This window comes from Daphnia magna, linkage group LG8 (assembly GCF_020631705.1).
Source record: "Daphnia magna isolate NIES linkage group LG8, ASM2063170v1.1, whole genome shotgun sequence".
Classification (NCBI taxonomy): Eukaryota; Metazoa; Arthropoda; class Branchiopoda; order Diplostraca; family Daphniidae; genus Daphnia; species Daphnia magna.
In genome coordinates this window covers 1,145,612-1,409,631 of record NC_059189.1, presented here as the reverse complement: position 1 = coordinate 1,409,631, position 264,020 = coordinate 1,145,612, and the positions used below count along the sequence as shown (strand labels likewise).

Here is a 264,020-nt window from a genome sequence, read left to right as displayed (position 1 = left end):
GTCATTATTCTTTTAGTTTTGCTTTCACCTCGCCATATAATTCACGAAGCTTCGTGCCGGAAACTTGAGAATCAGTGCTCTGTTATTTTTGGGTCCTCTCTTGAACGCTTCGCTCTCGGTGCGTGGCAGAGTTGTACTGTTAACTCGATGCGTTATCACGCTTGGACGACTATACGGTAGCTTATAGGCTTAACTGTCAAGACGTGCAAACCGTACGGGTACGCGCATAAATATACTTATTTTCGTTTCGGTTTGTTTGATCAAATTGAGGCCTCGCTAGATGTTTTTCTGCGTTTTAAAAAATGGCCGATGCTGTTTCTTTTTTTTTAATGATTTTATCTCGCTAAATAAAAGACGCGTGTAATTTAGTGTGACGTGCTAGGCCAAGTATAGGCTATATACTGCCGCTAGCTAAATCGTCACAATTACACCAGACTTCCAGATGGCGCGTCCCGCGTACCGCACTTTTTTGGTCATCCGCTCGCGGCTGATTCAATGCGGAAGCAAAGAAAAAAAGGACAATCACCTCTTTGGTTCTTTCTTATCCATTTATTTTTTTTTTTTCAGTGACTTCCCTTTCTTCCGAACCCTTTTTTTTGTGTGTGTTCAATTCCCGTGATGTCCCACGTTATCTGCCTACCATGGAAACCTATTGGATTTGCTAGTTTCAGGCTCGTGGTACGCTGAAAAGCATCGCCTCGTTAACAACACACCAAGTGTGTAGGTATGTATAGTGTGTACGAGGTTCTACCGATAACAGAGACAAGAATTTGGGCTGCTGGAAGCAGTTTTTCGATACCGTTAGTCGATCCAAGGTCCATCTACCCCCCTTTTTTTTGTGTGTGTGTGTCTTAAGACTGTTCCATCTTAGTCGGGATCGGTAACAATTTTTCCCGAGATTTTTTGTTTTTTTCTGCACGTACCTGTTGATTGGCTCGATTGGCATGCCTTTTAATTTCCCGATTTTTCAATCTGCCATTCATGCGCCTTTTGTTTCATCAATTTCCTGCAATGTGTTGTGGTTGTATATACCGTCATGGCGGCTCGTTTTTCTCTCGTTTTCTTTCGAGATAAGGCAGCAGTAGCGGTACATTTCCCCATTTTTTTTTCGTTTTCACCTCTGGGCTTTCAATACCGGTGGTTTGCGTGGTACAGAAAATGTTTTTTTTTTTTTGGCTTCTGGCTGGGAAGAAAGAAACACCACCCCGTCTGATGATCTTTCCCCTTATGGTAATCACTCTTTTGTTCACTAAATCCCATTGAAAAAAAAAAACAACAAAAAAACTGTCTATGGTTACAGTTGGCCATTTTTTTGATCGCCTCTTTTCACGCTCCATCCAAGAGTCCCGTTCGAATTCAATTTAACGACATTTCGCATGAAAACTAAAAAACAGATGTATGTATTACTCATGGAAGAAAACGAATACCATAATTGGTTTTCTCATTTTCCGTAAAATAGAAGACACTTCCTCTTTTCTTTTCCAGTCGTTAAAGAAAAACGAAAAGATAATGCCAAAGAAAAAAACAACTTTGATGATTTGTAAACTTGTCGACAGCAGCTCACGTTGAGGTTGGTGATCTTGTTTATTCTTACGTCGCCCTTGAAAACAAAGAACTGCCAAAAAAGAACAGGTGAGGATGTCCCTTTCTTATGCGTACGAAAAAGGTAAAAACGAGCCTCGTAAATAATATCCCAGCCGTCGTTTTGAAAAAAGCGGTTCCTATTGCAAACGTGCAAGACGAGAATAGAACCGGAAGATTTAAAGAAACAGTTTTTGTTTTGTTTGTTTATTTTTCTTTTTGTCTTTGTTTTGTATTTTTTCTAAACGACTTGAAAAACACTCAAGTTGCAGCAAGAAATTGAAAAGAGCATTGGCCAGCTGTGGAGCGAATTGCGTGTAAAGATGATGGACGAAGGGCGCCCCACCGTCGTCCCCCCCCCCAAAAAAATAGGTAAACAAAAAATTCAAAAATAATTTTGTGAAGACCTGTTCAACAAAGAGCCTCTTTTTTTTTTCTAGTTTTTTCTTTCAATATTTTTCACATTTTTGAGAGGGGGGTTTTGTTCTTCTTCTTTGATTCGTCCTCCTTATCCTCATTTTTTCTTCTTCTTCTTAGAGTTGAGCCGCCACTTGGACGCTCGAGTGAGCAATAGCTCGGGATATAATAGCAGCGAGAGCGGGATGTAAAAGAAAAAAAAAATGAAATAAACCGCTGGCACAGGTGTGGACCGCCTTCTTTCGCTTGCTCTTCACCACTCACGCAACTGGCAGCGGCCACTGGCAGCGCTAGAAGTAGAAAGGTGCGCTCGCTTGCGTGTACCAGTTGGTTTCCTGGTCGTCGGCAGTCAACAACAATCCAGTGGCGCTCCATAATTTCGAGTGCTCCTCAAAGATTTCTAGGCACGCACGCTCTGTCTTACTAATCAATTCACGCTGTGCTTTCGGTGATTTGAAAGACATTTCCTTTTTTTGTGTGTGTGTGTGTGTGCGCGTTCACTTTAGTGGTCCGCACACGTGTGAGACTAGAAAGGCAATCCGAAAATGCGCTGGTGTTTATTATTGGGTCTTGTGGCCCTCACCGTGTCCACGTCCAACGAAGGAATTGACGCGGATGGACAACAGGTTGAGCCTGTGTTGAATACGACCATGTTCGCCGAGGCACCGCTGAGCAGTCAAGCGGAAGACGTGGAAACAACGACGGAAGACGTGGCCTACGAGGACGATGAGTATCTGGATGACGAGAGTGAATTCCTTCCTGATCCGGAAGCGTTGACCGACGAAGAAGGGGACGAGGAAGTGGTGGTCCTCGATGCGGAGAGTCGGATCGTAGCAGAACAACTCATCCAGGAGCTGGATCAGATCAGCAACAAGTTGCAGGACGACGAGGAAACGGTGGGCACGTCACGTTCCATCAGCTCGGCCGAAGTCAAGAAACTGGAGAAGCTTCTGGATTCGGCTGGATTATCACCCAATTCGCCTTTGCTCCAGAGCTTGATGCAGCAGAGGCAAGACGCCATTCCGTCTTCGGTTCTCGGTCCAAGTATGGCCGGAATGGCCGGACTCAGTAGCCTTTTAGGCGGCACCGCTCCGATAGGTTCCGGTGCATCCGCCAGTTCCACCTCTTCAACCATCGTACCCGGCGCTATGACCAAGAAGAACGTCGAAGAAATCAAATATGAATTGAAACAGATGCTCTTCGGCCCGGAGAACCCGGTAATCGTTAACCTCCTTTCTCTTTCCTTTTTTTTTTTTTACGCGAACATTCAAATGACTCATTGAACGATATTTATCGCTGATTTTCATAACCGGATTTCTTTTCTTCTCGCGGGGGCAGAATCAAAGACGTCGACAAGGCAACAGTGGATCTAGACGTCCCATTAGCTATAACCCACAATCACCGCATTATTCGGACACGGCTGCCCGGCGACCCATTAACGCGGCCGGCCATCGTTCACGACCGCAATCGAAATCCGGCAGCAAAAATAAGCGGACGCGACGTCCCGGTGCTAATCGAAAAGCGCAAAACCGCCAGCAAGCATCTGGCGGTCTGCACAATACGCCACAGCGTCCGATCCCGCTCTTCCTACGGCCGCCCCGTCCGTCACGACCGGGACTTGCGGCTGTCCAGGCTAAAACTGTACCGACAACAGTTGGAGGTGATTCATCTATTTTAACGTCTGCCAAATTCGACCGTTATGAATGTTACATTCATTTTTCAAAACCCCCCCCCAAAAAAAAATGTAGGTCGACCTATTCACAACGAGATTGCCCGCCAACCGATCAGCGAATTCCGAGCACCTGCCTCCGATTTCCGTCTGCCCGAACCGCCGTTCCGTCAGGAACTGGCATTCGCACCGCCATCGCGAGGCGGCAATAACGGTACATTATTTATTTGACTAATGTGTATACTAATGTAAGACTCACCTTATGTTGTTATTGGCTGGAACATGTGCCAGCTGTCTCTTAAAAACGCCGCAGACCAAGTCGACGAAATGATCTTGAACTTGAAATGTTTTGCTCGTTTCTCTGCTAATCTAACGCTTTGCTGTTAGCCACGTCTAACGGGATGCGAATGCCGTGTTCAGAAGGGCCACAAGCTTAATATGTCGATTGAACCGCAACGAGCCAATCGTGACTGTGGAAAACAGCAAAAATAAAGAGATGCTAGTAGTTTCCAAATGTTTGACGGCTTGTATGGCTTTATATACGTGTCCCACCACACCCGTTAGACACTTCGTTCACGTGCTCCATCGAGTTATCACGCTCCGTTGATATTATGGCGTTTTTGTTGCGGTTCATTCATTGGACTACGTGTTCCCGATGGGACCATTGATTTTTACCGTCTTCTAATATTTTCATCTTTTAACTATTTTTTTTTTAACCATTTTTGAACATCGTAGGTAATAATGCGGGACCTGGGCGAGGTCAAGTTTCACCACCGGTTCAATCACGTGAGCAGCCTAATAGAAATCCGCCTCTTCCTCGACCGACTGAAGAACAATTCCGTCCATCGTTGTTGGGTCGTCCTAATAACAACCAACAATCGCCACCGATACAGTTCGTTCAACCGCCGCCAGTTCATAATCGACAGGCTCCCAAACAGCCGCCACCACCACAGCAAAGACCGCCGATCGCTACCAGCGCTGGATTGCCGATAAGGCCGTCGCTAGGACGACCCATCACTTCACCCAATCCGGCAACGGCTAATTTCAATCCGGCACCGGCCAATTTCCCTCCCGTGTCATCAACGGTGTCATTGACCAACGCCCAACGTCCCAAAATCATTCAGCCGGATTGCGATCTCTTCTCCGAGGGTATCTGCCTAGACGTCCGGAATTATCCATCGTACGTACATAAATAATCATTTGTTAATTGAATCTAAATAACATTTTTCTTTTTTTTTTTTAATAAATTAAACAGTGAATTGATCGCTAATTATCTCAGCCGGAACAAACCAGCGCTGGAGAACATGTTGGCGGAAGTGAGAAGCCAAAGTGCGGACGATTTGGTGGACGGCATCACGTCATCCGAAGAACGACGTTACTCTTACAATCATTACTACGGCAGCAGGTTTCTTTTCAAAATTCATTTCATTTGCGAAGCGCTTTCTAAACGATCGGTTTCAAACGGCAGGAGACAGGGAGAAGACAATCACGCTCACCGTGATTTTGCCGAAGAAGGAGGCTTCCTTTGTCCGTCGGAAGTCAAGTACGCCCGACCTCAATTGGCCCAAACGAGCCGCGGTGTCTGGAAGTACATCATCAACATGCCGGAACATACGCAAACCATCCGAATGGAACGCTGCCTGTCAGTCCAGATTCAAAAATCATTACAATTTCTTTGAATAATTTAATTTAAAAATTGTTTGATTTTTTAAGGAAACCTTCAAGTGGCTGCAGTTACGTCTCACCTCATTACAAATCGCATTGTATTCAAGTTTACAATTATCACCGACTTTTGTCATTTGAAGAACCTAAAGGAATGCACGTCGATATTTACAAAGTATTCGATTCATTATTTAAGATCGAATCAAAGTAATCGAATCATCACGTCATTCTTTTTGTTTTATCCGTAGATTCCGGTTGGATGCAGTTGCCACGTCCAGGGCTATGCTTACCTGTATCCTCCGCTGGACGGAAAGGTAGCAGGACATGTTATACCCCCAGCATTCCCGACTGATAATGGCAACGTCATCGGTCCCAACCGGAAGACATCCGCACCCGTTACGCCTGAAGAAAGGCCTCCAGTTCCTGTTCAAAAACACGAAGTTCGCGTGAGACCCGACAATCGTGAACGGCCAGAGTTTCAGCCTGCGAGACCTGAAAGCCGACCCGAAAGACCCGACACTCGCGAAAGACCCGAAAGTCGTGAACGGCCGGAATTTCGGGACAGACCGGACGATCGTGAACGGCCTGAAAATCAAGAGAATTTCAGCGTTCCAACGGGTTTGAAAGATTTCTCTTCGTTCATGGACGAACAGTTCAGCGGACATTTCGGTCCGTTCGGCGCCGGAGGGTTCGGTGCCAGACAGGCCAATAGGCGTGAGGATGAATATGATCCAGCCGACGACAGGATCGATCAGCATCCGATGGAATCTAATCCGGAAATCAGTTCCAGAAGGCGGCCAGTTGGAGCCCAATCGAAAACGAATTACGACTATCATCCGATCATTGATTTCTTCCACGACAAGCCCTAGTCGAGGCGTTTTTTTTTTTTAATTTCGGGACAAGGGGGAAGGGATCAATCCAACAATGAAAAATTCATTTAATTAATTGTTTGTTATTATCATCACGGATAATCGCGCAAGTTAACTAAAGAAAAGAAAAAAAGGAGGAAACATTTCTCGTGTCATGGTGTAATGTCCCAGTTTTGACCTGCTGGGCAGGATCCAGCTATGCATTATGTTCATCCATCTTCGCTGGGCGAATGATATTATTATGTTCTACACCAATAATCGCGTTACAGGAAAATAACTTTCAAAAAAACACAACGTTTAGCGGCCGTCGTAAAACATCGCCGTGGAACGTTGTGCATTCCAACTGCGTCCAAAAAAATTCATTTTATTATCGTCTTTTTGAAATGCTGTCACGTTTATACGGTGCGTGTGGACAGCTTTAATTCCCATTCCTTTACATCTTTCTCGCTCATATTATTATTACATCCGCTGCTCTCTTGCTCTCACCCTACTTTAAATCTCGGTTGTTCTGAAAAGAAAACAAAAACCGAACGATTAAAATGAATCCCTTAAATCATTAAAGACAGTTAACAGACGAATTCGACCGTGCTGGGCAGGGTCGTGGACTTTAAGCAATTAAACACTTTGTAAATAATAAAAATTTCAAAAAAAAAAGTGTCGTCTTTTCTTTCTTTTTTTTTTTTAGAACTTTTAAAAAAAGAACAGGTCCATCTATTGGCCAAGTGAATAAACAAGTCGGGTGAATGAATAAACCTTGAGGGTTATTACACAAGGACAGAACACATTGAACGTGTCCCTGAATATAAGTCAATTGAAAACAACGTGTACAAAAACGGAACAGTATTGCCACCTTGACAATTAAAAGAGCTGTACAGGTAGTTGGTTCGTCTGCATTCAAAAATGCAACGTCACGCACAATGGCCGTTCATGAAATACCGCTTTCGACCGCAGTGCATTAATCGTCGGTGCGAATTGGCCGACCATAGAAAGTGTGACGTCCCGTCCCGTAATCTTCATTATCATACAATGACGAAAGTGTACAGCTTATTATTATTATTACCCCGACGGGCAAGTTATTGTTAACATAAGAAACCGTTTGCCTACACGACCGTGGCACACCTGTTAAACGAGCGGTGCTTTACGTGTACGGCCGTTTTTAAGTGCGTCAATGCGCTGGACATTACGGCCATATTCTCGGCCGGTTATATGCCGCCAACTAAAAGCATATTTTATTTAATTTTATATATTTTTTGTAATGGCTTTTTTAGATTTTGTCTTCTGACCGTGGGCATTTGAATGTACAATAACGGGGGATTGGCTAAACATTTTTGTTAGTCCGTGAAAAAAAAAGTGTGTCATCTAGCAAACGTATATAGCGTTATATAGTGTATAACATTATCTTTATTAAGCGAATCTAAATTGTATGTAAATTGTTATTCATCGGTTGCTGTAGACAGGTGAGTCCGTGAATGAAAGACAATAGGCAAAGACACAGAGGATATTCATTCATCATGTTGGTCCATTTCTTTTGACTTTCTTTTTGGCGCGCGGATGGACTGTACTACACGCCAATAGAATTTCGAATGTTCTGCACAAGTTTTTCATATTCTCTTTTTGTCGGTTGATTGATCGCTTGTCATATTGACGCGTGTGTGACCTTTTAAGCGAAAACATGTCGTTTTCTTGTGCGCGCTTGTGTTTTTCTATTTGCCCGTCAGACGCCGTGTCGCCCCTCGCGTTTGCATGTTGAATGCGACGCAACTGATAAATGTGAACGCCTATTTAATATCATTAATTTGTTGCTTTGATCCGCTTTGTCTTTCTGTCTAAAAAAACTTGCGAAAAATTTTGCCGGGCGCAAATCGAAAACAAATCAAAAGAGAAAACGCGTGCAAAATGATCGTTTCAACAAGACGTTTTAACGACTAACTGTTCATCATTTGCGTACCCTCCCTCCTCATTATTACGCAACCGCCGCCTGTTTTTTTTTTCCCAACCATGTCAACCTCTGCCCTTTCTCGGCCCACACCCATTTGGCGAAAAAGGTGAGATGGAAAAAGAGAGAGAGAGGACATTTAAAAGAAAAAAGGAGAGGGTTCGTATATATATGACCGTGACGGTCTACTTTCTCATTGCCCGAAAGTTAGCGCCACTAAAATGTTTTTTTCTATGCGCTCAGAGAGACACAGAAGGTCCTATACGTTACGCAGGTAAGCAGAAACAAAACGAAAATGGATAAAGATTTTGCCTCGGGTTAACGCCAAAATTCGCAACGTGTCTAATATTCTGTTATCTATTCCTTTCGTATTACCCGTCCCACCTTTTGTCTCGAACTGAATACAACCAATCGAAATTTGGGTTACTAAGGGCACCTGATTTTTGTTTGTTTTTCGGGCTCCCTCTACAGGAGATAATGATCCCTTTCTCCGGTGTCGAAGGTGGCATTTCAGACGATAGTACAATAGTGACTGTAGATTATATGTCTGACTTGGCCAAAAATCGATTGTTTAGTGCACGTAAAAGGAGCCGCCCTGGAACGATTTTGGCTTTGATGGCCTCAAAGATGTCGTCGCATCATTGCTGTTGGAAAAGGTGAAATAAAAAGTAGGGACAACCCCCTTTTTTTTCATTTATTTTGAAGGTTTTTCAAACAGAGCAGAGAGTTGTACTGTTTTCATATTGGGACGGCTGTCTCTTTTGATAAACGATCGATACCTACATAACATGTTAAACAAATATTTAAGAACGGGGGGGTCTGTGTGACGGGCATTGTTTTCAAAAGCGACACGGACCAGAGCTTTTAACAACACCTTGAAAGGTCAAATATGTGGGCGTTTTGGTAGCGCACGGTAGAATCACACGTCCATGAGAAACAAGTGTAGAGATGGTCAGGTGCTTCAAGATTGTTGGTATGTACAGTATGTCGTGTCAGTTTGCGTCCTACACGTCGTTGCACAGTCCATTAAATTTTCAATTGTTTATTTCTTGCGGAGCATCTCGAATTCCGTATCAAAAGCCCGACGACCTTGCACGATCACATTGTTACACGTCGTAATTTCACCTTGTTTCCACCATTTAAAAAAAACGCCTTGATTATGCTATTAAATAAATTTAAAAAAAAAAACCTACATGTTCAAGAAGATCTATATTGGCTCTGCTTTAGAGAGTATAATATAGTCTTCCTTTAATGATATAAAGAGTCCTTCGGGGCTATCTGTTTGATGTGGTTGTAATTTGCAATTTGAAGAAAAAGGACATACACAAACGGGGGTCATTAGCGGCAGTTTGTGCAACAGTTTATGGTTTGCTGAAAAAAGAGAGATGTGCAGGATGAAACGAAAGTCGGCAGTACGTTCCAATTACCCGACAGTTTAACTGTTGATGATTAGGTGATGAAGGTCCCCCCCCCCCCTTAAAAAAAAAAGAAATTAGAATCTCTACCATCTCACGCGGTGCTATGTATGGAGTTGTCTCGTTTTCTTAGTTTAATCTTAATTTCTAATTCAAACGTCAACTAATTTTATCGCGATAGTTTGCGCCTATAAAAGAGAATTGATGGCGCCACAGTTTCACTTGGATTGGCTCTTTTTTTCGTACCTCACAGCACCTTTGCATGTCTGAATATGTTTGACCCCAATGTCACACAATCGTCAATCTCTCCATGACGTCGTTAAATAATAAAAAAAGAAAAAATGTTGCGACTTTACGTTTCTCGCTAGTCCACCTGCCAATAGAACGTCGAAATTTTTATCAAGGCTGACGTGCCGAAAAATGCGACGATAGACTTTAGTATTCAATTCAGAGATGGGAAAGGGATCCGTTACGTCGTAACGGTGAATAGTCCGTCGGCCGTGACGTCAGTTACGTTGCAGACATGCAGATGAAAGCGAATTTGAGATCATTTAAAAAGGATACTTATGATTTTTTCTTTTTCGCTACAAATATTAAAAGATTTTATCTTTGAAAAATCAAAATCGTTAAATCAAAATGGCGGGGAAAGTCGAAAGAAAGTCCTTGCCAAAAAAATTCGTGCTGCCAAAATGCGCACGGTCGTTTTCACGAGTGTTTATGCATCTACGACTCTCGACACGGTTAAGGCATACACGCACAGGTAATAACAACAAAGCCCAAAGGGTGCGTCCTATCCCGAAATTATCCACCTGGCTTTTTGCATCTCATTAAAGAAAAAATATTTTGCCGCGCAAAAATCGTCTCTTTCTCTCTCCCGTCCATTTCTGAATAATTTTAAAAAAAAAAAAAATAAATTTCTCATTGGCCAACGTCCAGCAGGACGCGAACTCGATATGTGAAGCGGTGAGGTACCCAGCAGAGCAGACACTATGTCCCACTTTGATTGTTCAGGGATGGACGACCGAATAAGTATAGTCTCGTGCCCCCAACATGATAACAAGTGAAAGGGAGAAAGAAGCAAAGGATCGTCAAATGTGTTGGCATCGACACAACTATTGAACTTTTTGGGGGGTAGGCGGAGTTTCACGCGCACTTCCGACGTTGTTTAGATGCGATCAACGCCCGGAGGAATAAAACTAGTTTTTGTTTTTTTTCTAATTTAGTGGGAGGGATTTTTTTCTTCAATGTTTTCTCAAAAATTCAATGATTTTGTCACATTTAACCGTGTTTAGCCCGAAAGCGGATGTGTGACTATTCGCTTTCCTGAAACGTTGGAATGTCGTTACGATGTTTGGCACTTTCTCCTCCAACCTGAGGGTAAAGGTGGGTGTCGCACGGTATATATCATTTTTTTTTTAAATTCCCGTCACATGGAAATTAGCAACAAGTTTCTTCGCTTAGTTTCTTTTGACACGAAAAATAAATGTGACAATGTCGCACGATGCGCTTCCCTTTTGATTTTCGATCGGTTCAAACCGAATTGTCTACGATAATAACGGGTCTCTGCATTTCTCGTAATGAGGTGTAACCGCAAAATGCTTTAAACGTGTCTTACATTTGAACGAATTGAGAGTGAGGGCCTCAACATTCCAATCTTTGATTTTCTCCCATTTTGTGTGTGTGTTGTTTTTAATACGGTGCCGCAAAATCATGTGAAAAGGGCTTGACACAATAATGATTCATTTTCTCTTTTTCTTTTCAAAGTTTTCCTTTTTTTTCTTTTCTTTCTTTTGGGTTTTCGATGTAGTTTTTGAAGAGGTGCGCAGAAAAAAATAAAATAAAGGACATTGGAATTTGAGACGGCCCACTGCATGTGTCGGACAACATTAGAAAGTGGAAGTTTGTGCTTGAGTTATCGCTGGATGGACACTCTATTGCATTTCAAAATGAAAATAGTTTTGGATGCTATATCATCAAGTAGTTGTCTTTAACGGCATTTTTTTCCTTCTCATTTTCGCAAACTATGCAAATCAAAGTCGGCAAAATGCCAGACGTTGCGCTGTTTCTTTTTTGTTGTTTCCAACTTGTTTTAATCACCTCAATTAAAAATGCGCATTTTTGATGAACTATACACTCCGGACTTGCGTTATAATAAAAGAAACATGCGTGTGTGTTATTTCTTTGATAAACGTCGACCTTGAAGTTGAACAAACATTTCGATTTAATGGTATATATATACGATCTGGATTGTAGGTTAGTGGTAGAATCCACGTTTCGTTTTTTAATGACTCATCAATCGATAATGGCCGTAGAACCGACAAAACCGGAGAGACAAGAGATTTTTACAATTCGTGTATGGCTGACATCTACAAAGACGAAATGTATATTCACATAGAAAGTTAGCGCATTATTCAATTTCATCCTTTTTCCTTTGAAAGCCGTTCGGATGTCCAAGCCAGTCCGCACATACAGGAAACACAATAGAAACCTCCAGGTGCGCAACCAAGTGACGGTCCGACACTCGTTATAATTCCAGTGATTATAAATTCCAGTATTATTTCCCTTTAAAAAAAACAAAAACCTGAATACACGATAGCTCCAGACGTGACTTAAAAGAGAGCATCATCGTGATACGCCTCACCACCGTGTAGGGCCTATATACGCAATTTGATTACCTGTCCGTGTATGGTCGAACGTGGTTTGCTGGATTTCTCTTCAAAAATGGCCCTCCCATCTTTTTCTTTTGTTTTCTGAACCCACAGAAAACGCTTGTTTGAAGCACTTACACACACACACACACACACCAAAACGATATATATTTATACCTTCTGGCTTTTATCGTCTTTCGGAATTCTATACGACAGAAGAAGAAGGAAAAAAGAGTTTTCACTTTCTTCTTTGGATGAGAGAGAGATTCACGCTACATCTATTTCTCTTAGACAGTTGAGAAAACTCTTCGCGTTTTTGGCCATGCAAGTAACATCCAACAGCATCGTGACAGCAATTAAATCCTTTTCTCTGCACATTTTTACTTTACGTCTCGATACTTAAAAAATTTTTTTTTTTTTTTCTTTTTAAGTCGGCCGTGTTTTGTTTTTTAAATTTTCTCCGGCTTCTTCTGTTTCAAAAAAGCGGAACGACGGACTGTGGTTCACACGGATCATTACTTTGTTTTATAACCGTAGACTGATGTCAGCTGACCACCAACTTTTTTTTTCAAAAGGAAGATGTTACATTCTTTCGAGTCATTTTTTTTTTTTTTAATACTGAGACTTTATGGTAATGAAAAGAAGATGCGCATCAAACCGCAATGCCAAGAAAGAAAACTTTCTTAACCGATACATAACAAGATGAAGAAGCGTAGGAGGAATTCGTTGTTGTTGTGTGACCGACTGACTATTATATACTTGATCGAGGTCAATCTCCTTAAGACGGGCGCACAAAAAGGGGGGATAGTGATCAAAAATCATTGATTTGGTCATATCCGATGTTGTATGTTCCTTTAACGTTTATATCTTTTACCTACTTTTTAAATAATGTTCGATTTCTCTCCGTAATGTTAGGAGGCATCTGGCATTTTTTAAAAAGATGCTTCGGGAATCAAAGTGGGGGGAGGGAGAAGAATAATAACGAGACAAAAAAAAGAAAAGAAAATGTTTGGAACAAGCAACATTGTTACATCGGGGAAGAAAAGAAAGAAAGAAAGAAAGATGCTTGTTCTTTTAATTTCAAGGCCCTGGCCACTTTCTCTTTCGAATTGGAAGGCCGAGGATCTTGTGTCTCTACATGTTAGTAACTTAACTAACAGGTTTTCTTTTTATTTCTCTCTGCTATAAAGGAAGTTCATCATCACGAAAAATATATTTTCACACATGTCAATGACAGAGAACTCGCGCAAAATGATGAAATACTCACGCACAACTGCTCTGCATACCATTGCTGAAAACATTTGAATCTGGATCTGTTTTTGTTCGATTTCAAGAGATAAATCTATATGGGGTACGATGTCATTACGTCATTCTTTTGTCTCTGTTGGTCAGTAGTCCGTTTCAACATTTTTCTTCACTCGTTGAAATGTTTTCAAGACATTCCTAGGAGCATCGAACGTAAGACGTATGAAGGCCAACGTTCCTGCTGCTCCGGGGAGACCTGCACGGGGTAGGAAGAAGGGTGGAGAGGGATGCCCACTACCCTTGGCGTGTGTGTGTGTCATCCACAACATCAACCTATTTATTATAAGTGTATCCCTCCTGTGATGGAGGTCAAGGAAACGCCTCGTCTACGGCTGAAAGCGAAACGGTCCCGTGCCATCCCGATCCGGTTTGGTGTGTGAAGGACACAGCGGCTAACCATTCGAATTTTTTTTTTTTTAAATCTATTATTTCAAAATTCTTATACATTTTTTTGTCTTCACTTTTCCTCTCAATCCCAAAAACATCTGCTAGTTAAAGAAAAAAAAAGAGAGAGAGAAAGATAGGCTGTTATATAGTCACAAACGGAGACCATCCTTAGCCCTGGAGCTCGTTTCTCCCGCACGAAGCTACTCTGTGCTCCTCCCCATGACTACTGGCCGTGTGTGTCTTCTGTACACACAGCACCTCGGCGCTTCCTTTTTTTGGATGAACGTTTCGGGAAAGAGTGCTACGTGTATTTTTTTTTTTATGTATTTTACCAGCCACCCAATCCCTGAGGCTGGAAGAATGTATAAAAGGAAGCGCAAAGCTTTTCGAGCCTCATTCACCATCAGTTTTTCGATCCTGTGATCATTCAACATGGCTCAGGTGAAGGTAGGATCATCTTTGATTGCAATTGTTTAGTGTTAATTTGTTTAAATTTAATTATTAACGGTAGGATTGGGGGCTTAAAAATAAAAAAGGTATATAGAATGATGCGTTTCGACTAAACATTTTGATACAAAAATCACGAAAATGGTAACGTGAGTGAAAGTTTTTTGAAGATTTTTCGGAAGTTGTCGCGTACGCGACGGAATGTGTTACACACGCACACACACACATCAGCCTAAAGAAGAGAAAATTGTATGGGGCCGAGCTATTTGTTAATTATTACGTTACAGTTTCGCCTACTCACTTTCTCTAAAATTCGTACAGTACACGTCGAACGGCTTCAATTTTGTTTCTCTTCCTGTTTTGAATTTGAACGCAGTTTGCCGTGATTTTGTTCGCATGCTTTGCGGTTGCCTTCGGCACCGAAACGGACCTGGACGCGATGGAGACGAAGCACCGTCAAATGTCCCACTACCCCGCGCAGTCGCATTACGGACCACCAAGAGCTAAAGCCCCTAAAGCCCATAAAGCCCCCAAAGCCCCTAAGCAGCACTACGCGCCCGTTTACGCTGCTCCGGCTCCGTATCACGCTAAACCGTCTTATGCGGCGCCCGCTGCCGTAGCTTATGCACCTGCGGCGCATGCTGCTTATTCGGCACCGGTCCATCGCCCTCCTGTCTATTCAGCACCAAAAGCTAAAGCTGCAAAGGCACCAAAGGCTGGCAAAGGCAAAGCTCAACACCCTCAGGCATACCATCCGGCTCCGGTCATGATTCCGATGCCCTATCGGCCACCGGTAGCTCCAGCTTATGCCGTTCGACCTGTGTACGCTGCTCCTGCTAAAGCTAAGGCCCCTAAAGCGCCTAAAGGCAAAGCTCATCGCGCTCAGGCCTATTCCGCACCGAGACCAGCGTACGCCGCTCCGGCCTACGCCCCGGCCAAGGCCAAAGCGCCTAAAGCGAAGGGACACGGTAAACAGGCTTACCGTCCTCAAGCTGTTTACGCAGCTCCGATGAAGGCTCATGCGGGCACGTACGCACCTCCTTCTTATCCGTCCCATCCTGCCCCGTCTTATCCGTCCCATCCTGCCCCGTCTTATCCATCCCATCCTGCCCCGTCTTATCCGGCTCCTGCTGCTCCTGTTTACTCTGCGCCACCAGCACCTTCTTATCCAGCTCCAGCACCTTCTTATCCGGCTCCAGCTCCTTCTTATCCGGCTCCAACAGCTCCTTCTTATCCGGCTCCAACAGCTCCCTTTTATTCGGCCCCAACAGCTCCATCTTATTCAGCTCCACCGGCTCCAGCTTATTCAGCTCCAGCGGCTCCTTCGCATCCAGCTCCTGCGGCTCCAACTTACTCAGCTCCACCAGCTTGGTCTTATCCAGCTCCTGCGGCTCCGGCTTATTCGGCTGCTCCCGTACACTCAGCTCCACCTGCTCCGGTGTATCAAGCACCAGCAGCCCCCGCTTATTCTGCGCCACCAGCACCCTCTTATCCTGCTCCGGCTGCTCCTTCTTATCCAGCTCCTGAAGCTCCATCCTATCCAGCCCCCGAAGCACCTTCTCATCAGGCACCTGAGGTCTCCTATCCTCCACCTCAATCCGCTTACGGGTCAGCACCTCCCGCTCCTGAATGGAGCGCACCTGCTGCACCTCCCGCTCCTGAATGGACCGCACCTGCTGCACCTCCCGCTCCTGAATGGAGCGCACCTGCTGCACCTGAATGGACCGCACCTGCGACACCTGAATGGACTGCACCTGCTACACCTGAATGGAGCGCACCCCCAGCTCCTGAATGGCCAGCCCCTCCCGCTCCTGAATGGCCAGCCCCTCCCGCTCCTGAATGGACAGCCCCTCCCGCCCCTGAATGGAGTTCACCTGCAGAACCTTCGAATCCGGCTGTACTTCCTTCCGTATCCCAGGGCGGATCCAGTTTGCTCGAGCTCCCTTGGCCGGTAAAAAACTAAAATGTGAACACGTTCCTTTTTTTTTTCAAATCATCAATCTTAATGTCTTCCGCTTTAGAAACCACTCGGTTGGACCGGCGAATTATCGCAAATGATGTTGCTCATGAATACGAATGAAATGGTGGTAGAGCCAGCCGTGCCCAATTACGGGGCAGCTCCGGTGGGCCCAGCCGGAATCGCCCTCTCTAGTAGAAACGTCCTGGCCAGCGCCCGTCTACGGAGTCGGTCCAGTTGCCCCGATGGAGCCGGAGATTTTCGTTCAACCGATTCGAACCTGAAATCACGTACGCACCGGCACCCGAGCCGGAAGCGCCAGCGGTGGAGGAACCTACGATTTCGATAGCCGAGCCAGCACCCATGGTCGTCGAAGAGATTCCGCAGGAGGTCGAATACGTAGCCGTCGTTCCGGAAGCACCAGCACCGGAACCTCCGGCGCCGGAAGTCATTTTTATTGCCGAACCGATCATGACGACTACGGCAGCCGCTGAGCCTCTTGTTGAAGTCGTCGCTATTGCCGAAACGATCCTTCCGGAGGAAGCTCCCATAGCTCAACCGGAATTAGCACCAGTGGAACCGGTTGCTGAAATTGAATCCGTTCCCGAGGTCGACGTGGCAGCTCCGGAAGTTGTTCCAGAAATCATCGAAACTGCGTCGGAAGCTGCGCCGGAATTGGTTGTTGTCATCGCTCCGGCACCGGAATTTGTTGAACCTGTGCCGGAAGTGGCTCCTTTCGTCGAAACGGTGACTGAAGGACCCGCAGTAATTGAACCCGCACCGGAAACTGTTTTGCTCGTCGAAACTGCTTCGGAAGCTGTTCCCGAAGTCGTTGATGTTCCAGAAGTTGCTGTTGAAGCCGTTCCAGAAGTCGTTGCTGCTCCGGAAGTTGAAGCCGTTCCTGAAGTGGTCGCTGCTCCTGAAGTTGCTGTTGAAGCCGTTCCCGAAGTTGTCGCTGCTCCGGAAATTGTTGAAGCTGTTCCGGCTGTTGCACCTGTCGTAGCGGAAGTGACTCCGTCTCAACTGTACGTTGCCCCAACAGCACCAGCCCCCGCTCCCGAAATTGCTATTTCCATGGTCACGCCCGCTGTTGAACCGGTCAGTCCCGCCAAACCGGTTGAGGAAGCACCGGTTTCACTCGCAGTCGAACCGGTTATCGAACAACTAGCCGTTGTCCCTGAACCAATTCAAACACCAGAAGTGCCTTCGGTTGAATATCTTCCACCAGCGGAAACTTCCAGCACTCCGCCTCTGATCGCTCCAGTCGTCGAAGAGATCGTTGCCATCCCTGAATTGAAACCGGAACCAGTCGTCGAAGAGATTGTTGTCGTCCCTGAATTAAAACCGGAACCTGTCGTCGAAGAGATCGTTGTCGTCCCTGAATTGAAACCGGAACCAGTCGTCGAAGAGATCGTTGTCGTCCCTGAATTAAAACCGGAACCAGTTGTCGAAGAGATCGTTGTCGTTCCTGAATTAAAACCGGAACCTGTCGTCGAAGAGATCGTTGTCGTCCCTGAATTGAAACCGGAACCAGTTGTCGAGGAAGTTGTTGTCACTACGAAACCCGAAGCTGTTCCAGAATTATCTCTGGAGTATTTACCTCCTCTTCAAATCACATCCGTTCCAGAAAAGCCTCAAGTGATTGAGGAAGTTGTTCTTCCTGAAACCAAACCGGAGTTGAAGCCTGAACCTGTCGTCGAGGAAGTCGTCGTCTCCGAGAAACCCGATCAGGTCGTCATCGAAGAGGTGGTCGTCACTGAAAAACCTGCCCAGGTACCCGAGTTATCCTTGGAGTATTTACCTCCGCTTGAAGTCAAACCGGCCGTCATCTCGGAAGTCGCAACGAAAGCACCGGAAATCTCCGTTCCAACAACCGTACCGACCATCGTCAACGTAGAGCCTGAAGTTCCATCCCTCGAATATCTTCCACCGTTAGCGGCTACGGCTAGAAAGCTACGACAGTCCCTGTGGAGGACTAATTGAAAATAAAGGTCAAATCAAAAAAACAAAAATATTAAAATACTATGGCAGTCTGGAACATCAAAAAACATTAGCGTTCGCCATTACTCATTCACGTAGATCATAAATTATTTTTTTTTTGTCAACATTAATTTCATTGTCGTGTTTTAATTTTTCTCGTCGTGTTTTTTTGTTTTTGTTTTGAATTCTGATTTGATTTTGAATTTGTTTGATATCAAATGCACCTTCCACTAGGGTCGGCTTTAGAGACTCGCTCAATATTCACGAAAAAATATACTGCACTTTCGCTCACAATTCGATTTTTTTGGAAATGTTTCGACCGAAATTCTTAACTCGTCATATTATTGGAATGTTTTTATCCAGTCGTCTCCGATTCGTCCCGACCAATTTGCATTTACAAATGTCCAGCCAGAGATATGCGAAGTATGACCAAGGCTGACCCGATTAGGATCAGAATAATTGCTGCACGACGAAAAATGAGATTAGAATATGTGGAAACCCCCTCCCCCCATCCCTAAAACTAGAAACATAACCCGAGGTGACTTGGAAGTATTTTCGAAAGTTTTGATGTTGTGCCGTACGCAAACATGGAAGAACTACTCGTCGTTTATGGTTAAAGAGAAAAACGGTTGCGAGTGATTAAAATAAGAGAAGACAGGCACCCCCTCATGACCTGGTTAGCATCAAGGACGCCGTTTGCTGAGAAAGTGTAAGAATCGTTTTTCTCTACTTTTCCTCTCGGCAATTATTATGCCACTCCTCCCCTCCTTTCTGAAAATGTTCTGTTTAGTTGCCGTGAATTTTCTTTCTTTCTTTCTTTTTTTTTCAACGATTGTTTTTGGGGGAGGGAGTGACTTCGTTCGTGACCACCGAAGAGCCAGTCACTTTAGGGTGAAAGGGCGTATATAAAGGAACGAACGAAACGGATTGTTGTTCAAACATCAGTTCGATCTGGTAATCATCCAACATGGCTCCGGCAAAGGTACGGTATTGTTGCAAATCATTTCATTTTCTCTTAAGCACATCCTTTTTAAAAAAAAAAAAGCGAATTCCATTTCATAAATATCCCCCCAAGCCATTTCCCAAAACAAAGAAATGATGAAATTTCATTTAGTTTAATCTTTGACCGATAGATTGGTATCATGACTAAGGTTACGTAATCAAAACAATAAACTGTTTTCCATTTCTCTAGTTTGCCCTAGTTCTGGCCGTGTTGTTGTCTGCTGCTCTCGGCCAGTTGTTCAATCAAGACGTGATGGAATCGAAACATCGTGCAGTTGGTTACCGCCTACCACCGCCCATGTACGTCAGACAGCTAGGTCCTAATTACAATATTCATCACGCTCAGCATCTCCCTTCCAATCCGATTCCCTATACTTTACATCGACCACCTGGTCCTGTGCATCACGTTAGACCGGTTCACGTAGTTCCACACGTCCATCATCTCCCTGCCTATCAAATTCCGTATCCAGCACCAAGACAGACATCAAATTATGCTGTTCCAGTGCCCCCCACAAGGACCTATCCAGTTCAATTAGCTTCCAGACCCTACGTGACACCTACTACCCCCAGGCCTGCCTTTCCTTCACCTGTTCATCCTCCCTAGATCACCACATTCCCATCCTAATTACGTGAAACCCCAACATGCTGCAGTAGCTCCTTACCCACCTGTGAGGCCAGTTCCAACGAGAGCTCCTTTCTATCCATCAGCTCCTTCACCTCCTACACCAAAACCTGCTCCTCCAGTGGGTTTGAGCTTGCTGGATCTTCCTTGGGTGGTAATGAACATTTCGATTGCGTCTTCATTTTAACGTGAAGAATGACCCCCTTTCTTTTTGAAATTTCAGAAACCACTTTATGCTCGAAATCAGGTGCCACCTAAACCATATTATTATGGAAATCCATCCACTTGGCACCTACAGACAAAAGAAATGAAACCAGCGCCCGTAGTCATCAAACAGGAAGACACTGGTGTCAGCATATCGAGCGTTGGATCTCCGCTCCCGAAAACCGTGACCAATGCACTTCCATCTGCAGTTGCGAATGATGACATTGAAGTACGGGAAATTCCACGGGAAGCTACTGCGTTCAACGTTGCAGCACCTGTGTCTGTAGCAACAACAATCCAAAGGCCAATCAATGTGGTAATCTCCGATGATTCGGGTGAGGATATCCGAGTAATTCAGGTAGTTAGTACACCTGCACCTATGCGTACGACTCCTCCAGCAATGATCCAGCAAATTCCAGCATCTGATCTTCGTGTATCTCTTGCGATGACCACAGCGAGACCAGCGACTCCAGTGGTAGTGTTGGATAACTCGGATGAAGATGTTCGTTTCATCCAGCAGGAACTTCCTGTGCCAGCCACTGCCTCCGTGTCAGCACCAGCTGCTGTTCCATTGTCGATTGTAGATGACTCTGGAGAAGACATCAGGATCGTTCAACAAGTCCAGGTGGGTAATGTCCCTGTAACTAGCCCAAGGACACCAACAACAACAGCAAATTCACTTGGAACCAACATGGCTGAAGGTCTCGGGTTACGCGACGTCCCCCAGGAAATGAGTTTGTCCCCTTTGTCTGTGACATCTTCGGTAGTCAGTGCACCGCAAGTGCAGACCATTTCCCTGGTCGTTTCAGACGAGTCTGGTGAAGACATTCTCCGGCAGGTTCCAGTATCTAACGGCCCAGTTGTTGGACCTCGATTAACGACAACATTGAACCCTGAGGCTTCAGTCGTGGTGGTGGATAGCTCGGATGAAGATGTGGGCTTAGGAAGACTCTCCCAGCAAGGAAGCGGTCCAGTTTTTTCTACGCTGAATGCTGGAACAATGACGACACAGTCACCACGAATCTCCGTTTCCATTTCGGATAACTCGAACGAAGAACTCACGATCGTTCAACGAGTTCCAATATCTAATGTTGCTGTACCTACATCAAGATCAGCAATGACTGGAACATCCTCCTCGTTTACAGTAGTGGATACCTCTGATGAAGATATCGTGTTACGGAACGTACCCCAAGAAGTTAACCGGCCGCTATCGTCTGCAACGAGGCCAGTTGTCCCACTGAACGTTTTTGACGACTCGGTTGAAGATCTCCGGATCGTACAGCAAGTTCCAGTGCCGAATGTTTCAGTAACTCCACCATCGACAATGACGAGGCCAAGCGCTTCATTCGTGATATTGGACAGATCGGATGAAGATGTCGGTTTAGAAAGAATCCGCCAGCCAACTAGCGGACCCTTTTCTTCTGTGACAAATCCTGGAACATTGACACAACAGCCAGCATTTACATCCGTTTCCATTTCGGACAACTCGGAAGAAGACCTAAGGATCGTTCAAAGAGTTCCAGTATCCAGTGTGTCAGTATCTAGAGGTCCAGTTCCAGTACGTACATCTCGACCAACAATGACTGGAACATCCTCGTTCACAGTAGTGGATACCTCTGATGAAGAGATCGTTTTACGGAACGTACCCCAACAAGTTAATCGCCCACTTTCATCTGCATCAAACCAAGTTGTTCCAGCAGCCACCGTTTTTGACGACTCAATTGAAGATCTCCGGATCGTTCAACAAGTTCCAGTATCCAATGTGTCAGTATCTAGAAGTCCAGCATCTAATGTTCCAGTACCTTCATCTCGATCAACAGCGACTGGAACGTCCACGTTCACAGTTGTAGTGGATACCTCTGATGAAGACGTCGTCCTACGGAACATACCTCAGGAAGTTAACCGGCCACTTTTGTCTGGCTCAAGGCAAGTTGTTCCAGCGACCGTTTTTGACGACTCAGTTGAAGATCTCCGGATCGTACAACAAGTTCCAGTGTCGAGTATTCCAATTACCCCACCATCGACAACGACGAGACCAGTTACTTCATTCGTGGTATTGGACAGATCTGAAGAAGATGTCCTGTTGCGAGACATCCCACAACAAACAATTTCACTCTCATCCGGATCAGCTTCCGTTCCAACAACTCAAACACGGAATCGTCCACTTGTCTTCTTAGATAATTCGGCGGAAGATGTGCAAATCGTTCGCCAAGGTTCCATATCCAACGCGAGCACATCTTCGCTTCAAGCAGTGTTATCCAACATACAAGGAAATTCGCTTGAAGTTCCAGACAATTCCAACGAAGATTTCGAATTGCGGCTGATTTCTCAACCAGTATCTGTACCTACGCTTTCTTCACCTGGAACTCCACAGTCCACGACAACTCCTAGATTTCTCCTAGTTGATTCCGATGAAGATGTTCAGATCGTCCAGCAAATCATCCTATCCAATAATTCTTCATCCGTTGCGGAAACCCCTCGAATTGTCTTGCGAGATTCAGCTGAGGACTTCCAAACGAATCGAAGAGTTCCACAGCCAACTGTTTCGTTATCTGGGTCTGCACAATCTGCTGGAATAGCTCCTCTTTTACGTTTAGTTGATTCAGCAGAAGATATCCAAGTTACACGAGAAGTTTCGCTATCTAGTGTACCGCTGTCCTCACCAGTACCTGCAGCTGGACAAACTCAGCCGTCTTTCTTAGTGGATTCAGCGGAAGACATTCAGATCGTCCAGCAAATTGCTCTGTCTAACACTTCTTCATCTGGAACGGTTGCGGAAACCCCTCGAATTTTCTTACGAGATTCAGCTGAAGACTTCCAAATCGATCGGAGGATTCCGCAGCCAACAGTTTCGTTATCAGGGCCAACACAATCTGCTGGAACAGCACCTCTTGTGCGCTTGGTTGACTCGGATGAAGATGTCCAGGTTGCACGAGAAGTTCCTCTGTCTACTGTAGTGTTATCCGCACCAGTGTCATCAACTGGACAAACTCCGTTTTCATTCCTAGTTGATTCGGAGGAAGACACTCGAATTGTCCAGGGTAATCCCTTGTCTAACTTCTCATTATCAGGGCCAACATCAACAGGTGCTGGACCTGTTGTTCTATTAGTCGATTCGGCCGAAGACGCGCAGCAATTTCTACGTTCCAACGTTTCGCTGTCGTCGACAACAAACTCGCGGGTGGTCTTAGTCGAATCAGCTGAAGATATCGAATCGCCAGTTTCACCTCTTTTGCAAGCTGCGAATCGAGTACAAATTCAAGAAAGAGACCTGGATGACGATCGAAGTGATGAAGACATTGAAACGAGAGTAACAATTTCAGGGGGATCTATTGTCCTGGTCAATCCAACTTCTGTATAATGGAACTGGAACCAACCATGACGAACAGTAAGATATTATTGATTGCTGATAAATTATATTTTAACATTTAGATCTTTTTTTTCGATTTATTTATTTGTAATTGATCATCCGTTATTTAGCCCAGTTTGACGGTTTTGCTCAAAAATAACCGAATATTACAGTTTCATTTTCAATCAGTGAAATCTTATATACATTTTATTTTTATGTTCCAATACTTAACCCGACTGTAGAATTGTTCTTCATTGTGTTTTTGTTCGTGAACGAATGGCTGCCATTCACTCTTTGGATTTCTTAGAAAGCTATAGAAATACACAGTTTACGAACCACTCTTTTCATTTTCGTCTGCTATCAGTTCAACTGTCTCATCAGTGTTGAGTCCACAGTAATGCACCATTTTTAAATATATTTAAATACAGTTTTAACTGAAAATTGGATAAAGAAGACAAAACAACTACTGCGTTCAAACATGGTAAGACTATCGAAGTCAAACCAATTATCGGAACGAAAGAATATCAAAGAGAGGAACTTCTTGCAAAGAAGAGTCTTGATGAGGCTTCGGATTTCTGACTGAAAATGGTTGATTGTGAACCTTTAGGTTTACTAGAAATTGCTGTCCACCTCCAGGTAATACTAAAAGACACGTAAAAAAAATTCACGCTGGAATAAGTTTGATGTGTAAGAGGAGAAGTTAGAAATGATGCAAGTTTATCTAGTTTATCTGTACCTTTGCTGCCAATCACAGATCCAATGTTTCTCTTTCCATTTCCACCGTTTTTCTTTCCACTGTTCAGCAATGCGCCTTTGTGATACGTATCAGTACGATTAGATTGTAAATAACAAGTGACATGAATTATCAAAAGTATTTTCATGAACTTACTTTGAGTTTTGATTGCATTGTTATTGGTAGTATCGCCGATGGTGGAACCAATATTTCTTTTTGTAGTGCCAATTTCGATGCTTATGTTGCTAGCTTTTAGAAAAATGAAATTTTAATCGTTGTAAAATTATGTGCATTTTTTCGTTTTCGTTACCTTGATTGTTGTTTTTCCTGCCAATAACCGATCCGATTTGTCTTCTTCCATTGCCCCCATTACCTACCAAAAAACCAAAATTAATTATCGTTATGAAGGCCTTTTTGCATGGGTATCGATTTCAAGTCTTAGATTTTAAGTAAATTACAAAGCAAACGTTCAAATGATTCATATGCAAATTGTAAACTCTTTCGAAAAAGATGTAAATCCAAATTATTTAAATCTGTGCATTTTGTACCACAGGGAGAGGAATGGTTCTTTCCAGAATAATTTGGAGGTCACTGTTTTCCATACCCTTCCTTTTGCTAAATGTAACCCCTCCTCTACCCTCAAAGTGCACGTGCACAATCTGTGAGCATATCAGTTTTAGTTGGAGCTTGGATTTGATCAGGAACGGATCACATACCAGTAATACTGGTGTGTTTGCCGCCTATTGTAGCTCCCACGTGTCTCCTTCCATTACTTGTCTTTTCGCTGCTTAGCAGTCCACCGGCAACTTCTTTTAAGATCACGATATGAGAACGTTGTGAAACTGGTAAGTTTCCGTTAGCATTTTAATTAAGCACTCAAGTACCTTCTCTAATTCTTGTGCTGTTGCCTTTAGCGCCAATAATGGAGCCAATGTTCCTTTTCCCGGTGCTCGTGCTGCTCATTTTTTCGCTTTTACTCGGTCCACTGCTACTTTCTAAGAAAAGCACATGTCATTCCATCACGTTAATTAGTTGGCCACTAGTACAACGACTGCGCAACGTCATCGTTGGTAAGTAAAGCGGTTCGTTTACTTTTAACGTTGTCTTCATTCTTTGCGGTGATGTTGCTTTTGTGCAGTAAAACGGGGTCGATGTTTATTTTCCCATTTTTCTGACTGCTTTCTGTCTCGCTGATAGCTTTTAAGAAAATATTCGTCGCGAGAATCAGTAAAAATGAAGTTTTTAATGTCAGGTGAGCAAGTAACGTGATCCAAGTGATAATTTTACCTTTAGCTTTGCTTTCATTATTTGTGCTATTGTTGCCTTTTTGGCTAGGAATGGGTGGGTTAGGTTTGTTTTCATTGGTGCTCTCTTTTTCCCCACCTGTAGATCCATTTTGACCTGTTTAGGAAAGTAACATGTGTGACTTGTCTAGTGTTAAGCATATCATTGTGTTCTGAATTCATTTTTTTTTCACTTGTGTGGCTTTTGTAAGGTCATTTGCCAAAGGGCTCTTACTCTTAGGTTTGTGTTCTGTAGCTGTGGGGTTCACTTTCGCAGCAACAGGAGGTTCAATGTTTTTTCTCGCATCGCCATTCTGTACGATTACAGGCACGTTATTATTACCTGTCCAAAAGAGTAGGATAAAATTATGTTTAGCCATGTTTTTCTACGCATCTGGTTTTGGAACGCCAGTTGAGTTGTACTCGCGTTACTCGTTAGGGTTAGGCAAGTTATGTACTTTTCGTTTTGTTTCCTCCATTTGGGTTGCTGTTGATTTTTACACCCACAGTAACGAAGGGATTGATATTCTTTTTTCCATCAATATTGCCATCCTGCCCATTTAGGGGTTTGTTATTAGCTGTAACGAAGGCGTTAGGTTTAGAAATTGTGGTGAATTGAATTTAATGTTTGAAAGTGACGCATACTGTGAGGTTGTAGGCAATAAAACAGTTCTTAAAGGGTTTTACAAGATCATTACTTGGAATTTGGCTTCCATTATTTGTGTTGCTGTTCAATTTTTTGCTATTGACTGGTCCAGCATTTGTTTTGTCTTTGTTGCTTAAGCTGCTAACAGTTGGTACGGGTTTGGGGCTGGTGGTTGGTACGGGTTTGGGGCTGGTGGTTGGTACGGGTTTGGGGCTGGTGGTTGGTACGGGTTTGGGGCTGGTGGTTGGTACGGGTTTGGGGCTGGTGGTTGGTACGGGTTTGGGGCTGGTGGTTGGTACGGGTTTGGGGCTGGTGGTTGGTACGGGTTTGGGGCTGGTGGTTGGTACGGGTTTGGGGCTGGTGGTTGGTACGGGCTTGGGGCTGGTGGTTGGTACGGGTTTGGGGCTGGTGGTTGGTACGGGTTTGGGGCTGGTGGTTGGTACGGGTTTGGGGCTGGTGGTTGGTACGAGCTTGGGGCTGGTGGTTGGTACGAGCTTGGGGCTGGTGGTTGGTACGAGCTTGGGGCTGGTGGTTGGTACGAGCTTGGGGCTGGTGGTTGGTACGAGCTTGGGGCTAATGTTTGTTACGTGTTTGGGGCTAATTATTGGTACGGGTTTGGCGCTAATGGTTGGTACGGGTTTGGGGCTAATGGTCGGTACGGTTTTGGGGCTAATATTTGGTACGGGTTTGGGGCTAGTGGTTGCTACGGGTTTGGAGCTAATATTTGGTACGGGTTTGGGGCTAGTGGTTGGTACGGGTTTGGGGCTAATATTTGGTATGGGTTTGGGGCTATTATTTGGTATGGGTTTGGGGCTAATGGGTTGTACAGGATTGGTTTTCTGATTGCTGACATTGCCAATATTGGTCTTGAGTCCTTTGTTACCTTAAAAAAACCAAAAAAAAAGGTATCATTCTAGTAATATTTTTCAGGAGAAAGGCGTCGTTGTTTGCTGGGGAGGTATTTGTTTTTGATGATATTAAATTATTAGAAACACAGTGCACTTACTTAGAGGGCTGGCTGCATTATTCGTGGGAATGGTTCCTGCTCCTCCAATGGGTCCCGTGTTTCCTATTCCATTTAGTGGTCTACTGCCAGCTTTACGAATTAAAAAAATGTTAGTTTTGTTAGGTTAATAGAATTTGAAGCGTAGTTTTTCTTGCATAACTTACTTTGAAACTTTCCTAAATCGATTGCGTTACTGACGCTGATGGCAGGTCCAACATTTCTGATTCCATTCCCGTTGTGTTTCACAATTGGTGGTACATTTTTAATGCTATCTAAAGTAGACAATTGTTAATTATTCTTAAACCACTAAATGCTTCTTTTAATTGACACGACTTTACACTAAACTTGTATTAAATGGCGTTTTACTTTGTAGTCTATTTCCGTTATTTGGGGTGCCGTTTATTTTCCCGCCAGCTGTGGGTTCAATGCTTCTTTTTCCACCGACGTTATCACCTGCACCACAATGAAACGTAGTCAAATAGCGCATAATTTTAAGAGTATAGTATATTCCTACCCCCAGCAAAATTACTGCCTCTTCCGTCGTTCTTGTATACAGCACCTCTTCCATCGCTGTCGTATCCTCCTTCAATTCCGCCATTATAGTGATGACCTGTAGCCGTTTCCGTAAGAACCGATCACATTCGATGGAAATATTAGCGTGATTTGGGATTAGGTGAGTGTGAAATAGTTGACACTTTACGATTACCTCCAATTCCTCTGCCTCCCTTATCATTGCTCTTTATTTCGTGTGAGAGTATAATGTATCCTTGAATTACAAGTGAATGAACGTTAGTTCTAGTTCGCTGGTATGTAATCGATTTAAAATAGCTTAAAATCCAATTTCAATGAGAAGCAAATGTCAAATTCTTGTTGTGTAATTGTCGACAGTTAAAACTACTTCATGTTTAGATTTTTAGTGACTTGCCTCCGATTTCACCAGTGTCAAATCCATTGCCACCACTTCTTCTGTAACGACGATCTATCGTAAAGGAGGTAAATAACAATTTTTGAGCTATTTCAACAAGTTTAAATGTCTGGTACTTCTAGTAAATGCTTATCGTACTTGTTCCACCATTTCCTTTTGTGTCCTTTATCGTTACAATGCCATATGGTTTGCCTTGCATGTCATCGTTTTCATATCCTAAGTGAGGTGGTTTTTTTTTGTCTTTAGAAAGGTTTTTCAATACCGTTAAATGTAGACGAAAAGCATCAGGTTGAACGTTTTTGTTCTTCAAATTACCTTCACTTTCTTTTTCTTTCTTGCCTTTGCCGTGATCTAATTTTTTAAAAAGAAGGGTATTATCATCATAAATCTTCTGCAAGCTAGGGCGTGTTGCCTTAGATTTCTATATGTTTTTAAATCCACTACTTGAACAATAAGAAAACTCAAGCCAAATATGAAGTTATAGGAGATAAAATGGCTGTAAATCTACATAGTTACTAGAACATGAGAGAAAGTAGGCTATGTACCATAATTGTATTCGCTGTATCCATCGCTGTAACCATGGCCTACAAAGTGATAAGAGAATAACAAAAATTAGCATTTCGGTGATTTGAATATTTAAAACGATATTTTTTGCGTTACCTCTTTTCTTGTAGTCGCCTATTTGATCGATATCTGAATAATGGTGATCCATACAGAAATATTATGTAAAGTGGAAAACTAGAGGATAAGGTTGCCGTCTAACGTAATGTAACTTCTTACCTCCTTTTTTTTTAACTTTTTTGTGTAATGCGAATTGGTATCCTGTTGTATAGGAATTCAATATTACTTGTTCATTATCGTAGTATTGCATCAACTAAAAATAAATATGATTTTGGTCTAACCATTATTATTTCTGCTGTTTCCAGGTGCAGTGCTTTTTTTGATAGGATTTCCGCCATCGTATCCATCTGCAAGAAATAGATCGAATGGGTTGTTCACGTCGGTACTGTTAGATAATCAACCGTGGATTAATTATGTGTTTCCTTTTATCCGATTCCGCTTACTAATTTTTTCCGTTTCGATTTTACTAGATTTCTTTTTTCATCACTGCTGTGTCTACACTGATAAAAATTTTACCCGCTTTTTGGGCGTCATAAATCCCGAAAGTCGATTTTGCCATAACGGGTGCATAAAATCCCAAAAAATATTGACATGGAAATCAGTCCTAAAATCGGAAATTTTCAAATCGGTATTTTTGAGCCCCCAAAATCGGGGGTTAAAATGAGATCATCATCAATCACTGAAAAAAGAAAAGGATTTGGTGGGCAGAGGTGTCTTCATTTCAACTTTAGTTGTCAGATGCGTTAACCACTAAGCTAAGGCTGTTATATTTTAGATTATGATTTTAATTGAATAATCAAAATATAAAAAAAAACTTTTTTCTTACTTAAAAATTACAAGTTACATTTAGAACATACGAGTTTCAAACAGTTACAACCTATTTACTAATCAGATACCAAATTTGCACTAATATCATGCACATTCCGTAAAACGGATTTTAAAATTCCAAATATCGGAATAGTTGTCTGCTTTTCGTCGCTCGTTAAAAAGTGGATTTTAAAATTGCGAATATCGGAAAAGTCGTCTGCTTTTCGTCACTCGTTCTGAAAATAGGCGACGGCTCCCTGTTTTTTGGGTGGCCTTTCCGTTGTATGGGTTCACTTAATGGACGATTTTCGGAACCATTTTTAACAGTGTACATTCATTACCGTTATCGAAATCTGCTCAACAGTTAAACGAGGTAACAACTTAAAGATCTTTTTTGCGTGAAATGATTCCTGATAGTATTGATTCCAATTTTCAAAAGTTTACATTAATTTCTTCTCAACTACGTCTGTATGAGGGGGAAAATTTCATTACTTTAAAAATCGAAGTATCGTTAACTAATATTCGAATTTATATGGAAAACTCAAGCCATTGAGTCATCTTAAAAAATGAAATTTACCCAAATAATGATGTACCTGTATTGTTGATGTCGTAATCTTCGTATTTATGGCCTTTAATCTCGATTACCTCCAGATCGCTGTTTCTGATGTCCTGGGCGTGTGACACGTTCACTAGGAACACAATCACCAGAACGATCTATTTTAGTTGAGAACAAATTTCCCAAACGAGTTGATGTCACAAAGAATTCGAATTTAGTTTGGTTATTTTTTGTTTTTTACTTTAGAAAAAATCATTGCAAGGAACGATGGATCGGGTGTTTTGCAAGCAATCTTTGGCCATTTATTTCTCAAGTCCAGGAAAGCCAAGGGTCGGTAGTGATATGTCTTTGTTTCAAGTCGTTCCTCTTTTATAAACTCTCGTTTCTTCACAAACAGTTTGTTCAAGCGAAAATACTATTGACATCGACTGACATTTACAGATAGAAAGTTGCTGGGGAAAACTTGATGGTCCAATCAAACTGAGGAAAGCATCCAAAACAAGTTTTGTTTTCCGTGTATGAAGAATTCATCCTTTTTTACGTTGAGGTAAGCTCTTTTCACGATAAAACAAATTAGATTGTCATAAATTTTTCCGTTTTCAAACGACTAATACGTTGTTTTCATATCTTATTCGTCAGAAAGTTTTCCTGCTAACTTTCTTTTATTTCAGAGTTACATAAAAATCCTGACTAATTCTTTTTTTTTTTCCTAATTTGTCAACTAGATAAACTTGTCTGATTTCTCCAGAGAGCCTAGGAAAAGTGAGATGCTCGTTATCGTAATCAAAGCTTTCACCTTTAGGAGAATCAGGGTCGTTCAGCGTGGACTAGGAAAATTTACTCTGCCTTTACACTCGTTTTTCACCAGAGACAAGTACTCCCAGAATAAAAGTAACAACATGAAGACACATAGAAACTTGCCAAGGACGTCACTACACAGGAAATTATCACGACAGTAACTGTCTATCAGAGACCGGTTGTACGGTAAAGGAACTTTTGCTTTTTTCCTTGTTTGGGCCTTTCCCATTGGCTTGTATGGTCATTTGGAAATGGAATTATTTTTATTATTCCGTCCTTTTTTTTTGCTAATTTGTGTGCGTCTTGACAATTGTTGGGACGGGAGAAAGAGTGGATAGTAGGCTATTTTAAAAACTCCTTGGGACTTGGAATCGACGCTCGGTTTACGTATTCCGTGACAGTCTTCCGTAAACAATTTTTATGGCCGATAATCGATACTTACCATCTTTCCATATCAAATTTTAGTCATTATTCTTTGTTCATCGTTCTACATCAACTTAAACTTTGAGAATTTAACAGCTTGTTCAGCTCTTCCTGGCAAATGAGGAGCGGTGTAATCGCCGTAATGTAAAATTTTTCCCGTTCATGTAATAGCTTTTCTATAGTTAAACCTAACGCCATCCACTAGAGTATTTTAAAATTGTTGTGGCGAAAATTTGTTCCATATTATTCGTTGGTTGTGGTAGTTTGAAGGTTACACCTTCTCTGTAGGTGAGCTCGTCTACATTGCTTTTTCTACAGGGAAAGTGAAGGGGGTTTAAAGGCGCACCGCCGTTAGACAAAAAAAAACTGTAACTGGAGGGTAAAGACAAGGACAACAATTTTCTAATAAAGGACCTTCTTAGATAACGAAAGCAAACTCTTACAACGCCCTTGCATTCCCATCGTTCCAGTCCAATACCTTTTTTTCACGCTGTAAACTGGGTGGGGCACGGCAGGGTGGATGAATTTAAATACTGCTTAACCTTGTAACAGTTTTTTATTGTCTTATATGAGCTCCCATTGCACAGCACACAGCACTGTGCAATGACATAACAGTAAAGCAAAAGTATAGCATGATAACAATGACACGTGGAACACAACGAAACGAGCCTTGAAAAACGAACTTTGGCGCGTGTTCAGACTGCACTAGGAGAAATGGAAAATGAGATAATAGATTTACAAGGTATCGTCCTATACCTTTACGTAGATAGCGGACAATGTTAAGTGGTGCGTTCCTGACGAATCCACCGTTCTGTTTGCCTTCATCTCCATTGACTTTCTCGCCCTTTTCACCTACTCCGGAAGAGGTTTTGACTGTCGATTCTGACGTGTCAGTTTCTTTGCCGCTGCCTTTTTCTGATCCTTTTTTACCCTTTTCGCTGCTGGAAGGTGAGCTTGATGTACTGATTTGTCGTTTGTCCTTCACGCTGTTCTTTGTTGCTTTGCTTCCTTTTCCCGCTGGCTTTTCGGATGTGACTTCACCTTTTTCTTGATTTTCAGAAGCTGTATCTCCTTTCATGGGATTGGGCCGCATCATTTCTTTCGAAGGCGGTGGGCTCATTAGCTGGGCAGGTCTGGCCGGTCTAGTGCTGCCTTTTCCTCCGTGTCCGCTCATCTTGTCGCCATTTCCTTTTTTGACTTTCTCTTCGTTTCCGGATTGAGTTTTTGCTGACTTGGTGCTCGCTGATCCACTTTCTAGTTTGCCGCTATTTCCGGAAGTGTTTCTTCCCTTTCCCATGCTTAAAAATCTCTTCTTGCCACTTCCAGTGTTTCCGGATGGATTACTCGAAGGTCCGTTTTTACTTTGTTCCGTAATTGGTGCTACGCTAACGGATTTCGTGCTACCTGTTCCTCTGTCCTTGTTAACCATGTCAACATTTCCAGACATGGGTTTGATTTTTCCAGGTCCTGATTGGAATTCCCTGACCGATTTACTGCCCATTGGTCCATTTTCTTTCATTCCACGGATTGCGGAAGTTCCTTCACCTATGCTCCTGAATTTACTTGCTCCGTTGCCAGACGTTCCACCATTAGGCCTGACTAGTTTCATTGGCTTGTTCATTGGTACATTTCTGACCGTTGCTGGGCCAATTTTGCCTCCAGTGCTATGAACCTTTTCGCCATTTCCAGCTAAGTTTCTGTGCTTTTGATTTTCGATGGGTAGACTGCTAATTGCTCGACTTTGTGGTCTTACCCTGTTTCCTGGATGATTTACTTTTCCTGCAACTATTAACCTTCTGTCTCCGTTTCTATAGTTCACAGGCCTCCTGCTATCATGTCCGTTCCGGCCCATTCTTCTTAGACTGTTTGCATTGATTTCCGGTACGACGATGGGTGAAATGCTTTTCTCTGATCCAGGAGATGGTGCGCTTTCAGTGTCCAACATAGATGTGCTCTCTTTACCTCCGACGTTCATCATCTCGGCAGGTTTCGCTACCATTTTACCTGTTTCTTCCGTTGTGGTTAATGCTTCAGCTTTGATCATTTCTGCAGGTTCAGACATAATTTTACTATTTCCTTTTTCAATTGTGGCGATTTCGCTCGCTACTTCCGTGCCACTTGCAGAAGGTTTGGCGGTGTCCGCGGTCAAAAACGATATGCTAAAATCGTCATCATTTGCGGGGCTGTATGGATTTTGTTCAGCGGCACTTTTGGTATATGCACCTAGCTCAACTGCTTCGTCCTCCGTTACGAAGTCAAATGTGACTGTGTACTCATCTTCGATGCTTGATGAATAGGTATCCTCTTCTAAACTACCTGCTGATAATTAAAAATAATTTAATCTTGTTATTCTTTTCGGATTAGGAAATTGTTTTCGCTACCTTTAATGCCGCTGTGTGAGTCTTCATCATTTACCTCCACGCCAGTTGTGAACGAATCGACTGGGGAACCAATTGATCCAGTGTTAGCGATTGATCCATCAATTCCAGCTGTATGGTCAGTGAATCCAGTAATGTCACCAAGTCCTTCAACTCCTTCCGCTTCTCCAATGATGGCCATTAAATCGTCCATAGATTTGATGGGACCAGTAGATCCTTCACTTCCGCCGATGCCATCCAGAAGTGCCATCAGTTCATCCATGGTTTCAACAGTTCCAGTAGCAATGACAGTTCCAGGTACTTCTCCATCAACTGGTATAGTCATTTCATCCATTGCTTCCATGCCTTTTGATCCTTCGCCTCCAACAGTTTCTCCGCCAATTGCTTCTGTTCCGTCCATGGATACAGTGGCATCTCCACCGGTGATGACGGAATCTACCATGACTTCATCTTTACCCTTTGAAGCTTCGATTCCAGTGGCATCTCCACCAACGGCGAATGCGTCGTCCGTTGTAGGTCCATTGATGGCGACAGTTTCATCTGTTGCGGTGCTTCCGCCAGCCGGAGGTGTGGCCTCGCCTACGAGATCTGCATTCCCCTTCGAGTCTTTTATGGCACCAGCATCTTCGCCAGTGACCATTGGATCGTCAATCGATCCACCGCTGTCTTTTGTTTCATCGCTTCCGGTGTCTCCATTCATTACAGACACGTCGCTCGTGAATTGCGTGTTACCTTTGAATTTATCGTCTTCCTCACTTCCACCTACACCAAATGGTAAAATATTCAAGTATTAAGTTTAATTAATCTGTTATGGAATGCACGTCTTCATGATTTAAAGATTCACAGGTGATATTCTATATCATTATGACTTATCTGTAACTAACCTCCAGTGCTTGTTCCTTGGTGGCTGCTCGTCACGCCACCATAGCCACTGCTGTGTGTCCGCTGTGTTCGATGTGTCCGCTGTTATACCCGTTGCCGTAGCCATGCGCTGGGTAACAGTTTTGATTAATAATAATTGTTTAATAATTAAACAGCTCGATTAATTACCATCTTCGTATCCATATAGGTTGCCAACATATTCAACGCTGTAATCGCTGCCGTATTTGTTGCTGTAACGTTGACCTTAAAGAGAATGGGGAAAAGTGATGGAATTAAAATACTGCGTTTGCACTTCAACTTTGTCCATAATACCGTTGTCTTTTTTCCCTATTCTACCACCATACGAAATGATGACATATCCTGGAGGATCGTTTTCTTCGCCTCCATTTTCACTGCTGTCGGATCTCCCGCGTGCAGCGCCATTGCGAAGGAAAAGTCTACGCCGTTGCGTGTTGGTTCTAACATTCGGCTGGATGTGACGCGGAAATTTCTTGCCTTTACTTTCAGACAACTTCTAAATCTTCGTTGGCGGCCACTTGAGCGTAATCCAGGATGATTAAAGTCACGATAATTAACACCACCTAAATGGGGAAACGAATTAGAATGGAGACTATCGCCTTAATGGTAAATGTAGATAAATTACTTTAGAAAAAGGCATGTTCGAGACTAATGAGTTGAGTGTTTTTCAATATTCACAGTTGGGCCATTTACGTCCCAGACAGTCGAGAGTTGGTGAAGATGTGACGTTTCGATCAAAACGACTCCCCTTTTATAAACGTATTTTTTTGTTCTTCAAAAAAGGTTCGTGCATAAGTGAAATTGTCATTGACATCTTCGGTTTTCCTTAGATTTGTACTTTCTCTAGGACGAGGAATCGAAGAAAGCTGTCGGAGAAAACAAAACGGGCCCATAACTAAGGTGGTAAGAAAGCAAACTGTATAAACTAGTTTACCTAGTCAAGAAATTGAAGTAAAAGATAGACAAGTTTACATGATAAGGAATCTGCTGTTCATTAAATGTCCAATTTGCTACAACTAAATTTTAATTTCTTGATGAGCGAATTCCTGTACCACGTGTTTATTAGGGACACTTGGGTTTTCCTCAAGAACCTCATTAAATTCGAACAAATTTCTCCATGTACAGATGAGGCCAATTTGGTACGTGTTATCAGATTAGTTCTCATCCTGTTGTCAATTATAGCTGGAATGTGTGAATTTAAGGGGATTACTAGTCCTGGGTTATGGAACATGCTTTTACATTGGTTTGGTATGTCCTCCAAAATTTTACTTAGAGATTACTGGGGAGTTTCAACAAGCCATTGATATTAATTACGCATTCAAAATGAATAACTATTATGTGTAAAGGAAAAAAATTTGTTATTGGCTGGACGTTTACGTAATTTAGTCTTTTTTCACGTGAGAAATTAGGGGTCTGGGCTTCAATCAAAAATCTACCTTCTCTTGATGTGAAAAGAGCTTTCGATGAAAGGATATGAAAGAAAGTTGCCTCAACAGCTTTCTCGGATTTATTTTAATAGAGAAATTTCTTTTAAAAGTAGCTTCCCATTAAACTAGTCTGACTGATGCATTTTCTTCCTGTCGACACAGTGGATATCGATGAGAGGCATACTCTAGTTATTAGAGTAGCAAGTATGTTGAGGACTTGTGCCATTTCTAGGAGAGATGGCAGAAAGAGTTTTCCTGTGTAAAATGTATTCCATCATCTGAATGCAACTTAATTATCACAATGTGTTTCGTAGCATGAATTTTTATTATGTTAATTACAAAAATAACTCTTTTCCGTTATCTTTGCAGAATAATTTGCGTCTTCATTGTGGCGATGGATAGTCGGAGACGTCACAACACGTTTCAGGTTGGTGTGAAAAGTTATGGTAGTACTATTACAAACGTACGTTCATTAGTATTCATAATGAACGTAAGTTTGGATAGCTTTTTCCTTTGGTCACTTAATTTCATACGTTGACTTTACTAATTATTCTAGAGCTTTCAGTTGCTGCTAGACAACCGGTTTGCAGGCACCTAACAAATGTCATCCGTATCTAAGTGTCTCTTTCACCGCATGAAGAGCAGTTGGATCAGCGACATAGCTAACAAGTTGTGGTACAGTCATCGACCATACGATTGTTGACATCGCGAAGAGGGAGAAAGTCGTCATTCTGCTTTCTCGATTACTACGCGTTAGGCATGGGCGTTGAAAACAATGGCAATTATTCCTGCCGAATGCTGTAACTACATTAAGTAGAGGGTAACGTAATCTGTAGGCTTTCTGTTTCTTAGAAAAAGACAAAGTACAATGTTATCTAACAGTTTTTATCGAACCAACCATGGTGACATTTATACGTAACCCTTATTTGTTTTCTTTTTTCGTGATGAACAGATGGCAACGAATGGCTTTCTACTTTCCCTGTCAGAGCATCGTGCCGATGTCACTCACTTAGAAGACATCATATTTCGAAAATAATCTCGAAGTAACATGCCATTATTGTTTACGAAGATAACTGGAGAGTTTGATTTCCGAAAATGGATGTCCTATGACTGTTGCCTGCAAAAGGCAATACCTTGTTTGTAACTTTCATTAAATTTAGTCAATTTGCATATTTCGTGTGAATGTTGTGTGGCAACATTAGTTGCTGCTTCTCAGATCGTCTTGTACAGTTTTGAGCTTCCTACCCCGTTTTGTAATTCTCATTTATTGACAGATAATTCGCGCTTTTCACGCAATATCAGAACAAGTCGTTATTGGCACTAAATCAAAAAATGGTTTTAACCGATAAGGAGGTTTATTCGAGCATACAATTTGAAGCGTCCAGGCGAAACTAAACCATGTGACATGCCTTGTTATGACATGAGTAAAGATCCAGATCCAGTCGTTATGCTTTACGACAAGCACAAAGACAACCAGGTGAATAAGAACACAAAATTAATCTCATAACGTTTTATTTGATTCAAATTTTTTATATCTACTGCAGAGCACACAGCGCTATGCAATACAACGTAACGAATATAAACAGATGTGAACAAACAGTAACAATAGGACATGGAGTTTAAATCTAAGGTTATAAAAATTCGTTTCAATGCCGCTGCGATGCCTTTTGCATAATATACTGGCGGAGTGGAATGTAATATGATTCTATAGGTAAGTATGGCACCAGCAAAGGTGGGTTAACTGTTGGATTAGTGCCAAGTTTTGTGTCGGTTGCTCGATTGTTTCGTTCATGTCTTGCAGGTGTAGGTGTAGTGCTCAATTGTCGCCTTTGGTCTTTTCCAGCATTTCTAGATGCATTTTCAGGAGTAGAGGGTTGTTTTTCAAAGGTAAGAATAGGTTTATATGTTGGGGCGTATCGGGGAAGATGTTGCGGTCTAACATTTGTTCCATTTTTTACATTTAGGCTATTTTTAGATCTATTATTAATGGTTTCCAATCCTCTCTGACTTCTTCCAACGACACTGAATGGAACATTGACAGTTGGGAGTCCTTCGGGAAATGAAGGATTATCTTCCACCGCAGGTCTTGGCCTTCGTGTTGGAGCCTGACGAGTAATATTGAGCTGTGCGTCTCTAGGAGGTGAAGCATTGCGTTTTCCTCCGTCAGCGTGGACATGTTTAGCGGTTCCGGATCCTTTAGTATTTTCTGCTTTGACTCCAGCAGAAGTTGTGTCTTCCGCGATTGTCGTTGGTCTCTGTCTTGGATTATGACGTGGCGCTGGCCGTGCTGTTGTATTCGTTGAAATAATGGTATGTTTCGTTTCGTTCTTGTTAGCAGGTTTAGGGCTTTCAGAGTCTTTGTTACCGTTCACCTCGAACTCGAAGAAGGAATGGATGTCGTCTATTGTCGGTTTGGCTGTTGGTCTTGGAGTCTGAGGTGTTTTGTTGGTTGTTCCAACGTTGCGTTTCTCTCCGCCATTTTCAACATGTTGGATACTTTCAAAACCGTTTCTGCTTCCAGGTATATTGACGAAAGATGTTGTAGAGCCAATCAACCGGATATCTTCTTTTCCAGCAATTCTAGTGGTAGTATTTTCTTTAATTGCAATTCCAGACGTTATTTCAGCTTGTACTGTGCCTTTTGGAATTTCCTTAGATGTCGAGGATTTTTCGGAATTGCTGATCGATATGTTGCCAATGGGTATTGGAACTTTTTGTGGTCCACCACCGATGATATGTTCGCGACCTTGCCGGATTCTTCCTATGGCATCATTGATCGACGAATTGTTGTTTGCGGTGCTATTTGTTTGGCTTCTAATCGACGTGTTGACATTCGGTGGGATGCTGAAGCATCCGCTAGCACACCCAGTACTACCCTCTTCATTGGTCGTAGTGCTAGGCTTTGCTTGGCTTCCGGAATTATTTTTCGCTGGTGATGGCGTTGTTCTAGAGGTACGTGTTTCATTTCTATTATTGGTTTGTCGGGGTATATTTTCACTATTTACGTTTCTTCCAATTGTGGTGTTAGATACGCTGGGTTTAGCAGTAGTGGTGGAAGGTGGTCTGGGTCTGCTAGGGACGGGAGTAGGTGAGTTGGATGTGTCTGGATTATTGGATTTTAATGGCTCTTTAACTGATGCAATGGGTTTGACAGGCTGGTTGACGGTGACAGATGGTTTATGATCTTCGCTTTGATCGTTGATGACCCCGAGATCATCTGATTCTTTCCCTCTGCTATTGGGGATTTCCTGAACTGCTTTGCCTGACAGGTGCAATGCTCCTCTTCGCACCTGTTGAAATTCCAACGGAACTTTCGGCTTTTACATTGTTTGTAATTTTTCTGTCTATTTCTTCGGTAGTGCTGGATCGTGTGGGGCGTGTTGTAGTGGATACATAGTTTCCAACGGATGGGTTATTTCCATTGCTACCAGAAGAAATGTGTACGATGAGGGAGAAAGCATTTTCTGAATTACCAGTGCCATCCGTTTTAAAATCTACCTTGACGGTGTTATTATTGCCATTTCCATTGGCCGCCGATGCATCTCCGTTCGCGTTAATTGATAAGTTGTAGTTTACAGTAGTTTTGGCTTTCTTCTCTGAATCGCTGTTTGTGTTATCGGTGCTTTTGATTGTAGTGCTTTCCGATGATTTATCCGAATTTTCATTTTTTTCAGATGGACTTCGCTTTCTTCCGGTGCTTTCGGCTGTTTCTCCTCCACTGCTTGCGGGATTGTCACTTGTACTTTCTGTACCACCTTGGGATTCATTACCTCCTTCAGTATTTCTACCGGATGTATTATCTACTAAAGTGACGCCACCAGAGGGAGCTTCACGTGTTGTAATTGCTCCGAAATTGAAGCCTCCAGTTGAACCAATTCCACCGGTATTAGTTTCGCCGCTTCCTCCTATTCCGCCGCCGATTCCGTAAGAAAATCCTTCGCCTCCGTACGAATCATCTCCTCCACCGCCTCCATACGAATCATCAACTCCGCTGACTCCGTAAGAATCGCTTATTCCCACGCTTCCGTAAGAATTGTCTGTACCGCCCCCACCGTAGGAATCGCCTATTCCTCCGCCTCCGTAAGAATTGCTTATTCCTCCGCCTCCGTAAGAATTGCTTATTCCAACGCTCCCGTAAGAATCGTCAACTCCGTCGCCGCCTGAGTAAAAGTTTCCTTGCGTTCCATCACCTCCGTATGCACTGAGTCCTGTTCCGCTGTTTTCCGAAGAGCTTCCGCCGCTTTGGCTACTTCCAAAAGAGTTGTATCCTATTCCGCTATTCTCGTATGAGGGGCCTTTAATTCCGCTATTCTCGTATGAGGGGCCTTTAATTCCGCTGTTGCCGTATGAATTGCCGATCGCACCGCTCACGTAAAAGTAGCCTTCGTTTCCATTATTTTCAGAATATCCACCTCCACCGTATTGGTTTCCGTATGGGTTGTATCCACCGCTTCCATAAGGTATACCTCCTTTTCCTTTGCCTCCGTAGGAGCTACCTTTTCCTTTAGCTCCGTAAGAGCCTTTTCCTTTGCTTTTGCCTCCTTTACCGTAGGATCCACCTTTACCCTTGCCGTATCCGTTTTTGCCTTTTCCTCCGTACGATCCGCCTTTGCCTTTGCTCGGATATCCACCTTTTCCTTTTCCTTTTATTTTGGCCACGTAATAGCTGCCTCCAAAGGAGCCACGTCCGTTTCCATTGCCTTCGGATGAGTCGTCCCTATTTCCTCCGCCGACTGTGTATCCGTTATATCCGGCGTTGTATCCGTAACCACCGCCTTTTGGAAAATTCAAACGATAAAATTCCATGACGGATAACAAATCAAATGAGGTACATACCTCCCTTTCCCTTTGATTTATGTTTTTTTCCTTTGTCGTGCGACACCACGATGTATCCTGACATGTTAAAACAAATTTATTAATCTCAGTTTAGGAAAGTCGGTCGTAATGATTAATGTTTTGAATATTTACCTGCGTGTCCTTTGTCACTTTCTCCATAGTAATCAATGCTGGGAAGAGGAGGTCTGTGGAATTGCAAACTACCATAAGGATCGAGGTGACTTATGTGTCTTTTACCTTTGGTGGCTGCCAGCATCAGATCTTGATTGGCCGTCTGCTGTGCGTACGCCACGGATGTTAGAGTGAACACAACGAGCACGATCTATTTTCACGAGCAATATTTCAAACAAGGAAAAAAAAGGTAAGTCTATTGCTTAAACTTAACACTTTGAAAACTTGAATTAAAGTATTTACTTTTAGAATCGTCATTGCTGTAAGCAATGCTGTTGGGCGTGTTAACTGGCCGTTTCGCGAGGTAATGTATTGATGTCCAATAGAAGGAAGAGTCGGTTGAAATGTGAGGATTTAATCGGATTGGTCTTCTACTTTTATAACATAGGATGCTTTCCATAAATGGCTTGAATTGAGAACCAAAAAAAGACGACAGATTTCAAACGAAGTTGAATTGACACTGTTGGCTGATTGAATAAGAGTGAAAGCAAGTTGATAGAGAAAACACAACCAGCAACGTGTCACGGGCTCGCACGTAGCACATTGGATGAGGCTACCTTTAACCGACAGTGAACTTTTGAGTAAACGAGAACCGCTTGGACAACTGTTTGAACTTTGTCAACAAGGCGGTGCCCTGGTGAAGTGAAAGGATTCTACGTGGAGAAAGCAAATTAGCTTTTACTCAAGGAAAAACCTGATCGACTTGTTTGATTTCTCCTAGACACTACACCCAGTCTCGGGTCCAGGGGACCGATGGTAAATTCCTAATTTTGAAGAAATTTCGAGATATCAGAGGACCAAATAGGCTTCAGTGGTTTTTACTACGTCACTATATTTGGTAAGAAAAATTTCCTTTTTTTTCTTGTTGTGACATGTTGGATTCGAAACTGTACGTTGATTTAGTGAATCGTGTCTTTAACACGTCGTTCTTCCTCGGGTGGGAAAGTAATAGAAGTTTCTCCAGTAAGGATGAAGATTCTAACAAGAAACTTCACCTTTTCTGGGCGTTTCCCAAATCGAATACGAAATGAATTCGTTTGGAACTAGTTTAAGTAGAAGTTGAAAAGCGATAATTTAGGCACTTTAAAAGCTAAACTCTCCTTGTCACCATTATTAACGAATGGGAAATTGGTGATTTAAACCATTTCTCTGTTGTTATTTTATTATGTTTGATAATTAATTGCGCCACATGAAAAGTGGATAATGTAACGTTCTCATCGCCCAAAGTTTGGTGTAATTATTTGTTAATGATCCTTTTTTCCGAACGAATTGCTTACAGTTTTTAATGGAAAGAAGTATGGGTATATGTAACAACGCACTAACAATTTTGAATTTTAACAATCTCGGGATTGGTTAAAGTCCAACTCGGTGCTAATTTTGGAGAAGTTTTGGAAACTTTCGATCTGAACTATTGCACAATCACACCTTTCCAATTTTTCAATTTCTAATTGACCAGGAAAGCTGTTTTTTCTAAAGGATGTACCTGAGATTAGCAGTATTATAGAGCTTCAAGAATGTTGACGTGCACTTCACCTATTTCAGAATAAAACTAAGAATTAAATGTTTCAAACTTGCATGAAGCAGTGCAAAAAAATAGACTAAACTAAGAATTCCTTTACGATTCGCACGCGCTTGTTTTCGAAATTGGCTGAAATAGGAAATCGTGAATGTTTTTATGGTGACAACAGGTCTTGTAGCGAAACACACAACGATGTTTACAAATGGATTATCAAGAGGCTTTCATCTATCGTGCGGGGCGCTTGCGGTCATTCTAATAGTTGCTGGAAAAGCAGAACCTGTTTTTTAGTTTCAAATTTTTTGAGACTGTTGCTTTTACTTTCACCTTATCGGCATTACCTCGCAGACACCGGAAATCAACACGTCTGCATTCATCGCATTCATAGCCAGTTGTAACATTAGTTTAGGCCGCACCTGATTAAACAAAAAAATACATTAGAAATGACACGGGTCTTCGTCCAAACATAGACAATGGAAAACTTTCTCTTTTATTTTTAAATTATTTTCTATTTTTTTTTATGAAAATGTGTCATTAAAACAGATTTTCATCTTTATTACTATTCTACCATCGAACTATCGTATCATATTCAATTTGAGTAAGCTGCGATCTGCTATATCACTAATTACGAGTTCACCTGTTCCTTATGTTTCAATTATGTGTATTGTAAGCCAAACTTTAATTAAGTCTTCAGCATTTAACCCTTATGATAATTAGGTTCTTTTCTTTCCATCCAGTCCGAGACAGTAGTGGCATCTAACGGGATTCGTCAGCTTCTGATGCTAAAATGAAAGTTGGAAACATTTGCATCAACTCCGTCGGCCACACAAGTCTTTACCATCGGTCCATTAGGAATTTTGAGGTGATTACATCGAGCTTAAGTCTACGTCTGAGACATTGGTAAAAACAGGTAATGCAACAAAAGTTTTAAACTACTATTATTTATTTAATTATTGCATCATTGCATAAGATTACAATAGAAAATATTCAATAAAAATTCTTGTTAAATATTTTGCTTTGCATACAGAAATTAATAAGCAAGTCCGTGATGGCCATAGCCGTGTCCATGTCCGTGACCAAGAGCGTGACCGTTGCTGTGGCTGTTAGATCCGTGGCTGATCACTTTGTTGATGCTGGTATAACCCGAATTGCCGTGATTGTGTCCGTGGTTGTATCCGTAACCAGCGCCATATCCTGCAACTAAAAACAGAAATGAAAATTAACGAGAAATTTGGTAGGTTTACAAAACTTCTGGCTTACCTCCGTATCCGAGACCATGTCCGTAACCCAAACCATAACCTTTAAAGGTAAGACCGCAAAATTACATAACGTTATTTTTGAAATTCTCTGAAATTTATCGGGAAAAATTCAAACCTCCGTAACCGGCTCCATAAAGAGCTCCATGGCCAGCTCCGTAACCAGCTCCATAGCCAGCTCCATAGCCATATCCTAGTCCACCATATCCAGCACCGTACAGTCCGTTTCCGTACAATCCATTTCCATAGCCCAAGTCCAGCGTAACCGAGTCCACCATAACCTCCATACGCTCCGAGGGTACCCTCGGCCGTTTGCAGATCCTTACCGGTGTCAGAATCGGTGGCGGCTGCTTGTTGCTCGACGGCTTCATTTTGCTCTTCGGCGGCCATGGCAAAAACAATGCACGCAGCGGCAATGAAAACCTATGAATAAAATATTGAGCAATCAGAATTTTCACCATACAGGTAATATAATTTGAATTATTTGCTTTCAACTTACTTTAAAGGCGATCATTTTAACGAGTAGAGGAGTGGTGTACTAGGTACTTGAAATGTCAAGTGGATTGTAATATTTACGTTTATTACAGGCGTTTATATACTTCAGTGAAAGTCTAAACGATTGACAGAAAAATCGCATTTAAGCATAGACTGTATTCACACAACAAATAGAGTGAAAGGTGTGCAATTCGGTTTTGTTTTAAATTTCCACAAAGATAGGCGAACAACAGATCTTTTCATTTGAGTTAGTCGACCGTGTAAGCGTTCGACTAATATTGGATTTAGGGTGGAGAAAATGACGATGGGTGAAAGGTAGGTAACGGGTGAAAAGGCCGGTGAATCAAATTGTCTTTAACGTTCCCTTCTCTTTTTTTTAAGGAAAAAACAGCTGCCAGCCCGTTAGAAAATAAACTGAATTGAAGATCGGAACCTCTATCAATAGGTGATATGTTTAACAATCAAATGATACATCGCTCGTGTATTTCTTATCCTGTGTAAGAGTTTGGCATAGTCAACGTTAAAATCATTTAGTGAAATTTTGTTGTACTTTAATATTTTATGTGAAATTTTAACAGATTAAGGTAAGAGTAGTCGGAAATCGACTTAAAATTCCAGTGGCAGAAAAGTAATGGTCAACTTCTCTCTGAAGAATTCGTTGTGAAACTAATGGATATGAATGGGTATAATATTGATGAGTGATATTGGATTTAAGAAATTGAAACTCATTGCATACACTCTTAAGTATTAAAGTTAAAGTAATATAATATTTGATTTTATTTAAAAATAGGTGCAAGAAAGGAGGATAAATTATGATCAACAGAGGAAAAGTTGTTCCTTTACTTATGTATTGAATAATAACACCGTCGTTACACAAAAATTGGTGGTGCAAATGTAAGTAATCACGTCGCTATGTTCTAACTAAAAATATATGCCCCTGGATTCTGTTAAATGCTTGTTTATTATTGTGTGATTTATAGGCTTCTATCGCATGCGGATTGACTTTACATCACCACACATCTTTTTAGTGGTCTGAATTGAATACGAGAGAACAAATTCTAACGATTAAGGTATGCTTCTATTCCATTGTATTCGTGTTCAATAAGTTCAGTCTACCGTTGTTGATATGAGTAAATATTACTATACAGATCTATAAAATGAGTAATAGGAATGATGTTAATAAGCAAGTCCGTGATGGCCGTATCCATGAGCATGGCCATGTCCAAGAGCGTGGGCGTTGCTGTGGCTCTTTGATCCATGGCTGATCACTTTGTTGATGCTCGTATAACCGGAATTGGCGTGGTTGTGTCCGTGGTTGTGTCCATAGTTGGATCCGTAACCAGCTCCATAACCTATGATAACACGATAGCGTTAAAATACGTCTCCAATTAAAGGTGAGACCTAAAATGAGTTTGTTTACCTCCGTATCCAAGGCCATGTCCACCATAACCGAGTCCTAAACCGTAACCTTTTTTTTTAAATTAACATATTAGTTTTAATGTGATTTATTAAAATTTACAAAGTATCCATTTATGATTCAAACCTCCGTAACCAGCTCCATGACCGTATCCATGTCCACCATATCCAGCGCCATAAAGTCCGTTACCGTACAATCCATTGCCATAGCCAAGTCCGCCGTATCCGAGTCCGCCGTAACCAAGTCCACCATAACCTCCGTACACTCCCAGGGTACCCTCGGCCGTTTGCAGATCCTTGCCACTTTCGGAGTCAGTGACGGCCACTTGTTGCTCGACGGCTTCCCTTTTGCTCTTCAGCAGCCATGACGAAAACGATGCATGTAACAGCAATCAAGACCTTTGAGTAGTAAAAGAAAGTTAAAAAATTATTAGTAATTAGCGCAATGATTTGTCATAATTCTAATTGGTGATTATTTTTACTTTTAGTTGCAAATGGATTTACCTTGAAGGCGATCATCTTTAATTGAGATAGGAGCTTTGTACTGGAACACTTTGAATTTCAGTTGGAGTGTGAATTTGACATCGATCGTCACTGTTTATATACTTTGGTGAAAGCCATGGTATTTGACCGAGAAGTCGTGTTAAAGCATGTCGAATGGTGATAAACAATTACTGTGTAAGCAAAGTGAAAGGTTTACCGATTGAATTGATCATAGACATGCACAACAGAGGAGGTAAATAGGTAATCCTTTCTTTCGATGCACTAGACCATAACAACATAATAAGTTTAGTGATAGTAGCAAGTGATAGTTAATTTTATTTGCAGGAACTCGATCAAGATAAAGGAATAAGTTTTGTTTGAATACATCATTTTCTTTTTTTACGAAAAGAAAAGAGGATTTTGAGCCGTGCCATTTGTTGTACTTTTGCCTTTGGCAATTTTTCAGAAGGTAAGAACGTCAAGGTGTCTTCGTTGCCCAGCCCTTTCTTGTGATCATTACCATTTTACAGAATACCAATGAAAAAATGATAGATTCATGTCAAGTTCAACTAGAATGAGTACCTTGCACTAGACAAACCTGTTGTATGGATTTTGCGAATAGTGTAGTATCTTAATCGGAGCTATACGTGTATTAGTATTATGCAGTTGCATGAATTTCATTGAAATCGGTAAAACCATGAGCAAATTTTACTACATGCAAAATGTTTTTTCCCGGTTAATTTTCAAAGCAATGACTAATCTTTTATCTATTTTTATGAATTTCAGATATCCAAATAGCCTTCTTATTATTCGTGAGGTGACGAGAAAAAACCAATGCTCTTACGAACATGAGGAACTGTTTATTCGTATAACAACAAAGGTATAACAAAGGTTATGTTGAAAGCGTGTTAGTTAAATATATAGCGGTAGTATAAATTTGAAATGAAAATAAGGTATAAGCCTATGGCTATTGAATAAGAAAATTTCAATTTTGGTTGTGTGATCACGTTTCTGCGTGCACAAGTCTTTTTTAACTCTAGAAACCAATAACGACGAACATCCACAGCTAAACTTGGATGTTTGTCGTAAAATCTTTCAAAAGTTAGCAACGTCTATTAGTCAAAGTATAATATAAAATAAAAAAGGATGTTGATTATAAGTAAATTTAAAAAATGTGAAGAGCAGTAAGACTACGTTAGTTACGACTTGCAAATATGCCAATAGCACTTGAAGTTTGATTGAAACCTGGCCGTCCTTTTTAACTGAATATCATCACAGAATAATTTTCGTGCAAGTCACTAGTTTTAGGCATTCAGAAATATGTGGTTAGGTACTGCGTGTGAAGATGAAAAGTCGAATTCTACAAACAGGGAAATACTGAAAGACAATTAGAAAATAGCGATGTGATAATGTAAACGATAAATTCAGTTGATGAAATTAATTTTGTGTAGAGTTTACGTTTACTAATAAAGTTGTAAAAAAAAATAAACATTAGGTGGGGATAAAAATGCATCCAGAAAACCCGTTCCCGGCCAAAGAAATTTAAAAACCATCAACAAGAACAAAAAAAAAGAAGATTGAATGTTCTCGAGCTTATGTCAGGGCAGTAACTAAAAATCATGCTTTAATTAAGGATGAGTATCTTTTTACGCTGTAATAGGGTAACCATACGCATAACCGTAACCTTCAGCATACGGATACCCTGCGTATGCGTAACCAGGATAGGGATAGGCGATCGGCTGGGTGATCAATTTTGCAGTGGAAGCCGGAACTCCATCCGTACGAGCGGCTAATGTGTAAGTACGGAATAATTGAAGTTATCTTAGAATATTATAATTAATCAATGGTTCCATTTGGTTTTCAAAACTTACCAACTGGGACGTGGTACGTTGCGAGCATTGATGTTGGGTAAGAGAAACTAGGGTAACCGTAATAACCGTACAAGAACTGATTGTCGGCTTGTAAATCAGGAATGTTTTCGCCAGTCGGCATGGAGGACACAGTCATAGCAAAGAGAGCCAAAAGAAGAATAATCTACAAAAACATTACGATAAGTGCTAATTTTTGCAGGAGGTAATCATTGTGAATTTCAATAATGTTTGCAATAATGAAACAGACTTACTTTGGAATGCATGGTGAGAGAAGAAGAGGAGATGCCAGTTGCAAAAGAACTGTGAAGCTCATTCAGAATTGCCAGGCTTTTTATACAGCTAAAGAAAATTGCGGGAAGAGCCCGGAAGAACTTAACCTTCACCAAAGTCAAAGTCATCTCCCGCGAGCGAAGGAGGATCTTACCGCAAAAGAAAAGCGAAAACAAAGGATAGCACGATCGGCCATCTACGTGAGCCAGAAAAAAAAAGGTAAACTGATTTCAACCGGTTTCATGTTCGAACCATATCGAGCATCGTATACTTTTTAGTAGATGAGTGATATTTCGGAATTTCAAAATGGCACGAAGCTTTGAAGAGTTTTATTGTGGAAGTCTTTGAAGATGCGCATCGTGTCGTGAATCTTCGACTACCTGTTGGCCGGATATAATTTGATGACACTTCTTTCCCGACAGCCCAAAAAGCCAGCCGTTTGCACAGTTAATTTATGAGTTTTAATGTATTCTTTTTTTGGGTGTTTCATTTTAGCCTGAGGATACTATCAACAATGCGATGGTTTGTACCATAAATTTGTTATACTTGACGGTTCAAGGAAAGTCAACTATTTTTGGCGGAAGAAAAATAATGGTATTTGCTTTTGGTATACTGTATTGTTCGGTTACAAGTAATGCATTACAGACTCGAGTACATATGAGACGCATACATAGTAGCTTCACGCAACATATACGAAGCCTTTAATTGTCTAACTATTAGAGGAAATTGTCGAAGCCGGCCAACCGTGGATAATCAGTAAATGGAGAAGAAATTCTGGCCAGTGCAAGAACAGGTGCGTATGATGCCCATTTGCAAAACTACGTAGCAGTCCAAAAGTAATTAGCCCTGGTAAAAATAAACGTAATGGTAAAAGAATAATTTAGTATTAATAGATTTTAATTTATATTTTACCTTGTCCTGATGCCTGCCGTTCATCCTAGCGGCGTTACATAGCGCAAATTTCGAAAAGATTAGATGTAGCGGATGTAATACTGCAACCAGTAAAAGAGAAAACAAATTAAAGGTAAGAGAATTTAATGAAAAAATGTTCTTGTTTACCTGTTGGCAGCCCGTTCACCTGTAGTCACGAAGAGCTAGAACGAACTGCAAAAGCTCCAAGGAATTCCATTCGTTAAATACCGATGACACTAGCGTTGGGAACCAGGATAAAATTGCACGCTAGCATGATTATCATGGTTTACTAATTTGGCAAGGTGACCCTATAAAAAGTTCCATTTCCGCTAAATAGCCGCGTCACCAAAATCAATAAAAATGAGGTATTAAATTCCTATTGTTGATATTTTACAGATGTTTTGTGTTAAAATTGAATTTAAAAAAAAAACCACATCGTCATCTTCGTCGCCTTGAGGATAACTATCGGGGAACGCGGGAAATGATAATTCTCACGAATCTTTCGTCAGTCATGCTATAGCATGGTAATAAAAAGAATCAAGGACTTTTCTAGAGCTTCCCAAGTTCAAGTTCTTGGCAACGAATAACAACAGAAATAATAAAGTACGGCAAAAAAACCAAAAAACAATAATAATGGCTCCATACAAAAGAAGAAAAAAAATGGGAAAAGAAAATGTTCTTTGTGGGAATGTATTCATTTTATCGGCTTAGAGGGCACCTTGAAAGTCCTCTTGGCCGTTTCCTATTTATGGTGGTTATTCATCAAACCTTTCTCATGGCGTTTGAATAACAACGGAACGCTTTCCCTGTTACTTTTTCAGGGGACCAAAACAAAGAAACGGGTGCACGACTGCATGATATGAGAGAACACTAACAAATTTGCCCCACTTATGAATCCGTAGATAATTTCAATCGTAGTTTTAAAAACTGAATTTGAAATGCTGTATAGTTCTAATTGACAATTTCGCTTCCGGCAACGTATTAACTTTTTTTTTAGCTTTATTAAAAACGTCAGCTGGAGATTGAATGCCTGGAGTTATAGCATATCCCTCACGGTGAATTACTAAAATAACGGTTGTAAAAATAAAATGAAAACAGGTTTTTCACTTTCACTTGAATGCTATATTTAGTATGCATGTGCGCAAAAGTTTCTTATTTTAGCAATTCAGACGAATGAAATTTAACTAGCAAATCTTATTTGTAATTGAATCACATTCGAGTATATTGATTGGCGTGAGTTGTCATTAGTTCAAACCATTCGTCTCTGAGTAAAGCAATGAGTAATAAAGTGCAATGAAATTGTAATCAGTTAATTATGTTTATTATGTCGAAAATAGAACAAAAAAGTGTCTGAAATAAATTCTGCATTTTAAATTTTTAATTGATTGAGCCATTGTCAATCACTCAATTAGTATCTAGCCCCACCAAGAGCATGGTTTGCTGAGTGGTGTCCTCCAGCGGCTGAGTTGTGGCTTTGATGGCTGCTAACTTTGTTGACACTTTCGTAACTGGAATGGCCTTGATTGTGTCCGTGTCCATGCGCATTCTTATGGTTAGCTCCGTAGCCAGTTCCATAACCTCCAATTCCTCCGTAAGCGCCAACTCCGCCATAAGCACCGATCCCTCCATAACCAGCTCCGTAAGCCCCAAGTCCTCCATGAATACCACCGATTCCACCATAGCCTGACCCGATTCCTCCGTAGCCAGTTCCGTAAGCTCCGACACCACCGTAAGCACCTCCGATTCCGCCATAACCAGCTCCGATGCCTCTATAACCTGCACCAATTCCGCCATATCCACCAAGACCCAAGCCGTTGCCATAGCCTCCATATCCGAGCCCATGACCGTTATTGAATTGGTTGACACCATAAATTCCGTCTCCTAATCCATAGCCGCCAATATGTGTCTCTTCCGTCTTCAAGTCTTCATTTTCCTTCACAGCTACTTGTTCCGATTCTTCGGAAGCCATGGCAACAGCGATGCAAACAACACAAAATAAAATCTGCAAATTTTCAATGGTTATGTCATTAGATACATCGGATAATTACATAACTCTTGGATAGTGAACTTACCTTAAATGCAATCATTTTCAATTTAAAAGTAAGTTTTTGGTGAGTCTTTTGATCAGGGAGATTGTCCAATGTACTAGACTGGATGTCGTTACTTCCTTCATTTCTAGTTATATATAGGCCTAGAAATAAGAAAGTAAAATTTGTTGATAGAGGAAGTGCCCGAATAACTATCTAAATTTAGAGGTAATTTGAAGGGTAATGTCACCGGTAAAATTGGGGGAAATAAAAGCAATTCGCCAATGTAAGACAAGGGAAAGTTTCAAACGCATAGAATGCTATGGCGCCATAATGCAAAGCTTTTCAATCAATTTCTTGTTGGGAATTACCCGTGAACAAGCCACGCCTCTGCATCTTTCGACTTATTTGGTTGTTGTCGTCGTTTATAGAAAGTCAAGTAAAAACAAGAACTAACAGTTCTCCCTTTTCTCTGCATTCCAATATTGTCATGTCAAGGCTAAGCTGATCTTTGTCACGCTTCATCACTTGGTAGTTGGCACCTTTTATGCTTGAGGCTGATACGCATTACTAGGTAAACAAAAAACTGTATTCCAGGAAAAGTTAAGACAATTGCACGTGTAGTAATTTGCAGTGGCCATTCTTGTAATTCGTCCTTAACTAGCAATAGATATGCAAAACAGGGATTCCCAGTTAAGCTCAGGATGAATTTGGATGATCTAACAAAAAGAAGGTTGTTGCAGCGATGAAGTCGCACTAGGGTAAGGGGTAACTCAGTTTAGGCGGGAAATGATTGTACTCTTGCAGATACAGTTGCCAGATTTATCACAGTTTCCGAGCTGCTTTTACAAGTTTTTTTAAAAGCCTATTTCGATAAATCCTGCTTTTCACGAAGTAAATGCACAATATTTTCAATTGAAAGCAGATCAAATTACAGCCGATGAGATAAAAAGCCAATTAGAATTTTAAAAATCATTCTTTAATTCAGAAAATTGGAAAGAAGTGTCTTCTTTTTTGCTGCCCGTACTTGTTGTACTAATCCGTCGTAACCATTTGAAATTCAACAACGTGAGAAGAATTGACTCCAAGTTATCGAGTCCTAGTTTCCCGCCAAGTTTCCGTTGAAAGGAAACCCATGTCTTGAGCTTTGGCTGTGTTTAATTGTTAATTGAAGTGTAACCATCATACGCCATCTGAGGCGACGAAGAACACTGCTTAAATGTGTGGACCATGAGAATGGATCTGCGTAACAAAGGCTTACGTAACAAAGGTCATAGGCTGTAAATTTTAATCGTCTAAAACATGTGCTCTAACCAGAAAACTGATAATGTGATCTTTTTCCCACTTGCAGGCCTGTAAATAGTGAAATAGATGTTGGTGGCAGATGACAAGCATGGTGTGCCCAGTGTGCCACTTAATTTCAGCCCACAGAATGGAGGGGGTAAGTGCTAATCTACAATATTCAACTATGCTAATGTAAAGCAGGAGCCATTGTTGCAGGGTATGATTAACAAACCCTGCACAGTAGACAACACCACATTTCAGACACACATGGTTTTAGTTTGGAATAGGGAAATAGGTACTTTTCTTTTACGCAAGCCTAAAAGATGTTTCTGCATCCATTTTGCTGTGTACCATGTTTCAGTAGTAATTTGCCACACTTATTTTTTTTTTATGAAATGCTGTGGACAAGTTAAACGAACTCAAAAACGCTGTTGTTACATGTTTTATTTCGACGAAAATTGAGGCTGCGTCATTGATATTACTATATTATTGCTATGCGAAATATAGGGATGTAAGTTCAAGACATTTTAATAAGCAAGTCCGTGATGACCATATCCGTAACCATGTCCATGTCCATTTCCAAGAGCGTGGCCGTTGCTGTGACTCTTTGATCCGTGGCTGATAACTTTGTTGATGCTCGTGTAGCCGGAACTGCCATGGTTGTGTCCGTAGTTTGATCCGTAACCAGCGCCGTATCCTACCATACAAAAGCAGGGCACAATTAAACTGAGTGTTCCACAAAAAACTGTGCAAGACTTTCGTTTCCTTACCGTATCCAAGACCGTGTCCACCATAACCTAAACCCAAACCGTAACCTTTCGAGAACAAGACCAGTTTATGAATTGATTTCAGTTCTTAAACTATTCAGAAATAATTAAAATTCAAACCTCCGTAACCTGCGCCGTAGCCGATTCCATGACCATAACCTAGTCCTCCATATCCAGCGCCATACAGTCCGTTGCCGTATCCGAGTCCAGCATACCCAAGTCTGCCATAACCAAGTCCACCGTAACCTCCATACACTCCGAGGGTACCCTCAGCCGCTTGCAGATCCTTACCACTGTCAGCGTCGGTGGCGGCCGCTTGTTCTTCGACGGCTTCCTTTTGCTCTTCGATAGCCATGGTAGAAACGATGCACGCAACGGCAATCAAGACCTTTGAGGTAGCGTATCAAGGGAAAGATGTTTAGTATAAAATCCACTTGCTGTTCTTGACAGTTCTGATTATTTTTACTTGTTCGGGCCAAGTAGATACTTACTTTGAAGGCAATCATTTCAGTGGAGTAAAGAAAGGTGTACTGGATGCTTGAGAATTCAAGTTGAGTATGATTTTTGGATCAGTCCTTACTGCTTATATACTTTGCTCAAAATCAGAACATTTTTACTGCAATCAGCAGCTAGGCATAGATATTGTGTGAAGCTACAAAAACAGAGTGAAAGGTTTGTCAATTCAATTCGTTGTGGGCGTTAACAATGAAATTGACAAAGAACCGATCCTTTCATTCAAGTCTTTCGAGCGTGCAATTAAAACGATGGTATCGGATTAGGATTATGAGAACGTTGGGAAAGGATTTTCTAAAGTTCGAATTGAAATCTCCAATCTTTCGTGCGGCACAGTTAACAATCTATTTTACTGTTTGCGCCACTTGAAAACTAAAGCCAACGTACTCTTGAAGGTCGAATTTGTCTTGTTTTCTCTTACCATTGAACAAAGCTAGTTAATCCATGCCATTTTGCAGTCTTTTATCTTTCTGAAAAATTTCATTAGAATTCAACCTGAAATTGATTTTTTTTTTTTTACACGGGTTGTTTTACTATATCCATATAAAAATGACGGACTGTTAACACAACGTTGAACTAAAGACCAAGCGAAAATCTTGTGCCCACCTTTCACGATGGGTTCATTGAAAAGAGAAATGAACACTGTAAACGTATGGGGCTGTTTAATGTTGGGTTTATAGCCTGTTATTTTGTCACTTGGTTTGAAAAACAAACGTGAAATGTTTTAACTGGCCATCTATGCATTAGGGGCTCAAGATCTTCATTGAGATCTGCGCGGCTACTGTAAAAACTAAAACTCGTTGTTTTGGTTGTCTGAACTTGCGCTCATTTTTTTTAAACTGGTGTTTTATTGGAAAGAAAAAAGATACTTAAATTTCAACAAGAAGACCCCAAACAAAAAATTGCGTTTTAAAAATTAATTTTTTGCTGCTCGTGCTGGCCTTTTTTTTTAAAGTAACAATCATTTCGTTCATCATTTCAATCATGTTTATGCGTGTTATTGTGCATAAATAGAGTATTGCTCGTAGGAACAAACCGGTTTTCATAACTCGAATCGTGTTGACTAAACGATTTTGCAAACTCTTTCCTTAAATTTAGTACGGAAAACAAGACACCGAATCTAGATACACTTTAGCTGTAGTTTGTATTTGTGACGGATAATCTATACTTTCGATTTGCGAAATAAGGACAATTTTTGCTCTAGCGATAATTCAGAAACAGGAGGGATATTAATAAGCAAGTCCGTGATGGCCGTATCCATGACCATGTCCAAGGGCGTGGCCATTGCTGTGGCTCTTTGATCCGTGGCTGATTACTTTGTTGACGCTGGTGTAACCAGAACTGCCGTGGTTGTGTCCGTAGTTGGATCCGTAACCAGCTCCATATCCTGTCATAACATCACAGTGTAAAAATACGATTCCAATCTCCAGTTAAAGACGCAACCCAAAACTAGTTGGCTTACCTCCGTATCCAAGACCATGTCCACCATAACCGAGACCCAATCCGTAACCTTTTCAGTAGAAAAAAAAAAATGTTTTAAGTAACAGAGTTCATCAAACTATCCATAATTCAGACTCAAACCTCCGTATCCAGCTCCATAACCAATCCCATGGCCATATCCTACTCCACCGTATCCGGCACCATACAATCCATGGCCATAGCCGAGTCCACCATAACCAAGTCCGCCGTAACCTCCATACGCTCCGAGGGTACCCTCGGCTGTTTGCAGATCCTTGCCGCTGTCAGAGTCAGCCGCTTGTTGTTCGACGACTTCCTTTTGCTCTTCATCAGCCATGACGAAGGCGATGCACGCAACGGCAATGAAAACCTTTAGGTGTAGAACAGGAAATTAAAGATCTCTTTTACACCATCCATGAAGACTCTTAATGTTTAGATTTATTTTTAGTAAATGAACTTACTTTGAAGGCGATCATTTCTTTTTAAAATAGAGAATGGAGAGGTGTACTTGATATTTGGTTTGTCAAGTCGAGTGTGATTTTGAATTCGATGGCTACTGCTTTATATACTTTGGACGAAAGCCAAAACATTTGACACAGAACTACCCCCAGCCATAGATTGTATTTGCAGAACAATGTACCGCAACTATAGTCAAACGTTTTGTTCATTGAAATTCGACACAGGCTTCACCAATGAAACTTGAAAACAAACGGGCCTTTTGTTCTCGTCGTCGTTTGCTTGGTTGCGATTAGATTGTATTTGATTTTGGTTTGGAAAAACGGCGATAGTTCTGTCTTAAATTCCCCGATCGTGTACCGCTATATCTACATATGATAGAGTTGGTAATTCATTTAATTGATTATCTCTCTACGTGCAGAAAAAATGCGGCTATGCCTTAAACCTTTCATATTTCTTGTTTGTCACAACTATTAAACCAAGATCGTTTTCTCGTCGTACCTCCTAGGGTTTTCGAGGCCGTAATTTGTCTTACACCCTTCTTTTGAAAAACCACGATGCCTCTGTTTCGTTATAGATTATGTTCCCGGAAAGGTCCTCGGGATTGGGACCCTCGAAAATGTTCTCGAATCTTTGCCCCCGCCAATTTGCAAAGCTATTTTTGTTCACACCCTTCTTGCATTTTCTCTATTCAACCTGAAACCACCCCGACTCTTACCTGTCCGAAAATGTCTTTGGAGTCAAACAATTAAAGTTTAAACTAAAGCTTAATTTTAGCTATCGGCAAAAAACAAACAAAAAAGACAAACTATGACTCGTTGTAAACGTAAGTGGTCGGTAAACGATAATCATAACAGTGAATGAAGGGATTTTTGATGGGCGTATACTGATGGTTTTTATGTTCTTGTTATTCGAGTAGGTTTAACGAACTACAATAGGCATGTCTTCTCTTTATCGCTCTTGAACCAGAAACAAATCTAGATAGAGGGCAGTTATTGAGCAAACTTGATCCTCCATTATCGGGCATTTTCTTTTTTCTAACAAAAGCTTTTGTCGTTGTTAATTCTCTGCTTACGTCAGCGTTTTCTGAGGAACTCTTGAAGAGGGGGAGAGACCCTGACCAAAGAAGTTATTCTTAAAACGTTTCGTAGCACCGACATTTCTTGATGTTTGTTTTTGAGTTGATATTTTCGTGTGTGTGCAATTATTTGAATGGAAATTGGACTTTAGTTGCATTGCGGGGGATGCGGTCCGAAAATGCGACAACATTTTTTCAATACGCTCCGAATATATTTATGCTTGTGAACAATACCATCCATACAAGGTCTCGAAGAAAGATTAGTATTCCATGATTTATGAGTCCAATTTACATTATGAAAGATGAATATTAATAAGCTAGTCCGTGATGGCCGTATCCATGTCCATGTCCAAGGGCGTGGCCATTGCTGTGGCTCTTTGATCCATGGCTGATCACTTTGTTGATGCTGGTGTAACCGGAACTGGCGTGATTGTGTCCGTGGTTGTGTCCATAGTTGGATCCATAACCAGCCCCGTATCCTACCATTAAAAAAAAACAGATTCAAATATGCCCAGAATTTTGTATCAAAATGTGTTTGCCTACCGCCATATCCAAGACCATAACCTCCGTAACCTGCTCCATAGCCAATTCCATGACCATATCCTAACCCACCATATCCAGCGCCATAGAGTCCGTGTCCGTACAATCCATTGCCATAGCCGAGTCCGCCGTAACCTCCGTACACTCCGAGGGTACCCTCGGCCGTTTGCAGATCCTTGCCGCTGTCAGAGTCGGGGGCGGCCGCTTGTTGTTCGACGATTTTCTTTTGCTCTTCAGCAGCTATGACATGCGCACAAGCGATGCATGCAACGGCGATCAAAATCTTTGGTGGGTATGGTACAGGAAAATAGAAATTTGTTTCTATCGATTTATCAAGGCATTGAACTTACTTTGAAGGCGATCATTTTTAATGGGGTGTACTGGATACTTGGGATGTCAGTTCGACTATGATTTATTTGTCGAGAATTTTGTTGGTTTATATATGCATCCAAATTCTCAATCGACGTTCCAAAATCTAAACGTAGCCGGTGATTTTTTATTTTTCTCCGCTTTGTTTGCTGTGAAAAGTGAACGGTTAAACGTAAAATAGATTTTGATTTTCGAAATAGAATGTACGAAACAATGAACTGTATTCAATCGCCATTGACTGTGTTCATCTCAGCGGAACGTGTGCGTCTAGTTGCTTTTACTTCTTTGATAGCGATCCCCGGTTGCCATGAAAAAAAAAAAAAAAAACCTGAACGTTCGGTAAAAATATTTTTTCGCGAATTCTTATGCGCATGTAAATTACGTCATACACGCCCACAGCGTTCAATTCATTAGCGAGAATCACCTATAGCACCAGAGATTAAAGGGGGCCCATAATTTTCAAACAATCGCGCTTAAAGAAAGGCAAGAATCGTGTAGCCTTCAGCTAGTACCCAGCTAGTTTTTTTTATTTTTCTTCTTTTCTTGCTTTCTATGGCAATTTAAACAAAATCAACCCTTTGATGTAGTGATCGAAAAAACGTGGATCAAGTTCGCGTTTCGGAATTGTAGGTAAAAGTAATACTAGATTTCGTTATTCTCACCACACACACGCGCATACGCCGGATATGAGCAGTTGTGTTCCAAATAGCCAAATAAGGTCATTCGCCTCGATGTAGAGCGCATTGAAACCTGTTTTTACCTCTTGATGTTTTTTTTTTTTTTTTTTTTTCTGTTCTTTTTTGCTGATGCATGTTTCCGTTTAAAGCGGTACGTTTCGCACACACGTTGTACCTGTTTTTTGTTTTTAAAAATTATCGTTTAGTACTCCAATCCATATTTCTCGGAATTGAAAACGTTCAATTAGAAACTTATCCGTAAACAGGTGTCGAGACTCCTGAGGTGCCAAGGCTTTTCTCGTTGTGTGCGATAGCGACTCGTTCCAAGAATCTCGTTTCAACATCTCGTGAAAAGTTTGCACACAAAAAATTATAATAAGAATTCAATGAACTCGTTCGTTTTCTCCTATAGTCGTTAGGGCCCTTTTACTTTCAGTGTGGACCTTATTTATTTCCCCCCAAACAAACGGCTCCCCTCGTTTTCATATTACAATCAAAATGTCAAATGCTCAGCATGGAAATAGTAATGAGAAAAAAAAAAAAAAGACGTTGAACGACGCGTGTTTCAAATTCATCTGCCAACGCGTCACAAAGTTAGGCTGGGACAGGCTTGTTGCATATTAGAAGTAGAAAGTTTGGTTTTCTCAATGAAAAGCACATGTCGTTATACGAATTGCATTTCAACCTACATTAGGGAAGAGAAAAAAAGGGGGAAAGGCCGCTAAAGACGGCGAAGAAAGTTTAGGAATCTACCGATAACTATATTCGGCGGTTTCGTATAATGTATAAGCCGCAACCATGACATGGGCGCGGTCTGCTAAACAAAGGGTGACTCACCAAAAACAGTGAAAATACGTTGTTTTATTTATGACAGATGTATTTTTAAATTAAAGTAGTTGAGCTCAATTGCACGCATAGTGGATACATACGGGAACGGTTGTTACACACATTAACGCATTGTTTAATTATGTAGAGGTTGTGTCTTGTCGTGAAGTTGAATAGCTCTTTCGTTTGCCTGCAATTTTTTCAAACGGGTCAAAGATGAATTAGGAAAAGGAATCGTTGAGGGCATCTCAGTTTAGTTTTATTGAATACCTCAATAACCGTATCCGTAGCTAGAGTATCCGTAGCTGTGTCCTGTTGATCATCATGAAATTAATCAAAAACAAAAGAAAAAGAATGAAGGAAATTATTTTAGGAAGATTATTGCCGCATTACCCTTTCCTTTGCCTTTGCCTTTGCCTTTTCCGTATGAAGGTGCTGAAAAACGTAAAAACCAGCGATTATTTAAATTCCATCTTGGTGTAGGTACTAAAAATGACCTACCTGCGTAACCGTAGCTGCTGCCTCCGTAACCATAGCTGGAACCGCCATAGCCGTAGCTGCTTCCGTAGCTCGCTCCTTTGCCTTTACCTTTGCCTTTACCGTAGCTGGGTGCGGCATATCCGTAACTGCTTCCGTAGCTAGGAGCGGAATAACCGTAGCTAGGAGCGGAATAACCGTAGCTAGGGGCGGCGTAACCGTAGCTAGGAGCGGCGTAACCGTAGCTAGGAGCGGAATAACCATAGCTGCTTCCGTAACTAGGTGCGGAGTACCCGTAGCTGCTGCCGTAACCGTAACCTCCGTGTTTCTTGGATTTGCTCTCAGCCAACTCCAAATCTTCAACGTTGGTTTCCTTGGCGGCTTCTTCAGCGTAAGCCACTGCCACCATAGCCACAAAGATCAACGCAATCTATTGAAGATTTCCAGAATAAGAACGGGGGGAAAAAAAATTGTGAAAATTAAAATTGGTGTTTGGCACACAATTGAGGGATGTAAGGGGAAAATTTACTTTAAAAGCTGCCATTGTAGTTGCTAAAGAAATGTTTTGTTTTGTGCACGAGTCAGCCGATTGATGTCCAAGAGAACAAACAGTTGGTGAGGATGTGAAGTTCCAATTGAGCCACTCTCGCTTTTATACACGCCCGAGAAAAAACGTGTGCTCCATATGTGGTCCAAAGAAAATCATCTACATGCGAGTTATTCCCTTTTTTTCCAATGCACACACACACACACTTCCAAGGACGAGTGAAAGGAAGCTGCCAACGAAAACTAGACCAACCCCACAACAACTAGCCAGACTCAGAAAGTACGAAACAAGATTTTCTTTCCAAACGAGGCACCGGTAGTAGTGGTAGCATTAAGCTTAATGTCTGGCGTATTGATTGCAGCACCGTTTGACTTTCCAAAATGTGTCTCGTTCATTTTTCTAAGGTTGAAAACAGTACGTTGTATCGTCTAGCCGAAACTTTAAAAAATGTCATGTAGTAACTTGCTGTCCCTGAATTCCGTGCGTTTACAGAGTTTTCGTAGAAAAACGGATATTGTTTTTTTCACTTTCTGCAAGGCGATCGCAAGTTTAACTTGCGCGACAGGTTTTTTTTTCCCAATTGAAACGGTGATAATGGTTATGTTATGTAACGGGATTGTTACATTGAAATCGCGTACATTTAGAATGTTTTTGATGTTATTACATCCCAGTTTAAGCTGCTAGATATGGAGTTTTGCTATGCACAATCCGCTAATTTGCTCTGTAATTTTGTATGCCCTTGAGTGTGGTGGAACTCAAGGGCCTGGTTGGCCTCTTTCTTTTTTTTTTGTGAATACCTCATTGGAATTGTTTTAATTTGCGGTAGGCGGGATTTTTGGTTCTTTTCTTTTGACCTATAAACATGATAGCCAAAGACCCATTGTTGAAGAAGAAAAAAATATGGTTTCCCTGAGCCCGATAGCTAAAACATTGCGTAAGCAAAACATTTTCACTTGTTTAATGCCTGTGAGTAAGCATACGGGTTGCACTCTAAATGCCGGGCTTTGCTGATGCTCTTTCTAAAAGTTGGAAACGTTAAACTACCAGTATAGGCTATTCAAATATTACTATACTGCTAGGATGGGCGTCTGTTGCTCAACGGTTTCTCTGGCCTTTCTATCCCATTTGACTTTGAAAATTCCACCAGATAATTTCGAACTTGAGTCACTCAAAGGAGTTTCTATTTTGTGACTGATGGGCATTATGGGACACAGAACGCCCAGATGTTTTGGCGTTCTCTTTTTGTTTTTCTTCGTCTTCTTGATGGCGTCATTTTATTTATACCTATTGTAACTCCTGTATGGATGGAAAACCTGTCCGTTTCTCTTGGCGGGCCCAAAATAATGCGAATTGTTAGTCGGAAAAAAAAAAGATTGGGATTTTAATGCGACCCATTTTTTTGTTTTCTACGATAGACTATGTTTCCCTTTGCCGTTTATCTGTCTGCGATTGCAGACTTGGTCAATGAAAGAAAAGACGAAGAAAGAACCGGTTGAATTTCTTAAATACCACATTTCGAATGTGTAGAAATTTGAATAATATGTGACTTCACCTGACAACTATTGGTTAACATTGTCTATCCGTTTTAAATTTATTTCCGAGTTTTCTCAAATGCGATCAAAATGTTGTCTTGTCTCTTTCACCAAATTCGAGAAAGTTCAATTAAATTTTCACTTGCAGAACACACACAAAAATGTACTCAAAATGAGGCCAATGTCACGAACAATAATTCAATTAACTGTATGCCATCAATCAGAGCGATCTCTAAATATGTGAGCTGGTATGCGTAACCTTAGGCTGATCAATGAATGAATGTCGACTCTCGTCTGACGGCCAATGCCGCGCACTAGACTTGGGTTGAATTCGGACCTTGGCCCTGTTTGACGAGAATCCTAGGGCCGGTTCCTTGTGTTTAAAATTTTCACCGGATAAAGTGGATGAAAATGTTTTCTTTCGTGCATGTCTCAAGGTGTAAAACCATTCGAGATAGAGACCTGTTGAATTACAGTCACATACGAGACCAGTCGTTTGAATACATTTTTTCTTTTTTTCTTTTTTATATGGGTCACATTACAAAAATGGTCCTAGAAAACTAAGAGAAATCTACCTCTTAGCAATTCACCAGATCGCTCCCCCCGTGCCAATTTTATTGGAATTTATGGTCATCAACAAGAACCACCCACGCTGTATCCGGGCTGGTCATACAGTCGGGCAACTCACCAAAATGTGAAGCCCTGCTCAAAACGATGTCTAATATGGTACGAATCGATACAAAGATCGCGTATCGTCTGGATCGTATGAATTTAGTTGGGTACATCTTTCGTGATTGGCAAATTTTTAAATTCTACGGTCATGCCAGATGCATCAAATTAGGGCAAGCAAGACCTAATTTCGAAAGCCAAAAAACAAGACCTTAATTTGATTCGTAGGGTCGGCATCTGTTGTTCACACCAAGGTAAACACAAAGAAGTTACCTTGAAAAAAAAAAAAACGTGTTTTCATTTCAGAATGTTCAAACATGTCAAAATTGAAACTGCCCAGTCATTGAATCGAGAAACAACTGTTTTTCTTTTCTTTTCTTTTTTTTTTTTTAGGAAATGTTTCCCTTTCGTTCGTTAGTACCCCAATGATGAATACTGTTTTTTTAAAACCCTTTTTTTGGTCTAATAATACGCCAAGGTCGGCGGTAAAAGTTGTCATTCTCCCTGTTTTGCATCAATCAACAAGTTGATCGAGTACCGTGACGTTTAGTATACCTTTTGAACGGTTATTCCCCTATTGTGAATTTTTCCTTTTGCCATTAACCTGCTGTGGGTAGGCAAAACGATCGACTTTCAAATGTTTGCAAGGGCCGCGCACAACCAATTGGTCTCTTTTTATTTTCCCCTTATTACTTTTAACCGAGGCTGAGCTTGTGAAATGTGAATAATGGAGCCGACTTTCGACTTATCGTCATTCCTTTAGCAGAAGTTAAAGCGAATGCGATTGCGTCAGCGTGTGGCCGTACGCAATTCTCTGGCTGTCGGTCGTGTAGAAACTTTCGATCGAAAAAAATGATCTGACGCTTAGATATGCAGCCAACGTGATAAAGAGAGAAAACTTTGCTAAGAATATCTTTTCTTTCTTTTCTTTCTTTTTTTTTTTAGTTATGATCGTCGGTAAGAAAAATTGCAGCTTCGAATTATTATTTTTTTTATTTATTATTTTTTTTTGTGTGTGCACGGAATTGCTATTATAGTAATAGATCCGCACCTTTTTTCTACGTTTTGTTCACGACGTTATTCCTTTTTTTGGGGGTTGGTTGGTTTTTTCGTGATTTTCTCACTACTTCGCTAACGGCAATTTTTGATGGGGCTGCACTAACGGGAAAAGTCTGCAAAACAATTAATCATGCAATCGGAGTTGTGAAAGCAATTCCCACTCTCCTCCGTGTTCAAAGATAAGCAACTCCACTATCGTTTGCAAAAACTTCTGCTATAACAAAAAGAAATTTTAGAAACACATTTTTTTGTTTGGTTCGGAACATTCGTGTTGGGAGTCCTCAAAGTTTACGTATTTTTTTATAGCTTGATAAAAGAAATGCCTAAAATATCAAGAAAGTTTCGTTTTATGCTAAGTTCTAATGGCGGGGATCCATATCGCCTTAACGGCAGCTTATCTCGTCAAGGTTCTTGTGGAACCATTGGGATAGAAGAGAGGGAAAAAACAAACCTGCAGATCTTAGTTTTCAATACCAAAACAAAAGTATGTAGGCTATCGTTTTACAAAGTCCTATTCCATTCACCCATAAACTGTGATGGTCAGCCAGCAGCAACTTTACGATCTAGTTTGTAGATTATATGCTGAATGCCATGTAGTAACTCGAAGATCAGGTTTATTCCAATGCAATAATCACATTTTGGTATACTACAGAGCTGTGTAGAAAGTTACAGTGTACCGGAAAATGCATATAGGATGACTTTCAGCTTTAACGCACACATATTTCAGTGTTAAAAGATATGACGATTTAAAAAACAAACAAACAGATTAACTGTTATTTGTTTGATAATTATGACAGAATCATCAGCAGAGAAAAACTTGAGGACTTTTTGGGTTAACGAGTTAAGCGCACATTCAGATAAGGTGTTCAAATTAACAAAGGTAAACTGGGATCCCAAAATTGATTTTCGAGATCGTTCAGGTAGGTTAGATGAGACAGGTAGACTGATTAACGGATGAACCATCTTTGTGAAATGCTTTTGTCAGACCAGAAGAATCAAAGCATTCGCGCATTTTCTTGTATGCAAATTAGAAGATTAAAATCACCCAGCATTTTCGTAACCTAAATTTAATATCGCAGAGTCAATGGCACGCTCGAATGACTTCAATCAAAGGATCATTTGTTAGCCATTTTTCTATAGCCTTTTAACGAATGGACAAGACACACCTTTCACTCTGTTTATATTTTTGTACAAACGCAGTCTATGTCAACTGCGATTCTCTGTTACAGGTTCGGATTTCCGGCAAAGTATATAAGCAGTAGCGATTCAGTTGAAAATCATACTCAACTTGATTTCTCAAGTATCCAGTACACCTGTCTGAACTCCACTAAAGAAATGATTGCTTTCAAAGTAAGTTCATTAACAAAACAAAACAAATCGAAACATTAATAGTCTTCATGGATGGTGTAAAAGAGATCTTTAATTTCCTGTTTTTCACCTAAAGGTTTTGGTTGCCTTTGCGTGCATCGCCTTCGTCATGGCTGATCAAGAGCAAAAGGAAGTCGTCGAACAACAAGCGGCTGACTCTGACAGCGGCAAGGATCTGCAAACAGCCGAGGGTACCCTCGGAGCGTATGGAGGTTACGGCGGACTTGGTTATGGTGGACTCGGCTATGGCCATGGATTGTACGGTGCCGGATATGGTGGAGTAGGATATGGCCATGGGATTGGTTATGGAGCTGGATACGGAGGTTTGAGTCTGAATTATGGATAGTTTGGGCAGCTCTGTTACTTTGTACATTTTTTTTTCTACTGAAAAGGTTACGGATTAGGTCTCGGTTATGGTGGACATGGTCTTGGATACGGAGGTAAGCAAACTGAATTTGGGTATCATCTTTAATTGGAGATTGGAATCGTATTTTTACGCTGTGATGTTATGATAGGATATGGAGCTGGTTACGGATCCAACTATGGACACAACCACGGCAGCTCTGGTTACACCAGCATCAACAAAGTGATCAGCCATGGATCAAAGAGCCACAGCAACGCCCACGCCCTTGGACATGGTCATGCTCATGGATACGGCCACCACGGACTAGCTTATTAAAATCATTTTTACTCGCTGACCTCTTGAATCCATAGAGTAATATCATAATTATACGGAGAAGAATGGCAGTCTATTAAGAAGTTGATTGGCCATCAATACAAATAAAGCTGAAGCACATCGAACTTGGGCATTTTGAATTATTTTATAGTGTACTGCAGTTTATCGGAAACTGCAATCGCGCGTATAAGCAAACACGCGCAAATGATCCTTAAAGTGTGAAAATAAATATTAACGAAATTTATCTCTTATGCCTACTCAAAATGTTGAGAGGTTCGTGGTGATGCTAACTTCTTTCACTGATGTAGCGTATATTGATTTTCAGGGTAAGCACAAGATTAAAATTCTATAAGAGTATTATATTTGAATTGGTTGCTGCTTGTGTGTAGACTGCATGGGTAAGTGGTTATGATCAGTGATTTCTAACGCAAAGGTTCGCTGTTCGTCTCCCGGTGAATGAAGTTCAATAATGTTTCCTGATGATGATGTATGCGATGACGAGTCTTAAAGTGCACATTCAATGTGTTGAATTGACGACAAATCGAGGCATTTGGCTGAGGGGAACATTACAGTTTTCATTCTTAACTTTGTCGAAAGTAGCAGTTAAACATTGTTCCGAAACCATCCAAACGTGATGGGTTTTCTATCACTGAATATTGTTTTGTTAATAATTGGTATTTAAACATTTATCCCTCTCATATTTAGTTTAATCGTCATACTTTAAAGGATGTGATTTGAACGGGTTGTCGTATATTTGTAGACTGCTTGGTGTAGTGGTTAAGACGAGTGAATTTGAATCTGTAGTTTGCAGTTCGTGTCCCGGTGAATGAATTTCAGTAATGTTTCCTGATGATGATATATGTGATGACGAGTCTTAATCTGCACATTCAGTGTGCGAATTGACGACAAATCGAGGCATTTGGCTGAGGGGTACATTTCTATTTTCATGCCTCACTTTACGGAAAGTAGCAGTTGGACCTTGTTACGAAACCAGAAAACGTGATGTGGTTTCTGTCGTGGAAAATTGTTTTATGATTGATTGGTATTTTAAAACGTATGATTATTCTAATCCGCTTTATCAACATACTTTAAACTATTTAAACTAATTTCCAAACCCCTATCCTTCCCATAATTCCCTTCCTGCAAATCCACTCCTTCGAAATGCCATGAATGTATTTAAATACTGCACTTTCTACTAGTTGCTCCCATTTGCCACTAGATGACTCCTTGGTCGCAAAGTCACAAACGAAAGGACGTTAGGCTTGTCTGCTAATGGTAAAATTTGAAAATATCCAACTTTCGGCTTTTGTCTTTAACTCGGATTTTGTTTTCAATTTTTCATAGAAATATATCGTTCTTTGAGAAATTGAGCAAAGCAATGAATGACGAAACGCCGTCGTCGCCAGCTAGAAAGAAATTAAGACAAATGAGTATAATGGATAGCCTTTCAAAACCAGGTATGATGCTCTACCATGGTATACTCGCCAACACAGTCAATCTATATTAGTTGGGTTTACATTTTACACAGGAACCACACAAAGTAACTGTGTTAGTGTTGGAATCTCAAGTACTGATTGCACTATTGATATTGAACCAGAAGAAGATGGAATCACCATTGTAGAACAATCAATTACAACAACCACAACATACAGCAGTGAATTACAGAATGATAATTCAACTGAGAAATCTTGGAAAGGAAAACCACTTACTGAGATGCCCAGTTTGTTTCTTCAAAAGTGTGTGCAATTATCTGATATCAAACCTGGCAGGGATCACACAGTTTTATTTAATGTACATTAGGACACACAGAAACTTTTGCATATTGCCTGATGTTAATCCTTGTTTTTTATTACAGGCCCCATTTTTAATGTCAGATGCTGTCCCAGAACCACATCCGACCAGCTATACTGATAAATGGGATACTGAACATGTCAAGATGCCTTGTTCTCCCAGCAATCTATACCCAGTCAATATTAATGTAAGAAATTAATCTAGATAATCAATGACAATGCTTAATCTAAGATCTTTTGGAAATTCACATGCAGGGTAATTCTGCTTTGGATCAAAGATGGAAGTTGGTTAAACAAGCTTTCTGTGATAAAAAAATCAGTTGTTCACTTGAACTCGAGAAAGCCATTTTATCCTATAACAGCCGGTACAATCAGATTTGGAATTTTAGAGGGTTTCATGAATTTGTGGACAAGGTATTACTCTTTTCAATAACAGAATTCTTTGTTGTTGTGTTAACTTTATATTGCATGACTAGGAGCTATCGTCAACCGAAAGACAAAAATTATTTGACCATATTTTACCGGGCATCATTCGATTAGCCATCGAAGTTCCAGAGCGCGTCACCCGAACTCCAGTTTTACTCGTCCGCAACAAATCACATAGTATATCGATGTCTCAGTCGCAGATTGCTTCACTGTTAGCCAACGCATTCCTTAATACTTATCCACGGAGGAACACTCAGAAGAGACAGTCGGAATTCGCTTCTTACCCAGACATAAACTTTATTAAGTAAAGAATTATTTTAATAGGTTCACTACAGATAACAGAATTACTACATGAGATGCAAATTTATATCGCGTCTTTCAGGTTACTTGAAAATAGATCAAGATCCAGTTGGGTTTATGGAAAACTTCGATGCCTGCTGAATTACTTTGATCGTGTTGTAACTGAAGGTAAAACAATTAAACTATTTTAACTAATTTGTAATGATTTAATAATTTTAACTCTTCATTTTAAGAACCGAAGGGCGTGGTTACCTTTACGCGTCAAGTGGTGAGTGACTCGGAATATCCGAGCTGGGACACAGCTTCAGACACACTTAATGGATTTCATGTCTCCTCTGAAGGAACAATTGAAAAAGAAGGCAGAGGTCTGCTTCAAGTGGATTTTGCAAACAAGTATATAAAGTTATTCAAGTGTATTTTGAGTCAAGAGGATTTAAAAGGAAAAAATAACAATCTTGTTGAAGATTTATAGGAGGTGGCGTTTTAAACACAGGCTGTGTTCAAGAAGAAATCCGCTTTGTTATATGCCCCGAATTGATTGCGGCTTGTTTGTTTTCTGAAGTGATGGAAAATAATGAAGCTCTCATCATTACAGGTAATCATAATATCTTCAGTATCTATGTTACTTTTTCTAGAGCCTTATAAAAGTTGGTCTTCTTCAAAGGTTGCGAACAGTATAGTCGGCATTCTGGTTACGGCGATACTTTCCGCTTTGAGGGAGATTTCGTCGATAACACACCTCGAGATGCGTATGGCCGAAGATTATGTCAGGTGGTTGCCATAGATGCCATTCCTTTCCGCAGCAAAGAAGTTCAGTACAAGCAGGAATCTATCGACAGGGAACTTCGAAAGGTAATGTTTTTCTCCATCAACGCAAAATCGAAAAATAGCTTTGTTTCGTTTGTGTAACAAATTTTAATTTAAATAATCATTTGAAAAAAAATAGGCTTTTGCTGGATTCCATTGTAGACACGGAGTAGCTTTGACTGCTGTGGCAACGGGAAACTGGGGCTGCGGTGCTTTTCGGGGCGATCCACGTCTGAAGTGCTTAATTCAACTTATGGCAGCTGCCGTTACTCACCGCGATGTAGTTTATTTCACGTTTGGTGACAGACAACTACGCGATGACCTTTACAACATGTATTCCCTGCTGAAAGAAAAAGAAGTCACTGTTGGTACATTGTACACTATGCTCTGCCAGTACGGCCAGCAAATCGGGGGATCGCGGTCCCTTTCACTAGACCTCTACGGCTACCTTTACGCATTACTGGATACCCTGGACTCCGAGGACGGAGTCGCCGACTGCAGCTCAGAAACTAACAATAGCATCATAGAGAGCGACGTTGATGTTGCAGTGGAGAAAAATTTATAAGTAAGCCTAAACCAAATAAGCCATAAGTATTGCCAAGGAATCCTTTAAAGTTTTCGATAAGAGGCATAATGGGTTTGCCAATTATTGTTTTTGTTTTTACAACAACAACAAATTATATATTTCCGTTGATATTCTGTGACGCATCGTCCGACAGATGACTTTCACAGTTTACTGATAGTAGCGGTTTATTTAATCAAGCGTTGACGTCACATCAGATAAAAAAAGCAATCACACGTGATTGTAGAAAATAGATTGTCTTGTTGAAGTGGTATAAAGAAACCTAGAGTTCTGGGCAATATGTCACCCCTTCCCAATTTTTTCCGGCAAAAAAGGAACGAACGCTGATGTACGTAGTCTCCTTTAATGAAATTGTGCGCCACAGTTAATGCAGACCTTCTGTCGCATTGTAAATAAGCAAATTAGACCTAGTTGTTTAGAACAGAATAAAAAGCAAATATTCGATTATTCATTAACGTTACGTAGTTGCTTCTTTGATAACTTGAATTCGCTACCAATAGGAAAGAACAGAATGCAACAGCAAATTCCAGCACAGGTAGCTCTATCGTCAAGAACGCCAACCTATTCATGAAAAGATTTCTAACTTAGATGCTAGACAACTACAGTATCCTTAGACGATCGCAATATTGTTCTTACTTACCCTACATGTCGGGCAACCGCCGACAATGAGTACTTGATGGCTACGATTTTGCGGAGCCGGAACAACGTTGATAACAGTTGGATTGTTGTGGTTTGGAGGATATTGATAAGTATTTTGATAGGTTTGTTGATTGGGGTAAGGCTGAGTCGGGTATGGTTGTTGCGTTGGGTAAGGGTAACCTTGTTGGGGCTGTGTAAAGCCAGGCGGCGGTGGCGGGCCTTAAAATTTGATATTCTAGTTAGTAAAATGTAATATTTTTTTCACGCGAGAGGATTAGAAGTTGATAAAATTTTATGTCATAATCGTCAGTATCCATAATGAATGTTTCTTCCTTTCTATTATAGGAACGTAAATTACTGGAAGAAAAAGAAAATATTAATATCTACCTTGCGATTCCGAATATGGAGGCGGATTTTCGTGTTTAGAGTCCATTTTCGGTAATTTTGAAGTAACAAAGAAACGTACAATTTAAAATACCAGATAACTTTTGAAACCCGCTAAGCATTGAGCGTAATCAGGAACTAAACTAGCAAACTGAAAATCCAGACAATTTAGGGCTGTCATATGGAGCAACGATGAAGATAAGCCATTTTTGGTTGCATCATCACTGATTATTGATGATAAATTCTCATTGGGCAAACATACTGTAGGTTTAATAAAAACCTAACCGGGTTTTTTCTAAAAAATCCATCGTACTGTGCGTCGTTGCCTTATTTCGATTATGCGAATTTGGTTTTTGACTGTAATGTCGTTTATACCGTTTGCAACGAAAACAGAAGCAATTAATTCTAAATCCATTTTGATTGGTGTCTTCTCATATAGTTTTCATAAATATATCTTCCCACAATGGTTGCATTGCGATTCCATCATCCAAAAGAGCCAGATGAAACCAAAAGGAAAACAGATGAGGCATAGTAGAACTCCGGAAAAAGTAAAATTTTTCTCCACTTTGCCAACCTATTAGGTAAGGATGAAATGTCTAAATATCGCAATGACTCATCCTAAGCTTTCAAAATATCGTACATTGCAGTGTGAACAGAGTTCATCGCATGCTACCTCAGAACCGCTGCCGCTGGTATCAACAGCTTCAAGTTTGTGTTCTCTAGCATTTGATGTGCCATAGATAACGGTATGCGACTGCTGGACTTGTACGGGCCTGGCAATCTGAGTTAAGATAAGCTTATTGGAGTTCGTAGCTGGCACATGGTAGTCCATAGCACTGCAGTGAAGTCCATCTGAAAATAGGTAATATGCATCTTAAACTCACAAGTTACGTGCTATTCCACTGTAGCCGTGCGTCTTGTATGCAGCTACGTGATGTGCAGACGCTATGGTAAGCAACACGCGTTAATTTTATTCCACCTGTTTGGTTAAGATGAAAAGAAAAATCACTCTTTGCTCGCGAAAAGTTAGAATCCATATCTGGGAGAACTTGGTGTTGTAGTTTTCACTCCGAAATCTAGAAATCCTCAGTTAGCTACAGTTTTAACCTAGTATTAGCGAGATGTTTACGTTATTGCAATAGACCGTCTTATGACACAAAAGTACAAAATGAAAGAATCTTTATCTAAGGTGGGTGGAGACGTCTTATGGTCCTGGGCGTTACGTGGGATAATTCACGTTCCGATAGGGATTCTATCGAAAGTCTATGAGTAAACGGTACAATTACCAAACTTAACATTAGACAAACTCTCGATCCATCCAAGTTTTTCCTGAGATTTCTCCCAATAGATAGCGTTTTCGATTTTGAAACTGCCTTCTACGTTGCTGCACGCTAATCATTCGGTACTGTCTCTTCAATAATTTTGAAATGCATCCTCTAGGTCTCATCAATTAAAATTTTAATCCGTCAAATAGATTAACTCATATGCGAGAAAGGATCAGCTTCGGGATTGAGAGCTCTCAGCAAATACAACAATAAGCCTACACTCAAGGTACAACCGTGGTTCTTCCCTGACACCTTTGCAGCATGGAATGCTTGACAGGTGAATGCAACACTAACATTCCATAAATATCATCTGCTTTATTTGCATTAAATTTTTTCTAGGGAATGAGTGTAAAAGATGCCAAATTCAGATGTGGACAAGGCATGACAGAACATGTAGGCCATTTTGGTTACACAGATTTGAAACTTAAGGTTTCTCATGTTGGTTAGTTTAAGGCTGTAATAACTGTGCTGCAAACCTTTCGCAAGGCATGCTCGTCTTTTTTTTTCAATGAACTTCAGTGAACTTAAGGAACCCAAAGATTTCTTACAGCTCATGCATCCATGTCTCCAAATTCCTGCAGCCCTGTGGTAATCACAATTAACAAAAACTTGAGAAGAACACAAGGTGTAGGAATACTTGGGAAAATGTGGAGTTCTCCATCAACAATGGATTTATTTATTTTTTCTTTCAGAATTCAGAGGTACTAGTTGGTTAAGTTGATAAACCTAAAATTGGGCCTGGTTCAAACATTAGTATATTTTTCATGTTATTGTATGAATACAGATTGGTTTTTACAAATTAAGCTTAGTAGAAACTGTACCTTGTAGCTGGTACGTGATGAACCCGAGAATTCTCCATCGGCATTGGAAATGTTACCCTGGTAATGCTTTTTCATGGAGGTTGTTTAGCCTTCTTGTTTTAATCATTCATCTGTTATATTGGGCAAACCACTGCTGCAAGAACGGCAAATACCTTTGGACAATGGTTACGCCAAGTACGAAGAATGTATTCTTCTTCTCAGCTGTGCTTGCCTTCTCGGTTGCAATGAAGTACAATCATTAGAATCGAAAGTTTTAAAAGGTGAGTCCGTATTGTGTGTTCCTATTGATATCTCCCATAATGTGTTGATTCATGAGTAGATCTTTCTGGAATTCGTGAGTAGGCCTGAGAGATTTGAAAAAAAAGAGCTGCATCTAATTAACAGCCTATTATTCGTCCCTAAAAACGCGTCCAGAGGATCTTCCGTTAATATATCCCAAATGATTACATGCGTTTGGCCAGCAGGCCTTGAATTGCGAACGAACGTCTAATAGTTTTGAATGTTGCAGTTTACCCCACTTTAGCGCAATTCCAAAATACCTGCTACCAAGGGATTTGTATCTAACACTCTTGGTTTTCGACTGACGCCCTCAGAATTCTTTTTCCATACAATGAATGGACGTTAGGATTTGGTGAATACTGCCGTAAAGACTGCCGAGACATTTTGACTTAACGTTTAATGACCTTAAACCATTGTGTTTACAATATCTTTTTAAAGATAAATGCAACGAAGATTTGTGAAGTTCTTGTAAGATATAAATTTCCTGTACGATTCGAAAGTAAGAAAATCCTCCCTTTTGAAATGATTCAGTTTTTTATGAAAATGGTTTGGGCGGCATCTTCATCGAAGCTAAAGATCCCCCTGTAGATCCGTTAGATCACGTAACACAATTATGGAGAACATCCCTTAAAATTGCTTTATTTTAATTTAACTCTTATGGGTATCGATCCCCAAACTTTCGGTGTGCGTTGCCGATGCTCAACCGTTGAGCCATGAGTTATATTTAATTTTTCACTAATATTAGAAGGCAGGAACAGATAATATTTTAAAGGCAATTTTTATTGGCTCGTAAAACTATACGCTAACCTGAATCGATCACATTCAAGGATCATAGCTTTGTGGCAGAACATTGGTGTACGGATCTTTAGGTCTCGGGTTCAAATCCCGGTTGAAAGTCAGCACGTAAATGAGAATGGATGTTGTAATTTCATTGCATTTCTAATAAATGGATTTATTGCGGACATGTTAATAGGAAATTATCTCGAATCACGCTACAAAAATAATTTGTTGAACTCAATTAACACGAAAATATAGACAATGTATCAATGTAAGTTATGGCTCAGTGGTAGAGCATCGGTATGGTACACCGACGTTAAAGGATTCAAATCCCAAAAGAGTGGAAAGAAATACTATACAGCTTCAGTTTAATGAATGTATAATAAACTCTTATTAATGATTAAGCATTATGTATGAGGTCTCTCGCCAGTGTATGCCAACGGTTATACTCCGACACTCCGTTGTGTCTAGTGAAAGTAACAAAATACGCATTCACGCCAACAAGTCAAAATCCTCAATTTATTAAAATTTGTTATTGGATATTATATTAAACATTGCCAAAATATCCGTCAGTCAATCAACGTTCAATTTCGTCAATCAATCAATTTCGTCAATCAGCGTTCAATTTCGATTATGCCGTCTGATTTTTGGAGAATTTCAAGAGATGTCATTTTTGGCCGATTTTGACCAAAGTGGTAAGGCCCTTCTCACTTTTTCATTTTTGGCCAAATTTCAAATTTGGCTTAAAATACATGATTTAGATTCAGAATTGAATGAAAATCACGGAAATCAGGTTTATTTTTCTATTGGTGTTATAGTTTTTCATTTACATGTTAAAAACCATAAATGAAGTTGGTGCGCTAACAGAACTGTTTTCGTTAATTTTTTAAACGGCTAGTCTAAAGAGAAAACCAATGACTAAATCGAAATCAGCGTTCAATTTCGATTATGCCGTCTGATTTTTGGAGAATTTCAAGAGATGTCATTTTTTGCCGATTTTGACAAAAGTGGAAAGGCTATACCCTTCCCACTTTTTCATTTTTGGCCAAATTTCAAATTTGGCTTAAAATACATGATTTAGATTCAGAATTGAATGAAAATCACGGAAATCAGGTTTATTTTTCTATTGGTCTTATAGTTTTTCATTTACATGTTAAAAACCACAAATGAAGTTGGTGCGCTAACAGAACTGTTTTCGTTAATTTTTTAAACGGCTAGTCTAAAGAGAAAACCAATGACTAAATTGAAATCAGCGTTCAATTTCCAATATGCCGTCTGATTTTTGGAGAATTTCAAGAGATGTCATTTTTGGCCGATTTTGACAAAAGTGGAAAGGCTATACCCTTCCCACTTTTTCATTTTTGGCCAAATTTTAAATTTGGCTTAAAATACATGATTTAGATTCAGAATTGAATGAAAATCACGGAAATCAGGTTTATTTTTCTATTGGTCTTATAGTTTTTCATTTACATGTTAAAAACCACAAATGAAGTTGGTGCGCTAACAGAACTGTTTTCGTTAATTTTTTAAACGGCTAGTCTAAAGAGAAAACCAATGACTAAATTGAAATCAGCGTTCAATTTCCAATATGCCGTCTGATTTTTGGAGAATTTCAAGAGATGTCATTTTTTGCCGATTTTGACCAAAGTGGAAAGGCTATACCCTTCCCACTTTTTCATTTTTGGCCAAATTTTAAATTTGGCTTAAAATATATGATTTAGATTCAGAATTGAATGAAAATCACGGAAATCAGGTTTATTTTTCTATTGGTCTTATAGTTTTTCATTTACATGTTAAAAACCATAAATGAAGTTGGTGCGCTAACAGAACTGTTTTCGTTAATTTTTTAAACGGCTAGTCTAAAGAGAAAACCAATGACTTAATCGAAATCAGCGTTCAATTTCGTTTATACCGTCTGATTTTTGGAGAATTTCAAGAGATGTCATTTTTTGCCGATTTTGACAAAAGTGGAAAGGCTATACCCTTCCCACTTTTTCATTTTTTACCAAATTTCAAATTTGGCTTAAAATACATGATTTAGATTCAGAATTGAATGAAAATCACGGAAATCAGGTTTATTTGTCTATTGGTCTTATAGTTTTTTATTTACATTTTAAAAACCATTAATGAAGTTGGTGCGCTAACAGAACTGTTTTCGTTAATTTTTTAAACAGCTAGTCTAAAGAGAAAACCAATGACTAAAACGAAATCAGCGTTCAATTTTGATTATGTTGTCTGATTTTTGGAGAATTTCAAGAGATGTCATTTTTGGCCGATTTTGACAAAAGTGGAAAGGCTATACCCTTCCCACTTTTTCATTTTTGGCCAAATTTCAAATTTGGCTTAAAATATATGATTTAGATTCAGAATTGAATGAAAATCACGGAAATCAGGTTTATTTTTCTATTGGTCTTATAGTTTTTCATTTACATGTTAAAAACCATAAATGAAGTTGGTGCGCTAACAGAACTGTTTTCGTTAATAACTTAAACGGCTAGTCTAAAGAGAAAACCAATGACTTAATCGAAATCAGCGTTCAATTTCGTTTATACCGTCTGATTTTTGGAGAATTTCAAGAGATGTCATTTTTTGCCGATTTTGACAAAAGTGGAAAGGCTATACCCTTCCCACTTTTTCATTTTTTACCAAATTTCAAATTTGGCTTAAAATACATGATTTAGATTCAGAATTGAATGAAAATCACGGAAATCAGGTTTATTTTTCTATTGGTCTTATAGTTTTTCATTTACATGTTAAAAACCATAAATGAAGTTGGTGCGCTAACAGAACTGTTTTCGTTAATAACTTAAACGGCTAGTCTAAAGAGAAAACCAATGACTAAATCGAAATCAGCGTTCAATTTCGATTATGCCGTCTGATTTTTGGAGAATTTCAAGAGATGTCATTTTTGGCCGATTTTGACCAAAGTGGTAAGGCCGTTCTCACTTTTTCATTTTTGGCCAAATTTCAAATTTGGCTTAAAATACATGATTTAGATTCAGAATTGAATGAAAATCACGGAAATCAGGTTTATTTTTCTATTGGTCTTATAGTTTTTCATTTACATGTTAAAAACCATAAATGAAGTTGGTGCGCTAACAGAACTGTTTTCGTTAATAACTTAAACGGCTAGTCTAAAGAGAAAACCAATGACTAAATCGAAATCAGCGTTCAATTTTGATTATGTTTTCTGATTTTTGGAGAATTTCAAGAGATGTCATTTTTGGCCGATTTTGACAAAAGTGGAAAGGCTATACCCTTCCCACTTTTTCATTTTTGGCCAAATTTCAAATTTGGCTTAAAATATATGATTTAGATTCAGAATTGAATGAAAATCACGGAAATCAGGTTTATTTTTCTATTGGTCCTATAGTTTTTCATTTACATGTTAAAAACCATAAATGAAGTTGGTGCGCTAACAGAACTGTTTTCGTTAATTTTTTAAACGGCTAGTCTAAAGAGAAAACCAATGACTAAATCGAAATCAGCGTTCAATTTCGTTTATACCGTCTGATTTTTGGAGAATTTCAAGAGATGTCATTTTTGGCCGATTTTGACAAAAGTGGAAAGGCTATACCCTTCCCACTTTTTCATTTTTGGCCAAATTTCAAATTTGGCTTAAAATACATGATTTAGATTCAGAATTGAATGAAAATCACGGAAATCAGGTTTATTTTTCTATTGGTCTTATAGTTTTTCATTTACATGTTAAAAACCATAAATGAAGTTGGTGCGCTAACAGAACTGTTTTCGTTAATTTTTTAAACGGCTAGTCTAAAGAGAAAACCAATGACTTAATCGAAATCAGCGTTCAATTTCGTTTATACCGTCTGATTTTTGGAGAATTTCAAGAGATGTCATTTTTTGCCGATTTTGACAAAAGTGGAAAGGCTATACCCTTCCCACTTTTTCATTTTTTACCAAATTTCAAATTTGGCTTAAAATACATGATTTAGATTCAGAATTGAATGAAAATCACGGAAATCAGGTTTATTTTTCTATTGGTCTTATAGTTTTTCATTTACATGTTAAAAACCATAAATGAAGTTGGTGCGCTAACAGAACTGTTTTCGTTAATTTTTTTAACGGCTAGTCTAAAGAGAAAACCAATGACTAAATCGAAATCAGCGTTCAATTTCGATTATGTCGTCTAATTTTGGAGAATTTCAAGAGATGTCATTTTTGGCCGATTTTGACAAAAGTGGAAAGGCTATACCCTTCCCACTTTTTCATTTTTGACCAAATTTCAAATTTGGCGTAAAATACATAATTTAGATTCAGAATTGAATGAAAATCACGGAAATCAGGTTTATTTTTCTATTGGTCATATAGTTTTTCATTTACATGTTCAAAACCATAAATGAAGTTGGTGCGCTAACAGAACTGTTTTCGTTAATTTTTTAAACGGCTAGTCTAAAGAGAAAACCAATGACTAAATCGAAATCAGCGTTCAATTTCGTTTATACCGTCTGATTTTTGGAGAATTTCAAGAGATGTCATTTTTGGCCGATTTTGACAAAAGTGGAAAGGCTATACCCTTCCCACTTTTTCATTTTTGGCCAAATTTCAAATTTGGCTTAAAATACATGATTTAGATTCAGAATTGAATGAAAATCACGGAAATCAGGTTTATTTTTCTATTGGTCTTATAGTTTTTCATTTACATGTTAAAAACCATAAATGAAGTTGGTGCGCTAACAGAACTGTTTTCGTTAATTTTTTTAACGGCTAGTCTAAAGAGAAAACCAATGACTAAATCGAAATCAGCGTTCAATTTCGATTATGCCGTCTGATTTTTGGAGAATTACAAGATATGTCATTTTTGGCCGATTTTGACAAAAGTGGAAAGGCTATACCCTTCCCACTTTTTCATTTTTGGCCAAATTTCAAATTTGGCTTAAAATACATGATTTAGATTCAGAATTGAATGAAAATCACGGAAATCAGGTTTATTTTTCTATTGGTCTTATAGTTTTTCATTTACATGTTAAAAACCATAAATGAAGTTGGTGCGCTAACAGAACTGTTTTCGTTAATTTTTTAAACGGCTAGTCTAAAGAGAAAACCAATGACTAAATCGAAATCAGCGTTCAATTTCCAATATGCCGTCTGATTTTTGGAGAATTTCAAGAGATGTCATTTTTTGCCGATTTTGACAAAAGTGGAAAGGCAATACCCTTCCCACTTTTTCATTTTTGGCCAAATTTCAAATTTGGCTTAAAATACATGATTTAGATTCAGAATTGAATGAAAATCACGGAAATCAGGTTTATTTTTCTATTGGTCTTATAGTTTTTCATTTACATGTTAAAAACCATAAATGAAGTTGGTGCGCTAACAGAACTGTTTTCGTTAATTTTTTTAACGGCTAGTCTAAAGAGAAAACCAATGACTAAATCGAAATCAGCGTTCAATTTCGTTTATACCGTCTGATTTTTGGAGAATTTCAAGAGATGTCATTTTTGGCCGATTTTGACAAAAGTGGAAAGGCTATACCCTTCCCACTTTTTCATTTTTGGCCAAATTTCAAATTTGGCTTAAAATACATGATTTAGATTCAGAATTGAATGAAAATCACGGAAATCAGGTTTATTTTTCTATTGGTCTTATAGTTTTTCATTTACATGTTAAAAACCATAAATGAAGTTGGTGCGCTAACAGAACTGTTTTCGTTAATTTTTTAAACGGCTAGTCTAAAGAGAAAACCAATGACTAAATCGAAATCAGCGTTCAATTTCGTTTATACCGTCTGATTTTTGGAGAATTTCAAGAGATGTCATTTTTGGCCGATTTTGACAAAAGTGGAAAGGCTATACCCTTCCCACTATTTCATTTTTGGCCAAATTTCAAATTTGGCTTAAAATACATGATTTAGATTTAGAATTGAATGAAAATCACGGAAATCAGGTTTATTTTTCTATTGGTCCTATAGTTTTTCATTTACATGTTAAAAACCATAAATGAAGTTGGTGCGCTAACAGAACTGTTTTCGTTAATAACTTAAACGGCTAGTCTAAAGAGAAAACCAATGACTAAATCGAAATCAGCGTTCAATTTCGTTTATACCGTCTGATTTTTGGAGAATTTCAAGAGATGTCATTTTTGGCCGATTTTGACAAAAGTGGAAAGGCTTTTCCCTTCCCACTTTTTCCCCTATTTTTGGCCAAATTTCAAATTTGGCTTAAAATACATGATTTAGATTTAGAATTGAATGAAAATCACGGAAATCAGGTTTATTTTTCTATTGGTCCTATAGTTTTTCATTTACATGTTAAAAACCATAAATGAAGTTGGTGCGCTAACAGAACTGTTTTCGTTAATAACTTAAACGGCTAGTCTAAAGAGAAAACCAATGACTAAATCGAAATCAGCGTTCAATTTCGTTTATAGACCAAGATCGGATGCTGAGTTGCCAAGGCTGAATTCCGACCTGGGGTATTTGTCCTCTCGGACCCTATAGGAGGGAAATGAAAAATAATATATTTAATTAAGTTGTAGTTAGTTTTATTACAAAATCTTTTGGAATCGTGTGCTATACCTCTGTGCTGATATAATACAAAAAATTTTATCTCCAAAAAAGCTGTTATTTTTCCAGGAAACTTTTTGAAAGGTACTTGTTTACAATGTACCGTAGCAGACGTAAAGTGATTGACTGTGACTAGTGACTGTAGTGTCAAACTGTTTTCGTTTTTTATGTCATGAGTAGTGTAGTTTGTGATGTCAGTAATGAGTTATTTGACACAATTAGTCTTTTTAAGTTATCTGATTATACTAAAGGACTTATTCATAAGGAAAAAGAAATTTACTTAGAAAAACGTCTGCTTCTTGTTCTACAGTTGTAATACGGGGAGGGGGGGGGGTGTTGTGGAAAGGTAAACAAGTACCTTTCAAAAAGTTTCCTGGAAAAATAACAGCTTTTTTGGAGATAAAATTTTTTGTATTATATCAGCACAGAGGTATAGTACACGAAACCAAAAGATTTTGTAATAAAACTAACTACAACTTAATTAAATATATTATTTTTCATTTCCCTCCTATAGGGCCCGAGAGGACAAATACCCCAGGTCGGAATTCAGCCTTGGCAACTCAGCATCCGATCTTGGTCTATACCGTCTGATTTTTGGAGAATTTCAAGAGATGTCATTTTTGGCCGATTTTGACAAAAGTGGAAAGGCTATACCCTTCCCACTTTTTCATTTTTGGCCAAATTTCAAATTTGGCGTAAAATACATAATTTAGATGTACATGTTAAAAACCATAAATGAAGTTGGTGCGCTAACAGAACTGTTTTCGTTAATTTTTTAAACGGCTAGTCTAAAGAGAAAACCAATGACTAAATCGAAATCAGCGTTCAATTTCGATTATACCGTCTGATTTTTGGAGAATTTCAAGAGATGTCGTTTTTGGTAGATTTTGACAAAAGTGGGAAGGCTATACCCTTCCCACTTTTTCATTTTTGGCCAAATTTCAAATTTTGCTTAAAATACATGAATTCGAATCAAAATTGAATGAAAATCACGAAAATCAGGTTTATTTTCCTATTGGTCTTATAGTTTTTGATTTAATCCTTAAAAACCCCTAAATTAAGTTGTTGCGCTAACAGCACTGTTTCGTTAATTTTTGAAACGGCTGGTTTAACGAGAAAACCAATAACTAAATCGAAATCAGCGTTCAATTTCGATTATTCCGTGTGATTTTTGGAGAATTTCAAGAGATGTCGTTTTTGGTAGATTTTGACAAAAGTGGGAAGGCTATACCCTTCCCACTTTTTCATTTTTGGCCAAATTTCAAATTTTGCTTAAAATACATGAATTCGAATCAAAACTGAATGAAAATCACGAAAATCAGGCTTATTTTCCTATTGGTCTTATAGTTTTTGATTTAATCCTTAAAAACCCTAAATTAAGTTGTTGCGCTAACAGCACTGTTTCGTTAATTTTTGAAACGGCTGGTTTAACGAGAAAACCAATAACTAAATCGAAATCAGCGTTCAATTTCGATTATTCCGTGTGATTTTTGGAGAATTTCAAGAGATGTCGTTTTTGGTAGATTTTGACAAAAGTGGGAAGGCTATACCCTTCCCACTTTTTCATTTTTGGCCAAATTTCTAATTTTGCTTAAAATACATGAATTCGAATCAAAATTGAATGAAAATCACGAAAATCAGGCTTATTTTCATATTGGTCTTATAGTTTTTGATTTAATCCTTAAAAACCCTAAATTAAGTTGTTGCGCTAACAGCACTATTTCGTTAATTTTTGAAACGGCTGGTTTAACGAGAAAACCAATAACTAAATCGAAATCAGCGTTCAATTTCGATTATTCCGTGTGATTTTTGGAGAATTTCAAGAGATGTCGTTTTTGGTAGATTTTGACAAAAGTGGGAAGGCTATACCCTTCCCACTTTTTCATTTTTGGCCAAATTTCAAATTTTGCTTAAAATACATGAATTCGAATCAAAATTGAATGAAAATCACGAAAATCAGGTTTATTTTCCTATTGGTCTTATAGTTTTTGATTTAATCCTTAAAAACCCTAAATTAAGTTGTTGCGCTAACAGCACTGTTTCGTTAATTTTTGAAACGGCTGGTTTAACGAGAAAACCAATAACTAAATCGAAATCAGCGTTCAATTTCGATTATTCCGTGTGATTTATGGAGAATTTCAAGAGATGTCGTTTTTGGTAGATTTTGACAAAAGTGGAGAAGGCTATACCCTTCCCACTTTTTCATTTTTGGCCAAATTTCAAATTTTGCTTAAAATACATGAATTCTAATGACAATTGAATGAGAATCACGAAAATCAGGTTTATTTTCCTATTGGTCTTATAGTTTTTGATTTAATCCTTAAAAACCCTAAATTAAGTTGTTGCGCTAACAGCACTGTTTCGTTAATTTTTGAAACGGCTGGTTTAACGAGAAAACCAATAACTAAATCGAAATCAGCGTTCAATTTCGATTATTCCGTGTGATTTATGGAGAATTTCAAGAGATGTCGTTTTTGGTAGATTTTGACAAAAGTGGGAAGGCTATACCCTTCCCACATTTTCATTTTTGGCCACATTTCAAATTTTGCTTAAAATACATGAATTCGATTCAAAATTGAATGAAAATCACGAAAATCAGGTTTATTTTCCTATTGGTCTTATAGTTTTTGATTTAATCCTTAAAAACCCTAAATTAAGTTGTTGCGCTAACAGCACTGTTTCGTTAATTTTTGAAACGGCTGGTTTAACGAGAAAACCAATAACTAAATCGCAATCAGCGTTCAATTTCGATTATTCCGTGTGATTTATGGAGAATTTCAAGAGATGTCGTTTTTGGTAGATTTTGACAAAAGTGTGAAGGCTATACCCTTCCCACTTTTTCATTTTTGGCCAAATTTCAAATTTTGCTTAAAATACATGAATTCGAATCAAAATTGAATGAAAATCACGAAAATCAGGCTTATTTTCATATTGGTCTTATAGTTTTTGATTTAATCCTTAAAAACCCTAAATTAAGTTGTTGCGCTAACAGCACTGTTTCGTTAATTTTTGAAACGGCTGGTTTAACGAGAAAACCAATAACTAAATCGAAATCAGCGTTCAATTTCGATTATTCCGTGTGATTTTTGGAGAATTTCAAGAGATGTCGTTTTTGGTAGATTTTGACAAAAGTGGGAAGGCTATACCCTTCCCACTTTTTCATTTTTGGCCAAATTTCAAATTTTGCTTAAAACACATGAATTCGAATCAAAATTGAATGAAAATCACGAAAATCAGGTTTATTTTCCTATTGGTCTTATAGTTTTTGATTTAATCCTTAAAAACCCTAAATTAAGTTGTTGCGCTAACAGCACTGTTTCGTTAATTTTTGAAACGGCTGGTTTAACGAGAAAACCAATAACTAAATCGAAATCAGCGTTCAATTTCGATTATTCCGTGTGATTTTTGGAGAATTTCAAGAGATGTCGTTTTTGGTAGATTTTGACAAAAGTGGGAAGGCTACACCCTTCCCACTTTTTCATTTTTGGCCAAATTTCAAATTTTGCTTAAAATACATGAATTCGAATGAAAATTGAATGAAAATCACGAAAATCAGGTTTATTTTCCTATTGGTCTTATAGTTTTTGATTTAATCCTTAAAAACCCTAAATTAAGTTGTTGCGCTAACAGCACTGTTTCGTTAGTTTTTGAAACGGCTGGTTTAACGAGAAAACCAATAACTAAATCGAAATCAGCGTTCAATTTCGATTATTCCGTGTGATTTTTGGAGAATTTCAAGAGATGTCGTTTTTGGTAGATTTTGACAAAAGTGGGATGGCTATACCCTTCCCACTTTTTCATTTTTGGCCAAATTTCAAATTTTGCTTAAAATACATGAATTCGAATCAAAATTGAATGAAAATCACGAAAATCAGGCTTATTTTCATATTGGTCTTATAGTTTTTGATTTAATCCTTAAAAACCCTAAATTAAGTTGTTGCGCTAACAGCACTGTTTCGTTAATTTTTGAAACGGCTGGTTTAACGAGAAAACCAATAACTAAATCGAAATCAGCGTTCAATTTCGATTATTCCGTGTGATTTTTGGAGAATTTCAAGAGATGTCGTTTTTGGTAGATTTTGACAAAAGTGGGAAGGCTATACCCTTCCCACTTTTTCATTTTTGGCCAAATTTCTAATTTTGCTTAAAATACATGAATTCGAATCAAAATTGAATGAAAATCACGAAAATCAGGTTTATTTTCCTATTGGTCTTATAGTTTTTGATTTAATCCTTAAAAACCCTAAATTAAGTTGTTGCGCTAACAGCACTGTTTCGTTAATTTTTGAAACGGCTGGTTTAACGAGAAAACCAATAACTAAATCGAAATCAGCGTTCAATTTCGATTATTCCGTGTGATTTTTGGAGAATTTCAAGAGATGTCGTTTTTGGTAGATTTTGACAAAAGTGGGAAGGCTATACCCTTCCCACTTTTTCATTTTTGGCCAAATTTCTAATTTTGCTTAAAATACATGAATTCGAATCAAAATTGAATGAAAATCACGAAAATCAGGCTTATTTTCATATTGGTCTTATAGTTTTTGATTTAATCCTTAAAAACCCTAAATTAAGTTGTTGCGCTAACAGCACTGTTTCGTTAATTTTTGAAACAGCTGGTTTAACGAGAAAACCAATAACTAAATCGAAATCAGCGTTCAATTTCGATTATTCCGTGTGATTTTTGGAGAATTTCAAGAGATGTCGTTTTTGGTAGATTTTGACAAAAGTGGGAAGGCTATACCCTTCCCATTTTTTCATTTTTGGCCAAATTTCTAATTTTGCTTAAAATACATGAATTCGAATCAAAATTGAATGAAAATCACGAAAATCAGGCTTATTTTCATATTGGTCTTATAGTTTTTGATTTAATCCTTAAAAACCCTAAATTAAGTTGTTGCGCTAACAGCACTGTTTCGTTAATTTTTGAAACGGCTGGTTTAACGAGAAAACCAATTACTAAATCGAAATCAGCGTTCAATTTCGATTATTCCGTGTGATTTTTGGAGAATTTCAAGAGATGTCGTTTTTGGTAGATTTTGACAAAAGTGGGAAGGATATACCCTTCCCACTTTTTCCTTTTTGGCCAAATTTCAAATTTTGCTTAAAATACATGAATTCGAATCAAAATTGAATGAAAATCACGAAAATCAGGTTTATTTTCCTATTGGTCTTATAGTTTTTGATTTAATCCTTAAAAACACTAAATTAAGTTGTTGCGCTAACAGCACTGTTTCGTTAATTTTTGAAACGGCTGGTTTAACGAGAAAACCAATAACTAAATCGAAATCAGCGTTCAATTTCGATTATTCCGTGTGATTTTTGGAGAATTTCAAGAGATGTCGTTTTTGGTAGATTTTGACAAAAGTGGGAAGGCTATACCCTTCCCACTTTTTCATTTTTGGCCAAATTTCTAATTTTGCTTAAAATACATGAATTCGAATGAAAATTGAATGAAAATCACGAAAATCAGGTTTATTTTCCTATTGGTCTTATAGTTTTTGATTTAATCCTTAAAAACCCTAAATTAAGTTGTTGCGCTAACAGCACTGTTTCGTTAATTTTTGAAACGGCTGGTTTAACGAAAAAACCAATAACTAAATCGCAATCAGCGTTCAATTTCGATTATTCCGTGTGATTTTTGGAGAATTTCAAGAGATGTCGTTTTTGGTAGATTTTGACAAAAGTGGGAAGGCTATACCCTTCCCACTTTTTCATTTTTGGCCAAATTTCAAATTTTGCTTATAATACATGAATTCGAATCAAAATTGAATGAAAATCACGAAAATCAGGTTTATTTTCCTATTGGTCTTATAGTTTTTGATTTAATCCTTAAAAACCCTAAATTAAGTTGTTGCGCTAACAGCACTGTTTCGTTAGTTTTTGAAACGGCTGGTTTAACGAGAAAACCAATAACTAAATCGAAATCAGCGTTCAATTTCGATTATTCCGTGTGATTTTTGGAGAATTTCAAGAGATGTCGTTTTTGGTAGATTTTGACAAAAGTGGGAAGGCTATACCCTTCCCACTTTTTCATTTAAGGCCAAATTTCAAATTTTGCTTAAAATACATGAATTCGAATCAAAATTGAATGAAAATCACGAAAATCAGGTTTATTTTCCTATTGGTCTTATAGTTTTTGATTTAATCCTTAAAAACCCTAAATTAAGTTGTTGCGCTAACAGCACTGTTTCGTTAATTTTTGAAACGGCTGGTTTAACGAGAAAACCAATAACTAAATCGAAATCAGCGTTCAATTTCGATTATTCCGTGTGATTTATGGAGAATTTCAAGAGATGTCGTTTTTGGTAGATTTTGACAAAAGTGGGAAGGCTATACCCTTCCCACTTTTTCATTTTTGGCCAAATTTCAAATTTTGCTTAAAATACATGAATTCGATTCAAAATTGAATGAAAATCACGAAAATCAGGTTTATTTTCCTATTGGTCTTATAGTTTTTGATTTAATCCTTAAAAAACCTAAATTAAGTTGTTGCGCTAACAGCACTGTTTCGTTAATTTTTGAAACGGCTGGTTTAACGAGAAAACCAATAACTAAATCGCAATCAGCGTTCAATTTCGATTATTCCGTGTGATTTTTGGAGAATTTCAAGAGATGTCGTTTTTGGTAGATTTTGACAAAAGTGGGAAGGCTATACCCTTCCCACTTTTTCATTTTTGGCCAAATTTCAAATTTTGCTTAAAATACATGAATTCGAATGAAAATTGAATGAAAATCACGAAAATCAGGTTTATTTTCCTATTGGTCTTATAGTTTTTGATTTTATTCCTAAAAAACCTAAAGTAAGTTGTTGCGCTAACAGCACTGTTTCGTTAATTTTTGAAACGGCTGGTTTAACGAGAAAACCAATAACTAAATCGAAATCAGCGTTCAATTTCGATTATTCCGTGTGATTTATGGAGAATTTCAAGAGATGTGTTTTGCCAAATTTCAAATTTTGCTTAAAATACATGAATTCGAATCAAAATTGAATGAAAATCTCGAAAATCAGGCTTATTTTCATATTGGTCTTATAGTTTTTGATTTAATCCTTTAAAACCCTAAAAAAAAATTTGTTGGGTAAAAGCCTTTTTTTCTTTATTTTTGAAAAACGGCTGGTTTAACGAGAAAACCAATAACTAAATCGAAATCAGCGTTCAATTTCGATTATTCCGGGGGGTTTTTGGAGAATTTCAAGAGATGTCGTTTTTTTTTATTTTTTTAAAAAAAGGGAAGGGTAATCCCCTCCCCCTTTTTCATTTTTGGCCAAATTTCAAATTTTGCTTAAAACACATGAATTCGAATCAAAATTGAATGAAAATCACGAAAATCAGGTTTATTTTCCTATTGGTCTTATAGTTTTTGATTTAATCCTTAAAAACCCTAAATTAAGTTGTTGCGCTAACAGCACTGTTTCGTTAATTTTTGAAACGGCTGGTTTAACGAGAAAACCAATAACTAAATCGAAATCAGCGTTCAATTTCGATTATTCCGTGTGATTTTTGGAGAATTTCAAGAGATGTCGTTTTTGGTAGATTTTGACAAAAGTGGGAAGGCTACACCCTTCCCACTTTTTCATTTTTGGCCAAATTTCAAATTTTGCTTAAAATACATGAATTCGAATGAAAATTGAATGAAAATCACGAAAATCAGGTTTATTTTCCTATTGGTCTTATAGTTTTTGATTTAATCCTTAAAAACCCTAAATTAAGTTGTTGCGCTAACAGCACTGTTTCGTTAGTTTTTGAAACGGCTGGTTTAACGAGAAAACCAATAACTAAATCGAAATCAGCGTTCAATTTCGATTATTCCGTGTGATTTTTGGAGAATTTCAAGAGATGTCGTTTTTGGTAGATTTTGACAAAAGTGGGAAGGCTATACCCTTCCCACTTTTTCATTTTTGGCCAAATTTCTAATTTTGCTTAAAATACATGAATTCGAATCAAAATTGAATGAAAATCACGAAAATCAGGTTTATTTTCCTATTGGTCTTATAGTTTTTGATTTAATCCTTAAAAACCCTAAATTAAGTTGTTGCGCTAACAGCACTGTTTCGTTAATTTTTGAAACGGCTGGTTTAACGAGAAAACCAATAACTAAATCGAAATCAGCGTTCAATTTCGATTATTCCGTGTGATTTATGGAGAATTTCAAGAGATGTCGTTTTTGGTAGATTTTGACAAAAGTGGGAAGGCTATACCCTTCCCACTTTTTCATTTTTGGCCAAATTTCAAATTTTGCTTAAAATACATGAATTCGATTCAAAATTGAATGAAAATCACGAAAATCAGGTTTATTTTCCTATTGGTCTTATAGTTTTTGATTTAATCCTTAAAAACCCTAAATTAAGTTGTTGCGCTAACAGCACTGTTTCGTTAATTTTTGAAACGGCTGGTTTAACGAGAAAACCAATAACTAAATCGCAATCAGCGTTCAATTTCGATTATTCCGTGTGATTTTTGGAGAATTTCAAGAGATGTCGTTTTTGGTAGATTTTGACAAAAGTGGGAAGGCTATACCCTTCCCACTTTTTCTTTTTGGCCAAATTTCAAATTTTGCTTAAAATACATGAATTCGAATGAAAATTGAATGAAAATCACGAAAATCAGGTTTATTTTCCTATTGGTCTTATAGTTTTTGATTTAATCCCTTAAAACCCTAAAGTAAGTTGTTGCGCTAACAGCACTGTTTCGTTAATTTTTGAAACGGCTGGTTTAACGAGAAAACCAATAACTAAATCGAAATCAGCGTTCAATTTCGATTATTCCGTGTGATTTATGGAGAATTTCAAGAGATGTCGTTTTTGGTAGATTTTGACAAAAGTGGGAAGGCTATACCCTTCCCACTTTTTCATTTTATTGGCCAAATTTCAAATTTTGCTTAAAATACATGAATTCGAATCAAAATTGAATGAAAATCTCGAAAATCAGGCTTATTTTCATATTGGTCTTATAGTTTTTGATTTAATCCTTAAAAACCCTAAATTAAGTTGTTGCGCTAACAGCACTGTTTCGTTAATTTTTGAAACGGCTGGTTTAACGAGAAAACCAATAACTAAATCGAAATCAGCGTTCAATTTCGATTATTCCGTGTGATTTTTGGAGAATTTCAAGAGATGTCGTTTTTGGTAGATTTTGACAAAAGTGGGAAGGCTATACCCTTCCCACTTTTTCATTTTTGGCCAAATTTCAAATTTTGCTTAAAACACATGAATTCGAATCAAAATTGAATGAAAATCACGAAAATCAGGTTTATTTTCCTATTGGTCTTATAGTTTTTGATTTAATCCTTAAAAACCCTAAATTAAGTTGTTGCGCTAACAGCACTGTTTCGTTAATTTTTGAAACGGCTGGTTTAACGAGAAAACCAATAACTAAATCGAAATCAGCGTTCAATTTCGATTATTCCGTGTGATTTTTGGAGAATTTCAAGAGATGTCGTTTTTGGTAGATTTTGACAAAAGTGGGAAGGCTACACCCTTCCCACTTTTTCATTTTTGGCCAAATTTCAAATTTTGCTTAAAATACATGAATTCGAATGAAAATTGAATGAAAATCACGAAAATCAGGTTTATTTTCCTATTGGTCTTATAGTTTTTGATTTAATCCTTAAAAACCCTAAATTAAGTTGTTGCGCTAACAGCACTGTTTCGTTAGTTTTTGAAACGGCTGGTTTAACGAGAAAACCAATAACTAAATCGAAATCAGCGTTCAATTTCGATTATTCCGTGTGATTTTTGGAGAATTTCAAGAGATGTCGTTTTTGGTAGATTTTGACAAAAGTGGGAAGGCTATACCCTTCCCACTTTTTCATTTTTGGCCAAATTTCTAATTTTGCTTAAAATACATGAATTCGAATCAAAATTGAATGAAAATCACGAAAATCAGGTTTATTTTCCTATTGGTCTTATAGTTTTTGATTTAATCCTTAAAAACCCTAAATTAAGTTGTTGCGCTAACAGCACTGTTTCGTTAATTTTTGAAACGGCTGGTTTAACGAGAAAACCAATAACTAAATCGAAATCAGCGTTCAATTTCGATTATTCCGTGTGATTTATGGAGAATTTCAAGAGATGTCGTTTTTGGTAGATTTTGACAAAAGTGGGAAGGCTATACCCTTCCCACTTTTTCATTTTTGGCCAAATTTCAAATTTTGCTTAAAATACATGAATTCGAATCAAAATTGAATGAAAATCACGAAAATCAGGCTTATTTTCATATTGGTCTTATAGTTTTTGATTTAATCCTTTAAAACCCTAAATTAAGTTGTTGCGCTAACAGCACTGTTTCGTTAATTTTTGAAACGGCTGGTTTAACGAGAAAACCAATAACTAAATCGCAATCAGCGTTCAATTTCGATTATTCCGTGTGATTTTTGGAGAATTTCAAGAGATGTCGTTTTTGGTAGATTTTGACAAAGGGAGGGGGAAGGCTATACCCTTCCCACTTTTTCATTTTTGGCCAAATTTCAAATTTTGCTTAAAATACATGAATTCGATTCAAAATTGAATGAAAATCACGAAAATCAGGTTTATTTTCCTATTGGTCTTATAGTTTTTGATTTAATCCTTAAAAACCCTAAATTAAGTTGTTGCGCTAACAGCACTGTTTCGTTAATTTTTGAAACGGCTAGTTTAACGAGAAAACCAATAACTAAATCGAAATCAGCGTTCAATTCGATTATTCCGTGTGATTTTTGGAGAATTTCAAGAGATGTCGTTTTTGGTAGATTTTGACAAAAGTGGGAAGGCTACCCTTCCCACTTTTTCATTTTTGGCCAAATTTCAAATTTTGCTTAAAATACATGAATTCGAATCAAAATTGAATGAAAATCACGAAAATCAGGTTTATTTTCCTATTGGTCTTATAGTTTTTGATTTAATCCTTAAAAACCGTAAATTAAGTTGTTGCGCTAACAGCACTGTTTCGTTAATTTTTGAAACGGCTGGTTTAACGAGAAAACCAATAACTACATCGAAATCAGCGTTCAATTTCGATTATTCCGTGTGATTTTTGGAGAATTTCAAGAGATGTCGTTTTTGGTAGATTATGACAAAAGTGGGAAGGCTATACCCTTCCCACTTTTTCATTTTTGGCCAAATTTCAAATTTTGCTTAAAATACATGAATTCGAATCAAAATTGAATGAAAATCACGAAAATCAGGTTTATTTTCCTATTGGTCTTATAGTTTTTGATTTAATCCTTAAAAACCCTAAATTAAGTTGTTGCGCTAACAGCACTGTTTCGTTAATTTTTGAAACGGCTGGTTTAACGAGAAAACCAATAACTACAATCGAAATCAGCGTTCAATTTCGATTATTCCGTGTGATTTTTGGAGAATTTCAAGAGATGTCGTTTTTGGTAGATTTTGACAAAAGTGGGGGAAGGCTATACCCTTCCCACTTTTTCATTTTTGGCCAAATTTCAAATTTTGCTTAAAAATACATGAATTCGATTCAAAATTGAATGAAAATCACGAAAATCAGGTTTATTTTCCTATTGGTCTTATAGTTTTTGATTTAATCCTTAAAAACCGTAAATTAAGTTGTTGCGCTAACAGCACTGTTTCGTTAATTTTTGAAACGGCTGGTTTAACGAGAAAACCAATAACTAAATCGAAATCAGCGTTCAATTTCGATTATTCCGTGTGATTTTTGGAGAATTTCAAGAGATGTCGTTTTTGGTAGATTTTGACAAAAGTGGGAAGACTATACCCTTCCCATTTTTTCATTTTTGGCCAAATTTCAAATTTTGCTTAAAATACATGAATTCGAATCAAAATTGAATGAAAATCACGAAAATCAGGCTTATTTTCATATTGGTCTTATAGTTTTTGATTTAATCCTTAAAAACCCTAAATTAAGTTGTTGCGCTAACAGCACTGTTTCGTTAATTTTTGAAACGGCTGGTTTAACGAGAAAACCAATTACTAAATCGAAATCAGCGTTCAATTTCGATTATTCCGTGTGATTTTTGGAGAATTTCAAGAGATGTCGTTTTTGGTAGATTTTGACAAAAGTGGGAAGGCTATACCCTTCCCACTTTTTCATTTTTGGCCAAATTTCAAATTTTGCTTAAAATACATGAATTCGAATGAAAATTGAATGAAAATCACGAAAATCAGGTTTATTTTCCTATTGGTCTTATAGTTTTTGATTTAATCCTTAAAAAACCCTAAATTAAGTTGTTGCGCTAACAGCACTGTTTCGTTAATTTTTGAAACGGCTGGTTTAACGAGAAAACCAATAACTAAATCGAAATCAGCGTTCAATTTCGATTATTCCGTGTGATTTTTGGAGAATTTCAAGAGATGTCGTTTTTGGTAGATTTTGACAAAAGTGGGAAGGCTATACCCTTCCCACTTTTTCATTTTTGGCCAAATTTCAAATTTTGCTTAAAATACATGAATTCGAATCAAAATTGAATGAAAATCACGAAAATCAGGTTTATTTTCCTATTGGTTTTATAGTTTTTGATTTAATCCTTAAAAACCGTAAATTAAGTTGTTGCGCTAACAGCACTGTTTCGTTAATTTTTGAAACGGCTGGTTTAACGAGAAAACCAATAACTAAATCGAAATCAGCGTTCAATTTCGATTATTCCGTGTGATTTTTGGAGAATTTCAAGAGATGTCGTTTTTGGTAGATTTTGACAAAAGTGGGAAGGTTTCCCTTCCCCTTTTTCCTTTTTGCAGCCAAATTTCAAATTTTGCTTAAAATACATGAATTCGAATCAAAATTGAATGAAAATCACGAAAATCAGGCTTATTTTCATATTGGTCTTATAGTTTTTGATTTAATCCTTAAAAACCCTAAATTAAGTTGTTGCGCTAACAGCACTGTTTCGTTAATTTTTGAAACGGCTAGTTTAACGAGAAAACCAATTACTAAATCGAAATCAGCGTTCAATTTCGATTATTCCGTGTGATTTTTGGAGAATTTCAAGAGATGTCGTTTTTGGTAGATTTTGACAAAAGTGGGAAGGCTATACCCTTCCCACTTTTTCATTTTTGGCCAAATTTCAAATTTTGCTTAAAATACATGAATTCGAATCAAAATTGAATGAAAATCACGAAAATCAGGTTTATTTTCCTATTGGTCTTATAGTTTTTGATTTAATCCTTAAAAACCCTAAATTAAGTTGTTGCGCTAACAGCACTGTTTCGTTAATTTTTGAAACGGCTGTTTTAACGAGAAAAACCAATAACTAAATCGAAATCAGCGTTCAATTTCGATTATTCCGTGTGATTTTTGGAGAATTTCAAGAGATGTCGTTTTTGGTAGATTTTGACAAAAGTGGGAAGGCTATACCCTTCCCACTTTTTCATTTTTGGCCAAATTTCAAATTTTGCTTAAAATACATGAATTCGAATCAAAATTGAATGAAAATCACGAAAATCAGGTTTATTTTCCTATTGGTCTTATAGTTTTTGATTTAATCCTTAAAAACCCTAAATTAAGTTGTTGCGCTAACAGCACTGTTTCGTTAATTTTTGAAACGGCTAGTTTAACGAGAAAACCAATAACTAAATCGAAATCAGCGTTCAATTTCGATTATTCCGTGTGATTTTTGGAGAATTTCAAGAGATGTCGTTTTTGGTAGATTTTGACAAAAGTGGGAAGGCTACCCTTCCCACTTTTTCATTTTTGGCCAAATTTCAAATTTTGCTTAAAATACATGAATTCGAATCAAAATTGAATGAAAATCACGAAAATCAGGTTCATTTTCCTATTGGTCTTATAGTTTTTGATTTAATCCTTAAAAACCATAAATTAAATTGTTGCGCTAACAGCACTGTTTCGTTAATTTTTGAAACGGCTGGTTTAACGAGAAAACCAATAACTAAATCGAAATCAGCGTTCAATTTCGATTATTCCGTGTGATTTTTGGAGAATTTCAAGAGATGTCGTTTTTGGTAGATTTTGACAAAAGTGGGAAGGCTATACCCTTCCCACTTTTTCATTTTTGGCCAAATTTCAAATTTTGCTTAAAATACATGAATTCGAATCAAAATTGAATGAAAATCACGAAAATCAGGTTTATTTTCCTATTGGTCTTATAGTTTTTGATTTAATCCTTAAAAACCCTAAATTAAGTTGTTGCGCTAACAGCACTGTTTCGTTAATTTTTGAAACGGCTAGTTTAACGAGAAAACCAATAACTAAATCGAAATCAGCGTTCAATTTCGATTATTCCGTGTGATTTTTGGAGAATTTCAAGAGATGTCGTTTTTGGTAGATTTTGACAAAAGTAAAAGGGAAGGCTACCCTTCCCACTTTTTCATTTTTGGCCAAATTTCAAATTTTGCTTAAAATACATGAATTCGAATCAAAATTGAATGAAAATCACGAAAATCAGGTTTATTTTCCTATTGGTCTTATAGTTTTTGATTTAATCCTTAAAAACCATAAATTAAATTGTTGCGCTAACAGCACTGTTTCGTTAATTTTTGAAACGGCTGGTTTAACGAGAAAACCAATAACTAAATCGAAATCAGCGTTCAATTTCGATTATTCCGTGTGATTTTTGGAGAATTTCAAGAGATGTCGTTTTTGGTAGATTTTGACGAAAGTGGGAAGGCTATACCCTTCCCACTTTTTCATTTTTGGCCAAATTTCAAATTTTGCTTAAAATACATGAATTCGAATCAAAATTGAATGAAAATCACGAAAATCAGGTTTATTTTCCTATTGGTCTTATAGTTTTTGATTTAATCCTTAAAAACCGTAAATTAAGTTGTTGCGCTAACAGCACTGTTTCGTTAATTTTTGAAACGGCTGGTTTAACGAGAAAACCAATAACTAAATCGAAATCAGCGTTCAATTTCGATTATTCCGTGTGATTTTTGGAGAATTTCAAGAGATGTCGTTTTTGGTAGATTTTGACAAAAGTGGGAAGGCTATACCCTTCCCACTTTTTCATTTTTGGCCAAATTTCAAATTTTGCTTAAAATACATGAATTCGAATCAAAATTGAATGAAAATCACGAAAATCAGGTTTATTTTCCTATTGGTCTTATAGTTTTTGATTTAATCCTTAAAAACCCTAAATTAAGTTGTTGCGCTAACAGCACTGTTTCGTTAATTTTTGAAACGGCTGGTTTAACGAGAAAACCAATAACTAAATCGAAATCAGCGTTCAATTTCGATTATTCCGTGTGATTTTTGGAGAATTTCAAGAGATGTCGTTTTTGGTAGATTTTGACAAAAGTGGGAAGGCTATACCCTTCCCATTTTTTCATTTTTGGCCAAATTTCAAATTTTGCTTAAAATACATGAATTCGAATCAAAATTGAATGAAAATCACGAAAATCAGGCTTATTTTCATATTGGTCTTATAGTTTTTGATTTAATCCTTAAAAACCCTAAATTAAGTTGTTGCGCTAACAGCACTGTTTCGTTAATTTTTGAAACGGCTGGTTTAACGAGAAAACCAATTACTAAATCGAAATCAGCGTTCAATTTCGATTATTCCGTGTGATTTTTGGAGAATTTCAAGAGATGTCGTTTTTGGTAGATTTTGACAAAAGTGGGAAGGCTATACCCTTCCCACTTTTTCATTTTTGGCCAAATTTCAAATTTTGCTTAAAATACATGAATTCGAATCAAAATTGAATGAAAATCACGAAAATCAGGTTTATTTTCCTATTGGTCTTATAGTTTTTGATTTAATCCTTAAAAACCGTAAATTAAGTTGTTGCGCTAACAGCACTGTTTCGTTAATTTTTGAAACGGCTGGTTTAACGAGAAAACCAATAACTAAATCGAAATCAGCGTTCAATTTCGATTATTCCGTGTGATTTTTGGAGAATTTCAAGAGATGTCGTTTTTGGTAGATTTTGACAAAAGTGGGAAGGCTATACCCTTCCCACTTTTTCATTTTTGGCCAAATTTCAAATTTTGCTTAAAATACATGAATTCGAATCAAAATTGAATGAAAATCACGAAAATCAGGTTTATTTTCCTATTGGTCTTATAGTTTTTGATTTAATCCTTTAAAAAACCCTAAATTAAGTTGTTGCGCTAACAGCACTGTTTCGTTAATTTTTGAAACGGCTGTTTTAACGAGAAAACCAATAACTAAATCGAAATCAGCGTTCAATTTCGATTATTCCGTGTGATTTTTGGAGAATTTCAAGAGATGTCGTTTTTGGTAGATTTTGACAAAAGTGGGAAGGCTATACCCTTCCCACTTTTTCATTTTTGGCCAAATTTCAAATTTTGCTTAAAATACATGAATTCGTATGAAAATTGAATGAAAATCACGAAAATCAGGTTTATTTTCCTATTGGTCTTATAGTTTTTGATTTAATCCTTAAAAACCCTAAATTAAGTTGTTGCGCTAACAGCACTGTTTCGTTAATTTTTGAAACGGCTGGTTTAACGAGAAAACCAATAACTAAATCGAAATCAGCGTTCAATTTCGATTATTCCGTGTGATTTTTGGAGAATTTCAAGAGATGTCGTTTTTGGTAGATTTTGACAAAAGTGGGAAGGCTATACCCTTCCCACTTTTTCATTTTTGGCCAAATTTCAAATTTTGCTTAAAATACATGAATTCGAATCAAAATTGAATGAAAATCACGAAAATCAGGTTTATTTTCCTATTGGTCTTATAGTTTTTGATTTAATCCTTAAAAACCCTAAATTAAGTTGTTGCGCTAACAGCACTGTTTCGTTAATTTTTGAAACGGCTGGTTTAACGAGAAAACCAATAACTAAATCGAAATCAGCGTTCAATTTCGATTATTCCGTGTGATTTTTGGAGAATTTCAAGAGATGTCGTTTTTTGGTGTTTTTGAAAAATGTGGGAAGGCTATACCCTTCCCCCCTTTTTTTTTTTTGCCAAATTTCAAATTTTTGCTTAAAATACATGAATTCGAATCAAAATTGAATGAAAATCACGAAAATCAGGTTTATTTTCCTATTGGTCTTATAGTTTTTGATTTTATACCTAAAAACCCTAAATTAAGTTGTTGCGCTAACAGCACTGTTTCGTTAATTTTTGAAACGGCTGGTTTAACGAGAAAACCAATTACTAAATCGAAATCAGCGTTCAATTTCGATTATTCCGTGTGATTTTTGGAGAATTTCAAGAGATGTCGTTTTTGGTAGATTTTGACAAAAGTGGGAAGGCTATACCCTTCCCACTTTTTCATTTTTGGCCAAATTTCAAATTTTGCTTAAAATACATGAATTCGAATCAAAATTGAATGAAAATCACGAAAATCAGGCTTATTTTCATATTGGACTTATAGTTTTGATTTAATCCTTAAAACCCTAAATGATTTTCTTAAAACCTAAATTAAGTTGTTGCGCTAACAGCACTGTTTCGTTAATTTTTGAAACGGCTGGTTTAACGAGAAAACCAATCACTAAATCGAAATCAGCGTTCAATTTCGATTATTCCGTGTGATTTTTGGAGAATTTCAAGAGATGTCGTTTTTGGTAGATTTTGACAAAAGTGGGAAGGCCCTCCCCCTTTTCCCTTTTCGGCCAAATTTCAAATTTTGCTTAAAATACATGAATTCGAATCAAAATTGAATGAAAATCACGAAAATCAGGTTTATTTTCCTATTGGTCTTATAGTTTTTGATTTAATCCCTAAAAACCGTAAATTAAGTTGTTGCGCTAACAGCACTGTTTCGTTAATTTTTGAAACGGCTGGTTTAACGAGAAAACCAATAACTAAATCGAAATCAGCGTTCAATTTCGATTATTCCGTGTGATTTTTGGAGAATTTCAAGAGATGTCGTTTTTGGTAGATTTTGACAAAAGTGGGAAGGCTATACCCTTCCCACTTTTTCATTTTTGGCCAAATTTCAAATTTTGCTTAAAATACATGAATTCGAATCAAAATTGAATGAAAATCACGAAAATCAGGTTTATTTTCCTATTGGTCTTATAGTTTTTGATTTAATCCTTAAAAACCCTAAATTAAGTTGTTGCGCTAACAGCACTGTTTCGTTAATTTTTGAAACGGCTGTTTTAACGAGAAAACCAATAACTAAATCGAAATCAGCGTTCAATTTCGATTATTCCGTGTGATTTTTGGAGAATTTCAAGAGATGTCGTTTTTGGTAGATTTTGACAAAAGTGGGAAGGCTATACCCTTCCCACTTTTTCATTTTTGGCCAAATTTCAAATTTTGCTTAAAATACATGAATTCGAATCAAAATTGAATGAAAATCACGAAAATCAGGTTTATTTTCCTATTGGTCTTATAGTTTTTGATTTAATCCTTAAAAACCCTAAATTAAGTTGTTGCGCTAACAGCACTGTTTCGTTAATTTTTGAAACGGCTGGTTTAACGAGAAAACCAATAACTAAATCGAAATCAGCGTTCAATTTCGATTATTCCGTGTGATTTTTGGAGAATTTCAAGAGATGTCGTTTTTGGTAGATTTTGACAAAAGTGGGAAGGCTATACCCTTCCCACTTTTTCATTTTTGGCCAAATTTCAAATTTTGCTTAAAATACATGAATTCGAATCAAAATTGAATGAAAATCACGAAAATCAGGTTTATTTTCCTATTGGTCTTATAGTTTTTGATTTAATCCTTAAAAACCCTAAATTAAGTTGTTGCGCTAACAGCACTGTTTCGTTAATTTTTGAAACGGCTGGTTTAACGAGAAAACCAATAACTAAATCGAAATCAGCGTTCAATTTCGATTATTCCGTGTGATTTTTGGAGAATTTCAAGAGATGTCGTTTTTGGTAGATTTTGACAAAAGTGGGAAGGCTATACCCTTCCCACTTTTTCATTTTTGGCCAAATTTCAAATTTTGCTTAAAATACATGAATTCGAATCAAAATTGAATGAAAATCACGAAAATCAGGCTTATTTTCATATTGGACTTATAGTTTTTGATTTAATCCTTAAAAACCCTAAATTAAGTTGTTGCGCTAACAGCACTGTTTCGTTAATTTTTGAAACGGCTGGTTTAACGAGAAAACCAATCACTAAATCGAAATCAGCGTTCAATTTCGATTATTCCGTGTGATTTTTGGAGAATTTCAAGAGATGTCGTTTTTGGTAGATTTTGACAAAAGTGGGAAGGCTATACCCTTCCCACTTTTTCATTTTTGGCCAAATTTCAAATTTTGCTTAAAATACATGAATTCGAATCAAAATTGAATGAAAATCACGAAAATCAGGTTTATTTTCCTATTGGTCTTATAGTTTTTGATTTAATCCTTAAAAACCGTAAATTAAGTTGTTGCGCTAACAGCACTGTTTCGTTAATTTTTGAAACGGCTGGTTTAACGAGAAAACCAATAACTAAATCGAAATCAGCGTTCAATTTCGATTATTCCGTGTGATTTTTGGAGAATTTCAAGAGATGTCGTTTTTGGTAGATTTTGACAAAAGTGGGAAGGCTATACCCTTCCCACTTTTTCATTTTGGCCAAATTTCAAATTTTGCTTAAAATACATGAATTCGAATCAAAATTGAATGAAAATCACGAAAATCAGGTTTATTTTCCTATTGGTCTTATAGTTTTTGATTTAATCCTTATTAAAACCCTAAATTAAGTTGTTGCGCTAACAGCACTGTTTCGTTAATTTTTGAAACGGCTGTTTTAACGAGAAAACCAATAACTAAATCGAAATCAGCGTTCAATTTCGATTATTCCGTGTGATTTTTGGAGAATTTCAAGAGATGTCGTTTTTGGTAGATTTTGACAAAAGTGGGAAGGCTATACCCTTCCCACTTTTTCATTTTCCTGGCCAAATTTCAAATTTTGCTTAAAATACATGAATTCGTATGAAAATTGAATGAAAATCACGAAAATCAGGTTTATTTTCCTATTGGTCTTATAGTTTTTGATTTAATCCTTAAAAACCCTAAATTAAGTTGTTGCGCTAACAGCACTGTTTCGTTAATTTTTGAAACGGCTGGTTTAACGAGAAAACCAATAACTAAATCGAAATCAGCGTTCAATTTCGATTATTCCGTCTGATTTTTGGAGAATTTCAAGAGATGTCATTTTTGGCCCATTTTGATAAAAGTTGGAAGGCTATACCCTTCCCACTTTTTCATTTATGACCAAATTTCAAATTTGGCTTAAAATACATGATATAGATTCAGTATTGAATGAAAATCACGGAAATCAGGTTTATTTTTCTATTGGTCTTATAGTTTTTCATTTACATGTTAAAAACCATAAATGAAGTTGGTGCGCTAACAGAACTGTTTTCGTTAATTTTTTAAACGGCTAGTCTAAAGAGAAAACCAATGACTAAATTAAAATCAGCGTTCAATTTCCATTATGCCGTCTGATTTTTGGAGAATTTCAAGAGATGTCATTTTTGCCCGATTTTGACAAAAGTGGAAAGGCTATACCCTTCCCACTTTTTCATTTTTGGCCAAATTTTAAATTTGGCTTAAAATACATGATTTAGATTCAGAATTGAATGAAAATCACGGAAATCAGGTTTATTTTTTTATTGGTCTTATAGTTTTTCATTTACTTGTTAAAAACCATAAATGAAGTTGGTGCGCTAACAGAACTGTTTTCGTTAATTTTTTTAACGGCTAGTCTAAAGAGAAAACCAATGACTAAATCGAAATCAGCGTTCAATTTCGATTGTGCCGTCTGATTTTTGGAGAAATTCATGAGATGTCATTTTTGGCCGATTTTGACAAAAGTGGGAAGGCGGGATGAAGGCGTTGATGATTAGCGCACGCCTCATAGGACATGTATACGGAGTCTGTTTTGCCGGAAGAGAAAACGTTTTCCGAGATATTATGGCGAATTGGCGACCAGGCCGTACCCTATCGGGAACTTCCTGAACGGAGTGAGGGCCCCTAGTGGGAAGGCGGGATGAAGGCGTTGATGATCTGCGCACGCCTCATAGGACATGTATACGGAGTCTGTTTTGCCGGAAGAACAAACGGTTTCCGAGATATTATGGCGAATTGGCGACCAGGCCGTACCCTATCGGGAACTTCCTGAACGGAGTGAGGGCCCCTAGTATGACAGCACTCGTCAAACAACGTTTCGGGTTCTACTAGTATCTGGCTAGATGCATGGCCTACTAAATGGTTAAGGCCAGTAAACTTCAATCTTCCCTATGAAGGCGAGAGGATTTGCTACCAAAGCCAATCAGAATCCTTTCTGATCACGTGCCGATTAGGGCCAATCAGAAGAGGGAGGATACGACGACGCCATCTAGTGCTCGATAGTGTGACTCCTTAAATAAGAACAATTTACAGAGGACAGGGAATTTGACAGACAGACAGCTTAAGATGCTGAAGTAAGTGGTAGCTCAGTGGTAGATGAGCGGCATGATAAGTCAAAGGTCCAGAGTTCAAATCCCACACGTAGCTGAAAATAATGTTTTTGGATTTTGTTTGTTTTTTTGTCACACCGCAGACGTCGGCCATTTCTGTCTGTCAAATTCCCTGTCCTCTGTAAATTGTTATTATTTAAGGAGTCACACTATCGAGCGCTAGATGGCGTCGTCGTATCCTCCCTCTCCTGATTGGATCTGATCAGCACGTGATCAGAATGGATTCTGATTGGATCTTGCAAGAAAATTTGGCCACGCCTCTCCCCTTCATGGAGTACCATACAAGTTTACTGGCCTTAACCATTTAGTAGGCCATGCTAGATGCAAGCTAGACTGCGCAAGGCTCTTTCAATGGTTCGTCTGCTCACGAACTGTCGCGCATGCGTGAATGAAAATGACACGAGGAATTACTGTTTTATACTTTTATCATAGACAACGAAGTGGAAGACCACGAAGGGGGCCATAAGGCTGAGAGGACGGTAGGTAGCGATGCGCGTGAGATGCCGCATAGTGGCGCTGAGTCCGCTAAGATAATAATTTTGGGTTTCCCTACTGATCCAATGCTTCACACACCGTAATTTTTAATTAAATCATGCACGGTATCACTTTGGTATGCACATGTAAATTAAGCACAAAAAATTCAGCATATCGTGTGAATTATTTTATATTTTTAGTGGTTGGGTAACCTACTTTCATAAAATGTTTTATTTTTCCCCATTTCCCGAGACAAATTTTTTTTTTTTTTCGAATTTTCGAGATAGGGAAAATGGGGGAAAATAAAACATTTTATGAACGTAGGTTACCCAACCACTAAAAATATGAAATAATTCACACGATATGCTGAATTTTTGTGCTTAATTTACATGTGCATACCAAAGTGATACCGTGCATGATTTAATTAAAAATTACGGTGTGTGAAGCATTGGATCAGTAGGGAAACCCAAAATTATTATCTTAGCGGACTCAGCGCCACTATGCGGCATCTCACGCGCATCGCTACAGAGGGATATAGGCGTTAGCGGTCTTCCACTTCGTTGTCTATGCTTTTATAACCCTCTACTTATCCATCGTTTTTTATCTGAACTACTGAGTTACTGGGAAAAACCGAGTAAGTCGATTGATTTGCGACGTAAACAAAAGAAAGCGTTTTTCCATGGTCTAGCTTAACATAGTCTATATCAAATCTATTACGCCTTAAAAATTCTGTTTATTTGTATTTCCGAAATCTTGGATTCAGTAAAATTTTTCCTATTTACAACATGAATCTCAAATATGCCTATACACATCTTATAGAAACCACTAGTAGGTCAACTATTGTTCTGTTGTAATTTAAGCTGATGAAACCCACACTTTTCTATAATGATTACTGAAAAGCTAGCAATATCAATAGTGCTGAAGATGTTAAAATTGGATATATTTCAATATTCAGACTCTTAATGGTCCATCAAGATTTTCCACTTTGCAACTGTTTTGCCGAAAGTACCTGAAGTCACAAATTATGCCTAAACCTTAGTATCAGAACAATTAATTCTTTAAAACAGTTCCTATAATTACCATTTCATCACATTTTTTATGCAGCAAATGAATTTTGTCAATTATGCATTTCCTTTTTGCTCTGGCTTCTTTTTGGTTTTCTTTGAAGCTGAGTTCATCAAGAGCTATCAAAATTGTCATCAATTCCTCGCCCAAACAATTGATTTTTTTTACAGTTTTTGGTAAATTATCAATCAATGGCTTAGGTGCAAACCCCTAGTAAATGTGTAAAAGTTAAAGACATACACTAATATAGGCAAAATGTAAAAATTATTGTGAGCAAATACCCTTTCTATTTCTAGAATATCCTTTTCAAAACCATTAAGTTGTCTTGCAAGAGAGTCACACGATACTTCCCATTTCTTCATTAGTTTGTAATTTTCATCCTCTTCATCAGCTTTTTTACCGAGCACTAAAACTTTTGCAGGAGATTTTAATCCTAGGGTGCCTAAATGTTTATTCATGTCTTCGGCATGGTTGTTTAGAGCTCGACCATTATATATAATTCTTTGGCAGTGAACAGGAATTTCTGTTTCTCGTTCGATTTCGGCACACAGATCACCAACGGACGTTTGAAAGGTAACGTGTAACTCAAATTTTTTATTTCCTGAAAGAAGAAACACGATTAATTAGAGAAAACCTTCACTGAGTATTGTTTTTTAAATAAAAGATAAAATAACCATTTTTTCCTTGAACAATCAAAATATTGTCGTTGCCCATTTTAGAAGCAAGTGTTGCACCCTGTAATGAAAACTATGACATAAGCAGACGACAAAACGCGATTCGTGTTTTCGTTTAACGACCGTTCAAAGGTGTTATTCCGAGTTTCTTAAGCTAGAGACTTCAAAGTTATTAAATTCACACAAAAAGCAATGAAAAATTATTTATTTACTTGAAGTAAAAGGCAATCTAAACAAAGCAATGTACAGCCTCCGCGACTTCTCTCAGAAAGAAAAAGAGCTAATGAAATTCGCCGAATTGTCTGGAATCGTTATGAATCCCAGAATTCTGAGGTATTCAAAAGCGTTCTCTAACCAAACCTATTAATTTATCTAATTGTTTCAGCATTTTCTATTTCTCAGAAGCATCATTGAACTCCTTCAGGCAAACACTTCTCCAGCATCTATCATACAAATGTTGAATGAATTATCAATCTTTCGTGTTCAGGAGAAGACAAGGAGACAAAAGATGCTAAAACATTTGAGCGAAAAATGATTTTGTAGCAAATGAACTTGTTTCTCTTCAAATATATTTTTTAAATTCCCTTTGCATTAGAAAATGCTACAGTAAAGTAGTTTGATGGAGAAGGTTTCAGCCAATTCTGTGTTCTTCAATGTTTGTTATTTTTCAAGATTTTGGGTAATGAAGAGGGAAGTTGTTTTAAAACAAAAAATTCTTTAAAAAAAAGTTCTCAATAAATAATTCCTCAGTAGGGTAGTTGACTTTTTCCAGAGGAAAAATCTTGATTGATTCAAGTTGAATTAAACTTCAAAGGGTACCAATTCAGCCAGTTTAACTTGATAGCTGTTTCCAGGAAACATATACTGATGGATATGATAAAAAAAAAAAAAGGTGCAGGCTGAAAAAGTTTACCGAAAACAACAGCTGCACAGATTGAAAAGTTTTGAAATTCAAGAAGGAACAAGAAAAAATATGAAGAAAAATATTCGTTTCTGTCAATTACAGGTTAGATGGGCGATTGAAACCTCTGCCACCTATTTTGTACGGCGAAGAAAAGAAAAGAAAAAAGAAAAAAAAAAAAAAAAAAAAGGATGCGCTTTAATAAACAGATGGCAATGGTTTCAAATGTATCCACTGCAAGAATTTTGTTCACTCAGTTTCACCAGTTGCCTAGGTCGTCTGTCGGTACATGAACAGGAGGAAGTGTTAATACCCTTTTCATTTCTTTCTGAAGAACAAAATCGAAGGAAATTTATGGGAAGAGATGAATTGAATTCTTGTAGGTAGACTTTGATTGGTTTGGAAATTTTTTGTGTTTTGTATCTGTTTGGTTATTTTTTGTATGTGGACAACTTATTGATTATGAGGAACCAATTGTTGCATATGGGAAGGCTGCCCACCTATTACTTCAAACACAAAGTATCAATCAATCGACCGACCAGCCGTACTTGACTTGATAATTGAATTCAAAAAATTTCCTAAATTATTTTGTTGCTAAAAGCAAATCAGACCAAGCGTTGCAGTGCTTGATTACCGGGGGCTTGCTGAATGTAATGAATTTGAGGTATGGGCATGCCCATTGCGGCCGATGACCCGAGCGGAAGGAGCTGCACACCCTGTGGACCTCCTGGACCGACAGACGGACCAGAAACGCCCGGTGGCAGCTGGGTATGACCTGGAGGTAATAATACCATAGGATATGGGGCGTGGTGGCTATGAAGGGGACCTTGTGAGTGTCCGTGATGTCCTCCTGAAATAAAGAGGGTAAAATTTTAACTTTTTTTTTACATTCCCTCCATCCCTCCGCAAGCACAGGCGATAACATACCAGCTGTTTGGTAAATCAATTGAGGGGGATTCCCGGCTTGAGTTTGGGCCATTGAGTGCTGTTGAGCTGGCGACGGAGTCGAATTTGGGTGGTGGTGTTGTTGCTGTTGCGAAGGTGCCATTTGACCTTGGTTGTTCATTCCTTGGCCATGGCCCGGTGACATATGTGACGTCATGTAGATTGGACCGTGTCCCGTTGTCATTGTATCACCGTAAGAAGAGTTTGAAACCATGCCCTGCATTTGCGGTCCAACTAAGCGCATCGCGTACAACTGCAACATAAAATCATGATTAAGCAAAATGATTCTATGACACATCGAACTGCTTACTAAAACTCTTTAGGAGCTAATCTGGAGAATAAGCGAATAAGAACGTCAAGCACTACTTTACCTGTGTATAAGGCTGGGGTGTCCCTTGCATCATGGCACCTTGCGGCGGATAGAAGATCTGTTGTCCACTAATTGGGGCAGGTGCCATCAAAGGCTGTCCCGTGGCGGCGGCCACGTGCATCGATGACGCTAAATCCGGTCGATGGTTGACGGGCATCGGTGAGGCTGCATTAGATTATAGCCAATGAAATAACAAACTTAAGTTAAACTACTACATTTAGAAAAGAAAAATCTCACGTTTGCGGAATCGCGTTCCACCTGGATTATGGGATGCATAGTGTGGCTGATTGCCACCTTGATTGGGTCCCTGATTTTGTACTCCACCCGCATTCGCTTGAACGTAGTGAACGACAGGCATTAGAGGAAGCCCTTGCGCTGGACTACCCGAACCACCCATACCACCTCCCATTGAAGGTCCTAGTTGGCCCATAGGGGCAGGTATCAACATTTGTCCACTTTGTTGAGTCTGTGGCGTATGAGACCGAGGGGGGGTCTATGCGAAAGCATTACAAAAAAAGTTTTAAAACGTCGCAGGATTTGTAAATGAATTAACAAACTTACTGGTACAAAGACCCGGGCGTTTGGATTTAGTACAAATTCTTTCGCATTTGGATTCAAGCTAGATTTCTTCAACGTGTCTGACGACATCTTTTCTACGGATTCGCCTACTTTATCTTCCACTGGTGTTGCTTCGCGAGGGGTACCAACACTAGCGCCAGGAGGCGTGACCACAGTGGGCGTCGAATTGACCTGCACGGGACTGACCACCGGTGAACGAGATGGCTGTGCCGGAACAGTCTGAGCAGAAGGCGTAGCCACGGGTGCCGTTGGGGCGGCAGGAGTCAAGGCAGATGTGGCGCCAGAGGCTGGGGAAATAACGGGTGCAACTGGAGCCGGTGGAGGCGGAGTACTTGTTTTGTTAGGTGTTGGAGCCGGGTTGCCTGTCGTAGGAGAAGGAGCTGCTTTATTCTCTTCCACAGGGGTACTTTCGGCTGGCCCTGACAAAGCAAGGCGAAAATCTTGACCGAACTTCTTCAGATCGGAGTTTTGATCGTCTCTGGTCTTGCCTATTCAATATAGAAAAGTTAGTTTCATATTTCATTACGTGTAGATAGAAACATGCTTACCCGCGTAAGTCTTCCGTTGCTCCTTCGGACCATGATCCCGTTGGGGCAAAGACGAAACTGGGACGTGGGAATGGGATGGAGCATGACCGCTTTTCGAATCGTAAGCCGAGTCGCGGATGACTTTTCGCTCATCGCCGTTCGCCACACGAGAGTCGGATTGTTGAGCAGAATTTTTATTGTTATTATATCCACCAGGCGGTCCTTGGGAGCGACCATAATAGGGACCAGAAGACGAACCCCGTCCCTGGGAAGATCCTTGGAATGGCTGATGCTGTGGCCCACCCTGATGGTAACTTCCACCTGCATGATGTACTGACCCAGAGTTGTTTGGGTGCGACTGCGAAGTGCGACCATCACCGTCGTAGTTATTGCCTCCGTGGTAGGATCCAGATCCAGATCCACTTCCTCCGCCTCCTCCACCTCCTACCGACTGATGTCTCGGAGCTAGGTTGGAGTGGGCATGTCCTCCATGAGCACCGTGCGGAGGGGGAGTTGAGCGCACCATCTTGCCCATGTTTTGAATACCACTTTTAATAGGCCGCTTATTCGGATGAACGTATTTCGCTGCCAATAGAAATGGGACATGTTTAGTGCTTTTTGTCCATCTGCATAAACGAACAGCTATGGCTAACTTACAGTTATGGGCACTACCCCCGCCGGCATTGGTGGACGCCGTGCTTCCTCCGCTGCCACTCGCTGCGGTCCCTCCTCGGTCAGACGAACGATTACTGAAGTCTCGGAAGTCACGTGGCTCACGGCGTTCACGTGGCTCGTGGTTTGGTCTCACTACGGCTGAGAATTTTTCTTCTTCGTCACTGGCATTTTCTAGGTCTGCCTGCGCTTTAGAGACGGCGTTCCCTTCGATACTGTTAGCTAGGAGAGACGCTTGAGCTTCTCTTTCCCTGTCATACACAATATAATTTTTAGTGGTTCGATCACCACAGTTGATGAAGAAAAGAACTAATCTTACTTGAATTCAGCCGAGTCCCTCCTTTCAAGTTTACATGTATACTGTGACAAGTCTTCAACGAAACTCGTCTGAACTCCGTACACTTTTTCGTTTCTCGCAAACATTTCATTAGGATCCCATCCATTCTAGGCAAGCAAAAGCAATATTGTCAATTCAGAGGCAGCTGGGACGAAAAACCTGTTTAGATTACCGCATTATCCAAGGAAATGTTACAGTCATCACCATCTCCCTCCCAGGGTTCAAGCTCTTTTTCTCCACTGAGCCCGTTAAAACGGCTTATGGAAGTATCGGTGGCAAAATCTGCGGAATTGACAATATCAATATCAGTTACGTATAAATACTGAAAACATCTGGGTGGATACCTTTAGTGGCATAGTCCAATTCCACATCTTTGGAGCTCATCATCACAATCATTTGGGAACCAAAGACAACCTCCCTAGAAACTGATTTAACATCAATCTTATCAGGTTGGCTGGGGTCAACTGTATGAACCAGTTCTAAAACAACTTCTAACTGAGGAGAAAATGTGCTAAAAATTCCTTCAAATATTTTCCCATTCGAAAGCTGGATCTAAAAACACAAACCAAGATAGTAAACTTTAAGATTAACCTAGCAAGACACGATCACATTATACACCATACCTGAACTGTATTCCCCATAAGGGAAGTAATTGTTTCACAGAATCTTAAATTCTGGTAAATGCCTTCATATGGGATATCTTTGTCAGATTTGTTTCTAGAAGGTGGTGTGTTGCGACTCGTAACAGCAACATTGCAGTTCCCCGATGAATTTTGAGGGGTGGAGGGTTTGCCCATCTTTGCTTTAGACTTATTCATTTTGTTTGTCCTCCAGAGTTTTCAACTTGTGATAATAAGAGGGTCCTTAGAATACTCATACAACTAACAAAACTCCAATAACAGTCTGAAATGAGACCCACAAAAAACATATAAATGGTGGGTTAAACTCAGAATTAATTCGAAGATTGGTCACAAAACTGGCTATTACCTTGAATAATGTTCAATTCCCTGCTTGTTCCTAAATCGTTTGCGTGGAGTTCAGGGCTCACTTGATAGAAAAAGAACAAGATTATGCGATCTCGGGAACCAGACGAGTAACTTGTGTGTTGGGCCGGTATTTCACGCACGATTTTACCCTTTTGTCGTTCAAATATGCGTGCAGAAACGTGAGGTTTAATGGTCAATTCGCGGCCGAGGAGTTCAATTGAGGATAGTGCTCGCTTTCTTTCCGTCACAGGAAAGGGTAGAGATTTAATACGCCAAAGAAAACGTTTTTAGACCTAAGACGTTAAAAATCCACCACCATCAAGAAGTCATTCTGTGTGTCTTGTATGTTCAGTGTGTTCAATGTAATACATATGGCCACCACTGGGAAAAAAAAGTGTAGATACTCGCCTTTCTCAATCTCAAGAGATGATATTCAAATCCGATAGAGAGAAGTTTTCTCAGCTGTCTAAAACTCTTTTCCAGTCACAAAATTCGAAAAGATCCTATGCCCGTCGTTTTTAACAGATGAATCGATGAGGATAATGTGAAATTGATAAAGGATCTATTTTAAGCGCGTAGGAATTGGGAGACCTTGCGAAAGTCCCCGAAGAACATGAACTGTCTCCTCATAGGTGGCAGTAAAGTATTTATTTAACGAACGAAAGTCATCTAGCGGTGAATAAGAATAACAACGTAAAGAAAAATAACACAAGAAAACACACAAAAACTATTTCCAGAGAACTTTTTTTATTTGCTAAAATTCATAGGCAGTAAATTCAGCTACGGAAAACAATAATAATAAAGCATAGAATATACGAATATATATGTTATCGTTGTGGAATATACGGAATAAACCACCACTGTATGACAGACCAAAAGTGTTTCATTTAAGCTTGGTAATGAACTAACTGAAAGACAAAATAATTCTCAAAGACGTATTTTTCTGTATTAAATGCCAAACATGGTATTTAAAATGGGGAGTTTTTCATGTCTTTTTCTCTGCGTGCGCGATCCAAAATTAATCATAGGCTATAGGACAAACGTACTTAAGCAATTGGCATGATGCTGGCAATAATGCTGTCCATATGCCCATGATGTCTAGCTTAATCCATGGACTACGATTACGTTCCAAACATTACAAGCAGAATATCTTACTTGTCACTTTCAAAAGGTAAAAGTTATCTAGTTATTTTACCAACCGACAAGTATTCCTTACTCAATCAAATTCACGAACGAAGAAACCGGGTAGCATCGAACAGAAAGTCTATTTTGAACAGCAGAAGAGAAGATGTTCAGACTTCAGATAATGACGATTCTAAACAGCCTCTCGAGGCTCTGACGTTGCCGCGATGTTAGTATCAGAACGTCGTGGATTTCTTATAAATTCACGTAAATAGAAAAGTGGAATTGTATAGAATAGCGGATATTTTTTATTACGAATAAATTTTTGATTCGTTGTTGACAGCTAGAACCTCAGTCATATAGCTGTTCTGCTGTTGCACCTTGCACGGGAAAATTGACGATAGTGAGAGACTTGGATAAGAGGTGGAGTAAAGTTGGCACGTTTTGCGTTGTCTGCTAATGTTGACTATTAGAACTTGGATATTGGATTTATTTCTTTCTGCAGTGGACATTGCCTAAAAAGATTCCATAACTTCGTATTTTGCTTGAGATTTACGTATCATTTTAACTTATTAAACCTGTTTTTCACCAATCTTTTTGAGGTAAATGAAATCGCATTATTCAAACCGTAGCTCTTAGAAATAATTACGTCAGTTTCGATTCCGTGTAGGACGATTTGGAAATCTTGCATCTGCATGTTTTCTTTGTCGACATTTTGTCTCAGTCCACAGGAAATACAGAAAATATTTTGTTTAGGAAGATGTTGATTCCTAGATACTTGATCATGGTTGTGTAGGTGTCATGTTGCTTCTGCTTTGCTGACTTTATCATTCTTCATTCTGATAATGATGATATGTTTGGCTTAGTGGCAGTTGCAGTATAACCAAATCATTCTGGTTTTTACAACAACATTTTTTGCTGCCAAGTTGTTGTTATTGCTGATGGAAGGTTTTAGTGATTCAACTTTTCGCATTAGGTGACACAGAAACTAAGGAAATAAATATGACACTCTGTGCATTGAAAGTGCTATGATATTTGATTTAAACAATTCTGGTGACCCTGGATTGAATTTACAGTTTCTCTTTATTTGTTACAGGTTTCACTCTCGAGAGCTTCAACATGTCAGCACTATTTGTCAGGTTACCTCAAACAGCCTTTAGAATAAATCTTCACCGAGTTATTATTCCTTGCCAACAAAAATGCACTAGCCAATGGCTGTCATCGCGTTTGCGACCTGGAGATGTTCGGCGTGTTAGCTTCACATACTACTCAACAGGTAAACTAACCTACTTAAAACACTAAACCTATTTACTATTCAACTATGATGAATAAATAAGAAATCTAAATATACGTGTCAAGAGCATGTATGACGCGTTTCCCTTTCCGTTTGTTTATATGCCCTCTTAGCGCTAACATTACGTAACGAGCACTAAGGCCCTTTAAAAACTAATCATTGCCAGACTTCCTGGACGATTGTTGTGCTTTCGATGCGTCCTATCGCCAGCGTATCCTGGATTCATTTGAGTCCGATTTTATGTTTAAAAAAAACTAGGCAAATTAAACGATTTTTTTTTTTCTAACCAGGAGTCTTTATTCTGCCTTTTCGCCAAAGGAAATCAATTAGGCAATCGCATATGGCGAGCGATAAATTCCTGACGAACGTTGAAAGAGAAAGCTTTGAGAAACTGATTGAAAGAGAGAGCTTCTCTACGCAGCCCAGTCTTTTGAGCCTTTCGCCGAGTCATTTGAAAGAATTCCCATACGTTCAACGATAACCAACGTATTCGCACATCCGAAATTTTGGTTTGATTCTTAGTGCCTCCTCGCCCACTCTCACTTGCCAAAGATTAAGAAGCGCTGATAAGCCAAATATTGTACACACTTGCTTTTTCTCTTTATGCTCACCCGCTCGCCACACTCACAAAACTCCTACAGTATAAGATAGTCAACTGCGTCTACGTCCAGTCTTTCGAGTGCAGTCGTTTCGCATGGTTGGTCGACAGCGCGGTCGTTAATATGAAAGTGACACTAGCAACGCGTTTATCTGGTACCATGGGCGAGGGGGCAACTCATTGGCTCCGGCGGCCCTTTGTCCCGCGCCCCAAAAAATGGACCCCAAGGTGGAAAGGTTAGTGCCCAACGTAATCTCTTGATTATTGAATCATTTTTGGCTTCGTAACACCTCCTTACGTCACTTAATTGTCCCCGTTCGCTGACGGAAGAAAAAAAAAACGAGTAGGTTGTCAAAATTGCACTAGTTTGAAAAGTTAACCGTCCGAAGACATAACCAGTAGTCCCAAGGTCAGTACCCTTCTCGAAGCTTTAAGTGAGTCACTTTCGGTTGCCGGGTTAGCGTGATTGGTTGGCGGTCACCTCGCGTGATGTGGCCAGAGGCTAGTTAGAAACCCGCCAAGTCCCAATCTTCTGCTTCCTATTTAACAGCAACATTGTTTGTTATTCGATTGCGCTGTTTCTAGGCTTTTCGTCTCACATTCGATCGTATTGCTACATGATGCTAGCTAAACCGGATATCCACACAGATTGTGTCGCATCTGCGCTATTGAGACCACAAGCACGTCGCACTACCTCTTTGTTATTCTCCCCTCGTTGGGAACGTTATTATCCTTTTTCAGAACCCTCCCCTAGTTTCTTTTTCCCGTAATCGCGCTAGGCAAGGAATTAGCAATGAAATTAATGTGTGCCTTTTGCAATCGTTTCTAACGCCATTTCCTTTTGATTCCTATCGAATAATCAGGGCCGTTAACGAGGCCGATCTTCAGGCGAAGCGTGTCATCTTCAGCTGGCGAATCGAACGATGTTAAAGCTACCGCCGCGTCGGCGATGGCGGCCACCACCGCGTTTAAAGGTGCTAAAAGCTCGCGGTGGCGTCGCTTCGTGTTGAAACCTTTCGTCTTCGTCCAGTTCTTCTTCGGCATTGGATTGCTGGCTATCGCCTTGAAACAGTTTCGGCGCAAAAACACTCATCCAGCGCAATCGCCAGAGCTTATCGCCAAAGATTGGGAGGTATCTATTGCGGAGAAACTTTATCGCATTAACGGAAAAGAGTTTTTTTTTTTTCATGGTTGTTTTTGTCCGTTTGTCTCTTTATTCGTCACAACTAGATCCTCTACTATCGCATCATCCCCTTCCGTGCCATATCTCGCGCATGGGGTTGGTTAACCAACTGTCATTTACCGGTTTGGGCGCGACGGCCGCTTTTGGTAAGAAAATGATGGAACTCGACTTTCCGTTATTAATGAAAAAGATGTTAAAGATGAATATTGTTTTTTTTTTTGTTGTTGTTTTTTTTCGTGTCACAGGGTCTGTACGCCCGTACGTTTAATTGCAACCTGGAAGAAGCGAAGGATGGTAATCTAGATAATTATTCATGTCTGGCTGAGTTCTTTAGAAGGAAACTTAAGAACGGAGTCAGACCCATTGATTCGGCAAGTGCGGTAGTAGCGCCTTCAGATGGAACCGTGTTGAACTTTGGACGTGTCACAGCTGGTGAGTTCCATGTTTTGTTGTTTGCCACTCACGATGCATAAATTAAAGCAAAAACTTTCAAATGTCTTATTGTAATACATTTCGCTTACAGGCATGATGGAGCAGGTCAAGGGCGTGAGCTACTCGTTGGGTGAGTTTCTCGGTCCGGCATACTGGCGAAATGGACCTGAAGTCCAGCCCGCCGGCCAGACAGAATTGGAATACGAAAAGTCGCTTCTCGTCAACAAGGACAATGACTTATTCCACTGCGTTATCTACTTGGCTCCAGGTATTTCGATACGTTTGAAACAATTTCACGTCGTCGATCATCAACCGCTAAATGGATTCCGGACAAATGTCGTTTTTTCTTTCTCTATTGCTTCCGGCCAATAGGCGATTATCATTGCTTCCATTCACCGGTGGATTGGACAGTCAATTTTCGGCGACATTTTCCAGGTGCTTTACTCAGCGTGAATCCGAGCATAGCCAAATGGGTGGCGGGCCTGTTCAGCCTGAACGAAAGAGCCGTTTATGTTGGCCGATGGAAACACGGTTTCTTTTCGATGACGCCCGTCGGCGCCACCAACGTCGGTTCAATCCGCGTCTACGCCGACGAGAAGCTGAGAACCAACTGCACAAAATGGGCCTTACCTTTGCCTTACTACGACCGATACATGGGCCCCACCGAAACCGATTCGGATGAGATTCCGCTCCACAAAGGCGAAATTTTTGGCGAGTTCAATCTCGGCTCGACGATCGTCCTCATCTTTGAAGCGCCAAAGGATTTCGAATTCAAAATCAGGCCGGGCGAGAAGATCCGAATGGGTCAGCCACTTCACGTCACCGGTTCCAGCGTGAAACAAGAAGCTGCTGCACACTAGCAAAATCAATCTAATCAAATTAGACAAAAGAAGATTGAAATGAGGAAGAAAGCCTATACATATTTTTGACAGTTACGTGCTGATTGTTTAGCGAAAGAAACGTTATGTGGCTCTTTCTCTTGGCTTCAGTGATTCACTTTGTCTTTACGTGTTTACCCATTTGTCGTGTGATGAACGGCATCAACGCCAAAGGAGTCAAATCTACCACTATGTGGCCTGTCTGTTAAACTTTTGTCTTCCACAGCGCAAAAGAGAGAAAAAAAAAACTAATCTGAAACTAAAAGAAACTAGCCCTTCAATTTGGTCGCCCATGTTCCTTATTGTGTTTTGTGATTTCATATCAAAGAGAAACGAGGCCAAATATAAAGGGCTGCTATTCTGGAAACTATAGTATGTGAATTATTATATATAAGCCAAGAGGGGAAAATAGTACTCGAATCAAACACGAAGATACGTCTGATAAAAAATAAAAGAGGAAGGAAGAAATGTTCTAGAAAAAAAGAAAGAAAGACAAACTAAGAAATGTGGGCTGGAACATTTAGTACACAACAGCTGTTGTTTCCGTCTGTTGTTATGTCCTCTTCCATCTTTGTCCTTCCTTTCGCATGATATAGAAAAAAAAAAAAAAACAGACAAAGATAAAAATAAGAAAAAGAGGAAAGAAAAAAAAAAATAGCTTCTAGAAGTTCAATGCACTTCTCATTACCAAGAAGGAGAAGCAGTAGCATCGGGAACCGTAACAAAAAAAACCCCCTCGGAGCAGGACGCCGACGATCATCTTGGGCCTGTCTCATCCTCCTCCCGATACCGCAGCGGTCCACTCACGCTATGAGTACAACCTCCTCGTTTTTCTATCTTCTCCTCATCCACATGGTCATTCACACTATATTAGACGCAACATTTGGATAGTTTCATTTTTTATTTAAATCTTTTTCAGGTCTTTTTTTTTAGTTTCTTTTGTTTAGCGATGAACGTGTGTCTATTGTTTTTCTTCTTTTGGGAGTTCCCTTTTTTTTGTTTTGTTATTCATTATTATTATTATTTTTTTTTACTTTGTTTTGTTTTCCAAAAGGAAAACGAGCCGACAATAGTGTCAGCTCCGGAGGAGGTATGTAATAGTTTGCAATGTTAGGTTTGGCGGCGTTTGTCTGGGTCGAGTCACTTAAAGACGGATGAACGGCCTCCCGCTGGCGCATCAGCAAAGCAACCAGCGGCGTTCTCCATACAAGCAACAGACGGGCGTATTCGTTTCTTGTTTTGTTTTTGTTTTTGTTTTTTTCGGGAGAAGGGGGTTCTTTATAGAATGATTTCCTCTCCATTCTCGCACCGGAAACTTGATTGTTGAAAGAAAATGGTGCCATGCTGGCTGACTTTTAGCGAGTGGGAAATTGATCAAACACGTTCGAGTTAGGAAGCAATTTTCCCTAAGACAATAGATACAATAGTAGAGTATGTAGTCATTAGAAAGAAGAGGGTCAAACTTGTTATGCACAGCTAAAAAGAAAAAATTCCACGGTTATTTTCTCTGTTTCGTCCGTTTAGGACAAGACCAGCGTGTGTGTAGGATGAGACGACGCAACGAGGGGCAAAGCAATAACTTGCCAACAAGACTAACGACTTGAAAAATAACAGCTGTCATGGGAAGGGCCAATGTGTAACGTCGCCGCTTGCGGATTGCGAAATAAATCGAGAAATGAGAGGGCCAAAAGAAGACTGCTGCGCATTCTTCGTGTAACTTTAAAAAAAAAAAAGGCTTTATAGCGGGTCCCGTTAAAATATCATTGACGGAAAAAAAAAGAAAAAGAAAAAAAGAAAATACTTGCATAAATATGAGCACTAACGTCACCCCAGCAAGACAAATTTTTATTCTTTTTTCTTTTCTTTCATTCGCCGGCACGCTAGTATAAGACGGCTCCATTATATGTTTGTACATACGGACATGTATAAACATCACGCGTCAACTCAATGACCGAGTAAAAAAAAAAAACAAATGAAAAAAAATAAACGCGTGGGATTAAATCGACCGTGAATAATTCCCCAACGAGAATGTCCTTTCTCAGCTACTAAACAATTTCTTTCTTGTAATAGCTGTCATACTATTTGACGCTAGATTTCACGATCTGTATCAACATAGCATTTTTTTTTTCTTCTTCTTGCCTTGCGATCTTTTCAAAGCACATTTTTTTAAAATGACGCTTGTGCATATTCATCCGCAGAATAAAGCAGCTTATGTAGCCTACTGGAGCGTGTTGGAATGATAAACCACGGAGCGGTTGATGTATATCCTCCGGTTCTCTTTTCCTCGTCGTGTGTTTGTTCGTCGTCGGTGGCGCTGACTTGTGCTCTCTTTTGCATGTTGATGTTGTTGCTGTCGTGTGTTTTGCGGCGAACGCTGTGCAGCACCGCAACGCTATTGCACCGTTGCAGGCACAACGGCAACCAACACGTTGAAATAAAAGTAAAAAGAAATGAATAAAGAAAAAGAAGTAGAAGTAATAGAAAGGAGGAGGAATAACATCAAGTCCCGTTGTACCGAGCCTCAGGCCAGGTATTAACAGACGAATAATAAAACACGAAACCATTTTTTTTTTTTTCTTCCTTTCAAGAGGGAGGGTTGGCTTTTGGTTGTTGGCTCCCTTTTTCCGGTTTCTCTCATTTTCTGTGTGTGTGTGTGTGTCTTGTCTCCGTGTGTCTCGTTCATTCTTGAGTGGTTCGGCGTTACTACAACAATTCCACGCAGTCGGTTGAGTGCAGTGACGGTGTTCAGTTTTCTGCCGGTGTTTGTGCATCTCGAAAATCACAAGAAAATAATAATAGCAAAAGAAATCGAGAACTCGTTAATTGTTTTTTTCATTTTCCCATCTAATTTTGGAAGACGTTTCCAGTGGCGTAAGAATTAAGTACCGTTCGAAATTTCTTGAAAACAAGTTGTACCGCACAATAAAACGGCCCGGAATTCTTCACTCGCTTCCAAAAGTGATCAAATCCCCAAGCAAAGAAATGAAGACGGCTGTTTGGTACACGTCGACATTTCTCGTCATCTTCATTTACCTGTATTGCTACCTTGTGCAGTTTATCCGCGGTGCGGAAATCCGGCCGCAACTACATCTGCACCAGCCGTTGCTGCGCAACAGACTCGGAGGAGCGCAACCATCGTCACACATGGCATCTCTTCCGCCTGTGATTGTTGGCGCTCCTTCCCATCATCTCGGTTGGCCATCAGCCGGATCAAGCGCCGGAAATCAGCATCCGTCCTTGCAACGCCATCTTCCTCCTTTACCGCCTCCTCCGCCTGCTTCGGTCTTCTCCGATTATTTGACGCCGGGGAACATGGCAGTTTCATCGTCCATCTCGGTCTCATCTTCCGTGTCATCGGCTCCGGTTCATCCGTCAGTGACGGCCGCTCCGCTGACACCCGCAACTCCCAAACCGTTGGATTTCGGTTACCATAATTACGACAATATGACGGCCTGGTTGAAACACTTCAGTGCCTCCAATCCAGATCTAACGGCCCTTTATTCAATCGGCAAATCCGTTCAAGGTGAATGATTTATTCATTTTTCTTTTCTTTTTTTTTTTTTTGGGGGACTTTTTGCCACCTTGTAACATCCGTCACAGTCCAGGTGGCGCAGCGCGAATTAATTGCGGCTACGAAAACAACAAAAAAGTATAGCAGCTGGTTTGGGGCCAATTAGAATCTTTGCTCTTTTTTTTTTCTTTTGTTTTTATTTGTCTTGAAAATTCAGACCGAAAGAGAGAACCCGTTAGATCTATGACAGACGGTGTCTTTTCATTTGCCATCGATACGGATAAGATGATACAGTCACGCCAAAGAAAAACAGCAGCGAATCGGGAAAACGGAGATTGCCGTGCCGATCAATCCATTTGTCTCGCAACGCTGGCTTCACGCTCGGGTGTTATTGTAATAAATTATTAGACGCTACGACTGTATACTAATACTATAACCACGTTTCTATAATATATATTAGGTGCACACTTCGAATGGCTGAGTATAGAGAAAGCAAATTCCCGTTATATAGATGCTAGCGTATACTAATATATACTTAGGTGAAGAGACTCTCGAGGTAAAGGGTCAATGAGTTAAGGCTAAAAGACGGGAAATAAATCAAATTGGAAATAAATGTTTCTCACGCTAGACAGCAAACAGTTGGTTTCTTTGACATCGTACCGTTGGCTTTCGAGTCTCCTTTTGTGAATCGGCAACACCGTTTAAACCTCAAGCGTTTTCTTTTTTTTTTTTTCGCAGCAAGTAAAACAAATTTGCTTTTCTTCTTTGTAGGCCAAATTTATTTGGTCGACCGTAAACTAGTGACCTAAACTCACACGACTTTGTGTGTCTCCCGCAGAGAAAAAAAAAAAAAATCAAATAAATGTGATTCTGTATGCTGTATATAAGCTCTGTTTATGCAGCTGCCTTTTTTTTCATAACTTTCACGCTAGATAGCATCAGCTCCCCATTTTTTAAGCTACCCAACTGCCGAGTTTCCGTTTTTTTTTTAAGATCAGACAACTGTTGCGTTCAATGTTTTCACCCGCTGTCAGTTGACAGAAGCCTCGAACAAGAAAAACAAAGCCAATGAATGCGTAATGGAGGTCGGATACTTAAAGAAAAACGATGAGAACTGGTTTCAATAGTTAACATCTATGTATATCGTTCTACTTGTTTCGTTACTAACGGTGGACTGATGACACGCAGGTCGCGAATTGTGGGTAATGGTGGTATCGTCTTCTCCGTTCCAACACATGAAAGGCAAGCCGGATGTCAAGTACGTGGCAAACATCCACGGTAACGAGGCCGTCAGCAGAGAAATGGCTCTCCATCTTATCGAAGTAAGTACTCACTCACAAGAAACATTCGTGCCTATTTTCTTTTTGACCATCCAGCACTCGGATGATTGATGACGAAATGAATATGTTTTTATTACTCTTTTCCCGGATATCGCCAGCATTTGGTTAAAAACTACAGGGAAGACGCTTACATCCGTTGGCTGCTGGATCAAACGCGAATTCACATCTTGCCAAGTCTCAATCCAGACGGATTCGAAGTGGCTCGCGAGGGTACTTGCACCGGTGGTCAAGGAAGGTGAGCAAATCATTCATCATCTTGTACACACACACACACACGCGCGCTCATATCTATCCATCTCTCGAGACCTGTTCGAGCGTTAGTGATGAAGGCTCTTTTCCCTATTTTTTTGTTGCATGTCTTGAAAAATCTTTTTCTTTCGTGACGTGATTACGTTTTAAAATCTTGACACAGGTACAACGCCCGTGGTTTTGACTTGAATCGAAACTTTCCCGATTACTTCAAGCAGAACACTAAACGTGTACAACCGGAAACTGAAGCCTACAAAGAATGGATAGCTAAAATTCAATTCACCTTGTCCGCTGGACTTCACGCCGGTGCGTTGGTCGCATCCTACCCCTTCGACAACACACCTAATTCAGGTAATTCCATCCTTAAAAAAAATATATAATAATAATAAAAACTAAAAACAATTCATTTTCATAAATGTTTACATCAATTTCCAAATGTTGGGGGGTTTGTCCAGTTTACCAAGCGTTTGCTTCCACTCCGTCACAAACGCCGGACGATGATGTGTTCCATCATCTGGCCACGTTATACGCCCGTAATCACGCCACCATGTATCAAGGAGTGGCGTGCAAGCCCGGCTCACCTTCGTTCCCCAACGGGACGACCAACGGAGCGGCCTGGTACCCGCTGACGGGCGGAGCCCAGGATTATTCGTACGTCTGGACAGGCACGATGGAAATCACCGTTGAAATGGCTTGCTGTAAATATCCTCCAGCTGCGGAATTACCCGTCCACTGGAGCGAACATCGGCAAGCGCTTATCCGTTTCGTGGGTGAAGCTCATCGTGGTGTACGAGGTTTCGTGACCGACGGTAATGGCAGACCGCTTAGAAAACGTCGCAATGAAAATCAAAGGTCGTGACGCTCCGTTCCAGACTACCAAACATGGCGAATATTGGCGCATTCTTTTGCCAGGTTACTACCGGATTGAGGTAAGCTCGATTGCGTGTTTCAAGATTCGGTGAAAAAAAAAAAAAAAAAAGACTTCATTAGAAATGCAAATTTTGGACAGAAATTTAAAGAAAACTAACGAACGTTATCGTTTGCTCATAATGACAGGCGTACAAAGAAGGTTACGAACCGGTTGAAGATGATTTTAGCGTCACCGATCATCACGCCACGCAAGTCAATCTGACTCTTTTCAAGCAGGTACTATCTAAATAATAATTCATTCGTGCAATTGTTTTTTTGTTGTTGTTTGATTATACGAGTTCGGAGAGAAACTGATTGTTCCTCACAACAGGTTGACTCTAAAAATGGATTTGGGACGTTAGATGACGTCAGTAATTACTATTCCTTATCGGCGAGTGATGAACAACCAAATAAACGACATCCTAGCATTTCAAATAAACAGGTATGGGTGGTTAATAGACTTGTCATGCAAAAACCACTTCTGTGTTGTGTTGTTACATTAATTAGTTATTTCTTGTCGTTAGTAAACAGTTACGTACATTAGCGATGATGTGAAAGTATCAATTGTTAATGGATTCTAATTGTTTTTACGGACCCGTTAGGACGTTCCCCATCCTACGGGGCTCAGTGGACTCCTGATCACGCTCAGATCGCAGATGGACAATCTCTTTGCAAATCTGTTCGGTTGAGGAATCGAATTGAAAATGAGAAACAGTAAAAATGCGGACAAAAAATATGATTGACGGAGAAATTCACGGAAGAGCGCATCCTGTGACGGTCGGTTATTTAGACCATAGTGACGACGGATGCAAAACCCACGCCTTTTTATTTTATTTATTTTTGTAAGCCTCTTAAAATTTTTTTGTTCTGGATGGATAGTCGTCTCTTCGCTAGGTAGCAGCGGAAGGAAAGGAAACAACCATCGATCATTTCCGGTCTTCTTTCTTGTATTGAAATGGACTTGTCTACCATTACGTATAGATTTTGTACTACATTGTTTTTGTTTTGTTTTTTTTTCAAAAATGAAAGTGTACTGTACATATGGAACTCCTTTCCCCAAATGTTATTTCCTTTATTCCGATTGTCTTCAAAAGCAATCATCGCTGTCTACCCCCATCTCTACAACAACATTCTTATCGCACTACAACCACAAAAACTATTTATATGCACATTTGTCATGAGCACACGTATATCTGTTACTTGTACTGAAGACAAGAAGATGGATCGATATCGATGCAAGAAGAAATAAATAAAAACAAAAACCTAAAAGGAAAAAAACAAAGGCTTCGTTGGGGCGGATGTATCCTGGACGACAATAGAATCATAGAATTCCAGGCAATACACATCAGAGCATGCAATCCAATTGGCGTGAAAATGCGTGGTCTGCGATAACAACGCTACAAGCGCAGAAAAAAAAACAAATGAAAGTTTATTTTTTGCCACGTCGCCTAAGGTCTTTTCGATGAGACTCTTGCAGGCAATTGCCGGAAACTCCCCCCTTCCTTTTTTTTTTTGCGTTAGAGGCATCCAGTCTAGCGATACATGTTGCAATCAAATTCATCAGCGTCAGTTCTCGCTGACGATTAACCGTGCCCTCAAAAGATTAAAGTAACGACCAGCTGACGCGGCTGTAACATTGCAAAGTCCCTAACAGACACTTCCCTATACACCAGCAATGAACAACTCGACCGAAAAGAATAGTCGCCGGAAGGAAATAGAAAAAAGTGAAAATAAATTATGAAGACGAAGCTGTTTTTCAAGGTGAAGGTGTTAATGAAACAGAGGAAAGATACAGCACTCAGAGACATGTTAGAAAAACTCACGAGAAATGCCAATCGCAGGTGGAAAAAAAAATGACATTTGAGATCTGTGAGCTGTTTCTCACAAAAAAGAATCAACTAACCTAAAAAAAATTAAAGCGAAACACAGAATACCTGAAACGAAGGAGAAATCCGCCCACCGAACTAGGCAACGAAACACAACCAAAGGCAGCAAACAACTGAAATAGCCCCCACAAAACAATATCCGAAATAATCTAGAAAACCCTTTAGGCATCCACGTGTGACCTTTGAAGGAGTCACATTTGAATCGACCTAATCACCTGAAATATGGGAAGGAAGGAACGTGAGTGATGAAAGATTGAAGCCTCGTGCAGCACTTGTGGGTTGATGGAGTTTTCTTCCTGTTCCAAATTTATGCTAGGAGGCTGAAACCATTAAAAAAAAGGGGGTGGATAAATATAAAACGCAATTTAGAATTCCATTGCATTTAAATGTGAATGGACACAGGTTTTGCCAGGCTGTAAAGAGTTTGACTAAACGCAATCCGGCCAGATGTAAATAGACGTTGCTAAGCGGCTCCGGTTATGCCTCAACCATAAAAAAATAAGAACTAGAAATGTGTAGGCCCAGTTTCCAGTAGGACGAGTAAGTCAAGGTGATGTATACACCTATATTAGCACAACATAAAGATAGCAAAGATTCTACCATTCTAGAAAAATTGACAAAACAAAGCATAAACGTATGTTTGTTATAGTCTAGTAATAAAGTTCAAACGAACCAGGATTTTTAAAAATCTCATCAGATGCATCCGGTAATATTGGTTGACTAGCCAGTCATCAGTTGCACAAGGGTTTTTCTTTATTTATATAACAAAAATGAAGGTCAATATTTGTTTTAGTCAAAGGTTAACGTTATGAGGATGAAATTTCTTGAAGGCCTTCCCACTTTTTCATTTTTGAATAAATTTAAAATTTTGCTTAAAATACATGATTTCGATTCAGAATTAAATGAAAATCGCAAAAATCAAGTTTATTTTTCCTTTGGTCTTATAGTTTTTGAACTAAACGTAAAAAAACAAAAAATAAAGTTGGTGCGCTAACGGCACTTTGTTTTTGTTAATAAAAAAACGGCTGGTTTAACGAGAAAACCAATAACCTAATCGAAATCAGCGTTCAATTTTGGTTGTGCCTTGTCTTTTTGTCGAATTTCAAGAGATGTCATTTTTTGCAGATTTTGACATAGTGAGAAGGCTATACCCTTCCCACTTTTTCATTTTTGAACAAATTTAAAATTTTGCTTAAAATACAGGATTTCGATTCAGAATTTAATGAAAATCGCAAAAATCAAGTTTATTTTTTCTTTGGTCTTATAGTTTTTGAACTAAACGTAAAAAACAAAAAATAAAGTTGGTGTGCTAACGGCACTTTGTTTTTGTTTATAAAAAAACGGCTGGTTTAACGAGAAAACCAATAACCTAATCGAAATCAGCGTTCAATTTTGATTGTACCGTGTGATTTTTGTCAATTGTCAAAATTTAAAATTTGGCCAAAAGTGAAAAAGTGGGAAGGGTATAGCCTTCCCACTTTTGTCAAAATCTGCAAAAAGCGTCATCTCTTGAAATTCGACACAATTGAAACTGCCGCCATTGTTTATCATACTGGTCATACTGGCAACCTCACGAACTTTCATAAATCATGAGCTTAAGCTTTAATTGTACCTTGTGTTTGAATTTGCAATAATAAGGAGGAAATAAACCGGAAAATTATCAAAAGCAGCGCCAAACGCCGTAATAAATGTTAATAAATTAATATTTTTTTTCTAATCTCGAAATATTCCAAAAAGCAACATCGGATACTCCCCAGAATCATCCAAAATCAGGTGGTCGGTTTCAGTTGATTGAGTCAGCTGAGAGTACGTTTTTTTTTTTTTTTTCATCCTTGAGGATTTTTTTAAATTTTATCATATTATCATTATAATATTATAATTTTTTCGGTAAAAGAAAAAGATTATACGAATTCATGCCCTTAGTAGTATACGAATCTGGATAGAGAAGAAATGCGTCTCCATTCCAAGCAGAAAAAAACCAAGTTAAAGCCTTAATCTTCATGAGGAAGAAATACAATTTAGTAGGCCATCACAACGGCGAATCGTTGGTAGCAACCATTCAAGTTATGATTTCTCAGTTCTTTTTCAAGTATTTCTGTTTTTGTGATACAGTGCCATTAAATCAATATTACCAGAACTTCATTACAGAAGTGTCGATGTTAATTGACATATAAGCTCATTGATTGACCCAAAACAAGTCAAAACATTGTGTCTGTGAATGTTGAACATATATTTATTACTATTCTGTTGGCAGCTGTTAAATATGCATGTATTTATTTTTTTCGATAGGTGGCCAGATGAATTTGTTCCTAAGGCTTCACCGTTCATGCATCCAAAATCTTTAGCCTTTTGGTCGAGATCCTGATTATAGTCCTACCCTTTCTTTGATCATAGAATAGAAGAGGTGCTAACTGGTTTTGTCAAAATTTACAATTGGCTCGTGTTCAAAATTCAATTTATTTGTGGTACCACCTGATAATGCCATCCAAGCTATGCTATGTTTAAACTCTACAGGGCAGCTTATTGTTAAATGATGATCCAAGGATTCTCCATAGGCATTAGAGACCTTACATAGGTAATCCCTTTTTACAAGATCTCGTTTCATCTTTCATTATTTACTTTTTCATCCTTCTGCCCATCATACAAAACATTACTGATGGAGAAAATACTGCTGGACAGTGGTTACGCTACGTACGACAGATACACTCCGTCTTCTTACCATAGGTCATCACCTGGCTTGCCTTCCCTGCAGTAATGAAGAAGAGTCATTGCTACCGAATGAAAGCTGTTTTTATGTTATTTATTCTTATTGGTAACTTTTAAAGACTGCTGCATGACTGACGCTGATGTTTGTTGGCAATAGATTAAGTATTTCTAATGCTATTATTTTGCATTTTCAGAATTTTGATTGAGGAGTCAAGTCCGGAAGCGTTACAAGATGGAAGGGTCGGCCTACAGTTGAATAAAACATTTTAAGCGCATTATCTTTGGAAAACGAGTGGAGTAATGCAAATTTTCTAAAGAGAAGTATCATCGTGCTTTAATGAATCGGGTATAACAGCATTCCTTTATAGTTCAGTCACAGCTAGAAGCCTCAAATGATTCTGCTACTCTTGCTAAGGAATGTTTGTCCACTTTGCGCTGAGAGCGTAGGTAAAACTGGGCACTTAAATTACCCTAAAGACTTTTCGCTACGCTTGCGTTGCATCAACAAACATCATGTAGGGAGTTCCTAGGTATGAAAGGAATTTTTCTTCAAATAAATTTGAAATTGATGACGTTTCCCGGCAACTATAAGGATTAAGGAAATCATTAACGGCTAAAAGGACACCAGCACACCTGGCCTTTATCCAGCTCCTGATCAATGGCAACGAGGAATAAGCGCAACGAGTAATAATCCTAATTACAAATGACAACGTGACTGACATTCTAGCACTGGATGCTTGTGGATAAAATCCCATCAGAGGTAAATAGTACACACTATGTTTGCTGATTCACTTTATTGACGTTATCCCTGACAGTTTACAAGCGTTTTAGTAATTTACCTTGGGCTACTATAAATTATTATTACAAGTGTGTACTTAGAGAAGAACAAAGCTCATTTTTTAGATATCCGAAATTTCAACTTCCGGTTTTACTTCCGGTTTTAAAATGCCAAATAACTCCTTATTTGTTGGTCTGTCAGAAAAAAGATTATCATTTTCCTGATGGTTATCAAATTTGGGGTCGACTCCATGTATCAGTTCAAACAACCCGAAAATCGTCAAAAATCGCGAATTTTCCTGAAGTTCATGAAAAATCGCAATTTTGGTCAAATTCGATTTTTGGCTGAAAAACAATTTTTGTCATTCCAACCCCAAATTTGACAACCATCACGAAAATTCTATTCGTTTTGTTATGGGATCCCTATTTCCGGAGATATTGGCTACTTTCGGTTACTTCCGGGAAATTTTGGTGACAATTAGCAAAAAGTAAAAAATGAGCTGTATTATTCTAACAATTTCAAATGTTTTTCTTGCATGCGTTAGGGTGTTGTGTAGCTTTTATTCCGTGTTTTTCTTGTTATCAGCAGTAAAGGCTGACCCTACGAGCAACGACAGTTTTAGCTACAAATGTTTAGCGCCTCGTCTTGAAACTAGTAGTTGATATTCTAGGTTTTTATATTTAAAATTGAAATCAACTGTCTGAGGTTAGTAAAGTTCAATTAGTAAAGTTCAAGCACTCAAAAGCAAAAATTATACTGATAAAAAAGTAAAATCTATTTTCGTTGGGTTTCAGGAGGAAAAACTAGATGGCGTTGACATGCACTATGATAAAGATGACGAATGCTAAGTAAAATACGTGCTGGTATCGTAATATAATAATAGTATCGCAATGTATTTTTATTAATTTCACGGGATGCTGATTTGTGTGTGTTTGCATTCAGGTAATCAATCAATGCTGGCTGTTCTACACTTGGAGAATAATGGTTAGTTAAATAAATTTTCTACATTCACAGAGAAATCCAGTCTCACTCTTTCTTGATGCTATTCAGGTTCAGTGATTGGGTACAACACCACTCCAATCCATAGTGGCAATTTTCATTTCTGTGCAAGTGCCCTTCTAACTCTTGACGTAGCAAGGTGAAGAGAAAACTTGGATTTGTGAGTTGTTTGCTGTTGTCCTTTTTCTTTATTTTCTTTAAATCATTTAACATTCTGATTATATAATAAGCGTATCTGCGTACAATTCGAAAATTTTACGCAGATAGAGATGCTGCATTTTCGAAGAAAGCTTCTTCCACATCACCGCTGGTCGCTACTTGGTCGCGAAGATAAAATATAAACATTTTTACAAATTAAAGTGCATATCTGGGCTCCCTTCTTTTCTGTGGCCCCGTTTCCCCTTGACTTATGATAAGCCCGTAGGGGGTCATGCCCCTACTGTGATCAGCAGCAAAGGTTGTGAGTGCGCTGTCCGGAAAGGGGACGTGGGGGTCCTCAAGTTCTATGATATCATTGGAGGGCGAAGAGGCTACCCACAAATCCGAATTAACGGTTAATCGCTCACGTAAAAACTTGTCCGATACCTTCCATCCTCTTCCGGCTTCTCTTAGCCACGCCCCGGGTAATCTCCCCGGGGACCCAAGTTCAATTGAGGCAGTGTCTCGGCTTGTCTTAGTTGATGGCAAGCAGAGACACTGCCTTAAACATTTAGTACTACTTGAATAATAAAAATTTTTGAAAATTTTAACTTTCAGTTGTTAAATTTTATCCATGTTATTCCATTGTAATTCTTGTTTCATTTACTTCAGACGTAAGAACGTGCTGCATATTGGGAAATTATATACCATTACACATATACTTCTTCATGGACAGTGAGTTACATTTCCTCTACACTTGAATGGGATTCGAACCCAAGGTAATCAGTATACTAGTCCAGTGCTCTTCCATTGAGCTATCAGACATATTACATAGGAATCTAAGTCTTTAACACATTAAGGTACCTGTGCAAAGTTGTACATAGGGGATCAAATATAATTGGGGGGGATATAGGGGGGGTTGCCAGGAAGATTATCGCATCAGCCTCGCAACTTCAAGATTCGAGGTTCGATTCCCGGTAAGTTCCTGGTGTCCTGAGCTTCCAACCTACCTAGGTGTCTACCTTCCACGTGGCCAGTCGGGTCGAGGAACTTTCCCCATTACGAAGTAATGGGACAGATATTTTGGCACTGTTTAATATAATATCCAATGACAAATTTTGATAAATTAATTATTTTGATTTGTTGGCGTGCATGCGTATTCTGTTACTTAGATGCTTGGCAACGGAGTTAAATCATTGACATATTCTGGCGAGAGACCTCATACGTATTATTAGTTATTAGTTATTATAGTTATTATTTCCTCTTTCCGGGGATTTGAACCCTTAACCTTCAATGTACCATGCCGATGCTCTACCACTGAGCCACAACGCACGTTGATGAATTGTCTATATTTTCGTGTTAATTGATTTCAACAAATTTGGACTTAGAATTTTTATGTAGCATGATTCAAGATAATTTCCTTTTAACATGTCCACAATAATCCGTCTAATAGATATGCAATGAAATTACAATAATCAATTTCATTTGACATGTTATATTTCACGCAGGATTTGAACCCGAGACCTTTAGGTCCGTACACCAATGTTCTGCCACAAAGCTATGATCCTTGAATATAATATATTCGGGTAAGCTTATATTTTTACGAGCCTATAAAAAATTGCCTTTACAATATTATCTTTTCATGCCTTCTAATATTAGTGAAAAATTTAATAAAACTCATGGCTCAACGGTTGAGCATCGGCAACATACACCGAAAATTTAGGGATCGATTCCTGAATGAGTTATATTAAAATCTGTGAAAGCAATTCAATTAATATGATAAACCGATGTACACAAAGATTGTATACCAAATCATTCTGCAGGAAAGTACAATTCTCGTAAGCATGAAATTCAAGAATAAATAACATCAAATTACTAATCACAAGATTGTGATCGGCGGTAATTCAAAGGCACTCTGGAATTCTCAATACCAGAATTTATAAATCAGCAGTATTAAGATTCCATTTCTTAAAGGTAGAAAATGTACAGTGTAAATACAAAGAAAGTATAAAAGAAAATTCAAAGAACATGGATTAAACGAAGAAACAAAAAATTGATGATTTAAACTATTTTTTAGTTCCTCTACGGGCTTATCATAAGTCAAGGGGAAACGTGGCCACAGAAAAGAAGGGAGCCCAGATATGCAATTCAATTTTTTTTAATATAATAATACTATAATGTGAAAGGAAATAAATGAATCTTGAAATTGCCGGTCGTCTTTCCAATGTTCAGTATCATTTTTTGATCTCTTGTCTCAACCAGGAACTTTTTCCAATCAAATATCATTCTTCGTCTAGGTAGAAAAAAAGAAAACAAAGAAAACAAACACATATCAATAGAAAAAAATTCATTGAAGCAAATTAAGAAACTTGTCTTACATAAATTCTAAGCTGAGAAGTTTAAGTTTCTAACTAAACAGCAGATCCAATTACTGCATAACATAGACGGTCGATAAAAGATCCTGCAAGAACTTCCTGCAGGTTTAAAAAAAAAAGTGTTCAATTAAAAATTCTGAGTATCTCTGTGTCTGTAACAAATACCTTCCATGGGAATTTTTTTAGTACAACGTCAATTAAAGGCTTCGCGAAGATCTATATTTTGAATACAAATATAGATTACAATTGAATGAACTGATTCCATAAAGTAATAACATTATGCATTACACAATAGTACTTACATCATAGAGTACATAATACCATATGTACAATACTTCAAAATCCATTTGTAGAAGGAAATAGTTTGGTTTTCAAAGTAGGATTCAATAATCTGATAAAACACTCAACTTCCAATTGAAAGTTCATTCCAAAATGTAAATATATTAAACTCATCATCTGTTTGTGGGAAAACAAAACAACATTAATGCAGATCTATGTTGTACATGTAAAAATAAACCTGAACACCAGCTGTATATTAGAAATCATCAATTTCCAGATTCCTTTTTCCAGGATGATACAATATCACACCTGGTTTTCCAAAAGTAGGTAAAATTTCCTAAAAGATTATTCTAACCAAACTTAAACAACTGACATACCATGAAGGTAACGAAGAATAGAAGTGGAGAACAAAACCACAACAAAAACACAATTTCCAAGGATAATGTCATCTCAGGGGTTGACATATTTATGAAGCACACTATAAGGCTGCTGATAGTGGGCGTACCTGGAGAATGAAAACATTGTGTGACAGAAAATTGAACTGAAAGAAATAACATGCAAACATATTGTACCATTCAAAGGATGTCTGGTGACAATCCACCTTCAAACAACAATTGAGTGTATCATGCAAATAATCATGAAAAGAAGTATATCTCAGGTTGGCACAAAAAAGTGGCAAATTTTAGTGTTGTAACCAAGAGAATGTTTAAAATAGAATGCAATCTACATTCAGAAGATAACCAGTAACAACTAAAGCCAAAGCCTAAAAAATTTCTTCCAGAAGACGGTTTGTTACCTTGGCATAGTTACAAAATTTAATCCAATTCATTAGTGATCTTTCACTTACCTAACTTTTTTGTTTTACCCGACTAAACTTCATGGGCCCTCACCCCTTAGCTTCGCATGAAGGAGGAATGAACGGAAGCGAACGGGGTGAGTGACCCCAACTTAGTCGGGCTTACAATAAAAACGGTAAGATTATATCATACCGTTAATATTTGATGAAAAATCCTTTGAAACACTGAACAGGGTAGAAACGTAATAAACACCAATTTAACTTGTCACTCGTAAATTCGTAATATTTATCAATTATCATAGACGCACGTCAACGCCATCTAGTTTTTCCTTCTGAAACCCAAAGAAAACAGTTTACTTTTAAATCAGTACAATTCTTGCTTTTAAGTGCTTGAACTTTACTGATCTCAAACAGTTGAAATCCAATTTAAAACATAAAACCCTAGAGTATCAACTACAGTTGCAAGACGAGGCGCTAAAACATTTGTTGCTAAAACTGTCGTTACTCGTAGGGTCAGCCTGTACTGTTGATGATGAAAAAAACACAGAATAATAGCTGCACAACCCTAACGCATGCAAGAAAAGCATTTGAAATTGTTAGAACAATACAGCTCATTTTTTACTTTTTGGAAATTGTCACGGAAATTTTCCGGAAGTAGCCGGAAGTAGCCAATATCTCCGGAAATAGTTATCCCATAACAAAAAGCTTTGGATTTTCGTGATCCTTAAAAAATTGGGGGTTGGAATGACGTGTTTTTAGCCAAAAGTCGGATTTGACCAAAATCGCGATTTTTCATGAATAGTTCCGGAAATTTGACGATTTTTGACGATTTTCGGGTATTTTGAGTTGATACATGGAGTCGACCCCAAATTTGACGAGGTTCACGAAAATGTGAATTGGGAGAAACCTCAGGAAAAATTTGGATGGATCGAGAGTTTGTCGAATGGTGGTATGGTAAGCATTGTCCTGCATACTCTACAGACTTTTGATAGAATCCCATCATGTCTGGGACACATGTTTGCATGCCCGAAACGTTCGGATGACACATTCCAGCGAGTGTGACGGTGCCGCCTGTAAGAGGTCACCATTAAGGGCACGACAGCTGCTCACTGATATACAAAAAAAAAAAAAAAACTTTGGAAACAACGGCATGCATAAAGAGAAAAGTGTTAAGTCATAAGAAAGCTAGCAGCCACTCTACCATAAAAAAAATACAACAAGAAAGGGAATCCAATAAATATGGGACGAAACAAAACAAGCAACGCGAGAATCTATTTTTAAAAAAAGATCGTGTTTGCCCTGGACTATGTAGTCAACTGCTGAGAGAGAGGCAATTTTGGTTAGCTGGGATATCTTTACAGAAAAAGAATGGGCAAAAAGAAAAAGAAGGGGCATGTGCTGAACTAGAACATAGCTTTATTTTGCCTGTTGGAGGGGTTGGTAGATCCTTTATCCCGCATCAGGAACGCCTACAACGCATTGCATGCCCTGGATTTTTTTGTTTGTTTTCTATGGCAACATTTTCATGCATATGTTGCCAGAAAGGTCCTCTCTTCCTTGGGTCTTGGGTGTACTATAAAAACACTAGGGCGATCTTGGAGAATTTTCTTATCGTTGATTGGTGGGCTTATACAAAAAAAAAAAGAGTTGGGTTAAGCAACTTTTTTGTGACTGATCAGGGAAAGTTATGTCGTTGTTGTTATATACATTGTAATCAAGTTGATCAAAGTAGTCGTGTTTTTGTTATTTGTTGATGTTATTACGGCTCTCTTTGTTTTCGCTTTGGTAGGAGAAGTTTATTCCTAACAAATTGGTTGTCGTTTTGACTTTTGATTTCTTTTTCTTGTAGTAACAGTGCTCAATAGAGTTTGCTGAGCTGTTGACGTCTTCAAAAGGAGAAATACAAAATCAACGAGGGATTTACTGGCGTTCAAACGTTGAGCCGTGATGTTAATTACTTCGAACAATCTTGACGGAGAGTGAGCTAGTTTGCGTCATTTTGATTATGTCAGTTCCAGTCAAAATTATTCTCGGGAGGTTCCTGTGTAAATATGAAAGTACACGAGTAAAAAGAGATTAATAAAAGTTAGATTTGCTTGTAATTTCAACGAGCCCGGAATAGTTAGATATGCGAATAGCTTATTTTTAGTTGGCAATCCGGAAAAGTTGGACTAGTCTTTTATTTTGATATCTGCGGTGACATTGGGTGGGAACGACAGCGGCGGCGCGGCCATGGACACGCAGAGAAAATCAAGCCACATAAAAGAAACGTGAAGAACGTTGGTTAACGCAGTATTCCGGCGCAAACCAGCCCGACGCATCCAGCGCCTCTAAATCATCACTTTTGGTGGCTAGTTCAAAGACAAGTTTGATTTCTCTTCAATGTGCATAAAGGACGACTTGTGTTGCCAAAGGTGATTCCATTACCGGAGAGTGCTGATCGGTGCTGATCTAATCATGGAACTCTTCGACAGCAATCCCGCCAACGTGAGTTTAAATGTATATTCCATTAATTTCCAATGCTTCGGTTCAAACGCAGTAAAATCTTGCTGCTAATCAATTTTGAGTGCCTCGCTTCGCCAATCCAATAACAACGGGCTTTATTATGTTATGGGCTTTGCAAATATTTGCTAGCACGCTACGGAAATATTTTCGTTCTTCCGCTCCATCGAAGAATCTACAATTTTCCTAGAGTTGGTGATGTATTTTGTTTCTTCTTTGCTCTGCTTGCGGCAAAGCCTTTTGATTGCGGGCAGCATAGAACAGATGAACCAACAAAAGGAAAATAAATGTTGAAAGAATTGTGTTATAATCTCAACACAAGGCGCTCGTAAAGTGATTTATAGCTCATGTATGGTGGCCCAAATACAAACATCTTTTTTTTTTTCTCTCTCCCTTTATTTGTACCCCGCTAAAGAATTAGAGTGATCCCGCCCAGTGATGCGAGTTGTGGTCGTATATACTTGAGCTTTGGTGTTATGTAGGGTTTCCTAATTTCCATCCATCTCGCAAAAAGAATCAACGGTGCGTGTTGAATGCCTATACCGAATTTGGCACAAAACGGCGAATATGTAGGTCACACACACGACAATGTTGTCGATATAATAGTTTCCCTTATTTCACTTTTATTTTTGCGTGGTGCTTGTTTGTTGCGTTATTTTTATACCTTTGGCTCAGTTGCGAAATGCAAGTCCCTCGCTCTCGGAAAAGACAATAAGGAACGGGGTGCAAAGAGCGTTCGAAAGGATCGCGGCCGGAATATAAATGGCGTTCTTGTGAGGACTTGTGCGATATTCTAAAGTGGTGCTTGATCATATAGGCTATACCAAGGAGCGAGCCTGAAGCAAAAAGAAACAAACATAAAACCCAGGACCGTAAATAAAAATATTTTTGTATGCACAAGTTTGCGAGCGATACTCACCGTGTCAAAACCAGTTGAGCAATCATTTTTTTTATTTCTGGCCGATTTTTTATTTTCAATATGTTCAGCTTACATTGGTCAATTTTCACTGGCGACCTGTGACCGACATTGATGTATTTCGCTTCGCCCATTTTTCCGTTATTCATTTGTCTGAATGTTTCAGTCCAGTAGTTTTTTTTTTTTTAAGTTTTGACGTAGACATCAATATACGTTTGATGTTTTTATTTCTCTTCAGGTCTATTTAAATGTTAGTTTTTTTTGTTGGCAGGACATCTGTAGTGCTTCTCTAATAATTCCGTGCCAAACTAGAATTCTTTTAACTCGATTCATTTTTCGACTGAACGAAGAATGATAAATTATGATTTTATCGTTGGCGCGTATCCAATGGCAACCAAAAGACGCAACGAATGAAGCTGTTGTGAATTTGAATGACTATAGCGAAACGCAAATATCAACGGAGGCCGTAGGGAGTCGTCAAGGTAATAGAAAAAAAGGGGGCAATTCTACACAGATTGCGTATCAACAACCGAAATGAAAAGTGAAAAAGAAAAAAAAACAAAAGTCAACAATGCAATAATTAACTATTGCATCACAATAAAGCTTAAAGTTCAGGGCAAGTGATTTCGTTGTGGCTTTCAGCTCGTATCGAATCATTTTCTCATATGCGGTTTGTTTTCCGTCAACAAAAATGGGCACACCAATAATATGTAAATAACTTTCACGTGACGCCTATTTTTTTCCCCCGATGTGTAGATAACAGAGACAACCGACCAGCCGGAATTCTTTTCCAACTGGAACGTCCAGTTTGACGGGCACCGGGCCAATGCCAGCGGCGCCGCAAATGTCAGCGAGGAGGAAACTACGGACGATGACTTTTATCGGCATTCGTCCATCGTCACAACCGTGTACTGTCTTGCTTGTAAGAAACAAAACATTTAGACTGGCAATGGTATATGATTAGAATAATGCGGCTGGGGACAAAAAAGAATATTTCAGCCAAAAGGGAAAAACATTGGAGATGCAAGGGAAGTGGCCGTTTCTAGCACGTGTAATTAAATAATAAACGTGACATTTTTTAACAAGATTTGAATTATCTGAACATGACAGACTCGTTCGTATTCCTACTGGGTCTCGTTGGAAACTGTCTGGTGGTGGCCGTCGTCTTCAGAGCCCCTCGGATGCGGACCGTGACAAACTACTTTATCGTAATCAGTTTTGTATTTTCTTCTTAAAAACTCTTATTTTTGACAGCCTTCTTGGTAATGTCCTGAAGGTTTTGTGACGCACTCCAATTCGCTAATTATTCAATACATTTTTTCGATTTCAGGTGAATTTGGCTATTGCCGACGTACTGGTCGTTTTGTTTTGTCTACCGGCTACACTACTCTCCAACATCTTTGTTCGTAAGTATAGTTTTTTGTTGTCTGGGTTCTGGGCTTGCTTTTAAGATCTCATTATCGATTATTGCTGTTTGATACGCATCATCTTCGAAAAGACGAAGGAAATTTTGCTAATCAAAGGACTTTGCTAATGAAAAGAGGCTTTTGAAATCGACTGGGTCTTTTCTAGACTGTACCCGATTGCAGACGCGAAAGAACCCTCTGCTAAAGATTCACGATAAAGCACAACAATACGCAAATGACGTAAGACATTTTCACACAAAAACTGGGACTTGAGTTTCTTGAAGATTCTTTACAGACATTCGGAAGCTTTCCCAACTTGGAGTGGCTTTCGTCATCCTATTTGTTGAGCTTTTCTCTCGATTGTCGAACTTTCACATTTTAGCTTTTTTCCCCCGATATCTACTGTCAAGTCGATAGCAATCCCTTGTACCAGTTGACACATTTTGTGAGCCTACATATCTGTAAAGCTACGAGGTTCAAGATGGACTAGTTTAATCGTGGTCGCCATTTTGCTGCATCCAAATCTCAACATTTTCTTAGTTACTTCAACGTACGTGATGTACTCAAAGTACTGGTTAAAATAATATGTTTAACGCAAGTGGTAGAATATGTAGAACGGGACAAGGCGTGACTGATGTAAAGATCAAAGCTCTTCAAACGCACAAGTGAAAATGAGAAAGAAAAACGACAGGAATGGGGAAAATCTTTTAAAAGAAATTCAGTTAGTTTTTCATGATTACCTTTGCTTTGTAAAGTTCTTCTCGTAGCTGATTGGTGTTGCTAGCGTACCACCTCGCATAGCCGGATAGGTTTACATCGATTTTTTGAGCTGAAGCTTTGCTTTCACCCGGGATCAACGAGTAAATATTCTGCAATTATTTCTCCTGACTTTTTTTTTTTCTCTCGGCTTCTCGTAATTTTTTGTTACAGATTTCATAGCAACGTTTTCCGCATCAACTACGATCGCCTTTGTTTCACCAATCTTCCCCGAAAGTTGCCCGAAAGTTAATGAAATTCCGTAAACTTGTACGGATGGAAAATCATTCCGGATGATAACATTTTGTTTTCGCCCTATTTCTCTTTCTCAAAACACAATGCAACAGCTCTGATAAAGCTCTGTGCTAGACACTTTATTATTGCACTTTTCAACTCTCTTTTGTTTTATAATAAGACTGTCGGAAACTTACATCTACGAAAAAAACCCCGAGCGAATGTCATTGATCCTTAAACTGATGGCGTCCATAGGGCTTTAGTTAGCAGTAAAAAAAAACAAAAAGGAAATAAAGGGTTTGGTTGTTGGACGTAGTGTTCAGCTGTCTTCATTCAATGACATGTGAGAATAGACTAATAAGAATAGAATAGACGTCACTTGACAGGGAAACGCAGAGATCCCAATATTGATCGCAAGCTTTCCACTCTATTGTCAACAGTTTGCCGTCCGATTCGTTAATATTGCAGCAGTCTTTCTGGGAGTATTCAAGTAATAAAAAATCGAAATATAGGCTACTATAATAAAAAAGCGTAAGGAATAACAATATCGAGCGATAGAGATGAATGATTATTCTGCAGTGCGGAGTCGAAAACATGCGATCTTTACAGCAAATAATAAAGTATTTGCATAGCTCGTACTATTTTTTAATACTCCATTGATTTCTTTTTCTCCTTTTCTAGCTGTCATCCACATGTATCCATGTGTGGGCAGCAAAAAAGATTAGAATGGCGACATATGTTATGTTTGCTACAACTGTCCGGGATTTCATTCAGCGTTCCCGCCGAACCAGGGATTTTCAGTTGGAAAGTTCAAAGAATTCAATAAAGCCTCCGCCAAAAATTGTCCAAAAACCTTTCAGATTGCTTCACAATTTTACTATTTTTAAACACGAGATTAAAACCTTTGGCTGGAATTTTCAAATAGATCAAAGCAGCGACAACGATATTAAATAAAAGAAACAAAGTAAATATTTCAAGTTTTTCTTGCATAACGCAGGACGAATTAAAGACATCTACATCAGCGAAAAAAATCCGTTAGAAAGGATTACCTTACTTCACTGAATGCATCACTTCAAACCTGCCGAATTGCACAAATCCAAAAATATCTTTACTACAAATGGCAGTTTCTTTTCACGTTCAGCCTGTCGGGATATCTAGTAATGTAGGGTAAAATGCTGCCGGATAAATTTGACACGTCTGACTATCGGATATAAATTACACAAACATCTAAGCCGGGGAATGTGAGCATCTAAAAACAGGCCTGGAAAGAGACTTTGCAATACATTTACCAAGCATTACGACAACAGTGATGGTGGGGTAAGAATGCAAGACAGCGGAAATGAAAACGGGAAAGGAGATAAAATAAAAATATGCAGTACTTCCCGTCTTTTTCATTCCCTTATTGAATAACATGTACGACTTCTTTCTCCTCGAACATAATACATCCATTGGATGCACAGTACTCGTCCGCTTCCCCTTTTCAAAGAATTCTCCCCTCCTGTCTGAAAAGACGTAGATGTCATCTACTATAAGATGCAACTAAGACGACTAAATCGGCCCATTTATTTATATGGCTTATTACCAGTTTATAAGACATTTCCTTCCATCCAATCTTGTTACTCGGGAAAAATCGTTTCCTAACCTCCCGTTAAAGAAGAAATGCAGACCCTGAAAAGAAAAAAACATTAAATGAGAATACTATCCTCACTAGTTACAGTTTACACGATCACAAACCACCTGCGTAGCCATCAGATCTTCGTGGAATCCAATTTAATACACTACCATGACGACGATCTCCAGTGGCCCTTGTTATATTGAGCGTATGGCAATTTAGACTTCTCGAGGGCTGTTACGGTGTGGACTTTACAATGTAAAAAAAAAAATAAACAAGGAAATGGATGTAGGATAATGGTAACTTGTCAGGTTAGTTGGATAGCGAAACTTTGTTAAACACAATAGCTGAGATTTAGCTGGATTCGATGCTGGATGTTGACGTCAATCGAGAAGCTTTATTACCCGCCGGGCTAGTTAGTTGTATACCGCGATGCAGGGATAATGTTTCTTGGTGAAGCAGCTACGCAATCCTTTGTGCTAAACTGAAAGATCGTAAACAAATTGGATGTAAACAATACATAAGCTATCGAACGTTCATTATCATAACGAGATTATCGGCCCTTTTTTCAGTCAATTTCCCAGGTTATGTAAAAAGACATTACCCCTACGTAAACGTCTAAATCAATCAATTAAAGTTGTAAAGTTAATCGAATCATTGGGAGAGCTCCTGTCAGATAAATCAAAAATGTTTAAACTTTCTTTCAAAGCGAGGGAATGTTTTGATAGCTGGGCAATACATTAACGATAGGATATCCCACTATCGAGCTGTAGTTTGCCATAATAACTCAAACGCCACTCACACATCGTCACGCCACTCCACTATCAACAACTTTCCCCAGACTTTCTTTGCTACTTTTCCCTCTTCTGATTGGGCACCGACAGATTTAGTCATCGATGTTTATCCCTGTCAAACATTGCAAATGAATCAGCTCAGCTGTTAAACAAAACACAGACAGCAGACGACGGATTTAAAATAAACGAGTCCCTGTCCGTCTACCATCCATCATAGTCAACTCTTCTTTTCGCGAATTTTCTCTATGTTGAGTAGTGTCTACAAGTACTGCAAACACAAAGTTCTGTTACTTTTAGAGAAAAAAAAGCAGAACTAAATAAATCCTTAACTTTTCTTTCCTTACCATGTCACAGCTTGGATCCTGGGAGAGACCATGTGCAAGTTGGTAAGATATTTCACCATTAGTTGTAAAAAAGTTCTGAGAATGGATGCGATTAAATGAAATTTGTAACAAAATACAAAAAGAAACAATGAATAACGACGGGGAAAAAAGCACGGCCTCCCGATCATAGGGAGGCCGTGCTTGTAAATATACAAAATACATGCAAGTAGTTAACGAGTGACTTGTCTTTTAGGTGGCTTACGTGCAAGGAGTTTCAGTTGTGGCTTCAATCGATTCCCTCGTCGCAATCTCGCTTGACAGGTAAAAAAATAGAATCCACCTGACATATGTCAATTATTTCCATGGTTACTATTTCGTCGTTTAAAAATGAACAATTTGTAAAGAAATATTACCTCAGCAACAAAAAAAAAGCCCAACGTTGGCAATTATAGAACCACACTTGACGGCGTTCGACGTTACGACTGATCCATGATATCTAGCGACATTCATTTGTTTCCTACGTAAATTCGAGGGGCGTATATAATGACAGGGGAAGGGAGACGAAACGATTCTCTTTCTATTCCAATTAGTAAACCCTTCCTTCTTTCGCCGAAAGCTAAAATTGCCATGATTTGAATAAGAAACCTCTAGAAAAAAGATTTTTAAAAATAGAAATCAATTTAATTAGTAACTATTCAACAGAAAACGACCAGCTTCGTGTGAAATTTTGTCAAAGAAAAAAAAAGTGTATGCATTTTCATAATTACCTCACCCGGCTAGAAATAGGTTCGGTGTTACAAAACACGTCAAACAATCACGAGAGTATGGGGGATTGAAGCATCGACCAACAGCGACTATCCAATTTCTTAATCCATCAATGCTTTCTTCTTTAAGGGGGGGTATTGCATGTAATGCATCCATCATCATCAAAGCGACTCACTCTTGCACCATCCAATCGAAAGACACACCATTGTATGTACTGAACTAGAAGAACAAACAGCGTGAGTTTTCGTACATCAAATGCAAAGGGGTTTGCGTTACAAGCATTTTATTTTAAAATCTACATAATTAAGTGAAAAACTAATACTTTATTCGGAATCAGCGTTCAAATTAGGTGACGAAAAATAAAGCTTTGAATTGCAAGTCACAATTTTAAGCCCGACATTTTCGTGCAAAAAAATTCTGGTTACAGCAAGTGCGGTTTCATCATATTTCAAGTCAAAATTTAAAGCCCAACTTTTTGTACAATGCAAAAAGTTCTGTTTCTAGGTGTGGGGTGCATTAATTTGCTAGAAGGTAGATTTCCAATAGATGGCAGGGCAGGATCTCTATCGAAATACCTAAATAAATAGTAAACCAGAGAACAAGGATTATCAATAAAAAATATGGGTCAAATGGTGTTCCGTAACTAGCCTATTATCGTATTGATCTGACCATCGCCTCAGACGAAACCCTTAGCCAGTTCTTCTTTAGTTTTCAAGGGCTTTAATTGAAAATGTCTCTGAAAGAACCTTTTTTTACACATTAGGACTAATGATTTTTTTTTTTTACTTAGTCTAGCATTTTATACTTTTATTTTCCCTAAAAGTTGTACAAATTGCTACTGTAGGCTTTCTCGCGCTATTCAAAGAAAACGATTTTTGCCGACTTCTAATTGGTAAAGTTGTTTCGTGATGATGTATACATGCAACGGAGAAAAGGTGATGACGTGATGGGAAGCTTAGATGTATAAGTCCATAGGAAATAAGACACGTGCCGACCAATGAATGCCCCAATTGTTTCCTATTCTTTTCCGTTAACATATTGCCGTTCCGGTGCAATCAGAAGGATTTAATCCTTTACATTTTGACGACGGACTAAGTAGCACGTAGTCAACGTTTTCATAGGGGCTACGATTTGTGTTTAGTTTCTCGTTAGAAAATCATCTATCATTAGCAAAACAGAGTTGAGACGAAAGAGTTCGTCTTTTTTCATTAGTTTAGAATTCCTACGTGTGATTGTCATGACGCAATCAATGATGCGGATAAATGCAAGTGTGTATTGCATATTACTTCCTGACATTGGTGGCATTGTTGTAATTGTTTTGTTTGTTTCTGTGTGCGACATCCATCAGAGTCTTGGCCATCTGCTTCCCGATGCGTTTTCAAATCACTGGCCGGCGAGCTCGTCTCATCATTCTGCTTATTTGGATCGTTGCCCTGACAACGACGATCCCTTGGCCGCTTTACTTTCATTTAGTGAGCGCCTTTCCGACAAGTCCGGAAATTCGTCTTTGTTTAGAAGAATGGCCGAGTGAGAGAGACAAGGACCTCTATTTCATATTGGCAAATGTCGTCTTCTGCTACTTGCTACCACTCATTCTCATCTTGCTGTGCTACGTCATGATATGGATCCGAGTGTGGAGACGATCCATCCCCACCGAAAGCAAAGATGCACACATCGATCGACTACAGCAACGATCCAAGGTTCATCATTTTGAATTTTTCCAATAATTTAAGGCATGATTTTCTTTTCCGAAAAGCAATAGTCTTTTTATTCGGTTTTCAAAAGATTTGAAAACAAATTGATTGGGAATTTGGAATTTCCGACACGAGTCCCGTTTTCTTTTTTCCTTTTGACTTGTCGATGGTGACACATTCGGCAGAAACCAGCTCGTTTATTCGGTCGTCGGGAACGACGATGAATGTCATCATTTTTTCTCACTGACGACTGCTTCTGCGTTACAAAAAAAAAAAAAACAGACAAAATTCAATAACACAAACTCGTTTACAGCTAGCGCAAAATTTGTCATCAAATTGCGTGACCTGTGTGTTATCTAGTTGCCTGCAGATGTTAAATTCTCTTTTTATTATTATTTGATTGAACCCTACACCTCCCGACATTCGTCTACGTTCCTTGTTGACTTAAAAAAAAAAAAATACTTGACTTACTCAACAAGGACAGCGGCTCGACATCAGGAACTCCTTTGTAGGTTTGCGTCAAAGCTTCCTTGCATTCGTTTGCTAGACTCTCCGTCTGTCCCGACGTCGGTACGTTTGCGTTCCGCGCGGTTGACGCCGACTCTTTCATGGCGTCCATCACATCTTTCGACGCCTGGGAAACGACTTGAGCACACAAAAGAAGGCGATCAATATATAGTTTTAAAAAAGAAATAATAACACGCACGCGACAACTGAACGTAACAAGAGTTAAACGAAATCGATTCGAATTTAAGAAAAGTCCTAGACCAACGTTTAAAATCCTGGTGCTCCGGTGCCGTATTCCGTTCTTGTATGGTCGACATGGTTGAAAAGCGATTGTTGAATGACGACGAAGGAGCAAAACAAAAAGCCTAAATCATAAGAAAGCTAACGACTTGAAAACGTTGGTAGAGAAACGAAGCAGCGAATCAACGTTTTAATAAATACCTTTAGCTTATGACTGACGAAACCCTTCTAAGAGTTCTGGAATTTCTAGGGATTTGCTAGAACCTCTAAACTATGATGCGTAGGGAAAACTAAAACGCTTCTTCAACGGGATGGCTTCCATCAGCATTCCGTAAAGGGGATACTGAAAACGGTACCCCAGGAGCTGGAAGAATTCCGAACCATAGAGCGAATAGAACTCGTGGACCGTTTATACCACGATATTCCTGAGAATAAGAGAACAGCTGTAAAAATCTGGACGGATGCTATGAAAATAGAAACTAAAATCATTTTTACCTTTTGTCCTCGTGTTCAGCGTTTTTTTTTTTTTTTCATTTACTGTTTCGTCCCATAAGGTGAGGTGACGCTGCTGGGCATACTTTTCATTAGGACGAAGCAATCCGCGTACTCAAAGAGTCAAGTCTGCGACTTAATAAATGCCGAGCTGCGATCGAAGCAATCTCGTGGGATCTGTCGATACTATAGTAATAAAGCTTTCTGCATGGCCGGCCAGCGGTGCAATAAGATCCAATCATTCGCCCCGTCTGCAAGCTGATTTTCTTATTTAATTCTCTGGTTTTTGCATTTTTCTTTTTTTAATTCCTCTCCGCAATAGGTGAAAGTGGTGAAAATGTTGGTGGTAGTAGTGATTATATTCATGCTTTCGTGGCTACCACTTTATGCAATTTTCATCCGGATCAAATTGGGGAGCGAGCAAATGGAGTCGTGGGAAGACGTTCTTCTGCCGTACGTCACGCCCGTCGCCCAGTGGCTGGGCGCGTCCAATTCGTGCATCAATCCAGTGCTATACGCATATTTCAATCAAAAATATCGTCGCGGTTTCACGGCCATCATTCAAAGCAGATCGTGCTGCGGCATCATCCGCACGACGGCCGCCGACTACGAAAAGCGTTACGTTACGACCACCGAGGTCCACCAGGGCGCGTCTTTCGAACGTTTAAGGAGAGAGACTCACGTTCGGAGATCGACGCCGACTGAAAACAGAAACCGTCCCGTTGTTACGGCAACCGACAGCCGACCTGGAACGAGAAACAATAGCAAGACGGCCGAAAGACGAGACGATCATCACGACCAACAGCCATCAGCAATGCTCAATTCGGCAGTCGTCAGCACACAAGATAGCATCGAACTCAATGCCATCCATCGCAAATGGAAGTCTGAAGTATTGTGAATACATTTTGTGTGTTGTTGTGTGTGTGTGTTGACGTTGAAACTTTACCAACCAGAAAAGCAAAAATCATTAAGAGACAAATAACGATTTTTTGTGGGTTCTTTTGTTGGTGATGGCTTGTGATCAATCCCGTGTTATAATAATAATCTTTTGTCACTTCGTGTCATACGCAAATGAGCCTATTTACATGTTTTCTCATGGCGTGTTCGTTACAGTTTGAAATCGTGTCGTTTGCACTCGTTCATTTATTTTTTAGTGTGTATCTGAGAAATCCAACAGCTGAAGTATAAAACCACTGAGTGTCAATAACATAAATATGTTGCCCCGTGTTCCCAGTTATTTTTGTTTTTAATTGCTCTCTTTTTGTTTCGAAAATTTTCTTCGCACTCTCTCGTCGCTCGATGCGTGAGTCTTGTTTTGTTAGTTTATCAAAGACAGGACACTCGAAAGTGTCAAGTTTACGTCCTCCTCCTTGATTGATCCTTTCACCACTTCCTCCGCGTGTGACGGCTGGTCGACTCGAGCGAATCATCAAACGTTTCCCTAAATCAATTACACGTTTCATTAGCATTCAGACAACCAAAACTCTTTGTTGAATAGCACAACCATTTTCGGATATGCATAGAAGTGCGCGGGTTACATCATACCCAACGTTAGCTTAAAAAAAAAAAATAATAATCATTAGCTATTCGCGTCTTTTGTGATTGCAAATTGGAAGGCATGCATATAAAATATCTAGACAAATCGATTGGGAAAGCTCATTCATCTTTACGTATTAGATGTCGTGGGATTTATGTTGGATGAGATAAGAAACCAAAAAAAAAAAAAAAAAAATCACGCTGCATCGGCCTTGCCTTATTAACTTTGCCAACAGAGACGGACAGATAGAAATGAGGATTTTAGCTGGAAAAGGGCTATTCCACATTCCCGCCATTCGCATTGCAAAGACTGGCAATGATCACCATCTCTGATAAAAAGGTATTCAAGACTTAAGGAATTCATCACGAGATTGTCATTAAGCCCAAGCTTTAATGAGCCATCCCATTCCAACCGAAGCCACCCACCCACAGCTGGCTGTTATTCAATTTTTTCCAATGGAATTCCTCATTCCAGCTCAAAGGCGGCGCCTTGTTTGGTAAACTTGTCATCAACCCACGTCCATAACGCGGTGGACGTATTTATTCTCTACATAATTTACGACTATGACCCACTCGCTTTACGGCTAATGGAATTCCGCGCGTTCTGATGGAGGGCCTTGTGAAATTCCTACACATCGATCCGTAAGCTGTTTTTTTTTTTTAAAAGAGGCCGTAAGCTCCCAGGGCGAGGAAGAGACGGTGGCCGGATGTACGCAACTTATCATCAGTGAAAATAATTGCCAAACACTTTACGTGGTACTGCCGGATTTCGGATAGCGCGGCACTCCAATCGGCCGACTGAATATCTGACGTCGTTCAACTTGCACTAGCGACGGTGACGAAGGCGACGACGACGACGACGGCCGACGTTGACGATTGTGTTGGCAGCGGTGATTTTTCGATCTGTGAGATTTATTCAACTGTCGTGAATAAGTCTGCTGTCCAGTCTCCTGCCGGTAATGGGCCGTCGAAGGCGTTTGTTCCACTCGCATCGACCTCGTCCGCCGCGGCGCGAGATGAAGCCGGACTAGTTTAGAGTTACTGGAATTCATTTCCGGTTCCGCTCGTGTCGAGAGACGCGTGCGGGATGTTGGCGGCAACGAGTGCAGACGGCAAAATGGATCGTCAGTCTTCCGTTTCAAGACCCAACTGTCGGATCCGGGTAGGCTTCTCGTCGCAGACGCTTGACGTTTCCCGGAACACTTGCATCGACTGATGTTTCAAATAACGTTAAGTTAAAAACCATTCTAGTATATATTATTATTATTTTTTTTTAAACAAGAGATATGAATATTCAAAATATTTACTGGGCTTTGACTCGTTTACAAGACGGGCAGCTCGGCGTTGAGGCCGCCTTCTTGTAACGCTGTTTCTGATGAGCCGGCGGAAGTGCCGAAACGTAGAGCGGATGACCCTTATCAACTGGCACTTCAAAGTAATTGTCGCTGCTGGCGGATGAGTCTCGACTCATCAATTCCGCTTGAGAGGAGTCGTTATAAGAAGAAGACACGACCGTCATGTTCCTCACCGACTGCAAGTGGTAATCCATCGCCATCGATCTCGCCATCGTGCTGGCCGCTACTACTGGCTTGCTGCGCTTCCTGTAATCCGCCCAATCGATGGAAGGCAAGTTAAACAAACAAATTAAAAATAGATATTAAATGGAGCAATCAGACAATTCAGTTTAGGGCTCGTACTTGTGCTTTAGTCGCGATAAGAAGATGCAAACGACGGCCACGATAGCGCCCAATAAAACGGCTGCACCCATGGCTATGAGGGTCACTTCCAACACGTCGATTTTGATGTCCGGTATGGAAGGCAACGATTTCGTATTTCGGCTGGTTTGACGTATCTCCCTTAGATTGTAGTTGGCCAGCTTCTGGTCCAGCTCATCCTTCTTCACGTTCAACAATCTGCAGGCATCAGAATAAATCAATAACGGCGTTAAAAAATGCACGGACATTACAGTGTGATTTCCTTTATGAGCAAAGTAGGGCATGGTGACGATTAAACTCAATTGGTTATCACATCAAATCAATAACAGCCGACCAGTTTTCTATGAAATATAAATACACAGACATTCCTCTATCTATCTTTCATAAAAGAAACGCTCCTTGGCTGAATTCTCAAAAAGAATTCAAACGTAAGTCATGTTGATCGATTTACAAATATCCAATACGGGTGAGTGGCAAGGAGGGCAGCGATGGTAACCACAAGGGCATCATTACAAACGGAGAGGCTGACCAGGGCACCGAATTTCCAGGAACACGGAAAAGCGAAAGTTTCAAACAAAACTTGAAAGATAGAAATGCGTAGTCTAATGTTAAACAAACATCGCGATGTTGACAACAGAACGGGCATATGAGCCATTTCTTCTACCTATTTTAATTGCCAATCATGCCACTCGCAATAGCTGCCTGATATTGACATTAAACAATTGACATTTTCGCTCTAAACAACCAGAAAAACTAACGTATTGCTCACCTTAAAAAGTCCTCCGACGTGATGATCGATTCGTTCGTGCGGCTACTGGCGTAGATGAAAACGTCCGTCCTGCGGATTTCAAAATGCATGAACGTATCAATTATGGATAACGAGAAACTAGAAGGAAATATAGGAGGGTTTGAAAAACGTTTTCAACAATTATATTTTACATTGATCCATCGATCGTGTCGCCATCCAGGTGCGGTTCCAAACTTCTTATCCAGACCTGCGTGCCACTAACATCGCTGATCACACTATAAAAAAGAAAAAAGAAATACCATGTCATCAACAAAAGAAAACAACACGTCCATCATGGCTGGCATTTGACTAACAAGCGAAAAGACTCTTGCAAATTTTCTCTTCACCGTCTTTTGTGCGTCTCTTTCGTTGACACTTACCGGCTGATATGTTCCGACTGGATGACCAGGTCTTCCGTGGTGGTAGCTAAAACTAAAACCACTTCATGTGAGCGATCCAGAATGTGTAACTGTTGAATAAAATGATTTAAATGTCAATACAATTAATGGCATGATTATTATTCGATCTCAAATGTCATTACGGAGAGATGAAGCGTTGATGTAGCCGATTGGCCGCTGCCGTTTCGGTCGGTCGCGTTAATTTGAAACGATAAGATGCGGCCGACTAGTCGATCGACGGCTGACGCCACTGATACAACTCCGCTGCTAGGATCCATCAGGAAAGCCGCTGTCCAGTCGAGCGGATTGTAATAATCCTCCGATATGACCGCGTCAGGTGTCATGCTGTACTTAATGGCCGCGTTATTTCCATCATCAGCATCTGTCACCTAACAAATGAAGGCAAACTTTCAGTTGTCGTACAAAGCGAAAATGGCACAAACAACTCGTAAATTACCGCTATGGTGATCACGGGATATCCGATCGGCGTGTTGGATGGGACGACCACGATCAAAGGATTCTGCTCGGCAAAGACGGGCGCATTGTCGTTGACGTCCGCCACTCGGATGTTCAAAACAAGTTCCTCCTCGTCAAAACCAGAGCAACTCGAATTGTTGGTACTGTTACTTCGGCGTCCAGAATGTTGAACTTTCAAGTGCACGGAATAACTATCTTGAACTTCACGATCGAGCGGCTCCGTCAGCCAGAGAACTGGCTCGGCGTTGTCCAACTTGAAGCGTGACTGAGCGTCCGGCCAATTTGGCTCGATTTGAAGCAAAGACAAATGAACCAGTTCATTCGATTTTTCTCCGTCGCTCGTCAGATTGATCAGAGCTATCGGCGTGGGAATGTTTTCATCCAGCGTGATCGACTGCTGACGTCGGGCAGCCGGATCGGGTTGACACGCTTCGATGATTGTAACCCGCACGACGCTGATCGTGCTCAGCCTTGGCGTCCCGCCATCGGTAGCCACTACCAGCAGATTATGTTCGCTTTCGCTTCGGGCTCGATCCATCGCGACCAGCGTGGATATCGATCCCGTTATTTTGTCGATACTAAACTGACTTTGGTGGCTACCGAGACGGTACGTCACGTTTCCATTAGTGTGAAAATCGGCATCGGCATCGGTGGCTCGGACTCGAAGGACTGGTGTGCCTGGAGGCGTTCCATCCGTCAACGAAACGGAGAATAAAGGTTGAAGGCCGTTCTCGTGAACGCTGCCCGCGGGAAGGTCGAACACAGGCGCATTGTCGTTGATATCGGTGATGTAGACTACGACGTCCACGCGGGATTTGAGCGGAGGGAAGCCTTCGTCCGTCGCCTGCACGACGAATCGAAAGAATTCCGTTTGCTCGCGATCGATCGAGCCGTTTACTATGAGCAGCCCCGTTTTGTGGTTGATCCGGAATGGAGACGCGGATGAATCGGTTAGCGAATAAACCAATCGACCGTTATCCCCCGTGTCTTGGTCGTACGCCTCGATCGTGATGAAGGAAGAGTCGTTGTAATCGCCTTCTGGAAGCAGCAGTTCATAATAGGAGCTATTGAACATGGGCCGGTGATGATTGACTTCCGTCAGCTGGATCGCAACGTTCGCTGCGGATCGAAGGCCCTGCTGATCGTTGACTTGCACGTCGATCAAGTAGACGGTGTCCAGTTGTAAGGGTTTCTTCAAATACAAAGACCCGCTTTCTGGAACGACACCGAAACTATCGTCGTGGCGAGTTCCAGGAACTAACGAAAAGTAGAGTTCGTCGGATTTGACGGGATTCACTTCATCCTTATCTTCGATACTAAAAAGGCCGAGGCTCGAGTTTACGAGAAAATTATCCGGCACCTGCCAAATGATCATTTTCAATTAATAAAACATTGCTGATTAACGCATATTCGATTACAAATTCCAACCTGAATAAGAATAGAGGAGTTGTACAATATTTCTTGAAATGCTCGTTCCAGAATTTCTTCTTCGTCCGGAGGCGTCTGATCAATGGACCGTTCGGCCTGATCGATCCAGTCATCTAACACTCTGAGCAGGTGATTGCGGAACCGACTGTAGGTGGCCATTAACCGGCCGGGTGGTAACTCTTGCGGTTCTCTTTCCTCCACGTCGATAGGCGTCGAACACGATCCATCGGCGCAGACGATTATGACTCCTTCATCGCGAAACTCCTGTCGGTTCGCAGATCGTTCGAGCGCCACGACGCCCACAGTGGGGAAGAAGCCCGAGATGATGGGCGCGTTATCATTGACATCTTCGACGAGGATAGTCAACTGGGCATTAGAATTGAGACTTCCATCCGTCGCTGTCACTGTTAAATTGTAAAACGGCGTTCGTTCCCTGTCCAGCGATTTGGAACGCACCACCGACAGTTCGCCGCCTATGGGGTCGATGCGGAAGAGGCGACTCCCGTTGCCCGTCAATGAATAATGAACGACGTTGTGCGGCCATGAATCTGCATCGGATGACCTAATGGCTTGAACCAACCGAACTCGCGTCCCTGCCGCAGAATTCTCGGCCACCCGGCCAAGGTAGCGCTGCTTGTTGAAAACCGGTGGGTTATCATTGACGTCCACAATCGTGACGGTCACCTGGAGCGTATCGCGATTTTGCTCGTTCTCAAGTACAGTCACGAACAGAGTTAGATTCGACGTCATTAGTTCACGATCGAGTGACCGGCGTGTGTAAAGCGTGCCGTTACGGGATAACCTGAAATATCCCCAGCCAACAGCTTTCTGGTCCAGCGGAACGAATTGAAACGTTTCCTCGGTGCCCGTCTCGCTTTCGTCTGCATTCGTCGGTTGGTAAATGATTTCGCCAAAGGGACCAGCCGGCGCGTTTTCCGACCACGCTGAAATGATAAAATCCCTGCTCGTGTAATTTTTTGGACGTGTGGGATCCACTAATTGACTGGTCGACAACGTGAATCGTTAGAGTTGTCGTCACGGGATCTCGATTATTGTTGTTGGCCGTGACGTTTCAACGTGAACGTCGTCGGTGCCTTCAAATCATCCGTCACGCGGATGATGCCGCTCTTGGCATCGACGTTAAAGGGAACTGTTTCGATGAAAAAAAACAAACTTAAAACAGTTAAAAAAAAGAAAATCTATTGGGTTTCCTCATTCGATTTTGAAGTGAGGGTGACCTTTCATTCCCGCATTCCGGAATTTGTGCTTCATCGTGTAACGAACGTCGTCATGCTCCAGAATGCCTTCGATTTTAACCTGTCCTACGCTGGTATCAACAGGTGCCTCAGCACCTACCCAAAACTCGTAGGGCGTGTTGGCAAAGTGCGGAACCATCATCGACGACGCCACGACCGAGATCTACAAAGAGATGAAACAAAAACAAAAAAATAGGCAAACGGAAAATCATTTAGATAAAACAACAACAACAACATCAGAAAAAAACCCGTTCAATAGTCTCTGAATAGATCCCGTTAACCGAAAATTAGCTACCAAAAGTATTTCAAAACATTTTACTTGGACGACTGCTAGAGAATGCCTTCGCTCGCTAGGATTGGCCGGTTGATCGCTGGCTTCCACGAAAAGAGAGTAGGATTTCTTGGTTAAAGGTGTATCGGTCACAATAACATGACCCGAACGCGGATGAATGCTGAACGGTACATCTGGATCTCCGTTTTTGGCAGTGAGATTGTGAACTGGTCCGAGCCGGACGTTGCGACCAGTTTTACTTGCTTTTCCACTTCGAACACCTTCTTGCTGATGCTGGATGACATAGTTGACGAGGCCATTATCGTCGGCATCGGCATCAATCGCTTCAACCTGCAACGCACAATGAAAAATAGCACGTGTCAGTTGGGTCGCTGTTCGCAGACTTCGCTCCCAAAATAGATCCAAACTATTTGTGTGAATTTCTCTGTTCCATTACGAGAATAAAATCAACATGCATTAAAACAAAAAAAAAAACAAAAACAAAAATGACTTACCTGACCAATGACGGTCCCTGCTCCGGCAAGAGCTTCCACGACGAACGAATATAGGTTAGTGGGTTGAAAGATGGGACTATTGTCATTTGCATCGGTGAGCTCTATGTCAATGCGGGCAGTGGATAGACGGTCCGTCAACAGGTTTGGCTTTTGTTCGACAGCCTCTACGAGTAGTGTCAATTTGGCAACTCTTTCTCGATCCAGCGGTGTTGAATTGGTCACACTGAGCCAGCCAGTAACCGGATCGATGACAAACGCTCCGCTGGTGTCGTTTAATCGGTAGGTGAACTTCCCATTCTCCCCCTGTGCACACGGACAAAATGAGTTCAAACAGAGCGAGCAAAAAACAAAAGAAAAATGTAACAAAACAAAATGAATGATGTTGAACTTTACCAGGTCGATATCCGTTGCGGAGAGTTGCAGAACGTGAAAGCTGACGGGAAGGTTCTCGACGATGCTGATGCTGTACTCGTTCGTGTCGAAGAGCGGCACATTATCGTTGATGTCTTCGATATCGATAAAGATTCGCGCGCGGGCAGATGTTTCCGACAAGGAAGAGGCTTGGATGGTGAGAGTGAATCGATCGTTGATGGCCGAGGCCGGCAATTGTTCCCGGTCTACCTGGCGGACGAGGAACAAGTCCCCGCTGTTCGGATCCATGCCGAAATAGCCGTCATCGTTGCCGCTCAGGATCGAATATCTAACAGTCGAAATGGAGGATCGAGTGTCGAGTTCGGTAATGGCCAACGTGCCGTCCGTGTACTGGACGGTGCGCTGGATGCGGATGGCCGGAACGATCGTCACTGGTTGTCGTATTGTTTCGTTCTGTTATACCAAAAACAGTCGCCCCACCCATAAAACAAAAAAAAATTGATAATTGAAGAAAGACCGTGAACATTGCGGAAGAATAGCAAAATACGACACGGATGAAACTGGAACATTTACCTTGAAAGGAAAGTGTTCTCGGATGGAGCCTCTGTAAACGGAGCGGGTAAACAGAACGGGCAGCTGTTGTTTGGCGTTATCGGTTACGCTGAAATTCGATTCTAAAACACAGCCGATGGCCAGCAGAAATGGCAAAACAAAAGACAACGTGAGACAATAGAAAAGCTCTCGGTGATCACAAAGAGAGGCGCTTCTATATCAACACGAACGACAATCTTAAAAAAAGAAAAGAAAAACGATTTGTGGCATGGCAATGGCGTCTGTGCCAACTCGAGCGTAAGGTCATCCGAAACGAACGTACACAAACGGGTGCAAAATGTAAAAAAAACAAAAGATCGCTAGTGCTAGTGTATACATACCGGCGTAGCAAACGAAGAAGGACAGCCGCAAGAGTGTTAGCAGGAGCAAGAATGACTCCATCACACAGGCTTGACGAATAACGAATCAATCCAGCCGCAATGCTATTTGAAAGAACGTCAGGTGAACAATTGCACAAACATCATCACACGGAAAACAAACAGAAGAAGAAGAAGAAGAAGAAGACTTCTTGTCGTGACACGGCCAGGCAACGACTGGCTAACGGACTGGCCCGTTTTGCAAGAGGTCTCTTTCTCGCTTTCTACGTTCAAGAGATGGGGCGGATCCAAAGAGGAGCAAGAGGAAAAACCAGCAAAGAAATAAATGAACGGAAAAAGACGGACACGTTTCGTGATCTACTTCGTGAAAGAAAAAAACTATTCTCTCTTTTCTTTTTTCTCAATCAGTAAAGGGGATGGTGATAAAAAGTCCTGGCCGGCCAATTCGCACTCTCTCTCTCTCTCTCCAAATTATTATTTTTTTCATTTAGTTGGCTCACTCTCTCCGTCCAGTAAAATTCTTTCTGTCAACAGGTAAACAGGGGGGGGAAGGAAAAAATAAAAAATGCGTGGAAAAGAGAAAAATGTTGTCCAGCCTCGCTTCAGCCGAGACAAATGGCCAGCTATTAAGAGAATTCGGTACAAAAAAAAAATAAAATATATATATACTATAAACAACAGTGACTTTACTTGTACAACATGCATATTTCGAAGCCTAACAGCTTACACAATGCAAGAGGCACGCAACAATCAACAGAGCAGAAAGCCATCATCTTGGACGGATGAAACTATCATTTTTTTTTTTCTTTCTTTATTTACACATTTATCTGTTTTATTTTTTTCTCTTTTCCAAACAACAGGTTTTCTCGAAGAGAACCGGTGTGCTTTGGATACGGTACGTTCACCTTTGCTACACGAGCTTGAAATCTACAAGCAGAACGGAGAAATGTTAGTCATTGCGCGTGTGAAAATTTGCGTGAGTTTTAAATGTTTCTTTTAAAAAAAGGTTATCTACGATTGCTTAACAATGAAATATGTTGATTTTTAATTTTTTTCCCTCTCTCTTTCCCCCTTTATTTTTTTTTCCTATTGTGGACTTGTGGACCCCCCCGGCTGCCGTTTTTGTTTTAAAAATCTCAATTCTAAAAATCCACGTTGTTTATTGAAATCTCGAATCGACGTTTCTAATTCTTGAAAGCCTAGCAAATAGCAAGAATAGAAAAGCTGTTCTTAGGAATGTTTCAAAGTCGTCGGTAGGTGAGGTGAAATGACAACAACCAAATCTAATCTTTGTGGGTGAAGAGAACGGGGAGGTATAGTTTATCTTATTGAGTTGTTGCAAAGACAAATGTTGCAAGGACGATGAGATGGTGGAAACCCTGCAAAAAAAAGCAATTGAAACAACTGCTTTTTATGGTACAAGTTGTTACACTTGTTTTATATGTACTGTCTTGCTATACCCTTTTGGCTAGACGCAAATTATACCAGCAGTCACAACAACAAAATGCCTAACTATTGTTTTATTGTTCGGGAGTTTTTTTTCTTTTTCTTTTTTTAAATCGACCCATAATTTTAAAAGTTTTTTCATTATTTCATCTTAAACGAATAGCTGCATTTGAATTTATTTTTGGCTTCGCTTAAACGCCATTGTTTTCTATCTGTTTCTACCTGTTAACGTAGAGCAGGGGCCATATACACAGACAAAATTACTGTGATTTTATCGAGTTCTCATAACCCATATTCAACAGCCGAGAAATTCGATGGGAAAGAAAGAAAGAATTCGAAAAAATATAAAATTAAAATGAAACAATGCGGAAAATGAATAGCCGCATCGAGTAGCATTGGGCTCATCACCTAGATCAATGAATCGAGCTGCGAACCTACAGCACAGCGACGTAGGCAGTCTTAGTATTTTTCTATTGTGCACTTGGCAATCTAGAAAACATTTTTTCAATGGGCGCATCTGATCACGAGCAGAGCAATCATTTTTTTTTACAAGGGAAAAAACGAAAGGAAAAGAAATCAACGCAGACCGGAGAGCGTGTCGTTCGGGGTATTGGCGTTGGCGATTTCTAAATACTTTGTTACGGCGTTAACAATGTCAAAAAAAGAAGAGGAGGCTATCGATGTTGCACCAATTGGTTTCCAATGACTGGGGCAAAAATCTTTTCGATACTTAATAAAAACAGTTTTCTACGATGATTTTCCTCATCTTTTTTGTTGTTGTCGTTGTTTTTTTTTTGTGGGTGACGTCATCCAACCGCAGATTCACAGTGTTCAAGACTTAATAAAAATGAGTCATAAAAGTACAGGTTGGCAGTCAATGGCAAACTGTTAAAACAGAAATTGGAAAGAGACGCTCGAGTATGTCATTGCCAATTTAATGATTTTCAAAAACACACTTGACCTTTTCGCTTTAACTATCGGGAAGTTTTCCTGGTCCCGAGAATCACCCGATTCCCTGGACATAGTAAAAAACCCATTTCCGTGAGGCCAAAAAAAAAAATCAGTTTGTTTCAAGATATCATAACGCATCAAACAGTTATTCGAGAACATTCGGCACGATAACAAAAATGAACGAAAAAAAAAACAAACAAAACAAATGTGGGTGATTGGAAACCGGAATTGCTGCACGAAAATAACCGAACGAACTTCATCAATCACTGCTGACGACCGTCCCTTCCATCGACTGGTACCGGAACATCGCCACATTAAACGTGAATACATCTAGACATGCAAGGTTTTCTCGTTTACTTGACGACCGCCAAGATTCCCAACTATTTCAAACATTTAAAAAGAACAATTGCAAAATAATTCAATCGCTGAATTTAAAAATATTAAATTTGAAAAATATTTTTCCATAGAAAAAAAAAAAATCCCCAACAAAAAAAAAAAAACCAGTGGAATAAATTCAATAATTGGCCATCACTCTGAGCACGTACGATAATGGGGGGACTAATGAACTGGGTTATCAAGACAACATAACGGATGGTAGAAGGTCACATGGAATGCGTGACACTCGTGAGTTTCCACTGCTGTTATAAAAACCCAAATTGCGTCCTAGCCATTACTCGATTTTTTTTTTTCTTTCCGCGCTTTTTATCTTTTCACAAAGTGTGAAATTGCTGGAACAACAAAAAATGAAACATAATCAAAACTTACCGAACGGAAGAGTCCACGCAAAAGGCGGAACAACAAATAAATCTCAGCAACCGCAGAAGTGGAGGCGGGCTGAAGGTTGTTGGTAACTCAGGCACTTAAAAACGCAAGCCAATAAACAATGAAACAGCATCACATGCGTTGAGTTACGAGGCGAAACTGAGCTAGTTTCGCTGCCGCCTCCAGATCTTCCTTTTGCTTTCCAAAATAAATCTCTCTCTCATTCACTGGAGCTTGTTAATCGATCGTTAGGGAAGATTCCTCTTCTTCCTTTTCTTTTTTGTTTTCAAAAAAAAACTACGTCGACTTGCGCGCGATTTAGGAATTCAGAGCAAACAAAATGTGTGCTGCTTTCTCGCCGGCAGTCTTGCTGCTGGCAAAGGGAGTAGTCGACTGACTCCGGGGCTTTGGCTGGTCGCTCGGCTTGCCTCTGATCGCCAAGCCATTCTTGATTCTTTAACATTTTTTCTCTGCTCCTACCTACGTCTTAGAGCAACCGGTTTATTATTACTATTTTTTTTTTTTTTTATTATCGAGTTTATCGCTTGGTGAAAAGAATAGTAAAAATACAACCAGTGAAACAGCCACGAAAACGAGAGACGTGCCGCTGCTGGGAGCTACGATATATTCTCCCGATACGGTAAATGGCCGCTTTCGCGGGAGTCCCGCAACAGGTAAGTGGCTCCCGCTGGTTTTTCCCAATTATGCCGGCCATTAAATTTAATTCTCTTTCAATTGCAGGAATGATTATCATTTTTGAAGGGGAAAAAAAAAAAACGCGTCCTATAGCAGATGGGGGAGGGTGGCGGGATATGAAGTGCCGATTATCAAGTGGCCTTGTCTATTACACGTTAAGATAGAACTCTATTCTGAAGCTAATGCGTCATTTGGTGAGCATGATAACAGAGTATTACAAACGTTTAAAAAAACATCGAGAAAACAACGGAAAATGAAACAAACAAGGAAAGCAGGCTGAAAAAACCAAACAAACGACAGCAAACAATTTCGCTCGTTTTTAGAGGGGGGCGTCGAAACGAATCGATGCGTGAAATTAGACCTCCTTATTGCGGAGAAGGTTCGTTTTTCAATTTTTGCGCATGACAAACAATTGTCCAGAAAGTTGCGTGGTCGTGAAGAGATGAAATCGCTCAAAGAAAGAAAACTATTTGATCTTTAAAAAATAAAAAAAGGGGGGGGGGGTTCGTGCTGATTCGGTCAGTCATTTTCCAGCTCGTAAGGATTTCAATGCATCGGTTATCTTTTTTGTTGCTTTTTTTCGAAATGCTAATGTACAACGAGTTTCGCTCCATTAATTCGGACACGATCGGTCATTGCCAGTGCGAAGCTTTTCAGTCAAAAGTGACGATGTTGGCCACCTGCGCTGCATCGCCAAGCGTTTAAGTTATTCATACAAAACACTTTTAGTTACCATATCAGTTAAAAACGCTGTCTTTCTCTTGTTGTTGTTGTTGTTGACTATTGTAAGAAAAATGAAAGGTGGGCTTTTCAAAGTTAACCGAAAAACGCACAACGCTAAAGTGGGTGCTACTTTAGTACCTAAGCTGACGCTAGATGTCGTGACTTTTCAGTTTGAAAAAAAGAGACCATTACCGTAGTGATATTGCAACATTCTTCACGACCAGGTGTCCAACCTGATATAAAAACGCATTCTTCAAATAATTTAAATCATTCAAAATGAATAAAAAGAGTAATAAGCCGTAAAACTGGGAGGACTCCCAGGCGGAACGCGGAAGCAATCGATTACGAATTTACTGAATAAATCCAATTAACGTAGCAAAGTTACGAGCACGTTTTCAATCAAGTTAGTGAAGGACATCAACATCATTTTTCGGAAGGGTGGCCTCCTTTTTTTGTTGTTGTTAGGTGTCCATCATTTTCACGGCAAACTATAGGTAGCTAAGGTATTAGCTACCTTGTCTAACGTGTCGTTTTAATGCGCTTGCACATGCAACGCAATATGCGCCAAGATCAGTTGGAGCGTGACACTTGCCTACTCACGACAAACGCCGGCACGCATTTACAAGTGAAAAAAAAATAAAAACAAAAACGAAATGAATTGAACGATTCCAGAAAACCTGTCTGCACAATGCTAGTCGATCTTATCAAATAATTTTGAAATTTCCAATGACTGCTTTAACTTTTCCTGGACTTACGCCGACTTGCGACTGAAATGCTTTTGATTTTTACAATTTGTGCACTCTAGATTTGATCAAATTCAGGACATGAAATGAAAAGGTAACAGCCTCCTTTCGATCTTGCGCCATCTGACTGATGTAAAACAGGGGAATTCCCGAAGAAATCCGAGGAGAATAAAGAAACCTGCATCACGTAATTACGGTGGACGCCCTCAGGTGTGGATAACAAAGGCTTCTGTGAGAAGATTACAAAGTGAGCCTCCAAATGAAATATTTTGGTAGAGCAGAAAATAAATATGAATGCCACACTTGAAAGGGGTAAGACGGCGGCACTCTCAAAGTATCCTTTAAAATAAAAAACGGCTTTCATTTTCTTGAAAGAAAAATGTCGAAATGAAAAGTTCAGATGTTCTTAATCAAAAGGGTAACAGTCTGCAGTCTCTTCAAATTCATTTCCACAGCCCTTTCCGTCTTTCCCTATCCCGTGAAACAGATTAACATGTAATGAGGTCGAACCACACAGATATATCTAGACGGTAATCAGCAAAACAAAAGCTATCGCGACTTCTGAAGGATGAAAATGATTGAAAAATGTGAGACAGTCTCGGGGCGTATGGGATACGATCACATCGACAGCTTTACGGGCGCAAGGAATCCTTAAGATGTTATTACACCAACATTTTTTATTCATCCCATCGCGAGGTGAATTGCGCTGGAAGATTGCGTGAGAACTGTAATCGATCGACTTCCTCGTGGACGCAAGAAACGCACGCAGATGCAAAAATCATTTTCGTCTTTCCATTTCGGTTGTGTGGGGGCCTTTTTTTTTTTCTCGGTTTGCTCGTCAATTTCAATTGGATTCGTATGGGCGTGTTTTTTTTTTTTGTGTTTTTGTTTGGGGGGGGGGGCTGTAACTCAAGTCCAAATTTCTTCTTCATACATTCTGACCTGCAGCCAGCCACAACCTGATCCTCTTGTCTTTTGCTGCCGGATTGGCAACATCGAACAGTCGATGAACTTCATTGGCTATTCAACCGATTTAAAACCTTCGTGCGCACCACCTTTCGAGGGCATTGCACATCTGTTGTTACCTTTTGATAACTTGCTACCCTAATATGGGGCCTGCTGTTGTTGACCCCCCTGTTGAAAGAATTGCGAACGGAACCCTTTCATTTTTTCTTCTTCTTCTTCTTTTCCTTCTACCTTTTGCCAAAATTGCTTCAAGTGTTTTCACTTTCACGTATAACTCGTCACACCGATGCAACCCAAGGCCGCGAAAAGACATGGAGCCGCAATTGTCCGTCAAACATTTCCAACGTTTCCGTCGGTCGACAGGTGGTCAATGGGTCCAAACAGACAACAACCGGCACGAGTCGCCTTTTATTTTCCACCAGCGTTCCATTTTAATGCAAGTCTTTTTTAGCGAAAACATAAATCAACGTCTCTTTTTAATGGCGAACGCCACTTTCTAATAACGCGTTTCAATTTCTTATAAAATATATATTTTTTTTTGGGCTACACGATTACAGCTTGTTTTCTCTACGTGTAACACGTGTCAAAATCAAATGTCCCTTTAAGAGATTGGATCGTTGCGCTACGATGTTTCTCGTTAGTCACATACCGCGTTAACTGCCAACCAAACCGCAAAAGAGAAAACGTAAACATCGGCTGTACATAAGAAACTCCAATTCCACGTGTCGCATTACCTTCCCCTATTAATCGGTCGGTGTAGGTACAAGGACATTAAAAAAAAAAAAAAGAGCGTCAAGGTGCGAGTTCATTGAACCCGAAATGGAGACGTGGAGGATCGTTCAACACGGACGATACCTCCCGCTGCACTATTTTTGATTTAATTCAAAGCCATCCAGGGGGGAGGGGTGGTTTACGATAGTCGACACTTTCCCTTTCAACTGGTGTTTCTTTCAGGGTAGAAAAAAAATTATTATTATTGTCCGCTGCGGTAATACGTAATTAAAAGAATGTTATTTAAGGATCAATTTTTTCTACTGGTATTTGCGCCGCTTTGAGAAACGGACAAGGTTTTTCTTTTGACTAAAGCAATTTTTAAAGAATCCAAAAATGGCCTTTGGGGTGGTTGGAATAAAATCAGTGAAACGTAATCGTATTTTCGACTTCACCTTAGTAGCAGGTGGTACGCATATTACAAGGGCTCTGCATACAAACGCATTTCGAGTTACTTGACACTAGAGAAGCAGAAGCTCGGCCGGTAATTCAAGAGGCGCATGTAATGAATAATAAATGTTCCCGAATTTAATGAGATTACGAGGTATGTGCAGCGGTCAGTTCAATGAATCAAGTTAACGGTGAGAAGGTAAAGGAATACAAATCCTAGAATAAGTCATTCGAATTGGTGGACTATTTCTACACTTGACAAGGCCAAAAGAAAAGGGAAGACGCCATCACTTTCTTGCGAGGGGCGGCACGCTACATTAGACGAATCCAATTTAAAAAAAAAAAAATACACCGTGATACAGGCGCTGGTCGGTAATCAAAGGAATGATCCACAAGATTCGAAATAAAAGAACAGGGGGGAAATACGTTAAAAGAAAGGGAATCTTAAACAACAGGGAGAAAGTGAATATTGCGCAATAATTTCTTAATTGTTCCTTAAACTCGGCTGGTGCTTCATGTCGCTACCGTGTGAACTGCCGTTACATTGTACCAACTGCGGACAATCAAATTACGGTAATAAATTCATTGTACCGCTCATGGCTGATGACAATGAAATTATCCTTTATTATTTTTTTTTTTAACATCCTATTCTGAAAAATACTTTCGTTGTTCGAACGACACTTTGTAATCAGCCATTTTGCAACACGACGGTAAATTTCGCAAGAACTTTAAAAAATACCCTGGGCTTCTGCTTCCTCTAGTTCTGATTTAATAATAGCATTTGACACGATAAATTATCAACAAACGAATGTCGGAACACAATAAGAAACGAGATATGGCACGTAAATAAGATGCATATTTTTAAAAGGGCAATAATTACAGTTCATTAGCCAGAGTCTGAGTGACTATCACACAGGTGGCCAAATAACTAAACCACCCTCTCAAACAAAAAGAGAAAGCAGAGTAATTATGAATTTTGTTTTGCTTTCTCTTCTATACCATTGGCAAAAATGAATCAAAATTCGCCAGTGGGCAGCATGTCGCACGGCATACGACGCAATAAAGGGAAGACTGTTGGTGGCCTGTTCAATCAACTCGCCCTCAGCTGTTCCCCCCCAACAGTATTTCGCCAGAGACAGCGGAAATGTCGAATTGCGATTGGCATCAACACCGTGTCATTTGTCGGCATCAATCACCGTCTCAGAATTTATTTCCAAAAACATCGCCATGTCGCGACACAGACATCAAACAGTGGCATGTTTTTATCTGTAGTTCGAGTCGTGTAAAAAAGGGTAGCACAGAAGCTACTAAAGACAGCGGTTATAAGTATAGGGTTTGGCTGTTTAATGAAGTCCAGAAGCGTAAACTAAAAAAATAAATAAATAAATAAATAAAATACCCCCCCGAAAGAAAAAGGGTATGAAATGGTTGACTTGTTTTTAGGGTACGGTGAAAGTTTAAGAAAAGGATTAGCGACCTGAAATAATAGCCCGGGAAAGAAAAAAAAAAAAAAAAGGTTCAAAATATCTATCGAATTGCAGAAAAATCACTGTCTTTTAACTGAGACGACATGGAATTCCCATTTCTGCTAAATATACAGGGTGGTGCATTCAAATTTTCTTTGCAATGTCCTTTGTAACCAAACCCCCCAGGAAAAAAAAGAAACTGCATTTTAATCAGCCCTCGCTTTTGTCTCAAGTTTTTTTTTTCCAATTCCAAACGATTGATTTTTAACTAGTCAAACTCAAATCTAAATAAATTTGTTAACGCTTTGTGCGTTTACAAACAATACAAGTTTTAGGCAGTTTATAAACACAACTCGGATTTTTTCTTTTTTAAGCAGGCGGATTCGAATGGACCACTAAAAACGTCCAGCTGGAAAAGAAAATCTATTTGAAAGTAGCGTCTTTCGAGTCCCTGAATCTTTGCTATACTCATCACATTTTGTTGATTCAATCGAAAATTAGTTTTTGAGAAGACAAATCAAAATGGCGTCAAAATGCGGCATTAGAAAAATGAAAACCCAGAGGCTGATTGAACTCGGACATGGGCGGGTTGACGTCTGAACAAGCAAGACAGCGTAATCATTACATTTCGTGAGATTAAGACATCTTGCTTATTAATTGCTCGTGATTTCATTGTCAAAAGTAAGTTCGTTTTTTTTTTCATTTAAAGAAGACCTTCACGATTATGCAGTCACGAACTGGGAGAAGGTCATTGCTTACATCTGACTAATTAAAAAACTACATCAATTTTTTATTTCGCCCTTCACATAACGACATCCTTGAATTAAAAAATTTCACGTAATAATTTACATTTGTTCATTAAAGGCCACGAAAAATCGCCTTTCTGATTCCCTCCCGCTCCCAATTACTGGACACTTTTATTGTTCAATTAACCGATTATCCCCCCCCCCTTCACATTTGAAAAAAAAAACAAAAAACTTTAACTGGCGGTAGTTTAAAAAGCTTGTCTATCAAAATATTCAAAAGGTAAATAAATAAGAGCGCGTTAAAGATTGAACCGCCAAAGCGGTTCACTGATTTCTCTTTGAGGTGCTTTTGAAACGCGGTGTGCTACTTATCCCGCATTGCGTGAAACGATATCAGGTAGATAAGTTAAAGACCACTTGTCAAGATAACGTCCTAACTGAAGAGCCAATTAAAAGAAGCTTTGATTTGAAAGTGAACGTCGAGAAGGTGAATCAAAAGTCTCTCGAGATATTATTTTCAGGTTCAAAACATCACACCTTTTAGGTGGGCTACCTTTCGTCTCGCACGAACGCATTTGCATAAGAAGAACAGGTGCAATGAGGACGCTCGAAAATTCAAATCAAAAGGTGCCCTCTTTTTGAAGTGGCTCGTGGCAGAGAGCTGCAAGTTGGCATCAGTGCAAACATCAATTACGGACACCATAGAAAGAATAAAAACAGGAAACCAGAATTTCACCCAATTTCTTCAAAAATATTAAGAAAAACGGGGAGTTGTTTGACGCCAGTGAAGGGAATCATACGAGTCATAAAAAGAGAATCTAAAGAAAGTAGAAAGAAAAATGAAAATGAGGTAAACGGATTTTCATTTTTTTCTTCAACTTGCTCGACGGGTGGTGGGTCTTTGCTTTGCTGATGATGGTCTGGTGTGATTACAAATGGTTGAGCGTAACCTACATAAACGACCACACACTCCTCGCAAAGTAAAAGTCCAAAGACGCAATCGAATGACCTATAACTGACCCGAGATTATACAGAACAACGGGGCTTGTTGCTCTTCTTTTTCCGCTGGCCGCGATGCTGGAAGTCATCAATAAAAAGCTGTGGCCTGGCGGCTTACAAACAAACACACACAAAAAAAAAGGTGCCTATAATAACGATAGGGGACCGCAGAGTGTGTGGAAATGTTACGAAAAAAAAAACAGGAAAGGGTTTTGATTGTTTTGTTTTTTTCCGCAGGTTATACCAACAAGGTGTAAAAGTGGTTATTACATGGCCATTACAAAGTTTCTTCTTTAAACGAGCCTTTTTTTTTTCTTTTCGCTATTACATTGCAAGGGTTTTGTTTTACTTTTTTATCGCATCGTAATTAGACAGTAACCACTTTTGGCTTCGCCCGAGAAACCCACCCCTTTCGTATAGTATTTTTGAATATCAGGCGTTTGCCGTTTGAAACGAAAGACGCGCGATATAGATTAAAGACACACTAAAGCATGATCGGATTGAGAAAGAAAAACAGGGGGTATCATTTTCTTATGTGTTGTGCGAAGTGAAGGTAAACTTGGGACAACAAGGACGCCCTCGTTTGAATCTAACGCTGAAATTGCGAGCACGTAGACGAGTCGCATCGCAATTAGGGAAAATCTAGGGCATCATTTCTACATAATTTTTCGATTAGCCTTCATTTTAACTTACTGGGAGGGGGCAAGAAAAAAAAAAAAGGGTCAGCAATGTAAAATCGCCACCTGGAGAAAGAGCCATCGAAATATGGTCTTTGGTAATTGAGGAAATGCAATGAATAATAAAAACAAAAAGCAAAAGAAAAGAGCGTAAGACGGACTGTCTACGTTTCTGGGTCAGAAAACGATCCAACTTTGTCGATGCGCGGTCAGTCAACTTTCTCAAACAAGTTACGATCATGGCGGTATAGAGCTTTCCATTACACTAAAGAATCGACTTTTCTAGTCGCTTCCCCGATTTGGAAAACGCGAAACTTACGACCTAGCATCAAAAGACGCTTGTAAATCACATTAGAAAAAATCGAAAGAGTTGAAACAATGTTCTGCTTTAATAATAAAGGAAATAATATTTGTTATTTCGATCCCCACCGCCCCCCTTTCACGCACTTCCGCTGTTGTCCAATAAACCGTAAAGACCCACCACCATTGGGCATGGGAAAAGAGAAGTCCCATTTTACGAACAATTTACGAGTTCATAAAAAAAAACCAAAAAAGATGAAGGGCAGTACGAAAAACCCTTCACCCGCCAGTGATGAGTAAATAAAAAAAGGGGAAGGAAAAAAGAAAAGTGACGAGCAAATAACGCACGAGCCGCTTTTGACAGGTCCAGCTCTCATCCCGGCCGACGTTTCGATTAGTGCCCCCACGTCCGGTTGGCATAGCGCATTTGCAGGGAGGATTTACACCCTCCTATTTTTAAACTAAAAGCAAAATAGAAAACCGGTTTGCGCGCAATAATAGACGTTTAATAGAGCCACGTAAAAAGCCTCTGCCATAAAATCATGAAAAGTATTCATTTCATCGTGAAATGATCTTTATCAAGAAAAAAGGCTTAGAAAAATTTGGAAGCACGCTTTCCTCTAATTAACAGGGAGATAAATGAATGGCAAATAAAAAAGAATCCTGAAAAAAAAAGGAGATATTAAGACTGCCCCGAAGATTGAGATCTTCAAGAGGGTATTACGAAAAAATAGCAACAGTCATCTCACATTAGGGATTTCCTGGAAGACTGACTGGTGGAATTCGTCGGAAGTGTAATTGAGATTACGCTGAGCGAAACGTCCAATGACGTTGGCTTCCGCACGAGCGTGATTCCAATGTTCGAGCCACCAATTATGGGGATTTACTTTTCGCGTTACGGGATGAATTGGAGGTGGGCAACTGTAATGTGTAGTATCTACAGAATTGGGCCGTGAAGAATACCCGGCATCTTCTTCGGATTGCTTACGGTAAATTTGCGAACACAAAAAACATTCAAACGATTCAACAAAATTCTCTTTTTCAAAGTCGTCGTCCTCGCCACCTGCAATCCACGTTCGATTTTTCATGGCGTCAGTTAAAATCCTATTCTCTATAGTTCCCCGTGTTTTGTGAACAAGCATGCTGTTGTATGCTGCGTCATCGCTATTCAAATAGTGGAGATGGGCTGCCAAAGATTCTGGCGATGTAAAATTCCAGACTGAAAGAACTGAGTTATTATTCGGCGCCCAATCCTAAAACGATCAAACCAAAACATAGAGCTTTGCAGGGATTTGGAGTAAGAATAGGGATTACTTGGACTGAAGGAGATCCCAAATAAATCGGTACTGAGCCAAGTGTCAGTGGACGCCATAGTTTCTCAGTGATGTAATCCTCACCCACCGCATTTTCAAAAGCGATAGTGAATTTATACTTGGCCATAAGTCGCAAAAATTCTTCGTTGTTCATTGCATCAGCAGGATTTTCTAGACTGAAAACATGTGAACTTCAATGGCTATTGGACTGGGAAAAGTAATCTACCTAACTGTGTTGGGAGACGTTTGTTGTTTAGACATTTTCCGTAAGAGTCTATGTCGATAAACTTTTGGAGAGCTGTAACATACAAGTCGCGTTCAGAGGGAGCGTCACAAGAAGACTGGACATAAACCACCGGTGAAAGACCCTCTCGAACTAGGATTGCATTCTTGTCAGCAACAGAAACAAAATATTTTTTGTCTCCATTTTGATGAACCGGTAAAAAAACAAAGGCTTTTGAATATCACTATTCGTCAACAGGAAGTAACAGGGCTAATACCTGTAATATCACTCAATTTTGGTAAGCTCAGGAGCGTCAGAGGAAAACTTGACTTCCTGCTCCAAGTTGCTGTGTAATTGAAGAGGGAAATCAAAGGATGATAGCAAAAAGATGGATTGTTTTTGGGAGACTCTTCGTGAAGTAAAGCCCAGTCATGCCAGGGCTGACGTGGTATTGGTAAATCAAGAGGAGCAAAACTGCTACCATAAAAAACAACTGCCTATAAAAGTATCCTGTCATCTCATGAATCTTTTCATCCAAGGAGTGTATACGAAAAGCCTTGCCAAATACATAAAGGCACCTACCTTGGTTTTGGGATGTGACAGGTATGTTCGGTTTTCTGTAAAGAAGCATGTTTGTTCTCCACACGTCCTCCAGTTTCCTGTTTCTCCAGTGAATGATGTCCACCACAAAATAATTGGACTTTCTGATTTCTCCTCAGAGCTAAACCAGCCACAATGGACCTAAAAGAAGGATCTTATATATTCATAATTCTCGCAATTCTGCGTTGAAAGAAAAATTACCATGGCGATGCTTTGAACAGAGATGTAATGTATCAGAACCAAAGATGCGGATACACGTTTCATTTTACGGAAACCAGCTAGAAGATTCGAAGGAAACCAAAATCATCAGACACCGGACTAGGAGAAATGTAAGCATGGTCATCAGCTGATTACTTTGCTTTGCTATTTTGCATATTTGAAGCATGTTTGAAGTAGATTATGCTAGTCGTTTCCATCTAGTGTCGATAAATGGCAATACAATTTATTTAAAAAAACGCGCGCATTTTGAATGGAATTGATCGAGATGTGGATTAAGAACAGACCTATTTGGCGAGTAAAATTTAATGTATGATGTAGCAAAATGCATCGTGAAACAAAATTTATTTTTATTTTAGTTTCAAACGTTTTTAAAAGGCTAGTGCAACGCAAATTTTCAGGAATTGTTACAGAAAATATGTTCGTTTTTTTTTCTCTTTAACTATGGACAATTTTTTTTTCTGTTTTTTTAATTTCCTCCCTCACCAAAATTCTCCTCCTTCTTTTAGTTTACTTTCTTGTCCTTCCTTTTTACTGTTTGTGGTTAACGATGGCAAATCGCGGCGGCATCGTTTGAGAAGCTCTTTCCCCCCTTCTTTTCCTCGTCGGATAAAACCTATGTATTAGTATCTATATATACACTGGGGTTCTGAAGGGGTGGTGGATTCCTTCACGATGATTGGGCAGGTTAGAGGGAAAACAGACCACCGTCGATCCGTTCGATTCAGGTCCATCCTAAACTGACCTTTTCCCTTCTTGTGTTCAAATAGTGCCAACGGAAGAAAAGGGAGAGTTTGACACAACGGCAAATTTATTATCAAAGAAAACGAAATTTTGAAAAGTTTAAATCATCAAGGGCTACAGCTACACACGCTGTTGTGTGTATGAAAGAAAAGGTCAGGTAGTGGCGGATGTGTAATACATACAACCCTTTGCCATTTCTTGATTGACGATTGTGTAACATTCAGTTGAGTTATTACTAACACGCTCCAGCTTTATGGCACTTCAAATAAAGCGCTTTTGCTATGAAAAGTGAACTAGAAAAACAAAAAAAAAAAGACTTAATGAACGGACCGCTCAATTCTTTCAAGACGGGAAAACATTGAAGAGTTAATAGAAGGAAGAGTCATAATTATGTTTTGGTTCATAAAGAAAATAATGTTTGATATACGTCAAAGGGTCACTGAAATTGCAGCTGCTCTTCTTTTCTTTTCCCTTTTTTTATATTTTGTTCATCGTCTGCCTTTTTGTTTTCAGTAGATCCCTTTCGGATCCCTTTTCTCTTATCAGTGTATTGTTTCTCATTCGATTCGGCACTCTCAGAGTCGACATAAAAGCTGCTGAACTCGTTGTTTGGTTGCCCACCTTCAGTCCGGCCTAAACACAAAATAACCGCCCATCCTTCCTCTCTTTACGTTTATTGTTTTGTTTTTTCCTTCTCCGACATTCGCTATGCGTTCAAGGTTTCAAAGAATATAGACTCAACTTATTCTATTTATGGCCCACATTTCATTTACTCTGAATAGAAAACCAAGAGCAGAAAATGAAGACTTGCTTCAAGCTGAGACCCACCAACTTTATGCCGAAAATTAGATTAAAGTTTACTATAAAAGAATAAGATGGGGCACTTCATTCCATCATCGGATGGAGGCGGAGGCAGTCGCACTTGTCATTGCCACATAACAAGGGGAGAACAACAGGGGGTCACTTGAAATGACAAAAGGAGACGTCGGCCTCTGTGAGCGATTAGCAACGCTTGTGTCGCCTGCCTTGCTGATGTCACAGTGACACGCAATAACAGGTAAAATTTACTGATGACCATCTTGTTGGTCGGAGGGCATCCGGCAATCCTGCAACCGAATGACGTTGCTCCGCGCTTTATTGCGTATAAGACCCTCGTAAAATGGTACGATGGAACATCTGTAAATCAAAGGTAGATTTCAGCAAATTGCTGGATTCCTAGAATTCTACGTTGGCTTATTTTCTTGTGTTGATTTGGCGTAGAGAGAAATGACGAGCGCTTCTGTTCAAAGACTACCGCATCTTTAATATCTATAGAAAAATGGAATCGCCAACTGATTTTCTTTCAAATCTTTGCAGCCAGATGGCTGAGAAATGGCAAGAAAAAAATAGACTTTACTTTATACATGCCTTGGGTAAAACAGAAAAAATCGAAGAGTTCTAGAAAAAAAAAATGCAACATGTTCCATCGATTTGTGAAAACAGGTGTCCAGGACTGGTCAATAATCCAGGAAGAAGAAGAACAACAACAACAAAAGACGACTTCCTTATAGTTTTCCTTGCCGGAAGGCTCTGGTGCAATCACCTTATGAAATACAGATGAAATCCAAGTTCGGCTTTACACTCTGTACAAGTGTTTGCAGCGTACAGGAAGCAGCATGTTAGGTGTCGAGAGACTTTGCCTTTCAGTGATGAATAGCTTAATGACTCCTGAACCAAATTTTATTTTTTAAGCCTCATGAATTATTCAATCACTAGAGTGTACAATGACTCTGTTACCTTTGGCTTCTTTGCGTTGGCAGGCTGGTACAATGGCCGAGCAACATTTACAATAGCTCTTTCAATGCCCAACTGAAACGGAAAGTCTATATACACATCCACGTAAATGTTGTTTTCCTTTAGGGCACAAGATAAAAGGGTAGACCTGTGGAAAGAAGATGGACATAAAAGGTTCTTTTAACTCTTTTTATTTTTTGTTGTTGAATAATCTTACGTAGAAAAAGGGTCCGCGTTGTGTAGCAGATTGCAGTCCAAGGAGGGAAATTTGAAATGTTCCAGCAATGTCGATGTTACCAGTGTTTCTTGCTCTGCTGATGATCAGTCGCGCCAGGAAGATAAAGGGTAAACACAGTGTCTGTGCGCATAACATTACAGAAGAGAATCAGAGGCTTTAATTTTCCCTTCTCGAGAGATGAAGGCTATAATTACGCGTTCTTCTTCTTTGTTATTAATGATTTCGTTTCACCGGCACGTGTCGGTCAAGAACACATCTTTATTTAGCGGTATACGATTCTTTTCTATTCGTTAATGAAACCTTTTATTCCCTAGATTTTTATCCACACTAATGCGACAATTAAGAATCTAAAACTCGATCGGCTTTCCTGTCGCCAATGATTTACGGGTGCCCATCGATTCGATTCGCCTTTAGCTCTTTCACATTTTTGAATTTCATTTTGAAACTTGGATAAGGCCATCCATTTTTCTTTTGGTATAATCGAACGCATGTCTTTTTCATTTGTTAGTCAATGCGATTGGATATGGTCACCATTTCTAAAAGACTGTGCGGCGTTTGCCGAAAGTGTGCACACGTCGAGGAACTCCCGGAGTGCAAGCGGCGTGATACCACATTCGAAAAGAAATGGGGACAGAGCGCTACCTCAGAAATAAAAAGGAACTTGAAATAATATCCGTGAATAAACCCAGCGGATCGAATTGTTTGGAATTGGTCAATTGGCCATTGGTTCATTGGTTTTGTGCAAAAAAAAATCCAATTTTAAAAAAGTATTTTGTAGGAATTAGATGATACATAGCCTTCCTATTAATGTAAGTCAACGGACGTGAATAGTTTTGTTTTTGTATAGGTCTGTAATTGTCCGCAATACTCAGTTTTGGTGGGTATCTGAAAATCATGAGATTGGCATTTAATTTTTACAAAAACAGCTTGCCAGCTGTGCGAAATTGGGTAGCTCACCAGAAAACCAAGTGCAATCATCGAAATAACAATATTTCCAGTGTTATTGCAAATCGCTATAGACAGTTTCAAACTAACGCATCGTATACATGAATTATTTTGCCAGTGAACTGCAATTGCCAATCGAGTTTACCGGATGTATAAATATTTTTGCGTTCATCGAAACCCTAGGTGGTAGCATGACCATGTTTGTGACTGTCTTGATTGATGAGTCTTCACCTCACAGTTGGTGCGTGCCTTCACAATTTCGTTTTCTTAGAGACAAGTTCCACCGAGATCCAATCCTCTTTATCATCAAAGACGTGGGTTTACTCAAATATTCGACAAGATACGCGAGTTCTTATTGGCATGTCGTGCCACGTCGTCAGCTGACACTCTGAGTGATCAATCGGCAAGCCGTTGTTTGCAATAGACAACCTCATCCATCACGCACCTGGGAGTTTATTTGGTTAAGGCCAGACGATCCCATCGATAACTCAATAGACGCCTGGGCTGGAACAAGTGTGGAAGGCAAACTATTGGATGGGTTCTGTCTACTACTATCCCTTGCATTTGACCACTTCATTTTCCATGTCAATTTCTATTAGGGGAGATGTGACATCCAGGTACAGCCACCTGAATGAAGAAGATGGAACAAGCAATCAGCTGAATTCGTGTGCGCCAAAAATGTGTGATTGTCCGTGCACTCATTCCGAGTATCGAATGTAAATCTAAAGAAACATTTCAATTTGATTGCTCAGCTATTTTCAGACTTTTACTGTTTTCGAATTCCAATCTTAACGTCAAGAAAGGCTTTAGCTCAGCGATAAGTGTTGAGCTTTGAAAACAACGCTATACGTAAAGGTCGCAATTAAAACGACTGTGACGAGATCAGGACCTCAGATTTCAAATTCTAGTTATCAGTAAACGCGGGCCGAAGAAATTAGCACCTGAATGAGGGTGCCGGACAACAAATTGAAGCTGTCCGTCCTGTCCCTTATAGCGAACCCCGTAAACGTATTTTCCAGCCGAAGCATCCGGCTATATGAATGACATAACAAATGACGAGTGATTTGTCTATATCGCCCCTCAGTTAGAAGTAATAGGTTAACATTTCAATTTCGCGAAAAAGAAAATATCACTCTGGTCTCATTTTCGTACTGGAACACATACGGTTTCGGCTCGCCTCTAACAGACCATTTATCAAATTTTCAATGGAAGAGATAGCTGTTCTACAAATGGAACTTCCTTGTGGGTCTGCCATGATACGTATCAAGTATAAAGTTTGCGTATTGTTTTCCTACCACACAATGGCCGTGCGGCTTTTCTCTTTGAAAAAGTAACAATGACAACATGTGCGGTTTAGCGAATCCTTGATTTTAAAAAAAGATGATTACCGATAAGAGGCTACCTCTTGGACGAAAAGGGAAACATAAGAAAGTGTAAAAGGTGAAGAGGATAACTTATTGAAAGCTACGATACGGAGGCAAAATACCAAACGGCTAAATTAGTTTTCAAAAGCGCCACGTACAGAACACAAAGAGTGGGGAATAATTTCAGGAAAACCCGAAAATAAAGAAATGACTGAAGATAATTAGAATTGACTTACATTTGAACTCCAAACGTGAACCCAGAAGTTCAGTGTTGTATAAAGTTTCAGACTATCCCATGTCTTTAAATATTTCTTTCACGAAGAATGACGTCGTTTTGAAGTATCGCAGGCACGTTCCTTGCACGTCCGGGAGTCAAACTATTTCACACACACAAAATGAAATAATTAGACTGAAATAAAACCTTGTTTTGTTCTGTAAACTATAAACACATCCCTAGAAGGTCAAATCCACGCGTCTTCCATAACAAACAAAATGTTGAATAATTTTAAAAGAACTCAAATGAAACACTCTGTTATTCCAAAACAGGCACATGCTCAATGCAAATGAGACTAAGACAACAATAAATTCCACCACCCGAATGGTCAGAGATATTAAGTCCAGAAAAAAATAAAATATATGAATGCAGTTTAAGTTTCAAGACAGGGGCGAGGGATGAGCAAAATAGAAAAAGTTTCATGTGATGGCCAGAAAAGCCGGGCATCGTGGGAGGGTATCTTCTGTCAGCCAGTATAGAATCACACACGACTTTCGTTTGTCCGTCCGTCTCGTTCAAACATAAAGAGGCGAACAGCGTAACCTAATTATGTTTTATTACACAAATGATCTTTTGGCAGCACTGGCGAATGAATGCAACTTAAATACACACCGTATATATCGTTTCAGACAAAACCCCAATCGATTTTCCTTTATTATCGAGGGCCTTTATTGAGCGTTGTTGTTTTGGTGACAGCGATTGTCAGCCAAGTGTCAGACGGAACTATCAACTTGTTGTGAAATGGGCCTTGATTAAGCCCGACCAAAATCAACAAACAACTTGGGTGGCATGCAATAATTAACTCTGTCGCTATCTCTTCATGTGCAGGTCTCATGAACTCAGTCGGTGGCATTTCTCGATCTGGTCAAATTCCATGCCTTTCGATATCTCCTCGTTTGTGACCAAATTCCCCAAGTTTTTCTTTTGTTTTACCCTCAACGCCGAGGCGGAAATATGTGATTTCCTACCCCCAGACTCTCTCTTTTTACCTCCCCCCCGTTTCTTTTTAGCCGCTTGATTGCATACAAGACCGCAATGGCGACGTTTTGAAACTATTTTTGCAACAAGTTGCCCATGATTGCCGACAAATAACCATTCACTAACACCACATTAGGAAAATTTGACATTTCCTCTACTTTTTGTTTTCTTATTTTGTTTTGCTGATGTTCCCGATTTCGACGGCCAACAAAAGCACGGACGACATGACTAAAAATAAGTCCCCTGTAAAGGGTTTTGTAGTCGCTTTCAAGGTTAGAACAATTTGAGTTTCAATAATAACCGTAGGGTTAGCTCCATTTGAAACCCCATCAAAACTCTCCTAACCCAAACAACAACAACAACAGCAGAAAAGTGAGGATAATCATCAAAGAACAATCACAATCGACGAGACGAAAACAAGCGAAAGAAGTTTGAAAACGTCTTTTTATCTTTCAAAAATAAAAGCGGCTATATCTTAATTTAACTATAACATCTGCTAAACTACTCGTTATGTCTGTAATTGATTGGGTTCGAGCCACTTTCAAAATGTGACGATACAATCGCATGCGCTAATCAGCTACACAGCAGTTTGCGCAAAACAAGCGTTGATTGCATTTACCTGAAAACGCGGCAACCGTAGCAAACACCTCATCTTGTTTAAGAAATAAACATCTTGCAGCGGTGAGTACCATTTTTCGCACTCTTTTTCCTTGTTTGCTTATCTACATAAATCGCCCTTGCGTGCTGATAGACGAGAGTGTCGGTTCCCTCTCAAAGCTAAACGCGGGCCGTAACCAAAGAAGAGTCCATTATGCATAGCGATGCCTAACAGTAAATCAGCTGAACGTGTTGGTAGAAAGCTGATTACGAATTAAGATTACCCGTATTGCGGCAACGATACAATAACAAGAGGCAGCTGTATACAACAACAAAAAAATTGACCCTGATCATAACAGAGATTTAAATGTAGTAAAAAGAAAGAAGGCCAGTAGGTCACCAAAAATTGTAACTGTATCACATGTCTTGTTAGACAGCAAGTGTCAATTAGGCTGCGATGCCTCGTAAATGAGTCTATACGGTTGTACTATTACAAGCAAATGATACGTAGAATTCCGCTAGTCTATATAGGGGATGATGACTTTATGAATGAACCAACTCTCAGCGAATTCACCTTACGTGGAAATCATAAGTATAGCAGATGGATGGGAATGTTTATTTGAAAAAGAAAAAAAAACAACTGTAGAAAACAAAAAAGCAGAGGTTGAAGGTGAACGTCGGCACCCCTTACAATTCAACATGTTACATTCGGTCTCTTGTCCTCTTTTCTGACTATAGACAAGGCTAGATTTCTCTTCATTAGTCTCTTCATTTGAGTCATCAAAAGGATGTCAAAAGAGCAATCAAACGATTCCCTTTTCTGAATTTCCCAGACCACCCTACACGACCTTGTCCCATGCTAGACGCACACAGAAATCTGATTGTCAAAGACACCGACAACGTAACCACCTCGTTATTGTCTATGTAAATTGTGCTTACCTCAAGTTTCACATGGTTCAAGTACGTCACACACTCGGGTCTTTTACAACTGGATTGAACAAGGTGATGACTTGTTTTCACTGAAAAATAGGGCAGTCGGCCATTGTTCTACTTTTTATTTTGATTCCATTTCGGTAACTTTAAACACAGCAATTTAAATGACGCCACAGATGAATATGAACTTGATTAAAGTGGCCGAACCAGCAAACAAAATCTAGACTGTTTCGGTATGTCACTATAGTCGTCTGCTGTCCATTGCTTCCGGATCGAAATCGGAGGAGAAGTAAAGAAAATGGATGTCACGTGTCTCTTTTTTCTATGCAAGAAAAAAACTCGCCCTCTCCTTTTTTTTTCTTTAATTTTCTTTTTCATTTCTTTGCTAAAATTAATTGGGAAAGGTAAAGGGGACGGTAAAAAAAACAAACAAAAGTAACAATCCGATTCCAACTGATGGGGGAAGGGAGACTATAATTTACCTGTCGAGTTGACATCCGACCAGATCCACCACTCCTTCGCTTTGACCATCGTTTTGGTTTCAGGTCGTTGTATTTGTTTTTAATTTTGTAATTTCCAGTTTTCGTTTCAAAAGTCAACTGACCTCACTTTCTAAACAACTGTTCACGTAACTACAAAGACTAGTCTACAAATATCTAAAGAAAAAGCGTCTTGTGACCCCATTTTCCAACATAATTTCACGTAAACATTCACTGACAAAGCATCGACCGTTAAAGAAAACTCTTGTACGTCCCTTTAATCATTTAACATTTACGGTTATCGGTAGCAAACAAATACAAAAATTTTGAAAAAAACAAACAAAAAAAAAAACATTTGATGGCAAGCCATTACGCTTCGGTGAGCACAAACTTCCGGCTAGACTGCCCCCAAAATTGGCTGGACCGATCGAGACGGACCTTCTCAATTTACAACGCGCACGCGTGGATCTATGGCTTCGCATTTTTTTTTTTAAAGAAAAATTCGTTATATCCTATACTATACCGACGATCTTTAAATAGTATACTAAACAAGCTTCTTTTAACGATAAAAAAAAAAATGCATAAAATAAGGGAAGGTAAAGCATTGTCCAGCCAAACGCCCACGTAGGGTATAGTAAACAGGAAGAAAACGATGGGGGATCAGATGTCATCACCTTAAGAAACACGAAATTGTTGCAGTTTGGTTGCCACTCTATCGGATCTTCACGGTCATCTGTATCTCTATTCACCATCTGCTGTTTGCCCATCAATTTATTGTCCGGTCATTCAGATCAACCCCTTATTTTAAATTCAAGTTCTCATTTGAGTCCTTTCGTTCCGAATTTCCTTATGTGTGCTAGACTTAGCGTCGGTTGCGAACATTGTAAAATAAATGCAAAATTAAATATCAAATAAAAATTAAAATTTTGCATTAACTTTTGTCTATTCAATTTCTTGATAGTTGTGGCAATTCGATTATGTAATCCAAGAATATGCGCAGCAGCAATGTTGCTGGGACGTAGCAACACAGGTAGCCAATCCAGGTGGTCCTTACGGTGGCGCTCGTCAAGTGTCGCATCTTTAAAGTGGAACACAATACGCACTGTTAAAAAAAAAGAGAAGCAAAAAATCGATACGTAATACTTCGATAAACACCCATTCCTCCATAACAGCAGCTCAGTTCTAATAAAACCTCCATCCCTCTATGTAGCCTGAAGAAGGACACACAGCTTTGAACATTGGCTTCTGTATAGAATCTAATTCTTGCCTACCCTCCTGCTCATCATCTGACTGACGGTTTCTTTTAGCGTATCTCTTTCTAAACTTGGCTTTCTTAAATCGTTGCCATCTATCAGCTTTCCAGAGTGTTAAACGGCAGCCATGCTGGCCATTGAAATCGACACGAGCCACTATAACCTGATCAGCATCCTTTTCAATTGCTGTGCACCTGTTTGCTGTCGGACGTTGCTTTCTTGATTAAAATGACCAAAGGTGGGAGGTCAAGGAAGGAAGTCCAGTTGACTGATGTTTGCTGTGACAAGGATAGCATCCGCATTGTGAATCAAAGATGCCTATCAAGCTTCGTATTCTACTTGTTTTTTTAAACGTGATCTTGCGTCTTGCCAACTCCTTTTTTCCCCCCTACATTTTCCTTTTTTCCTTATCTATAGACTCGTTCGTTGTTGACCCTTTAAATCTTTCTAGGACTGGTTCTTTAAAACCTGTTATTGGAACCCCTAGCGCGTTAGGTACGACACACAACTCACCCGGAATACATCTCCGTCCTTTCACGGATTGTAAAGATGTCTTAAGATTACTGTCTCCTGTTTATTCCACATCCTCTTCTAACTATCCGTCCTGGTAAGATAAATACCTTAATGCAGCGTACCACACAAATTAAAACCTTTCGCTACTGGATCTATCCTATCTATTGTGGAATCTAAATTGATTGAAGAATATAAACGTGTTAGTCAGTGGAACATAAACATGAAGGTCGTTCCTATTCGTCTCCAATCGCATCGCTGTCTCTAGTAAAAATCTATCGCGCCCATCAACACAATCTCTCAATTTAATCGATTGACGCCCAAAAACAAAGGAACTCTATATCTGATCAAAACTATTGAAACAAAATACAATTAAATTTGTCTCAATTTTACTATGCCGCGATAAGGCCTTCTAGCGGTCAGTCACTGCGTACCTCACGTTCAACAACCACCAAAACTACCCTTGTAAATGCAGCACGATTGTAAAAACGCAACAGATTGTTGCGTACAATGCGACATGGCCAGTCTGTGTTAGGCTAGCACTCGTGCGCTGGCCAACTGCTGAAGGCTATTTTACTTTCGTTTCAACTGACCAGTACTGCAACGTCTAACGCTTTTGTTTTTCTGTTTTTTTTCAAGTTCAGTTAGAACAATAATAAAAAAGCAGACAGGAAACTGGAATTGTGAGCGCGCTTTACGACGCGCGTGTAAACGGCAGGTGCTGGCCTCAGCTTTGGAAATGGACAGTCACTGAGTGGCCCCCGTCTTCCAACGGACAGAGCGTTTTCCTTTGACATTTTCAATGGAAATTCATGGCATACGTGTCTCCAAAAAAATCACATAAAATGAAGGGTCGATGGAAAGCCAAAACGACAGCACGCGACGCTTTCTTTCCAGATGATAAGCGGATAGCAGACAAGACGCAATTGCACACATCTATGGAGGGTATAAAAAAACCTTACCTGCGCTTCGTATAGCTACTGGAAGAAGAACAAAAAAAATCAAACTCTCTTCCGAAACGTAGCCTAGAGGCAGCAGATGGTCAGAACAGCATGGAACAAGGGAAGTGAAATCCGCTACGTTCTGCTTTTAGCAACTGCACATTGCATAGATTCGTTCAAGTTCACTGTCTAACGAACCGTATCGAAATTTCACTACGGTGCAAGATGAATTCTTCATAAAATTGTTCTTCAACCTGAGAGCCTTCCGCATTTCGTTTAATTGAATTCTAGATTTCACTAAGTCGGTATGAGCTTCGAGAACCCGGAAATCCATCAAGTTAAAAATAAAAGGAGAATGATTTACAGAAAACGGCAGCTACGGGAGCAAATGCCACGTTTGAAAATCAAGTTCAGTCCATCAATCGATTTTTATTGTTCCTGGACACGCCCCTCCAACGATTACCTACGAGCCGGCACAGAACGTAACCACCGTGCAAGGCTATTGAATTTCCGTGTTTACGATTGATTGGCTCGTAAGTAAGAAGGAATCACATCGTAAAAAATGAAGAAACAAAGGAAACAATACCTGAAAGGTAACAAAGGCTAACTTCAATTCGCCTACGGGTTTCATCCATCGATTTCCAACCAATGCACAGCGGCTCACTCGACACCTTAACACGCGCTGTGCAAGTCACTGAGCTGTCAATAGAAACCTTTGAATTAAATTGGATTTGATTTGAATTGTTTTTTGTTACCTTGTCCAAAATTTCATGCATCGTCTCCTGTTCGGATTAGATTACAGCGACAGGTTAGACACCGTGTTGGATTGAAGATAATCCCCAAAATGCGTAACAAACCAAAAGGGTCTGCAATTTGGACAGCCTACGGACACCGAACGGAACTGCTGCGAAATTGAATTAAAAACCCAAACCATTTCCTCTTGCTTTCCTACTTTATGCAAAGGACGGTTTTTCAACATCCTCTTTCGGTGCGTTTCAGGTAGGTCAGGTGAAAATTGCTATTTTGAACCCCCAAAATTTTATTGCGCTTTTATTTCAACAAACGACGAAAAGGTGAATTAATGAGTGCTATCTATCTCATAATATTTAAATAGTAATATATCTGTAATAATATTTAACTTCTCGGTTCAACTCTGAACAAAAATTCCAGTCATGTGTTTATCCAATCTCCTTGGTCACCAACTGTTTACGAAGGTACTAGAAACTGTTTTGGTTTCTACAAAAATCGAGCCTCTTTTACGAATCATTTAAAAAAACATCATTGAAAAGTAAATTACCGGCCATGGTTGATCGAGCAAGCTCGTACTAGAAGTTGATGATGGACGGGCTCTTTCAGAACGAACAGACGACGGCTGAGCGCGGCTGGATGTCGGCGGAAGACGACCAGCTGGAGGAGCACGGTTTGTCGTAGGTGATCGATTAACAGGAGAACGATTCGATGGAGGACGATTGGATGAGGGTCTGTTATTTGAAGGAGAACGGCCAGTTGAAGGAGCCCGACTGGCTGCAGGTGAACGGTTACTTGAAGGGGCGCTGGTAGGCGAAGATCCGGCAAGAGCTGGAGGAATGCTAAATCCATTAACAGGAACTTAAAAAGTAAATAACAATGAAGTTAATTATAAATGAGCCAAATTTATGAATTGAATTTACTTTTAGGACTGGTTTCGGCAACTACGGTCGTTGCCGTTTCCGTTTCCGGTGCTGTTTTCGTTGCGTTTTCGGTGGTGGCAGTGTCAACGCTTCGTTTCGATCCGGCAGTGCCGTCAGCACCTCCATCAGTTGATGCTTCAGCTGCGCCAGTTGCGCTTGCAGCAGCTTCACCTCCACTGGCTTCCGCACCAGATACGGATGCATCAGCTGTCGCCACCGCCGCACTTCTCGTTTCTACGCCTCCATCGGATTCGGCAACCACAGCCGTTGCATCGGCTGCGGCAACACTCGCACCACTGTCGCCGCTCGTGATGGCTTCACTTGTCACGATGGCCGATGCGATGGTACCGGATGCTTCTCCTACGGATGCACTACCTGTTCCCTCTGCAATGGCTAAAGGTGCCGCTATCACAGCAGATACGGTGGAAGCTTTTGCTCCGCCACTTTGGTATCCACCTAAATGATTTACATGTTAATAATCCACACACATTAAAAAAAGCGTTTAAAAGATTGGAAGAAAATCAATTGTTCGAGACTTACCACCTCCACCACCTCCTCCGCCGCTATTACTATTGTCTTCATCACTTGAATCAGATCCTTGTCCACCTCCACCTCCACCTCCACCTCCACCACCTCCTCCACTTTTATATCCGCTTGAGTATCCTCCTCCGCCACCATGTCCGCTTGAGTATCCTCCTCCGCCATGTCCGCTTGAGTATCCTCCTCCGCCATGTCCGCTACTATATCCACCGCCAGAACTGTAACTCGACTTAACGGGAACTGTAAGCGTGTGTCCGTTTAAAAAGAATCGACATTTTTAAAGAGGAAAACAGCAAATCAATTTGTTTTGGCTTTATGTTACCTATATGTCCTTTTACTTTCTTGGCTTTGACTTTCACGTAACCTGAATATTTTATCAAAACACAAGTTAATTTACAATAACAATATTCAACGGATTGCTCGCTCAAAATCTTCGTAGGCACAGAACTTTCGTTTCACAAGAAGAGCTAATGAATCAGCCTTTGATTACGGAAGTTACTTACCACCGCTATGACCACCACCACCGTATCCACCGCCGCCACCGTATCCGCTATTGTAATCGTCGTAATCGTGGCCATGTCCTAAAGACAATCATTTTGAAAGAGAAGCCAAAAGACATCAGCACCAAAAACTCAACATCAAATCAAACTGAAATTTCTTTGCTTTTAAACATATTTCGAAATGATTTTACATACCCTTTCCTTTGCCATGTCCCTTTCCTTTCCCCTTATGTACCAAGACGACTTGATATCCTGATCCAATCCAAATAGAAACAATTTAAGGATGTCGTTCGTAAATCACGAAAGAAGTTACCTCCTCCGCCGTAACTGCTACCCTTGTCATTGTATCCACCACCTCCGTAACTGCTTCCGCCGTAACCACCGCCTCCGTAGCTGCTATGACCGTCGTAACCGTAGCTGGTACTGATTCCTTTACCTTTGCCTTTGCCTTTACTTTTCACAACCACTTCGTAGTCGTCGTGACCACCGTAGCTGCTACCGTAGTTGCTGGGGCCGTCATAACCGTAACTGGTACGAATGCCTTTGCCCTTTCCTTTCTCTTTTCCTTTACTTTTAACTACGACATGATAATCGTCGTGTCCACCGTAACTGCTGCCGTAGCTGCTACCTCCACCATAACTGCTACCGTAGCTGCTATCATCGTAACCACCTCCGTAACCACTTTCTTGAACGTAAACATGTTTTTTGCCTTTGGTTTCAGCAACCGCCAAATCTCCTTTAACGGGCTCTAGAGCGCAGACCACAGTCATCAGAATCGCAACGATCCACAAGACCTAATTGAAAATGAAAACGTAACTACAAAAGTGAAATAATAATAATCACAAGGACTTGATCGATTTACTTTAGAAACAGCCATCGTGGGCTATGTGAAATATGGCGAAAGCTGCTAGTTTGATCACTGTTAATTTATTAATATCCAAAAGAGCAAAGAGTTGGGGACGATGTGACCATCCAACCTAACCTAAAGTCCCTTTTATAACCCATTACACGAAATGGAACGCCCTTTACTCCCCATAAACAGCGTTGACGTGAAGGAAAATGCAATTGACAGTTGAACGTATGCTCAAGTCACGAAAGCTGTAGAAATGAAAGCTGTCAGAAAACCTAACACAAACTAGATGGAAGAAAGTGAAAATAAAAACCTGTTTGAAATATATATTTTTTATCCTACCATAAGGTATTTTATCACCGTGTGGCATTGATTCGCGTTAACAGATTGTCGTGCAAAGCAATGTTTCTTCAGATACTTTTCTCCTGTTAACGACAGTTAGATTACCTAGAATTATAGAATGAAACTTTTAGTCTCGATAGTTTTCTAAAATAAAAAATGTCAAATACATTTTTTACCTTGTTGTAAACTTGATTAACTCGTTTGATTTCTCCAAAGAATGGCGCAGAATTTGGCCATTAACTTTCACGTTTAGTTAATCAGGAACGTGATTTTCTGAAATTATCCATTGCTGCGTATTCCGATTAATCCAGTAACCTATAGACAGCCTCAAGTGTGCACCAAACATCATATTCAAGCGAACGACACATGCCAATAATTAGAAGCAATTCAAAGTTTGAATTTGTGGTGTCATAAAGGAAACCGACAGAAAACAAGGGCACAAGTATCTGAACTTAAAATCGAAAACTTGTTACCTGTATATGCTTCTGTCCTTGATAGAACGGCCATAAATACCAGTGATTAGATGTATTAAACAGCCTTTTTTTTTCGGTTTGTTGCCCTGATTCTCTAAAGAAAAAACCTTCATTTTACTTTGCTGAACTCTAAAATTAAAACTTGGGGTTCCCAAAAACTGCACCCCCCCTCTCCCACCTAGCAACCAGAGGGTGTACACCCCCTGTAACAAGGAATTACACTCACCTGTACGTTACACTCGTTGCTATTCTTCCTTCTTCAAAACTGTAAGCAGCACCCAATCCGGTGGAACACCCTATACCAGCCATTTAAATGTCCCTTTTCGAGTAATGTCGGTTTTACCTTCTCCACGTTACGTTTTCTTTAAGCGATGCACTAGAGAACAGAAAGAACAATCAGTTAAATGTGATCAACAAGAATGATTGACATTCAAACAGAATATTTGGCTCAGCATATAAGGATGTCCACCAAAGTGTAGTACAATTTCAGTTGGAAACAGCGGATTTACACGTAGTCTGGGACTTTCTAATGGGAAGTCAGATTTCGATTATTCAACAACAAGATTTTTCCAGTGAACAATGCAAACAAGGCCAGTTTAAAAGGAAAAGTTAATTTGTTTTAAACAAAAGAGGCACCTGATGGGGAAGGATAAACGTCTAGACCGGATATCAATTACGTGCTGACTGTTCACTTTCTTTTTGCATGTTTTCGATTTCAATTGAAAAGCAACTGGATTTAACCCTAGAAGATTAAACCAAAGGACAATAAACCAGAATCTCGTATTACAAACAACATGACTTACCTAGAATTATTCTTCGTTGCATCACAGGTTTAAGCATTCAGCTGCAAACCAACGTAAAGAACTTAACGTTTGAATTTTCTCCTATCAAAACAGGATTTTTAAATGTGCTGCATTGATGCTAAATCCCAGCAAGTTATTTTTGAATTCTCGTGTTGTGATTGAGATTCATGGGACTTCTAGTAACAAAAAGTAAACAACAGAAGACGAAAGCACATCAATCAAAATTAACAATTGAAATTGTGTGGAAAACAGCGCAGCCTTCAAAGTATCTCTCACTTTTGCCGTTTACGATAACTTATTCTGAATGAAAAATTTAAGCGAAATGCATTGCTCACAGCCTACCGTATGTTATCGGGATTATTCAGAGTTGAATAACACAATTGAGAACAGCCTTTTCATTGCCGTTTCACAAGCCATGGACTTGGCGTGCTTTGCATATACACCTGGAAGCCCCACGTAAGCCTAGAAACGTTATTGAGATTGCAGAGCGAACAAGTTTTAGCTTCTAGCGTTTGCATTATTAGGTGTTAACATATCATATTTTCATCATGAATTTGAAACGTGATGAAAGCTAGCGAAGCGATCGGTTCTTTTCTTTATAAAAGCAAATCAGATTTTATAATTTTTTTTTTTACTGCGCATAAAAATCAAATCAAATCTGTTCTACATAGTTTAAAATGCTACCCCTTGTATGTCTCAAATTTCTACGTAGTATTTACCTGGTGTCTTTTTTTGTTCCAGTGGCAATTAAGGATTTATCGATAAGAGGGCCCAGGGCTTCTTCCGTAATCTGCCATCAGAGAACTGCAAAAAAAACAAAAAAACATTAGGGTTTTTTAAAGAAAGGCGATAGTGAAGAAGAACATAATTTGAGCTTTATACCAGCTGATAATAAGCTATCGCATCTGTTTAGCATCACCTCATCAACACCGTTGACCACCGCTTAGAATCCTTGGGGTAAAGTCTAATGTTACACGATCCACACTAAATGGACGTGAACCCAAGTATCACGTTGGTGAGGGTCTGTTGAATACTGTCCCAAGGATTTAAAGGGAGATTGAACGAGATAGAAGACGAACCATTACAAAGATTACGATACTGAAATTGGTGAGGTGGTAAGCGAACATCACCAACAATAAGACGCTCTTTATTTACCTGAAAACCCCAGGTGGTCTGAGTCTTAAAAAACAAATTCTGATCGTTGAAAAAATAGATTTTCTCTTCATTTTTCTTTTTTTTTATACTCATCAACAGTTTCCCATAGATGATGAACCTCAATCAGAAACGGTGCAAGTCATCACATTTATTTCTCGTGTTCCAGGAAGTTGTAAATGGCTCGCGTACGAGCCCGTAAAGAGTTATAACACTTTGCAAAAGGGTTTCCACCAGAAAAACAAAACACAATTCAGTTTGCCTCTTTCCTTCTTTGGCCTCTTAAATTTCTCCTCAACGAGCGCGATGGATTTATTAGTACGCCGGAACCCCCTGCTCATTCACTCCGCTCAATGAATCGAAAAAGCCCTCTTGCCATACATCTTCATGGCAACTTTGACTTCATTCTTCTCAAACGTTTGGTATAAAAAAATTCGAAAGAAAAATAAATGAAAACCTTCGTCGTAAATAAAAACCGGCCAATGTTGAGAAAACTTTCTTGCCTTTTTCCTTTGGAAAGGTTCAACTCGTTCAGGAAATGAAGTTGAAGAAAGATGGACTTGCTGTTTAACTTGTGGGTGGTATATGTGCTTGGCTATCCGTTTTTTTTTACAGTCGGGAAAAGATGGGCGATTCGCAAAGATCGATGGGGTTGGAAAGAAGAAAAGGGGGAAGGCCCACAGATCCCACGTTTGCACTATAGTCAAAGAGCTTTCCTGCCTGTCCAAATATAGACCTTTCATGCGAAATCACAATGAGTAAAAAAAAATAGGTGTTCACTCGTGTAAATAGTGTGCGCACCGGTGTAAAAATAAAGGGGGGGGGGGTTCTATTGTCAAGGTGTGGAGTACTTTTGAAAGGACAAAAAAATGTAGAGCACTATTCTTTTTTTTTTTTTTTTTTGAGTGAAGAAAAGGGGTGATACATTTCGCACACGTGTGTTTCTCCCTATTCATTAGAGGCCGATCCGGCCGGGATGGGGTCCTGAGCAAGTGATTGTGCATTTTGGGGCCATATCCACACACACGAAAATTTTGGTACTGTTTATTTGGTTTTGCGATTAGCAGATTAGCGGCTTGTTGAAATAATGAAAGAGAACACAACAACAGGCTGCGGTTAGTGTGTTTAACAATTCTATTTGGGTAAAGCTTGTGTGGTCTGTTTGCCTTTCTGATTTGCTTTATGCCATTTGAAATGAAATTGCAATAAAACTCGACCCTTAAACACGCGATAGCTGACCGCTCCGTTATACGTCGAGATAATGGGGGTCCTTTAGGCTTACCCTTTATAATGGTAGTATCGTACTCACAAAATTGCTCGCGGGACGCGTGTTGGTAGTACCTGGCGTTCAACTCGCCGCCGGGAGGCTCGTGTCGCATAAACGCTGTTCCATATCGTGACCGAGGTTAAGTGGACCTAATATTAAATTGAAACTGCGGTCACAACCCATAGACATTGTGGTTTTAATTTCAGAAAAGTTTTCAACAATATAAACTGAAGCGCTTGATAACATTTTGCGGTCAGTAAATGATTATGTACGTGGGTAAATCACCAAGCGTATTCAACGGGATTTCTGTCTACTTGGCTAAACAAGAAAATTAGTTTTAATAAAGAAGGGCAAGAACGGTTGTAATGAGTTCGACTCATTAGTACCTTTTTATCGAGCTATTAACGTAGCGAAGGTACAAGGCGTTTAGAAAGGGGTGTGCTTTACGGTTTTGGCGGTTGATTTTAGTTTTGAAAAGTTTCCTATTTTTTATGATTAAAAAGAAAAACTGGGGTCACACACGTGTTGGGCCTAACCTACATTACACACGATTTTGGGGTTACATAACCGTAGACGAATCACACAAAGAGTAGTGCTTCATAACATGAAGGATTGTAACTTAATTGAAAATGGCCCCTCAAAAATAAAGATGACCAGCTGGAACGACGATAACACATCAACAGCAGGGGTTAAGAAAAAGCACCAAAAGAAGATGCTCATCACGAACACGCAAATTAAATATGCATAGAGCCGTTATTGCTGTGTGTACGTCAACAGGTGAACGAAAAGTACAGAGGGCCCATCAGACCATATGAAACGTAAACAACAGCTCCGGGCTGAATTGAACTCTTTGATTAACATCTGTGGCGGCTCGTGTTCAATGCTGTTTCTCAACTACTTATATTTATCATGCAAGACGAATAATAGCATCAATTACCCGTTGAATCCTAGAATTTTTTTTTTCAACGGTGGCGCCATTTTCGTTGGCGAGCGCAGACGTTCCAAAATGAACAATTACATCGGCGGTTCACTGAAACTGCACTTTCGTGCGGGCCCTTTGGCCAATCATCGCCAGTTGCTCCTATGATTATTTTAACATCTTCATCTCGAATAGAATTTAAAAAGAAAAACGGTAGCACCCCGGCCAGAGCCCAGTGGATCGAGAAAGTCAGCACTACAATGGGCAACGATATTTGCATATTACCTGTTCTCCATCGCCTTCCTAACCGCCAATGCCCTCCCTTCTCCGCAAAATTCATTTTCTCTCCTTCCATCTTTCAAACGAAAATTGCAATCGCCCATAAAGTGATAGCGCGTGTCGATTCGGCACATATAATTGGCACTTGCAAACAAACTCAGCCTTTGTTTTCGCTTGTTTCACTCAACCGACAAACGCTGCGTGTGGTCTGCCTCGAGGAAATGGTTCAATTCAACCATTTCCCACTGGCTAGAAAGCAATATCACTGATAGTAGTATAAGCATAGGTCCATTGCAACAATTCTATAAACGTTTGGGATTGCACCCCTCTTAATTTTTACAATTGCAACGTTTTCACGTAGTGTCAGAAGCTGTTAAATCTGTAATTGAGCGTGGAGAATGCTTACTAGTAACTAATGATTCAACCTTTCCTATTTTTATTTTTCAATTTAACTCTTGGTAATCACTATTAAAGTGGGTGTTTCATGATGTCTAACTAAATCCATTACAGCTCTTTCGGCACTTTGTGTAAAAGACAGTTGAAATCAAGTGAGAAAAAGGTTTTTTAAAAAAAGGAGTAGTCTCCAACAAAAGATGATTTCTTTCTTTCTCAAACAGCGATTTACCTTATAGCATTTATCATGGCAGTAGATAGAAAAAGGGTAACAAGAAGTTGGGCAATGGACTGGATAATTAAACGGAGCGGTGTCTCTTCATCGCTGTTTCGAAAAAAAGAAAAGAGGTGCATCGCCTTAGGTATTAGATAGTAGCTAATGCAGTTTCGTTTATATGGTCTTTTCCATTTAAGGTATATCATCTGATTAATGAGATGACCGTAGCAGGTGTCCCCCTCAATTTTAGTTATAGGGGGGGCCTGTGAGGTAAGTTGAGGGTATATGCCTACACATCATGTTACAAGAGAATGGGTTGAAAAGACTTAGGGACTTGGCATTTATTAAATAGTAGCCTTTACACACGGGGGTGCCGACTAATTGGAGAACGAAATTCCTTTATGACCCCGACGAACAAAGTTTTTATTAGAACATCAGTTCCTGCCTTCTATTCAATTGTTAACGTACATAAGCCCAACGCACTTGCTCTCTACTTTTCTATTTTTTATGAAATTGATAATTCGTCCTTTTGAATGCATTCGTATATAACAAAGAGGATGCCTTTAACTATAGCGGTTGCATCAAGTCCCTTTCCTCATCACGCAGAGACATGCGAAAGAGCGTTAACAGATGGTTTGGTCAATGCAGACAAGGAAGAAGAGATTCAAAAATAACTTCCAGAACAAGAAGTTTTAGTTTTTTTTTCCTCATATTTAAAGATTACAGTATGATATCATCTACCATGTTACGATTGCATGTGTTAAAGCTAGTTGAACGAATGATGTAGAAAAAACTGAAAAGAATACATAATTTTGAGGAGAGAACACGATGAGATCCAGATGAGATCTCGCTTTGTTACATGAACGTTAGACGAATCTTTCTTTATTTACACAATAGTGACGAGCATAGGCCTTGGCACTATTTCACTTGTAATAAAACAGTAGCATATTCTTTCAGTTTTCTATACTTTTCGGAGGGTAAATTCATCAACATGCATCATACAAATGACCGAGACGCTACTTCACTTTTTTGGGGGAGGTTGCGTGTCTCTAAAATCTCACAATAACAACAAGTAAATAAAGTAAAAACGAAATACAAGTTTGATGATGAATCTTTCATCCCATGCTGTGTTTCTCTTATTCTCTCGTCTTCGAGTGCATCCTCCCTTATTTTTTAAGTTCTTCTCCCGCCTTACATTTCTATGATAGATGTTGAACTGAATGTCCCCGCTGGGCTGTTGGTCATCCAGGTAAAATAACAACAGAAACAAAAGAAAAAAAATCTTGGAAGTTGAGAAAAGTCTCGTAAAATGCTGACAAGTTTCAATTGGATGGATTGAACGTTACGGATGAGTGACAAGTCCCTCCATTTTAGGTACTGAGCAATCAGAAGAAGAAGTCCATAGTACAATGCGACATAAAACGTAAAAAAAAGGCTAAACGTAGCAAACAAACAACCTGCAAACTAAAGCCAATGTTTGTATACCTGTACTACACCCCCACCCTAAAAGTGCTGGATAACGACAAGTGTCCACTCTCCACTCGTGCCTCTTCTTGTTTACTCAACGAATTGTCAAGTGGCCACGTGAACTGGATCGGGCAATTGAGAAAACGAGGGGTGACGACCCTCTTACAAATTTTCAGCCATTTCGGTGGCTGGGAAAAGAAAATAAGAAAGGATATAAAATAAGAGGGAAAGTATCAACACATTTTGGAATGTAGACTGGATACGATGGACATATGAGAAGAAAAATGGTTTGGTTTCATAGACTTAGCTTCGCATGTCACTGAAGATGCGGCTCATTCGACTCGACAGTTTTTGTAGTGCCCTCTCTTTCTTACCCCGATGCAAACTGGGTGAATTATTTTAAAAAAAAAAAGGACTTTGAAAATCATAAACAAAAGAAACGAGAAAGACGCTAGAGGCTAATATCGTATTCTGTTAGTGCAAGGATCGAATTACCGTTTCGTTTATGTTTAACTTTGTGTTTGAGCTTGGCATCCCTGAATTCGATGTTTGATAGCTATCCTACACGCTCCATCGAGCAGGACATGATTTGTAACTACGCAACCGTGTCATGATAGCCAATCCCTATCGATATCTTGTTGGTCCGAGCATAAACTCCCATCTGAAATTCTTGAGAAAAACGAATGTTGTGGATCTCACTTGGAATTTCACACTTAAACTTGCTCTTGAAATGTTTGAAATTCTGGAACACAACGTCATGAACGTAGTTGAAAAGATTTGATGTGACGTAATAAAAAGCAGAACTAAACATGTTTGAAAATGTTACGATACCCTTTCGTCTAGTCAATCTGGCGATAAAAAATCTTCAATTTGACCCTCCCTAAATGCTAAATCGGGCGTGGCTACTTGGTTACTTCTTTCGGAAAAAAAAAAGAAATCTATGTAATGGCATATCGTCCGCATGACGCTGACAAGTGTTGATTACAATTTTCATTGTGGGGCGTGGGTTAACGGACTTTAGTTGCAATTTAAACAAGCACTCCTTTTTTTAAAAACACAGCAATAGAAAATTCAATCCTTTTTTTCAGATATAACCAGTAGCCCACAAAGTGTGAGCTAAACCGAGGTGACAACGCACAGAGAAAATCATAGAGGTGGCAAAGAATTCAGAAGAAAATTTAAAAAAATTTAAAGAGAACCTGAGAATAAATGGCTGTCATCCAGTTTTCCACGCTGGGCACGAACTTGTAGCCGGACCACCGGAATTGATGCAGATACTCTTCCACGCGACACTCTAGGATCCTTCCAGGGGGCGTTTTCTTCTCCTGGGGGCCTTCCATTTCGTCTAACCCTTTCCATCTCACGGTTGATTACGTTGAAGTCTAACCGTTCTCCTACCACAAGAATTCAGTTGGAATGTGTTACGTAATGCTCAAATAGTTTTGAAGAGCGTTCAAGGCACATTACGTCGAAACATGAGAACTAGCACTAATAGAATTGGCACAAAGAAACCGCAAAAATGACAAGCAAATTGCAAGGGACAAACGACGACTGACAACTTTCTCGCCTTACTAAGAACAAGGAAATCTAAGAACAAAAGACTTACAAGGACAATTAGCGAAAGAGCGCGACACGAGCCAAGCTGAGTTGCCAAAGCAACCATAAGTTAAAAAAAAAATGTATCAACGATATTATTATTCGCCCCCTACCCTCTCTATTTGGCAAATATTAAAAAAAAAAGAAAAAAAGAAACTGGGTTAGGTATGCAAAGACTGCTCCGGGTGTTGAATCCATAGGAAACCGTAGAAATACACATTTGCATTGTGAAGCAAGTTCTTGTTGTTTGATTTTTTCCGATCGGAATCTTTTTCAAACTTTCCATTTTCGAAAGGTTCTTTTTGGGAAGTTATGGAAAGTTTTTTATTATTATTTTTTTTTTTTCCAAAAACAGATCCGTCACGTTCTTTTCAGTTTACTTGTCAATGCCGAGCCAAGTTAATTGCAGGTTCTAAAAAAAAAATCGCGCGGCTACCGTTGGCAATGGTTTCTTCTTCACATTGTGTACGTAACAATTGATACACCGCATTGTACAGCCACTGTACATGTAAAATCCAGCAAGGGCAGTATCAAATCTAGCTTGAGGGCCTTACCAGTGGGTTTGAATAATAAACACTTGGCTCCCATTATATGCTAATAAGATGGACTCTATCTCCTCCTTACAAGACACTATGGAAGAACAAGGTCGGCAAGGTGAACAATGACCAGGTGGAGTGATAACAATACCACCACCATCAAAAGATAAAAAAAGTGTGCTAGTGATCCGCTTCGTTGCGTGCATCAAGTTTAAACAACATCCCATATATGCATTATCTCAGGTAGATACACTTGTACTTTATCCGATGGAATATCATTTCGAATGGAAGACCTTTTTGCATTCGGGCGGGTCGATGGATTGAATATCTAATTTGTATCGATTTCCTTCGCCATCAAATTGAGTGTGGAAGTTATATCGTCTAACATTGCGTGGAACATTGGAAGAGGAAGACACCAGAGGGCAAAAAGAAGCCCAACACACGCGAATAGCGTATTATCGTTGTTCGTGAGTTCAGGTGATTTTCATTTTCTTGTGATTTTGAAATTGGTACAATTCATTGTATTACTAGTGTACCACTTGCGCAAAGTGTAGGTCATTTTCTATCGATGATGATTACGCATTGTGTAAATAGTTTATCGTAGCTGGCATTTTTGTTTCCTTTCAATGTTAGAGTAAAGCTGAAAGGAAAAGTGAATTTATAGTTTAAGACTTTTGATCGATAAAGAAGAGTCCTTGTTAAAGAGTGACAGTAAATTTTATCTCTTTTACTTATACAATTAAAAGGGAAAGCTTATCTTTTACGAGACCACCCCTATTGTTGTAATTGAAGCACAGGCTCTTTGTTACAAGTAATGATTGTCCTACGTTAAATTTCTGAATAGCCACCTGTGTTTTGTCAAATGATGCCGCCCTAGAATTTTTTAGTTCTTTTCGTCTTGAATCTCAACTTAGTTTTTAAGCTTCATGAATCTCCTTACCTCCCATTTTTCTTTTTATTACCCGAATTTAATTGCATATTATGGGGTACTCACCTCAGCTACAAAACAAGCCGGAACCCACCCTTGTGTCCACAGCGGCTGCCGCAATAAAAACGCCTCTTCGGCCTGTTTATTTGCTAATTTCACTTTTCATTTTTCTAGTTAAACTTTTTTTTTTTCTTCAAGTCGATCTCGTAAAAGTGGGAGCTGATTCTCTTGAAGGAGTCACAGCCCAACACAATACACACTACACCAAATAAGGACGGGGCAGAGCAACGTCATTAAACTCGGGCAACAACGGCATTAAAAACAGACTTTAATGGGTCATCATTTCTGGGGATAATTTTTCCTTTTAATCTTCTAGATTTCTGGACTCCTATTGTTGTTTTTGTTGTTGTACGAATTCAATCGACAAGTTCTTTTGTTTCGAGATTCGTTCCGCTTTACCGGTGCCCCAACCTCGTAGCTTTTTCTTAGAAGGCGAAAGGTTCTTTTTTGTCCACATTACTCGTACGAATATGGAGATCCACAATGCCTTGATATTAACTTGAAAGATATATTTAGAGCGCAGGGGCTATTCATCGTAGGAAGCGCAATCTTTTAATGACGGCCATTACGTACCATCTTAAGCTGCTGGGTTATCGTGCTGTACTCTACGACAAATTGTGTTGTATACCTTGCAAATTTGCCTTTTTCGAAGGATCATCGTCTTTTGTTCTATCAGACAGAAGAATGGCCCTTTTTAGTTTGAAAAATTTAATATGACAGTTGAAGGCCTTCCACTGCCACTGAAAACGATCATCGGACGTTCTGGTATAATATAACCTACCAACTTTAAAAAAAAAAACACTATGGGGTATGTAGAAAAAGAAGAGCTCACTAGTGGTGGGCTAGGGCTATTGCAGAAGGTCAGACTAAAGTACAGAATACAGTTTACGTTTAATGGAATAACACTAATCCATACGCCATGGACAATCCCATACAGACGAGACGTCCATTTTCATCAACAGTCAAAACATAACGGTTCTAGTTCCGGAACTTTAAACCTATTCAACAAGGTTGGGAGAATAAAGAAGACTTGCACATGGGGATTACTGACGAAGGAACGGACAGGTTAAGAGGAACGTAAAAAATAAAAAAAATAACACAACCGGAAACTGGATGGGAGTCAAGGTGGGCTGAATTGTCTGTGTCAAATCATCCGGTTGAAGAGTCAATCAGTAGCTCCAGTAGCGCGTATGTAGATCAAAGATGGGCCCCCAAACACTAGTGAAATGATTTTCAAAGTTTAAATAGAGAATGGGTGGGTTGATGATTTGTCTTTTGTTTCTCAAACTCTTTAAGCGGCTTATCAGTTGAATGTCTAGGGCGCGCCGGTGGTTGGCTCTCATTGAATAGAATCGGAAGAAGAATGAGACCATTTGCGATCCATTCACTACCGGAAAGTCAAGTGTCTCTTTTATCTCAAAGGTGTTCTGGTGTTCACCCATCGACAATGGCCGACCTTTTCGTGCTGAATGCCATTTCTTTCCCTACGCACCTCCGACTCTATCCTCCCCCTACAGACGGGGTCTGTATATCCTCTGTTGTTCCCAATATGCACAAGCTCTTAACTTATTCTTTTCTTCTTGCGGCGAGACAAGTCAGCAGCACTGGCGCAGATAATTCCATCAGCAATTATCCACTTAGAAAAGAGCGAGAAGAAAAGGAGAGGCTAACCCGGAGCACCGACACGGCAGTCATGTTCTCTTCTTTCCTATACTTCTATTAGGTGAAACTCGGGCTTTCCCTTGATAAGAGAAGGGAATAGAATTGGTGGTCGGTGGGGTGGCAGTGTGTTCCAGTCGCACACCCCGACCTTCCACCTGGCATGTGCCACTGTGGTTGTCTAGTTTGAGCACACGTGTACCCTAGTCTGTTGTGGATTTTTACACAACTGGGGGGCTTTCTCTCTATCGAAATATTCGCGTTTATGAAAATTGGGGAAGTATAAGATAGACCCATCTTACGATGAGGGCGGGGATTGTTTTACCTTTCAATAAGCTTCCATCTTTTCTGAAATGATTTAACTGAGATGTGGATGGTAAGAAGCAATCTAGACCATCCCATCTGTTCGGCATAAACGGCACAAACAAGTTCAGTGGGACTTTTGGCCTAGTTTCAGGCAATGTTTTGTTGTATAAAGGACAAGCAGTCCAACACTATAGTAAGCCAAGTACTTTAACTTACCTTAGTCCATGTTAAATGTATAATGCCACGGTATCACCGGTGATGCATTATCCAATTAAGTTGGGAAAGGTGCAAGTTCATATCTCATATTCAGTAAATGAAAAAGAAAGAAAAATGGGAAAAGGAAACACGAATAGAGTTGTGCCTACTGTTATTCATTCCGGATGAATAGGGTGAATCAGCTTCTAACGGTGGTCACGATTATGAAAAGGATTAATCAAAGTTACAGTGGCATTGACGATCTAATCAAACAACTCGAGTGTTATCCCACACGTATGTAAATCTAAAACAAAAAATGGCTTTTTCCGGTGGAACCATCTGACGTAATGTATCAATGACAAGCTTACGGTGTTGTATGCAACGGACGACTTCATCAACACTACATCCAACTAAAATTCAACCCTAAAAAACATATAGGCCTCCAACGAACCTGTGGTCTGCGGTTGGAGGGGAGAGTGTCACCTTGCTGCTGGACAATCAACTATTAAACACTTGTTATTAAAATGGAAAATTATGTTGTTGTTGTTGTTCAAAAGTTCCTGGTAAGACAGCCATTGCTATCGTCAGCAAGACAAAGAAAAGAAAGCCATTTTTAAATCAGATGAAGAGAAATACCTGAACGCAGCTATAAACAAGTTAGATTTAAACAAACGGCCGCTCTTGTGTAAAACGAGATGTCTGACCAAGGTCGTATATACACGATTCTCTTTTTCTTTTTAAATTTAATTTCAAACGAGCAATGGCAAGTTACAACTGAGTGCCCCCCTTTCAGTGTTTCAGAAATCTTTGTTTTGTGTATCGTCCGCAGAGATGAAGCTAATCATATAGTTTCGTATTCTTTTCCAGACGAAATGCGATCGGATTACATTCGGGTGGACAAGAAAGTCGAGACCTTGTTTTCCCCAACAAAAATGACTCGTTTCATTCGTTCCATTTCGCTTCAGCATTTCTTTTCATTCGAGTGTACGTGATATCGCCGTTTCGAGTTACTATACATTTTTGTTTTTGAATAATTAATAAGACGAAATGTGGCTTACCTTCTTCTCGTTTGAATTTCGAAAAATCTTCATTGATTTCGAGCCTCTTGGTCATCGACTGAAGTGGATCGGATCCTCCTCCCTCTTGTGGTTGGGGGTACCTGTTCTTACTGTTCCAGTCGTTGGTGGCAGACTCTCTAATAGCCGGGCACAGACGAGGCAGGTCCCATTGAACATTTTAAGGTTTCCTTTTGAACGAACAGAGCAATTAGGTGTGACAACAACTACTGGTCAGACTACAAAGACCAAGGAGATATCCCATTCAAGGAAAATGGTAGCCTGTTTATCTATGCAAATTCCAGGGTAAGAAATAATACACTCAAGTGAAGCTATTGATGGGCACTGATTTACGAGTTCCATTGGTCGGCTCAATGTCGCCTCTGCATTTTCCGATAATGATATTCCTCCCATTGAGGACGGTTTTCTTTTACCCAGTTCGATAAATACTGAGGTGAGACCATAGGTGAGCTGTTGGAAAATTGGTTGGGCAACCAAGAACAAGGTATCGGCTCCCACTTCTGTGTGAGGTCCTCCTTCTTTTATTATTCAGATTTTTCCTTTTTAAACATCGTTCGGCTTGTCTTGGCTATTCAGTCTGAAGTTCTCAACTTTGCATTGAGACATTCAAATGCAAATGAGCAGGTGCTTCAACCGCTTGTTCCGCCGAATAAATTTGCGGGTGTTCATTGCCCTTCCTCGCGTTTTGGTCACAATAACAACCGAAAATCCGTTAAGAATAAACCTCCCCCCCCCCAAAAAGAAAATTCAAATGCATAGTAGTTGTTGTTGATGTTTGCCCAGATATTGTGCAATAACGCGCCGTTGGGGACCTTATACGGACAAGGTGCATTTCTCGAACCGGGCATAAAGGCACGGACGAAAAAAGACTGGCCAAAAATCTTGTCTCACAGTGGGGAATGTCTGAAACAAAAGAAGTCATTGACACATCAGTATAGGGAAAAGAGTAGGGGAGAGAAAAGGGGGGGGGGAATATAAGGCGGGGTTTTCATGCTCACCTTGATCCCAGGTATGGGTCAAAGACACACACACACAAAGTAATATACTAAAAACCGATAATTGTTTTGCCTTCGTCTCATTTGTTTAATGACCCGCACTGCCGAATGAACCTTTTCTTTTCAGCGTAGCTACGTCGTTGTGTGGCGGTTTAAGGATCAAGGTGTGTGGGCTTTCGCGTCGTGTGTTTCGCTTTGAGGTTACCGTTTTTTTTTTTTTTTTTTTATTTTCTGTAAAATTTGTTGAAATTATTCGTGTTTCCTATTTCGGATGCCGTTTATCCCTTTTTTGGACAAAATTGATGTATCAACCTCACATAGTTGCGCGTTCACTTCGGTCGTGCATGAGGCCCTTCCGGAATCTTTTAACGACCCGCCTTTACTTCTCAAGGGTTTGTTGGCTATTTTTAATTACATCGTTTTTGCGTATTTTTTTATTTAAGGTTGGCTTAAACGCAGAGTAGTTTAACTGACGTATCAAACCGCTGCAAACAGCAGGCAATTTATTGAATCAAAGTTATTTTTTTAAATCGATGCTGGAGGATGAGGGGAAAAGGACTTTTAAAATCATAAATTTTCCGATCAAGTTTAATCAAAGCCAAACTATAAAAAATTCTCTTTTTCACTGGGTCAACAAGATCCAGTTGCTAAAAGAAAAACGCAAGTCTTACGCCTCTTATTAACTCAAAAATTAATAACCGTGTGTTACTTGCTGGACACTTGTTGTGATGTGTGTTAATAATACCACATGCCTTTTGATTTATGATTTTAGACGAGAAAAAAGCCTGAAAAAAAAAAAAAAAAATGCGCACCGCTTTGAATTGTTTGTAGATTGCATGCGAACATGCCATCAGCCTCTTCCGTGCTGGCTTTATTTACAAGCCTAAAAAAAACAACATACAAACACACACCGCATAGGTGGCTGTGGTAATCAAACCGATTCGGCTTCAATCACCTTCTTGCACTGTGTAATTTCACAGAGAAACCGCATCACGGAGAACTGAGCAATCGAGTCTTCTCGGTTAATTAGTTGACAAGGGTTTCCACTAACCGGAGGAAGTAAAGGATGGAAGAGTTGAAGCGTAAGGCGATTGTGTACGGTATAAATACACAAACGATAGCGAACAATCACTTTGCCTTTTGGGGTCGCTGGCGCCGTGTGACTTTTCTTGTAATGTGAATTCTACACGGGATGTTCATCACTAAAACAGAAACAAGTTAAAAATGGCTCGTTTCAAACAGTTTCGCAGCTCAAAAAACAAAACAAAAAGCAAAGGTAAACATGAAAGAAAAGAAAAATTGAAAGATGCGTGTTTAATGGCTATGAAAGTGATTCGACGCGGGGAGTCGAGGTTCCTTTTTCTTATAGCTTCTTTTGTTTTGATTCCATTTTCTTTTTTTGTTTCGTGGGTTTTCTATTGTTTGCCGTTTTTTCGGAAGATTGCCCACCCCCGTCTCAAGAAATTTAGTATGTAGCCGGTCAAGCTCATCGGGGGGTTTGCGCAATTACTTGTTCGCCTTTTTGCTTCTGTATTGTCTTGTTTTTGTTTTTTATTACACTCTGTTCTTTCGATACATTTTCATTCGGGTTTTTAAAAAAAGAATGACTACCGAAACGATCCGCCTTACGAAAGCCGACAATCATAACTGAATCATTTTCAAGCCGCTTTTTCCCCCTACCAAAAAGAATAAGATATTGTGCAAAACGTTGCGGTTTAATCACCGGACAAAAGTGATCGAAGAATAGGCAAGAGACGCTTACCTTATTGTTCTCATGAACCGTTATTTTTCCGAATTATCCAGCTGGCTTTAGCGGACTACTGTTGGCTTTGCAGGTTGTCCGGTAATCATCGACTTTGTATTGGACCGAGTAGATTATTGCTCCTTTTTTGTCCAAGACAATGTGACGGTGGAGGAGGCTGCTCCTGGCAAAACTGTACAAAAGAAGATAACAGTCAGAATGGCATAGACATTAAATTGGCTTGCAAACTGGACTTGTCCAACTGTCTGCGCTATGATTGTATTGCAGTTTGGTTGCGTGTTTCTTTGCAAAATAGCTGGTTTGCTTATTTGTCTTGTCTGATATTTTTCTAGTGGAAAGAGAGAAAACAAGAGACCTGATGGAGCCAGACAGGTTGCCTCCCCTTTTTTGTGCCAATCTTCCAGCTATGCTGTTTTTTTTTTTCTACGTTGCATCCACCCGGACCCTGGAGCGTATGCGCAGCCAATTTAGCAATTAAATGTCAAAGAGAAGGAAGAACGAACGAGCCATGGTTTTCTTCCCCGTCTTCTCTCATAACAGGTTACACATAATGGTCTTTGACAAACTGCAGGTTCGTGTTCAGTCTATTTGCAATTCAACAATGTAAAGTGAAAACGGATAATCTTGAACTCGAGATCTCTATCATCAACTTAAAATCGTTTTTCTTGTGGCATAAAAGATGGGGAGAAATATGATCAGGATGGCCCTCCAATTGCAAGTAGGGGAAATGTTGACGGACACAAGGAACGTGTGCCCTACTGTGCTATTCGAATGGAACCAGTAGAAGTAAGAAAAAAGCAGCTTGTTCTCATCTTGCAGCTTATTTTGTTCACGACCCCACTCCTGTGGTCCTCTTGATCTTGTAATAACGATGCATTGTTGAATTCTATGGTTTACAGCCCCCAATAACGCATCTCCAATCGAACTTGCTAAATGGGTCTCCTCTTGTATTATGCGACTGTGACAAACAAAGTTTCCACTCCACTTATGGCTGCGCATTTATCGCATTAAAGGCAAACTCTTCTCGTTTTATGGCTCACGTTGTGTCTTGTTTCCATTTATACAGTCTAAGCAGATAATTAGAATTGGAAAAGAGAAAGTGAATTTCAAAAAGATAAGACTCGGATAATTTTGTGCTTAGACGACGGTCGAATTGAATGAAAACAGTTTCTCTTTTCGCTTTTCTTCTGAACCTTTAATCAAGAAAATGCTAAAGTAAAGAAGAAAACAGATAAAACTATCGTCGATTGTTTACCTTTCAAGATGACTTTGGGTCAAAGGTCTTTTACGTAAGGGTATGAATTATGTCTTTAAACCCCTATGCGTGATTAGGCGTTCCATTGGGATTTACGTTTTTTAAACACACAGGTAGATAAAAACACGAAAGAGAGAATCACTAGAGGTTGCGGGTGAGACTATTAAGCATCTTCGTCAGCAATGTGTTAAAGCAAGGCTGCAGCATCAGCAGCTGAAGGAGCGAACCGGAACCGGCAAGTGTGGGAAAGCCAAACATACGCGTTTAATTTCAGCTAAAACGAGAACATATCTTTACGGGCAACCCTCCTCTTATATTTTTCTACCTTTTTTATAGGCAAGGGTTGCGTGCAGCTTATGTCTTATGGCAACCATCGAACGTTGCGGGGGAGTTGAGGTGTGAAAGAGGTCAGCTGTTTATTTACCTGAGATACGTAGCACTCTCAAAAAGCTTCCAATCTATGCCGGGCATGGCCAATGTTTAAACATTGAACAGAATCCAATCTCGCACATGTGATTTTTCATCGACGTAGCAACACCTTCCCACGGTACTCGTCGAACGGTTTCATGTCGAAGTATGATGAGAATCACTTAAGTCCAACACTTTTCAAAATATGATCAAGGAAGAGGTCAAAATGGGATTCAAATCATCACTCATAGATCTCTGAAATTCCCAACGTAACACACACCACTTTTGTCTTAACAGTTACATCGCCACCAAGTATCACAAGTGCAAAAATAATAGCACCACAACACAATCAGTTTGGAACATGATTTGCCACGTCTGATAAAACACGTTGCGTTGATTCTGGACAGTAATAACAGCACATCCTTTTCTCGAGGCATAGTCCACTTAATCCTTCATTTAATCAACAGCCAATAGCAGAAATTTTGCTTTTTAAAATGGAATCATTGCAGCACGAGTTTGAGGTAATTTACGCACTGGCAATCGACTGACACGTCTGCCCCGCACGCGCCGCTCTCAAACTCAAAGTCCGAAATAAAACTGACACTGATGTAACACAGAGAGATTGAAAACAAGGATCTGTCGGTGATTGTTCTGCCTTTTTCTTCTTAATTTTTTTTTTTGTTCATAGCTTTCGAGTGGGTTTCAATCGTTTAGCCAAATATGAACTGCGGGTGGTTGGACCTATTCCCTTTTTCTGTATTGGCATTTGACGAGAAGGTAAGGATTTTTTTTGATTTTGTTTCTACCTCTCGCTCTCTTTTTTTAGTAATGGCTGACGATTTTGTTTCTTTTTTTCCCCCTTGTGTACCTTTCCTCTCGTCTTTGCCTGTCTATAGTGAAAAGTAATTATCCTAACACCGGCATTTTTGCCTTTGTTCATGCCTCTCTTTTTTCTTTTCTTACTTTCGGCATTTGATTTTTCTTACCCTCCCTTACTTACGTCATTCTTCTTTTTTACACCCATGTTATTAATGACTGACCTTTTTAAAGAGTTCAACTTTTCTATCCAGTATTGATCAAACGAAAAGATCGAACGAGAGAGTTTTGAACATGATAACACTTTCCAATTGATTTATATTCTATTCCAACGTCGGAAACGATTTTCCTGAACAACTATCTTTCTGGGAGGAAGGCGGAAGCATCAAGCAAATCGGGATGGATCTATCTCCGCCTCCGCAAGATATATTCAGCCCATCTATTTAAGACGCTGAATAGTCACGTAACATCATCAGTTTTGTTAAAATCTTTCCATCTCGAAAGGACGAACAAGGTGTTAAATCCACTCCCATCTAGGATACACCTCTGATGCTGTTTAGTGTTGATCTACGTAACTTGTCTTGCGGAGGTGTTAAGTAGACCGCCCAAAAAATAGCCAAAGAAAACGAAAAAGAAAGTCATCGAAAGGGCTGAAGAGAACGAAGCCGACAAGAAAGAAAACAGTTTTTTTTTTTTTTAATCTGGTGGATCCCTTTAACTGGTTCTAACTAATTGACTAACTGAGTTCGGAGTGGGAAGAGGAAAGGGCTGATCTATTCGGACGACTATGAGGAGAAGAGGAGAAAGCAATTTGCATGCAAGCTAAACTGGACAAAAAGAAACACCGTTCATCCAGCCAGCGGTGGTTCGGACTGGATTGGGCGTTGAGGCGGAGTCGTCCGGATTGCGTTCTTTACTTTTTCTTACTTTACAGAGAAAAAAAAGGCAATCGGTGATAATGCCGACTGCAGTGTTGCATCGTATTAGCGCCGATTCGTTGCAATAAGGCACTTCATGGGTATCTCCTCGAAGCAAATGAAATCCCCTTCTCCGAGACTCTATTACATTAGATTCTTTTTGATTCAGTTCCATCCTTTTATTCTTTTTCAATACATTAGGCGGGATCTTTCTGTGTCTTCGGGGCTGCTAAGGAGGAATCGAAACAAAGAGAGGCGGATAGATCTCCGCCTGGTGTTAGATCACACCATCGCAGCTCATTAAAAATTCTTCTATATGCAAAAGGAGCTCATTATCATCAAGAGATCAGGAAGCAGAGGAGGTTTGTTACGAACAACAACCCTCTCTTGAATCGTAGCGATGCGGAAGGCCTTATCACGCAGTCCCACCTCCTCTCCTCCCATTTCATCCGAATTCGAATTTTTCATTTTACTTCAATAACAACTTACGTATTTCCAAAATAATCGATCCTTATCAACGTAGCATTTAATTGTTAATATAGGAACGCTTACTTTAAATAGATTCCTTTCTTCGCATTCGGGAGCAACTCCGCTATGTAAACGTAAATGCCACGCAGAAAAAGCGCACAAACCCCGTGGTTGGTTGTTACGCAATTGAGTCAGGTGTTAAGTAACGTAGTAAATTATTTGTCTTCATTGCGTTAGGCCATTAACATGAAAAAAGAAAGAAGGGGATTCCCAGTATCCCGGCACGAGTGGCTAGTCACGATGCCGCCGTCGCCGCGTCTGTCTGATGGGCCTCGTCATTATCTGATTGCGACAAGACAAGGTCGCCCGCCTACCTTGAAAATTTCTTCACTCCTTAAGAAAACAATCCTTTCTCGGTAAAAATGATTAGGTAACAAGAAAAGAAAACAACAGAAAAATAATAAGAACACGAACGGGACCGACAGAGAGAAGAAAAGGAAACAATTGTCGGTCGTTTTCGTTTTCTCGACTAATAATTTGGAGGCAGAGACCACACACCGACGATGGCGACGATTATTTGTGCGTGTGTATAGTCTGTCTACCGATACCGTCTACTACTGTGCCCGTCTTCCCACAAACGAAACGAGTGTGAAAGTTTACCCGCGCACGTCAAAGGCCTTCTTCTAGGCTGTCAGCCACAATTTTTTAATTTTTTAAAAACGGACAATGTGAAAATGAAGAAGGTTCGACTCATCATTGAGCCTAAAAAAAGAGAAGAGAGTGGTGATGAGAGGTATGCCTCATTTGGATATGACAACCATCGAAACTGGATGGTCCTATGGTCGCCATTGACTGCCGGGCAAAAGAGAATCAGGCCTTTTTCTTCCCCTTGTTTTGTTCTATTGACCTTTCACCTGTTGATTACATGGAAAAGTGAAGACACACTGACGAAAAAGAGAAGAAAAAAAAATCGACAGACAAGTCGCTAAAGGACTGGCGCCATGGTGAGCAGCCTCCTACCCCCTCGCGCCCTCCTACACTCGACCCAATCATTCCTGTACGGACGGTGGTGGTATAGTCCTCCGAACGCAAACTTCAAAAGACTTTGAGGAAAGATGGGAGGGTTCTTTCGTCCCATCACGAATGAGACGCGATGACAATTGAAGAGTCGGCAAAACCCAAATGAGTGACTAGCAAACTTGCGACAAGTCGGTGCGACTGTGCCAAAATACAAAGTCAAATTGCGCACTGAACCACAAAACAGGTCAACAAATGCCGTGAAAAAAAAGAAGGCAAGAGCAAATCAAAAACTCACCTTGAGATCGTCTCGAAAAAAAGAACTTCTGCCAAGTTAACAAGCAGACAAACAGCCGTTTACGCGCAATCTATCGACGGTGTTGCATAACAACGTGGAAAAGCACGAGCCCCAAAAAGCTCCGAGTGCCAGCGACACCAGGACATCGATTACATTTCCAGACTATAATGTCGAGTTCCTAGTAAAAATCTCCAGCGTGCGCACAGTGGGTGTCTTAACGCAAGAGACATTTGGTGTAAGGAAAAACAGGTTGCACGTGCAACTCGATCGGGGTTTACCTGTCCATGTAATTCATCCATTTTTCGGCCTTTTATACATTCCGACAAGTTCTTAAACACAAATCGAGTTGTTCGAAATACAGGCAACTGCTGTTTCATTTCAATTCGAAATATCAAAAGAAGTGGCATTTTAGGTCTACCCTCTCATTTGGGAATGTCATTGAATCCGACTGAAAACGTTGGTGCGATTATTGGCTGCACGCCGTATTCTCCGCTGATGATGCGGAAGTCCATCGCTGCTCTGCGGGTGTGTTGTAAGTGAGCGCAATAATTGGTACGCACCTGTAAGGGTTTGATTAGATTCACAGAAGTAGGTGGAAATGTAAAGTTTAAAAAATGTGAATCGGCAGGGGGTGTGGGGGTCTAATCCCGATGGTGCAGACGTGTAGCGACAACAGCGCGCGCTGCCGTGTTAAAGACAATCGCTGTAATTAGGCGTCGTTTAAAAACCAACGATTTCTTTTCAACGCCGGTTCACTTGGGTTTCTCATTTCATTTCCCCCCTATTTTTTTTGTCTTGAAATGGATTTCCCCGTTTATTAAATGATCACACTTTCCCTCTCTGCTGTTCTGCTGTGATCGTCTTTTGTTCCAACCGTTCGGGCTAAATACGCGCACAGAAAAATATGCGATTAAAGGAAAGAAAACAGTGCAAAAACGAGCAAAACATTAGGATTATGTCGCGTGACATTTGGCAAAAGGATTACAAACAGCACAGGTGAAATACGATACGCTCATTTATGCGGGCCAACATGCACTGTCACTCGTTGTGTTTGCAGAAACAAAACACAAGAAGACGAGATGGACGGACAAGGAAGTAAACAAAATGGATTGTGTTCTTCAGGTGTTTGGTGTCGGCATTCACACGGGGTCAGTGAGATTACATCGACAAATACAAACACGCGCCGCTTATGTTGTCACAGTTGCCATACAGAAAAATCTCACGGAAAAGGATAAAAAGCTGTTTCCTAACGCGTCGTTTTCGACATTAGCCGACAACATCTGATCAATGAGGATGACATTTTAAAACCACAGAAATAAAAACAGGCGGTATTTGTTTTTGTTTTTTTCCCTTTACAACATACCAATCATATTTTCGGGTAGATTATCACACCGCTGGCTATAAAAGAATAAACGTGAGGACGTAACGGTAATCACACTCCATGACGCATGAGTTTGTGTGATCTCCGTGTCGTTGATTTGGTGACCTTGCTTCTATTCTAACAAAAGGAGGTAAACAACAAAAAAAAGAACGGCAACAATAATGTCGGCAGTTAGGACACTGAATTATTGGGTGCGGACGCAGCGGTTTGCCTACAGGTGAATCAGCTGTTGATTGCAGGTTGACACCTTTTTTTCCTTTGTTACATGATGTGTTAGAATAGAAAGAAAGGGGGACGTTGTTGACTTAAACCGCAACGTTTTAAATTTTAAATAATTAAAATACAAGTGAAGATTTTGATGAAATTTAAATCTCAACGATTCAAAATATTTAAGAACAATTTTAAATGGATCATGGCTACATTTTTTATTTTTTAGCTATTCAATAAATAGCAAGCGGGGTGTTCAACAATCAGCAATAGAAATAACCACCTGCACGTTAGAAAAGAATAAACAGGTGTAAAGGGAACAACAAGTAGATAGGTAGCCATGTAATGCCGGATAGTCCTGAATCCTATTTGCGCATTCATTCAGTTTGTAATACAATAGAATCATCCAGCCGTTTCGCGCTTTCATCACACAAAAAAAAAGATCACAAAACTTTCTTTTTTTTTCTCTTGTCCGTGTGTGAACAAATGTTGGGCCGATGCTCCGGAACTGAGTCAGGTAAATACAACAACAACAACATCAAGTGCGTAACGCCGTTTTTTCTTCTCCGTAAAAGCATTTGGCAGTCGCCGCTTTTTTTTTTTTATACCGTCGATTGTTTGTGGGCGGCGGCTGCTGATGATGCAGCACACAAGAAGGAAAAAAAAAGGGAATATCAGAACAATAGAAATCGAGAAAAAAAAAACAAGGGGCCTTGTATTTATACAAGGAAATCATCATAATAACGGCCATTGCTCAAGACATTTTTATATGGCCCGTCACTTGTTTTCTTTTTCTTCTTTCTGTTCGCCGCTGCTTTGTTTGGCCTGAATTTCGCCCTAGCTACTGTGTCTACGTAATCATCTATTGCGCATGGATATGAAGTATAAAAAAAAAACTCCTGGGTCAATAAACTTATCAGTAAACAGGTAGAAACAAAAGAAATAATAAGACAGAACGGGATCCACTAAAGACAAGAGTCAAGTGTTGGACAGACCCCGTTATTTCTCGAATTTGAATAACACATCGACGTCTCCCGTGTTTTATTATCAAGCGACACTTTGGGGAGCGTCGTATGAAGGGAAAAGTTCAGTAGGTCAATTGGCTTGATACAGTTTGTAAAAAAAAATAAACAAACATCTGTCGCAAACGTGAGCGGTTGTTGACACAGGTATAACGGACCACCCGTGAACGCGTGTGTCGACACCACAAACGCAGCGGTTGGATTTATTTTAGAAAAAAGACCATAACATGAGGTAGGATTCAAAAGAAATATCAACAAGTACTTGAAGTATGAAAGATCAAAACATTTTATGCTAGAAAAAATCCAAAAGGATCTTGTTTGTTTTGACACGCAGATGAAAACGGAAAAAAGCAAAGACACGTCGAAAACCACACAAAAGGTTATTTTTTTCTTTGCTGCCTGCCAATTGATTTCTTGTTGATCCCCTCTTTGACAATAACGAGGGTTTTACAGGTAGGCAAAAATCGCCACTTCACATAGTCCTCCTTCATGCAGTTTCTAACGTTTTTCTTTTTTAGAGGGACCATCTTAACCGAAAAAAAAATGAATGAAGTCCATTGAATAAACATCAAAACTCACTTGGTTTTCAGCGTCGATGTAATACTCGTTGTTTGTGTTCCAGGATAGAAGAGGGGATGTTTGTTACCAGCTGCACATCCACCAGCCCGTCAACTTACACGAAGCTTTTCGATGAGACTAAGTTGACGGGAATCGTCGAGCATCACGTTGTTCCTAAGTGGGTAGTGTCACTAGTGAAGATTCTTAATGGTCCCTGCATACTTTAAGAGTCTATACAAATATTTTGAGAAAAAATGTTAAGTGAACATTCCTTTACAACGTCCGATGAAGGATGTAATGCACTTGATTCAAGAGGTACGTAGTATGACGTAACCAAGTATGAAAACACAATTTTAGTGCAACTGCACCTAAACGATCCTCGCTAAAGTCTTTTGTGACTCGCAAAAACGTCGGGGGTTCCACGGACATGACACGAAAACGGGAACAAGTTGACAGCAAGGTGACACGTAAACGACTGTATCGATCATGACAAAGAGGGTAATAAGGGAAAGATAGAGGGAAGGGTGATCATTCCGACGAAGCCTCGTCTGTCATAAGAGAAAAGGAATTTTGCGTAATTTTATGCTTTGGGCAGACGTTCTGACGGCACGCCAGGAATTGTCTGGAGACAGTTAAAGTGCGGCGATGCACGCGTGCTAACGTCGTGCAAGACGATGGTCCATCTAGCCTTGTGTTATCTAATCATTTGCGATGCGATAAAAAAACAGAAAAACAAAGAGAAATTTGCTACAAAATTCCATGTTGAGTTTGATACGCTTTGCTATGTGTATACTGTCGAACTCACAGAGTGCCTCCTCTTTTTTTTACTCTCTGATTAACCGGATAAATGTCTTTATGTTCATGAATTCACTCCTTTCGACAGCCCTTTTCTTTTACCCAATGCCGGCAAATAGAATGGCCAAGTCCTTTTTTTCTCTTTCTTTGGCGATTTACACTAAAAACAACGATTTGAATATACGAAAGAGCCATTATCTCCTTTTTATTTCTGTTTGTTTCTTTTATTTTTTGGTTAGTGTGTGGTTCGTCCCTCCTGAAGTGCTGAAACTCGGCATTATCTCCGTTTTTCTCTTTCACTGTCTCGTTGGCTGTCCATTCCGGCGGTACAACTTAATGACGAAGGGACCACCTCCGCAGTGAAGAGAAGCAGCGCTTGGTGAATAACCGCAAGCGCCAGTAATAATACATTCAAATTGGTGTGTTTATTCTATGAATCTATGAGGTAACTTTAGACACGGATCCAGTACATCAACGTGTCTCCACGCAAAAATTAAAAATTTTTTTTTTGTTAGCAAATGTATCTCTTAATAGTTTTCGAGCAAAAAAGATGAAATTGAATAAGTCTTTTTTCGGCTTTCAAACACAAATCTATTTTTCTTCAAAGAACGTTCAGCAATCAGGCACACGGACGGTCAATAAGGTATACGGTGTACGTCATAATGTTGCGTAGACAAGCAAACACATAAATAGAAAGGCATATACGTTGTGAGCAATCAATTCATTAGTTGGAAATACAACTCCAAAAGGCACAGGGAACCCAACGAGACATTTTTCTCATTTGTTTTCGAAAAAGTCAAACAGCAGCAAAAGAGTATTCAAGTTGTTCGTGAATGAGTTATTAAGCTTCTTTAAATTTTTTTTGTTTCTTTTCAATTTTTTTTTTATTGTAAATTTTGTGCAACTATCTTCGCCAGAAAACATTTAGATAAATGCGAAACAAGGTAAGAAGCAGATGAGGTGAACAACCTTCAATTACGAATGCGGTTCACATCGAGACCCAATGGATGCAACGATGAGGAGAGGTAAGGACAGGCAACTATTCAAAAGATGAAGATGTTGAAAGATGGCCTAGCTCGAAAGAGAGAGAGAAAAAGAGTTATACACTTGAGGCAACAGACAATAAATGGCGTCGTCGGCGTCAGAAACAGCGGCCGACCGGGCACCATCAACGAAACAGAGACTAGATTTATGTGTATGCAATAACAACAGTTGAAAATGTCATGGTGAAAAGCCATGAATTTCTTTTTCGATATGTTCACCGAGCTTCTTATCCTGAATCGCTTGCCATTCAGAGGCGAATGTACGGCACGATCTCAAGTCTTAATTTACTATTTATGCTAAACACTCTGACATTTGAAGGGGAGGCATACAATGAATGATGAGGTACTTTACGTCTTCTTTTACTGTGATGAACTGGAATTAGTTTTCAACCCGTCTTCAGAGTTTCAACCGATGAATTCGGAATGGCAACAAGTGCAGCAATAATCGTTTCAACAAAACCTTTAGTGCAACTTTACTGAAGCAGTTCACATAATGCGGTGATGTAACTTTGCGCCATTTGAAGCGTTTCGTATTTGGAGAGTTGTCTGTCGTTACCGAGAGCGGGCACGACGTCACGAAGCCGGTCGAAGGCGCTGTTCAGGTTGTTCATCCGTCTGCGTTCACGAGCGTTGGCGGCCAATCGACGTTTCTTCATCACCTGCGGTGCCACTTCCTTCAGCGAACGTTTCTGACCGTTGGATGCGCTGCTCGTGCTGCGCGGCAAAGTCGACTCGGAATCAGAGCCGCTTTGGTTGCTCGACGGGTTTCGATATTCGCCCATGGCTGGATGGACGGAAGAAGGAGCCGGGCTAATTGGTGAATTCACCATGTGAGGAAGGTGGCTGTTTAATGGCGACCCCGGAGAACTGGGTGTGGGTAGACCGACGGACAGGTAACAGCGTTCAGGATCTTCTTTGACGCTGACCCGCAGGTCATAGTAGTTACCGGATGAGTTATTGCTGGCCGGCGGCTGGACGAAATATTGCAATCGCTGACGGAGTTCCTCTTCGGACGATGCAGCTGATGCTGGTGAAACGGCGTGACGCTGGTTGGGCGATGGTAACGGACTCTCACCCAAGTGTCCGCCGTACGTTGGATGCCCACCACCCATATGATGGCCGTGGTGGTCACTGCTTTCCGAAGACATTGGGCTTGGAGTGTTGTAACCGTCGGATGCGGCGTCGTAGCAGCTACTGTTCGGCTGGCGGAAGGAGCTGACCGGTGGCAGCGCAGTGATGCACTTGTTGTCGTTCAAGTAGGCCGACAATTCGTCGTCGCGTTTGCCTGTCTTGCTGACTGTGGCCAAAAAGCGCTTCCTGTTGCAATCCTGGAACATCTCTGTGTCACTGAATTTCCAAAGTCAACAGACTTTTTTGATACACTTCCAAGAGTAGCGAGGCAAGAGGCAAAAGTCGATGTTTGAAATGAGAGGGAGCGAGCGAGAAGGAATTGAAGTGTGCACGGGAGCAAACCACAAGCTGATCTGACTTTCAACCAGCTCGAACCCTCACCTTTATAGCTCTACCATTCCTCCTCTTCCCATCCAGTAGGTAAGGGGGTGTACCTTCTATCTTCTGCATTATCCACCCTCCCCCAACTTTTCGTTTTTTTACCTGAGAATGGACCCCGTGTGTCTGCATTATATATTTCTTCTTTGCGATGCGCCTCGGAGGTAGAGCAATTAGACTGTCCTACAGCATAAGCCTCCCATTCTTTTTTCTTCTATTTTTCCTCCTATAGCTTTGTACAGTATAGTTACTTCGGTCACAGAGCACATGGAACACCGTAGGAGCAAAAAATGGAAGTCGTAAGTTATTTTCGTTCCTTTTTTATTATTACTTTTTATTTTCTTTGAACCGGCATCCACGCCAACCTTTTCTATTGGCACCCGCCAGAGGACAGAACAGACTCCAGTAACACGGACTGATTCAAACTGTTATCGTTGGCCTGTTAGAAAACCCCGAATCAAAGCAAGAAAGAAGCAGTTGAAACTACTTGATTGAAAAGAACTTTGTCGATCAATGCAGTTTGGGTGTGAACTACCAGAAACCAACATTCAAATCGGCTTTGCTTTAAGACATGAATCCAAAAAAAAAAACGATTAACGTCCAATTGCTTTGATTCATTGAGTTTGCGAGGTGAAAGAGGAAACGATCTAGAAATGAGTTTTTCGATGGCTTTCTTCACGACGAAGGATGTCCTTAGGCAACCATCCAAAATGAGTTATGTTCATCGTTGAGAGCAAGAAGTATCCTTGTATATCTCGTAAAGTAGTAGGAACGGTCTGAAATTATGGCGGCCAAAATTGTTCTCCTTCAATGGCTCCTCGATCTGCTGTATAATTTCTTATCATCTAACGAAGTCTAGCGCGTTATCGCCTCTCTTTTCCGAGTTGATGATGAGCTCACGTGTGAAACGATCGCCTTCTTTAAACAAACAACAACAACAGAATAAAAGGCAGAAAAAAGTTAGGGTTGCTTTGTTTTAAATTTAAAGCAAAAGAGGGCATTTAAAATGTTTTCCAAAAAAAAAATATAATTTTGGTTTCTTTTTATCGTTTCGCTGATCAGCATACTACTATTTCGTGCTGGAGGGTTTTTTCCATCCATCTTCGACCATCATCTTCACGGGGGGTTTCAACAGAGGGCATTACTAGTCGATAGGAATTTCCATACAGAATGACGACATCGTAGCTGAAATGCGAAGCAGTGACAGTTGGTTATTTGTCGAGGTGAAAGATCAAAAGAGAGAGAGAGAGAAAAAAAAAAAGATGTGGTCCTTTGATTATACAACAACACTCATTACGATCACCATCGGTGTAAATCACTTATCGATGGGACCCCATCAGGCCGGAGTAGTGAATGATGCCGTGTTAGCGAAAAAGCGAGATTTCTTAGGCTTGTGTCAAGATGGCGATAAAAAAAGAGTGGGTCAAAGTCATTTCGCTGGAATGTTTCCCTCTTTTCAAAACAGAGGCTATATTAAACGTCTGTGTGAGTTATTGAATGGGGCACTCATTCAAGTCCTTTTACACAGTTCCTTCTTTTCTTTGCTGTTGATGCCATCATGACGGGACGAAGAAGTGTCTTGTCTGCCATTCAATAGATCCCTCTGTTCGTCAACGACACAAACGCTTTTCTAAACGAAATTCTCAATCCACTCCAAGAACCAGTCAGCCATCTCAAACTGTTTTCTTTTAAAATTAGTAAATTGCGTCAGGTTTCTTGTGGGGATGTACAGCAAAAAAACAAGTGCGTTTAAAACCCGAACCGAAAACAAGCCCGACATAAAAATTTTTTCCCCACAAACAACTTAAATAAAAGTTTAAAAAAAAATGATTTAGATTGGGAATTGAACGAGGATCACGAAAAACGCTTTTGTTTTTCAATGAGACTTTAAGTTTTTGAGTTATTTAAATTCAAAGTGGGTACGTGGCATGAAAAGCAAAGGCAACATCCTAGTGTTTGGTGTGAAATACGTAAAACCCATACACAAATACAGCTGTGCTCTTACCTATAACAAAACAAAAAACTATTGAAAGGTGAATAATGAACAGACAGGGGAGAAAATCGATTTAGTTTAAGGGTCAAGCGAGAAACGAACACGTCAGTAAGCTGACGAGTGATCCCCATGTTAATAAGAGCAGGGGGTTCTATCAAAACTTTGAATAGACGGAAATAGTTTTTCCATCATCTTCTGTTTCAATTGCCCATCAGTCGTATATAACGACATCAAAGGAATTCCCTTTCTTTCTGTCATCGTATGTGCTTTCGTTTTGTAATCTGGGGGGTTGTGTCAGCACAGTACTTTTAACTGCAAAGGCTCATCGTTAAACATACCTTCTACGTTGGTGGTGAGTTGCCTTCAGCTGTAAGAGTGACATAAGGATGCAAATTATGGGAACGCACAGCAATTTCATTTGCCTTCGTATGGAACACTGTCACAAAAGAGGGGTACTCTAAATTGAATAACGATGATTTGTTTTGGTTTCTTTCAACGATCTCGTATAACAAATAGTCCTGTAACAATATGGGCTGAAAAGCAAAAGTAAATAGCGAGTCTATGAAATCGTATTCTCTATGAGACTGTGCGGTGCGCTTGTTGTTGGCGCAATTGCTCTGAATGGTCGTTTATGTCTTTAGCTTTCGTCTCTTGTCCATTAACTTTACCTGAAAAAGAACGACAATGACTCAATTGGCATGTCTAGCATATTTTTTTCCTCCACACAAATAATGGGGTTCTCTTTCAGCCAAACGATGGGTCGTGTGCGGTTAAAAAGACATTCGAGTCGTTTGCATCTCTTTGTTTTCTATAGAACTTTGGCTGGCAAATTTTAAGAAAATCTCTCCAATCTATCGGCAATCATTTTGCGGAAGAGCGCAGCGTAAACGATTCCTTCCAGATCTTACAACGAGGACGTTAGCAATGGTCAGTTCTCTGCAATTACCTGTTCAATTACTGGCTAACCAAAATTTTTATAATAAGTAAAAAGAAACGCAACTGAAAAGGGTATAAACGTGTCACGTCGTTTGGTAACCCGAAACTTGTTTCACTATACGTTCTCTTTTTTCTTTCTGTCTTTGGCGGATCTCTTGTGGGTTGTAAACTGCTTCGCTAGGGTCTGTACAAGATTACAAGACCAGCAGTTCCTGTCCGTGCAGCTGAAATATAAAAAAAAAAAAAAAAGCAACGACAAGAAAGTGATTCGGAGCGCGTCATCGGCATCCGGTCCAGACGTCCAGTCTTCTGGACATGAATGAAGCCTTTTTACTCTGCATCGTATAGCAAAGAAACAATAGAAATGTAGAAAAGCTCCAGTTCAAAATAAATGAGGTTGTTGGACGTATAGGAGTTTGTTGACGTCAAACAGCAGATAGGCCTAGCAAGACTCGCATGATCTGTCAAAAACAAAACAAACTTTTAAAAAAAAATGTCACTTTCTCCCTTTTCTAGACGTTAGTGAAAGTTTCCCTTCGTCATCTGGCGATCATTTACAATGTGCTGTGCGTTGTTTGTTTTGTTATACCTGACGACCGGCCGCAAATACGTATAGCGCACACAAGCTATCATTTGTCGCAAGGCCTACCGTCTGCTCTTGTCGTGACATCTTCAATCGTCTACAACAATTTCCTCTTTGACCCGCCTCCTTTCACATGAATTCAAGCAAATCCCCACATGTAGGCCTTTTTTTTTTGTTGGGACTGAAATTAACCATCACCCGTTGCGTGTCTTCATAACAGAGGAATAGCAACATTGCGTCATGATTTTTTCCTAAAACTTGGCTCTCTTTTTTTTTTTTTTAAATTCTTTTTTCGAGAGATTTATTGACAATGAAAGGAAACTGGACTGCGGAATTTTAGCTCTAATGTCCCCCCGCTGTAGACAAATTTGAAGCAATGCGGACGAATTGCCAAAGCGTTCCAAACTCTTGTTACTGGGAAACTCCATTGCGGTTGTTCAAATTAAAAGCGGTGGCGGCAAAGACTTCAACGCACAGGTGAAGGCGACTCCCTGTTAAGCTGTGAATACCCCCCTGCGTTGGTAGAAATAAAAGGGGGGTTCCAATCGTATTATTTTTGTTTTTCTTTTATTCCTTAATTCTATAGCTCTGTGCGATTAAGCCTTTCCTGCGAAAAAAATAAGGGCACCTCACAGAGAATCGTCATAAAAAGCCTTTGACTGTGATGCGCACTGCCCTCACTTTACCCAACACCGTATAGAGCTAATCACGGGTATTTATGCCTATTCCATCAAGAGCGAAAGGCATTATGGCAAAGAATAATAAGAAGGTCCAAACTCGGAAACTGACTTCCTGTTAAAAAAAAAAAAAACTCCGTTTCTACGGTCATAACATGCGATAGTTTGAACGTTGAATTGTTTCTAATTATCAACTACGTCCGTTATAGTTGCGTCTTTTAAAGTTTAAATTGATCCAACTGTCCTGCATTTTTGTCCGGTGAGCTTTCAGGAGGGTGAGAAAGGGTTGCTTCTTATTCTTCACATAAACCTAATCTTTACCCTAACATCCACTTGTTTGAATCACTGATTTTCCCGACGCAAGAAAAGAACCGAAACTGATTGAAACAAACTAGCAATTTTCTGACGGGGCTCATGGACAGTCGGGACCATATTCCACTGGGTGCCACCTCAGCAGCGCAACCCTGTGATTAAAATCAGTCAGACCGCTTTTGTTATTCAAAACAGTTCAAAAGGATGCCACTTAGACTACAATCCATTCTCATTGTTTTCAATTGTTCTCTGATTTCTTTCAAATTGCTAACGTCCAGCGAATGAATCCAATGAATTGCAATCACCAGCCGCATCGATTAAGTTAAATTGATCGTCCGGAAACAAAGCACGTTATTGCGCAAGTTCAGCGTGGTTTGAAATATAAACAAGAAAGAAGCAAATACAAAACAAGGGAAAATTACTTTGGTTTTCTCATTAAATTCACTCAGCAGTTCCGGTTTGCGTAAAAACGATAGCCAAGCTGTCTGGGTTGTGATTCCTTGTTTTGGTCTCTTTCTGAGTGCATTTTTTTTTTTCGGGGGAAAACCTTCGTCTCCCATGGTGTCTATATAGCCGGTCGCTATAAATGTTAGAACGAAATGAGATGATGGCAAATTAAAGGCTATTACACGTGTAAAAGACTTGTTGAGACTTAAAACGAAGCTCAACAAGTCGTAATTTCAACAGTTTATAGGGCGAATGAATCAGATTTCAAAGTACATGACTGTCACGTGAAGTCAGCAGCAGCTTCCTCTTTTCGTACCGCCACAAAGAGACCTCCCCAGGTGAACGCATAATCATCGTCTAATAATCTAATAAGATGACTTACATTGTACACTTTCATATATTTACCTGTGGGAAAAAACAAGTGCTGAATCTTTTTACGACGTGTAGAGCCAACTAGTCAGCAACTTTTGTTTTTTAAATTGTTAAGTCGTTAAAAAGAAAGAACCGTTTTCACCAAAAAATGAATAGGCATCTAATGGATTTTTATGAACAACCGAGTGGATCGCCATTTTGTCCCTGTGGTTATGTGGGGCTCTCTGCAACCTAACTCGGTCAAAATTTATCACCTTTCCTTTCTTTTTAATAGCTGGATGTGGGGAGGGGGTCACAATTGGCGGAATACTCCCCTCAACGGACAAAACATGGGCAACAAGTCTTTCGTTTGACTTGTTGATTCACACGCAGCCGATCAAGTCGCTTATAACGACCCAAAACATACTTGGTCATTTTTGCTATTTTCGTCCTGTTTTCCCATGGATTATTGCCATTGCCCGAGAAAACTCTAGAAAACCACGGGGGACGGTTTAATGCTTAACTCCCTTATTAACTTTGTAAGCCATTAAATTTGTAATAAGATTTCCCCTGGAAAAAGAATAGGTAAAGGCTCTATCCCCGTTCACGTTGAAGTAAATAATCGCTGAAATGCAATAAGAAAATATATAGGCAAAAGAAGAAAAACAAGTTGGCTCGATCAAAATCAAACTATGAATGGCCTGGAAGCAAAAGTCTGTGGGAAACTAGGGTCGGTTCATTCAATATCTTTGTCAGTACAAGATCTACCGTAAGTTTTGTTCTTTTTTTTTTTTCGAATTAGAACGCGGCAGGTAGTCCCGGAACATTCCCCCCTTCGATAGGAACAACAAAAGCGGATAGTTGCGTGCTGCTTCTTCTGAATCGCCGATAGGGTTTTAAAATAGATGAATCGGACAGGTGAATGGAACAATTCCACCTCAATCGCTCTTCCTATATACAGAAAGGTGTGTATTTTATTGTTTCTTGATTTTTACGGTGGCTCTTTTCTCTATCGCTACCACCTATGCGGTAGTCGGAAAGTTGTTATTATTACGAGCCCTACCAGTCGGAAACTCAACGTCAATATATCCTCGAGTTGTTGCTTTCTGTTAATCACAGGAGGGCGTGTCCGGACAACTGGATTGATGGACTGTATAGGATTTACGATATTTGTGGCCATCTTTCTGTTAAAATATTTTTTTGTTGTTCTCCAGGTGCCGCCGATTGCTACCGCTATCTGAAATTAAAGTTTCTGCTTAGTTTTTTTGAAAACCACTTAACTATACTTACTATTCTAACTATTGCGTTCTGAAAAGACACATCGATGCGATAGATTCGATTGCAAGAGTCGGTGGCGAATAGGGTCGATTGATGGACACTGATCGGTCAAATGATAAAGAAACAATGGCAAGTGGTTTTGACTCCATAAAGTATTCAGTTCATTGCTGCATCAACATCAGCTGGAACAGAATAATGGGAGACAAGCAAAAAAAAAAAAAAGGGTCAAAATCTGAGAGACATCTACCTTTTTTTTAAGTCAAAGGATTGTTTTCTTGGGATCTGTCGTCGTCGACATAGCGGGGGTCCCAAATAGTAGGTCCAAAAATATATTTAGAGGAGACTACATTTTTAAAAAAAGATACAACTAGCCGATAGGTGAAATTGAAAGAGTTGGTAGCTAAGACATGGGATATGTGCATCTTGAAAGGCATCCCGGACGACTGTGACTATCGTCCCTATCAGTGACAGTCAATCCAGCAATAAATCAGTCAACTGGACTTCCCCAAACTGGCTTCTTCCTGCCCCTAATAACGAAACGCTTACGCATTCAACCGTACTGAGCAGCCGAGAAACAAAAAGGTGGTTCGATGAGACTTAATAGTGGGCCCGTGTTGAATGCCCAGCATGACTTCCATTTAACACTCTGGAAAAGAAAGGGACAGAAAGAAAACGATAAAAGTATGCAAAACTTTTGCTAGCCAGTTGATGAACAGAAGGCCCTTCAGTGCAACAATCAGTTGCATCTGTTTTAACTAAATTAGACAAGAAATCAATGGCTACTTGTTTCCTGATGTTTGATCGGAATTCCGGAAGAGATGGGTCGTTAATGCTCTCGGAGGAGGAAACGGAAGGCCGATAAAAAGGGGTTGACCTGCATCACCACCAGCGGTGATGGATAATATATTCATTGAATAACGGAGAAAAGAAAAAGAAGATAGGGCATATGGTGAATGGATATCACAAGATAACCGTGAAGGTCTGACAAAACGCGAAGAAACTGCAACGTTTTTCGTTGAGGTGATGACACTTGATCCTGCTCCCAATTTCCCTGCAAGTTCCTCCGTGTTTACGGACTACTGGGGTGTAGACAACAACGAAATTTATTCAAAAAATACGAAGCCATAGATCCACACGTGCCCATTAGAAATTGAAACCGTTTTTCGATTGGTCATCCGGTCGATATTGTGGTGACCTGAACCTGCCGGAAGTTTACGTTGCGGTGAGTTGTTAGGCAACTATACATTTTTTTTTCAAAACTTAAAAGAAAGTGTAAAACCTGAGTAATAAAAAATAGCGTTTGACCAGCTTTTCATCAAGAAGAATCATTGGGAAAATGATAGAGTAAGCAAACTGTTTCAGTTCCACATGTGCCAGTAGCAGTGTGGACATTTAGAAGAAAAGAAATGTGAGATGCAATCTTCGGACACTATAATAGTAGACATCAAAATATTTAGAAAGCAAAATGGTAGAAAAGAGAGAAACTGGATAAATCAGGGAATGGACAGCGAACGTATAGACGACTCAAAACCCACACGATGTCCTATGTGAAGGTTTGGGTCAACTCGACAGGCAAATTACATGCGCCCCCTTTTCATTCCGCCTTGTTTTACCCTGTCCAATTTTTTCTTCAAGAAAAACAAAAGTTTAATTTGCTTTAATGGGGCCAAGAACGTTTGATTAGTTAAAGTGTTCCTATTCAAGAGATATATCAAACTGTCCAAAACTTGGGATAACAAGAACTCGGGATTTGGGGAATAAATTAAAATGAATTCATGGAATTGAGTTGCTTAAAAAATATTTATTTTCTTCTAGCAGCTACCGGATTAACTATAGAATCGAATTTATAGCTGGCCTGTTACCACGTATGTGTAAGGAACAGCGGCGCCTCGTCTTGACGTCTTGAATAATAAAAAGGATGAAGGGGAACGTCAAAGAAGATAATAAAACTGGGATTTCTCGTTGAACGAATAGTCGAACATGCGACGGGCAAGATGGAGAAGTTTATAAAAGATGTTGAGGCATTGGACAAGGATAACGAAACAAGAGAAGAGGGACTTCACCTTCAACAATTCTTTTGTTTTGTTTTAGAAGGCGGCATGGCAGGTAAATTAGAGGAATCAATTAAAAGACAGCGTGAAAAATGCGTCCTATCATAGGGTCGGTATTCAAATTCAGACATGCTTTAGGGCACAGACGTCAGCAGTATAAAACAAAAAGATGAAAAATAAAGGAGAAGCTGTATAAACAGGTGATTTTTCTTTCTACTCGGTAGCGATGCCTGTTAGCAGGCATTGAATAGGCATCTAACCACAGTGGATTGACCCTCTAACAATTGTTTGATATGCCGCCATAAACTCATCAAAGATGACCCTACCTGTGCACTTCCTGTCCTAACGTTACGAGGGGGTTTCACTGATCACGTTTCGTACCTTCTTGACTTATAACTGGAAAACTAGTCACGATTGAGTATCAATAAAATGGCAATAGTATTCTATTCCAAGCAGAAATGAATATCAGGAAAAAAAATAAGGAAAAACGAAGAGAATAATGAAATCAAATAAGACTGTAGGGAAGCATCAAGATATAAAAGTCCTTCAAGAAAATTGGATTGTTACGTCACAACCGATGTTGAACCTGCAGCGCGCTGATTTGTTTTTATGTGACGTACTTGATCCATGTGAACTTGCGGTAATCAGAGGACACACAATCATCACATAGGACTAGAGAGTCGGTGTCTTTGACGATTGATTGTCTATGGCAATGACGAGGGAAGAGTCTCATAGGGTGGTCGGTGAAATCCAAAAGAAGGAATTGTTTGATTACTCTTTTGACATCCTTTTGATGACTTGGGGCGCAGTGTATAGTCAGAAAAATGAGAGACGTCAATTTTATTATCAAGGGCGATCCTACCGTCTATCACATTCAACTCCCATTTTTCTCCAGTCTTCCTCGAATTGCTGCCAAGTTTTGATTCCCATGCAGAGCAATCCAATGAGACTTTTCAATCAGATATTCATAACGAAATTCAATGTGAACTCATCATAACAACGAAAATCAAAGGAATAGAATACCAAAACAATCAAAAATGAATCTAAAAAATTTCATTAGCGCAGTACGAAAGACAAAGTTGGGATAAAGTTTAAACAAAACGAGCCGTTAAGGTAAAAATGCAAATAGGGGGGCTGCGCTTAGATCGGGAAAATGAGACTCCAGGTCTTACAAAACTGCCAGAGTATTAGGAAATACTCATACGTCATCCCTGGCTTTAAAAAAAAATGTTATGTTCGAGTATGCGCAAACCTCTCATTAAGTATTAAACGTTTCGACTGGGAGGCTGACCCGATCAGAAACCCAAAGGGCAGGTGGGGGAGGATGTGAGGATTTCGGTTAGACTCTGTTTCCTGTCACTGCGAGGTTATAAAAATCGAGAGCTTATTCCTCATGTTTGCGTCAATTCGTTCAAAGTGGAGGCGTTTTGTTTTACCTCCCAAGAACATCAGCGATTCACCGTCGACCACTGAGGGAGCATTTCATGTCTGCCAATCAAAGCTTAACAGAGATCTATTACAAAAATTCTAGTGGGAGTTGTCTGTCTTGGGCAGAGAAACAAATCGAGAGGAATGCATAAGAATTAAAGGAGGCTGACCCAGGGATAAACGTTTAGTAATTACAATGTTACATGTTGTTAAAGCTATTGAGCAAAAGATCTCTTACTTCATATTTCATTAAGCATTGAATTGTGGGGGGCGGGTAGTGATTGCACAAGTGATGTCAGAACCGAACGATGCTGCATAATCAATAATCAGGCCCACTAGTTTGATAGAGCGATCGAAAACTGACTCGTTGCTTTGACGAACGAAAAGAATCAAAAGCGATTGATCATGTGAAATCAAATACGAGCGCAAAGAAGCAAATAAAAACATTTAAAAACAAGAAAACTGGGGGAGAACGTATGAAGCTATCGTGTATCGGTTGATTGCAGATAACTGGTGTACCACTGTACCTGAAATGGCTTCAACTTTAAAAAAAACAAAAAACATGCACGGACCGTTCTGAGGATAACCGCCAAACGGTTATTGGCGGCACCACAACGCACGCAAACAAGAGTGTAAAATGGTTTTACAAAACGCTGAAAGATTGTTATCTCAACAATGGCCGCCATCTCTAAATCGACCTTCGTTCTTCCTTGTAAGCAAAAAACAGCGCAAGGATATCCTTATTCAGGAAAAATGTGTTTACGTCATCAGCTGACCAGTTTTCGTCTCGTTTGAAAATTAACGGAGCCCAATCGATCAAAAGGAAGAGGAAATTCACAGCTGCTAGGAGAATATTCACCTTTCTTAGATAAAATCGACATCGTTTCGTTTTTGGGAGATTTAAAAAACACACCCCTCAATTTCAATGCAAATCATCTTACCTTGCCGGAAGTGCCGGCTGGAAAATATGCTCCCATTGTACTGAGGCAGGCTGTGCGATCCCAATTAACAACCGGTCAACTGGCACTTTCATTCTCTTGTCCACCATCGTCACTCCAACATAAGGTCCGTCGAAAATCAAAATGGTGGTCAAGTGTCACTGTCCAACGGTCTGCTTTCAAAAGAAAGTGATTAGCCAGGGGAGTAGAGCAGCATGAAACGGTAAACAATGTTACACTGACCGATGACAACGCTGTTACAGTAGCCAAGTAATCACATCAAACACATGTTGACAGCAATAAAGTTTGGAAAATTTTAGATAGCGAAAGTGACATACGACAACATGGGAGGTGGACCAAGGGGATACGTAATTTTAGCCACTGAAGTAGGGGGTACTTTTTAATGAAAAATTCTCCCCTTTGTTGTTTAGAATTGCCTTTTTTTTTTCATTCAGTAACACTGAAATTTGTTTCTTTAGTTCTAGCACTGCAACGTCCAGTGTTTCATTGATCGTTGGGTCCCCTGAATGCAGCGAGAAAACCAGCGGCTTCAACACATTCTCGACTGCATCAAGGATCATTAGGTAAAGGTTGCCAGACCACAAAATTGCATGGAGTTAAATAGATCCCAAACAAAATTGTTTTGACCACACAACTCAAGTACAGAGAAATGTTCCTTTCGAGGTAAAACGTCATCACATGGGGGAAAAGGAGGTAGAAAGAACAAAAAAACAAAAAATTAGAGGTCATAAAGTAAAATGAACCAAAAATTCAGGCATGGAGGGGTGGGCGTGGGTATACATTTTTGTGCAGACAAAAAGAAAATCGTGGCAAAATGTGTCCAATTGGTGTTTGACTCGGCGGGCGACCTGCTTTATTCTTTGTTTGGAGTTGATAGGATTGCACAGTGGGATACTTCCATGTGGACAACAAAACACAAACTTACGTCACAGAACGTCCAATCTAAAAAAGAGAGAAAGCCAATAAGTACGTCTAGTGCTAGACAATGATTAGAAGCAATATACAAACAAGGTTCGGTAAGAAGGATAACAAAAAGAGGGGCCAGCACATTATTACGTGTGGGTCTTGTTCGTGTTTCACGGGGATAAACAATAGGAGGTGCAAGCCACCAAGAACAAGAGGATCCCTGGAATGAGTTAACCGTCTCTATGGTCAATGGCCATATAATGAAGCCTAGACTAACGAGTATACTCGACAGCAATATTAGAGCAAAGCCAAGAGTAGCTCATTTTTTATTTGTTTCTTTCTTTTTTTTTTTCGGCAGCTTTTGTCCAGTACTGGACCAACCTCCACAGACTTGTTATTAAAATGGGTTCAGCCTTATAATTTTTATCACCTCCTAATTAGAGGTGGAAAGGCCCTCAGGAGCTTTTAGTTTCGAATTCTGCAGCTTCCGCTTGGCGCCGAGCACACGCTCACCGCACACGAAGTGCGTTTTCACGCGTCTACGACGGAAGTAATAGGAAAAATCGTTTCTAATTATAGAAAGGAGAATATAACAAAATTACAAAGTAGCACGCGTTGAACTTAAATGAAGTTCAATTCCGTTTTCAGCCAAATGTTCTGATAATCGACTAGGATGAATTTAAGAAAATAACGGTGGGAAAGTCATCACCTTATGATTTCGATTTTTCCTCAATTTTGCTACTGGAGAAGGTCTGGACAACAGGTGGTAATAATCCGTCATAGCCGAATGATGTTGAAGGATTTCTAGCGTTGCGCATAGCTTTTGTTTACGTTTGGAGCTATGGACAGATTGAGTGGAAACAGTGTCCCCGCTGTGTAAATTCTATTTGTTTAAGTTTCGGGATTCGGTAGCCTCTCAGCGGGGATCACGTACGTTCCTTTTCTTTGGCCCATGAATAAAAATCGAGCTAAACAAACAAGAGGCTAAAAACAATATTCTCCGCGGGAGGTTTGACTGGAATTCTCCATTGGTTCCATCGAACGGTCACAATGAAAAGTTGAAAGATTCTGAATGACAAGCGAAAACAATTGCAATCGGTAAAAAAAAAAAAGTGTAGGGATCAATGAAATGTGCATTCCTGGAAAGTTTTGCATAATTAATAAGGCAAAATACTTGGCACGTCGGAATGGCTTCCATCTTCTTCCTCCAAGTGAAATGGAAACTGACGTTACAAACAGAAATCAAATGGTCAGTTTCAAGGGATAGTATATAAGAAACCTTCTCCAATATTTCCTTTCCACACTTTCTTTCCGTCCCACACGTCCAGCTGAGAATATTGATGGGATCCTCTTGTCTTCACCAGATAGTGACAGAAACGTGACGAATGAGATCCAATGCAAACAAGAGGCTCAGTCATTGATCACTTGATCAGACGGTTGACCGTGGATCCCCTTGGAGTGGTCAACCAATTGCGTATAGATCTTCAGTGTTCTTGTTGAACTCAATTGGATTAGGATATCGAGTCTGAAGATATTTTGCAAAACAAAATGAATTATGAATAAGATAAAGACCAGGGGGTGAGGTTCGTTTTTGGCAAGACGGAGTGTATCCCACCTACGGTTTCTATGAATGCAAAAAGACGGATACATCCTGTAACCGGTAGGTGGTACAGCAAACCTGCATACGTTGCAATCAATTTCGAGTGAGTTGTAGAACGTTTCACAAATTGTTCCAGATGGCTGCGTACAGCAATCGATTGGAATCACTTCTGGCTCTTGCAGCAATTGTAAAAGTAAGAGCGAAACTTGTATTATTGTTTTAGTAGAACTGAAATAAAGTATGAAAATAAATTTGTTCAGCTTTTTATCTCGTCATTTTACATACACACATCAGACTCCCATGATGTTTAAGTCATTGTGGCTTCCAGCAAGAGTTCCATGAATCCAACAGGTGATCATTTTGAAATACATTTCCAATATACAGGTGTTTCTTCTCACCCTTTTCGGACAAGTCTATACCGCGTCTTATGCAATAAAACCGGGAACTATATGAGAACATGCTGTTTATTCCTCGAACGCTACGTGTCGTCTTTAATTTATTTTCATATTCACCTGAGTCGGCAGGGTGGTCGGCAATAAATTTCCCCTCCCCGTTATTGCCGCGTTGCTGTGACAGCCTGGCAGGCGACACACGCGTTACCAATGGCTCACAGAGACCGACGTCCCCCCCCGTTAAACCTCCTCTATTCTCAACCCTTGTTATCTGTGAATGCTTTATGCCACCAATTGTTATGTTGCACTGAAAGAAAGAAATGTTCCTTGACGGTCGAATCGACGTCTTACAAAAGCGCAACGATTGTAATTGAGCCCCATCTTATTGTCTTTTTATGGCCAACTTTAATCGAATTTCGTCTGCATTTTTACTACAATCCTTCTTCAGAATAACGTCAAGGTCAAAAATAAAATTGCAGTAAATAAACAAATGAATTCAGTCGGCGCCCTTTAGAAATCCTGAACGCATAGCAAATTTTCTCAAAGAAAATAAAATAAAATAATAGCAAATAAGAGGATGGTCTAACGAAAGAACAGAGCAGCTTTTTTGTACAGACTCCCGAGTCGAATGGGGGAACAATGCGGATGAAAAGAAAAGCCCATTGAGATCTAAGCAAACCACAAAATACGGAAAGAGAAAGAACCGGCTGTAATTTCAGTGACCATCTTCTGTGTTCTGAACTAAACACATCCACAATTATAACCTTTTTTTTTTTTGCCCTATTTTATAAGTTTTCGTTGTTTGCGCGTTTAGAAATAACTCAACGGTCTGTTGGGGTTCATTTTCGACCTTTACCACATTTAGCCTGGAAGCTAAGAACTGTAACGGAGCAAATCAAACAATGCGAGGAGGAAGGGGCACTTGTAGCCGACCTTTACTTGTACACAATAGCAATTTTATTTTATTTTAATAAAAGAAAAACATACCGAAATACAGGAACTCTTTCCCAAGTTCACGAACAATTTTTCGACTTTGAAACGAAAAAAAATGGCCAACTGAAGTAGGTTAAATAAACTTACGACTGTTCCCAGTATCCTCTATGCAAGAACTGACCATTTGTGTACCCTGCCCTAACACGTTGCCCAGCAGAGAATTGCGCAATAAGGTTCACATGCCGCCACACTTTGCCTTGCGTTATAATCCCAAACAAGGAAAGGGAAGAGAAAGGAACCGAAAAAAAAAAAAGGAAAGGAGAGCTTTTTTAAAAAGAAGACAAATACAAGGAAAATTTGATCTATATTGAAAGACACGTCATATTTTGTAATGCAATTTTCTTTTACTTGTCTGGACTTTTTTCAACGGCACAATCTTGTAGCTAAAAAAAAAAACAGGAATACAAACTGAAAGTGTCAAGTTATTACGCATTAAATAGAACATTATGACATGACTCTGTTGGAGATCTCAATCTCGTTTGGAATTTATCTAGTTTTTATGCGGTTCTAAAATCTTTTGTTTACACACCTCGTCAAGTCGTTAAGAGAATTTTATTTTCAAACTAATAGATCCTTTTATTCAGGGAAACGCGCAATAATCGAAAAGAGGTTGAGGCAAAGGTTTTTGTGGTGCCATTAAAATTTTCATTGTTGATAGCAAACCGGTTTTTGCCACAGAAAGGAGGAGACGATAAAACATTAAAAGTCTACATAAACAGCGGACGGCGAGCAATTCAAAAATGTCCAGTGAGATGAGCTCCAAAAAGCGGCTCGTGCTTTTTGATTGACTCATCACTCGGAGAGAAGGAGTTTCTTTCACTTTTTACGAGCCCAACTCACAGCTGCGTCACTCAACCACGCTAAAATAAAAGGGAAAATATAATGAAATTGAATGGCATTATAGTTATGATTTTCTAGATAAACCGCTCTTTCCCCATCACAGCTCGGCAAATTTTTGTTTTGTTTCATATTCGAATTTTTTGTTTACCTTACCTTCAAATCACTCCTATCCCTTTCTCTCGGTGTGTGTGTGTGTGTGTGTTAGCATGTACACTTTAGGGCTCCACCTACTAAGCTAACCCTATAGTTACAAGCGCTATGTTTAGCTACCACGCTACCCTTTGTTGTTTGGTGGCTCTTACAAGTAAACGAAAAGAATAGAAAAGGACAAGCCGCCATCGAATGACTGTGTCATCAACGTCGCCACACAAAGGCAATGTTTGGAAACAACTCGCAAGCTGATTGATGCCGACAAATAACCCGTTGTCCGATGCCAATCGGCATGGAACATTTCCGCTGTCTTTTGCCTTTTTTCTCGAACTGATGTCGCGAGATCGAAATAGCTCGAAGAGATTCCATAGAAACCATTAACTGAATGTCGTGCCTTTAAACTGATTCTTTTCTAAAGGTTGGAAAATGAGAGCCGTTTGAATAAAATTAACTGCAGTTACAGGTGCGTTTGGAAAACGATTATGTTTGGTGAAAGCTTTCTCTTAAGGAGACTGAAGACGTAAAAAGGAGGAAGCAGGTGCTGCCAGTGAGATGGCAAACACGAAAGCGAGCGGCTAGTTGCCGACTGACGGCGCAAATTTGATTGAGTTAGCCAATATTAAAGAGAAAGTTCAAACTCACGACTTCCTTTGCTTTCCTTTTTCTAATTCGTCAATTTGACCATCGCTGACAACTTGTCCAGTCTGCATAATTAAAAAATGAGTGGTCTTCCATCCGGTTAAGAGCAGTTGGGAATTATTCGTATCAAATCTAACGTTATGTCAGTAAAGTTAACTGGAGAAAGGGCCGACGATCAGAGTTCCAGTGCCATATCAAAGTATCACTTTCTCCTTTTCACGTTATATAAAACCAAATCTCGCCTTTCATGGCTCTTATCCTCATTTCTTTAACTTGATTTCTCCTTTATTAAAAGATCCGATCATAAAATTCACGCTTTATTTTAATTATAGGCTCATTTAATTTAACCCTGTGCCGTGATGGAAGCGATGACGTCTCGTAAAAATTTCCCTTTCATTGGCCTTGTGCTTTCCATTTCTCGTCTGTTGTATTCGTTAACTTGATTCACTTAATCTACTACCGTAGACAAGATTAGTGTCCATTAGGCTGCACGTAATATGCATACCACCTGCTTAAACGAAGAGTTAAACGTCAGATCCAAACGCTATAAGAAATCCTTTTTTAATCTGAGGTCTAAGTTATTTTCATTTGAAAGTCTTTCTCATCGCAGCAAGTAAACGGCTGCTGGTTAAACAGCGGCGGAAATACCAGTGGAATTGGTTCGTATATATGTATAATATTTTTGATTACATCTCGCTGCAGAGAGCAGAGTGGGGGGGCAGTGAAAAACGAAAGTGTCGGGAAATAGCCGACTATAAAGAGTGGAAACAAAAAATACGTAAAATGCGCAAAAAATAAGGATCCCGTGCCTTCAGTGTCTGAACCCAGTGACCACCTGTCGGCCGACGGAAACCTGGATTGATGGTTTCATGTCATTTCGGCCTTGGCTTGCATAGAAAGAGTAAACAAACGAAAGAAATTTCAACTTTTTAGCAGAAAAACAAACAGAATGGCATACAAAAAGAAATAGAAAGAGACCAGTGGCATTTCATTTTAACTTGTCCTCTACACAGACAACAAAAGAAAACGAAATACTGGGGGCTGCTGGGACAAGGAAGGACTGATTTACATTCAAGACACTCCCCTCGTGGCTGAAATCGATGAACAGGAGAAATATTAAGAACGAAACAAGAACTCTGAGCTAAGCGGAAGAGAAAGGGAAATTAACCTCATCTGCGCGTGTTCATTGCTTCATGAGGACGTCAGAGTCGAATAACAATTATCACGCAATCGTTCGCATTAATTTCGTCGTGACGCGAGTGAATAATGCAAGTGAAATGATGTGCAATTACACCGATCGTAAAACTATCGATGTGATCGTATTCGAAACAATTATACGCCCCGTAAAAAGCATTTCTTTTCATTCATTAGACCATTTATTATGTTTTATAACTTTTTATTTTAATTTCCCTGGACGGCCACGGTAGCCCTTTATTTTTTGTTGAGCACCGCCAGTGATGAATCCGTGTGTTGGATGCCCACGCAATTATAAGGGAATGAAGAAAAGGGAACAAAATAAAAGGGAAATGCACGAAAGGTATAACCTCACGACGATATAAACTTTTTTCGATTTAAAAAATGCCACAATTTCAAATGGAACCCGTGCTCAGAAGAAAACGAAACTTAGGCGGCATTTTAAAAAGGAAAACTGCCGCCGTTTGCTCGTTTCGTATGACATTCATATTTATCTGTTGCTGCGTATATATGGGGATGGGACGAATATTTCGTTTTTAGCATCGGTGCTAGTTAGCTTTGTTACCGACATTTTAGGGTTTCCCCTTTTAATTACCTAAGGCAGATACTATGTTGTTACCGAGTTTCAGAGATTTCCTTCGCATCAATTGAACGCATAGGCTACTGCAGGTTGAAATTCTGAATTTCAGGATGTAGGGATTATGGTCGTAAAAAAATATTAATAATAATAAAAAGAAGACTATATACTAACCTTCTTCCAGAAACACGGTATCAATTCAATTTCAAGCGGGTTCTGTTCTCCGATGTGTTCGTTTGAAAAGCTAGCCCTGTTTCCTGACCAGATGGAACCATTGATATTCGTTATACGATATTGTGAATCAACTGCTAATGACAACGGCGTACATTCTGCACGTCGATGAGAAAAGAAGAAAATGCCACGACAAATTCCAACTTAATTGTGTCTAGAGCAACTGTATAGGCCGTGAGAACCCTCGTTTAGGAGAACATTGAGAAAACGGTGGATGGATAACTTTCGTTGTATGCAAGAAAAAGTAGGAGGAGAACATGACTGGACTGAAATGGATGGGTATCATCATACGAGTACTTACCTTTTGTTAAAGATAGATCTACTTTAGACAGGATGACTCGGTTATGCAAACAATAACGGAGGAAGCCTCGCTGTACTGAAAGTAATGAATACAATCGTGGATCATGTACCAAGCTCTTGTTAAGTAGACACATATCGGTTAGCTAACGTTTCTTTATACACACAGCACCTTGCAATGACTAAGCAATATGCACAATAAAGAAAAGATCGGCCAAAACGAGAAAAATGGTGGCCTTGTCACAATAATGCGCCTTTCAATGACACAATCAATTGATGTCCAATCAGACAAGTGGCTTCCTACAACAAACAAAAACGAGTCAAAATACAACCCCCTTCCCCGAATTCCCTGATGCAATTTATTGTTTCACGATGCACGAGTGTGTCATAGCATCACACGACTCATATCTTAAATATATTTCAATCTAAACCTCGAATAGATTGCAATCCGTTTCGCACGGATGCCATCTGACGCACGTGCTCCACTGTTGAAAAAACTAACGAATGGTTAAAAAAAAAAACTAACCAGCTGCTGAGAGGGTTTGTACCATTGTGCCAAAACCTCTTAGGATACGAAGACTTTTAAAAAACTCCATCACTGTTAGCGTGCAATAAAACTAGACGCGGTTTTTAGCGATGGCTCTCGCAGAAGGTGATTAGGCACGCGTTAGCACGGTGACGTTTAACGACATGCAACCCTCCATTGCAATAGCTGTTGTTCCCGACTTACCAATTCTTAAGTCAGCTGACAATCAATGGGAACATCTGTTGTCTCCAGTACAGTTCTCGCAATCGTAGAAACAACTATAGGGAAGAAAAACCTTTTAGTTATATGTATAGCTGTCATATAGAAAGACTTCCATTCAAAACGCATTGTTGCCATCCTTTGTATACGCGTTTTTCTTTCGCGTGCATGCAGGGTGTAGTGTTGTGTTCGATGGAACACAGTTCGCAATTTTAGACGCTGTGATGGTTTTTGAAGTGGAGCCTTTTCCGTCAACAACATGAGTTTCATTCTGTCAGCATCGATTGAATACAGTCCATTCTTCACTTCCGTTGTGTTGATATCAGCAGCCAACGTAACAATGAAGACTTTGAGTGGACACACGTCAACCAAACGGACAGCACTCAAGAGGCTACAAGCGATTGTCTGCAAACAAAACATTCCGGTAAAATGACTTTGACCTAGTCTCGGTCTTCCTGGGCGCGAGCCATCGAAGACAGCTATTCATGATCAATAGATAATGTTTTAAAATGAAATTGATAATGAGTAAATCAAAGAAAAAAAAAACATTTTCCAGTTTACTGGAGAGTTTGCCCGGACTTGGAAAAGAAAAGTGGAATATGATGGGTTTAATTTTTTTGGATCCCCTTGTTGGAGTTCACTAAATTCTATTTTACGTTCATATATAGCCCCTATGATTCTTAAATTTGAAATCATGAGCAAGCGCTAGACCGTTGTCTTACAAGATACGATGAATTTCTACAGATCCAATGGGACTATTATATATACCTGGTCGAGATAATTAAAGTTGAATGCCCCCAAGGGCTGGATAACAAAGTTGTTGTTGGCTTGTTTGTGGTGCTGCACCACAAACGAAATAACGATGGACCTTAAAGAAACACATAAATACGGATGTCACTCGAGACAGGCCAAAACGGCGGCAATCTCCTTTCAACGTTCTTTTTACACGCTGCATCATTTCTTTAAAGAAAATTTAATCGAAAATTCATCGTGATGAGGTATCCCGGGCTTTTTTTTTTTCATTTCGTTCATTTCAAACATCCTTTTTTTCCCATTTCTTTCCTTAACTGCTATGGCCGGCGGTGTTAGGCATATAAACACAGATGGAAACACATGGACGTATCCATAGCGGTACTAAACAAAAAGACTATACCGTGATGTCTGTTGAGGAAATTTAAAAAAAAAAATAAGAAACGATAATGGATGCTATTTTCGGGGCGTATAATTGTTTATAATATGAGCCCATCGATAGTTTTACGATCGTCATAATTTCACGAGACATTATTACAGCCGCTTTTATTAGGCCCGTCCCGAAATTAACACGACCATTGCGTGATAATCGATCGCTGCCATCATAAGCACCATTCTAATTTCCTTATCGGTTAGTAGGACACACCTACGATCGTGCTTTGTCTGCCTATTTCAATTGAATGCATGTAGGTGTGTTTTGGCTGTAACTCACTCCGATCCACGACAAGGTTGAAATGCCCCGAGGATTCCCAGCTTTCTGGTAGACCGTTGTTCATTGGCTCTAAATAAACAGCTATGTGAGACCAAACGATATACCAATGTCACAACAAAAATTGATCCCGAACGGGCTGGCACCGAAGCCCGGCACAGTGGGGGGCATCGTCTACACTAACACCTCCCGCTGCATTACTTAATTCAGAAGCATGTAGGAGGCCAACAGTTTGCAACACAAAGTATAATATGATTTACAAAAATCACTTTCATTTGTATTTTTTCATTTCACTCTTTGTAAATGAAGGGAGATTCTTTCGGCTCCCGCTGCATCAAGAAAACAAATTGCCCTGAGACTCGGAAGTATAACGGTAGAAAATGAAAATCATATTTTAAGGTAAAGCAGATGGTATACGCATATTGTCTGCTACTATATAATGAAGAATAAACGTCCTTGCTTAATGAGTTCACTGGGTATGCGGCTAGTTCAGTGAACTATATAGTCAACGGGAAAGAAAGTGAAACAAAAATAAGTAATTGGGGAAGTTAGGCCTCTGATGTATAGACAAGGCCAGAGAAAGAGAAAACGTTATAAGACGTCGTCACTTTCTTCTACAACGGTAAACGAAATAAAATTTTATTCGTTCGAATAACGTGGGACTAGTCGGTTCTTTTGTCACTAAGAAACACGGGGATATGCAAATAAAGCAGAGGGGGGAAACAAAAGGGAAAGGGAGAAAGTGATGACTGCTATGCAATAATTTTGTTAATCATCAAATTATGTCCATACTGTACGGCCTGCCATATTGCTCCCGTGTGAACCACGGGTTTTCTACTAAGGACATTAAATTACCATAATAAACTCATTATATCCAGCGATACGTTGTTGAATGTAAATGAATAGTGGTGTTCTTCAGTTCTTGAAATCATTCGTAGCTGTCGAAGACTTCCATATGCCTTGATACTTGGCAACGTCGGCGACAGGCTAACGAACAACTCAAAGCTGGACGTTGGACGGAAGCACCGAAATCATCACAAGAATATTTTGGTTAATTAGCCAGTCTTTGCCAATTGTCACCATGTAGTCGAAATCCTGAATGAAAAGAGAAAGCAGGAAATCATCAATTTTTTCTTTAGCTTTCTCTTGTTGTTGACAAAGCTAAACGAAATGTGCCAGTCGGCAACACGCCAACACACAAAACAAACACTATACACACACTGTGTGGCACATGCAATAAATCAGCGGCTTGTTATTAAGATCATCCCTTTTGTTGGCCGTCAGCTGCTCCTCCTTAAGTTTTGGCACAACACCAATCATTTTCCTTTCACTAAAGAAAAACAACCGACATTTCTTCATGTGTGGCATAGTTGGGACGTGGCTGGAGACTCGTCTGCTTTTCCCTTGGCTGCAAACTTATACTTTTAAGAGTAACAGAAAAATCACTTGGTACTACAGTCAATCGAAAAATTCGTTCATCATTTCGGGACCGGAAACTATAGTGGATGGTAACTAACATTTTGCTTTGCACAGGCTTATTTGTATTTGAATTTTGTAAACGGATACGTTTAATGGCATACAGGAACATGTGATCCATCACTTTGAAATTTTGAATAGACAAATAAAAATGTTAGGCCTATCGTTGTTCGTATATTGATGTAATACTCATTTGTTTGAGTGGTACATGGTTCTCAATTAAAAACTTTGAAAACGGTTGGCATTTTCCGGCTCATCAACCTCTTACGTTATAGACTGGCAGATGTGAGGATATGATTGAAAGGATGCCCACAAATCTAATGAGAGAGGTCCGGCTTTTCTGTTTTGGGTTTGATCCTTAGACATCCCATAAGGCGTTTTGCGTACGTACATGTTATGATGCTTGAATAAACGATCTTTCTTTCGGCACCTCCCCAGAAGCTCCGCCATGTTCCCACTGTATGAGACGAGCCATCAGTGATGGCCTATTTCGTAACGTTTTGTACAATCGATGTGGAATGACAGATTGCACGGAAAAGAACGCTCATTATTCAAGTCTGTAATTAAAGAATTTTTGTCTATCTGGTCAAAGAGTCTGATTGTTCTTGAGTTGATTATGGTATTTTATCGGAATAAAATGCGTTACGTTAGAAATTTGATTTAAGCTTCGTCAATATGGGACAAGGCAGCCCATAGAATCGTCACTTGTTAAATGTATACAACCATTTTGCTGAATTTTCGGTCTTATTTCTAACAGCCAAGTAATTTGTCCAATAATGACGCGAAAAAGCGGTTTTGCGTTTCACTTGCTGTTTTGCATCCCTCCTGTTTTATTGTAGAAAAAGGAAAACAATTTACTTTTGAAATGCCCCCAACAATCATTGAAACTGCTGTACATTTTAAATGCAGCAATGCATGGGAACAAAATAAGGAGACGAGCGCACATTTCCATTTTTAGATTTTCAACAGACCATTCTGTCAGTTAATGGATTTTATGGATCTCCTCGAGCTATTTCGATCTCGCGACATCAGTTCGAGAAAAAAGGCAAAAGACAGCGGAAATGTTCCATGCCGATTGGCATCGGACAACGGGTTATTTGTCGGCATCAATCAGCTTGCGAGTTGTTTCCAAACATTGCCTTTGTGTGGCGACGTTGATGACACAGTCATTCGATGGCGGCTTGTCCTTTTCTATTCTTTTCGTTTACTTGTAAGAGCCACCAAACAACAAAGGGTAGCGTGGTAGCTAAACATAGCGCTTGTAACTATAGGGTTAGCTTAGTAGGTGGAGCCCTAAAGTGTACATGCTAACACACACACACCGAGAGGAAGGGGTATGCAAAAGGTGGACTAATCTCAAAGGTAAAGCGAAACTCGAAAACAAATAGGATTTAATGCGGCGAAAAAAAGGATATAGCTGGAAATAAATTCAAAGTCCATTTCATCAGCCGATACCAAAAACAATGTCTCCTTTTCTAACGCAAAAATTGAATCCTGATTTCAATCAATGTTGATTCTTATTCATCACGAGATCGTAACGTTTGGTTGTTTCGCCAATCTTCCCGATTCTTTGAGTCAAATTATACAAAAATACCTACCTGAGTGGGCGTTTTTTTTTAAATGACAGATAAGTTTTGCGTTATTCTTAGTCTTTCTTTTTTTTTCCTTTTTTGTTTTCAAACCATCTTTCTTACTTCTCCCCCCCATCTTAGTTACCCTGCCTACCTCTTTTTTTTTTGTTTCCAGTCACGGCCATAGCAATCATGGCGGCACCGTTTGTAACCCTCCCCCCTCTTTCTTCTTCATTTTTCGTTTCACCTTGAATTTGGTTTTTCTCTCCACGAAAATGATCTCTTTCTCGGAAGGCAAGGGATCCTCAGCAAAGGGTATGGGTTAGCTAAAGCAACTGCAATAAGCGGGCAAACAGATCCACCATTAATTCGTTCAATCCGACCTTTTTTTTTTTCATTTTGTTTGATTACTTTCAGACGAAGGGGAATTTAAAGGAAGAGTTTGACATGCCAGTAGATTTATTGTAGATGGAAAATGAAGTTTCTAGAGATCAAAGTCATAAGACGTGTACGCAGTAAAACATCAGATATCTGATGTGTTCGATTGCAATACTCACTTCCTGTTGCCATTTCGTTTGATTTACGATTACGTAACATGTTGCAGAGCTAACAAGTAACAACTACACACACGTGCTGCATTTTCAGATGTGATCCTTTCGCCACAGAACAAACAACTTCAATTTACTCTGAAATGCGTAAACAATTGAAGGGTTGAAAGAGAGAAGAGTAATCATTTTTGGAAGTGTTTGGCTGATCCCCAAAAATAATAATACTGGTGTTGATATGGCAGCTGGCCCTCTTTTTTTCACAGGCCACCTTTTTTGTTCTCAATAGATTCCATTTCTTTTATTCGTATTGTTTCGCATTCGACTCGGAAAATTCAAAAGCCGGCGAATATTGTTTGGTAGCCCACCTTGGTCGGCCTTGCCTCAAAACAACAACAGCTCATCATTTTGCTATTATTATTTTCCTTTCAGAAATTCACCTTCAACGTTTCCATAGACGCAAACTTGAATTTAATTCTGTATTCATCCCACATTTTTCCTTTCTTTTTAGAACGATAATTCAGACTTGAAAATTACCAGAAATGTTTTCCCTCAACCAAAGCTCAGACAATAAGGTCCGATCTCGAGTGTTGCATGGCGCCTCGTAAACAACTGACGGTCAGTGAATAATAAATGCGTCGTTGGCTCGCCTCAATTCCACACAATAGATTTAAGGTAATATTGCACGGTCATTCTTATCTAACAAGAGGTTAAAAAAGAAAACGGAGGGGGGGTTCGGCAGCCGATGACAAGAGGGGGAACGTCGGTGTCTGTGAGCCATTGGCAACGCTTGTGTCGTCTGCTAGACTGTCACAGCAGAAGACAGGGAAATTTATTGTCGACACAGGTGGATATAGTTCGCAAATGACGTTGCTGTACCCCGTACATGTTCGGGTGCAGTTTATTGCGTAAAGCAGCACCTGTACGTAAGGACATGGATTCCAACAAATCAATGAATATTGCATTCCTAGAATTCTACTGTGACTGGGGACCTATTTCTTTTCACAAAGAAGGGTCTATATAGGAAATGTTATCCATGCCTGTCGAATATAATGGCGATGGATTGATTTATATCAGCGGTGCATCAACTGTATTGATTTACTCTGTAGGAAGAAGCAACAGTGCATGCGATTCGATTACAGCATCCCCCACAGAGCTACCGCATTGTTTTTGTTTCGAAAAGAAAAAGGGCTGAGAACTTGTCAACAATTCCAGGACGATACGGTATGATTTTCTGGTGTGGTCGTATCCTTTTCTGGGAGGTGAAAATGAGAGAAGAAATAAGTTATTTACTACACCATTGCAGGGCGATAGACACGTTGGAAAAAGGTATACCAGGTGTAGAGATCCCAAAATGCCCGGGAAAAATAGCAGTGATCAATATAGGTTGGGGGGCTCTTATCCCCCAAATTTTCGAAGGCTCATGAATTATTCATGAGTCAGTTGAGTCACCTATAATGGCTCAATTCCCTGGTGCATTTGGTAGGGAATGGTACAAATCTATAGAAAACCATTTGAAAACTCGCAACCAAACCAACGATTATTCAAATTCAAATTATTCAAATCGTTGAATATTTAAACCAAAAAAAAAAAGACGTCCTTGAAATTTAGGTTAAACAAATTTGAATGCAAGCAAATAAGGTATTGACATTCATCGAAACCCTAAATGGCATATTGAACACTATCATTTTGTTAATTGATTGATGAGTTTACATGCAATCTTTTGTTTCATTCACAACTCTTTTAAGCAAAATTTATTTGAGACCCTGTCCTCGAATCGAGCAAAACACAACGATCAATGCCAAACAGTGTGTCTTATCAAGTGATCAACGAGTGAGTCATCGTTTGCCACAGATGCCTCATTCGTCAATTTACCTGTTGGAGTTTATTTGTTTAAGACAACCATCAATAACCCAACTGGACATGTGGGACGAAACAAGTGGTCAGTCCTGGGTTACAAACCTCATGGATCGCTATCCCTTGATCTAGCAATTTTACCTTGGTCGTCAGCTTCAGACAACCTCCAGTTTTGAATGTGGAAGATGAAACAAGTGACTCGATATTAAAAAAAAAGTGCTAAATATTCCGTCCTATCGAATATGCAGATTCAAGGAATGCATACAGAATGCAGCCTGCATGGAAGTGATGTGTGTCACTATCATTTTAAATCATTTCGCTTGAATAGCCTATTATGAGGATCCCCACATTCACGTTGTAGATATTCAGTGGAAACAATAGACGATTGAAATTTCAAAAGCTGTAAGTCTCCCGTGGAGATTGTTGTTCTCTGATTTGTCTTGAATTCGTCCAGTTTGATTTATTTTGTGGGGGCCACGGTGAAAGTTGGATGGGATTCAGAGTGGATTTCAGGGTAACTCGGTGGTTTGGTCCCCGCTGAGGGGCTCCCGAGTTCCGAACAATCTCAGCTCTCAGAAAACAGATTAACTCAGCGGGGACGCCATTGTTTTCAATTCAATCTTAGACATCGGGTCCGGGCGTAGTTCCAGAAGTAAAGAAATCTATGCAATAATACGAACCTTCATCAAAAAAAGCGATGACAGATCATTACCATCTGTTACCGCGCTAGACTTACAACAGTAGGTAAAATCAAATATGAGATGGAATTTCGAGTACTATGCAAATCATTTGTTTCCACACTCTGTCTGGGAAAGTTTGTTGTTGGGCCACACTTGTACGAACGAAGCCAATAATCAGCTTTCTTTTTCTTTCCAAACTTTAATGTCTTTAATTTTCTGTTTCTTCTATTATCGATGATTATTTCTACTCCATTTTTATTGCATGACTTCCGCCGATGGACGCACTTCGTGTGTGGCGTGCGTGTGCCCAGGCTTCAACTTGGCCGCGCGCGTGAAGCTGCGAAGTTTAAAAAAATAAACTAGTAGAAGTACTTACTTTGAAGAACCTTGAAAAAGTAGGGCAAAACTGGGTTTATTGTCTAATTAGAAGGCGATAAAAATTATAAGGCCGCGCTCGATTTAATAAGAGCCCCAGTCTTGCGTGGACTGGACACAAAAGCTGCCGAAAAGAACAATATGAAAGGGGACCTCCTACTTTCTTGTCCTCTCGCCGTCCAGTTAGTCTAGGCTTCATTATCATTATTGACCAAGTGAAGATAGTTAACTAGCTCCCAATGGATTCTGGCCGCCACTGGCCGTTTTCTCTTGCTCGTGTGTGTTATGGCCTTTCGCTCCGGCCCCCCCTCCACTGTTGATCTACTTCAGAAGAACGGGGGTCTCATAATAACCTCCTTCATGTTGTTACCCTCCTTCAATTCACCGTGTTTGTATTTTCTTTCTAATTGTAGAAATGTTTTTTTCTTTGGACTGTTGCGTCCCTTGGATGATGACGCCCTGTTTTACAAGTGTGTGTGTGTGTGTACACATCAAAGTATCCCACCGTGCAATCATAGCAGCCCCCCCACCAAAACAAGTGGATCGCCCACTGAGTAAAATGGAGCATTCAGTTTGGACAGATATTATACGATTTTTGTACAGAAACTTGTAAGCCCACTTTATCTTATTATCCCTAATTCTTTTTATTCTTCTTTAACCCACATATTTTTTCTCTTTGTGATTACGTAGGCCCTTTACCGAACAACATTTTGTACTTGAGTTTCTGCGGTCAAAACAATTTTTTTGGGGGCTGTTTTGCTCTCCGATACTGGTCTAAAGAAACGCAATTGCAATTCAAAAGTGGCCAGAACCTCATCGTCAACGAATCAAATCTGCAGTGAAATAAACTTTTCAAGTATGAAGTAATCACATCAATATTTAGATAACGAAAGGGAAAGCCTTTATACCTGAAACAGCCCATGGGTCCCCCCTACCCCCCAGGTTGTGTGCGACACTTTCGTTATGACATTGTCGTAGGAAACATAACCTTGTTTTTATTGCTGTCGCCATGTGTTTTATGTGATTTTTTTAAACTTCTTAACGAAATGGAAAGCAGCCTTGTTATGGTCCCTGTTGTTTACCGTTGTTCTACTGTCCCCACTTGATCACTTTCTTCGGAGAAACAGACCGTTAAATGGAAAGTGTCACTTGACCAGTGACCTTCCCGGCCAACGGTAGGTACCTTTTTATTGTGTAAATTATTACACGAATTAAGAACCGTGCCCAGTTGAACAGGGAAAATGAAAGTGCCGGTTGAAACGGTATGCCGACAGTGGGGCCGGCACAGCTTGCGTCCGTCTTGGACCCCATGGATCGTATTAGCCAGCCGATGCTTCCGGGCAACTGCTAAAGTTGGTTGACATTATACAAATGAAGAACAATTTGTCTAGTCTTACGATCCCATTTTTTATTATTTTTTTTAAGCTATGGGTATAACATCTCCATCTCGTAGAATGAAATGTCATCGCGGTTTCTAATCATATACTGGAACAGAAATTGATTTGGCCTTCAAAAAGACTTCAGCTGATCATTTATCAAATCTCAGCGAAAAAGAACTGCTGTCCGAATTATAGATGGATTGCGGTTTCTCTTAACCGCCGCGGTGTTCTTTTTCTTCCCAACTGTAACAATGACAACATGCGGGTTTGAAAAATTGTTTTAAAGAAAAAAGGAAAAATGGTACAAAGGTTAGATGCCGTTTACCTTTTTTTTTTTTACCTTTCTCGAGGAGAAAATGAGACATGGAAAACGAAAGAGAGCAATTTTGAAAAAAGGGCAAAGTTAAGTTGTTGGGAACTACGGCACAAACGCCAACGGGCTCAACCGTTTGTCAAAATGCTGTATACACACATACATGAGAAAATAAGAACCGGGGGAAAGGAAATTAACAGAAAAAAGAAAAGAAATGGAGTACCTCAAAATGATTTGACTTCCATTTTGGACCCCAACGAAGTTTGAACTCTCCGAGAGTTCACACACGTCTATAGAATAGAGCTTAGCCCATAGCGCACAGGTGTGTTGTACCGAACTCCCGTGAACACGCTGGCACGTTCCTTATTGCCCTCCCGGCAGCAGACACAGCTCATAAACGAAAATAATTAGGTTGAAAATAAAAGCTGCCTTGTTCAGGAAACTAGAACATATATATACACCAGCATCATCAAGAGGTCAAAGGCTGCGGGAGAAATCCACGTGTTTCCCATAACACCCGAATTGTTGGATAATAAAAACAAAAAGAAAACTCTACCCACAATTACACGGTCAGGTTTTATTCAAATGAGTTTGACCAACCATAAATTCAACCACACAAAAAAAAATAAAAGTTTCAGCGATCATATCCAAACAGAAAGGGGAAAATTAAACAAAAAAGTGAAGAGATAAACGTTGAATACGGAGAAAATATTTTTAGAGATGTCTGTGTGGCTTTACCATCGTGGGAGGGCCATGGTTTTCGTTCAACCGTGTATCTGTCCAGATGAAATATGGCTCGTATCGGGAAGAAAACTTGCTCAACATATTATTTTGAGATATATAAGAAGTTAAAAGTTTCAAAAAGGGAGATCGAATGATTGCGGATCAATCTATAGACATTTAAAGGAGCAGGTATAGATAAAAGCATCAAATAACATGGCTGCCTATTCTTCTTTGCAAATTTGTTTTCAAAATGTGTTGCATTACTTCATTCTCTGATGTGACTATACCTGTTTTTATTTCATGGATGTCGAACTGTTTTTAAACTGATTATCTTTCGCTCCCATCCTTTGGCCATTGCCAAAAAGGTATACCGTCACTACAATCTTCGTTAATACAAGTTTCTTACCTTTCCTCCCTCTTTACCGTTTCCTTACCCCGCCCATCTTTGACTATTTTTCTTAAGGTTTTTGCTTTACAACTTTGTTTCACTTCATTAGAAGGAAATAGCCCGTTCTGTGCGTATATTGGACCACAATGGCGACGAAGAGTTCTGCACGCAAAATCTGTCATTTCCGCTGTCGTTTTCTTGCTGATTTTTCGATTCGAACGGCACCCCAAAAAGGTAAACGAAAATAAATGGCGAAAAATGGGCAGTTCCCTTTCTGATTTTGTCCTTCTTTAACCGAGAGTACCTCTTCGCCAACAGGAACAAAAGATATATAGACGATGTTTTATACCTGGAACGGCGGGCTTCCTTCCATAACGCCTGTTGATCTCTTCCTCCTATTGGGACTGATTGGGTTCGAATAGCGAGGCGATGGAAATTGCAGAAAAGATCAAGCCACAAACAGTTTTTGCGGAACAAGTTGCCTAAACGATAAGAGGCTGTTACAAAGATGGAGGATATAACATCTTACGGTAATCGACACCGACATTGTTCCAATTTGTGTTCGATAGTTGTTCAGCGGTTCGCTTATGAAGTATACAGGTGTTGTTAGCCACAGGCGGAAATTATCTGTCTACAATCAGCCGAAATTTGTTGATGAAATGATTAAACTTGACACGCAACTTGATGTTTTGTTCTTAGTTTGAGTAGAAGAGCCTTACCTAATTTTTAAACTCTTCTTTTGTTTAAGAAAACATGAACAGTTTTTTCTTATTCCTTATCGATTTTCGATGAAGGTAACGGCAAAAACTAATCGGTGATTATCGATTATATACAATTCCATCCGAGATGTGCCGTAATCAATACATTACATGTTTTCAAATTTCTCTTAACTCGACTATGAATGAAGACATATTTTTGCTTCCCAGCAGCTTGTCCATCTTCGGCAACATGTAATATTGTAATTACCGACCGTTTATCTCTGACCAGCCTCTTTCTGAATTTACATGAAGTCCTTTTTTTTCTGTTGTTTTTTAAAGAACACCCAAAAAACGGATCGTGGGAGTCGCAAGAAAAATTTTGTCGGAAACCCGTGTTTAGTTTCAAATGGTACACAAGAATGCTCCCTCAGTGGGTATAGACGGAGGCTGTTGATATTCCTGTGGGGCAAAAGTACCCCCCCACTTTAAAAGAATTGACGCAAACATGAGTAATAAGCTCTTCATAAGCTGCAAGAGGATCCTTCTCAATCATATCCTCACATCTGCCAACGTTTCTTTTATTTTTGTTTGAACCAGTAAGGTTGGACTCAACCAATTAAAGCATTTAATACTTGATTGCAGGCTAGAGTAAAAACGAGAGTAAAATGGGCTGGTCAATCACAAGTGGATGGTCTGAAATATTGTTCCAGCGGGAAAGGCAAGTTCAATGCCCTCGTAATAACAGCGGTGAATGTCCCGGTCGGAGGCTCAAACAGAAGGAAGGCCAATAGGTCATGAACAAGTTTAGATATCGCCAGTCTTATTAGATAGCAAGTGTGAATTGTGGCGTGTCGTGGCATCGGTATAGAAGTCCACAGGGTTATGAATTTATGAATGAAACTGTGTGTCTCGTTGAGGAGTTGCATGGGAATCAAAGACGCACAGGAATTTTTCTAAATTTAAAGAAGGGAGAAAATAGTCTGGAGGTTGAAGGTCGGTAGCTTTGCCCTTTTCGACTTTTTAAAAAAATATTTCATAGTCTTTTATTTCTGACTGTATTAAGGGCTATTCTCTCTTCATTATACTGTGCGCCCCAAGTCATCAGAAGGATGTCAAAAGAGCAATCAAACAATTCCCTCTTCTGGATTTACCGACCACCCTACAAGACCTTCTTTCCTCTCCTTGTTATAGACATGCAAAGATCTGATTGTCAAAGATACCGACGTCGTTACCGCCTCTCGACTTCTTTTTGCTGATCGTCATGACATTGTGTGTGTGTATATTCACGAGGTTCGCTTTCCTCCCGATTCGAACGCAATTTATTGCGTTGTTGCAACAAGAACAAATCGAGTGTTTTTCTCGATCGATTTTCATTTTAAAAAACGGTTGAAAAACGGACCCCATGTTGACGATTGTGACTATGTCAAAAGCAAATGAAGCGTACCGCTCACGATCCATTTGAATAAAGCCAAACCAGTCACGAAATAGCCCGTAACTTGATGAGTTTATGATGGCAAATCCAACCGTCATCATTCGGTCGAATAAAACTCGAGATAGACACGCACACATAAATCTTTACTAGATGGAATAAGGTAGCAAGGGTTATGAACTGATGGATAAGCAGTCGGTCCGTTTCAAAGGCACAAAACTGTTATACAACTTCTTACCTGTTCTTTTCTCTATTGACAGGCTCTATAGTGTCCTCGTCTTAGAATGCCGACATTATGATAGGACGCATTTTTCACGCTGTCCTTTAATTGATTCCTCTAATTTACAAGCGATGCCGCTTTCCAAAGTTAACAATGTTCTCCCTCTTTTCTTTTCAATCTCATTGTCCTTGTGTATTCCTTCATGCCTTTTTTATGCACTTCTTTATCATAGCTGTTGCATTGATGTTGGCTTTCATCTCCCTTTTCGAAAATTCATTCAAAGAAGCTGAAAGAAAAAGATAACAAAAGAAATCCCGGGTTTTATTATCTTCCTCGATGTTATCCTCGTCATCCTCTTCTTTAAGACGTCACGGCAAGGCGCCGCTGTTCCTCACACCTACGTGGTACCATGCCACCTAAATTAGGTACAATAGGGATTCCAGTAGCTCGAATAAGAATATACAATTTCATCCACCAATTATAGGATTTTTTTTTTCAATCTGTTGGCATCGTGCACTTTTCTCTTCTAAATGAACGGACCTTATACAATCGGTATAAAATTTCCTTTTAGATGTTCGAGCTTTGATCTTATGAGGAAACAAAACTAGTTCATCCAGCAACTGTAGCGCCCTGTGATGCCTAATTTGGAACACCAAATTTTACTTTTGAAGCCCCTCATTTTAAATGGGGAGGCCTACTCAAAAACTGAGCAAGAAAATTGAAACGAAAATGTTTCTTAGATAGTTCGTCCTTTCCTCAGTTTATTTCTCGTATTGTTTCTTCTTGCTTGAAGAAATGGAATAAGGTACAAGGGGGCGGAAAGAATGCAACAAGCCAATGTCAAACGGAGTCAACCGACATGTGTAATCTGACTGTCGAGCTGGCGTATACGACTTGACCCTTCGCATAGGACATCGTGTGGGTTTCAGGTCATCCATATTTTTTTCCTTCACATGTTTCTAAAAGTCAACATGAGCTCAGTTCTAAATAATTGTTCTCGGAACGATACCAACAGTCTGGAGACTGCAGATGAGAAAATCTGACAATGTTATGTAAAAGGCCCCCCCTCTTTTTCCAGTATATCATTTTCTGGACAATCATCTTTGTCATCACGTAAACGGCTCGAAAAACAAAGAACGCACTTTCTAATTTCAAATCTGGCAATTTTATTAAATGTTTATTCTTCAAAGCTTACCAAGAATTAAATGTAAATTTTAAAGCAGCCAGCAACGAGCTTCAACGGAGATAAACTTCCGGCAGGTTGAGAGGCCATCACACAATTTACCGGATGGAACCATCATCTAATCGAGACCCGTTTCGTTTTACATCGGGCACGTGTGGATCTATGGCTTCGTATCTTAAAGAAGCAGTTCCTTATGAAACATACTCGTCAAAGCTATTCCGAGGAAGCTTCTTTTTAAAACAATTTAAAAAAAAAATCGAACATGTCCTTTTGTTTTCATATAGGAGGCTATATCTATGCTATAACAGCGAACACCCGCACAGTGCTGTATGCAAGCAGGAAGAAGAGGGGATGTAACGAAAGGGCATCAAGTGTCGTCACTTTAAAAAAATTATGAAAATATTACAACAGTTTCCTTACACTCCCTTGGATCTTCATATATAGTTATCTTCTATATCAAGTTCCCTTTACCATCTGTCTCTTTCTTGTTTCCGTTTTATTTCATCCACATCACCTGCATCATGCTGGTATATAGGGACAGATACGTTTTTGATTGGGTCTCTTGTATGTTGAAGGTAAACAAGTCCTTTTCTTATTTAAAGTATTGGACTATATATGCGAATAGTACTATATATAGAATAGCTGTGCCAGTCTTTCGATAAACATTTTAAAATTTCATTAATCTCTCTCTGATTATCTCGTAGGCAGTGTGATCATCCGTTTTGATGCAATGCGAAGCAATTAACGCAGGAAATTACGTATATTCCGGGGGAAGACCTGCACATGAATTATGGGCTGCGAGTTCGAAAGAAAACGAAACGATTTAAATGTACAGTTTTAAATGCATTCTGCTTTCCAACTGGACAACTTTCCCGCATGGTGTATATAAGAGAAAGTGTTGCCATGATCTGGCCAACACACCGAGATCAACGAACTCATTTAGAACGTAATCATTAAAGCGCCACCTGATTCCGGGATTGCTGGCCAAGAGAAGGTCCGTGTTGCAGTCAAAACACTTAATTGCTTCCCATATATTTTTTGGAATTTCAGTTCACCTAGTCCAACACGAAACTCAATCCCAACCGAGGATTGGATATTGAGAATACTTAAATGCCGCTATATCTTATATAGTCAATGACGATCAACCCGCCATGTCCCAGTTTTCTCCAGAAATCTGCACTGTCACGATGGCTTTCTGCTTACGGTGTTGGTATAAATATATCCTTTTGAGCATCGCGAGATCATAAGACCACAGATCAACTTTTAAACCACCATGTTTTAAAAGAAACTTTATCAACAATCATGACGATAGCAAGACAGGTAGTCGAGCAGGTGGTCCTTAAAGTGCCTCTCATAAAGTATCACTTCTTTATACTGGAACACATCCCAGTGTGAATGAAATAAAGAGTAATTCATAATACAGAACAAAAGAAGTGTCTTCCGAGATGAAGCCCTTTTTTTTTCGCTATTCAACTTGACGGGTATCGATTCCCTTCATTCCCTACTCCGAGTGGGCTCCCTATCTTGCCCTTGCATATAGGAGAGAGATGGTTTAAACGATGACAATGTGGCTTCTTTTGAAGCTATGTACATGTTCTAACATCTTTTCATCTCATCCATATCAAAATGGTTCCTCCACCTCATGTACGGGTTTCGCTACAGATACTCTATATCTGCCATAGGCTTTTGGACGTCGGAGGAGTTCTTAAGACGTACGTGTCCCTTAGACGAGACCCTGTCTCTCTGCGTCTTCCCCTGTATCCCTTAAAACCAAAAAAACATACCGTTAGATTTCAGAAAAATGGACTCTTTAATTGTGGCACACCGTACGCAAGAACAACAATTGAAAACAACAGTTGCAGCTATAGCACAATGAAGGTCTCCTACACCCAAACGTAACCAAACATATCAAACAGTAGAGTGTATGTCGCTGGCCAACTGCTGATGGTCATCGTACCTTTTAAATTCATCCAACTCTGACCTCTATATACTATCGTGCATATTATCCCCCACCCTCACCCCCACCATAGCTCCTCCATTCCATGTTTTCTTTTTCGGGCTCGTGTACAACCCAAATAAAGGCTGCTCTCGACTTGAGGGTCAGGCAGGAAACTGGACTCGAAAATCCACTTTCTTCGTTGGCCTTTTATACAATGCGCGTGTAAGCGGCAGGTGCATGCCTCCACTACACCAGGGATGGACATAGGTGTATGCCACGTCCTTTCCAGCTGACGTTATTACTGTCCAAATTCATATTTTGATAATTAACCAAGTACAGCAACGCCTCTAAATCTACTCCAACCAAAGGAAGACTGGGATTGTAGCCTACGTATCTGTTATTTTACGGCCATTCTGAAGAAATCATGATCTAATCAGTTTACACGGCTTCCAAAGATTTATACGAAACATCTACATTAGTTTTCTTCAAGTCTCTTTGAGCACAAGGTGTGGCGAAAAAAAAAAGTGAAGGTAAAACGCGTCCCTAAAACATCTGGTTGGTGCCCTAGTTCATCTTCGTCAGACATGTTTGATTCTCCCCCTTCCGGTAGCCACATTGCTGGAGCAAGGTCGTATCCAGTATTAACCATCAGTTGGTTGAGAAAGAAATGTTGTCGCGTGCCGTTATCCTCGACGACATGTAGGGGATGAGACATCCAAGTGTCCTGTCAACACAAACCCCCTAATCTTAAACGAATAGCGTTGCTGGTTAGTATAGTGGCCGAACTATTCAGTTTGCGGAGCTGCGAGACGCACCACGAGGATTTGAAATTCATCTAACAATAAAAATAAAGAAAAAGCTTTTCTTGTTTAGTATGGCCGATCCTATTATCTATGGGAAGGCCAAAAATAGCCTATCTACATGTCGGATACCTGTAAGTTCATCGCCTGCGTGTGAATCGACAAATGCCATAGTTCCGTATCTGACCACTATTGTCCGTTGAAGGAAGGAGTGCAATGGGTGCGACCCCCAACCAGCAAAAAGAGAGAAGAAGAAAAAAAAAGACAAGGGAAAAGATGGAAATAAATTGAAGTTAAGGTATATACATAGAGACTGGAGTTATGTAGTTCAACTGAGCGCCCACATAACCGTAGGGACAAATGACGACCCACTTGGTCTCTTATATATACGTGCTGCATTAAAATCCACTGGATTCCAAGCATTTGGTAAGAAAAAAAAAACGGTTCCTTCTTTTTTTTTACGGCTTTTTACAAATTAAAAATTGCTGACTAGTTTTGCCTGCATAAGTCGTAAAAGATTCAACACTTCTTTATTTTTTCCCACAAATAAATAAGAACACAAAATGCTGGTAGCTTATAGAATGCACTTTAAAGCTTATTAGATTATTAGACGATGATTATGCATTGAGGCGGGGGGTCTCTTTGTGGCGGCAGAAAAAGAGGAAGCTGCTGCTGGCTTCACGTGACAGTCATGTACTTTGAAATCTGATTCATTTAGCTACATAAAAATGGTGATGCAGTCAGTTACGACTTGTTGGCCTATTAATTGAAAGTCTCAACAAGTTTTTACACGTGTAATTTCTCCCTCATTCACTATTTTCTGTTTTTAATCCTCTTGTTTCTTCGTCTTCGTATTATTTCCGTCGACTAGACACCATGGGAGACGAAGGTTATCCCCAAAATATGTGTAGGGAAAACGAGCACGGCTGGGAATCAAAACTCAGACAATCTGGCTGCTGCTTTAACCCCCCCAACCGGAACTGCTAAAGAACAAAACTTAATGAGAAAACAGATTCACTTTTGAGTTGAATAACTGCGTGACACGTCTGACAGCTCTGAGAGCAACAACCCTATGATGCAGATTGAACCAGTTTAGACCCAACTCTAGCATAAGCATCATCTGAACTTATAGCTATAGTTCTTATGCTATATCTTACACCATGTATTCAAAAGACTTTTACGACAATTGCCCTTTATTTTTGCAGGAAAGGCTTAATCGCATTCACAGAGTTCTATACAATTATTTAAAAAAAAAAAAGACTGGGAATGAAAGAACAACTCATAGGAACCCCCCCTCTTTTCAGCGGAGGTGGCCATTCACAGCTTGCCTTAGCAGGGAGTCACGCTCACCTGTGCGTTGAGTTCTTTTGCCGCCATCGCTTCTTCGAAAACACCCAACCTGCGTTTGGAACCCCCCTCCAACAAGAGGAACTCTATTTTTTTTTTGTAAAGGCCACCCTTGGCTAGCGTGAACTGTTATGAGAGAATCTGAAATGTCCGCTCTTATTGCTTGACCTTTTCTTCCGTTTTTTTCTCCTCTTCTGAGAGATATGAGACGTGTTTAGTATCATAATAAAACTATGGTCAATAGGATGAACAAGGGGGCACCCAGCAGAGTGTGGTTTCGCAGCCCAATGTCCCTTTTTTTTTGTGTGTCGTCGATAAACCTGTCAATGAGAATAAAAGATGGTCAGGTTTGAACAAGAAAAAATGGTTCCCAAGTACTATGATGCAATGTTTCCTGGTTCCTTCTTTTTAGTGGAGAAATTCATTGTAAACGAGTGATGACAGTCTTTAGAGAAGGTTAAGGATTTGTGAGGGATTTCTTTTAATTCAACGAAAAAGTTGGGAATAGCTGATGGAGAAAGTGTATTAAAGAAACGATGAGAACAGAAGGTAGGCCTTCAAGTATAGGACAAATGATAGCCTCAGCTATACGTTTGTGATAATCATACATGAAACTATATACGCAAAACGACGGCTGCTGCTTGACAAGGAGAAAGGTTTGTTACGTAGATAGGAGAAAGTGAAATTTCTTTTGTTTTTAACTGGTGGACTTTATGGGCATGTCATCTGTTATATTCAACTTGGTATAATCATCAGCTCTGCGTTCCAAGGGCTGACCGAACTTTGTTGATGCGGCTAGTGTATTTCTGTGGTTTGTTTTACTGCAATTTAAAGGCGCATGGAACAACGCCCCTCAAAGAAAGGCATGTCAACAGCAACTGGACGTTTGGACCGGATGTCGATTAAACGCTCCGAATCCGTTTTCTTTGGGTCATTCAGCTCGAGGGCATTGTAATATTGTACAACTTGGGATCACCAGCGCAACCGATGAAATGGTCATCGTACTGATCATTTTTAACTGCACAAGACTAGACAACGAATTCCTAAACGTTATAAGTTTAAATTCGATTTCAAGCGACTGGCTGACGCCACCCGAATTGCAAAAACGTGCAAATAATTTTCAACTTGTTGTGCCTTTAAAATAGTTTGGCCTTTGGGTTAAAAGAAATTGCATACTTTATTCAAGATTTACTATAATATTCCGTATATGCAGCAGGACGTTATGCGCTGAAGGTGATAGGGAACTACCTGAAGAAGGATGATAGAGGGATGTCTCAACAACGTGTGTGTCTTCTTTAACCGCAACACTAACCCACTGTTTTGCGGCGAAGGAAAAACTCGTTATTTGTTTTGAAACAAAACACGGTAGACCAATTGAGTCATTTTCATCGTCTCCGGGCGAAAAGCCAAAGGCGAAGAGGAGACTCGCTGGCTGAACTAAATGGGCCCTCATAGCAATTGAGACATTAAATCAATAAAGGTTTTCCCACGGAGCACGTACTTTGAGTTAAAGTTTGTTTTCCAGTGTCTTCAGATTATTAAAGGCATTGATATGTCATGAGTGGCTGGAAGGTATACACGCAAGTCGAAACAAAGCATCTCCATACTTGGATCGCAGCTGGATAAGTAAATCCCCACCAACGTCGGAACAATGTTCGATAAATCGGCATCCACGCTGAAAAAGATATTAAAAACATTTTTGTAAATGGTGTGAATGTGAAATTACGAGTCGTCAAAACAAGTTGATACCGCATCAAATTACCAAATGAATTGAAGCTGTACGTATACGATGAGAAAAGGGCATATATCTTAACTGGAACAGATACTCAGCAATATGCTGGGCCGTGAGAACCATCGTCTACAAGAACATATTGAAACGGTTGGCATATACAATTCCCAGTACAAATGTACAGGAAAAGTAGGAGGAGAACATGACTACGTTGAAATGGATGATGATCGTCAAACTATTTACGTCTAAAAACATGAGATACAGGCCTATTTTTCAGTTTGACTTGGTGTGTTAACAAAACGGAGAGAGCGTTTCGTAGCACAACTATAGGCATATGAGATGATGGATCAGGGCGATCCAAACAGTGGGGCCATTAAGACATGTATAGTTCTCTGTTTACGTATATTAGTATGTTCTTGTTACGTGCATGGTATCGAAGTGAATATAACGTCCTACATCAAAATATTCAGCAAAAGTCAAAGGAAATACGACTGGACTCTCTTGTTTCTGTGGCGTCACTAAAGAGAGACTGTCTGCAACGATGACGGCATCTGTCGTTTACCCTAATCTTTCATCTCATTGCAGATCGTTCGTTTGTGACACTAGCATTATTCGAACAATGAAGAACAACGAATGAATGAGTTTACAGTCAGAGAGAAAATTCCATGACTTTGTCGATTGTTGGACTGTTGACAAAAGGCTCTTCACTTTCGTTGTGTTTGAGTACACAAACATAACAATGGGAAGAGACTTGAACGAGTGGCTGTTGCACATAAACGAACCTAACACTGTGTAATCCGGTGGCAAAATAAAGAGGGAAAGCAGTACAACTAAATGAGTTTGACCTAGTCCTTTTGTCACCATATTATCCAGCCATTGCGAATTCTTCTTTCGCTAACCAGCTCTTGACTTGCTAGGATTAGATTGAGTACTAAACTAATAGGGCCCTTTTACGGAACGCCATGTGACCTACGTTTTCATACACAACTCCCTGTTATCTGATTTAACAAATATGTTCCTCCAACATCTTGCAGTATTTAAGAACCGAACTTTTAATGTAACCCAATTTGAATTAAAATAACTCAAAAACTACCAGTCCTACGTCAAAACGAACTTGATTTTCGCGATTAGCGTTACATTCTGAATCTAAATCATATATTTTCCATTGCTATATCGAGGTTTTAAAATACTAATTTTTCAACGCAAAAGTCGATCTTATTTTTCAAGCCCAACTTTTACAACAAAAAGTCGGACTCAAATTCAATGTAATGTTAATGTTTTACAACTAAAATTTGAATGATGATTGCAAATAAAATATTCGTTTTCCTCTCAGTTGTGTAGTTTTTGAATAAAACGGAATCAAAGTGCCGTACCCATTCAACCGCGCGTGATTTAAAATCGCAATGGTTCATCTCATTTTCTTTGATAGCTAAAAATTAAAAACAAAAACCAACAGCAGTCATAATTTTTTCTGTTCCTTTTGCAATTCGGTTATCGTTGCTTTACGTTCTGAAACTGCTGTGAAGGGATTCTAGTCTTCCCGGTTGCAGAAACAAACCTCCCGTGGAGATGGAACGAGTCCAACAACAAGACCCGTTGGTTAATTTATGCGACTTTTTCAATCATTATTTTAAATCTTGAGTAGCTCGATTTCAACTACAGTGATAAAAGTGTGAAACACCAAACTGCGCTGGGATTTTCTAATATCGTTTTGAAAAAATTTGTTATGGCCCTCTCTTGCCGTCGATACGGCTGAACCCTTTCTCTATCCTCATTTTCTTCTTATATTCAATAGTTAATGACCCATTCATTTATTCCTCTGGCAGAATGAAAAGACTGAATGTCCGACCCGTTCTATCGTGTTTTCTCGCTTTTGGATGCTGCGGACGTGCCGCCTTTATTCTTTGAAAATCTTCCTTCTGGCTCATTTCTTTTTGGTGTTCATTGGGTTCAAGCGGTCGATCGTTTCCACGTGAATTTTTAAAATCTCAGCTCCGGAAAGATAAAGGTAGGTGATAACGCGTCAGGCTTCGTTAAATGCACGATAGAAATTACACAGTGGATAGCGGAGCAATTGAAGGAGTGCAATTTTCACGGCTATAATTTCTGGCCATTGCTGTTGCCTCTTTACATAAACAAATCCTGTCTTGAAATGACGTGAGTAACTCACCTGTGCTGAGTTTATATTCTCACGTATTATTAGGACATCCCCTCTCGTAAAGAAAAGCATAAGCAAGTCGTTTCTAGAACGTTGCCTTCTTCACCTTACAGACACGATAAATCAGAACTGTTGGACGAGGATCCTTTTTAACTCAATCGTGAAATAACTGGTTTGAATTCCAACATTTTGCTATTGCATATTTCAAAAATGAAAAATTTGAGAAATGCGTGTCATTAAACGCCATTTGGATACGTTCGTTTGGACTCTTGTCATTACAATTTATTTCAATTTATGCCTATAGGCTAACGGTTAGACTATTACCCGAATTTTCATATTACAAAAGTCTTTCCTGCCCTCTGGTGAGGGCTGATGAAGAGGGTTTTGTTAGGGTACATGATGGTTGGCTGAAATAAAAACAGGGAAATTTAAAGAAGGAAATATAACTTTTAAAGGTGGGCTCTTTTTTTTATTTGCTCCTTTTGGTGTTTCTTTTGTCCCGCAGCCGTTGGGCATAGCAGTTGTAGTAACAACACTGTGCCAAGCCAAAAAAGAAAAAAAAAAAAGAAAAGAAAAAAAGAATGGGAGGCTTATGCTGTAGGACAGTCTAATTGCTCTACCTCCGAGGCGCATCGCAAAGAAGAAATATATAATGCAGACACACGGGGTCCATTCTCAGGTAAAAAAACGAAAAGTTGGGGGAGGGTGGATAATGCAGAAGATAGAAGGTACACCCCCTTACCTACTGGATGGGAAGAGGAGGAATGGTAGAGCTATAAAGGTGAGGGTTCGAGCTGGTTGAAAGTCAGATCAGCTTGTGGTTTGCTCCCGTGCACACTTCAATTCCTTCTCGCTCACTCCCTCTCATTTCAAACATCGACTTTTGCCTCTTGCCTCGCTACTCTTGGAAGTGTATCAAAAAAGTCTGTTGACTTTGGAAATTCAGTGACACAGAGATGTTCCAGGATTGCAACAGGAAGCGCTTTTTGGCCACAATCAGCAAGACAGGCAAACGCGACGACCAATTGTCGGCCTACTTGAACGACAACAAGTGCATCACTGCGCTGCCACCGGTCAGCTCCTTCCGCCAGCCGAACAGTAGCTGCTACGACGCCGCATCCGACGGTTACAACACTCCAAGCCCAATGTCTTCGGAAAGCAGTGACCACCACGGCCATCATATGGGTGGTGGGCATCCAACGTACGGCGGACACTTGGGTGAGAGTCCGTTACCATCGCCCAACCAGCGTCATGCCGTTTCACCAGCATCAGCTGCATCGTCCGAAGAGGAACTCCGTCAGCGATTGCAATATTTCGTCCAGCCGCCGGCCAGCAATAACTCATCCGGTAACTACTACGACCTGCGGGTCAGCGTCAAAGAAGATCCTGAACGCTGTTACCTGTCCGTCGGTCTACCCACACCCAGTTCTCCGGGGTCGCCATTAAACAGCCACCTGCCTCACATGGTAAATTCACCAATTAGCCCGGCTCCTTCTTCCGTCCATCCAGCCATGGGCGAATATCGAAACCCGTCGAGCAACCAAAGCGGCTCTGATTCCGAGTCGACTTTGCCGCGCAGCACGAGCAGCGCATCCAACGGTCAGAAACGTTCGCTGAAGGAAGTGGCACCGCAGGTGATGAAGAAACGTCGATTGGCCGCCAACGCTCGTGAACGCAGACGGATGAACAACCTGAACAGCGCCTTCGACCGGCTTCGTGACGTCGTGCCCGCTCTCGGTAACGACAGACAACTCTCCAAATACGAAACGCTTCAAATGGCGCAAAGTTACATCACCGCATTATGTGAACTGCTTCAGTAAAGTTGCACTAAAGGTTTTGTTGAAACGATTATTGCTGCACTTGTTGCCATTCCGAATTCATCGGTTGAAACTCTGAAGACGGGTTGAAAACTAATTCCAGTTCATCACAGTAAAAGAAGACGTAAAGTACCTCATCATTCATTGTATGCCTCCCCTTCAAATGTCAGAGTGTTTAGCATAAATAGTAAATTAAGACTTGAGATCGTGCCGTACATTCGCCTCTGAATGGCAAGCGATTCAGGATAAGAAGCTCGGTGAACATATCGAAAAAGAAATTCATGGCTTTTCACCATGACATTTTCAACTGTTGTTATTGCATACACATAAATCTAGTCTCTGTTTCGTTGATGGTGCCCGGTCGGCCGCTGTTTCTGACTCCGGCGACGACGTCATTTATTGTCTATTGCCTCAAGTATGTAACTCCTTCTCTCGTGCTTGGCAATTCAACGCCTTTTTCCTTTTGAATAATTGTCTGCCACTACCCCCTTCCACACTCTTGCATTATCAAACTTCATCGGCTCTTGGGGCTACCAGCATTTGAAAATGGAGGCTCTGCTCTTGCCTTTCCTTTAATTTATATGAATCTCTTTGGCGAAAGAAGTGAAACTAAATTTACAATTAAATGATAAAGAAATGAAACGCTGCGCAAATGATCGATAACAACAAACGAAGCGCCTCTTTTTGCCCTGAATTTTCGTATGCGTGTATATGAAAAGCTTCTTTCCTTTCAGAACAAAAAAATGCTCACAACTACGTGCCTTTTTATCTTTGTGTGTGTGTCGATGCAACGTAATGACGTAAACCGTATACCTTATCGTACCGTCCATATTGTGCCTTATTGCTGATCATTCGTTACAGACAAATAGATTTGTATTTGAAAGCTAAAAAAAAAAGACTTGTTTCGTTTTATTTCCTTCATTCGAAAACTATCAAGAGATTTTTTGCGTAGAGTCACGTTGATGTGCTGGATCCGTGTCTAAAGCTACCGCATAGATTCATAGAATAAACACACCAATTTGAATGTATTATTACTGGCGCTTGCGGTTATTCACCAAGCGCTGCTTCTCTTCACTGCGGAGGTGGTCCCTCCGTCATTAAGTTGCACCGCCGGAATGGACAGCCAACGAGACAGTGAAAGAGAAAAACGGAGATAATGCCGAGTTTCAACATTTTCAGGAGGGACCAACCACACACTAACCAAAAAAATAAAAGAAACAAACAGAAATAAAAGGGAGATAGTGACTCTTTTGTATTTCAATCGTTGTTTTTAATGTAAATCGCCAGACAGAAAGAGAAAAAAAAAGGGACTTTGAGAGGGAAGCCGTTTAATTTGCCGGCATTAAGTATAAAAGAAAAGAACTGAGGAGTGAATCTACGAACGTAAAGACATTATTTCATCGTGTAATAGAGAAGGGAAGAAAAAAAAGGCATCAGGGTGAATTCGCAATGTAACTATACAGCCATCGCATCACGTGCCAGCTGCAAATATAATCATGATGGCACCTTCGGACGTCTTGCTCTTTGTGTTTCTCGTTTTTATTTTTATCATCTTGCATACTGTTAGATAATAACACACACGCAGGCAAAAGGCGATTCGCGGATAAAAAGAACGTTGGCACGCTTCAGTCCATATCCTGTTTGTTCCGATTGACCTCCGGCAACAAACTCTGGCGTGCTAGCACGTCCCACCTGAAATGAAAATTTGGGAAATCGTTCAGGCTTCTTCAGCGACAGAGACTTACATGACAACAGGTTGATGTCTAGCTGCTGTCAGCTTATTGCTCGTCGGAAGTCGTATACAAAAAGGCTTCGTATATAAGTTGACACGAAAACTCTCGATCAAATGTGAGGATATTTCAAAATTCCTCTAATGCAAGTCGTGGGAACTGCGCGGCTGAGAGCAAGGATTTCCCGAAACGCCGATGACGAATTTAAAAGAAGAATTACACGACTTAGTGAAGATGTCGTACTCTACACGTGTTCGGTGAAACCCCAATCGAGGAAGAAGAGCTTTGCCTCTTTCGCCCTTTTGATTTTTCTCGTATCCAGCGGAAACACATTTCGATTTTCAAGCTCGTCCTTGTCTGTTGAAATGCCATAGAGTGTTACTTGATGATTTGGTTTAAATCCCAGAGATTTCTACCGTATATTTGAGGTAGTACCCACGTAGCCACGGGTGGCCTGTCAATAAACGTACCGATGTGTGACAGATGTTTATTCTAGACTATAGATATACCGTAATATCGACGCAATTGACCTACTAAACTTCGGGAGTTCTTCACATCCGACGACGCTCCCCCGTAAGGTGTCATTGTCACATGATTTACACATGGCGTTGTAATAAAAAACAGTCGGTTACACGGATTCAATCTTTGAGGGGAAAAACGGGACTTGCCGTTTCTTTCGACACTGTAGATTCGACATGTTGTGTGACCCATTTTTCTTTCTCTTGGCTTATGTGTAGTTTTCTTTGATAAGTTTATTGACCAAGAGGAGACCTTCACCATGGCGTAATAGATGACAACTTAAACTGTAGCTACTACTATATAGAGTTGATACTGCTAGTCTATTATAGCGGGAAAAAAACAAAACAAAAAGCCGGGCCGAAGAAAAGCAGAAGCCGACAGAAAAATACAATTGACGGGCCATATAAAATGCGCGGCTTCAGCAGTGGAGGTAATTATCATGATTTTACCTGTATAAATATAAAGCCGCCTTTATGCTATCTTTCTTTACCATTGTCTTTCGACATCTTCAGCAGCCGCCGCCCACGATCAAGGCAAAATTGAATACAACGGCCATCCTCAAATGGTTGTGTACATACAGGAGGGGCGTTGTTACACATGCTTGATTTTCGGTCGTAGAAACGTGGTATTGAATTTAAAAAGCTTTTTTTTTTTTTTTTTTCACACGCGGACAAGTGAATGAAACAGCAATAATAAATGGGCGAAGATAAAACAAAAGTTTAAGAAGAATAACAATGGCAAACTTGCGAGCATGAAAGTGCGAAATGCTGGATGACTCCATCAGACAAATTGAATGCGCCAATGGGTCTCAGGTATCCGGCATTATTAGCTATTTTTCTGTTTTAAACATCACCTGTTTGCTCTTTTATTCTCTATATACGTATGCCCCGCAGATGTATTTTTATTTGATCGCTGAGAATTTGCATTTAATGGATACACATGGCTTCAACATTCATTGGTAACCTCAACTCTATGGACTATTAAAGCAAGACAATCTGTAATTTATTCTCCAGGAAACTCTTACGTAATTTACGTCTTTTAAATAATCAGAATTATGCGCACTTGTTCTTTGTTGTCAAACACAACGAGAAAAAGAAAAGGAGTGGAATTTCAACGGAAGAAGAAGAAGAGTCAGAGGTATGCGCAGCTGTTGAATAACAATAAAGCTGGCCTTTCCTTTAGTGCTGACACGCATCAGCGTTTATCTGACAAAGAAAATAATAACATGACAATGAAGGTGTCAACCGGCATTCGACAGTTGATTTGTATCGCACGCTGCGCATTTTGCCGCACCCATAATAATACTCGATGTTCTAACTGCCGACATCATTGTCATCATCCTCGTTTTTGTTCACCGTCGCTTATCAAGCCCGAATAACAAAGACACCGAATCAACTAAACGATTACGTAAGAGATGGTATACGTACACAGACCCCTGCGTCATCACACAAACCCATGTGTCATGTATTATGATTATCGTTACCGCCTCACATTCTTTTTTATAGCTGGTGGTTTGATAATCCCCCCCCAAAAAAAAAAACTTATTGGTATGTAATGAGGGGGACGTGATCAAAATGTGCCGCCCTTTCGTATAATCGTTTTAAACCATCAGTTTTTTACTGGTCATATGTTGGACACTTAAAGACTAATAATAAACATGATCAAAACATATGTTTGTTTCTCATATTTCGGGGTTGTGGTTGAGCACAAGTGGCGCGTGTTTGTATATTCCTTGGTGTAATTCCACTGACCCCGTGTCATCGCCGACACCAACACCTGGGTTAAACACCTATATAGGAAATCCGATCCTCTCTCCTTGTTTACTTCCTTGTTTACTCTTTTTCTCTCCACGCACACATCCCGACTGCGCAAACAAAAAGACAGGTGATTTAGCATGCCAAACTTGAGTTTGGTTTTAAATTTCAAATGGCAAAACATGGCAGACGGGAGTGTTTAATCCTAGCAAAATGTCGGGTCTTCAATTCTAGAGGAAGGGCATGCTATTCTTTCCAGAGGGAAAGGAGATGTTTTTCTTTGTTTCACCTGTTATTTTCATTTTCACCAGCTCATTGGCTGTAAGGTTTTCTAAACCCAGCAAAAATGGATCGAAACAAAAGACGGTGTCGCAGCAGAACAAAAACGAAAGTGTTATTACCTCAAAAGCGACTAGGCTGATGTGTTCTAAGACTCGTGTGCTTTGTGAAATCTATTCCAAGAAAAAAGGGGAGAAACCCACCAAAAAAAAAAATGCGTCCGGCTGTGCGTTGAAATCGGTGGTTTTTAAACGATGCGTAATTACAGCGATTGTCTTTACACGGGAGCGCGAGCTGTTGTCGCTACACGTCTGCATCGGTCGGGATTAGAACCTTTTCCCCCCATCGATTCACTTTCGGACTATTTTATATCTCCACCTACTTCTTGGAATTGAACCAACCCTACATGTGCGTACCAATTACGTGTTGTGCTCGCTTACAAAGGCGCCCCACGGAGCTGTGTCGGACTTCCGCGTCATCAGGAGAGGCGTGCGGCCAGCAGTCGAAGAAACTTGGCTATGGAAGGAAAGAGAAGGTATATAAGGAGGAATAACGTAAAAGGAAAGCGAAACGAATGAAAGAATCCCAATGAAAAATTAGGGAAATGTGGAACTGTTAGAGTTGAACACCTATACTTTTATGCAGCGGCATTTAAATGCTATTAGGGTTAGTGCTTTTGACATTGGTATAAGGCCCATCATTTGCTATTTTTCGCCATACGTCGTGTATTGTATCACATGTTTCGGGGCTAGTACTGCTACTGTGCATTGTTTTAAAGGAACATGATATTTGATTTTAAAATGTTATCGATGTAAAAGTTGATTGCACTCGATTCAAGTGCCAATTTTCACGTGACATTTTTGTTATTTTGGGGACTCGATTTGTACCAAAGTTCTTATTTTTCTGTGATTTTTCTTTTGCGTTTGACAGTCTTGCGGTTTTTATCGCAAGGTCTCTAGTCATTCATTTGTGTTTCGCCGACTGTTCAATTGTCATCGCGTCGTCGTGGTGGGACGAAGGAACCACCCATCTTTCTTCAAAATCTTTGGAAGACTTTTTCGGTTAGTACAAAAATGATTGGGGCAAGAATGGGAGGGCACAAGTTGGGGCGAAGTTAAAGCTGCCCACTGTGGCGCCAGTTCCTTAGCACTGCTCTCTCTCTCAGTATTCTGTCCTTCATCCTCCGCTTGTCCTTTGTAATCAACAGGTGAAAGGTCAACAGACAAAATAAGGAGAAAAAAGGCCTGATTTTTCTCTCTTGACCGGCAGTCAATGGCGACCATAGGACCAACCAGTTTTGATGGTTGTCATATCCAAATGAGGCATACCCCTCATCACCACTCTCTTCTTCTTTTTTTCAGGCTCAATGATGAGTCGAACCTTCTTCATTTTCACATTGTCCGTTTTTAAAAAATTTAAAAATTGTGGCTGACAGCCTAGAAAAAGGCCTTTGACGTGCGCGGGTAAACTTTCACACTCGTTTCGTTTGTGGGAAGACGGGCACAGTAGTAGGCGGTATCGGTAGACAGACTATACACACGCACAAATAATCGTCGCCATCGTCGGTGTGTGGTCTCTGCCTCCAAATTATTAGTCGAGAAAACGAAAACGACCGACAATTGTTTCCTTTTCTTCTCTCTGTCGGTCCCGTTCGTGTTCTTATTATTTTTCTGTTGTTTTCTTTTCTTGTTACCTAATCATTTTTACCGAGAAAGGATTGTTTTCTTAAGGAGTTAAGAAATTTTCAAGGTAGGCGGGCGACCTTGTCTTGTCGCAATCAGATAATGACGAGGCCCATCAGACAGACGCGGCGACGGCGGCATCGTGACTAGCCACTCGTGCCGGGATACTGGGAATCCCCTTTTTTTCGTTTTTCGTGTTAACGACCTAATGCAATGATGACGAATAATTGCAGTGTGTTACTTAACACCTGTCTCAATTGCGTAACAACCAACCTCGGAGTACGTGCGCGTTTCTGTAAGTGGCGAGGACATTTACCGGAATACTCCCGAAGACAAGTATAAAGGAACCTATTTAAGATTAGCGTTTAATGTTATGTTGATGTGGATTGACTATTCTAGAAATACGTAAACCGATATTCAAGTAAAATGAAAAATTCGAATTTGAATCAAATGGAAGAACAGATTGTGGGGAGGAGAGGAGGTGGGACTGCGTGTTAAAGGCCTTCTCTTTCGATAAGATTCGAGGGAGGATTGTTGTTCGTAACAAACCGCCTCTGCTTCCTGATCTCCTGATGAAAATGAGCTCTTTTTGCATAAGAACTTTTAATGAGCTGCGATGGTGTGATCTAACACCAGGCGGAGATCTATCCGCCTCTCTTTCTTTCGTTTCCTCCTTAGCAGCACCGAAGACTTAGCAAGATCTCGCCTAGTGTATAGTGAAAACAATAATAGAAGGATAGACCGAATCAAACAGAATCAAACGCAACGCAGTCTAGGAGGAGGAGATTTCATTTATTTCAAACAGATGCGAGACTTATACAGTCATGCGTTTCAATGGATCGTGGGCCGCAACTCTATATAGTCGGCAACGTTACTTGCTTTGTGGCAAGGAGCTTTGCGAGGGCGGTGTTATTGTTCCACCTCTTTTTCGTAGGGAAGAAGAAAAGGACGCATCCGGCGACTCCGCCCCAACGCCCAATATCAGCCCGATCCGCCCGCGAACGCTGGATCGGATAGATGTGCCACTATTGCATGCAAATTGCTCTTTCTTTTTTCGAGCAGTTCAACTGTATCCAAATCGATTAGCCTTTTTCTCTTCCAGCCAAATCCAGTCGGTTACAATCGGAATAAGATCCCGACGTCATGTTGGGGGTGTTCGTTGGTGTCGGCATCGACTTTACATATAGTGATTCTTCTTTTCTGATTCTATTTCTTGGAGGATATTTTTGAGGCGGTCTGTTTGACACCTTCGGTAAGACAATTTATACGAAGAGGAACAGAGTAACTGATCAGCACCAGAGGTGCATAGAAGTGGGTGGGATTTATCGCTTAGACATAGTTCGTATAGTTTTCCTATCCATCCCACAACTCTCCCTTTGAAAATGGACTACATAATGCCATTAAATCGTATCCAAGTCTCTTTTTCAAGTTTAGGAGGTTTTGGGATGGTGGAAATGGGGAGGGAGGCTGCGGAGAAAGATCGATCCTTCCAGAGAGGAGGTCTTTCCAACACCTTTCACTTCCTGTCCGGAAGATGAATTTAACAAATCGTTTTGATCAACGAAAGTGAAAGGTGATTGACGAGCCATCCAGTTCTGTATTCTTTCAGTTTTCATAGAATTTTCTTGCTTTGATCGGTATACTAATCGATGGGGGGAAAGGTAAGAAAAGCGCACTAGCGAAACGGTCAGTCATTAATAACAGTGGTGTTAAAAAGAATGACGTAAGTAAAAGGAAAGCAAAAAAAAAAAAAAACTAAAATCAAACGCCGAAAGTAAGAGAAAGAAAAATGGAGGAAAAAGAGGCTGAGACAAAGGCGAAAATGCCGATGTTAGGATAATTGCTTTTTGAAGACGAGAGGAAAGGTACACACAAGGAAGAAGACCGTCAGCCATTACCATAAAGAGAGAGGTAAAGTCAGAGTCTTTCCCTCCAAATATCGTTCCCTTTCCTTCTCGTCAATGTAACAAGGGAATAGATATAACCACCCGCGGTTCATATTTGGTCAAACTAACTGGAAACAAAAAGAAAATCTATCGCAAAAAGGAAAGAAAAAAAAAACACCCAAAGATGAACACCGACGTTTTCAATGGCTATCCGACTTTATGTTATTACGTGTACATTCATTTAAATCTTGGACGAAACTTATAGAGGTGAGCCATAAATAACACCTTCGATGGAGCGCGCGTGGCAAACATATACCGTTTCATTGCCGGTTAGCATTCCACGAAAAACAAGAAAAATCCTGCCGCAAAAAGATCGATTTACGGAAGAAACACATTCATTTCTTTCCAACTGAGACATTTTTAAAGGGTCGAATACAAAGAAAAAACACTTAAAGTTGTGCCACGGAGCACATCAGCTAAACTGGAATTCCCCCTGCAGTGTTTATCCGCCGTTATTTTTATACCAATTACAGGGGTCGTTTGCGTACACATTGTTACACATGTGTAGTATCCCCGTTGAATATGTTGAGTATCTAAACAAAAGACTAACTTTCGTGTGTTTTGTTAGGACTTGCGGAGGTTCTGTGTGTGATGTCTCGAGCTCTTCTGTCACCGTACCTTGAAAAGCGATTATCATCGAACTTGGAACATAACAATCTATCGAAGAACACCGTGGGAAGGTGTTGTTGTGCAGAAGAAAATCACATGTGCTTGATTGTGTAGTGTGCAACATCGGCCAGGCCCGGCATAGATTGGAAGCTATATTTCGAGAGACTACAGCACGTATCTCAGGTAAATAAAGAAAGAGCCCGACCCGTTTGACACCTTCTGAACTCCCCCGCAAGGTTCGATAGTTGCCTTCGGACATTAATTGCATGCAACCCTTGCCGGAAAAAATAAGTCTTGCCAGTAAAGATATGTTCTCTCATAATTGTTGAAATTTAAACGCGCATGATTGGATTTCCCACACTTGCCGGTTCCGGTTCGCTCCTTCAGCTGCTGATGCTGCAGCCCTGCCCTAACACATTGCTGACGAAGATGCTTAATAGTCTCACCCACAACCTTCCAGTGATTCTCTCTATCATCTTTTTATCTACCTGTGTGTTTTAAAAAGTAAATCCCAATAGAACACCTAGTCACGCATAGGGGCTTATAGACATAATTCATACCCTTACGTAAAAGACCTTTGACCCAAAGTCAACTCGAAAGGCAAACAATCGATGATGATGGTTTATCCTTTTTCTTCTTCATTTAAGGATTCTCACGATTGAAAGTTCGGAGTAAAAGTGAAACAGGAAACTATTTTCCTCCAAGCTGGTTGTTGTCTTGAAAAGCACAAAATTATACCGAGGGGTCTATCTTTTAGCAGCAAAAGACCAATAAGAATATCTGAATTCACTTTCTCTTTTCCAATTCTAATTATCTGTTTAGACTGTATAAATAGAAACAAGACACAACGCGAGCCATAAAACGGGAAGAGTTTGCCTTTAATGCGATAAATGCGCAGCCATAAGTGGAGTGGAAACTTTGTTTGTCACAGTCGCATAATACAAGAGGAGACCCATTTAGCAAGTTCGATTGGATATGCGTTATTGGGGGCTGTAAACCATAGAATTCAACAATGCATCGTTATTACAAGATCAAGAGGACCACAGGAGTGGGGTCGTGAACAAAATAAGCTGCAAGATGAGAACAAGCTGCTTTTTTCTTACTTCTACTGGTTCCATTCGAATAGCACAGTAGGGCACACGTTCCTTGTGTCCGTCAACATTTCCCCTACTTGCAATTGGAGTGCCATCCTGATCATATTTCTCCCCATCTTTTATGCCACAAGAAAAACGATTTTAAGTTGATGATAGAGATCTCGAGTTCAAGATTATTCGTTTTCACTTTGCATTGTTGAATTGCAAATAGACTGAACACGAACCTGCAGTTTGTCAAAGACCATTATGTGTCAACCTGTTATGAGAGAAGACGGGGAAGAAAACCATGGCTCGCTTCGTTCTTCCTTCTCTTTGACATTTAATTGCTAAATTGGCTTCGTATACACTCCAGGGTCCGGCTGGATGCAACGTAGAAAAACACAGCATAGCTGGAAGATTGGCACAAAAAAGGGGAGGCAACCTTGTCTGGGTCCATCAGGTCTCTTGTTTTCTCTCTTTCCACTAGAAAAATATCAGACAAGACAAATAAGCAAACCAGCTATTTTGCAAAGAAACACGCAACCAAACTGCAGTACAATCATAGCGCAGACAGTTGGACAAGTCCAGTTTGCAAGCCAATTTAATGTCTATGCCATTCTGACTGTTTGTCTTCTTTTGTACAGTTTTGCCAGGAGCAGCCTCCTCCGCCGTCACATTGTCTTGTACAAAAAAGGAGCAATAATCTACTCGGTCCAATACAAAGTCGACGATTACCGGACAATCTGCAAAGCCAACAGTAGTCCGCTAAAGCCAGATGGATGATTCGGAAAAATAACGGTTCATGAGAACAATAAGGTAAGCGTCTCTTGCCTATTCTTCGATCACTTTTGTCCGGTGATTAAACCGCAACGTTTTGCACAACATCTTCTTCTTTTTGGGAGGGGGGAAAAGCGGCTTGAAAATGATTCAGTTATGATTGTCGGCTTTCGTAAGGTGGATCGTTTCGGTAGTCATTCTTTTTTTTTAAACCACAAACAAAATGTATTGAAAGAAGAACAGAGTGTAATAAAAACAAAAACAAGACAATACAGAAGCGAAAAGGTGAACAAGCAATTGCGCAAACCCCCCCGATGAGCTTGACCGACTACGTTAAATTCCGTGAGATTAAGGGCGATCCTCCGAAAAAAACTGCAAACAATAGTAAAACCAGCCAAGGAAAATAAAACACAGTAGAAACAAAACAAAAGATGAACTTACTCCCCGCGTCGAATCACTTTCACAGCCATCAAACTCGCATCTTTCAATCTTTCTTTCTATTTTTGAAACTCTTTTCTTTTGCGAAACGTTTCTTCAATGGGCCACATGTATACTCCACATCCCTTTGGATGTTAGCCGACTAGATCTTTTTTTGTTTGTTTTGTGAATACATCATCTAGAGTTGATGTCACAGAATAGTTTAGTACCAACTAACATTCACAAGGTGATTCTGCGCAGTTATGTATGCCTTTAGAGGATATAGAGGACCATCCTTCTCTGTCCATCCTTAGATTGCTATCCTTTTTAAAATTTTTGTACTTTGCCCCCTTTCACCCTATCAACTAATTAACCGAATAGAATAAAAATCTCGAGTGTTTTCTTTGATGGGAGCGCGCGGTTTCTGCGTCAAATTACACAGTGCGATTCGAAGCCGAATCGGTTTGATTACTGCGGCCACCGCCTCTATACG

The 264,020-nt window shown here is 39.8% G+C and overlaps 26 protein-coding genes and 14 long non-coding RNA genes across 116 annotated transcripts; 17 read left to right on the top strand and 23 right to left on the bottom strand.

The window, feature by feature from the left end:
• Nucleotides 1-2,145: 2,145 nt before the first annotated feature.
• On the top strand, nucleotides 2,146-6,732 carry LOC116929303. Its single transcript, XM_032936485.2, has 8 exons — nucleotides 2,146-3,215; nucleotides 3,337-3,658; nucleotides 3,747-3,881; nucleotides 4,403-4,847; nucleotides 4,923-5,072; nucleotides 5,136-5,309; nucleotides 5,381-5,504; nucleotides 5,578-6,732. Exons 1-8 carry the CDS (start codon nucleotides 2,544-2,546, stop codon nucleotides 6,196-6,198), a joined length of 2,643 nt encoding a protein of 880 aa, XP_032792376.2. The 5' UTR covers nucleotides 2,146-2,543; the 3' UTR covers nucleotides 6,199-6,732.
• Nucleotides 6,733-10,491: 3,759 nt separating this feature from the next.
• On the top strand, nucleotides 10,492-11,720 carry LOC123475316. Of its 2 annotated transcripts, none has more exons than XR_006650360.1 (2): nucleotides 10,492-10,932; nucleotides 11,357-11,720. It is a non-coding gene; the product is annotated as an uncharacterized LOC123475316 (long non-coding RNA). The 2 variants fall into 2 exon arrangements; XR_006650359.1 differs by having other exon boundaries at nucleotides 11,314-11,720.
• Nucleotides 11,721-11,886: 166 nt separating this feature from the next.
• Nucleotides 11,887-12,408, bottom strand: LOC123475317. Its single transcript, XR_006650361.1, has 2 exons — nucleotides 12,225-12,408; nucleotides 11,887-12,111 (listed from the first exon to the last, which is right to left on the bottom strand). It is a non-coding gene; the product is annotated as an uncharacterized LOC123475317 (long non-coding RNA).
• Nucleotides 12,409-14,176: 1,768 nt separating this feature from the next.
• Nucleotides 14,177-18,567, top strand: LOC116929327 (calphotin). Its single transcript, XM_045177886.1, is given in 5 exon segments — nucleotides 14,177-14,336; nucleotides 14,713-16,287; nucleotides 16,358-16,462; nucleotides 16,464-16,564; nucleotides 16,566-18,567. Coding segments are annotated over 5 exon segments (3,507 nt in total). The 5' UTR covers nucleotides 14,177-14,321; the 3' UTR covers nucleotides 18,277-18,567.
• Nucleotides 18,568-19,095: 528 nt separating this feature from the next.
• Nucleotides 19,096-23,789, top strand: LOC116929326 (mucin-17). 2 transcript variants are annotated; one of them, XM_045178082.1, is made up of 4 exons: nucleotides 19,096-19,255; nucleotides 19,466-20,051; nucleotides 20,121-21,803; nucleotides 22,044-23,789. In XM_045178082.1, exons 3-4 carry the CDS (start codon nucleotides 20,205-20,207, stop codon nucleotides 23,460-23,462), a joined length of 3,018 nt encoding a protein of 1,005 aa, XP_045034017.1. In that variant the 5' UTR covers nucleotides 19,096-19,255; nucleotides 19,466-20,051; nucleotides 20,121-20,204; the 3' UTR covers nucleotides 23,463-23,789. The 2 variants fall into 2 exon arrangements, with proteins under 2 accessions (XP_045034017.1, XP_032792401.2); XM_032936510.2 differs by having other exon boundaries at nucleotides 20,121-23,789.
• A 56-nt stretch (nucleotides 23,790-23,845) lies between these two features.
• LOC116929330 (proteoglycan 4) lies at nucleotides 23,846-30,569 on the bottom strand. 6 transcript variants are annotated; one of them, XM_032936518.2, is made up of 25 exons: nucleotides 30,269-30,419; nucleotides 30,065-30,185; nucleotides 28,946-29,011; nucleotides 28,824-28,865; nucleotides 28,704-28,736; nucleotides 28,589-28,627; nucleotides 28,359-28,394; nucleotides 28,182-28,283; nucleotides 28,044-28,097; nucleotides 27,825-27,884; nucleotides 27,633-27,728; nucleotides 27,485-27,571; nucleotides 27,283-27,390; nucleotides 27,119-27,208; nucleotides 26,165-26,995; nucleotides 25,925-26,044; nucleotides 25,702-25,809; nucleotides 25,471-25,584; nucleotides 25,276-25,380; nucleotides 25,068-25,178; nucleotides 24,900-24,992; nucleotides 24,494-24,556; nucleotides 24,340-24,432; nucleotides 24,187-24,261; nucleotides 23,846-24,092 (listed from the first exon to the last, which is right to left on the bottom strand). In XM_032936518.2, exons 1-25 carry the CDS (start codon nucleotides 30,281-30,283, stop codon nucleotides 23,956-23,958), a joined length of 2,799 nt encoding a protein of 932 aa, XP_032792409.2. In that variant the 5' UTR covers nucleotides 30,284-30,419; the 3' UTR covers nucleotides 23,846-23,955. The 6 variants fall into 6 exon arrangements, 5 of the variants coding, with proteins under 5 accessions (XP_032792409.2, XP_045034018.1, XP_032792406.2 ...); XM_045178083.1 differs by having other exon boundaries at nucleotides 28,182-28,259; XM_032936515.2 differs by having other exon boundaries at nucleotides 28,182-28,394.
• Nucleotides 30,570-31,785: 1,216 nt separating this feature from the next.
• On the bottom strand, nucleotides 31,786-35,271 carry LOC116929329. 2 transcript variants are annotated; one of them, XM_032936513.2, is made up of 6 exons: nucleotides 35,152-35,271; nucleotides 34,821-35,089; nucleotides 34,677-34,751; nucleotides 34,511-34,617; nucleotides 33,630-34,388; nucleotides 31,786-33,567 (listed from the first exon to the last, which is right to left on the bottom strand). In XM_032936513.2, the coding sequence occupies exons 5-6, from the start codon at nucleotides 34,324-34,326 to the stop codon at nucleotides 31,805-31,807; spliced, it is 2,460 nt and encodes an 819-aa protein (XP_032792404.2). In that variant the 5' UTR covers nucleotides 34,327-34,388; nucleotides 34,511-34,617; nucleotides 34,677-34,751; nucleotides 34,821-35,089; nucleotides 35,152-35,271; the 3' UTR covers nucleotides 31,786-31,804. The 2 variants fall into 2 exon arrangements, with proteins under 2 accessions (XP_032792404.2, XP_032792405.2); XM_032936514.2 differs by having other exon boundaries at nucleotides 31,786-33,564.
• A 2,177-nt stretch (nucleotides 35,272-37,448) lies between these two features.
• Nucleotides 37,449-41,430, bottom strand: LOC123466544 (keratin, type I cytoskeletal 9-like). Of its 3 annotated transcripts, none has more exons than XM_045178086.1 (5): nucleotides 41,204-41,421; nucleotides 40,922-41,111; nucleotides 40,790-40,846; nucleotides 40,279-40,728; nucleotides 37,449-40,248 (listed from the first exon to the last, which is right to left on the bottom strand). In XM_045178086.1, the coding sequence occupies exons 1-5, from the start codon at nucleotides 41,216-41,218 to the stop codon at nucleotides 39,188-39,190; spliced, it is 1,773 nt and encodes a 590-aa protein (XP_045034021.1). In that variant the 5' UTR covers nucleotides 41,219-41,421; the 3' UTR covers nucleotides 37,449-39,187. The 3 variants fall into 3 exon arrangements, with proteins under 3 accessions (XP_045034021.1, XP_045034020.1, XP_045034022.1); XM_045178087.1 differs by having other exon boundaries at nucleotides 39,228-39,377; nucleotides 39,452-40,728; nucleotides 41,204-41,430; XM_045178085.1 differs by having other exon boundaries at nucleotides 37,449-40,728; nucleotides 41,204-41,420.
• On the top strand, nucleotides 41,184-43,257 carry LOC116929336. The gene is made up of 3 exons (XR_006650499.1): nucleotides 41,184-41,264; nucleotides 41,349-41,798; nucleotides 43,214-43,257. It is a non-coding gene; the product is annotated as an uncharacterized LOC116929336 (long non-coding RNA).
• A 144-nt stretch (nucleotides 43,258-43,401) lies between these two features.
• LOC116929333 (keratin-associated protein 21-1) lies at nucleotides 43,402-46,177 on the bottom strand. The gene is given in 5 exon segments (XM_045178092.1): nucleotides 43,402-43,676; nucleotides 43,737-43,775; nucleotides 45,771-45,988; nucleotides 45,990-46,042; nucleotides 46,148-46,177. Coding segments are annotated over 5 exon segments (495 nt in total). The 5' UTR covers nucleotides 46,163-46,177; the 3' UTR covers nucleotides 43,402-43,506.
• Nucleotides 43,670-47,600, top strand: LOC116929337. 9 transcript variants are annotated; one of them, XR_006650496.1, is made up of 8 exons: nucleotides 43,670-44,197; nucleotides 44,320-44,542; nucleotides 44,609-44,724; nucleotides 44,806-44,910; nucleotides 45,018-45,121; nucleotides 45,208-46,379; nucleotides 46,472-46,595; nucleotides 46,913-47,600. It is a non-coding gene; the product is annotated as an uncharacterized LOC116929337 (long non-coding RNA). The 9 variants fall into 9 exon arrangements; XR_006650497.1 differs by having other exon boundaries at nucleotides 44,320-44,409; nucleotides 44,480-44,542; nucleotides 45,208-47,600; XR_006650492.1 differs by having other exon boundaries at nucleotides 46,472-47,600.
• Nucleotides 46,967-48,395, bottom strand: LOC116929335. Its single transcript, XM_032936526.2, has 3 exons — nucleotides 48,249-48,395; nucleotides 47,998-48,160; nucleotides 46,967-47,915 (listed from the first exon to the last, which is right to left on the bottom strand). The coding sequence occupies exons 1-3, from the start codon at nucleotides 48,393-48,395 to the stop codon at nucleotides 47,773-47,775; spliced, it is 453 nt and encodes a 150-aa protein (XP_032792417.2). The 3' UTR covers nucleotides 46,967-47,772.
• LOC116929338 lies at nucleotides 48,341-50,560 on the top strand. Its single transcript, XR_006650498.1, has 3 exons — nucleotides 48,341-48,486; nucleotides 48,546-49,481; nucleotides 49,576-50,560. It is a non-coding gene; the product is annotated as an uncharacterized LOC116929338 (long non-coding RNA).
• LOC116929331 (glycine-rich cell wall structural protein 1.0) lies at nucleotides 50,479-51,933 on the bottom strand. 2 transcript variants are annotated; one of them, XM_045178088.1, is made up of 3 exons: nucleotides 51,457-51,933; nucleotides 51,252-51,370; nucleotides 50,479-51,181 (listed from the first exon to the last, which is right to left on the bottom strand). In XM_045178088.1, the coding sequence occupies exons 1-3, from the start codon at nucleotides 51,518-51,520 to the stop codon at nucleotides 50,588-50,590; spliced, it is 777 nt and encodes a 258-aa protein (XP_045034023.1). In that variant the 5' UTR covers nucleotides 51,521-51,933; the 3' UTR covers nucleotides 50,479-50,587. The 2 variants fall into 2 exon arrangements, with proteins under 2 accessions (XP_045034023.1, XP_045034024.1); XM_045178089.1 differs by having other exon boundaries at nucleotides 51,578-51,931.
• A 690-nt stretch (nucleotides 51,934-52,623) lies between these two features.
• On the top strand, nucleotides 52,624-65,626 carry LOC123475441 (glycine-rich cell wall structural protein 1.8-like). Of its 2 annotated transcripts, XM_045178090.1 has the most exons (5): nucleotides 52,624-52,647; nucleotides 64,658-64,807; nucleotides 64,902-65,148; nucleotides 65,218-65,265; nucleotides 65,341-65,626. In XM_045178090.1, exons 1-5 carry the CDS (start codon nucleotides 52,639-52,641, stop codon nucleotides 65,502-65,504), a joined length of 618 nt encoding a protein of 205 aa, XP_045034025.1. In that variant the 5' UTR covers nucleotides 52,624-52,638; the 3' UTR covers nucleotides 65,505-65,626. The 2 variants fall into 2 exon arrangements, with proteins under 2 accessions (XP_045034025.1, XP_045034026.1); XM_045178091.1 differs by lacking the exon at nucleotides 65,218-65,265.
• Nucleotides 52,918-53,878, bottom strand: LOC116928608 (keratin-associated protein 21-1). The gene is made up of 4 exons (XM_032935713.2): nucleotides 53,749-53,878; nucleotides 53,378-53,645; nucleotides 53,261-53,305; nucleotides 52,918-53,187 (listed from the first exon to the last, which is right to left on the bottom strand). Exons 1-4 carry the CDS (start codon nucleotides 53,761-53,763, stop codon nucleotides 53,018-53,020), a joined length of 498 nt encoding a protein of 165 aa, XP_032791604.2. The 5' UTR covers nucleotides 53,764-53,878; the 3' UTR covers nucleotides 52,918-53,017.
• On the bottom strand, nucleotides 54,896-55,849 carry LOC123466545 (keratin-associated protein 21-1-like). Of its 2 annotated transcripts, XM_045178093.1 has the most exons (4): nucleotides 55,690-55,848; nucleotides 55,352-55,598; nucleotides 55,233-55,280; nucleotides 54,896-55,157 (listed from the first exon to the last, which is right to left on the bottom strand). In XM_045178093.1, exons 1-4 carry the CDS (start codon nucleotides 55,702-55,704, stop codon nucleotides 55,000-55,002), a joined length of 468 nt encoding a protein of 155 aa, XP_045034028.1. In that variant the 5' UTR covers nucleotides 55,705-55,848; the 3' UTR covers nucleotides 54,896-54,999. The 2 variants fall into 2 exon arrangements, with proteins under 2 accessions (XP_045034028.1, XP_045034029.1); XM_045178094.1 differs by lacking the exon at nucleotides 55,233-55,280 and having other exon boundaries at nucleotides 55,690-55,849.
• LOC116929334 (keratin-associated protein 21-1) lies at nucleotides 57,005-57,813 on the bottom strand. The gene is made up of 3 exons (XM_032936524.2): nucleotides 57,653-57,813; nucleotides 57,306-57,585; nucleotides 57,005-57,241 (listed from the first exon to the last, which is right to left on the bottom strand). The coding sequence occupies exons 1-3, from the start codon at nucleotides 57,665-57,667 to the stop codon at nucleotides 57,072-57,074; spliced, it is 465 nt and encodes a 154-aa protein (XP_032792415.2). The 5' UTR covers nucleotides 57,668-57,813; the 3' UTR covers nucleotides 57,005-57,071.
• On the bottom strand, nucleotides 59,208-60,340 carry LOC116929332 (prisilkin-39). The gene is made up of 5 exons (XM_032936521.2): nucleotides 60,180-60,340; nucleotides 59,675-60,080; nucleotides 59,567-59,608; nucleotides 59,444-59,485; nucleotides 59,208-59,363 (listed from the first exon to the last, which is right to left on the bottom strand). Exons 1-4 carry the CDS (start codon nucleotides 60,192-60,194, stop codon nucleotides 59,445-59,447), a joined length of 504 nt encoding a protein of 167 aa, XP_032792412.2. The 5' UTR covers nucleotides 60,195-60,340; the 3' UTR covers nucleotides 59,208-59,363; nucleotide 59,444.
• A 475-nt stretch (nucleotides 65,627-66,101) lies between the features above and the next one.
• LOC116929339 (poly(ADP-ribose) glycohydrolase) lies at nucleotides 66,102-73,817 on the top strand. Of its 11 annotated transcripts, none has more exons than XR_006650481.1 (18): nucleotides 66,102-66,776; nucleotides 66,846-66,958; nucleotides 67,030-67,292; nucleotides 67,357-67,479; nucleotides 67,547-67,705; nucleotides 67,768-68,021; nucleotides 68,100-68,185; nucleotides 68,251-68,410; nucleotides 68,482-68,612; nucleotides 68,682-68,869; nucleotides 68,964-69,389; nucleotides 70,392-71,011; nucleotides 71,078-71,832; nucleotides 71,905-72,032; nucleotides 72,095-72,456; nucleotides 72,540-72,636; nucleotides 72,717-72,836; nucleotides 72,896-73,817. XR_006650481.1 is itself a non-coding variant. In XM_032936527.2 (10 exons), exons 1-10 carry the CDS (start codon nucleotides 66,880-66,882, stop codon nucleotides 69,387-69,389), a joined length of 1,869 nt encoding a protein of 622 aa, XP_032792418.2. In that variant the 5' UTR covers nucleotides 66,783-66,879; the 3' UTR covers nucleotides 69,390-69,858. The 11 variants fall into 11 exon arrangements, 1 of the variants encoding a protein (XP_032792418.2); XR_006650482.1 differs by lacking the exon at nucleotides 66,102-66,776 and having other exon boundaries at nucleotides 66,783-66,958; nucleotides 70,392-70,789; nucleotides 70,870-71,011; XR_006650484.1 differs by lacking the exon at nucleotides 66,102-66,776 and having other exon boundaries at nucleotides 66,783-66,958; nucleotides 71,078-71,380; nucleotides 71,620-71,832.
• On the bottom strand, nucleotides 69,557-70,574 carry LOC116929341 (brain protein I3). The gene is made up of 4 exons (XM_032936529.2): nucleotides 70,434-70,574; nucleotides 70,048-70,265; nucleotides 69,902-69,968; nucleotides 69,557-69,814 (listed from the first exon to the last, which is right to left on the bottom strand). Exons 1-4 carry the CDS (start codon nucleotides 70,477-70,479, stop codon nucleotides 69,750-69,752), a joined length of 396 nt encoding a protein of 131 aa, XP_032792420.2. The 5' UTR covers nucleotides 70,480-70,574; the 3' UTR covers nucleotides 69,557-69,749.
• Nucleotides 73,818-102,288: 28,471 nt separating the features above from the next.
• On the top strand, nucleotides 102,289-104,250 carry LOC116929873. 2 transcript variants are annotated; one of them, XR_006650528.1, is made up of 5 exons: nucleotides 102,289-102,560; nucleotides 103,502-103,564; nucleotides 103,711-103,797; nucleotides 103,884-103,998; nucleotides 104,051-104,250. It is a non-coding gene; the product is annotated as an uncharacterized LOC116929873 (long non-coding RNA). The 2 variants fall into 2 exon arrangements; XR_006650527.1 differs by lacking the exon at nucleotides 102,289-102,560 and having other exon boundaries at nucleotides 103,424-103,564.
• Nucleotides 102,640-103,803, bottom strand: LOC116929856. Its single transcript, XM_032937221.2, has 4 exons — nucleotides 103,666-103,803; nucleotides 103,273-103,592; nucleotides 103,007-103,201; nucleotides 102,640-102,935 (listed from the first exon to the last, which is right to left on the bottom strand). Exons 1-4 carry the CDS (start codon nucleotides 103,703-103,705, stop codon nucleotides 102,897-102,899), a joined length of 594 nt encoding a protein of 197 aa, XP_032793112.1. The 5' UTR covers nucleotides 103,706-103,803; the 3' UTR covers nucleotides 102,640-102,896.
• On the bottom strand, nucleotides 104,218-109,361 carry LOC116929842 (ataxin-2-like protein). The gene is made up of 13 exons (XM_032937203.2): nucleotides 108,984-109,361; nucleotides 108,620-108,899; nucleotides 108,341-108,548; nucleotides 108,169-108,278; nucleotides 107,979-108,103; nucleotides 107,645-107,910; nucleotides 107,009-107,572; nucleotides 106,443-106,948; nucleotides 106,119-106,374; nucleotides 105,883-106,046; nucleotides 105,494-105,764; nucleotides 105,201-105,416; nucleotides 104,218-105,072 (listed from the first exon to the last, which is right to left on the bottom strand). The coding sequence occupies exons 2-13, from the start codon at nucleotides 108,812-108,814 to the stop codon at nucleotides 105,020-105,022; spliced, it is 2,934 nt and encodes a 977-aa protein (XP_032793094.2). The 5' UTR covers nucleotides 108,815-108,899; nucleotides 108,984-109,361; the 3' UTR covers nucleotides 104,218-105,019.
• A 1,188-nt stretch (nucleotides 109,362-110,549) lies between these two features.
• Nucleotides 110,550-114,856, top strand: LOC123475443 (phosphatidylserine decarboxylase proenzyme, mitochondrial-like). 3 transcript variants are annotated; one of them, XM_045178098.1, is made up of 7 exons: nucleotides 110,550-110,706; nucleotides 111,201-111,380; nucleotides 112,860-113,128; nucleotides 113,227-113,325; nucleotides 113,425-113,611; nucleotides 113,703-113,879; nucleotides 113,984-114,856. In XM_045178098.1, exons 2-7 carry the CDS (start codon nucleotides 111,224-111,226, stop codon nucleotides 114,469-114,471), a joined length of 1,377 nt encoding a protein of 458 aa, XP_045034033.1. In that variant the 5' UTR covers nucleotides 110,550-110,706; nucleotides 111,201-111,223; the 3' UTR covers nucleotides 114,472-114,856. The 3 variants fall into 3 exon arrangements, with proteins under 3 accessions (XP_045034033.1, XP_045034034.1, XP_045034035.1); XM_045178099.1 differs by lacking the exon at nucleotides 110,550-110,706 and adding an exon at nucleotides 111,066-111,080; XM_045178100.1 differs by lacking the exons at nucleotides 110,550-110,706; nucleotides 111,201-111,380 and adding an exon at nucleotides 112,058-112,232.
• Nucleotides 114,857-117,111: 2,255 nt separating this feature from the next.
• On the top strand, nucleotides 117,112-121,776 carry LOC116929845 (carboxypeptidase D). Its single transcript, XM_032937206.2, is given in 9 exon segments — nucleotides 117,112-118,012; nucleotides 119,189-119,322; nucleotides 119,439-119,575; nucleotides 119,753-119,940; nucleotides 120,045-120,412; nucleotides 120,414-120,518; nucleotides 120,646-120,735; nucleotides 120,830-120,940; nucleotides 121,101-121,776. Coding segments are annotated over 9 exon segments (1,761 nt in total). The 5' UTR covers nucleotides 117,112-117,471; the 3' UTR covers nucleotides 121,188-121,776.
• On the bottom strand, nucleotides 118,243-120,140 carry LOC123475444. The gene is made up of 2 exons (XR_006650526.1): nucleotides 120,013-120,140; nucleotides 118,243-119,951 (listed from the first exon to the last, which is right to left on the bottom strand). It is a non-coding gene; the product is annotated as an uncharacterized LOC123475444 (long non-coding RNA).
• A 2,260-nt stretch (nucleotides 121,777-124,036) lies between the features above and the next one.
• On the top strand, nucleotides 124,037-127,226 carry LOC116934853. 18 transcript variants are annotated; one of them, XR_006650525.1, is made up of 9 exons: nucleotides 124,037-124,432; nucleotides 124,497-124,594; nucleotides 124,674-124,788; nucleotides 124,875-125,196; nucleotides 125,285-125,620; nucleotides 125,683-126,731; nucleotides 126,811-126,852; nucleotides 126,919-127,027; nucleotides 127,098-127,226. It is a non-coding gene; the product is annotated as an uncharacterized LOC116934853 (long non-coding RNA). The 18 variants fall into 18 exon arrangements; XR_006650521.1 differs by having other exon boundaries at nucleotides 124,040-124,432; nucleotides 124,899-125,196; XR_006650518.1 differs by having other exon boundaries at nucleotides 124,040-124,432; nucleotides 124,674-125,196.
• A 1,563-nt stretch (nucleotides 127,227-128,789) lies between these two features.
• LOC116929870 lies at nucleotides 128,790-131,045 on the bottom strand. 6 transcript variants are annotated; one of them, XR_006650503.1, is made up of 8 exons: nucleotides 130,507-131,045; nucleotides 130,232-130,422; nucleotides 130,037-130,164; nucleotides 129,898-129,968; nucleotides 129,683-129,836; nucleotides 129,546-129,596; nucleotides 129,384-129,479; nucleotides 128,790-129,298 (listed from the first exon to the last, which is right to left on the bottom strand). It is a non-coding gene; the product is annotated as an uncharacterized LOC116929870 (long non-coding RNA). The 6 variants fall into 6 exon arrangements; XR_006650504.1 differs by having other exon boundaries at nucleotides 130,232-130,382; nucleotides 130,456-131,044; XR_006650507.1 differs by having other exon boundaries at nucleotides 130,232-130,260; nucleotides 130,456-131,044.
• A 1,698-nt stretch (nucleotides 131,046-132,743) lies between these two features.
• On the top strand, nucleotides 132,744-143,933 carry LOC116929851 (neuropeptide SIFamide receptor). Its single transcript, XM_032937214.2, has 8 exons — nucleotides 132,744-132,942; nucleotides 134,630-134,795; nucleotides 134,984-135,081; nucleotides 135,204-135,279; nucleotides 139,030-139,061; nucleotides 139,252-139,319; nucleotides 141,112-141,463; nucleotides 143,019-143,933. Exons 1-8 carry the CDS (start codon nucleotides 132,913-132,915, stop codon nucleotides 143,592-143,594), a joined length of 1,398 nt encoding a protein of 465 aa, XP_032793105.2. The 5' UTR covers nucleotides 132,744-132,912; the 3' UTR covers nucleotides 143,595-143,933.
• Nucleotides 137,131-140,001, bottom strand: LOC116929867. 10 transcript variants are annotated; one of them, XR_006650501.1, is made up of 7 exons: nucleotides 139,766-139,987; nucleotides 139,412-139,645; nucleotides 139,261-139,338; nucleotides 139,020-139,094; nucleotides 138,007-138,365; nucleotides 137,852-137,937; nucleotides 137,131-137,771 (listed from the first exon to the last, which is right to left on the bottom strand). It is a non-coding gene; the product is annotated as an uncharacterized LOC116929867 (long non-coding RNA). The 10 variants fall into 10 exon arrangements; XR_004398107.2 differs by having other exon boundaries at nucleotides 138,007-138,943; nucleotides 139,766-139,970; XR_004398106.2 differs by having other exon boundaries at nucleotides 138,684-139,338; nucleotides 139,766-140,001.
• LOC116929841 (cadherin-89D) lies at nucleotides 143,822-160,524 on the bottom strand. The gene is given in 18 exon segments (XM_045177910.1): nucleotides 143,822-144,137; nucleotides 144,986-145,444; nucleotides 145,540-145,833; nucleotides 145,930-146,145; nucleotides 146,717-146,785; nucleotides 146,887-146,970; nucleotides 147,115-147,203; nucleotides 147,276-147,521; nucleotides 147,590-148,969; nucleotides 149,038-149,973; nucleotides 149,975-150,081; nucleotides 150,342-150,456; nucleotides 150,613-150,915; nucleotides 151,080-151,382; nucleotides 151,473-151,904; nucleotides 152,025-152,112; nucleotides 152,384-152,485; nucleotides 160,490-160,524. Coding segments are annotated over 18 exon segments (5,316 nt in total). The 3' UTR covers nucleotides 143,822-144,079.
• A 3,976-nt stretch (nucleotides 160,525-164,500) lies between these two features.
• Nucleotides 164,501-166,525, bottom strand: LOC123475442 (alpha-(1,3)-fucosyltransferase 10-like). 2 transcript variants are annotated; one of them, XM_045178095.1, is made up of 7 exons: nucleotides 166,354-166,525; nucleotides 166,135-166,293; nucleotides 165,830-166,049; nucleotides 165,556-165,750; nucleotides 165,331-165,500; nucleotides 164,766-165,269; nucleotides 164,501-164,679 (listed from the first exon to the last, which is right to left on the bottom strand). In XM_045178095.1, exons 1-7 carry the CDS (start codon nucleotides 166,414-166,416, stop codon nucleotides 164,641-164,643), a joined length of 1,350 nt encoding a protein of 449 aa, XP_045034030.1. In that variant the 5' UTR covers nucleotides 166,417-166,525; the 3' UTR covers nucleotides 164,501-164,640. The 2 variants fall into 2 exon arrangements, with proteins under 2 accessions (XP_045034030.1, XP_045034031.1); XM_045178096.1 differs by having other exon boundaries at nucleotides 165,331-165,505; nucleotides 165,561-165,750.
• A 604-nt stretch (nucleotides 166,526-167,129) lies between these two features.
• On the bottom strand, nucleotides 167,130-172,890 carry LOC116929878. Its single transcript, XR_004398137.2, has 4 exons — nucleotides 171,669-172,890; nucleotides 169,103-169,243; nucleotides 168,889-169,033; nucleotides 167,130-168,819 (listed from the first exon to the last, which is right to left on the bottom strand). It is a non-coding gene; the product is annotated as an uncharacterized LOC116929878 (long non-coding RNA).
• A 1,431-nt stretch (nucleotides 172,891-174,321) lies between these two features.
• On the bottom strand, nucleotides 174,322-175,874 carry LOC123475616. Its single transcript, XR_006650987.1, has 2 exons — nucleotides 174,697-175,874; nucleotides 174,322-174,599 (listed from the first exon to the last, which is right to left on the bottom strand). It is a non-coding gene; the product is annotated as an uncharacterized LOC123475616 (long non-coding RNA).
• Nucleotides 175,875-175,885: 11 nt separating this feature from the next.
• Nucleotides 175,886-176,674, top strand: LOC123475617. Its single transcript, XR_006650988.1, has 2 exons — nucleotides 175,886-175,989; nucleotides 176,049-176,674. It is a non-coding gene; the product is annotated as an uncharacterized LOC123475617 (long non-coding RNA).
• A 1,744-nt stretch (nucleotides 176,675-178,418) lies between these two features.
• Nucleotides 178,419-189,830, bottom strand: LOC116929846 (glycine-rich cell wall structural protein 1.8). 8 transcript variants are annotated; one of them, XM_045178565.1, is made up of 18 exons: nucleotides 189,469-189,830; nucleotides 185,037-185,143; nucleotides 183,295-183,379; nucleotides 182,576-183,037; nucleotides 182,409-182,514; nucleotides 181,999-182,298; nucleotides 181,773-181,866; nucleotides 181,476-181,614; nucleotides 181,300-181,404; nucleotides 180,970-181,242; nucleotides 180,421-180,901; nucleotides 180,303-180,359; nucleotides 180,111-180,188; nucleotides 179,930-179,971; nucleotides 179,608-179,847; nucleotides 179,068-179,523; nucleotides 178,695-179,005; nucleotides 178,419-178,633 (listed from the first exon to the last, which is right to left on the bottom strand). In XM_045178565.1, exons 10-18 carry the CDS (start codon nucleotides 180,982-180,984, stop codon nucleotides 178,604-178,606), a joined length of 1,710 nt encoding a protein of 569 aa, XP_045034500.1. In that variant the 5' UTR covers nucleotides 180,985-181,242; nucleotides 181,300-181,404; nucleotides 181,476-181,614; nucleotides 181,773-181,866; nucleotides 181,999-182,298; nucleotides 182,409-182,514; nucleotides 182,576-183,037; nucleotides 183,295-183,379; nucleotides 185,037-185,143; nucleotides 189,469-189,830; the 3' UTR covers nucleotides 178,419-178,603. The 8 variants fall into 8 exon arrangements, with proteins under 8 accessions (XP_045034500.1, XP_045034506.1, XP_045034503.1 ...); XM_045178571.1 differs by lacking the exon at nucleotides 185,037-185,143 and having other exon boundaries at nucleotides 181,999-182,148; nucleotides 182,209-182,298; XM_045178568.1 differs by lacking the exon at nucleotides 185,037-185,143 and having other exon boundaries at nucleotides 182,576-182,751; nucleotides 182,911-183,037.
• A 7,296-nt stretch (nucleotides 189,831-197,126) lies between these two features.
• On the bottom strand, nucleotides 197,127-224,082 carry LOC116929874 (musculin-like). Of its 4 annotated transcripts, XR_006650986.1 has the most exons (8): nucleotides 223,110-224,082; nucleotides 222,613-223,042; nucleotides 221,428-222,522; nucleotides 220,314-221,033; nucleotides 220,074-220,243; nucleotides 205,751-205,960; nucleotides 197,383-197,554; nucleotides 197,127-197,296 (listed from the first exon to the last, which is right to left on the bottom strand). XR_006650986.1 is itself a non-coding variant. In XM_045178574.1 (6 exons), the coding sequence occupies exon 6, from the start codon at nucleotides 208,902-208,904 to the stop codon at nucleotides 208,041-208,043; it is 864 nt and encodes a 287-aa protein (XP_045034509.1). In that variant the 5' UTR covers nucleotides 208,905-209,994; nucleotides 220,074-220,243; nucleotides 220,314-221,033; nucleotides 221,428-222,522; nucleotides 222,613-223,042; nucleotides 223,110-224,082; the 3' UTR covers nucleotides 207,081-208,040. The 4 variants fall into 4 exon arrangements, 2 of the variants coding, with proteins under 2 accessions (XP_045034509.1, XP_045034510.1); XR_006650985.1 differs by lacking the exons at nucleotides 197,127-197,296; nucleotides 197,383-197,554 and adding an exon at nucleotides 205,249-205,698; XM_045178574.1 differs by lacking the exons at nucleotides 197,127-197,296; nucleotides 197,383-197,554; nucleotides 205,751-205,960 and adding an exon at nucleotides 207,081-209,994.
• A 27,662-nt stretch (nucleotides 224,083-251,744) lies between these two features.
• On the top strand, nucleotides 251,745-253,624 carry LOC116935317 (musculin). Its single transcript, XM_032942643.2, has one exon. The coding sequence runs from the start codon at nucleotides 251,881-251,883 to the stop codon at nucleotides 252,742-252,744; it is 864 nt and encodes a 287-aa protein (XP_032798534.2). The 5' UTR covers nucleotides 251,745-251,880; the 3' UTR covers nucleotides 252,745-253,624.
• Nucleotides 253,625-257,158: 3,534 nt separating this feature from the next.
• LOC123475255 lies at nucleotides 257,159-262,187 on the top strand. The gene is made up of 3 exons (XR_006650087.1): nucleotides 257,159-257,558; nucleotides 261,220-261,443; nucleotides 261,648-262,187. It is a non-coding gene; the product is annotated as an uncharacterized LOC123475255 (long non-coding RNA).
• Nucleotides 262,188-264,020: the final 1,833 nt, after the last annotated feature.

What these genes read in the sequence shown, in the direction of transcription:
- LOC116929842 (XM_032937203.2), bottom strand. Translation starts at nt 108,814, where the DNA reads ATGAATAAGTCTAAAGCAAAGATGGGCAAACCCTCCACCCCTCAAAAT. An exon ending in TTATGGGGAATACAGTTCAG is followed by an intron (nt 108,549 to 108,619) that starts GTATGGTGTATA and finishes TTGTGTTTTTAG; the next exon opens with ATCCAGCTTTCGAATGGGAA. An exon ending in CGGGGGTAGTGCCCATAACT is followed by an intron (nt 107,573 to 107,644) that starts GTAAGTTAGCCA and finishes TTCTATTGGCAG; the next exon opens with CGAAATACGTTCATCCGAAT.
- LOC116929339 (XM_032936527.2), top strand. Translation starts at nt 66,880, where the DNA reads ATGAATGACGAAACGCCGTCGTCGCCAGCTAGAAAGAAATTAAGACAA. An exon ending in TATACCCAGTCAATATTAAT is followed by an intron (nt 67,480 to 67,546) that starts GTAAGAAATTAA and finishes ATTCACATGCAG; the next exon opens with GGTAATTCTGCTTTGGATCA. An exon ending in CCAGACATAAACTTTATTAA is followed by an intron (nt 68,022 to 68,099) that starts GTAAAGAATTAT and finishes CGCGTCTTTCAG; the next exon opens with GTTACTTGAAAATAGATCAA.
- LOC116929851 (XM_032937214.2), top strand. Translation starts at nt 132,913, where the DNA reads ATGGAACTCTTCGACAGCAATCCCGCCAAC. An exon ending in TCGACAGCAATCCCGCCAAC is followed by an intron (nt 132,943 to 134,629) that starts GTGAGTTTAAAT and finishes CCCGATGTGTAG; the next exon opens with ATAACAGAGACAACCGACCA. An exon ending in GTCGCAATCTCGCTTGACAG is followed by an intron (nt 139,320 to 141,111) that starts GTAAAAAAATAG and finishes GACATCCATCAG; the next exon opens with AGTCTTGGCCATCTGCTTCC.
- LOC123466544 (XM_045178085.1), bottom strand. An exon ending in AAGTGACAAAGGACACGCAG is followed by an intron (nt 40,847 to 40,921) that starts GTAAATATTCAA and finishes TTAACATGTCAG; the next exon opens with GATACATCGTGGTGTCGCAC. An exon ending in TAAATCAAAGGGAAAGGGAG is followed by an intron (nt 40,729 to 40,789) that starts GTATGTACCTCA and finishes ATTTTCCAAAAG; the next exon opens with GCGGTGGTTACGGATACAAC.
- LOC116929332 (XM_032936521.2), bottom strand. An exon ending in CAGCAGCTACGGTTACGCAG is followed by an intron (nt 59,609 to 59,674) that starts GTAGGTCATTTT and finishes TACGTTTTTCAG; the next exon opens with CACCTTCATACGGAAAAGGC. An exon ending in AGGCAAAGGCAAAGGAAAGG is followed by an intron (nt 59,486 to 59,566) that starts GTAATGCGGCAA and finishes GATGATCAACAG; the next exon opens with GACACAGCTACGGATACTCT.
- LOC116929330 (XM_032936515.2), bottom strand. An exon ending in CAGCACAAGAATTAGAGAAG is followed by an intron (nt 24,993 to 25,067) that starts GTACTTGAGTGC and finishes TGATCTTAAAAG; the next exon opens with AAGTTGCCGGTGGACTGCTA. An exon ending in CAATGCAATCAAAACTCAAA is followed by an intron (nt 24,262 to 24,339) that starts GTAAGTTCATGA and finishes CGTATCACAAAG; the next exon opens with GCGCATTGCTGAACAGTGGA.
- LOC123475442 (XM_045178095.1), bottom strand. Translation starts at nt 166,416, where the DNA reads ATGAAACGTGTATCCGCATCTTTGGTTCTGATACATTACATCTCTGTT. An exon ending in ACGTCTCCCAACACAGTTAG is followed by an intron (nt 165,501 to 165,555) that starts GTAGATTACTTT and finishes TTTTCAGTCTAG; the next exon opens with AAAATCCTGCTGATGCAATG. An exon ending in TGGGATCTCCTTCAGTCCAA is followed by an intron (nt 165,270 to 165,330) that starts GTAATCCCTATT and finishes TGATCGTTTTAG; the next exon opens with GATTGGGCGCCGAATAATAA.
- LOC116929329 (XM_032936513.2), bottom strand. Translation starts at nt 34,326, where the DNA reads ATGAATGGAGACACCGGAAGCGATGAAACAAAAGACAGCGGTGGATCG. An exon ending in CTCACACAGCGGCATTAAAG is followed by an intron (nt 33,568 to 33,629) that starts GTAGCGAAAACA and finishes TTTAATTATCAG; the next exon opens with CAGGTAGTTTAGAAGAGGAT.
- LOC123466545 (XM_045178093.1), bottom strand. An exon ending in TTATGGAGCTGGATACGGAG is followed by an intron (nt 55,281 to 55,351) that starts GTTTGAGTCTGA and finishes TCTACTGAAAAG; the next exon opens with GTTACGGATTGGGTCTCGGT. An exon ending in ACATGGTCTTGGATACGGAG is followed by an intron (nt 55,158 to 55,232) that starts GTAAGCCAACTA and finishes ATGTTATGACAG; the next exon opens with GATATGGAGCTGGTTACGGA.
- LOC116929846 (XM_045178565.1), bottom strand. An exon ending in GGGACATGGCAAAGGAAAGG is followed by an intron (nt 180,189 to 180,302) that starts GTATGTAAAATC and finishes GATTGTCTTTAG; the next exon opens with GACATGGCCACGATTACGAC. An exon ending in GAAAGTAAAAGGACATATAG is followed by an intron (nt 179,848 to 179,929) that starts GTAACATAAAGC and finishes ACACGCTTACAG; the next exon opens with TTCCCGTTAAGTCGAGTTAC.
- LOC116935317 (XM_032942643.2), top strand. Translation starts at nt 251,881, where the DNA reads ATGTTCCAGGATTGCAACAGGAAGCGCTTTTTGGCCACAATCAGCAAG.
- LOC123475443 (XM_045178098.1), top strand. Translation starts at nt 111,224, where the DNA reads ATGTCAGCACTATTTGTCAGGTTACCTCAAACAGCCTTTAGAATAAAT. An exon ending in TTATCGCCAAAGATTGGGAG is followed by an intron (nt 113,129 to 113,226) that starts GTATCTATTGCG and finishes CGTCACAACTAG; the next exon opens with ATCCTCTACTATCGCATCAT. An exon ending in GGGCGCGACGGCCGCTTTTG is followed by an intron (nt 113,326 to 113,424) that starts GTAAGAAAATGA and finishes TTCGTGTCACAG; the next exon opens with GGTCTGTACGCCCGTACGTT.
- LOC116929874 (XM_045178574.1), bottom strand. Translation starts at nt 208,904, where the DNA reads ATGTTCCAGGATTGCAACAGGAAGCGCTTTTTGGCCACAGTCAGCAAG.
- LOC123475441 (XM_045178090.1), top strand. An exon ending in TTATGGAGCTGGATACGGAG is followed by an intron (nt 65,149 to 65,217) that starts GTTTGAGTCTGA and finishes TCTACTGAAAAG; the next exon opens with GTTACGGATTAGGTCTCGGT. An exon ending in ACATGGTCTTGGATACGGAG is followed by an intron (nt 65,266 to 65,340) that starts GTAAGCAAACTG and finishes ATGTTATGATAG; the next exon opens with GATATGGAGCTGGTTACGGA.
- LOC116929335 (XM_032936526.2), bottom strand. Translation starts at nt 48,395, where the DNA reads ATGACTTTGACTTTGGTGAAGGTTAAGTTCTTCCGGGCTCTTCCCGCA. An exon ending in CTCTCACCATGCATTCCAAA is followed by an intron (nt 48,161 to 48,248) that starts GTAAGTCTGTTT and finishes ATGTTTTTGTAG; the next exon opens with ATTATTCTTCTTTTGGCTCT. An exon ending in AACGTACCACGTCCCAGTTG is followed by an intron (nt 47,916 to 47,997) that starts GTAAGTTTTGAA and finishes CTTACACATTAG; the next exon opens with CCGCTCGTACGGATGGAGTT.
- LOC116929856 (XM_032937221.2), bottom strand. Translation starts at nt 103,705, where the DNA reads ATGGGCAACGACAATATTTTGATTGTTCAAGGAAAAAATG. An exon ending in GATTGTTCAAGGAAAAAATG is followed by an intron (nt 103,593 to 103,665) that starts GTTATTTTATCT and finishes TTCTTCTTTCAG; the next exon opens with GAAATAAAAAATTTGAGTTA. An exon ending in ATATTCTAGAAATAGAAAGG is followed by an intron (nt 103,202 to 103,272) that starts GTATTTGCTCAC and finishes CACATTTACTAG; the next exon opens with GGGTTTGCACCTAAGCCATT.
- LOC116929341 (XM_032936529.2), bottom strand. Translation starts at nt 70,479, where the DNA reads ATGGACTCTAAACACGAAAATCCGCCTCCATATTCGGAATCGCAAG. An exon ending in GCGGTTGCCCGACATGTAGG is followed by an intron (nt 69,969 to 70,047) that starts GTAAGTAAGAAC and finishes TTTCATGAATAG; the next exon opens with GTTGGCGTTCTTGACGATAG. An exon ending in CATTCTGTTCTTTCCTATTG is followed by an intron (nt 69,815 to 69,901) that starts GTAGCGAATTCA and finishes CTAAACAACTAG; the next exon opens with GTCTAATTTGCTTATTTACA.
- LOC116928608 (XM_032935713.2), bottom strand. An exon ending in CTACGGCGCAGGTTACGGAG is followed by an intron (nt 53,306 to 53,377) that starts GTTTGAATTTTA and finishes TGTTCTCGAAAG; the next exon opens with GTTACGGTTTGGGTTTAGGT. An exon ending in TGGACACGGTCTTGGATACG is followed by an intron (nt 53,188 to 53,260) that starts GTAAGGAAACGA and finishes TTTGTATGGTAG; the next exon opens with GATACGGCGCTGGTTACGGA.
- LOC116929326 (XM_032936510.2), top strand. Translation starts at nt 20,205, where the DNA reads ATGAAACCAGCGCCCGTAGTCATCAAACAGGAAGACACTGGTGTCAGC.
- LOC116929331 (XM_045178088.1), bottom strand. Translation starts at nt 51,520, where the DNA reads ATGCGTTTGAAACTTTCCCTTGTCTTACATTGGCGAATTGCTTTTATT. An exon ending in TATTTCCCCCAATTTTACCG is followed by an intron (nt 51,371 to 51,456) that starts GTGACATTACCC and finishes TCTTATTTCTAG; the next exon opens with GCCTATATATAACTAGAAAT. An exon ending in TGAAAATGATTGCATTTAAG is followed by an intron (nt 51,182 to 51,251) that starts GTAAGTTCACTA and finishes GAAAATTTGCAG; the next exon opens with ATTTTATTTTGTGTTGTTTG.
- LOC116929334 (XM_032936524.2), bottom strand. An exon ending in TTATGGTCTTGGATATGGCG is followed by an intron (nt 57,242 to 57,305) that starts GTAGGCAAACAC and finishes TTTTAATGGTAG; the next exon opens with GATACGGGGCTGGTTATGGA.
- LOC116929303 (XM_032936485.2), top strand. Translation starts at nt 2,544, where the DNA reads ATGCGCTGGTGTTTATTATTGGGTCTTGTGGCCCTCACCGTGTCCACG. An exon ending in TCTTCGGCCCGGAGAACCCG is followed by an intron (nt 3,216 to 3,336) that starts GTAATCGTTAAC and finishes TCGCGGGGGCAG; the next exon opens with AATCAAAGACGTCGACAAGG. An exon ending in GACGTCCGGAATTATCCATC is followed by an intron (nt 4,848 to 4,922) that starts GTACGTACATAA and finishes TAAATTAAACAG; the next exon opens with TGAATTGATCGCTAATTATC.